At 40.9% G+C, this 288358-nt stretch overlaps 1 protein-coding gene across 5 annotated transcripts; it reads right to left on the minus strand.

Annotated features, from left to right (window-relative positions):
* Positions 1–49554: 49554 nt before the first annotated feature.
* On the minus strand, positions 49555–157956 carry qkia (QKI, KH domain containing, RNA binding a). Of its 5 annotated transcripts, none has more exons than XM_012864521.3 (8): positions 157521–157956; positions 116331–116473; positions 101255–101371; positions 87474–87617; positions 58539–58626; positions 56408–56815; positions 52392–52466; positions 49555–49933 (listed from the first exon to the last, which is right to left on the minus strand). In XM_012864521.3, exons 1-8 carry the CDS (start codon positions 157663–157665, stop codon positions 49917–49919), a joined length of 1137 nt encoding a protein of 378 aa, XP_012719975.3. In that variant the 5' UTR covers positions 157666–157956; the 3' UTR covers positions 49555–49916. The 5 variants fall into 5 exon arrangements, with proteins under 5 accessions (XP_012719975.3, XP_012719978.3, XP_012719977.2 ...); XM_012864524.3 differs by having other exon boundaries at positions 56540–56815; positions 157521–157955; XM_012864523.3 differs by having other exon boundaries at positions 56540–56839; positions 157521–157955.
* Positions 157957–288358: the final 130402 nt, after the last annotated feature.

The following is a 288358-nucleotide window of genomic DNA, read 5'->3' on the forward strand; positions in this document are numbered from 1 at the left end:
TCGTCCCCAAAAACCCCCCTTTAGACCAGGTTCAGAGTTAAAACTGTAAAAAAAAACTGTTCAAAGGGACAAAATGTGGAACTGCTGCAACGTTTAGAACATTTCTCATTCTTAAGGCTTGTGTTGTTTTGGTTGCCCGCGCAGCTGCTCCTCCATTTGGTATTAATTTAAATGTAGATTTGGAGGAGTTTAGGAACGGTTCCCTGGTTTGTCTGTATTAAAACTCCATTTTTATTAAAGCTGTATTTGCACCTATTGTTCAAATGCATGTTTTTCTCAATTTAGTTTCACCAAAAATATGCTCCTGCAGCCATGGCCATCAGGTGCAGCAGAGGCAGGAAGCTGGACGTATTTTTGCTTCAGGTCACAGTTCTCCTCTGTTCAGCCACCAGAAAACATAAAAAAAACATTTTCCAACAGAAAACTCCAGGTTCTGATAAGATAAAGGCATTATTTAAAAGTTTTAAGTAAATAAAGTTGAGGAAGATTTCATTTTCATCAACTACAAATACTTAAGAAGACCAGCAGGGTACAAATATTCTGAATTCTCTGGATTGAATATTTCACTGAAATATGGAATAAAAAAATAAACCGAACTTTTGTTACCATGTCCACAACAATCAGGCCTTTGTTTTCATCAGGTAGAAACAAGGAGGGTTGACACAAAGAGCTGATTCTCAGGGAGAATGTGTTTGTTTTATTTAATTTATAAAAAGGAATCCAAGGACAAAGGATCATAAAAAATAATTTATAACTAAACTAACTTGAGAAAAACAACTAAATAAGAAAAAAAAAATATCGTAATAGTTTGAATTTATTTAAAGTATTATTCATTGTTTTTTATTTCTTTTTGACTTCTTTAAAGAGATTTTGACCTATATTTCCCCCCTAGATTTTTGATTTTTATGAGGGGTCGTACAAACCATAATGTATTCTGCCACCATCTCTCATAAATATAAATTCTTCTGACAGATACATGCATTTTACCTATCACATTTATATATTTTATCTCTCACGTACATATATTTTATCTCTCATATACTGTACATATATTGTATGTCTCTTATGCATATATTTTATTTCTCTCAAGTGTATTTCTATTGTTGGATAAAGCAGCAGTTTCTAAACCTTTGGTTAGTTTTGAAAAAAAGAAAAGATACCATCAGATTGATGAAAAGACACAAAACCATGACTTTTTTATGATAGAAAATTGAAAACACCAAAAGAAATTTAGAAATTATTATTATTATTATTATTATTATTATTATTATTATTATTATTATTATTATTATTACTTAAACTGAACCCATTTTCCCAGGTTTGGTAGGTACGTTAGTGGCAGGTCTGCTTTTGCGTGTAGTTTGAGAACTAGACGGACACTTAAACTCAGTTTTACATGCATTTGCTGCATGCAACAGCCTGAATCAGTCGCTGGTGCTGCTGTAACAACATTTTCCCTACATTTTGCACGACCACAAGAGTAGATCCGTTTTTACTGCATCAGTCTCACTTCATAAATCTGTAACTAATTATCTTAAAACGTGATCGGAAAACGTAAATGACTGTGAGGAAATGCAGGAGCTTTGTCATCCATGCGTAGACACTCCTGCAGTGTGTGGAAATAAATTTATATGTATAAATTTACATTTATTTTTCTATGTTGATCTTATCTCCATCTACAGGCGTGGCATTGCTATTTCACCTTTTTATTGGAAATTCTTCTAGAAATAGATACAATGCCAATACAAAGTGTGTGAAATGCTGTGTTTTTATTGCATATTATCTAGAACCAAAAGGGGCATATTCACAATGAGATATTGAGAAGATGACTTTCTCCTAATGCCATAAGCTGAACCTATAACTTAACCATTAAAATGAAATCATAGCTATGCTCCATACACCCTTATAAGAGGCAAAGGAGTTGATAGTCTCTGCGAATGCTCAACATTTAAAGAGCAAATAGTGGAATTTAGAGTCATAGTGTAGAAAACTGCACTTTCCGTGACAAAATGTCAAACCAAAATATTAAACTAGACAATTCTGGGACTCCTAACTGTTAAAAAGCTCCATTACTGGATATGACACCTACAGTAAAGACGGGAACTTAAAGTTAGCAGGATGAATGAGGGAGGCCTGCTATGAGCTTTGCATTAAGATCTGACGAGCAGCATGGAATAATCATTTGGCTCTGAACACAATTGATTCAATGAATCAGGGGCTGCAGACTCTCTAGATATGAATTATTCCTTTTGCAGCTTTTCTGACATAAGCTACTAAAAAGAGACACGTGTGCTCTGCAGGATGTGTCTGTGCGAACGCTGGACTTTTGTTTAAGAGCGACTTGCGTTGCCCGATGACCGTCTTCAGTGGCCATCGTTGGGGGGGGGGGGGGTAATCCGCCGCGTCACATCTCCATTCCTCCCAGTTCATGCATCACCACCTGGCGCTCTGACAGCGGCTGCAGCCCGTTGTGGCTTTCATGTCAAACGCTGTTGCCACGGTCCTTGACACCTCCCCCCCCCCGTTCCTCCGCTCAAAGTGCCAAAAAATCTCAGCAGCTGAATGTTTGATTTCTATTTATGCGTGTGCTGTTTCTCTCCTCCACCTCCTGGCTCTTGAATGCCTTTCAAAATCTACTGTATGTGTAAAAGCGCAGAGTAGACTGCCTGTGTACAGGAGCTGTCAGGAGGCTGTCATGTTAGTCTGCTGTGCCTGGCATAGATGCTGTCTTAGGAATTCATGAGCTTGAAGTTGAAAAAGTGTGTGTGTGTGTGTGTGTGTGTGTGTGTGTAGCTGTCTGTGTGTACATGTTTGCCTTTGATTATGAATTTACATGAAGGTGAAGCATCTTCAACGGCAGCTTGGTGAAAGGTTGCTTTGAAAGATGAATATGGGTGATAATGGAAAAGGACTTAATGTTCAAACATGACACATTAATGATATTAATCTGTCTGACATGAATCATTTGTGAAGAGAGTTGCCGTTATTTAGGGCGAATGGAGTCCCCGACGTTTGCGGCGGAAAAGATTTCTCAGCTCCTCCAGTTTTTCATGTAGAAAAATGCTGTCTAATCAGGCCTGAGTCTGGACTGATTTACCTCTGGAGCCGATCTCTCCCTCCCTTCCCTTAATCAAGCCCTCATCATGTTTCCTGCGCTCCATGAATGATTCACTGTCAGTCAGAGACGAGCACGTGGACGGCCTTTCAAGGACATGTTTCCGTCTGGAACTTCTTTTTTGCTTCTTCCAGCGTTTTAAGATGAGACAAAATGATTCAGTTCGCTTTGGACGGGGGATAATTTTAACGTCTCTCTGATAAACTCTCAGCACAGCAATGTCCTTAACATGTGAGGTTAAGTCGTTCAAGTACGCATTTGAGCTCTGGCTCTGCAGACTGATTGGACTTTGTTGAAAACAAGCCGAGGCGGCGTATTCCAGACAGGGAGGGTTATGTCTTAAGGCCTCCTTTACACTGAATTGAGATCACTTGGTGGTCTCTGGGACATTCACCATCGTCTGAACGGTGGTTGGACTGCGGCAAGTTTATAAAATCTAATTTGAGTTCGAAAGCAGCTGTGATCCTCCGGTGTTCCCCAATGGATCCTTCCCTGCTGCTTTCTTCAGCGTCCGACCGCGATTATATCACCACAATTATCCTGGGCTGCAACTCTCACTCCAGCAGAATGAGCCTCAAGCGTTTCCTCTATTCTCACTCTCTCACTCCACCCAGATGAATTCGTACTCCAAATAATTAAAGTGCCTGCTGGTGGAGACTGGCTTATCTAAAGACAGGATCAATTTGGACGTTGTACTTTCTTTTGATTGGCAGCTAGGAGTTTATCACATTTAAAATACCAAAGTCCAGGGTGTGCATGCACCCATTTATAGGCATTTTAGGTAAATCTGTTAGTCTGTAATGGTATTGGTGTTAGATTGACCTGAGGTTAATCTCCACAGGGATATGATCCAACATATCTCATATAAGAAGCAAGATTATTCATTGATTATTCAATATTTGAATGCCAAACAGGACACCATTTATCTTTCATTTAAAATGTCAAGAGCTAAAAAAAAAAAAAAGCTCATAGTAGCATCCATATAATATTACATACATAATTTTTTGTAGTGTTCGTGTGTCTTTCTAGTTACATCAGCAGCACGGGTGTAATTAGACGTTATGACGATTCACAAGAGATCAATACCGCAATTCTCGACAAAGTTAAGTCTTTCTTTTTAGCCGCTAGCTAGTAACCGAATCGGTTAAAACTAAATAGCTAATAATTATGCAAGATGAGTGCTTTACAAAATAACCTATCACAAAAATAAAGGTTATTACAGGTCTGTATCCAAGCAACCCTGGGTTATCATACCTGCTCAAGTTTCAATGGATGTTTCCTCTCAATCTGTGGAATGTCCCTTTAAATAAACGAGGTTTCTCGTTTCTCTGGAAAACCACTGTTTCCACAAAGGATTTCAGAGCGCAGTGTTTTTGAGTCTACCTTTGCTGTAGAAGCGCCATCACCATGAAGGAGGAAACAGCTTTGACTTTTTCAGGGCTTGTCTTTGACAGGAGGACATAAATATTCTACTAAATGCAGCACTGGTCTTCAACCATCCATCATTTCAAATTAGTTTTGCAATGAAACTGCAGCATGAATAACTCCCACAGCTTTCCTCTCGCTCATTAAAAGAGCAAAGTTCCAGGATTTTTGCAGACGTCTGCCCCCTGTGGCGACACGTTGAAATTACACCAGTGCTGCGCAGGGGTATGGGAGAAGAGGAATAGCAGCCGCCGCTGCCACTGCACTGGTCGTAACGTCTACAGAGGTAAGAAAGCTATAAATATTGAAGTTAGCTCATGTTCTCTCGCTTACGGCAGAAACTCAGCAAAGTGAATGAGAGTTCGCAGCACGTCACGCCCATCAAGATTAAAAACACATTTGTTTAGGATTGCCTTCAACTGTTCTAGTTAAGTGAATCACCACTTTTTTGTTCTTTTTTCTATCTACATTTTATTCCTACTTGCTTTTATTCTGTTTTATTTTGCTATATTTTAATCACGTAAAGCACTTTGCATTGTCTTTGTACTGAATAGTGCTATATAAATAAATTTGCCTTGCCTTGCCTTGCCATGCAGTCGAGAATACAACCTGAATCACTCTGTTATGAACTGACTAATCCAGCCTATAGAGGTAACTGCGGTAAATAGAGGATAACTCACATTTTACACATCAGGCCATTGTAAGTACATGTGTGAGAAAGAAAATAAGTACCGTATTTTCCGGACTATAAATCACAGTTTTTTTTCATAGTTTTCAGTTAACAGAGTTATTTGAAAGTGACACAGAGGATGAAGATTTCATTGGATTTTAGTTATTTGGAGTGACACGGGCACTTTGGTTAACTTCTTCGCATGTTATTTATGCTATAGTTATCTGAATAGCGTTTAATATGTTATGTTAACATATCAGGCACGTTCTCAGTTGTGTCATGTAGCGTAAGCTAACCGTACAATTATTCAGCCTGTTGTTGCCTCCGTTCTATTTTTATTTAAAATTGCCTTTCAAGATGACATGTCTGTTCTTGATGTTGTATATTATCAAATAAATTTCCCCCAAAAATGCGACTTATACTCCAGTGCGACTTATATATGTTTTTTTTCTTCTTTATTATGCATTTTATGGCTGGTGCGTCTTGTACTCCGGAGCGACTTATAGTCAGGAAAATACAGTACTGTTTAACGTCAAAACTTGTACTATTCACCTTTAACTGGTCTGTTTGTGCAATTTGGAGCTGTGTGCGTTTCGCCACTGGTAGAAGTCCTAGATCATGGGGTGCACCAACCTCTGTGTGCAACAGACCAACAACGGCCCCGTTTTTATTTCCATGTGCTTTGTTTTGTCTCAGCTGCTTGATGAAATCCTTTTAGTGGCACTCCAGCAGATGAGGGAATTATAATGAATTGCTCAGAGAGCTGCCAGCCGAGCGTGGGCATGATGAGGTCAGATCCTTGACATGAACGAGGCCAACGCTGCTCTTCCAAATTCTCTTGTGACCAAGACTCAGTGGTGAGTGTGGGCAACAAGTCCTCAAACTCTTCCCCTGCTGTCGGCGGGCTCCTCCAGGCTGCACCCTGAACCCGGACATGAGGCCACCAGGATAATGAAGGTCCAGGACATCGCCACAAGTTAAGGTCCCTAAGGATAACTGTGTGTTTTCCGCACAGGATGAAGACGATACAAATAACAAATATAAGGCAAGGATAAGATAATATATTTTTACTGATGCTTTTTAAACAGTCAGCTTTCTGTTCAAAAACACAAGATTTATGAGAATCTACGTAGATTGTAGAAAAGGAACTTCTGTTTTATCTCAATGATTTGACTTCCTGCTCTTGTCTTTCGTCCTTCCTCTCACCTCCTTTCCTGACCTCCAAATCCAACATTTGCTCAGCTAATAAGCAAAGCGTTTCAGCTGAAAACATTATTTCTCCAGATTTACGGCGCGTCGTGGCGGCTTTCCAAATTAGAATGTTTATTTATGGCCATCAATATTTAATTGAGTTTACTCTAATCTTGCATTAGCGGGTTCAGAAGTCTCTGCATGGCTGTTTAAATATTAAAATTAATTGGAGCTGAGATACTGTAAAGAGGCTTGACTTAATTGTTCTGGGAGAACAGGTAGCTTCTGAAGCCTCGGCACGCTGAAGGCGCCACGCACACACACGCGCGTTCAAACACATCGTGGGCCGCTGGTGGGTAATTGTCTTTGGGGATCCCGTTGAATGCACAAACAATTTTCTTAGTTCACAGTTCAGCTGTGTAAAATGTTTTCTAAGACTTCTTCTGCTGAGGAAGTTAACAAGGAAACATTTAATGATCAAAGGTAATTCTTATTAAGGTGCCATTCTTACAAACGTGTTCTTTTCTTTCAAAGCCTGGGCAGAAAATGTTCGTCAAAATCTCATTCTACAACCAAAAACACATAAATTATTGAAACAAGGTGCGGATCCAGTTGAGCCCGACACTATTCATATTTCTTGGATATTAATCTTAAGTTAATCTTTTAATTTTAATTCAGACTATAAGTACTTTTAACATATTAGGGGTGCCTAGTGAAGGGGGCTAAAGATTAGGGTGATGGCAAGGAGCCTATCTATCCTTACTTGCTTTTATTCCTATATTTTAATCATGTAAAGCACTTTGCATTGTCTCTGTACTGAATTGTGCTATATAAATAAATTTGCCTTACCTTGCCTTGCCTTGCCTTTCCAGATTTAGAGCTGAACACCAAAGATAAATTGTTCAAAAATCAGTGGAAACAGGCAAAACCCAGGCCTGTAATTTCAAAAACGATTAGGTTGCTGATATGCCAATAAGATTTTTCCACATTGCAAAAAGGGAACTAAAAGTAAGTGAAATTTTCTTGAAATCAGTGTATTTTCCTTGTTTTGAGGAGCTAAATAAGATTATTTGCCAATGGAATGAGTATTTTTACCCCTAAAATAAGATAATTAGATATCCTGCTCTGGAAATAAGATGATGGAGATAAATTGTTCCTATTTTAAGTGCGAAAATGTTATTCCATTGACAAATAGTCTCATTTAGCTCCTCAAATCAATGAACAATACACTGATTTCAAGAAAATTTCACTTACTTTTAGTTCCCTTTTTGCAGTGCATTGATTATTGAGAAGGGTAGAAATATTTTTTAACACACTGAAATGTAAATAAAGACAAATACAATCTGGTTTTATTTTTAAAACGCTTAGGTTGAATTACATTTTTTTAATCTAACCAGTGGTATGAATAAATATGAAAGCTCATGAAGACAAAAAAGAAAAAAAAGTTGTGTACCCTAATGGTTGCTTGTGGAATATCCTTTCAGGGACATTTCAGTAAAAAGATGGATATTCATTAATCTTACTGCTCAGATAAGATTTGTAAATATGCAACAAAAATCACCACCAATCTTAAAAAAATTGGAGAGGACAGCTGAAAAATGTCCATAAATATTAACAGATTTCATTCTTGTTATCAATAAAACATTTCCAGCCTCAGAAGCTAATGATCATGTGACGTGTGCGCCACTAGAAAACCTTCTTTCACAAAATGTTTCCATCCTTAACCTGCAGAGACGAGCCTCTGAGCTCGCTGCGGCTGTTCATAAATCACAAATGAAGGCGACATTAAAAGCAAAGCTTGGAGTTTTTAGAAAACAGGCCAGTACTGCGGGACGACAGGAGGTGTCGTGTGGCATCAGCGCTGGGAATCACATCACATCCCCCCCATCGTTCTTTTCAAAACAATAATGGCGGACAAACTCATTGTGGCAAATAATCAAGTAGTTGGTTGTGCAAAACTAAAATATATATTACCTATTATTTCTGAGTCCTGCTTACGCTCGTTGCTGCTTCAGGCTGGTGGTACAAACCATGCGACGTCACCACATCGCCTTCTTTAACCATGAATCTTTACCCAGTCCTTTGACAAAAATGCATCTTAATCCTGCTGTGAAAACAGGAAGAAAGCAATCAAGTCTGAAAGAGGAAAAAACTGACCTTAAGCAACAGCGTTCCTTAAAATGTAGAAAGTTTCTCCTTGTTAGCTCTGATTAGCCCTGTGTGAAGAGAATTATCCATCCATCCATCCATCCATCCATCCATCCATCCATCCATCCATCCATTTATCAATCCATCCATCCATCCATCCATCCATTTATCCATGTATCCATCCATCCATTTATCCATCCATCCATCCATCTATCCATCCATCCATCCATCCTTATATCCATCCATCCATCCATCCATCCATCCATCCATTTATGCAGCCATCTTTCCATCCATTTATCATTCCATCCATCCATCCATCCATCCATTTATGCAGCCCTCTTTCCATCCATTTATCATTCCATCCATTCGTCCACCCACTTATCCATCCATTTATTCATCTATCTACCCATCCATTTTCCATCCATCCATCACCAGCCGTCCATTCGGCCACCCATTAGCCAGCCAGGAAGGCAGCGATCCACCAGCCATTTATCCATCCAGGAGCCAGGGAGGCAGCCAGCCAGCCAGGGAGGCAGCCAGCCAGCCATCCAGCCAGGCAGGCAGCCAGGGACCATCCAGCCATCAGCCAGCCAGCCAGCATCCAGCCAGGCGGCCACCCAGGGAGCCAGCCAGGAGGCAGCGAGCCATGCAGCCAGCCAGGGAGCCACCCAGCCGGCCAGCCGGCCAGCCACCCAGCCAGCCAGCCAGCCAGCCAGCGACCCAGGGAGCCACCCACCAAGCCAGCCAGCCAGCCAGCCAGCCAGCCAGCCAGCCAGCTAGCCAGCCAGCCAGGCAGCCAGCCAGGGATCCAGCCAGGGAGCCACCCAGCCGGCCATCCGGCCAGCCACCCAGCCAGCCATCGACCCATTTATCCACCCATCCAGGCAGCCAGCCAGCCAGCCAGCCAGCCAGCATCAGCACCCAAGGGATCCGCACCAGCCACCAGCATCGCACATCCATCTATCCACGCTATCCATCCATCCACCCACCCATCCATCCATCCATCCATCCATCCATCCATCCATCCATCCATTCGTCCACCCATTTATCCATCCATTTATCCATCCATTTATTCATCATCCATCCATCCATTCATCCATCCATTTATCCTCCCATCCTTCCACCCATCCATCCATCCATCCATCCATCCATCCATCCATCCATCCATCCATCACAGGGGGCAGGTGTTTATCTCCAGCAGTGATTGGGTGAGAGGCAGGGTCCACCCTGGACAGGTCGCCACTCCATCACAGGTGAGGAGAGTGATTTCTGATTTTATTCAACATGCTGATGAGATTCACTGTGACTGCGTTTGTCGGTGGGTATCAATTCAAACTTATTTTATATACGATTAGACTCTGTTTGTGTGGCTGAGGTATGAAAACAGGTCTTGAAAGCAGCAGAGTGCCTGTGTTAGGCCTCAGGTTATGCTGCCGAGGTGATTTAAATAACACTGTCTCTCATTTCATTAATAAACCCCACTCCCCCACCTCTCCCACAGAGCCTCGGGGCGTACAGCTACAGGAGCAACTGAATGAAATTTGTTTTTTCAAAATGAGCTGCACACTCGAAAGCGATGGTAATCTCAGATGTAGAAATTGGAAAAGTCAGCACTGCAAATGCATCTGCTGCTTTCCTCCAGACAAACATGCAATATTGATTCTCTTTCTGAGCAGGTCATATTTTATGTATTTATTTTTAAGGTTCGAATAGAGAGCCCTGGTGTTTGCTTGGGTTTCAACTTTTAAATGCACATCGATAATGATTGAAGCAGATCCCCGACGACCTCAGAAACCTGTTTAATCAACAAATGTTTATTTCCTTGAAATTCATAGGACTACTAATGACAGTGAAAACCTGTTAGAGGTTGTAAAAGACTTTGAGACTAGGGTGCAGGTGCCGTCTTTAGTCTTCATTGCAATTATGTTTTCTTGTGCCAGCATTAAAGATCAGAAATACATCAACTATGATACTCTCTGACACTAAAAAATAATTATACCTTATACTAACCCAATACTGCGTGTTGAGCAAAAGGTAATGCTATCTGGTCAGAATGGTTTATGGAAGGACTGCCTAACAGCATATTTGCTCAAACTGTTGCCTTGGATGGATTGTGATGACTGGTGATGCACCCCATCCCCTCCAAAATGATCACTGGAGTTACATGAACTAGCCTCCACACAACTCTGCAACAATAAGGCGGGTATAGACAATGGGTGGATGGATGGGTAGTCCATGTAGGCAGACAGCAAACCAACAGTCCACCAACACTGTGAAGTGGGCTTTGGTTTAGGAATCCAAGCACCAGGAAATGAGAGTTAAACAAAGGCAAATGGGGAACGTGGCACAAAAAAAAAAGGAATATGACGTGGCGTTGCCTTAGAAAGCATGATGACTGCCAGTTAATTTTCATGACGTTCAGCTGGCAGTGAGCTGTCAAAGAGTGAGAATATCAAGAAGACAGAGGCTTTAATAAAGGAACCTCCACTTCCAGATAAACAGCAGGGAGAAAATACCAAGAATTTAAAATGGAAGTATCAACAGTACAGCGTGCTGCATGAACCTCAGACCTAGCAGGATGGATGGATGGATGGAGGGATAGTTGGAATAAATGATGGATGGACAGATGGATGGATAGAATAAATGATGAATGACTGGATGGATGGATGGATGGATGGATGGATGGATGGATGGATGGATGGATGGATGGATGGATGGATGGATGGATGGATGGATGGATGGATGGAAAGTTGAATGGATAGAATAAATGTTGCACGGATGGAATAAATGATGGATGGACAGTCGGATGGATAGAATAAACGATGAATGGATGGACAGATAGTCAGATGGATAGAGTAAATGTTGGATGGATAGATAGAATAAATTATGAATAAATAAATGGATGGATGGTTGGATGGATATAATAAATGATGAAAGGATGGAATAAATGGATGGATGGAATGGATGGATGGACAGACAGATAGTTGGATGGATGATGGATGGATGGATGGATGGATGGATGGATGGATGGATGGATGGATGGATAAAATAAAGACTGGATGGATAGATGGAATAAATGACAGATGGACGTACACAGATGGATGGATGGATGGATGGATGGATGGATGGATGGATGGATGGATGGATAAAATAAAGACTGGATGGATAGATGGAATAAATGACAGATGGACGTACACAGAAGGATGGATGGATGGATGGATGGATGGATGGATAGAATAAATGATGGATGGATGGATGAATATCAGAAAACAACCTGTAGCTTTGTTCTTTGTTTTCTGTAGAAAATCAACAGATAAGCTTAAAAACTGTGAAAGAAAGTCTGACTGTTTAATTTTAAGCTAGATGGAAATAAAATGAAGCATTTCATGAACAGAATGTAGTTTTTGCATTATTGCAAGTTTGATGATTCAGGCTCAGGTTGTGATTTCTTTCTAATATTAAGTCGGTGAATAAAACCAAATAAAAACACTCCAGCTGCTCCGGAACAACATCAATGACGTCACAATCAAATAAATTAAATTAGGTCCATAATTTTTCTCACTTATTTCCTTTTCAACCCTTCCCAGTATTACCAGTGCATTGATCCTAAATCATTACATTCAAACGTTCTAAAGGTGCTAACACTTGAAGCTGTTTAGAAGATTAAAGCAAAGCGAAAGATTTGTGCGTGTCGCTCTTTGTGCTGGCTGGGAGCGGAGTTGCACTTTTACCAAATGAGAGATCATTTATGAAACTCAAAACGATTATACATGTGGCTACAAAACACATTTCAATGCAGGTTTTAGCAACAAATGATGAGGAAAGAGGGATTATCTGGAAGCGAGTGAAACAGGGATGAGAAGAAGGTAAATTAAGACTTAGAGAAGAAAAGGCATGTTGTGTGTGTGTGTGAGAGAGAGAGAGAGATTGTTAAGGGGTCCCACTGCTTTTAGATGAGATTGCACACCGCTGCAAAGGCTGGAGAATTTTATTAAGAGTCTTTATGTCTTCTGCCTTAAGACGCAGCGATCAGCATAATCCCTGTTTAAACAAGAGATAATGAATCTCCTCCTTACGATAGAGGAAAGCATGATGCCGCCGCAGAAATTATTGAATTTGGATTAGGGGAGGCCCATTTTAGTAATGCCACAGCATTAATGAAAAGTTGCCCCGGGTCTGCGTGACTGGACAGGGCCGCGTGTGTGTGTGTGTGTGTGTGTGTGTGTGTGTGTGTGTGTGTGTGTGTGTGTGTGTGTGTGTGTGTGTGTGTGTGAGGCTGATCTTAGCTTACAGGAAACACCCGTCTGTGCGTCAGGATGTTATTCTCTGTTGTTCTCATCATGCTGTTCGGTTTATGTTCATGTTGTCGTACATAGGCTGACCCGACCCTTAGACGAATGTCTTGCATTGTTTGAGCCTTCTTATCTGCATACGAAGCTTAAGATAGATTTCCTCCTCTAACTTGTTCAAACTTAAACCAGAACCATGGAGTAAAATGTAATTAAACTCTTTTTATGTGTGCCGCTTGTCTGCTTTGACTGCATGCGAAACAGTTTTCAGCAAACCCTGGTCATGTGCTGCTTCTTGAATGCAAATATAGTTGTTTTTTTTTTTTTTTTCTTCTAAAAATACATTGTTGAAGTTCTTACACATGCGGGCTTTTGGCTTCTTAACTGCTTCTTTTCAGGACATTTTTTATTATTACTGTGCAGCCTTCCTGCATTGTCAGATAAAACCAGGCGGTATTCCTGTGGGGTGCAGCTAATTTATTTATTCAAACATACGGATGGAGAGACTGAATTAATGCGGAAATAATAAAACACACCTTGGTTATTTCTGTATATATTTGTATGCAGCCTGTTGTTGTTTTTTTCACACCAAAGGAGGGCGCATTTAGCACGAGCTTTCAGAAGCAGAAGCAAAATACATCGATTAGGCATAACATTACGACCGCTGACAGTAGAAGGGAATCACGCAGATTATCTCTTCATCACGGCACCTGTTAGCGGATAAGATTTATTGGGCAGCAGGTGAACAATTTGTCCTCAAGGTTCGAGTGAGTTTGACAGGAGCCAAATTGTACGGCAACTATCAGCCGTTTTAAATTTTAAATGACTTTAATGCTCAGAACTCAACTAGTGTCACTGGTTGTCAAGATCAAATCAACCTGATCACTTACCATTAAAGTGATTTTTTAGATGAATTAAAATGAATGAATGAATTCATTAATTACTGTATACCTTCCCACTAAGCTAATGATTGCATTCACAATAAAAAAAGTGTTTTTTTTTTAACATGGAAAATCTAAGAGTTTATTTACTACTTTTAGTGAACTGTAGTCCAACAGTGTATTAGAGCTTTTAGGTTAAAAAATAAAACTAGCAAAGCATCATTTATTGATGGAATTATTTGGAAAAGAAAGGAATTGGGATTAAAATATGATACCCTATTTCCTTTGGCTTAGAGCCGCATTTAAACACAAAGGACAGCGCTTGGTCTGTCGGCCTATGGAGGTCACCTTCAAGTAGCAAAGCAGCCATTCAGTCACACGTTCATACCTGAAAGGCAATTTAAAGAGCCCTATTAACTTAACAGTCATGTTTTTGGACTGTGGGAGGAAGCCGGGGTACCTGGAGAGAACCCACGCATGCACAGGGAGACCCAGACTCCGTGCAGAAGAACCCCAGGTTGGGACTTTAACCCAGAACCTTCTCTCTGTGCTACCTGCAGCCTATAGGTACGCATTGCACTGAATTATGGTAGCTTCACATTGAGAACGTTGAAATAAAAGAAAACATTCAGCCCGAATGTTAACTGGGGGTTATTTGAGAAAAGTATTCCAATAAATAGTCCAATTCATCCGCAGATGTCTTTCATTTTAACAGTAATATACGACAACAGTTGTGGAAAAACAGCTTAAAATTTGAGGAAAGCTGCAGTTTTTTATTGAATTAAAAATATTTAGCAGGATATTTCAAGTGGCCAGGAGAGCAAAGTGTTCTTGTAAGTGGGTCATATCTGGGTCAGAACATCTCCAGAAAGGCTGTACTTGCCGGGTTGATTCCGGGTCTCTGGAGGTCAACGTCGATCAAAACAGGTCAAGGCTCATTGATGCACGTAGAGAAGGAAGACTGGCGCGCCCTCTGCGATACAACAGAGGCGTAACAATAACTCATACTGCCGCAGAAGTTATTTCTGGTTCTGATAAAGAAAAAAAAAAAAGGGTAACAGACAGTGCAACGGTGATCACCGTTTGCTGTTTGCATAGCAGCAAACCAGCCATGATGAATTTCCTGGTCTGTGTGCATGAAGGAAAAGATGAGAGATGGGATGCAGCCTTTAAAGTTGCTGCGTTTTTAAAACCAAGAACTAAAAACACATCAGATCCATCATTAGAGGGATTTCTGTGCCGATCCCTCCTCACATTCTTCCAGTTGCCAAGGTGAAGGGATGCACGAGTGGTAAACATGAGAGGAAAGTGCAGGAGGTGGGAGTTGCTCCACAGCTGCTGTGGATTGGCAGATATGAGCAAAATGTGGGACAGGCGGAGATGCAGACTTTGATAAGAGCAGACATGTACAAGCCTCTCTGTGGCCTCGGTCTCTACAGTGAATATAAGCCACGTTTGCTGTGCCCGCAACAGTTGTTACATTGTGTAAGTGCAAATATCTTGTATTCCCCCTGCCTGGTGGGTCCTCTGTGTGACGGCTCCTTATCTCCAAAACAGATTCAGGTGGGAAACAGATCTTTCTGAGGCTCTGTCCAAATAATATGGTCAACTAATGCAAAAGATTAAAAAAACAATAACACAGAAGAAGACTAAACTCTGAATGAGCCAGCAATTTAAAACAAATAATATTAATGAACATAATTGCTGGTTACAGCCACATAATGAGGGTTTGATAGGAGCACGCTGCATCTGACAGCTGATGATTACAAATTAACTAAACAGGCACCAATTAGCAATCAGTGAGAAATCTGTCCTGTTGTGAGACAATAAGATGGATGGACCAGCTGATGGAGACAACAAATAACAACAACAAAAGATAAAAAAAAACAGCTGTTAAAAATTAAAACACACAATAGCAAGAAACAAATCAATTCAATTCTGATTTCAACACATTTACTTCTTAGTGGAAGTAAAAAAAAAGACAAGCAAATATTTTATTAGCTAGGGAGAAAATACTGTCCAAACCAAACTGTTGCTTTTATGGTTAAGTTTCCCAAGCTAAACCCAGACCTATTTAATCAAGAAATTAAGTACGTTTTCTTTCAGAAAATTCATCCGATGAGAAACAAAGTCCATCTACATGTCCGGAAAATGTCAAAAAGCAACGTCTAAAGCTTTGGGAATCCACCAAGGCATCATCCTCACATGGAGAAAACACTGAACTGGGATGAACTTTCCTACCAAAATCACTCTAAGAGGACATCAACGACTGATCCACACTGCAAAAACAGAACTAGAAATAAGTAAAATGTTCTTAAAATTAGTGTATTTGTCCTTGATTTGAACAGGTAAATAAGATGATTTGCCAATGGAATAGAATTTTATACTTAAAACAGAAACAACTCGTCTCTATCATCTTATTTTTAGTGCAGTATATCTAATTATCTTATTTTAGGGGACAAAATACTCATTCCATTGGCAGATGATCTTATTTACCTGCTCAAATCAAGCATAAATACGCTAACTTTAAGAATATTTTACTTATTTTTAGATCCGTTTTTGCAGTGCAGGAGGTAAGAAAAGAACCCAGAACAACACGTGAAGCACTGCAGGCCCAACGACGTGTTGCTGTTAAGGTCAGCATTCATGATTTAACAATAAGAAAGCTGTCCCCTAAAATGGCATCCATGGAACATCCACTGAATTAAAAGTAACACAAAGAGCTACCGTCCATCTGCCAAAATATGGGGTTCCATTTGTGCCAAAAATATGTTCATGTGTCTTGTGATGTGTTCATGTGGCATAACCGACGGAGATATGAAATCTGTTGTCCAGCAGAAAATCCTGAAAGAGAAAGTTCAACCGTTTGTGACCTGTTATGTTGCACCCATATGCACTCTGTATACGCAAAAAATAAAATAACTTACTGAACTAATAGTGGAGATACTAGTAATGCTTGAAAACACTCCATCATGACTTGATTGAAATAATAAGGCACAGAATTCCTTCACAGTGATGTGAAAGAGTCATTGTGCAGTGAGCACAAACATTCGATAGCAGTCGTTGACACGTAGGGAGGTACAACCAGGCAGGGAAGCCATATGGGTGGAAAAAGTTAGGACAATTCCAATAAAGAGCATTTTTATATATAAATATGAGCTTTTGGTATGATTTTGATTTTTGTTTTTCAATGGGGCCCAAAATTCATGACGGTAGCCCTGCAACCAGGTATCAGGTTTATTAGGATAAATTACTTTGTCTTTGTCTGATATTAACATTTATTTGGTGATCTGAAACTTTTAAGGGCGAGAAAAAAAAAGTTAAAGTCAAAGAAATCTGTAAGGATGGAAATACTTTGTGAATTAGTATTAAAATACTTGCGTCATGTTGTATCACTGCTGGCAGCAGTAACAGTAGCAACAACGTTTCATTAATTAAATTGAATTAAATTCAATTTTATTTGTATAGCGCCAATTCAATTCATCTCAAGGCACTGTACAAAGTCAATTTAAAAAAAACAAAATCTTACTTCAGCAACTGTTTTATTGTCATTTTGCTTATGCTTGAGATTCTTAGATTGGTGGCATGTTGATTTTCATGAGAAAAAGTTTGACTTTATTTATAGTATATTTTTTTATGTTTAATGTAGCCAAAAGACAGATAACAGAAAACAGGAGAGAATGCATTTATAAAGAAAAAATATTAGATGATGTGTTAATTTTTTTCCATCATATTCTATTTAATTTTCACATTTAAAGAATAAAAAAAAAAAACGCACCAGATTTGGGAGACTTTCAGGTTTTGGTTTGATATCTGGGAATCTCTTCCATGTGAATTGGTGAGGCATTACTGTATTTGCAGACATCAAAAGTCACCAAGGCATCAAAGAAATTATCTCACAGAACCTTTTTTAATATCCTTAAACATACAGTCTCAGTTTCATGTGACGAGATATAGCTTTCCTTTGCCAGCTTCTGTTGTCGAGAAAGAAATGAAATGAACTCCCCGGAGGAGCCAGCAGATCTAAACCTGTCTGTTTGTGAATTTACTGTCAAGAAAAAAAAAAAAACATTCTAAGGTGACATTCAACACATCAGAGATTGACAAAGGGAAGGTCGGAGACAGAAGGCGACGAGTGAATTTCTGCTTATTTTTATCTGTGATTGCTGACAGCGCAGGAGGCGGTGAGCCCAAAGAACTCGTTTGAACCAGAACTTATGTAAACAGAGCAGAAACACGCTGACCTCATCTTCCTTTCAGGTGTTATTCAGACACATCTGCAAATCCCAGATGCCTCGACACCCACAATTTGTCTGGATCTCTGGGAATTTGTCTTTTTCTGATCATTTCTGGGTGGTTTAGTAGTACAAAGGTGTTGCCATATTCAGTTAATTTCCCTTTGTTGTTTTTTTGGAGTCCCTTTGGATTTAGCTCATCACTCAGCTGTTGAGACTTTCTGGACTTTCCCCACTTTGGTTGAGACATTTATGTTAATGTGGGACTTTTTCCCTTTGGTGTGTAGATCCCTTTTATTTAGCCAGCTCTCACTTTGTTAATTAGTCTCCTTCCCTCAGTCCCGCTGCTCAGGACTCTCCCTCAGCTGTTTATTATTCCCCTGATTTGACTGACCTGGTTTCTATGTCACTCTTCCCTCCTCCTCAGTATTTAGGCTCTCGTTCTGTTTTCTGTTGTTCCTTGTGCTCAGATTTGTACATTTTCCTTGATATTTTCATGAAAACCCTGTTCTTACCCACCACTGTCTTATCTACAAGTGGTTTCTCAAACAACCGCAGTTTGTTTCCCACCTGCACTGAGGCGGCTGCGCGTGTTTGGACCCCACATGTAACTCGTATTATTAAATATTTCCTCTGTTCTCTTCAGAGCTGTGTGTAAGGGCAGCCATGGTGCAATATCACTGCAGCCTGGGAAAACTGATGTGGCTGTCAGCTTCAATTAGACACAACCGTTTGTGATCAGAGGTGAGCGAACCTGCCTGGAGAAGGTTCAGGAGATGAGGAGGAAGAGGGTGAAAGGGAGGAAATGTTGGGGCTCGAAACGAAGGGCAGCGGTAGAGGGGGGGGGGGGGCAGAGTGGCCAGAGGGCGACGGCTGGTGCAGGGAGGTCAGGAGAAGAGCCGAGGGTGACTGAGCATTTAGAGAGAACCCCTCGGTTGATAATAACTGAGGTTAAGGATTAGAGAGCTGTAACAAGTAAGTTTGGACCCCAAAACTCAAAAAGGTGATTCTGTCTCTGGAGTGAGGTGCAGCCATTTAAAAAGTGCATGGAGGTCTGGTTTTTAAGAGATCTGAATAATCCACTTCATCCTGTCTGCGGCAACCTCAGTTAAACTCTGCAGCACTTACAGCTTCACTGTTCAACGCCAGGCGTATAAAACCTTTAATCAAGTACAGTTAAGGTCTAAATTACTCATACTGCTGGCAGATCTGGTTTTTACGTAATGTTTTGATTTTACCAACGAATTTCTGCTGATTGGGAATAATATTAATATTTGGGAGCGGTCCAGCCAAATTCTTGACTTAGAGAATCTGTGGAGGGCGCCAAAGATTGTGGTTCTTCCAAATCCATGAAGGGCTGACGGTTATAAAGTCAATAAAAATCTACCAGTGATTACTGAAAAGGCAAATTATAAATTTTTCGGTAGTTCTTCCTTTTACCTTTTTACCTCAACCATTTCAGAGATGGCGGCCTCATGTTCAATCTTGGTTGGATGAGAATATTTTTCAGTCCGAATTTGCCACAGATATGAATAATTTTGGTGCTTAAAGAATATTCAGTCACACTTAGTAAATGTTTAAAGGAGACATATCATGCAACCCCCCCTTTTTATGACCCTTGAATACATGTGGAGTCTCTAGGAGTGCAGAAAAATCTTATGCATTTAGACCAACTACTTTGACCCAAACTAATTCTGTTTTCTATTAAATTTTTTGAACAAATATGTCATGGTTTTGACATAATTGTGGATAAGTGAAAATGTTCGGATGTTCTTTACACCGTCCCCCGGCATAGTACAAAAATGGGCAAACAGGGTGAGGTGGAATACTCTCTGACCTGTAGAGCGGCGGGGTGTGTAGTGCCTCCTTTAGATTTAAAGAGACAGCACCAAAACGAGTTGCTCTGAGACACACCTCAGAACAGGAGTAAAAAAGGAGAACATAGGGGTGAATTAAAGAAGAATACAGACCAAAGCATTGCATTTCAACTTTATATAGGAAATATTTTCATTTTTTCTTTGTCCTGTCTGGCAGTGTAGCATTAAGAATTGCTGTCTTAATCCCAACAAGAGCCCAACAGATTTTATTTTCACAAGTGGAGCATTACTGCTTTTGCCATAGTGCTCCGCTTGATTTTATATATGCAAGAAGCTTAATTAGATTTTATGCTGGGACTATTTCATGTTCAGTGGACACAAAAACAGAAAGGTAGAAGAGAATAAAAAGAAAAGGGAAAAAAGATGAGACGAAATGCTTGGAGTCTGTTTCTACACCTGCAAAGAGGGGTATAAAAAAAACAGCAAAACAAACCAATAAAGTGTTGCAGGTACAAACAACCAGGGGAACGTTGGGGTACATTAACCAGGAAATGTAACCAAAACATTGCAGTTCAACTTTTTATAGGATTTTTAATTTAAAAAGGAAGAACTTGCCGACTAGGCTCCAGTCTCATCACCCCATGCCGGCCCTTCTCAACTTATTATGGAGGGATGAACCATCTCTACCCACTGAACATGGCTTCTACATGTCAGGAAGGGGGGAGGGGGTATCTGACCTCAGAGCCCAGGGCTGGTGATGGGGTGGTGGAAGGAGAAGCAGAAGAAAAGCACAAGCAGTGCATGAAATGCAGAGTGCAGCGGTAGGTTTTGCAAATAATGAGTGTATGTTTGATATATTGTGGGTCAACATTGTCTCATTTCTGAGACTTCTAGCTCTTCTGCAGCATTAATCCTTTTTGAAAGACATCTGCTGCATCTAACACATGTACTGTTAACTAATGCTGTTAAAAATGCTAATTATATAGAAAAACGATAATTTTGCTTGTGCTGTTTACATGACTAAAAAGCCTAATGTGTCAATTATAATACTAAAAACAGTGAAAAGGCAAAGTTTCAAAATACTATTGTTTGTTTCTTCAAATAACACTCAACAGTTTTTCGTCAGTTCTTTCTTGTACCAGACTTTAATGGGTAAAGTAGTTCTGACTCCTGAATCGGGGATTTTTCTCTTTTTTTTAAATAAAAATCTCTAAACATTTGAATCACTGTCATCACTGAGTCTGCATCTTACTGTTTTCCTCCATAATTTGCCTCACAGACGGCAGGTCCTAATAAAAGTCAAGCTTGATTTTATCATCTCCAAACCCCGCAGCTTCTCTTTGCCGTCCGCTCTGAGGCTTCGCCCTTCTCTGAGGCCGTGCATTAAAATGCTGCTAACCGCTCTTCCCGGCAGCCAGGCCTGCAGAAGTCAAAGGTGGTTGGTAAAACCAGCAAAAACATGCTTAGAAAACACATTTTCAAGCAAATAATGTTTCAAACAAGACATGTACCAATCATATACTGCCAAAAGAGAGTTGTTGAGTTTTAAAGGCAGAAAGTGTAAGAAGTTGCCAAATGAGGATCTTGAAAAGTCTGATCCATTCTGGTTTGCTGTTGTTATTAATTTCCCATATTCAATACAAAAAATAGTTAAACGCTCTTTTAAGAGATTAAATCCTTGCTAATAATCACTTCTTTACCTTTTAAACTAAAACCGCAATGTACAAACAAACAATTTTATGTTAGTTTCTAAGCAGTTTTTAAGCAGCTTCTCTGATTTAAACACTTAATAAAGTACGAGGTTCTTTTATATTGTGAGTGTTACAAGAATATTATGTCAGCCATAGCTACGTTAGTAACCATTCTGCTCAACAAGTATTTTCTCAATATTGCAGCATTTGCAGCCCTTTTATTTAAAGCTCAAGTTTTCTCTCACAAAGATCATTCAACGTGTGAATAGCAGAAGCAGCTCACTTCCAGTCCATTGGCTGAAAACAGCTTTTTTCAGCTCACAATCAATGAAAAGCAGAGTTATATTGAACTTGTGTCCCAGCGAAGATTTCACCTCAGGTGCAAAGACTGTATTCAACTAAAATAAAAGAACATCACTGAGGCAACTGTCACCACCAAGAGTAAAAAGATGATTGTTTTTTACACGTTATAGTGAAACCAAAAAGTCACATTGAGCAAATCAAAAGGAAGACGGTTGCTTAATATATGCATGATGCAACATCTATATGCAGAGGATGCAAGACGACCCAATGATGTTACAGAAGTAGAAGCTTTGAGTGAAAGAATCTGTGTCCCAATGTTTTCATTTTCTTTTTTTTATCTTAAAGGGATTGATGTGATGTTTTTTCCTCCTGTTGTTTTTCTGAGTTATTGAGAGAAAACCAAGCAGTTAATGTCTAAACGCAATTCAAGGAGAGCCCCACGAGTTCTAGTACTGTTTATTGTTTAGTGTGGATCCACATTAATCTTTACCGTAGAAAAGGCTATTCTTCCTGGGGGTCCACCAATAGATCAATACCAAATAACATACCAAAAAATTAATTTTTGATTCATAAACATTTGTATGTACAACATTTAGTATAAAACATATATATATTGGACTATAAAATTAACAATTAGACATTAATTTCACAGAATATACTGTTTTAATTTATTTTTAAAAACAGATTCATAGACCTGTGCAATTAAGTAATTGCACAGGTCTATAGATTCCACAATATAATACCTTTATATACATGACAGTCCTTTTTAAAGCATTAGTCCTGGGCAAGGAGGTACAAAACCACTCTGTGAAGCTTGCCTTGTACTGAACCCTTATCGATCAATGGTGGACAAAAGCTGAGAAAACAGACTTTTTGAGAAGAAAAACATTCTTTAACCACCATCATAGCAAGATCCTTTTTTTGATGCTCTTGCATAGATAATGGAGCAATAGCTGTGAAAAGACCAGAGATTGTAAAGCTAATTTAGTTGCTGTGGTGGTTCAAAAATCATCTTATACTAGAAATAGCGCTGCTTATTTTTTAAATTACTTGTTTATATAAGCGGTCCAAAATAATTTGGAGTCAAAGGTAACTCCCAGCAGTTTTGCTTCATTGACCTGTTCAATAGAAGGCATCGGGTGTGGAGAGTGTATAGATTTTAAAGTTGTTTTATATCCTAAACCAATGCATTTAGGTTTTAAAGCATTTATTTTTAACTTGTTTTCTACGACCCAATTAGAAATCAGATTCAATTCCTCTTAAAGCATACAATCTAATGCATCACAGCTCTCTGCAGAGACATAGAGCGATACATCATCAGCATAAGTGATTACCTGAGCATTTGTAAGGAAAAATAAAACCTCATTCACAAAAATACTGTAAAGAAAAGGCCCAAGACGATATAAATATGAGTATTTATAGGAGATAATGAGCCATTGAAGAGAACACATTGCTGCCTTACACTTAGATAACTCCCCATTAAATTCACTGCATAGAAATTCAAGCCATAAGCAGACAGTATTGCTGCCCGTTTCTGATTGACTCTAATATTCTTACATTATTTTAACTCATAAATGTAGTTAAACATTTTACAGACTAAGAAACAGTCAGAACAAAGAGGAAGCACTCTGTCTTTATTTTATGAGTTAATTGCTTGCATTCATGAATACCTGCCTGGCCGGAGCTTTGGGGTTTAGAGTTAAATCCAGAACTGACGAGACGGATTAATCCCAGAGAATTTTTTTTGTTTTACAGCAGCTGCATGCCTGCATTAATTACACACACATGCAGGAAGTACAAATCAATCCAAGGACAAAACCGTAATTTGTCTTAATGAAAACACAAAAAATGGCAACACACACATGTAAAAAAAACAGTAAAAACATCGTTAATGTGACTTTCCTTCGACACTTCCATGTGTTGTTTTGGGATTTCATGCCATACACCAACAACAATTAGCATAATTACTGATCTTTAAAGGTAATTAGTTGCTTTGGATTTTATTTAGGGGTGTCAGCATGAAATGGGGTGGTGCCTTTAGCCCCGTTGACTCTTACATCTCTAAACAAAACCAACACTAAAGAACAAACAGCATCATGTAGAAAGGTCTAAAGCAGGGTTAGGTTATAGAACAATCTAATCTTACAGAGATCTGTTCAAGCCACTGTCTGAAGGTTGCATAATTAAAATTGAAAAATTTATTTAAAATTGTCCGTTTGAGAGGTGCACCTTTTTAATTTACAGAATATGTCTGCAACTTTGAAGATTAATTACTTTTTCATTGTGAAGCACACCACAAATTGGACAAAACAGAAAAGTTCAGTGTGCCATTGCAACACATCTACCGTAATTTCGGGACTATAGAGCCGCACCCACTAATTTTGAAAAGAAATTAAAGAAAATTTGTATAAAGGTTGAATTTGTCTATAAGCCGCAGATGTCCACATTGTAATGTCAGTTATCTAAACAGATGATGTTACACAGAAAGATTTATTTTTTTATTCAAGTGCTCGTAACACATTAAAATGTGTACTGTAAATACTTTTTGCCGAACAGTGGCAGTAGCACGACTGATTAAGAAAAAAACAAAAAACAGTAGCTTACCGGGAAAAGTCATTGATCACCGTCTTCATCTTCCTCCTGCACACTAAATCCAATGAAATGTTTTTACTTTTGAATAATTTAGTTTTTAACTTTTAACCAAATGCGTACGAATAGCTAACATATACTGATAAATACTGTAAATACTTTTTTAAAATGAAAAAAATATAGTACCCTACCAGGAAGAGTCATTCATCACCATCTTCATCTTCCTCCTGCGCATTAAATCCATTAAGTCTTCTTCTTCACTGTCTCAGAATCCCTTCATCACGCACTTCCTCAGCCTCTCTTTCCTCACTTTTGTCTCCAGGCAAATTTGCGCTGATCTTGTGTTTTTCTCTTTCTCATGCAGCAGTCCAGCTTTTTGAAACCCGTTGGTGATGGTGTTGCAATTGCAAGAGCCCTCGGCCCGCACACACAGGCTCAGAAGTCTCGTGCATCACTGCGAGAGTCGGTCTTGCTTTACGGCGAGAACCCCATGTGTTTTTGCCCTGCTATTCACTATATGCACGCGCGAAGATAGCGCTGCGGGAAGCTTGATGTCCATACCTTCACTGTGTTAGGCATTGTTTGTACTGCCGTTTTTTTTACTTTTCGTTGCGTTCGCCTGTCTGCTAAGCTCAAAACAACCGCGCCTGGCTTGATTGAGAAACCAGAACAGCTGAGCATCTTTATGACAGTGCACTTTTACTTTCGTCCTCTGGGGAGAGCCTCGCTGGAAAATCAACCCCGGTTGCATAGTATACCTGTATACTATGTATACCATAGTATAAGTGTCCTGGTGAGGGGCAGGTCAAACGTCAACGGGAGCTCATCCATGTCGTCTGGTCCGATGGGATTGGCGGCCATCTTTGTTTGAGTGAATGGGTGGAAGTTTGTAACTTTCTCTTCGTAGTCGGGTGGGAGTTGCTAACACAGAGTCGTCCGCGCCCTGATGGACTCTGAACTTCATGATCTAAAATCTTAAATTTCCTGTACCGTGGAAACACCTCTGCCGTCTGCTCTCTCTGTGTTGACCCAGTCTTCGAGAATGTTTTCAAGTTCGGGCCTTCTGCTTTTCTTACCTCTGACAGCTTTTGTCGTCTTTTTGCATTGAGTCAGTTCTTCACGCTGCTGTCTCCAACGTCTCACCATCGATTCGTTGATGCCAAGCTTACGTGTAGCAGCTAATTTCCTTCTTTGACAGCCAGACCGATGGCCTTTAACTTGAAAGCTGCATCATATGCGTTTCTCCGTGTATTTTCCATGACGAGGGTGTGTGTGCTCAAAGCGCAAAATGACTGATCTAAATAATTCAGTGCGAGTGCGCTTGATTTGACTTAAACAATTTAATTGGTCATCTGTGACCTTCGCAGTAATTTCGTTGGTCTGTTGGGAAGAGACTAATGTAAATGTTTTGGCAGCATGAAGCTCGTTAGCCTATAAAATAGCCGCATCACTGTTTAAGCCGCAGTGTTCAAAGCGTGTGAATTAGGTTGCGGCTTGTAGTCTGGAAATTGCGGTAAATGTTTTTTCCTTACACCATTCGGGTGTTGCTTTAGCAGGATGCTTCGGGTATTGTCCTGCTGGTCTGAAATCAACACGTTTTGCTCCAGAATTGGGCAACTTTTCCAGTCCCAGCTGCTGAAAAACATCCCCACAGCATGATTCTGCCACCACCATGTTTCACTGTGGGGATGATGGGTTTTCACTGGACAGCATTTTTCTAGGTGGCTGAAAACTTCAATTTTTGTCTCATCTGACCTCCATACATCTGGGGAGTTGCCTACGTGCCTTTCTGCAATCTCAGAACAATGCTTTCTCACTTTGACACTAAGGTATGGCTTTTTTTTTTCTGGCCACTCTTCCATAAAGCTCAGCTCTATGGAAAACGTGGTTTATTGTGGTCCTACGGACAGATGCTGCTGTGGAGCTCTGCAGTTCCTTCAGGGTTTCTCATGGTCTCTGTGCTGCCTGAAGGCCTGGTTTGTGAGTTCTTTCTTTGGTCTATTGTGGTACCATTTGCTTTCCATTTGTAGAGGATGGATTTGATGGTGAACATTGAAGACCTGGATATTTTTCCTAACTTGTACTTTTCAACAACTTTGTCCCTGGCTTGCTTGGAGCGCTCCTTGGTCTTCATGGAGTGACGCTTCCTACTTAATGGTGCTGCACCTCTAGCCTCGTGAGACCACCCTGATCTCGCGAGCTTTCAAGGTTTCACTCGCAGATCAGTCTGGCTACTTTCCGTTAAAGAAAATTTGGAGCCGTTCACCAAATGAACGTCCAATCAGCGTTGGCTTTGAGGCGGGTTGAGGTGTGACGCAACGAGAAGATCGACAGTTCAGTCTAAAGAACATGGCGGCTTCAGCCGATGAAACTAGCGTTAGCGCGGCTATCGAGCAAGTTTTATCAGAATTACAGAGTATTTCTTTGCTGAGCTAACGAGCCTTTACCTGCAGCAGCAAGAGTAGCTTGGCTTGTGGTTGTGTTTTCGTCGTCGCTCGTAACAGAGCGACGACGAATCTGATTGGTTTATTTGGCCCGTCTATCACCAACATAGGCCAATCAGCTAACCAGTATTCTCGCCCCTTCCCAAAATTACTTCAACGGAAGGTTTCCAGATGGATATGCAGAATCTATCTGGCAGAGTCAGGTAACTGCACCTCTGGGGCCTTGCAGAAAAGATGTGTTTGTACTGGCAGATCATGTGACACTTAGATTGCAGACAGGTGAACCTTCAAAAGTCACATAATTAGTGAGACTTATGTGACTTTTGAAGGAAACTGGGTACACCAGAGCTGTTTAGGTGCTTCACAGCAAAGGGGTGGATAGATATGCACAAAAAAAGCAAAAAACAAGCAGGGCTAATACTTTTGCAATGCACTGTACAATTAAATGGTTTTGGATCCATGCGCATGTGTTCAAATGGCCTAGTCAAAGCCCAGTCTTTCAATTAAAAATCTACAACATCACTTGACAGCTGAAAATGTTAAAGGGGCATAAATAAATCCACAAAGCTTTGTCTAGATGTGCTAAAGTGAAAGGAAAGTACGGCAGGAGGTTCATTACCCCTCAGTTGAAGGCCAGTCGGCGCTGAGCTTCCCACCAGGACCTCAATGGCATGCTGGGAGCTCAGCCTGAGCGGGGAAATACTCAGTATGGATTCTTGCGCATTTACATGCAAACAAACAACACAAACGAATCTGAAACGCCCAATCCCCGCATAGTTTCCCGCTCTTCATCTGCCTGCGTTATTACAGCTTTAACGCCGTCGTCGAATAGCTTCACAGCTTCAACCTGCAGACGATTAAATTCTCACAGCTTCTTTTAAGTTGATCATCGTGGAGCGACAATCTGATTCAGAGGCGCGCTGCTCGACTCACAGAGAGAGCTAAAGAAATCTCTGCAGGACTCTGTGATCAGGAAGAAGTTTTATTACTCCAGGAAATAAGCGGCCGCGTGTCGGAGTCGTCTGAGTGCGTCTACGGAGTCAGAGCGGCAGGATAATGTGGTTCCTGTGCTCCGCTGCGGCTGGGTTAAGGTGTGTGTGTGTGTGTGTGTGTCAGGCTGAATGCTGGGCCAGAGTGCAGCGAGACACAGGTGTATTAAATTGGGTCAGCGTTTTCATTTCCCAGGGCGAGCACACAAAAAAACACGCGCACGGAAACACGTTAACACCATTGTGGGGCTTCGGTGTGAAGCCCTGATGTAAACACACCCACATACGCTCGTACAATCCACACGTAACTCACACACCGTGCTGGGAAGTCGGATTAGGAGTTATTTTTTGCATCGAGACAAAAAGATTGCCTCTGGATCAGAGAGAAGAAGAGGAAGGGACGCTGCTCCTGCACTGAAAAAACAGAACTAAAAATAAGTAAAATTTTCTTGAAATTAGTGCATTTGTCCCTGATTTGAGCAGGTAAATAAGATTATCTGCCAATGGAATGAATATTTTTACCCCTGAAATAAGATAATTAGATATAATGCACTTGAAATAAGTTGATGGAGATGAGTTGTTCCTATTTTAAGTGCAAAAATCTTATTCCATTGGCAAATTATCTTATTTACCTGCTCAAATAAAGTACATATACACTAATTTCAAGAAAAAATTACTTATTTTTGTTCTGTTTTTGCAGTGTGGGCCCCGTTTGGGCCTCTGTTAGTGTTTGGGCTGCTGGATTGTGTGTGTGTGTGTGAGAGAGGAAGCTGTGTTTACACGGCCGCCTCGTCCACAGTTCAAACCACCAGAGAGCCAAAGTCAGCGAAAGGTCGCCTCCCATCAAAGAGGCTCCAGCTTCCGTCAAAGGCGAGCAAGGTTCTCAGCCGTGTGCCCATTTTATGGTGACCGCCCTTCCTGATGTTTACCTTCGCATGACTGAACTCCATCATGAAAGCCGCTGCACGACGGCAGCAGCAACAATGGAGGAAAGCAGCGGGGATGTACAGTAGAGCGAAGCCGAACAAATAGCAAAGAGGACAAAGAAAAATAGGCAGAAAATAAAAAAAAAAGACTCAAAGCAGCGCAGAGTTGTCTGCGTGTTGCCCAACAACCGAAAAAAAATCTGGTCTGTGCGATGTTCCATCAGCCTACAGTTTGGTTCTGCATGAGAAAAAAAAAAAAACGTCTGTTTTGAATAAGAGAAGCAGCGTAGAAATGAGAATGAGGATCTAAGAGCATGAAGAGCTGCAGCTTCTGACATGCACACAATGCAGGCGTAATTAGACTATTAGAAACACATAAACAGGGGCTAATTAGCTGAATTTATAATCACGATCTCTGCTTTTTTTTTGTACTAGATGGTTGCATAAGTTTGATTATGTTTATTCATGTAAAACAGTCTTTATGCAAATGAAAAGATTAAAATTCAAATGATACATTTTTACGGCGAATGAAGAAAATGATGACATTTCCCTTTTTATTGCTGCTCTGGTTAGCTGCACTGAGTCACAGGTAATCTGAATAAATAATGTAGGACGGCAACAAATCTGACATTTCAAGCAAATCAAATGTCCAACTGATCAAATCAACAGCTGCCTGGAGAATCCAAGCAGATCCAAATGAAGATTATACACCGCATGGAAACTGGCTGTCAGAGGGAAGCAGCGGGTTTATTTCATTATTTTTTAACTTTTTTTATATAGAAATTCCCACAGGAGAGGGGGGGGGGGAAGCGCATGACGTAAGAGCAGAAGTGGAACTGAAATACGTGGGTACAGAAAATAAGGCGGTCAGAGCGGAGAGCGTACGGAGGTGGCAGTCGTCACAAAACAAATAATGCAGCATTTCAGAGCGATGCTGTGAGATTTACTGATGCAGAAAAGAAGCAACGAGACGAGAAGAAGCGAAATAATTAACGGCTCGCAAGTCCTTGTATACGATTTTCAGCCATTATTTAATAAAAACATGGGAATGGAGTATTTCTGTCATTTGGATGTCCAGTTGGGATCAACATATCAGGAGTCCAAGGACTATTTTACATGAATAAACATAATCCAGGGGTGTCCGAAGCATTGCCTGGGGACCCTGGAAGGACCCTCAATGCACAGCCTCAGACAGTAATGCAGATGGGTGTGTTCTATAAAAGATCACTTTATTTATTTGATTAAAAATCACATGTTTTTTATGGCTAGATGGGTAAAAATGACATATATTTAAAATCTTCTAATTTTATAATAAGAAAAAAAAAACGCCCATCACCACTGATCCTGCTGCTGAGCTCTCCTTCATTAGTCCATCCACTTTAAGCAGTGTTCCAGCACCGCAGGCTGCAAAATAACCCCTCAGCATGATGCTACCAGCACCGTGCTTGACTCAGTCTTCTCATTCCTCTGAACGCTTGTTTCCTTGTGGTCAAACAGATAAATCCGTGCCTTGTCAAACTATAAAACTTTATCTTCAAGCATTTGGTGCAGATTTTCTAGACGGAAGGAAATTGGTACTGGTGGGTAGAAACATCCAAGCACTGAACTGGTAGATGCTCTGTCACCAGTGTTAATCGCCACAGCAAAGCATGGTAATGCTAGTATCAAGGATTGTAAACCGTTTTGATGGCAGTGGTACTGCACTGCAAAAACGGACCTAGAAATAAGTAAAATATTCTTTAAAATGAATGTATTTGTCCTTGATTTGAGCAGGTAAATAAGATGATTTGCCAATGGAACAAGATGTTTGCACTTAAAATAGGAACAATTCATCTTCATCACCTTATTTCAAGTGCAGGATGTCTAAATATCTTATTTTAGGGGTCAAAATACTCATTCCATTGGCAGATAATATTATTTACCTGCTCAAATCAAGGACAAATACACTAACTTTAAGAACATTTTACTTATTTTTAGATCCGTTTTTGCAGTGTGATGCAATAGACAAAGTGGATGCAATGATAAAAGGAGGACTACGCCTTCAATTCAGCTCAAATCAACAGCTTGATGGTTAAAATCTGGACTCAGTCGGGTGTTCCGACTTTCTACTCATCCCAATTTCCCCTAAACTGGTTTTGGAAATCATAAAATAGGCTAATGTTAAACTTCTAGAATGTTCCCAACCTCAGCGCCATTGAAAATCCGCCATTGGTTCTCCCATTATTCCCTACTCAGCTCGGCTCTACACGGTACGGGTCGTTTTCTATCGCAATAGAGTCGTCACAGCAAGGCACCTCAAAAAGTAACGTGACATGATTAGTTTGTGAAAAAAAAAAACACCGTCCAGCTGTCTCTGTGTTTTTGCCATCAGCCGCCAAGCACAACAATGCCTCTTTCCAGTCGTTGTTGCAAGCTTTTTAAAAAAGCGGCAAGTTTGATTCTTATGCACTGCAAAAACGGATCTAAAAATAAGTAAAATATTCTTAAAGTTAGTGTATTTGTCCTTGATTTGAGCAGTTAAATAAGATTATCTGCCAATGGAATGAGCATTTTTACCCCTAAAATAAGATAATTAGACATCCTGCACTTGAAATAAGATGATTGAGATGAATTGTTCCTATTTTAAGTGCAAAATTCTTATTCCATTGGCAAATAATCTTATTTACCTGCTCAAATCAAGGACAAACACACACATTTTAAGAACATATTACTTACTTCTAGTTCCGTTTTTGCAGTGTGTTGGAGTTTCTCTCGTGACTAAAAGGGCCCTCTGGACAATCTGGGCATTTTCAGATAGATTTTCCTCACGTGGAAGGAACCCCAGCCAAGTAAACACTTAAAAAAGGAGCCAGTACCCGATAGAAAAACCCTCGAAGCCGAGTCAACTCATGTAGGCGCTACTGGAAAAGGCGCTTAAAGGTTGCTGCCGATTCAAATTGACGTACAACTCTCCGCTGCCAAGAAGAGTGATCGCATTTCCATCCAGAAGTCTAGCAAGGTGTGTGGTTTCTGTGCAATCTGGCAAAGAATATTTCTGCTATTTATAGTAGGGATGCATGCATGCTTCTAAGTTAGATGTAAATGTTTGAACCTATTTTAACAAGAGAGAAAGTTATGCACCCCGGATCTTATTTTTATATATTTAATGAATTTTCTGTCATTCTGGAGAAAGAACAGTTCAAATACACCAATAAAGACCTAAAACTAATCCACTCATGACGAGTGGATGTAAACATATGGCTGTAGCTGGCATTTAGTCAAGTGGACTAGATGGATGTCTTGTCCAAAAGCTTTTGTTTCGGGGCTGCTAAACCGCTGGAGTAGATAAGCAGAGGGCATCACACATGCATGCACATCCCTCAGCGTTGCTGTAGAGACACAGGGAGGGACAAGAATGGAAATAGGAATGCTAAAGCAGGAGAAATAGATGAATAAATAAGAAATAAAAACACCAGAAACAGCAGCAGTGAGAGTGAAACACGCTGTGAGGATTTCACGAGGCGCCTCTCATTTGAGTAATACGTGCCACTTGGTTTCTTCTCTATTCTGTCCTTCTGCCTGAAATCCAAAAATCGATCGCAGACAATCATCCTGAAGGATGTCCTCCGCTCTGAGGACTTTCCTGCAGGAAATAAAAGAGACGAGGCTTCCTGGTGGAGCTGAGAGCAACAGCAACTACAGAGTTATTGTGCTAAAAATCTGTTTGGCATCCGTATCCTTTTGAGAAAGGCTGGACGGAAACGTAAAATGTGCGGTGAATTAAAAAGTGATTGGACATCATCTGCCACGCCTCTCATGCTAACTGTGAGGACACATACAGCGGCAGGCGGCTTTAAAACAATGATCAGACACTTTTAGGTTTCTCTTTGTGTCTCTACTCACCTCAGATGGTCGTCTCTCCTCTCAGGAGCCAAGAGATGTGGGATTATGTCGTGAATGTCTGATGCTTCGTCATGTGGCTCATAGTCGTGCTGAGGTGCAGCGAAGCATTCATTTCTGAGGTCAGTTGGAGCAAGTAAGGCGATGATCTGCTTGATCATTTCAGCGATCTCTGACACAGAGGGTCACTTTGGTGCAGGAGGCTGTAAGTTAATCTGAAAACTGGAATTCACCTGGTTTACATGAGCGTCACCAAAGGTGCACCAGTGGATTGGCTAACAATTTAATCCAGGATCTAGAGAAATGCAAAGCAAAGTCTGCTTTCAGCTCCCTGGAGATCTGGGAGAATGTAGTTTAGTGTAAAATGCTTTGAGCTTTCAGGACGATTACGATATAAATGCAGTCTATTAGGGTGCTTTAATTATAAGTACAAGCACATTTACTCTAAATAGTTATTACTTTTATTCTAGAACTTTAACATATCCTTGTTTTTTCATCTTGTTATTTCACTTTATTGATTTGAGGTTGTGATGTAAAATGAATGTTAGGATTTGGCAGACAGTAAAAGCATGTAATCTTATTTATACATTTGAGAGGATAAGCCCCTTGAGAAGAAACCATCTTGTTCTCAAGGGGGTCCTTAAAAAGTGAAAAGGAAAAAAAACAACAACAACTATAAAACCATAAAACAGACAGATAAACAGACAGATGCAGAACTATATGCAAGAAAATACACACACACACACACACACACACACACACACACATATATATATATATATATATATATATATATATATATATATATATATATATATAGTCATATAGTCACAAACAGACAGTTCCACTATATATTCAAACACACAAAGCCTATAAAACACTGTTAAGCCACAAATTAGTTAGACTCCTGGCAGATTTCCTTTCATTAGTATTTCTATCTTATTATTGCTGTGGGTGATGGTACTGTAACAGGCAGGTCTGACTGTTACAAATTAGAATCAAACATAACAAGGCAAAGACAATGGAGTAACCAATGATATTGTTTTATTAAAACACATCATGTTTGTTTCTTTGTGACTTCTGGCATCTAAATGGCTCTAACTGTGAGGAATATCCAGTCATTGTAGGGTTGAGTGGGGGCTGGAGTTTGTCCTCCAGGCGTCGCTGGGCGAACGGACACCATCTTGGACAGGTCGCCGGTGCATTAAAGGGAAACACATACAGCTAGCAGCCTAATGTCAATTTAGAGAGCTTGTGAGGGAGCAAGCAGTACGGCGCAAAGATATAAGAAGAAACCCTCACCCTTTAATTTTTCTCAATTGTTGCCAAAAATGGAGAAACGGCAGCCAAAAAGGGAAGAAGGTCAATTAGGACAAACATAACTGAGGATAACAAACAAAGCTGACCTCCTAACAATGAACACACATGGGAATTCATCCACAAAGGCTAGCCTACAAGAACCAAGGGAGGAGGGTGAAGGATGCTGAGACAAACCACCAGAAATAAACCTGGGAAACTAATTCAAGCCAATACAAAACCACAAGACGAATGTTAAAACTAAGCAAAAATATGTCTCCAGTCACTGGAATGCAGAGATCTTTAAACAAATAAACTTAGAAACAGCTTCTTCACAAGAGCTGTGAGGGCAATCGCCCCCTGATGGGAGACTGCAGTCCAACACTTTAAAATCACCTTCTGTTACCAACCCGTCATACGTTACAATCACCTTAATGTTACTGCCTATTTGTACGTTTTTATCTCGGAATATCTAAACGCACATTCCTGTAAATGAAGCCTGAAACCATAATGGCACAAAAGCACCTTATTACTCAGACTCAGACTCCGACATACTTTAATAATCCCAGAGGGAAATTGCAGTTTTTTTTTGTTGTTTTTGTTTTCAGACCTCATTATTTGTTATTTGTCACTCATTTTCATACAAACTTTTGAATCATCCTTTTATTTTTTAATCAATCTTGACCATATAATTAAAAAAAAAATCACCGTAACCCTTGTTTATTGCCTGTTTGGTTGTTTGTCTGCCTTCATCATGTCTACTTTGAGCCGGAGCGGCCAAAAAGAAATTTCACCTCAGTAATACGAGGCGATAATAAAGAATCTTTGAATCTTTAATCCTCTGATGGATTCCCCCACTTCCTGGTGTTGCAACATAAAGAGTCCTCTCCCCCTCAGAAACACAGACATCATCTAAACATCCACAAAGGCTAACGTGTGCACCAACATTAGCAACGTTTGCTCCTCTGAAACGTCACACTTGTGTTGCTCATCCATCTCTCTCTGCAGCGGGACGTGGTAGCAAAACGCTGTGCTGACGATGGGGGGGGGGGGGGTATGCACCCAGCAGCAGCAGCAGAGAAGCAGGCACACACCTGTTAGACATTGTCTGTCAGCATTCAGTGACACAGCAGGCATGCAGTATTCACACCTGTCTGGATCACTCACCACAGAAACGGAGCCGGAGCTGCGCTGGTGAGGCGGATTCATCATTTTGACTAAACAGAGGCGGCGTGACGAAGAGTTCAGCGGTGTGGCCTCAGTCTGTCTATATGGGAACTGTCAGCTGAGCTGTCTGGGTTTTTTTTTTTTTTATTTCCTCCTTCACATGAAGAGATTTTAGATCTTATGACACATCTGCCACCGACTCGTGTGTTTTCCGAGAGCTTTTCTTGGAACGGCGGCTTCTCTTTAAGAGGAAGAGTCACCTGTGCTCTTTGGTTATTTGGTGATGAATTTGGCAAAGTGTCAGAAATGACTCCAGCTGACTCCTCTCATGCCTGACTCTAAATAAAAAGAAAGTTTCTTTTTTCTTTCCTGCATATTCCAAAGACACTAAATTAAACACGTCAACTATGCACTGCAAAAAGAGAACTAAAAGTAAGTCAAATTTTCTTGAAATGAGTGTATTTGCCCTTGATTTGAGCAGGTAAATAAGACTATTTGCCAATGGAATAAGATGTTTGCACTTAAAATAAGAACAACTCATCTCCATCATCTTATTTCAAGTGAATATATCTAATTATCTTATTCTAGGAGTAAAAACACTAATTCCATTGGCAGATAATCTTGTTTAATTGCTCAAATCAAGGACAAAAACACTAATTTCAAGAAAATTTGACTCACTTTTAGTTCTCTTTTTGCGGTGTGACTTCCCACAGGTGTCCTAAAACTTTACAGGCATCCATTCATCGATGTGAGCCTGAGACCTGCAACAACTGCGTCTTCTGAAACACTTCAGCTCGCATGCGGACAGACAGAAACAGCTGCACGCTTCATGAATGCCCCTGATTCTTTCCACAGGAAGCAGGATCATCTGTCGCTGCTGACGCAACCCTTCCAGTCTCGCCATTCAAAACACACACAGGGTCTAACTCCGCTTCTTCTTTCTGCGATTGTCCTCCCAGCTGGTCTCTGCAACAAATGCTCCTTTGATGCATCTTCCTGGGGGCCAAAGCCAGCATCAGCACCCTCCTCCTCTGCCGCCCTTCCACTTCTCTGCTCTTTCTCACTACACACTTCCTGCATGACATTAAAGTCACTTCCAGCAGCCTCTTCATAAACCGTTGCTCCCCACTGACCTATTCAGAGGCAGCTCCGTCCTCCGGCGATAAAAGGGGGGCAGATATCCTGTCGTTTCTGCCGGGGAGCCAGTGTGACCCCGAATGAAACGTCTCTTTCCAAACCTTTTTATGCATTTGTGTCTTTACTAAATGCAGATAAAGCGAGTGCAAATGCAAATCTCTGCGTCTCAAAATGAAGTGAATTCAGCAGCGGCAGTGCTTGATATGCAATTTATGGCTTTCTCCCAGGGCAACGACGCCTAGGGGCGCCAAAAGAAATTATTTTAAAAGAAAATTGTATTTAGCTGCACCTTTTTTAATGTTTATTTGTAGGGCTGAATGATAATTAAATACTGATATATATCAACCAATAGATGTATACCGATGATAGAAAAAAAGGGTAAATAAAAAGTTCAATATAATAAGTTTTCCTTCCTTTTACATTCTATCCCATCATGTAGGTTAATATTACAGTCATTACATCCTTTCAACCAATCACAACGCAGACCCAGCAACCTAGGTCACCAAGCTCCACCCCCTTCAAAGAGTTCAAAGAGAACATGTTCTTATTTTTCTTTTTTCTTTGTAATTTCCGGTTTTGGTAAAAAGTTGGTTGAATAAAGGGTTGAGTTTGAATTAAGTGTTTGTGTGTCTGTATCTAAAAATAGGTAATTAAGCAACAGCATAAAATGGTCAGGGCAGCACTTAAAGTATGTTTTAAATTTGTTGATAATTATTAATATCGATCAATATGATTTCTATTTTATGGATATGCTTTTTTTTTTTTTTTTTTTTCGTCCAGCCCTACTTATTTGCATGTTCAGTTACTGGGAATGACCATGCAATACTATAAGAATACTATACATGAAAGACTGAAAAAACCTCTAAGAGCATCAACTCATCAAAAGACAGAATCCTGCTACTGTTGATATGAAAGTCACAAATGTGCAGTTAGACATAAATTGTACAAGTTTTAATGCATGCAAGGAGCAACATTTTCCCAATATATAGGCCAGACTAAAGTTTACTACAACAAATGTGGACAATGACCAAGACTTCTGGAGATTCTAGAAGAAAAACCTCAAAGGCTTCAAGCGGCGACTTTAAAGGACGTTAGCTCACTCTGCTTTTAGAACTGCCTGAATGTTTAATGTGATATTTCCAGGGTATTTTACTTATTTATCTGTTTCTTTTTTTTTTCTTGAAATGTGAAACTGTTGTTCATGTGTTTAATTTTGTTTGTTGGTTATGTTGCAGGTTTTATGCTGTTGTCTTGGCCAGGTCACACTTAGAAAGGAGGCTTGAATCTTGATGAGTTGTTTTCCTGGTTAAATAAAGGATACTACTACTACTGTGGAAAATTCAGTTTCATTGAAGGTAAACGCCGGTTCAGTTCTGACTTTTGGGAGCAGCATCAGAGCGCGGATCGTAATGTGGCTGTGTTTCCAACACAGAAATGAGCATAAATATTTAGGAAGAAGCCAAAGAATGCATTTATAAATAAAAATAAAACTTGAACGAGGAAATCTGCGGACAGATAGAGATGGACAGTTTGCTGTAGCTTGCAAAGCACAGTGATGCACAGTGATAGCTGTAATCAGTCATAAAACACACAACACAGTGATACACTTTATCTAATTTTTTTTCCAATTTTTTGTTATAAGAAGCTGACTGTTTCTGTGATATTTGACTCTGAACAGATATCCTTTAAACGCTTTAGATTTGGGATTCAGCCTCTGATTAGATCTGCATCCGTTTAGTTTTTAAGGCAGATGGAAACTCCCCTTACCTTTGCACCAGGATATTCATTTCACAGGTGTGTGAGGAAAGTGAGATTTCAAATTACCCTAAAAAAAGATTCAGAAGCACTAAATCTCATTAAGGCACAGTGAAGATTATGTGTGTTTATCAGGGTAAATAAGATGCGCTTTATTTTTTTTCCTTCCCCTAAACAGAACGAGTGTTTTGCATCCAGCTGGAGGAAAATCCGGAGCCCAAATTAGAGTGCACACACGTACCTTTACCCGCGTCCTGATGATAGGATTAAGCTTCCGTTTCCAGCCCTCACAGGTGATTTGGACGGCGGCGGCGGCATCTGAGGTTTTCAGGTTTGCACGTTTGTTCTTACCTTTCTCAAAGATTAGAGGCAGTCTACTGCATCTGACAGGATGCTATTTGGGTAACAAACCATGAAATATGCTCCCAATTATGGATGTCAAACATGTGCCATTAACAGCTAACTTCCTCTTTTATTGTTCTGGGGCCACGGACGGAGAGGATCGTATGAAAATCCTATGTTTCTGTATTATGTGAACAATAATTGTGTTTGATGAAGAGGACAACACAGAGATGAGCTTCAAGTATCTTTATTAAAAACAATGAGGCACTTTATTATAGGGATATTCACGTGATTCATCAGGAAAACACAAGGAATTTGAGAATATTTGTAACATTTACTAAAAATATCATTTCTATGCTGACAAAACATGACATCCTACTCTGAAGGTCCTTCTTTTTTACGCTTATGTCTATCTGTCACTTTACAACAACAGACCTCAGTATCAACATTATGATAATGGCACAGTGGGAGGAAAAGGTTGCTGTTTATCTAATTTTTATGAAAAACGTCCAACAAAGTGTTGCCTGCATGCTCACTATGAAGTTAGTGCCTCGATGCAATCAATAGTCCACTGTTGCTTCATGCTTGTTCAGGAGAAGGGATTGCTGCAGTGTCAGGGACTTCATGCAACCGGCTGGAACACCTTGGACAGAAAAGGTTTCACCACCTGGCTTTGTAAACTGAACTTGCTTCCATTGTTTTATCACTGGGACCGAATTGCAGTGAATGTAATGGATTTTAAATACGTCAGTATGACTTAACTGACAATATGTTAATGCATATAAACTTTGGGCTGCAAATTATATCTCAAATTTATTGTGACCTCAGTGTCCCATATTTGCAATGAGCAAATATGGGACACTGAGGTCACTTTACGCTGATAACAGTCCAGCCTGGACTGTTACCAGTGTTTAAAGTTATAGCATGCATTCAGACTCCTGTAATACCTGTAATATATTTTTCTGATAATTGTTAAATGTAATTAGAAATGTTTTACAGAAGATGCTGCCATTTGAAGTATCTTAGACTTAGACAAACTTTATTGACATTTTGTATGCACAGAGTGCGTACAGAAGGAAATTTCGTTTGCATACAGCTTGAGAATTTCAGTGAATTGCAGTGGATTTCAGAATAAAGTAACTTTGCAGGATAGTTACAGGATAAAGTAAGCAGCAGTGATTTCACAGTACAGCAATTGAAATGTACAGACGTTGTCATAACTCAGTTCAATATAAACTGAACTGAGGCCATTTTTTTTTTTTGCCTTCTATGCTTTGCAAAAATAGCTAAAGCTGTCCACAGCTATTTAAAAGTCTTGTGAAAGATCCTCAATAAGCTGTTGGGTCTGGACTTTGACTCGGCCATTCTTCCATATGAACGATTACGTGTAGATCACTCCATTGTAGCTCTGGCTGTGCTTTTAGGGTCATTGTCCTGCTGGAAGTTGAACCTCTGCCCTGGTTTTCAGGCTTTTGCAACATCTAACCTTCTTTTCCTCCAGAAACGCTTTGGGTTCAGCGCCATTCTTTCCATCAACTCTGATTAATATACCTGCTGCTGCTGAAGAAAAGCTTCCCCACAGCCTGATGCAGACACCTCCATGTTTCATCCTGGGGATGGTGTATTTTTATGCCATTTTTTGCATTAAGCTCCAAAAAACATTAGCACCCCTTATGTTGCAAGCGGCAAACTGAAAACATGACTTTTTAAGGCCACTCTTCCATAAAAGACACCTTTGCTGAGAGTCGACAGATTCTGGCACCTGAGCTGTGGATCCCTGCAGCTCCTCCAGAGTTACCACAAGCCTCTTGGCTGCTTCCCCAGCCTCAGTTTAGATCATGAGGCGTAAACTTTTTCTAGCCCAAGAGACGGTTTATCCACCAACTGCTCCAGAATAAAATGTGGCTAAAGCAACAAAAACAACTTCAGCCTTAATTTGTTATAAATATTCCTTATATGTAATAAATGCACACTTTATGAAAAAACTTATTGAAATTTTTATTGAAATTTTTTAATGTCAGAATGAATAAAAATACCAAACTTCTACAAGGAGGGAAAATGCATAATTAGGCCAACTGAGATAAGAATTACCATATTCAGGTTTGTAGTTAAAAATAAAACTGATTAGTGTCACGATTCTGTAAAAATAAAATAAAAAAATGTACTTATAGCTTAAAAATGTGCGACAGAACAACAACAGACTTTGCTATAAAACAATAATTAATTAAAAACACTTAATTAAAAACATTGCTTGTGCGCATAATTCTTTCTATATAGTTTTGATAGAGATTTAAATCCACATGTGGCTGTTGAGCTGCAGGTGGTCCGTCCTCTCTCCACGTTCAGGTGATGGATTGAACTGAACTCTGAGAGATGTTCAAAGCTTTGGATATTGTTTTAGAACCAGATTCTGCTTTAAACTGGACCAGAACTTCCTCCCTGACCCGTCATGATGCTTGTTGTTCTCTAACAAACCCATTGAGGCCAGAAACAGAACCGCTGCTCTTATATTTATATCAGATCACACTCAGATTTGACGACGACCAGTTGCACTTGATTTTATTCAGGGAGACCAGAAGAAATTCCTCCCTTTAATAAACCGTGTTAATCAGTTTCCTTCTCCCTCACAATTATTCACTGTATTGGTTTATCACTTAAAGTCCCAATAAAATACATGAAAGCTTGTGGTTACAATGTGACAAATTGTGGGAAAGTTAGACGGATATGAACACGATTGCAAGGCGCTGCGTAAACAGCTTATGGCTCATGCAGTTTGACGTTTGGAGCGTGGCTGACCTCTGCAATGACTTTGCTGCATGCAGCAAAGATGACGCATATTCGTCTCTTCAGCCTCACTTGAGCTGATCTTGCAGAGTGGCAACAGAGGTCTCTTAAATTTAAACCTGATATATGACTGCAAGAGGTGCAAAACCAGAAAACTAGCAAATAGTCAGCCGTTTAGAGGGAGAAAACCTTCTTTTAAGGCCAAGGATGCTCAATTTACTGTCGACTCTTAAGGTCAGCTTTTTATGGTCCTGGAAAGTTTCCCCCTTTGTGCTGAAGTGCTGCACCTACCTGAAACCTCACAGCAAATTCAAAGAAGCAATCATCAGTCCAGGTAGAGCAGTCAGAGGGAAGCTTGGAAATATGGCTCTTTATTGCACACTTCATTTTTTTGATTTTTTTTTTTTTTTTGAAGGGGTTGGGGGCAACAAAAAGTGGCATTACATGTTCAACAACCTCTGAATTTGTCAACAACAAAAGCAAACACGCAAAAAATCAAAGCTACTTCACATAAAAACGTACAAGTCCACAAACAAAAGTCCCAGGTATTCGTGCACCACGATGCCAAACTAGCAGTTTACAGTCATGCTAGTGAAGGTTTTAGAAAATCTGTTTAATTCTGCATATTCATCAGTCATTAAACCAGGAAAAGGCAATCCAGGGGGGGATAAGCTGGCGTCCATATTAACTATCATTAGCTTTTACTGTTTAACCACGTAACAGGTTAACCTGCAGTCTGACGTAACAGAGGAATGTTCGTTAAACAGAAGGAAAATTTTTGTTATAAAAATCAACGATTGTTGGTAGTTGGACACATTTTAATGCCCCTGAAGCACTGAGAAACGTGCCAGAGATGGTGGCAGTGTGCAGACAGCCGTATCCTGCACACCGTGGTCCAGTCACACCAGAAGAAGAAGAAAAAAAAACAACAACCTCGTTCTCAGCAGGAACCTCAACGCCAAAGTTTAATGGAGGGAAAAAACAAAAAAAAAAAAAATTCCAGTTTAAAATATATTTACACATTACCCTGAAACAGTTTTCTGAGATAAAGGGAAAGACAAAATTAGCTCCTGAATAATAAAAAGGTACAAAAATATATAATTTCCGAATAGCAAGAGAAAAAAGGCACTTCTACAGAATAACTGAAACAATTTAGGCAGTGAATTTAATATACAGGTCCATCTAAGGAAATTAAAATATGACTGAAGGAGGATATGTTCTAGTAATTCTGTTCAGAAAGTAAAACCAGTATATTATAGACACACAGAGCGATATATTTCACCAATTTATGTGTGTTAATATTGACAGTTATGGCTTACAGCAAAATGAAAAAGAACATATGGTTGCATTTCTCTATTTTTTTTCAAATAGATAAATGTCATGTTATGGCAGGAACATGACTGCTGACTCGACAGACGTCCCACAGAGCTACTTACAAAACAGTTTGGCTGCCAACTGTGTTCAAACATAGAATTAGAAAGTTCAGTGGAAGGAAAAAGTCTCCCAGAACATATTGGCAACGCGCACAACTGCAGCATAAGCTACAAGAGGCTGAAGAAGCTGGCTGTGTCCAGTGACATTGGTAGAACGTTTAGTGGAAGGAAAAACTGTGCCTGACAAAAAGGCGCACAAGCAAGAGGGATCCCCGCAGCCGTGACGTGTTCAGGAGTTTGGGCAAGATGAACTTGGGCTGACAGGAAGCGGTGCTTCAAGAATCACCGGGACGCGCCCAGAACACGTTTCACTGCTAAGGAAAAAAAGTTTTACTCTAATCCTGTTGCCCAAAAGAAAATGTAAATTTCCCTTTTAATTAAAGCATCAAAGTCCCAGAGTGTGGGGGACGAGTGCAGAAACAGAATCCCGGCTCGCTGAAGTCCAATCATTAGTGACCCATTACATCTTCTAGTACTAATCCACCGTGTTTGATCAAGTCCAAAGTCACATGGGTTGACCAGGACTTACAGGAGAAACTAATTTCAGTTTCCTCCCCATGAAGCCGACACCAGCGTTCATCCGCGTGGAATCACTGTCCACAGGAAGATGAGACACCAGAGTCAACAACGCTGAGAAGTCTGGGCTTTCTGAACGCCTCAGTAGAACCACAGCTTCACCGCCTCCAGGCCAGGCTGCACTGCTGCAGTCAATCATGAAAAAGGAGCCCAGACCAAAGTACTGAACCAATGTCCTGTAAAGTAGATGGATTTATTTTTCAGAAATTAGAAAAAAAAAAAACGCTTTAACTGGTGTGACGTAGAACTCAGACCTTCATTTGCTGCGAGCCATATGACGTCCAAATTAACAGAAATGGTGCAAATTATCACTTTGTGCCTAAGCTATACCATAAGATACCAGTTTCACTTCCTGAACTCAGTTCAGGTAATTTACAAACTTTGTGTCTGTGTCACAAAGTCCAGAAATCGTCTAATCTGTACAAAGCGAGAGCATAAATAAATGGACGGATTGGAGATGAAGCCGCTTGCTGTACAGATTAAGAGAAACCAATCGGAGATGAATAATAATAATATTAAAAAAGTCTCACAACTCTACATTCACAAAGTTAAAAAAAACATAATTCTGCTGCCTGTAATCACATCTGCCTTTGTTTACATGTTTTAAAGCAGCTGTTTAAGAAAAAAAAAGAACATCTATCTTCAGTTAAAAGCCACAAACTGAATGTTAATTTCAGAGAGGAAACGTTTGCTCTGATGTTTCATTTGTTGCTGCTGAGTCATAAATGGAATCACAGCATTTAATGCCAAGGTTTGCTTGCAGTGGAGTTGGGAGGGGTAAAAAAAAAACAAAAAACAAAAAAAAACAAAGAAGAAAAGGGGTGTAAAATAACTGCAGAGGTGCCACTTGTTGTGTTAAAGGAATCAGGATTAATAAAGTTAATCTTTGGGTCGAGTCAGTATCAGTACCCCGAATTAGTGGAAAGAGGAAAAGCTGAGGGAACCCAGGGAGGAGAAATGAACAAGCAGCACTGGCAGCGCTTCAAATGGAGGAAAAAACTAAAAAAAAAAAAAAAAAAAACTCCCTGAAAAACAATACGGGGCGGCCAGCTGAAACCCAGACACGCATTTCACACAGAAAGCCCGAAAACACTGAGTTTGTTTGGATCCCAGAGTACTTCATATTGGCACGGTGCACTGGTGTGTGTCTAAGCAGTGAGACGCTCCCAAGCGGCCTCGGCGTCGGTCGCTCCATCAATAAGCTGAACGGGGAGGAGAGCTCGTCCAGCAGACAACAGCTGGAGAGAGCCGCCATGCTGCCCCCCCCCCCATGGGGAGAAAAACACTGAAAGGCTTGTCTTTAGAGCGTCAGCTGGAAATAACTCCCCTTACATGATGTGCGTCGACCAGATTCTTTGCTCTAAAACGCTTCGTCCACGGTAACGTTAATCCCTTTGAGACGACTAATGTGAAGTATTTCTGCACAGATTGCGATGAGTGCTGCGGTAACTAATGGCAGGAGAAAAGCCTCATCTTCAGGGATTAAAGCGGCTCTCAAAAGTGGACACATCCCAGCTAAGGGGGAGAAAAAAATAAATAAAAATAAGAGTAAAGCCAGAATAAAACGTCTTTGTAACTTTGTCCACCTTTAATGAGACGAATATCCTGAACAGTTTAGCTGAAAAAAAACAAATAAAAAAAGCTTGTTTTGCTTCAGAAGTAGCACTCAGGGTTTCTTGGTAGGAGCTTCATGTCCTCCTCCGCCCTCCTTAGCTGACCTTTCAGTGCTGGCCGTCTTTTTTTTTTTTTGTAAATACTCTACTGGTGAAGCCACTTTTCGTTAACCTGACTCCGCCAGATGGATTTGCTCCGCATATCCATGTGAAAACCTTCCGTTGAAGTAATTTTGGGAAGGGGCGAAAATACTGGTTAGCTGATTGGCCTATGTTGGTGATAGACGGGCCAAATAAACCAATCAGATCAACGAAGCATATGACGTACTAACACAACAAGAGGAGCCAATTGATAGATTAAACTCTTGCCGAAACCAGTCGGGAGAAGAGCAAAAACATCTTTTCCTCTGAGAAAAGCCTCCAGAGCAGTGTTTTGCTCTTCTTTCAGTGAAGAAATACTCTGTAATTCCGATAAAACTTGCTCGATAGCCACGCTAACGCTAGTTTCATCGGCTGAAGCCGCCATGTTCTTTAGCCTGAACTGTCGCGCTTCCCGTTGCGTCACACCTCAACCCGCCTCAAAGCCAACGCTGATTGGACGTTCGTTTGGTGAACGGCTCCAAATTTTCTTTAACGGAGAGTAGCCAGACTGATCTGCGAGTGAAACCTTGAAAGCTCGCGAGATCAGGACGGTCTCACGAGGCTAACTTTTTTCGTGTCTTTGGATGGAAGCTCGGACTCAACGGCATCATGAAAAAACGAGAATTATCTTTAATTCCGCATATTCAACGCCTTAATGTTTTGAGTAAAAAAAATAGATGACAGCTATTTGGCACTGTTTAAATTCAGTCTGACAAGAATCCCCCTGCTGCATGTAACAGAGCCCAAATCATGATGCTGCCACCACCGTGCTTCACTGCGGGCCCAGTACGGGAAATGTGGCACAAAGACTTAACCTTAGATTGATCAGACCATCAAACTCTTAGAATATGTTTTTTGGTCGAGTCGGGCCGATTCTTTGCCGCTTCCTCGGGAGTCACTCATGGCCTCTGCACAGGTTATCCGTCACATTAAAGGTGGAATATGCTTGGATATCATTTATCTTGATCTCATTTTCCCAACTCATAGAAACCTGAACCCTCTCCCTGTCAAATCAAATCTTCAGGTTTTTGAGATTCAGACCACGTGGCTTTCTAAGAGCAACCCCAAATCGCTTGTAACCGTCCGCCTGTGGGTAGTTTAAGAACGAAACGCTGACCCTGAAGTCTAAGCAGTGCCCTGAAGAAGCTACCCCCCCCCCCCCCCCCCCAACCCTTTTCCTCCTGGAGGCAGTGACAGAAGGACAGGAGGACTAAGAGCCGCCTATAAAAGAGACGACCGGACGCAGCAGCAGTGTTGGAACTGAGCAGAGACGGTGAGAGCAGCAGTGAGGGGCTTGTTGTGCACGTTCCAGTGTGTGTGTGTGTGTGTGTGTGTGTGTGTGTGTGTGTGTGTCGGTGAGTTAAAAGTCGTGGCCATACGCTGGTTTTTAATCGTGTTAGTCCGTGAAACCAGACCAGGGCAACAACATTCATGAAACAGGTTAAAAACACAAGACAAAAATATCAGCAAGTTAGTAAAATTCTTACTAAGAATGTTTTATTAAAATAAATGCCAAGAGGTTAATAAGAAAAAATAACAGCGTTACACCATGAAAACTAAAAATGCAAGCATGTAAAAATACTTCCGACAAGGAAAACTAATAAAGTAGCTAATGAGTTAAACAAGCTGGGAGTCGGCAAGAAAAAAAAACAAAATCTAAACAGAGAGAAGGCAACACTCCCCACAGGAGACGGGTCGAGATGGGACAGGTGGGGGGAGGGGGGGCGGGTGGGTGGGGGTTCATAAAATTTAAAAGGGGAAAAAAAAAAAAACACTCAGAAATATGATTAATACACATATAAAATGAGATTAGAAAAATACATTATAAACCTGTAACAATGGCTGTTAATTACATTATCATACATGTAGTAGGCAGGCCAGAGAGAATACGGTAGGTATAGAGTCAACCTTACACCTGATGGACTTATCCAGCCTTTCACAAGGCATTGCAGAGGGAATTTAATACTGTCTTAATGCTGATTTGCCATCTCTTTTTCTCCACTTTAATATTGCATTTCAATTTAAAACAATAACACTGAAGTAGAAAGAAAACAAAACAAAAAAAATAAAAATTAATCATTGACCTTTTGGTGTAACAGCACGGTGCGAGAGAGAAGGGGAGGAAGGGGGGAGGAGGAGGGGGGGGGGAATAAAACAGACTGCCGACGGCTCTGTTGGATCCGAGAACGTATCAATTTCATTTCACCTTTCAGCAATGAGCTGTCAGTTGTTTCAATAACTGGAAACTATCTGAGTGTGAAGCAGGTGCTTGTTTCATTACCCGGCGCTTCCTTTGTCCATTAGAAATCTCATTACTGTACTGATAGTTTGTTGTCAAATTGACACGGAGATATGTGGACTGGATGCAGCTGCTAAAACAAACCCTTTCCTGTCCGTTTTCCCTGAATGGTGCCTATTTTTTTTATTTATTTTTTGTTTTTCTCTCAGCCCATCATCAGAACGTCTGGCAGACTACTCGGTGGCGAATGGCAGTTCGTTTTGTTCAAGGGAAAGTTAAGATGAAAAACAAAACCACAATAATTCATATCATCGATAAAACCTCGAATAAAAAGACAAGATCTGCTCGTCCGGCAGAGTAAAGGGGTCATCGAGTGAAGGAAAAGAACAACTTAAAATCATTTCAGGAAGACAAAAACCATGGCACATATTTGTAGCTGGTCAAAACGACTGCTATTCTGTTTGCATAGAGTAACTCGGGCAGCGCCACGGTACGGTGGGAGCTGCCCAGCTCGTCTTCTCCGAGCTCCGCGTAACGCTTCTCGTTCCTCTCTGCGCCGTCCTGGTGGGTGCTGGATATCTTTTTCTCTTAAAAACACAACTGGAATACTAAAAAACGGAAACCACAGTTGATAAGGCACTTTGATTTGATCCTCCTGGGCGTCCGTCTCGCTCCCATCTCGCCGTTTTTTCGCTTTTTTTCCCGATTTTACTCCAGGCAACAGCACTTTTTTCCCCTCACCCACTAACGTTCGGTTTCCCTCCTAAAGATCGCCGGAAACATTTTTTTCTTTTTTGTAATTTTTTTTTTTATTACTTTTTATTTTTTTTTATAACTGCAAGTAAAGTATCAAAAGCTAAAATTGCCAAAAATAGATTTTTGATTTTTTCTCTCATCTCCAGCACCCTGTAAAATTATCTACTTTTTGTTCTCATCTGTATTTTTATATGCATTGACAGATATCTACATTTTTATATATTTATATATATTTATAGATATATATATATAAGACGTATGTATAAAGCAATTTGAACAGGCAGGCATGGCTTTCACATCCTATTTTTTCTTGAGATTTGAACAAAGGATTGTGGGCTCAGAAGCTGGACTACCATCAGAGGGAGGTGTGACACATTGTGGATGCACTTTTGGGTGGTTTGGCATATGTTAGGTTTCATTAGTAAAATAATTAAAAAGAATAAAATGCAGAAAGGTCAGGATTATGTCGACCTCATGCCCCAACTTACACACACTCAAACAGAGGACAAAAGTTTAAACTAAAGGGGGAAAACAAAGCAAAAAAAAAAAAAAAGTTTCAAATGAAAAAAAAAAAAAAAATGAAAAAGAAACAAACCTCTTGCTTGTCATGAGTGTCTTTTTTCCCTAGCACTACTATAATCAAGTAGCACGCAATTTTAGTGTTAATTACCTGTTTACTCAGGAAAATAGCGAATAAAACTGAGCAGTAAGGGGTCAGAAATCGACCTGCCTGGCTGAAGGCAGACACCCAGACGTCCTGACATCACAAAGAGAGCCCTCTGTGTGACAAATGCATAACTGCACATACATTATTCACTGAAAACCCTTTGGCTAAATATGCACACAATACTTATGTTTTTTTTTTTTTATCTTTGTGATCACGGCTCAGCTAACTCATCGAGATATTCTTCTAAATACATCAGGCACTGGATAGTGGATGTAGTGTGGATGGGGCCGCGTCCCCTAAGCCTCAGTACACCCTACTTTCATTGTAGTATTAATCAAAACACACACACACACACACACACGCACACAGACCCATCAACCCAAACACTACCCCCCCCCCCATCACGCCTTTCATTTTCAGCCTCAAACACTAAACTCTGTTCTGACTTCCAGAGATAACCACCTGCTTTGTTTCAGTGACTGAAGCTAATTAGTCCAATCTGAGCTGAAAATTAAAAACAATAAAGTGTAAAAAAAAAAAAAAAAAAAAAGAAAGAAAAAAAGAAAAGCATTAAATCAAGACAGGGGAAAAAAAAACCCACAAATCATAAAAAAAAAGCTTTTTTGTTGCAATCATTTTAGCCATGCTTAAAAAAAACAAAACTAAAAACAGACAGAAAGCCATTTAGAGGGGCACACCCAGAATGTGTCAGCTCATAATTACAAGCTCAACAACTGAAATACATGTTGGGGGGGTAAAAAATAAAAAATAAAAAAAATGACAGAAATTAAACACGTTAATGCAAGTGAACGTTCCCGTTCCTTCTATTTCTTTCTCCGCAGCAGCAGACGGGGGTCTGAGCAGGGCGGGTGGCGGGGGGGGGGGCGGGTGGAGCAGGGTGGGCGTTTTTGGGGCAATTTGTTGACGATCATGTTTTCGCTCTGAAACGAAAACGGTTTGCGTCTCAGACTGGAAGATGGAGAGCGAGTGAGGTCACCTAATCAGAGCAATTATGGGCGGGTGTTCAGGCGGGTGGGGTTGGGGGGGGGGGGGGGAATTTCTTTATTGCTTTATAATTCAGTGCAGGTTCATGGAAATACCACAAACGGATCCACCCGGCGCATGATTCATGAAGAAAAAGAAAGAGAACGAATGGGAACTGAACTAATGAACAGAGGAGTAAAAAAAAATGAATAATCCACAGCCGTGTTGGGTTTCAGTGAAGAGTCTGCGTTGGTTTCTATCTTTTGTCAGAACGTGTTAGGGTAACTGTACGGGCAGGCGCCTCTCTCTCTCTCTTTCTCTGCCACTTGCGTCCGAGAGGCTAGCAAAAGGCAATTACCAGTTAACTGATCAGCAGGCAGGCTTGGGGCGGCTCGTCATTGGGTGAAGATTTTCAGAGGTCAGAAGGTCATGTGTTAGTTGCCGGTGGCGGCTAGGTGGTTAGAAACAAAAACAAAAACAAACAGAAACAAAAAAAGATAGAAAGGATATTAGTGTCAGCAAGAAGAGACTGGAATGACATCATTTTAACAATAAAATGAATGCAATCTCACATGTCACCCCTCCCCCTCCCCAGCTAATCATGACGCTGCCCCCCTGCATGATGCCAAATAAGGCTAAGCCACGCCCCCTCAATCAGGTAGCTAGGCGGCTGCTGCTGTTGTTTAAGCGCACACTGCCCCCGAAACCACAAAACAGAAGCAAAGAGAAGCCAAAAAACAAAAAAAAAGGGACAAAGATGAACAAATCTAGTGTTTTAGTGTCTTTCACAAACAGTGTGATTAGTGGTAAGCTGATAAAAAAAAATAACTAAAGCTACGTGTGCAATAAATAGATGAATCAATGCTTTCTGATTCTCTTTATTTAGCAGTATATTTTCTTTTATATAATATAAATATACACAAAACCATAAATACATTTCATATAAAAATGCTCCAAATATAAAATGACAGTACCTCGTGTACAACTGAAATATTTAAAAAGAAGAAAAAAAAAAAAAAAGTATTTAGCTTTATTTCAATATATTTGCAACACACTGCAGAGAACGCAAAGCTACCTCAGCTAATGTCTGCGCGCGTCTATCTTCTCTAGAAAAATAATAATAAAGAAATCTGCATCCCGTGGTGAAAAGGCGGCCGGTAGCAGCGCAGCTACTCCTCCTTTGTCTCTGCTCCGTATGAGCAGCGGAAATCGATCCTGGGATGGGAGCAACGCTCGCTCCTTTTTTTTTTTTTTTTGGCTCTAATTTCACATCAGAGGAATGTCGTTTTTTTACCCCTCAACACTGCCTGCAAACTATTCGCCTCTTTCTAGCTGCACAGCTGCGTGAACCAAAAGCTCTCGAGGTCGAGGTCTCGCTTATGCCTGAGCTGGGACTCCAACCCGGTGGCTGTTATAAGTACTACATGTAAACAAGGTGCGCACACCTCACTCCACCGTTTAGCAGGTGTGTGGATGTACAGGTGCACCTCAATAAAGAAGAATATAACTAAGAAGCTGATTTCATTCAGTGAATTCAAAAGTGAACCTTATTCAGGATATAGCTGCGTTATTTATGCACACAGTGGTGTATTTCAAATGTTTGCTCCTGTTGATTTTTGATGGTTAGGCTTACAACCAATGAAAATCCCACGGGTTAGCTACAAAAGCTTTTGGCTAAAGAAACTGTGTCCGAACACATTTCTGGAATGTTTAGTGGAAGGAAAAACGTCTGGTAGAAAGGAAAACTAAAAGTCATCTAAAACCTGCTTGTGTTATCATAGCCATAACACATTAGCCCAGCAGAGAGTCATTTACTTATTTGACTGTGAGCCACAAAAGGCTCTTTTTCCAAATGCCTAGCTACTGATGCGCTAAATCCAAGCACAACAATAGAAAGTTGAGTGGAAGGAAAAAGTGTGGCATAAAACCTGCTCAAGCAACAGGGCTAACCACAGCCTTGACACTGTTGCTCGTTGTTCCCAGAATCCTGTTTTTTTTTTTAGAAGAAACATTTTTGTATTTCATTTGAAAATCTATTTTAAAAAACTGTTCGGATCTGAACTGGTGCAGTACTGTCAGGGTGAAGATGAGACACCAGAACTAACAATGCAGACCAGCTGGAGGCCATTTTTAAACACAACCTGGGCTCCCACCAGGACCACACTGCAAAAATGGATCTAAAAATAAGTAAAAGGTTCTTAAAGTTAGTGTATTTATCCTTGATTTGATAAATGGAATGAGTATTTTGACCCCTAAAATAAGATAATTAGACATCCTGCACTTGAAATAAGAAGATGGAGATGAATTGTTCCTATTTTAAGTGCAAAAATCTTATTTCATTGGCAGATAATCTTATTTACCTGCTCAAATTAAGGACAAATACAATCATTTTAAGAACATTTTACTTATTTCTAGTTCTGTTTTTGCAGTGCACCAGCTGATCCCCATGCAGCAATTCATGCAAAAGGAGCCCAGACCCGGTACTGAGAGCTGATACTGTCCAGTAGTCCATGAAGACACTTCTCGCTGCAACGCATTTCTGTTTTAAAGGGTTTCTTGACTTTATGTGACGTTCCTATTTTCTCCGAACCCGAATGGTTTCCATTAGCTGTAAGCCATAATCATCAACATTACCAGAAATAAACACTAGGAGTGAGTCACTTTGTGTGAAATGGATCAATAAAACATAAAGAGTTCACTTTCTGAATTCAATTAGTGAAATAAATGAACTCCTCAATGATATTCTAGTTAAATGAGATTCTCCTGTACGGGGCAGGTAAGGTGGGAGAGGAAAACAGAGAAATCCAACACAGACATTGTTTCTGACTAAGGCAGTGAGGCATAATAGGCATAATAATCATAAAAATGCATCAGTCAATAGCAAAGTGTAGCTAGGAGACTAAACTGACCTCTGTCAGCGGTCACAATCCTTTGGTAAGGATGGACCCGCGTGTCATGCCGTCTCACTTTAGTAGCCATTGCACCTAGATTGTAACAGGTCCACAAGGTTAGAAATCGTTCACTTTGAGGGAGGAAACAAAACAACAGTCATCTTTTACAGTAATAACGTTCACATTTCAACCATTAGGACTAATAATGCTCGGGTTACACAAGTCACTGAACAGAATACAGATTATGGGACATGTACACACAACACATCTTTTTCTTTACATGTAGAAAAACTTGGTAGAAAAAAAAATAATACATCTTTTTTGTTTTTTTTTTGGGAATTTGCTTTAAAAAGTGTATAACTTAAGTACTACAATTCCACAGTGCTCAGAGATATATGGGGGTGGTAAAGGGTTGGGGGGGGTGCTGGGCTGTCGACAGGAATAATGTGAATCTCCCTGTGGGATCCAGAAGGGAACCGAGAGAAATTTGTCTCTTTATTTTGAAAGGTGGGGAAATCCAATCCGGCTCTGATGGTAATTGAATCGTGGCAGACACCACCTGCCTCTCCTCCTCTCCTTCATTTTCTCCTTCCAGCTTTCACCGTTTCTCTCCCGGTCAATCTGCTCGCTGATGGCAGAGCCCGTCATTTCCCACCCATATCTGTCACAACTGATTTTCCCCACCCGCCGCAGAGGCCCGGCGCGGCCGCATATGCGCGACACAAACGGACCGTTTTGCGTGTCGAGGGATGTGCAGGAGTTATTAAAAAAAAAAAAAAAAAAAAAAGTGATGTGTGCAGGGATTAAAACAAAAACAAATCAAGTCTCCCAGAGGAAGCGCGGCCGTGATATCATCCGAGGTCTCAATTCGACCGGACGTCGTTCTGAGACTGTCGCCACTATTTACAGTGGATATAAAAGGTCTACACATCCCTGGCTAAACGTCCCGTTTTTTTTTTTTTTTTTTTTTTTTTTTTAGGTTTGACGTTATCTCACCAAAATAAATCATTTCATAACGTTTTCCAAGTTGAATGTGGCCTAAAAGTGTCCGTGCATAAAAGGAGTCAGGATACGCCTGACATTATTTAGGGGACATCTGATTAAACCCAATTAAAGTCCAGCTGAGTCTGGAGGAGCTTTCCTTAAAACCTCTCGGTCACACCTCACTAGGGCTGGGCAATAAATCGATTTAATCGATTAATTCAAATTTACAATTCTTTAAGATTTAATTTTTGGAAAATCTGGATTTTATTTTGCCAATACACTCATTGGGTTTCCATGAAGAGAACAGCATGTGATGCTGAATATATGTTTAGGCAAAATTATTGTCAAAATATTGTTAAGTGGAAACTTTTTTTTACCATAATACTTCATTTAATTCTTTTTTTTTTAACTTAGTTTGAAGTTCACAAGTGCAGTGAAGCCTGTTCTTAGCTCGATGTGTAATACCACTAGCAGCAAATGTTTTGCTATATTTTCATTGTTTATAATGGCACGGCTGCCATCTTGTTTTACAAGCATGTTTCACAGCTTGTTTTTAGTTGCACTTTGAATTCAGGTCAACTCCCTGATGAAATGCTTGACATAAAAGCAAGGTTTTAAAATAATTTCTTTAATTTCTTTTTGTGAAACAAAAAGGAGGGAAAAAAAATCAATTAATCGAATTTGGTATGATAAAATCTGAGATTTATTTTTGAATCCATATCGCCCAGCCCTACACCTCACAGCAAAAAAACATCATCCCCACAATTCAATTCAATTAAATTTTATTTATATAGCGCCAATTCATGAAACATGTCATCTCAAGGCACTTTCCAAAGTCAAATTCACTCAGATTATACAGATTGGGTCAGATTAGGCACCATAACGTATCACAGGGTGTCCATGTCAGCAGAAAGACGTCATCCTTACAACCATCTATCCGCTTATCAGAGACCCGGGTGTTCTCGGGTCATCAAGTGGAAAAACTATTTGGCAACAAAACTGGACATCCAGTTTGAGAAGAAGAAATAAAACTGATCAAGCAACCCGCATTAGACGAGCTGCAGGTAAAATACTGCCTGTGGACCTGGGGTGACAAATATATAAAAAATATAGAAGATGATCAATCAAAGTCTATGTTGAACCGTTCAGCTCTAATTTAAAAAAAAGGCACGTTTGACACCTGAGCTGCAGTTCACATCATATCCTCGGTGCAGCGTCGTACTTTGGGGCTATTTTCTTCATCTAGAACCGATACTTGGTCAGGCGGAGGGAAACCTAAACGGCTCTAGAAACATTGCTGCATCTAGAAAGCAGAGGAGGAGCGTCTTCATACGGCACGACAGCGACCAAATAACCGCTCTAATAGAGGACTGAAGTTTGGGTTCGGCCCGGCCCAAACAGAGACCCAAAGAACTATCATTTGAAGAGGGGAGACCCTCCCAATCTGACAGATTTGGAGCATTTCTGCAACAAAAAGTGAGTTAAAGTTGCAGAAACAACATGCTGGTGAAGATTCTCAGTCATCCAAGTCATGGTCATTCCAAAAAAAGTAAAAAACAAAGCAACTGGACTTGTTTTCCATAGTTGAAGAAGTTTTGCTTCCTCTCCAGGAAGCTTTCTCAATTCAAAAAGTCTGGAGTAATGTGGAGTATCAAGCTTTATACTACTGCATTACAAGGCCTTTGTTTGGCAATGGTATAAAGCTTGGTACTGCACATTACGTCAAATGTCTTCAACTACGGAAAACAAGTCCAGTTGCTTTGTTTTTTTTTACTTTTTTTGGAATTGCAGAAACAACCCAGTCAAAACAAACAAAAAAAAAGACAGACGAGCGCCGTAATAAAACCAAAAGCTTCGACTCAGCATTAAACCGGACCGAAGAGTCGCACAGATCATAGGTGAGATTAAAGAAAAAAAACCTTTTTCTCTGGGTCTCGTTTCACCAGGGGTGTGTAGACTTTTTGAAATTCACCGAGCAGAGCGCCGGTGGCGCGGCAGTGCGTGCAGCAGAGCCGAGTCTGGGAGAGCGGGGAGAGGTGTTGTAGCTGAAGGCACCGATCGATAGAGTGAGTAAATAAAATGGACTAAGCCGGCGCAACCCTGCAAGTTAAAGAGAGAGAGGCCGGTCAGCTGTCCCCGTCTGTTCTACACATGTTTCCCAGCGGCGGCCATGATGCACCGGGTCAGCTCAGAGGAAACCCCCCCCGCTGCCGCCACATGATCTCACAGACATTAGAGGAGTTTGTGTCAAACAGAGACTGACGGAGCCTCTTCTGTCTCAACGTGGGAAACCGGGTTTACTCTCCTCAGCGCAACACATGTCAGAATATTCAACAGATGTCTCTTTGGTAGCAGATGTGTTGAGCTGTAAGCACCACTGAGAATAAGGGAGAATACGTGGAGCTAAATATTTAACCGCCGTCCCCCTCCTGACAGAAACTAAGGAGGATGTCAGGTAAAAGCACGGGGAGAGCTCGGGTCTAACGGGGGTGAAGCTGAGACGGCGCGGGGAAGGGAGGGAGGAGACAAAAGGACACACTGGAGGAATTTAATGAACATCCCCAGTGGGAGCCAGAGAGGGACTATCTGCAGGCATCAAGGCCTGCCCGCGGAGAACAGCGCACGGAAATGATTTCAAAAGCTGCAGAAATCCGAGGGGATCTGCCGCCAGACTGAATACGCCTCCGGGCCGGTGCATGAAAAGGTTAGAGAGCGGGCTGCATGTATGAAAGTGTGTTTCTGTCAGTGCGCCTCGCTTCATACCCAGGCAGAGTCTGCTGTGAGCCTGGCAGGGGAAGAGGCGATGTAAACCTGAGAGCGGATTTGTTTGGCCCAGAGTGGAATGGAAACAGCGAGCTAAGCCCACTTCTAAAGAGTAGAAAGAGACCTGAACAGCCCAGCGTTCACACTGTAACGTCTGCCCCCCCCCCCCCCGCCTTTTTAGTACACTTTAGTGTCCGTATGAGCCATCCCATCACCAAGAGCTCCACCAGCACATCCACCCTGTGAGTTTATCTGTTTTGTTCTTCAGGTGGACACAACATATTTACCTTTCAACAAGTCCTGACTGTGGCTCATGGTAGCTGCGTCCAGCACCCCAAAGCCGGGGTAAAAAAAGCTGCCCTCCTGTCCGGGCTGGCTAAAGTTGGCTGCTGCACCCAAGCTCCCCCAGGCTCTCTTACCTAGAACCCCACTGTGCTCGATGGGGTACTCCAGCAACGAGGTGGGTGCCAAGGTGTAGGGGTACTCGTAAGGGGTGGTGTAGATTAGTCCGCCGTCCGGAGTGGGAGGCACCAAGGTTGGGGTGCCGTTAGGCAGCATAGCAGCCATCTGAGAGGGCCGGATGAGGTTCATGATGGGCGCCCCGGCCGGCGTCGGGGGCCGGAGTGCCGGCGGAGGCAACACCTGACCTGCGGGGGCTGCTATGAGGCGGGGGCCCTGAGCGGCCGCTGCCGCTGCTGCAAGAGAGAACGCAAGGTGGGCTGCCATAAGCAAGAGAGCAAAGGACAGGCGCAGAAAGAAAGAAGGAAGACAAAGTGCAGCGTGGTTGGTCATTATCACAGATGGAGAGAAGAGGAAGGGGGGGGGGACACAGAGGAGGAAAAGAAAGGTGAATGGGAGGAGGGGGGAGGACAAAAAGAGGAGAGGAGCAAAAAGGAAAATTAGTCCATGCAATGATCATGGTGGTGAACCACAAAAGCGACAGTCTGTTGCAAAAAAAATAAAATAAAATATTTTAATCAATACAACAAAATCAACACAGCCAAAATAAATAAAATAAAATAAAAAATACATGAAAAACCCACAAACCCAAACAGAAAAAGCACACAATACAGGTAACCCCAACGCACTGGAAGCACACCCATCACCAGCAGCTACGTCCTACAGACAGGTGGAGACACACATGACAACAGGGATGACTGCAGCCATCAGCAGAGGACCGCTCAACGGGTAAAAACAGCCACAATGTGACCGATGGAAATATGGCTCATCAATTAAAGTGACACGGATCGTCTGCACGGTCAGCAGTCACCTGTTGGATGTGAAAAAAACGTTTTGCAGCAGGTTATGGATAGGGGGCGCTAGAGACCTCCTAGCTGGGCAGACTTTACTAAAGCTGCTGCAGTTAGTGGCGTAGCTTCTGACCATTTAAGCAAATATAATAATAAATAAAAAAAAGAAAACAAAAACAAAGAAATGCTTAAATCGATCACTTAAAATGTAATAGCATAGATTGAAGCACAAATATGCAGAATAATCAACTTTAAAATGATCTCAAATGAAAGCAGAGAACACAGTGAATCAAAGCATGCACAGGTTGTGGTCATGTGACCCGGTGACCGACAGGCAGAATCAGGAAGTGATGATGGAGAGGTGCATCTCAAAGACGAAATATCAACGAAAACTTTGCTTATTTCAGTAACTCAATTCAGAACGTGAAGCTTGCATTTTAAAACCGGTGCACAGACTTATATATTTCTATTAATTTTGATGGTTTGGCTTAAAGTTGAGGAAAACCATAATTAAGGTTCAGAAAATTTTAATCATATTTAGAATAACTAGAGCCTGACAAGCCTTTATGTGAATGTTGATCGGATTATCAATTGGCAATTCATTTCAATTTCATTCTGATTGAGCTCAATTCAATCATCATATTCCGACTGGTTTGTTTACATGACGCCTTTTAATTCTGATTGGCCCTTTATTCCAGTTCTACTGCCTACAGCCCTGTATGCAGCCAGCTTATTAAGCAACGACCTTCTGCAAGTTATCCCTGAAGTGAATTTGGGGTTTTCACTAGATGCTCGCCATAATCATTGAGATGCTTGATTCGTTTATAACAAATCTTTTAACACACCATTTACACTTTTTTTGAAACAAATCACAGAAATAAATCGTGTTTTTGATGATATCCGATTAACTGAGATGCACTTTTACGTGGATGGCAAAGGACAGGATGAATGGATACTTGTTGAGAAGGAAACATCAGAAGTGGTCCTAGAGAAAATATGCTTTATGTAACAGCATGAAAACGCTAAATCTGGTTACCAATGAATCTGCGGTTAGTTCACAAGTAAGAGAAACTTTGGGTCCGGTTAGATATGACGAATGTCATGAGACTATTGGCCACGTGTGCCGCCTAACGGACCGCGGCGGTCTCTAAACTCTCGCTGGACTTACGTGTTTTGATGTTGTTGTCTCTGTACGTCCCGTTGAGTATAGCCAGCTCCATCAGCTGCATCTTCTTCAAATTGTCTTCCCCCTCAGCCTGAGGACACAAAGAGTAGCGTTACACTTCAGCCACAGACACCAGAGGCTGATCCCAAAACACGCCGGGCCGCTTCGAATTAGGGCTGAACGATTTTGGAAAAATAATCTAATTGCGATTTTCTTTCTTAATATTGCGATTTAATGCGATTTTCTTTTTCCAGTTTAATTCATCATGTCTTTTTAAACATATATAAACAACAAATCATTTTGTTTCCTCGCTGTGCAGTAAAAGACCCACAGCATCTAAACTCAGAGCAGAAATGATTGCGTTCTGCCTACAATATGTTTCAACCAAAATTGCAATTTTGACTTTTCTCTGCGTTAACCACAAGCAACAAAAATGGCGTCTAAATAAAGATGTTTGTAAACAAGGACTATTTAAAACAAGAACTTTTGATGTTTCTATTAATCAGAATATTATTCAAGAGAACAGCTTTTAGTTGAGTTGGACATCAATCCTTGTTGAACATAAAGTGCAACCAATAAACAAGTCTATGCATTAAACTGATTGACCTGTACTTAATGCTTTGTATGATTATATAAACTAATACAAGTAATAAAATTAGATTATCTCACTGCTGCAACTGTCTTCCCTTCCATGTGGAGGCAAACCCACTTTAAACATTTTACCAACACCTAATGGACGTGTCTAATTCCCTGATTGTTACATAGCCAAAAATTGCAGACTCTGCGATTTGGAAATTGCATTTTTTTTAAATTGCGATTATATTGAAAATACGATTAATTGTTCAGCCCTACTTCGAATCGTCTCAACACGACGTGCTAAACGTTCTCTAGGAGAACCGCCTGGACTGGGCTCAGTCTAACATGGATGGGGGATCGGCTAAAGTGCCGTTGTCATTCCAGAGTGGCTTGTTGTTGCTAAAATGCTGACAGAGACATTAAGTGTGAGAATGCATATTCATAATCCATATCAGAATGATAATTACTGTAATTTTCTTTGCTCCCTTGTGCGCAATCAAACTCGCAATAACCGCCCTGGCTAATGTCAGTCCTGTCAGTTAATGTTTGGATAAATAAATACAAAAGCAGCAGCCACTGTCATTATTGCCAAATTAGGGGACTGAAATTATTCACAGAAAGCAATTAAGATAGCACCCCCCCCCCCCCCCCCCCCCCCCCCCCCCCCCCCCACCACAACACCTTGAATCTCCCGTTCCCCCGGAGCAACCAGACACTCAATAACCATGACAACAACAACCGGCCCGGTGATTTTCCAGGTAGTGCATCATACTGAAGCGGGGCTGTTGTGTGAAGAGAACAAAACCAAAGCTGACCTCAGACCAGATTTAAGCAGCTATTTGCTACATTTTTCAGCTGAGAGACTCAGAGAGGGGTTTCTGCAACAGGTGGGAATGAACGGCGGCAGAGACGCGCGTACGCGGGGACCGCCTCTTCCACCGATTCGCAGCTCAACAACAAGTTGAATTCAGAGGGTGAGGAGGAAAGGATGGATGTGGAGGGAGGAGGAGAAGGGGGAAAGAAAAGGAGGGCTCAGAGTTAAAGTCCTCCCCCGAGACCCTCGTCAACGGCGCCACAGTTAGAGACGGAGTGACAGAGGCTGGTCTCCCTGGACTAAATATACGGCAGAGTCTGGCTTTATTCAGCGGTGTACAGGTTTCATCTATCACAGAACTCCCACTTAATGGAAACGCTCTTCATTTCCTCTGCTGTGATCTGCCTGCTTGCTTAAAAAAAAAAAAAAAAAAAAAGAAGCTTTAAAGCACACCTAGCAGCTAATTTCACTCTACCCTGACAATAAAATGGAAAGTATAATCAAAGAAGGATCAAGGCAGATGATATAAACGCTCACGGAAAAAAAACTAACAACAGAAATTACATTTATTTGTATGAAAAACAGATGATTGAATCAGAATTTTACGTGCTGCTGAATCCTTTTACATGAATGTTTTATTCTAAATCCTGCAGCTTCCTGTCCTCCTGCAATCACCTCTCTGTGGAGCCGTTTTTCTTGGTTTACTGGAGATTAAGTTTGCGTCACGTTTCTTTGGCAGAGATCAGAACTGCTGACATTCTGAGTTCCTCTCCTTGTGTTCAGGCTTTCTTAATCACTATTAACGAAATAAGTTGTGCGACCTTAATAATTGTCCCCCCGTGGGAGGAAAAAGACAGTATTCAGGCATATAAATAAAAATAAACTAAGCATCAAATGAGATTTTAGCCTCAAGGATCTTTTAAAAATCAATCAATCAAGGAATCTGAGTCCAATAAGGTGTAAAAATGTTATCACCACATTTTAACGCACTTATTGGGATAGATATAAAAATGGCAATAAAGTTTTTTTTAAATATGGCTCTTGAAATAATATGTCCCCATTATTAAATAGGCGGTATAGTAAGCAGTAAGTGTATTATCAATATGGTGGAAAATCTAGTATTTACTGCAGTTTCATTAGAAGTTTGGGGAGAACAGTTTTAAGCTGTTTAATCAAAATTGTGATATATTTCAACCATAATTTTGATTTTTCTCATCTTTTACCGTAAGCAACAACAATGGCCTGTAGATAAACATGTTTGTAAACAAGGAGTATTTAAAACAAGAAATTTAACTGTTTTTATTAATCACAATATTTTAATTCAAGAGAACAGCTTTTTATAGAGTTGGACATCAATCCTTGTTGAACATAAAGTGCAACAAACAAACAAGTCTATGTATTAAACAGTTTGACCATTACTGAATCCTATGGGGAGATTGCTGAAGGTTTCTGGTAAAAAGTATGATTATATAAACTCTAAAACACATTAAATTAGATTATCTCACTGCTGCAACTCTCTTCCATGTGAAGGCAAACCCAATTTAAACATTACCTAAATGATGCGTCTGATCCATTAATGGTTATGTAGCCAAAAACTGCAGAACTTGTTTTTTAAAAAAAAAAAAAAAATAGTAAATTGCAAATGCAATTAATTGTGCAGCCCTACTTTCTAATTATCACATGGTTGAGTTTTATTCAGGTCACATAAAACAAAACATCAGAAAAATGCCTGAAAACACGGAAACAGCCTACAAGAATTCAGGTTCCATGAATATGCAGAAATATGCAGATAAGGGAAGCATTGATTGATTGATTTAGGTCAATAGTAGCCATAGATAACAGGAGTTATCTAATTAATTTTAAATTATACGGCACACATACAACGCATGCAACCCAACTGCAGCCATCACTGTTACAAGACAAAACTTATTACAGTTATCTCATTTAGTCATCTTAGCAATGTTATTTATATAATCATGAAAAGTTTAAGCACAGATGGACCATATCCTTTTTAAAGTGTCGGGAGTTCTTTGAAGACGCCAGAAACGAACCTGCTGCCCGGCGGAAACTTGGTCCACACAGCAAGAACCAAGAAGCACATATTTTAGCTGCAAACATCACAACAATGTTTTCATGTTTGGTTGTAGGTGAGAATCTGTCTGAAAGAATAAAAAAAATCTGCTCAGCAGCACATCAGGACAGTCAGACAGGATGTACTCTGTAGAAATGTTTCAGCAGCTTCTGTGCATCGATGCACACTTTATTCTGACAGATGTGCAGGTCGGTGACTTCGCAGACGGTTAATTAACTGTACGGCTGTATAAATAAACAGAAGTTTATGAATAAACGGACGACAGATAAGTGGACTTAGACGATGGATTGTGGAAATGCAAACATTTTCCACGCAACATTTTCTTTTTGACTATGGACCAGTTCAAGCACTGAGTAAATGCCTAAAAGAAATCAATGCCTGGATGTGTCAAAACTTTCTTCAATTGAATAAAAACAAAACAGAAGTAATAATATTTGGACCAATAGAGGAGAGATCAAAAGTTAGCTCACAGCTTCAGTCGCTTCAGCTAGAAACCACTAATCAGGCCCGAAATCTGGGAGTAGTGATGGACTCAGACCCGAACCTTCAAAAGCATCTAAAGACAGTTACAAGGTCGGCTTTCTATCACCTGAAGAACGTTTCCAGGATTAAAGGACTGATGTCTCAGCAGGATCTGGAAAAACTAATCCATGCGTTTATTTTTAGTAGAACTGATCACTGCAACGGTGTTTTCACAGGTCTGCCTAAAAAGTGGATCAGAACGCTGCTGCTGATCCAGAATGCTGCTGCCCGCGTCCTCACTAAGACTAAGAAAGTAGAGAACATCACCCCAGTTCTAAAGTCCTTACACTGGCTCCCTGTATCTCAGAGAATAGACTTTAAAATCCTTCTGTTAGTCTGTAAATCCTTAAATGGCTTAGCACCTAAATACATCACAGACTTGTTATCAGGCGTATCAACCCTCCAGACCACTCAGGTCTTCTGGCTCCAGCCTGCTCTGCATACCTAGAACCAGAACTAAACAAGGAGAAGCAGCATTTAGTTCCTATTCTCTACTTATCTGGAAAAAACTTCCAGAAAACTGTAAAAGTGCGGAAAGCCTGAGTTCCTTTAAATCAAATCAATTTGTTTAAAATTGCCTTTGACTGTTCTAGTTAAACTGTTTTACTGTTTTTAATGTTCTTCTTTGTTTCTACATTCTATCCCTACTTGCTTTTATTTTCCTATATTTTAATCATGTAAAGCACTTTGCATTGTCTTTGTACTGAATTGTGCTATATAAATAAATTTGCCTTGCCTTGCCTTTTTCTACCCTTATCCAGACTGAGAATCAAGTCAAATTAGATAAAACTTTTCCAGAACAAGTAGGAATCCTCATCCAACACTTCCTGTAGTCGGCCATTTTGATTCTCTGGGAAGTGATGGATGTGAGAAGAAGATTCAGCAACCAGCCCAGGATGCAGATGAAAGATGGCAGACTTGAGGTGAGTTTACGCTGGATCAGAAAGCAAACGATGCTTCTGCTGACTCTGCAGTCCAGACGCTGGGTTGACTTATGTTGCCTCTGGTGCGCGGGAGCCAGCCTCCTCAAACAGAAGCTCTAATGAACGATGAACAAACCCAGGAAGAGCCGTTTAGTGTTAACAAGCTCAGGGTGTCGTCACAATTAACAGCCTCCTCAGTCAGCGCGCAGGACCCATAATACCCCAATCACTCAGCGGACGAGCATCCCGCAGGAGTCTGTGATACTCCGACTGCTGAAGACCCCGGAGAGACGGGGACGAGAGAATGAGGGGAACGAGGCGAGGAAGTTTTGGCTTCTGCCCGCCGCTCACACATGCATGCGAGGGGACAAACACACACACCCTCACGCTGCTGTCCGTCAGTGGAAAAGCCAGTCAATAAAGCCGCTCTATCCACAAGAATCTGATTCAATCAATGAGGCCTATTTGTGAAATCAGCAGAGCGGTAAAAGCTATCAGAGACAAGGAAGACGGAGGGATGAGGGGGGACGAGGGGAAACAGGAGGGGGAGGAGGAGGAAGGGTGACGAGCTGAAGCAGGTGAGCCATGTCCTACCTGACAAGCCTGCGATGCGGCCAGCTGACAGAAAATACATCATTGTGCTTATTTCCAGAGAGCAGGGATCCCGAAATGGAGGCCCAGGGTCTAGATCTGGACCCGAATGAGGTCCATCCTGATTTTTTTTGACTGCATCTCATAGAGTAATAATATTTGATATTATTTAAGTCAGGCTGAAGAAGATCCACCGTCTCTAAACAGGAAGCATGGAGGTAGGGCTGTGCATAAAAATTGTTTAATATCGATATTCTGTCTTTCAATACCAATATACCTCCCAACCCATAGGGGGCGTTATTACAGCGCGCCATTGCTGTTCACAGTGAGGAAGTGTAAGTGAGACGAATTTGCAGAACGGCCGACAGGATTTTAGAAGCGCCTTCGTCCCTAAAATCAGACGTTTGGGCACATTTTTGGTTTCTGAGATACGTTAAATGCTTTGAAACAAATGCACTTTATTTTCCTTTTAATATATCATTGTTCAATAAACTGAACATAAACATAATATTTGGCTGGTTTTGTTGATTAAATGACTTTGAGCATTAATTTGAAAGTAATAAATATCGATATTGAAGTCAAATCAAGCTGAGCTATATTGAGAATCTTATTGTATCGTGAGCTAATTATCGAGTATCGTATCGTATCGGCTCATCCTAGATGATACCCATCCCTACATGCAGGGAGAGTTTATTTACACCGGACCAACTCCCAAATCCTCTCTTTCCTTGCAGAGTTTCAACCCGGATCAGAGACATATTCATCAGAACATACCTGAGTAATAATCCCAACTACAATGAGAGCTGAAAATGAAGAACGACGCAGCGGTTACACTGGCAGTAATTAACTGCCCATCAGCGGTTAGTCTGTGATAAAAACCACCTCAGCAGGTGTTAGAGAGATCTGGGTGCCTGGCCAGATTATTTAAACGTCAAAATAAAGAGAAAAGCAGGAAAAACAACATATTTGGAGGTATTTTCTTCTAGCTTGGTCATTTTAGTCGCCCATTTGCAAAATGTCTCAATTACCTATTGATGTTAAACTGTTAATCAGTTTAACATCAATAGTGAATTGAGACATTTTAATCTATGATGAAATGGCTACATGGCTGACATCATTGACCGCATAAATCGGCATTTTTGGTAGACAATTTATTTTCAAAGTCAGTTTCCATCAGATGGGTCTAAAAGTTTCCTATCTAAGGAAACCCAGCAGGTTGTATCAAGTCTTGACAGGCAGGGCAGAGGCATTTTAAAAGTAACAGCAACATGATTATTTATTTTTTTACGGCACACATTTAGATGTGCAGGATCCCTCGCTTTGATACCTTCTTTGACCCAAGATCGTGTTAATATGTATCCAGCTACAAGCTGCAGCTAAAGCCTGGTTCTGTTTATAGCTTTGTTCTGTTGGAGCGTTTGAACGACAATAAAAACCAGATGACTGAGTGTCTGTCTGCACCCAGACCCCCCCCCCCCCCCTTTTCTGTCAGGCCCTGTCGTTGCCAGAACAACTGATGTAAACAGGCCCTTGGGTTGGGTCGGCTGACTTCGCTTATGTTTATAGCTGCAGCTGAGGGGGAGATTCTTGCTCATATCTGGCAAGAGTCACCGTGAACGCAGCTCAGCTAAGAGCTGAGCTCAGACTAGATGAGCAGAAAAAAAAAAGGAGGGAACAAATAAGTCTAGGATGGGGGAAAAAGCCCTGCAGAGCACGTACAAGACTGAAAGATCATCTTTGAGTTAGCGAGGAGATGGAGAGATATGAAGAGAGAAGAAAGGGACTGCTGGAGAACAGGAGACAAGAAAAGACCCAAAGAATAGTGAAAGGCAATTTGTCTGCTCCCCAGAGGCCCGACACCGGCTACGGCCCGCTTTCCTTCCCTGGCCTCGCCGTCCTCACACACACACACACACACACACACACACACACACACACACACACACACACACACACACACACACACACACACACAGCAGGGCCAGGGTCAGACTCTCTCCAAACTACTCCAATTACCTGAGCAGTAAACACAGGCTGCCCTGGCTGCCACCTGGGAAACACACAGGCTGTGTGTGCAGAGCCGAGAACGAGGAGGGGAAGGGAGGGGGGGGGAGGCGTTCCAGCCGAGCCGTGCGGAGGACGGGATTCTGGGGCGCCTGGGGGAGGGAGGAGCGGCTGACTTCATGTACATGGGTGGAACCGGCACCGGTTCCCCTCCCTTTCGTCGGCTCCCTTCTGGTTCCTGCCCAAAACTCTAACATCTGGAGGGAAATGATTACTCCCGCCAAGCTGCCAAGACGACTTATCAACAAGTCCACACTCTCCAGCAGCGGAGGGTGAGAGAAGAGGAAGGAATGAGCACTTGTAGCGGGGCTTCAAAACATTTCCACCCAAAATAAATTACCGACGCAAACTTTAATCGATTCAAAGTCGACTAAAGCAAACTTGGGAGTATGGATCGCAAACAGAAATAAAATAAAAAAAACAGCAAACAACAACCGCTCAGCCGAAAGTCAGAACATGCTGATAAACACATGCTGGGGTTTTCTAAAGGAAAGAAAAGAAACAATTCAAACAAACTTTTACTTTTCTGTCATTCGTGAGAACAAATCACTAATGTCCTCCACATGATTCCTGTTGCCTTTAATAAACACAACATTACGTTTCTGTGCTGGAGTTAGTACATTAAAACTCCCTGCTCTGCTTTCAAAGGAAAGTTTCTTTCCTCTGCTCCTTAGCTTTTGTGATCATATCTGCCAGAGGAATTAGGCCTCAGCTGGATTTTCCTTTTCCACCGATGACTAACAATGCAATCTCCTGCAACTCTCCTCTCTGACTTTCTTCTACCTCCGCAGCTTTCGGGCAAAGCCTCTTTCTCTCCTCTCACCGCTCTGGTAGCGGCGCGCGCCATTAGCCATGCTAAACCAACAACGCGCCGGCTCATTAGCATAGAGGAGAACCTGACTGCAGTCAGATTATTACAAACGCATCGCGGCTGCTCCGCCCCATCGCTGTCAGTCCTTGCGGCTTGCAGAGGTGCAGAACAGAGTCAGATTACAAAGTGAGGAGTGAACTGTTCTAACAAAACCTTTATTTCTGCATCACAACCAACCTCACAAGTGCAAACGCCTCAAACTAACGACAGCACAGAAGTGTTTTCCTCTTCCTGCCTCCCTGCTCCGATAATCTGCTTTCTGCCATATTGAGCGTATATTATTATAATCCACGTTATATTTTGTACTTTTCCCAGTTCTTCTTCTGTGACTGGACCAAACTACGAATGAACAAAGATCATGTGGTGTTACTCTAGGCTCTGTTCTCGAGCCATTTTTTTTAACCAAACATCTACATATGATGTCTTGCTGAGGTTATAAAGTACTACAGCATCTCACTAAATGCTGATAAGACTCAATTTCATATCGCTGTGTCAACACATGGCTTCAATCAGTCACAGAAATCATTGTTATCGGCTGAATAAAGCCGAAAGTAAAAAAAAAAAAAAAGCATGCGAAAATAAAAAAAACCTGTGTTGTTATTGACTAAAACACACAGAGTATTACTAAATCAGCCAACGACACTTAGATATGTAGTCAGAATAAAGTCATTTATGTTAAAACAGGCCACAGAGGAACTTGTGCCTTTATTTTCAGTTTTTAAGATTGTCATAACGGTAAGCTTAATCAGACGGATGCGGCTAATCCAAAATGCTGCTTTTAGAGTCCTGAGCAACACCAGGAAATGTGATCATTTCACACCAGGCCTTAAATAACCGCAGGGGCTACAAGGTGTGTAGAATATATAGACTTTTAACACCATATATGGTGGCACTGTTGTGATAAAAGACTGTTTACAACTTCTTTCAGTCTTTTTTTAAGTAACTGTGTGGGTGTGAATCTATGTCAACTACAGCCCCATAAACAAATAATGTCCTTAAAAAACACATTTAATAATGCAACACATAACAGATTGAAATAAAATTCAAAATATGTTTAATCAATATACTAGTTACATAAAGAAGTGTCATTTCTAGCATTAAACTGCACACAGTAACTGCATTTAATGATATTTTTTAATTTAATTATTATTTATTGATGCACTCAGGAAACCAACAGTGGAGAAAAAAAGCTAAAGTATCGATCCTGACAATACTGACAGTTTATGGGGTTCTCGGACACCACTAATTGGAATTTATTGTCAAGATAAATCCAAATTCTTATCATGATAAGACATTTTTCACGGTAAACGGTAAAATTATACGATAAAAGCCCGCCCCTAGTGGCTAGCCCTGAAATAGCTAGAGCTTAAAACCTTGTAATTGGTCTATGAGGCTATAATTCAGGGTTCTGCACCACCAGTTCTCCAGTCCCATTGTCTTGCAGCTTTCAGATGCATCCCTGCTGCAACAAACCTGAATCAAAAGGTTAAATTGTCTCTTTGGCAAATCAGCAAGTTTGGGAAAGGTCTGATTCTTCCGATTCAGGTGTTGCTGGAGCAGGGATGCGTCCAGAATAGGGCTGAACGATTTTGGAAAATAATCTAATTGCAATTTTTTTTCTTAATATTGCAATTTAATGCGATAATTTTTTTTTCAGTTCAATTTATCATGTCTTTTTAAACTTATTAGGGCTGTACGATTTTGACAAAAATCCAAATATCGATATATTTCAACCATAATTGGGATTTAATTTTGACTTTTCTCTGCATGAACCACAAGCAACAAAAATGGCCTCTAGACAAAGATGTTTGTAAATAAGGACTACTTAAAACAAGAAATTTAACAGTTTTAATTAATCAGAATATTATTATTCAAGAGAATAGCTTGTTGAGTTGGACATCAATCCTTGTGCAACCAACAAACAAGCCTGTGTATTAATCAGTTTGGTTCGTACTTGCTATGCTATGTTGAGATTCCTGAAAGTTTCTGGTAAAAACAGTATGATTACATAAACACTAAAACAAATAAAATTAGATTATCTCACTGCTGCAACTCTCTTCCCTTCCATTTGGAGGCAAACCCACTTTAAACATATTACCAACAGCTACAGGACGCATCTTATCCATTAATTGTTACATAGCCAAAAATTGCAGACCTCTGCGATTTGGAAATTGTGTTTTTTAAAATTGCGATTATATTGCAAATGCGATTAATTGTTCAGTCCTAGTCCAGAAGTTGCAGACCCCTGTACTAAACGTAGCTGCGGGTTGGGTATCAATCATGTGGACCTACCGGGTCATCAGTGATCTATTTAATCAGGACCAGAACTAAACAAGAAGTAGCATTGTTTCTGTGCCTTAGCTTTAGAAACAGCTCCCTGAAAACCTTGTGTGCAGAAACCGCTGGTCTTTGCTATTTATTTGTTTAAAGCAGGGGTGTCAAACATACGGTCCACGGGCCGGATCCGGCCCGCCGAACAATTTAGTCTGGCCCGTTGGCTTAATGCATTATCATTATAAAAAAAAAAAAAAAAAAAAAAAGTGTTTTCCAGTGTCCTGTCTGGCAATGTGGCAATAAGAATTAACTTGTCTTAATGCCAAAAAGAGCTCATCAGATTTGACTTTCACAAGTGGAGTAGTACTGCTTTTGCCATAGTACTCCGTTTGATTTATGAATGTGAATAGTTTTATTATGATTCATGCGGGGAATATCTCAAATGATATGGACACTACAATGGGAAAGTAGGAGAGCAAAGGAAGAACAAGAAGAAAAAACACAAAAGGTGAAAGAAAGAGGAGATAAAAGGAAGAGAATGATAAAACGTTAAAAAAAAACATATACTTCGTTTAATTGAAAATCTGCAGTTCCTATATTGTCCACACGGGGCGCTGTGTTTTAATTAGCAGATTAAGCTTCAGGTGTGGAAAAATTCAAATCATTTCTTAATTTTTATCTGTTTGATGTATTTTGTCATGCAGGACAGTGTTTTTAAGTTCCAAAAAATGTGAATAAATGTTTTTCAACATTGTACAATCACTTTGATCAGTTCTTATGCATAATGCACAAGTAAATGTTTAACTGAGTAAAAGTATTGTTGAAATTGCACATACTTTTCTTAAAAACGCTGAGGTTATTCATAATATATTGTGTAAAAGTGAAATTAATTTAATATAAAAATCAACAATAAGTCCACATTTATTAGTTCTATTTAATCTTGCAATGAATTTACTCGTGTGGCCCTCTTGAGATCAGATTAAACTGAATGCGGCCCCTAAACCAAAATGAGTTTGACACCCCTGGTTTAAAGTGTCCCTGCTTTTATGTGACGTTTACATTTTTCTGGTATTCTTTTAGTATTTTCTGTCTCAATATACCTTTTTGTCACCCATGGTCTTTATTTTCCTACAAACCACTTGGGAGTCAGCTTAGGTATGAAGGATGTAATAAAAAAAATAAGCCTTCCTTTAGGTAGCATAGCACTGGTGGGAGCTCAGTATGTAAGGTGGTATATGTTGGAGAAAAAGCAGAGATTTAATTGGTAAAGCATAGTTCACTCCAACAGCTACTCAGAGGTCAGGAACAAATAGGCCTTGTATGGGTGGCCGGCACAGTCTGCGCCCCAGACCTGGCAATAGTTCCCAGATCTATGGGACTTATTACAGCCTGTTATTGGACTGCAGGAGAGTGAAGCGGGCTGCCCTGCTGCTGCGCGCTAACCCCATCAATATCTGCTGACAGACTTATACGTCGACTCGGTGCCACCAACACTACAAAAGAGAAAACAAAAACAGGGACCAGAGGGAATTTGTCCTTCAACCAGTTACCTGCACATTTAAAGACACACAGGATAAAAAAAGTTGCTTTTTTTTATCTCTTTTCTCCTAAGAAAAACTTTGGGCTGTGGAAAAAATGTGATGTATAAATCGTCTGGTTTTCTATGGTTACGAGCAATTATATAAACATATTTTACCTCACAGCTTGGACAAATTACAAAAGCTCATCCATCTGCATTGGCTTTGGTGCAAAGGGTGTTTCACCATATCTCTATGTTGTACACCCCAACAAACAGATGTTAGTTTATCCTCTCCACTCCTTTTTTTTAATTTTTTTAATCATCAACATTTCCCTGCACGAAAATAAAAACCTCCATCTTCCCCCCAACAAGCTCAATCTGCTCTTGCAACCTCTAGTGTAGCCGTCCGCCTTTGTTCGGTTTCTTTTTCCCTGCCTTTATACCTCATTCTGCAACACTGGCAGACGGTGTATTGTTCTGTCGCCGCGATCCTTTAATGCCATCCAATCGAGCGGGGAATATCTTGAAGGGATTTGGCCGGGGATGATTTGGGAGGTTTAAATGCTGCAGGGGGGATTTGCATCAGATTCAGAGATCCTGACTCGGAGCAGATCACCGAGGCCTTCTCTTAAAACAGAGATTTGAGACTCTCGTGTGAGATGTTCATGCAAACCTTCTGGTGTGTGTGCACGTTAGCAAAAAAAGGACATTTTTGAGACAACTTCGTTGATTGTCCTTAGGTTGAGTGTCTCAATCCAACCTGGCAAAGCCAAACATTTTGACAATACTCTTTAACTCTAAAGCTAAGAACTTATTTTTCGGATTGCTCTAAATAACTATGCTTCCTTCAAACATCAAAAGCCAATTTATTTAGGTTAATATTTTTTACTCAAAGGTAATCTTTGTTGCATATTATAAAAATCTTAATGACACATCCCAGGTCAAAACAGAAATATATCTCTCTAGTAAATCAAATATCTAATTTTTCAAGTTTAAAGGAAACATTTACACAACCCAGCAGTTTTCTTCCCTTACTATCTGATGTTAAAGACGTAACCTTTTATGCTTCAGGTCTGCTAAGATTACCAAAATGATATATAGAGCAACAGAGACAGATAAATAGATATTATTTACATACATGTGCGTATAAAGCAGTCCCTCTGTGTTGTAGCGTGCTAACTCTTTAAATCCCGGTTGGGGGTCCGGTGTGAACACTTTGTGTGAAAGTAGTAGACCTGCTGCTGCGAACCCTGAATAAGCCCACAGGATTCACCAGCTCTGCAGAAATCTGGTCCAATCCTGCTGACAGGACTAGTGTAATGGAGTCTGATTTGTACGCCGTCTTACAGACACACACAAATATTTTATGGAACCGAGCTCAGGTTACCCCAAAACATTGACTCTGTTGTCCACGAGCCAGTTTAAGACTAATTTTGTGGCGTGCTTACCCTACTCCTCGTTTAGAAGACCGATGTGTGTCTAAGTTTCAACTTCCTGAATGATGTTTGAGAAGATCCTTTATGTACATTGCACCAGACAAACCCCCACATCATGATGCTGCCGCTGTAATACTTCACAGATAACTCCTTGGATAAATATCCTCATTTTTTTCTACAAATGTACCAACGGTCATTATGACCAATCACCTAAACTCCAACTTTATTATACTGCAGGAAATGTCTGGGTTGGATTTGCAAACTGTAATCAGTTTTTCTTTGTTTTAATGTTACTTTTGGAGAAAAAGCTTCTTCTCTGAGCTGCATTTCTTGGTACAGGACGCATTTTATTATGAATATTGTTCGCTTACCAGTTTTAGACAGCATAACAAGGTTATTTTACTTTTATTCTGTGCTGATTAACACATTTTATAGCAAAATCTTTGCTTCTTCAGGATACAGACTCCATCTTCTTCCTAAACAACTTAATGGCTGGATACTCCCATGATGTTTAAAGTGTTCATATGAGAAAACTTATCAATCTGGGAATTGTCCCTAAGAATGAACCAGGCATGTAGAGGTCCATGATTATGATATTTTTCTAGCATTCCTTTGATTTTTTTCCGTAGTGACACACAAGAACGCAGCTTATTTGAGGCGCTACCTCAAAGATAACTCCATGGGTGTGCCTCTAATTATTATTATTATTATTATTTTAATTAGACTAACAGAAGGTTACAAAGCCATGACATCATCATCATCATCATTAAGGCTTTACCAAATTATTGAGAAAAAATTGCAGTAAATCGCTGATTATTCGGGAAATTAGGAACACTTTTTGTGATGCCAAGTGATGTAAATCAGGAAAGGTCGTGTCCTTTTATATAGTGTATATAAATATTTGCATTCAATTTTGTTTTTTAAAATAAAAAGCATTAATATTCAGAATATTTTTTATGTCGAATGTTGTAAAACTTAACTGTAACAAGACGATTTTCCTTTTTATTTCCGAACAAAACACTGCAGAGAAGTTTTGAATACTTGAACCTTGTAGTCTGGTCACAGTGGGAAATAAAGTCCGTCTGGACTATAATAAATAAAGCATATTAATAGATTTACATAGAACATTTTTTACAAGATAAACTGAAAAAATAGCCAAGAGAAGTAATGCTATATGCATTTAAGATTTGAATGAACTTTAGGAGCTATTACAGAAAATATGTTCATATTTAAGACGTTTTATCAGCTAAAGGTGACTTTAAAAAGAGTTTTGTGACTTTAAAGGACATTCAGAAACTGTGGGGTATGATTTTTTTGTTATTAGAAGTAGCAGGATGCATATCTGATCCGTGTCAAACCATTAAACCGCGGAGAACGTCCACATCTCAGTCAGAACCGCCGAACTGAAAGCACCTTACACCTCCAGTCTTTGGACATTTTTGTAACCCAGCTGGTATGTGTCAAACTATTTTTAAGGCAAACTGTGAGAAAAACAAAAGAAAAAGACAGACTGATGAAAGTAATGTCGACTAATTTGCCTGATTACAGCAGCGCTTTTTATATTGTAAAATCTCCTATTTTTACATTCATCAACAGGGTTGATTCAGGAACTTCATTGGTTCACAGAACATTTAATTGGTTTTGATCCATAGGTAGAAGTTAACCATCTTGTGCAATCACCATGGTACAGTTCTGCAGTAGCTCTATACAATCCTGCTTTATACAATACAATCCTGCCTCCGACACAGGGGCACATGGTCGCTGGAGGAGGAGACATGGAAGCAGTGTGTGTGTGTGTGTGGGGGGGGGGGTGTGTGTGTTCTGACTTCAAATCAGGGTTCCTACAGCATAAGGCAAGTTAAATTCAAGACTTTTTAAGACCTTTTAATGCCACTTGAAATGAAAAGTTATGACAAAATTCACGATAAACAAGAAAAACCTGGTTGCGACAACTTCACCCAAATGTTTATTTTAACATAAACCATTACTTTCTGGCCCAGTAGACATGTTTAAAATTTTGAAAAACATTTCATATAGGAAGAAAGCTAAAAAAACCACAAATTAAAGATATATTTTTAACAACTACTGAACTGAATTCACAAACGTTGTTTTGTTCCCTACTAAAATAAACTATAAATCAGTTTTAAAAAGCACAACATAACCAGTGCCAACTCTTTTTCCCAGCTATGGTCCAGCCGCAACAGTTTTTATTGGTTCCGCTATCGGGACGGAACCAATAATGGTTACATTGAGCCGTTCAGTAAATTAAAAAAATATATATTTGTGTCAATTATTTTACTGTTTGGTAAGGATTACCAAAATAAAATCCTACTTATGACCTGGTAACAATTTTAAGACCTAAGAAAGACCGATTTAATACATTTTAATGCCAATTAAGGCCTTAGTTTTATGTTATAGAATTCAATGCCTTTTAAGACTTTTTAAGGATCCGCGGGAACCCTGTCAAATGTTGAAGCTTGGCCACAGAACGGTAAGACAAGAGGACAAGGCGGTTAGAGAGACGCCGAGGTTCGGTCAGCAGTCAGCCTTTAGAGTCCTGACTGCGACTCTCTTGAAATCAACCCACTGGAGTAACGCACACTTCTGCATTTCCCTGCCTCTCTGTAAAGGGATTAGGGGAACCTTCAAAGAGAGCCACAGATTGGCCGGGGGCCTGCTGGGTCCCTCTACTCGCCACAGGAGGACAAGGGCAGATTAAAACTGTCCGGGCCTCTTAGCCAGCCTTGTTAGTCGGCCTCTTTTGCCGTGTAGTGCATTAGGGCTCTCTCCAATCCCCCCCCTTAAGGAGCCGAGCACAACCAGGTAGATTAAGTAGGTGGTTATTTCGCAAACGATGCGAGGGATCTGGGTGGTTGGGGACTGAAACGCACGTGCATGTGTGCAAACTGAAATTAAAAAGAACAGCGCAAGCAGCTAAGGTAATTTTAGACAAGCTGCACGGGGCCTGAAGTCAATTTAAAAAACCCTAAATATACCGGGCTGAATAACTAACAGGACCAGCTGACTTTAGATGAGCAGGATGCATAGGATGATTAGAACCAGGACGGACTGGAGGGGAACACGTTAGAGGCGAGTTGTGGAAATGATGCAGAGTGAGACGAGACGCGGTTTTATCCCCACCCCAACCAGCGGGGAAGAAGATCAAACACGCTGTTCAGGACTAATGTTATTGCAGTCAGAATCTCCTCTCTGCCCCGGATTTTCACCACTTCCTGCGGCTCCATCCGTGAGGAGAGTGACGACGAGGGAGAGAGCGGGGACAGAGGGATTCACGGAAATCTCAGCGTCGCGTTTCTCGCTCTTGTTTTCCCTGAAGCGCCTTAGAGCTGCTTTCTGACAGATGAAACATTTAAACGTTTCAGCTGTACGGACAGGGATCTAACCCGGACGCTTACAGATTTACGGTATTCTTTGAGCTTCGACCTGCTGGGTGCCATGATTTCTTCCCTAAGGACGGCAACGCAAAGAGGAAATGTGCAGCAGGTTCTATTACAGCTAAAGCCTTGCCGGATCATCCCCATTTCTCTATTAAAGAAGATGAACCTTATATTCCACCTCTCGCCCTCTGACTGCTGGAGAAGCATTTCTCAAGCTATCTGGGCATCAAACCGCAGACCCACACATGGTTTTCAATGGTTCCTACAGCATAAGGCAAATTAAATTCAAGACTTTTTTAAGACTTTTTAATGCCACTTGAAATAAAAAGTTAAGACCAAATTCACGATAAACAAGATAAACTTGGTTGCGACATCTTTACCCAAATGTTTATTTTAACATAAACCATTACCTTCTGGCCCAGTAGACATGTTTAAAATTTTGAAAAACATTCCATATAGGATGAAAGCTAAAAACACACACAAATTACAGATATATTTTTAACTACTACTGAACTGAATTCACAAACGTTGTTTTGTTCCCTACTAAAATAAACTATAAAATCAGTTTTAAAAACCACAACATAACCAGTGCCAACTCTTTTTCGCAGCTATGGTCCGGCCGCAACAGTTTTTATTGGTTCCGCTATCGGGACGGAACCATTAATGGTTACACTGAGCCGTTTGGTAAATTAAAAAAAATAATAATTGTGTCAATTATTTTACTGTTTGGTAAGGATTACAAAAATAAAATCTATTTATGACCTGGTAACAATTTTAAGACCTAAGAAAGACGGATTTAAGACATTTTAATGCCAATTAAGGCCTTAGTTTTATGTTATAGAATTCAATGCCTTTTAAGACTTTTTAAGGATCCGCGGGAACCCTGTTTCATACAACAATCTCTTCCAAACACATATCTAGTTCCTAACCTTTACCTGATTTTTATAAACACAGGTGTCTCCCAAACCAATTTGGCTGTTTTTATTCAGGTGTCAAAGATCTGAAACGGTTTCAGAGCATGTTTTGTTTTACTCCACACGTATTTCAGCTTTTACACGTACACCCTTAGTTTCATTTAATACTTTTAAAGAAATGTTTTACTTTTCAAGCCAGTGATTTGGGAGCAGGGGGATGAGTGCGTGGAAGGTGGTGAGGAGCAGGCAGGTTGTTCCCTACGGGCTTTTTTTTTTTTTTTTTTAAGGTCAGGAACACCTGTCTGCCCCTCAGGAGAGCCACAAAGCTGAAGAGGAGATGGGAGGGCCAGATGGAGGCGTAGAGAGGAGCGATGGCAGGGGAGGAGCCCTGTGGTGCGAGAGCAGAGCAGGCCAGGTCTCCTGGCACACGAGGAAGAAGCTCGCTGGCAACTGAATGTAATAATAGAATAAAGATTTAGACTAAAATGGGCTTTAGGTTGGTTTCTGCTTTGCAGGCCGCTCACATACGGTTTTGTGTGCTCCTTTTGTGTGTGACTGGTGCAGCAGAAGGAGACATCTCAAGCCTCTTCAGTGGTTTGTAAGATGGGTGTTATTAACGGGATGAGGTCGCCTTAGGGCCACCGCAGATGGAGTAATACAGCAGAGTAGTGAATGTCTTGTCCCTGCAGTCACCCGCAGAGAGAAAGAACAGCTAACTGCAGGAGAGCCAGCGGAAAAAAATAAAAACGCAACAGCAAAAAATTTATAAAAAGAAAAAAAAAAAAAAAACACAAAGATGGGGACAGGAGATGAAAGAGAAGCGCAAAAAGTGAGAAAAAAATGAATAGAATGGGAGTTATTAGAATAAAATGACAAATATTCCATCTAATTTGTTAGCTCTCACCTTTGACAGGTGAGAAACGGTGTTGAACGTGCCATCCCAGCTCCAGCTCTGCGATAATTGATGCCGTTATGACAGATATTTATACTTTAATGAGTCAAATTTTCTCCCCTCGAGGCGATCTTCATTGCTTCCTGATATGAAGATGATAACAATAATCTTACGTGTCTAATATCTAATTTCATGTCTAACGTAGACAGGATGTGTACAGGCTACAAAGTCATGCTTTATGTGATTTTCAGAGGGGGAAAAAAAAGGCTTTGTTTTATTATTTTATTTCCCTTCTTCTAAGAATATCACCGAGTTAAGGCTCAGGGAGAAATTAAGTTATAAAATATTCGTGTGCACGCATATATAACCACTTTTTTACCTGACAAGAAGACTCTTGATCATTTCTCACCAAGCAACACTATAAAAGGCATGCAGTGGTGATTATTATTGGCACAAACACGACCAAAGCCCCATTTGCTTCCAATTATTTGCTCGACACGTCTTGAATATTAAATCTGAGGCTTTTCTGCTCTTTCCATGAAGTACTGCCTTTAACACAGGAGCTGCAAAAAGTCCTCATTCACCTTTTTATGTGACACAAAAACACAAAGTAGTGGAAAGAAAATGACAGCTTCCTCCAGTGTTTATAACTTAAAATGTAAAGTCTTGTCACCAGTTCCTGATTGAATATAATTCTGGACTTTGACTAGGCCATTCTGACACATAAATATGATCTGATGTAAACCACTCCATTATAGCAGTGGCTCTATATTTAGGGTTACCTCATTACTGACTACTTTGCAGCCTGAGGAGGAATCTGCATTTAGCCTCCATCCTATGTCCAGGTCTAACCACGTACTGCCAAATTATGACGCTGCCACCATGTTTCAAAATAAAGTTTAAAGTAATGTGCAGAAATGACTGCTTGGGTCTCCTTTGACCGGGCCGCATTCTCCCAGATCTTTGCAGTTCGTCATAAAAATGTATGAATAACATAAAATATTTTAGCACCTAATTTCCTAGTAGTTAATAGTGTTAGTACATCCACTGACTGTAGAATTACCTGTGAAACGTTTTCACACAGCCAGAAAACTGCTTGTTGTTGTAACCAAATCCTGTGGGATTCTGTGAGAGTAGGGAGTAGCAAGATGGCGGCCAGTGACTTCAGTTTTTCGGCAAAATCAGCACTCCAGCGTATTATATAGCTCAGTGCATAAAACATGAAGGGGACACAGCAAACAGGACTTCTTACAGATTTATTTTAAGACTAGCTATCTGAGGTGCACAAATGAAGGTTGTCCTATCGAGATATTCTCCCACTGGGAGCTGTGGATCTCTGCAGCTCCTCCAGAGTTACTAAGGGCCTCCTGGCTCCGTAACTAAAGCTCGTTTTGCCCGTTTAGGTGGGTGGCTAAGTCTTGGTAGGTTTGATAGTGGCTTCAACAGATCCTGCTTTAAACTTCTCCCCAGAAGTTCCTCCCTGACCCGTCTGCTGTGTTGCTTGGTCTGCAGAGCAGCTAGATTTATGCTGATAACCGTTTATAAATCAGATGACTTTTTAAAGGTAAATGGGTAAAAATCACAGAAAACCACCATTTTCCATCCACTTCGTAACCAGGCACAACTTTATGTTGGTGCGTCACATAAAATAAACCCAACAATACATTTCAGTTTGCGGCAGAAATGTGACAAAATGTGGTAAAATTCAGATTCTATTAGTAATTTTAGTCACACTGCTTATTGGCTTACAAGAGGAATTTGCCTAAAGAGAGCGATGAGGAACTTTGAGCAAAAATAGCTTGAAGACAAATAGCATTCAGGACGGACGGCGTGGCGTTCACACACGCGGCAAAGCAGAGAAACGGAATAAGAGCAGAGTGAGAGGAGGCGCCGTGACGAAGCCTTCGCTGTATCAAGCAGAGGTCACCGAGTCGAGGAAGTCAATTAAAAAGATGATTAACAACCATGTGGGAGGTGCGGTGTGTTCGTGCAGGTGGGTGTGGGCTGAACACGCGCGCTCATACATATATTTAGATCCGTAATGGGAGCAGCGAGCAGCGCAGTCCAGACTGTTGTAACCGGTGTCCAGGGAGGTGGAGATCAGGAGGTTAATATGATCCAGCCCCGCTCCTTCATTAGCCTGATGAAGGTAATAACAGCCTACAGGGGTTGACTCAAACCAACAACCTACAACCAGACTGCAAGGTTGTACATTTATCTACAACAGCTGCTTTTAATATCCCATTATTTACTAAAACGCAGCAAAGACAGATATTCTGAGACATGCTGGAGTCATATTTACATGACTGAACGACTGAAAGTAGGAACATTTTACTGAAATAGCAGCGACGGAGCCAATCAGGAAGGCTCAATGATAAATACGAGCTTCTGATCGTGAATACAGGTTGATCTCATGCATGGATGAAAACACAAGGAGGGGGGAAGTAGATTAAGAGCAAATAAGACGAGAACGGTGGTGATAGGTAGGCCTAATAGACAATAAACATCATTAATTGGTGAAGCACACATGGATGGGTGCAGCCAGATGGTGTTTTGTACTCATTTGTCATCCACTGCTGACGGAGAGGGAACCAAGGCGAGCGCAGGAGCTTCCGAGAAGAACAACAAGAAACGTTTACTGACTGCAAAGTCAGAACGCGGCGGCCTCAAACAGACTTCCACCGCTTAAAATCAGGTTCTGCACCGTCCTCCCTGCCCGCCTCCCCAGACGGAGCAGTTCTGATGGCGCTGCCACGGTCCGCGCTGCCAAGCCGGATGCATACTGGTGAGTACAGACACAACACCCCACAGATAGCCAAGCTTGGCATCCATTAAGGTCCATCTGTCAGCTTTAGACCCAAAAAAAACAAAAAAACACCATCTACTTTATCGTTCCTCTTGAAAGTGGATGAGGGCAGGGAGAGGAAAGCAGAAAGGGCGTGTTGGAGAGGGGGAGAATCTTAGGAATCCAAAGCCGTGATAACATGGGTTTCATAATGATGGAATAAATTCAGCGCCTCGGTATATAATACCTGCAGTAAAACTCCTCCAGAAAAAAGGTTAAAAATAGAGCGTAGGAAAATGGTGACAGGAGAATGGATTGAAATGAGGGGTGGGGGCAAATGAGAGCAGTATGCTGGGCTCTGGAGGCACGACTGGGCTTCCACAAATGGAGATTAGTGCTGCAGGCCACTCTCCGGCCGGGCTGCTAGCATGCTCACTTTGTTCTCAGCACTGACAGCTTCAGTGGGGGGGGGGTCACATGGTCCTCCATGGTCAGAGCGACTGTTCACTTTCCATGGAAATCTTTCTTATGCTGTGTTTTTTTTCCTGTCAGGTTGTGCTCAAAGAGTGAAAATGATTTTGGAAATGAACTTTAAGTTTATTTTTATGCAGTTTTTTTTTGTTTTGTTTTGTTTTTTTGGTGGAGGGGGGGGGGGGGTCACGTTTGAGGCATGGACAGACATTTTGGGGGGAGGAAAAGGAACAAACCGACACGCTAAGAAGAGCATGAACTCTTTAAGCAGCCGACTTATCGCTCACCCTACAGCAACAACTTGATCAGTGAGAAAACATGAGGTGCAGCGGCGAGGGCTTGTTTTCTGCAGTAACTACATTTAAATGCCGGATTTGGGATTAAATCTTTTTTAGGATTTTCAGCATCAATCAAGACGATGAAGAAGAAGTCAAATTCTAGACATCACTGTCAAGACTCGCAGCTTTTTCCACAGAGAAATTAAGAAAGTGGTCAAACTTATTTTTAATTGAAATGACTGTGGCGGAAGATGTTTGGTTTAGGGAGAGAGCAAAGAAATAAAAGAAAAAGGCCATTTGGGTTTTTGTTTGTCAGTCCCTGGTCTCAAGGTTCCCTGCTAAGGTATCAAAACCGCTACATCTTTTCCATCATATTCTTCCTAAGGTTTAAAGAGCCTTTAAAGAGTGTAAAAGTGACCAAACTTCTCTCCATCTGAATGAATCTTAAGCTTATCAGATGCATACTGCTGGTCAGCTGGCTTAAAACAAACAAGTAAAACAAGAAAGACTCAAACGTTTCCAATGCTGACAAGAAAGGCACATTGTGCTTTTTCTACAGTTGTCAACTCACATGTTTCATGTCTCAGGCAGCTAAATGCCACCTGGCTACCAGAGCAGACAGCCTGACTAATAAACTAAAATCAGCTTTATGCATATACACACCGTATTTTTTGGACTAAACGTCTCAGTTTTTTTTCATAGTTTGGCCGATCCTGCGACTTATAGCAATTTTAAATGGTACATGAACCAAAGAGTAAACATTACCGTCTATAGCCACAAGAGGGCGCTCTAGGCTTGTGAAAAGTATATGCTGCTCCTGAACCACTTAAAAATTTATTGAAACATTAACTTATAGACGACAAAGACTGAACACATTGTAGGTTGTTTTGCTGTTTCAGTATAGATTCAGGAAGAAGAGCGCTGCGTTGGTGCAGCTCGAAGAACCCAGACCGCGACAGAACCTTATATTGCTGTTTGTGAAGCTAACAACAGCTAGCGCTAGCTTACAGGTCTGTTGTTTGGGCCGTTTACAACTTCGCTGATGGACGTGTCATGTTATTAACTAAGCATGTAGCACCGTTACGCTCAATGTCAGATTTAAGCATAATTTTGAGAACTTTTAGCGTAATTATCATTACTCCATTTATCCTATTCAACCGCCAAGGTATGTTCAATGTTATTCAACCAGTTGTGGGCGCAGCTGCGTAATTGAATAAATTTGCTTAGCAGATTAAATGTTCGGTTTTAGTCTCTGATTCTGTGAAATAAATTTCTGTGTTTATATATTTTGCCTCACTTTGCGACATTTTTGACTGATGCGACTTACAATCCGAAAAACACAAATATATCTATAAAGAGCTGAACGGCAACAAGGAAATGCAGAAAAGCAAAACAATATTTTGCACAATAAGCTTGAATTTTTTTTTGTATGTTGGTTCAGTTTTTTGCTCAAAAACAAAATACATAAATGCTACAGATAACTATACAGATGTAATCAATGTTGTATCGTTTTAAGTATAATTTAACCAATGTTTACTTTTTTCAAATAGAAGCAATTTGATGTTTATTTTGGCGTAAATACTGTGCACTGATCTCATTTACACTGCACACCCATGCAGTGTAAAAAATGAGAAGAAACCCGCTTTAAAATCATTTAAAGCAAACGCTGTCCATGAATTTCCATTTTGACCTTATTAAAATTAGATATTTCACAACACGCATTTTCTTCCTCAGTAAATAAAAAAGGTAAAAAAAACAAAACAAAAAACTGGCTGCTTTGTAGCAATAAGTGCAGCGCGCCCAAAGTGTTTCAGCCGATACGGAGGCCATTCAGTGAGGGTTTTATGGTTAGGGGTTCTGAGGCCAAATACCAGCTTTACATTTCATAAGTCAGCTGCGTTTGTGGCAACCTTCACTGTTGACCAGCAAATATTTATCATTCAGCCGAAGAATTTCAGTGTTTGCCATCTGGGCATTGTTTGGCACTGACAGCATATGGACGTAATTCAGATGGAGTTGGATGTAAGCGACTGCTTGTTTACCCCAGATTTTTTTTTTTTTTTTATAATTTTGACAATAAAAGATATTTGCATTCTTCACACTTGGGCAAAAACGTGTTGTTTTTTTTTCTGTCGATCATGGGGCAAATATTTAACTCTCCAGTACTTGAAGGGGCAGAGAGGCAAAGTGGAATGGGCTGTTCAGGATTTATGCATCGGCTGCTGCTCTCTGAGTGGAGGTTAGCTAAAGTGCAGCGAGGCCGCGCTGCAGGCTCGGTTTGAGGGCCTTAACGAGAGACTCAAGCGATGAGCGGAGCATTTTAGTAGTGTGCATAGACACGCAAATCCTTCTCTCTCTTTTTTTTTAGTGTGTGTGTGTGTAGTAGGCTGGGATCAGTTGAATAAATCCACACTTGAAAGAGGAGCTCAATCAAGCTCTCGCGCCCATCTCCCTCTTTCTCTGCTTCTCTCACCTCAACGATGCTTCGCTGCTCACGGTTCATTTAGAGTTGAAGAGTTCAGGGAACTTAAGGGCAAAGGAGCCGAACCCGGGGCCAAGCAGAGCAAGTCTGTATGTATTGTTTTTTTATTTAAGTTCACATCCAAACTTTTATTCAGGTCTCCACTGAGAGAGTAGACCCGCCTGATACAGCGGCAGATTGACACCAAGGATGAATAGTTTCAACCCACCCCTCAATTCTGTGATATCTACACTGTTACTGATATGATTTAACAATGTTTACATTTAATACTTCATAAACATACATCATGTTTCAAAAAGGAGTAGGATGAAGCATAAGCTTATTAAGCCCTACCCCTCAGTTACATGTGTCATGGAGGTAAAGGACAAATATTTACAGTAAAACAAACAGTATACCAACTTTTTATATATTACTCTTTTTTGTATTCATCAAAAATACTTTTCTTATATTCTTTTTTGAATTGCTGGATGCTTTCACATTGTTTAATGTTTTCAGGCAAGCTGTTCCAGAGCTTCACTCCGCTAATTGATAAACTAAAACTTCTTTTTGTTGTTCGAACATACTTAGTTTTAAAATTTAATTTTCCTCTTAAATTATATCTTCCATCTCTATCAGAAAACACTTGTTGTATGTGCTCAGGAAGTAGGTCGTTTCTTGCTTTATAAAGGATTTGAGCAGTTCTGAAATTGATCAGATCTACAAATTTGAGAACTCCTATATCAAGGAAGAAACAGTGGGTGTGATCTCTAAAATGTTTGTTATTCGTTACTCGTATTGCTATCTTTTGCATAATAATCTGTATTATAATCTGTTACTAATATTTTGATTAAATTGCATCACTCAGTGCATCATTACATGCTGACTTGGCAATATTTACACTGTGCCAAGAAAACCTCCGAATCCCTCCGATTGTGAGGAAATCACACATCTTGTCCCTTTTGACAGATTTTCATAATGATTTTTTTCTGGTTTCTGGTTTGCGCTTTAGCCGGCCCCGTAATTTAAAAAAACTAAGTCCCATCTTCACATTTCTAGCAGACACCCTAATGGAACTGCTAAATTATTTTTGATCCACCTTTAAAAAAATCCAGTTCCATGTAAATAAATTGGATCCCACAGCCTGATACTGCCACCAACGTGTTTCACTGTGGAGTTCCACACAGCGGACTTGTTAGGTGCATTTGGCCACCTAACAAGTCCAGTTCTGGATCATTTATATGTATTACTGTAAGACTGTACAAAGCTTACGTAACCAGGTTGATGCACGACATCGGTATTTCACATTTGCTTCTTTTTAAGCTTAATTGTGCAGAAAATGTTATCATAAAAGATGAGAAAAGTTCTGAAATGCTTCATTTCGGTTTAATCTGTTTCAGACCACCTGGCATTTTAGGAGAACTGTTTATGCTCCAGAAATTTGCATTAATTGAAGATAATTATTACCACGTTGAGTAGATCTTTGCTGCATTGCTTTTGTTGTCAGGGTGATCTTTGTCATGTTTCTTGTGGTGACAAAATTATTTCTTCTGCTTTCATCAAACGGCAAAGTGTTTCTCCCCCCAATTAATAACTTAAAACCCAGAAGTAAAAACACCACAATGTTAAATAGCTGCCTTATGTTCTGTAAGTTAAACAGATTTTTCTGAAAAATCTTGCTTTGAGGATCTCATATATGATTATTAAAGCAGCAGATCACAGTTTGTTGTGCGGCAATATTGTACATTTTATACTTAAAACTGAATCGTTGAATCTTTTTAAATGGATAATATCTGTATTTTTAACCATTCCCTTTGTCTTTGAATTCAAACTGGAAGTGAGCAAACTGATGAGTAGGCTTAAAAAACTTCTTTAAAAGGTAGCAGGAAAAATTAGAAAAAAAGGATTTCATTAGTGTCTGGTTTTCCGGCGAAAAAAAAGCCTTGAAGCTGCTTCCCCACGTCGGAGAAATAAAAAGAGCTGCTTTTTAACCCGCCCAGTGGTTCAGGTAATGACTCACAGCCATCTTTGATGTACTCGTTAGGACGCAAAATGCACTCACAGTAGATTTCTCGAGGAGGGAAGATCCTGGTTTTACGGCGAGTTTTATATTCAGAGAGCTGTCAGTGATGGAAAGGCGTTGCTGTGAATGTATCACACTATCTCCGCGATTAAGATACGGCTTCGTCCGCAAGTTAGTGGTCACACAAGAAAGCCTCTGAGCACAAAGTTGCTGTGGATATGTTAAACATTCTAGGTCTAAAAACCTTAATAGCATTAAATCCATGGGTTACACACAGAAGGATGGATTCAAAACAGCTCACAGAGGTTCATTTTGGTGATTAAGTGGTTTTATAGATGAAAAAAACTAAATTCAGTTTCTCAGAAAACTGGAATGTTACACGATCAATAAACAAAGGCTTTGAAAAAGAGAAATATTGCATTATAGCTCCTTTGTAATAGACACAATCATGGAGAAGAATGCTTGTTATAGATAATAATGTTGTTTTTTTTCCAGGAGGGAAGTTCAGTGGAAGGAAGAAAGTAGAAACAAAAACTGGACGAAACACAGCCATTAGAGGATTATGAAGCAGAGGCCACTCAAAAATTTGGCCACAATCTTAAAAATTAACAGAAAAAAAGTTAAAATGTTGCAATTCTTGTATTGGTTTACTGAAACCAATTAAGTTCTGAATGATTTTAATTAGAGCTGCATCTGTAAATCCATTTGCAGAAGTGAGCTGAATGAAAAGCTAATGGGGTCATTTTTTAAAAGGTAAAACTATTCTTAGGCACTAATACAGCCTTTCGAGGGCAAATCTAACAAGTGCTGGTAAGCATGAACCAATGAGATCATCATAAAAAAAAAAAAAAAAGCAAATCATTCCAAATGTCCAGCCCATTTAGAAACAATCTATTTAAAACTTTAAAACGGTTGATTTTTGCCACCTTTGGTAATGTTCCACACCAGGTAAGGCAGCATATTTCCTTTATCCTTGCGTGCTCTGCCAGGACCCGCCCGGTTCTGTCCGGTGCCACCTGGTGGCAGACCGGCGCGCCCCGGCTGCTCCGTCCTGCCTCTTCCAACCGGTTCCAGCAACAAACACAAACTCCACGCCAACAAAACCACGAGCGGCCGCCCACCGGGAGGCACGGCGCTACGGAAGGCCGGCCGGAGGGGAGGCAGGAGATGAAATGTGGCCGGCACCGGAGGGGCGCGCACCTAGCTGGGCTTTTCACTCGCCAACCTGTTCCCCTCGTCTATAAGGGGAAGCAAACAGGATACTAACAGCGGGGTGGAACCACCGGGCCATATGCAGCGCCGTTATTCTGCTATGACAATATGGCATGGTTCCTACAGCATAAGGCAAGTTAAATTCAAGACTTTTTAAGACTTTTTAATGCCACTTGAAATAAAAAGTTATGACAAAATTCACGATAAACAAGAAAAACCTGGTTGCGACAACTTCACCCAAATGTTTTTTTTAAACATAAACCATTACTTTCTGGCCCAGTAGACATGTTTAAAATTTTGAAAAACATTCCATATAGGAAGAAAGCTAAAAAAAAAAAAACACACACAAATTACAGATATATTTTTAACAACTACTGAACTGAATTCACAAACGTTGTTTTGTTCCCTACTAAAATAAACTATAAAATCAGTTTTTAAAACCACTACATAACCAGTGGCAACTCTTTTTCGCAGCTATGGTCCGGCCGCAACAGTTTTTATTGGTTCCGCTATCGGAACGGAACCAATAATGGTTACATTGAGCTGTTCGGTAAATTTAAAAAAATATATCATTGTGTCAATTATTTTACTGTTTGGTAAGGATTACAAAAATAAAATCCTATTTATGACCTGGTAACAATTTTAAGACCTAAGAAAGACTGATTTAAGACATTTTAATGCCAATTAAGGCCTTAGTTTTATATTACAGAATTCAATGCCTTTTAAGACTTTTTAAGGATACGCGGGAACCCTGTATGGGAAACCTTCATCATTTACCCGAATGACGGTGGACAACAGGACGTAACGCATGCAGGAAATACTCACAGCAGGTACGAGGAGCTTCTTGACCTCCTCCACCGCTCTCCTCATCTTGATCTCGGCTCTGTTCTGCGTGTCTTCAACTGTGATTAGGACGTGAAGGTCTTCATTTAGGTGTTCCCAGTTTGGCTTCCCTCTGTTCTGCTCCTCCTGGACAGAAACACAGAGAGAAAGACGGTGAGTGATTGTGACAGCGCGGGTGAGCTGGAGCGCCGGTGCGGTAACGCTGCATTATCAGACGGAGGAGAGAAGACGCGCGGAGGAGGAGGAAGAGGCAGGATGACAGGACCGGCCCGTTAGTCGGCTATTTAACTGGAACTTTGAAAGGACACCCGTCCTTAATAGATCCCGTGCTTCACAGAGACAGAGATGACAGCGAGCCCTGCAGCAATTAATATCAGTAGAGAGATGAAGGCGTGCGGGGATCAGAGAGACGCATCTGGATTTTAACCTACATTAATGTAACTTTTTAGGAGAGGATTTCTCGCACAGGCAGTTCGAACTCCCGCGGTTTCTAATCAGAATATTAAAGTTTATCTCACATATGATAGTCCAAAGTATCATGGAGTTTGATAAAACCCAACAGATATGAAAGCAAATGTACGGATAAAACAGCAATTCAAGCAAACCTTTTGAAAAACGGAACTAAAAATAAGTCAAATTTTCTTGAAATGAGTGTATTTGCCCTTGATTAGAGAAGGTAAATAAGATGATATGCCAATGGAATGTGTATTTTGACCCCTAAAATAAGATAATTAGATATTCTGCCCTCTAAATAAGATGATGGAGATGAGTTATTCCTATTTTAAGTGCAAAAATTCCATTCCATTGGCAAATCATCTTATTTACTTCCTCAAATCAAGGACATATACACTACTTTCAAGAAAATTTTACAAATTTTTACTTTAGTTTTTGCAGTGTAAAAACTCTTGGACAAACCGAAGGAGGAAATCCTGCATCAGGGAATCCCGGCGTTCGCCTGATGCAACTCCACACCGTCGCTGTAACTGTTTTCATGCACCTACAGGGTTGATTGTGCTTTGTAAGCAGCCTGTCCTTCCACAGAAAAGCACTTTAAAAAGACTAAAGTGGCTTCTGGACTCGCCGCCCCAACCAGACCGGGCCTGGATGGTCCTGAACCTGGACTCGAGTGTGGAAACTGCAGTCAGTCTCACACCTAAACAGACGGGAAACGTCACGCACCGACGGTCGGAGGTGTTATTGTTGCCGCTGTAGTTCTGAGCTCTAAAAGAGGACGGCGAGCGGAGCAACAGATGCTTTCCTGCCACCTAGGAAGATACGGGAAAAACCCGGGCGGCTCCGTTTATTAGAGAGGAAACCACTGAACTATTAGGTCGGTTTAGACCCGCTTTAAACCGTTTCTTCTCCTGGGATTAACGAAGCGTCCATCTAATCTGGAGTAATCTGTAAGAATAGCAGAGGCTCATTTTTGGAAACGCCACTCAAATTGGGCTCAATTTTCCCCGTCTTAGGGGGAACATGTGAATATGTCGGCACACAGGAGTGTACTACTGGTATGACCGTAACCCAGGGGGTAACAAAGGTTTCAAACCACTGAGACGTTTCCATCAAAGTCTTGAATCGGTGCGTCCCGCTGGGAGGAGACCTCGGGGAAGACCCAGAACTTGGTGGAGGCCTGGGCCGTCCCCAAGGACGAGCATGGAGGTTGCTGCAGAGTAAAACGATGTCTGGGTTTCCCCTCCTGGACCCGTTGCCTTTACAACCCCATCTTGGATAAGCGGAAGATGGAGTGAGCATAAACTAATGCAGTGCTGACCCTCCCCCACCTGTTGCTGAACATTGACCATCAGCTGGCAGAAACATACAGGACTGTGATAATCGGCTTATTATAAGGGCAAAACAAGCTACTGGGAAATATTTCTGGTCATTAAACAACAGAGTGATGGTGTAGAATAGATGCAGGTGAGGCCAGAGTCATATTTATCCAGTTGAGTGGAGTATCACTGCTGTAGATGTGACGACGCATGTCAAGGATTGCAGACCCCAAAATCCTAAACATTACAGAGTTTTATTCTCCAACATTGTGCAGCCCTAGTGAAGAAACCAAAGGAGAGAGACTTTTATAAACTAGCATGTCTGCAGGCTCTACCTGAACGGCGTAATCAACCAGTAAATATCACCTTTTTATACTTGTGTTAATTTACTGAGACCAGAATCGCAACAATATTTAACATTCTGTGCAACTTGATATTATTGTTTATTGCTCACAGGTTTACACTTAAAAAAAAAACAAAAAAACAAATGAATTAATTATACAGCAGCAGAATCATGTTGCTTTTCGGTTAAAAAGACGGTAAAAGCAATTATATCATGTTCTCCATGTTTTTACTCACGATGACCATCCAGTCAGAATCTAACCAAGCCTTTATATGAACAAAACCCAGGCGGCCATTGACGGTGATCTATGGCATGACATTGTGCTACAAAATAACTCATTTTAAAGCATTACCCATGTGGAGAGTCTGAGCTCCGGGTTAACTTAGTGAGCATCCAGCAAATCTCTAAATGTTAATTACAGATCGAATAAGGCCAAAGGTTTAATGAAACATTCAAAAACTAAATTGGGTTTTCTGCTCCAGAAGGACGTGAGGATGTCAGGAGTGCGTAACGCCTGTTGTCGGAGGCGCCGATTTCCAGAGACGATAAAAGCCGAGTTGTTTACTTCAGCCCGCATAAAGCAGCCTGAACTTCAGATCAGACCTGGTTTCAGAGTAGTGAGCCACTGTGAGGGTGTCTAATTACTAACAATACGTGGCGGCGCTCCGCAGGGGTCCCGCCGACATCATTGCTATACGCTCAACAAGAGCGGCAAAGTAAAAAGGAGAGAGAACGCACGCGGCCTCGGCGTCTGAGCCGAGCGCCACCCACCTGCTTTGTGCTCCGCAGAGAGCCGTTGCCATGGCGCTGCTCTTTGCTACACACACAGCTAGTTCAATATTCTGCTCTCGTTTTCCCCTTTTTCTGCATGTGGGTGGGGCGGCGGCGGCGCAGGGAGCCGCGGGGGCTGGTTTAGGCAGCGGAGATCCTGGCTTATGGCCTGTCAGGGGCAGAAGGCGACTGTGAGGTGGATCTACGATTAAAAAAAATAAAAAATAAAACGCTACATCTGTGCTGGAGTCCAAGTATTCAACCTGAGCTCAGTGGAGCTGCGGTTTAGTTTGGGCCTGTAGTCGATTAGAGTTGCAGAAGGCGGTACCGATTTGCACGCGAGGCCTTCGAGAAACGCACGCACACAACTCACGGCGTGACAAGGTCACTGCGCACCCTCTGAGAGAAAGTGACAGCCTGACAAACAGGATGAAGGCCGGAGGGGGGGGGCAGGTTAGAAAGGTGAGAGAGGAGAGGGGAGGAAAGACGAGAGCCGGGAGGAAAACTCTCAAGTGTCCAGGCCGGGCAGAAACATAACGAAAAACAAAACGCCCTGGCAAGAAGCGCATAAAGGCCAATGGGTCTGGGTGAAATCTGCAGCGTGACGACGCAGCGCGGGGGGAGAGTCTGATTTTATCATACCAAATCTGATTAATCGATTTTTTTCCTCCTTTTTGTTTCATAAAAATAAATTATTTTAATGCTTTTATGTCAAGCATTTCATCAGGGAGTTGACCTGAATTCAAAGTGCAACTAAAAACAAGCTGTGAAACATGCTTGTAAAACAAGATGGCAGCCGTGCCATTATAAACAATGAAAATATAACAAAACATTTGCTGCTAGTGGTATTACACATTGAGCTAAGAACAGGCTTCACTGCACATGTGAACTTCAAACTAAGTTTAAAAAAAAAAGTAAATAAGTAAATGAAGTACCTCGCATTATGGTAAAAAAAAAAGTTTCTACTTAACAATATTTTGACAATATATTTGCCTAAACATATATTCAGCATCACATGCTGTTCTCTTCATGGAAACCCAATGAGTGTATTGGCAAAATAAAATCCAGATTTTCCAACAATTAAATCTTAAAGAATTGTAAATTCGAATTAATCGATTAAATCGATTTATCGCCCAGCCCTAGTACAGAGGTGCGTGTAGAAACACGGCCGCAGAACAAGAGAGGAGTGCTTAGTGTTTAGCTCTGTACTTCCCAAAAATCACTAAAATGTCAAAATGTTTATTTAATCCAAGGATTTAATACAAAAGCTACACTCTGTGTTATATTTTCAGGAGGTCATCTCTGTGATTTTACCGCTGAGGGAAACAAAATCTTCATTTTCTTGGAATATCGGAACGTTCCATAAAAGCAGAGGAGAAATGAAATGCTGGCCTTCGGATGAGTTTAACCACGTAGCGCACAGGAAATGCACTCAGCGCTTCAGGTCAGGGTTTTTTTTTTTTTGCGTGAATACTATAGAGTCACGGAGGTGTTCTGAAAACCCAGGTTACTTTGAAAGCAGCTGGTTGTTGGGGGTTCTAGACTCATCTTCATCTAATAATAAATTCCCTGCGGGGTTCGGGGTCAGACCAACCACACAGTGACGCTGAGGCCATTAAAGCCGGTGTTGGTATTTCTGCCAGCAGTTCTGTCGGAAAGAGAAATCCACATTTCCTTAAAGCTCGTCAGCACAGGGAAGCGTAAAGCGCTCTGAAATATTCTGTTGGACCCTGAACTTAAACACCAGCAGATGACTTGGATCCCAGAAAAACTTCCCGCTGGACCTGGATTCCCGAATGAAATGCGAGTAACTTGGATTCTTTCTCACACCACCAGCCTTTTTCCCTCCACTCAACTTTCCCATTTGACTAGATACAGCGAGCCGCTTAAGTAAGATTTTAGTTTTATTTATTAGTTTATATTTTAGCAGGCAAAGTTAATTTAGTGTTTTTACAATTAGAACAGTGAATATGTTAGAGCAGGGGTCCCCAAAGTGGGGGTTGAAAGGTGATTTAATGCTGATGTGCTAAAAAAGATTTACCATTTCCTGGATTTTTTTGTAAGAGTGCTTATAAAAATATGAAGTTATTCTTGTAATTTTATGATTTTATTTTAATTTTATGACTTTATTCTTATAATATTCTGACTTTATTCTCACAATTTCCTCCCCATAAAAAGGACGAAAATACCTCTTTCCGCCAAAAGGGGTGAAAAGTTTGGGAACCCCTGTTCTACATTTTAGAGCTTTATTAAAACACTTTTTTTTTACTTTCCTGACAAACTGAATTTAGGTTTTGTCATTGGCTGTCAGCCAAAATAAACAGAAATAAATGCTTGAAATGCATCATTCTGTGTAATGAACCAAGGTTATGATTGAGTTTCAGTTTTGCCAAGGAATCATTGAAAAAGAAAAAAGGGAAATGTTTCAATGATGTGATAATTTACTGAGGTGTGCCTGTGTGTGGAGCGCAGTTTCCCTCTGGAGTTTACAACGTTCAGCTTGAGCTCAGTAAACCTTAGGAGCTCACTTTTCCCCCATCATGGCTGAAGCAACATGACAAGAAAAAGCTATAAAACACGGCAGGTAATGGTTTCTTTTTTCCTCCTTCCAACTGCCTCCTATCTCATCAGATTTTGTAAAAAGTCTAAAAAAAAAATAAAATAAAAAAATCTCGTCTCGTTTGCTGTGTTGCTTTTTTGCGTGACCTTTATTTGAACCCTAAGAACTACACATCTACGGCCAAAAAGAATTACGTTTATTGCTCAAAGACGCCTCAAACAGGATCATGTCACAGTTAAACACTCCGTCTTTGGCGTGCAGCCTCCATTATACTGAGCTATACGTCGCCCTTTATCACCTCATCTATCATTATCATGAAAAAACATCTTATGTTAGCGATTTAGATAGATCTTAATGTTAAATTCTAATTAATAATGTCTGGAAAACCCCAAAACTGCCAGGTTTGTCGGGACTATTGCTGCAATTCTCTCCACTGTTGGTTCCTTTTGATTATGAGCATCAATAAATTCAAAAAGATAATTAAATGCACTTAAAGTGTGCAGTTCAGTGATAAAAAAAAAAAAAAAAAAAAACACTTTTTTACGTAGCTAGTGTCCTGATGAAAGCCATTTTGGATTTATATGTCTTTTAAGAGCAGTATTTGTGTTTATGAGGCTATAATTGCAGTCTCAGTCATAGTTACCCAAAACGACTGTAAAGATGCTGTAATTTTTTATTTATCTGTACTTCTATTGTCATCACAACATATTGAATATATCATGATAAAATTTTAAGTCTATATTGCCCACCCCTACTTGTGATGTTAAACTTTAATGACCAAAGATTAAACTAAATACATTATTTTAGCTTCTCCATTGCCTTTCACCCTAAATAACTATAACTTGGTTTTACAAGACCAAAAAAAACCCTCATTAAACGTTTCTAATTAAATATATACAGTTGGATTTGATCCTAATATTATAAGAATAAAAAGTACACCACATAACATCAGAGATGTTGATGCTACAGCAGCACATCTTAGCAGAGAGTGTGAAATAATAAAACTCCAGCGGTAGCTCGGCCTGCTGCCACGTGTCAGCAATGTGTCCTGAATCATCGCCGCAGCTTGCAGTCATTAGCAGACAGTAAGAGGAAATGTGATAACAGCAATACCTCGTTCTCAGAAGCAAGCTTCCAGTTAAACAGTCTGAGATTAGAAATAAAATATATATAAAAAAACAAAATAAATTTACTATAGTGCCAAAGGGCTAATAAAATGTAACAGCAAATGTTGCTGTAGTTGTTAAGGAAGTGAAATGTACGAGCGGCGCTGTGACATCTGTCGGCAGCTGAAGACCAATTCGCTTCTGTCGGCGATGGCGCTGATTCGACAGTTTTAGCTGTTGTGGGTCTGCGCAATCAGCAAAAAAAGAAAAGAAAAGAAAGAAATACAAATTCGTTTGATGGAGAGGGTTTCTTAAACTGCAAGCCTGAAAGGATTTTCAGAGTGGCTCTAAATAAAACAGATGTCTGCTCCGCTAACTGTAATCGCACTGTGAAGGAGACAAAATAGAATTAGGGAATTGCTTTAGCGAACGGGAAGAGGAATCCCCACTCCGCATGTGCAGTGGTCGATAGAACAAATCTGTAATTTAATTGATGTTGTTCTCGCTGTTGTTCTGCATTATGCGGGAGTGCAATGAATAAAAAGAGACCGGAGCTGGAGCAACATATGGCGCTTTGATAAGAATATGGCTTCTGAGAGTCCTTCTGGCTGTTAGGAGCAATGATTACAGAAATGAAGAATGAGTTAAAGAGAGAAGCTAATCTGAAATCCTTTATCCAGAGAAGTGCTAGCTGTGAAATACAGGCGTTGAGTGTGAAGGGGAGCCTATGGACAGATGATGTTCCTGAGTTAGTGTCCCCGTCTCGCTGCACGATGCATAAAAGGCTGGGCCACGTCTAACATGCTGTTTTAATACCGCTGGTGGGTACAGTAATGCAACAATGACACAGTTGCTACTGACCTACATTTTCCACACTATTCTCTTATTTTGCAATTAGGGATGGCCGATTCGTTTACTTGTTGTACATCGTCTAGAAAAAAAAAATAACAGAAAGGAATCCCGTAATAATGCAAATAAACTAATTTAGGGCTTCATCACCAAAGCTCGGGTTCAGACTTTGCGACCACAGTGGATCCGGTGCTGGTTCTAACGAACAGTTCTGAACCGGTTCTGTAAAAGAACCGGTTCAGAACTGTTTAAGTCCTTTTCTTTCTCCCAGTATCCCTGCAAACCGGTAAGCCCCAAACACCGTCGCCTTCATCTTAAACCTAGAAGATAAAGGCTTCATCCATCATTTAAGGAGGAAATTGAATTGTCACAGCGGCAGACCGAGGAAAAGGTGCAAATCTAGGCGATCCTCTACCGGATATTATTAATAAAAACAAAACAGTCCATAGAGGCGGGTGATTACCGAAACATTACCGGCTTCTTTTTAGGGAACTTTGTGGCTGTGACAATTATAGCCCCATAAATACAAATACTGTCCATTAAACCAAACTTGATAATGTGACATATATTTAAAAATAAACTTCTAAATATGTTTCATCAGGACACAAACATTGCATAAAGAAATGTGATTTTTATCACTAAACTGCACACAGTAACGACATTTACCAGTTACTGGAATTTATCGACATTTATCGATGCTCTGAAGAAAGCAACAGTGGAGAAAAAAAACAAAAAAAATCCAACACTTTAAGGGGTTTTCAAACACCACTAATTGGAATTTATCGTTGTGAAGATAAACCCAAATTCTTATCACAAGACATTTATTAAGATAACGATAAAACAATACGATAAAGGTTCGGTCCTAATAGGCCAAGCAAAAACACAAAAGAAATGCTAATATCTAAAATAAAGTAATTATTCATGATGGAGGTCAGGTTAGCAAACATCCTTCTGCCCTGCCTGACCTGTGTGAGGTCAGCTTGGGTCATTCTGGTGCTAATCTAACATTTAATTAATGCGAAAGCGCAGCAATTTCACTATTTTTATACTTCACATGTGAAAAACTACGCTTCGCTCTTCCAGCGTTCTCATTGGCTGCTGCTCCTCGTTAGCTGCTGACGAAGGCAGCTCTTTCCGCTGCTCTAGAATTGGACCGGGGCTACATGTTGCTTTGGTTTGAAAGCGGTCTGAGATTCTCAGTTTCATAAATGAGGCTAAAAAAACTCCACAGATTGATGCTATTTACACAAAAACCTTAAAAATGCAACACATGATCCAGCCGCTCTACTTTCAGACAGAAAATGCAACACTTTATTTTTACTGCTGCTACATTAATGCAGCAAATTTATCACTTGAGTCATAATAATACTATCAGTAAAAGGTGTTTATTATCATTTTTGATAAACTGACATAATAAAAATAATATTTAGGAACACCTGCTGGATTTAGCAGCAGTTCTAAGTGCTTATTACGCCCATCTTCCTGCACCTGTGTGCTCGACACTTAAACTACATTAGTCGACTTAATACTGCGAGCAGCAGCAATGGTGCAACATATTAATATTGTGATTCAATATATTGTGCTCAGCTCTTATAAAAACAGCAACTGTGACTCCGCATTTTTCATAACGCTCCCATATTTGTTATTAAAAACCTAAATATTCCAGCGTGAGAACATGGACTAGATGCTTTAATTTGCTTAAAAACAGCAGCGACTCCAGGCGCAGCATCACAACGACAGGAGAATAAAAGTCTTTGTTATAACAGTTTATGTACAGCGACAACTAGGAGCATAGGAGAAATTAAATCTTTTTGTCTACCGATAATGTTGTCTGCCATCAGTGCTGGGTGAACACAGGCTTGAACAGTCCCAGTGGTAAAAAACACCACGGTTCTTGTCAATCATTTAATAAAATAAAAAGAACGACAAACCGGTTTTATTAGGAAGTCTTCAACTGCGCCCCCCCAGAAGAGTTAGTTTTCATCAAAACCGTGATTTAGTGTCTAATAGACACAAACTAATACGCAATTATTTCAGCGAGTTCTCAGAGTCTAAAAGGCTGCTGTGGTCTAGGGAGGGAAAGAGATTCTTATAATTCAAATTATTTACTGCATTTTCTCCTCTCTTCCATTCCTGAATTTTGCCTCCATTTTTTTCCCCCTCTCTATTGTGTTTTATGTAACGCGGCTTCTTCGTCGCCCTCCGTCCGCCTGCCTCTCTCCCACGGCGGAGCTCCAGTGAGCCGGCTCCCTGTCAGCCGGCGCGGCCCAAGGGGGAGTAACCAGCTGAATTATTGAGAGCATAAAAATGCTGCCGCTAATGGATCCTGAATAAACACACTGGCTTAGCTGCTGCCGTGGCATCCTCCGCTGCCACAGGGCATGGAGCTGAATATACAGAGGTGGAGGACGCAGCGACTGGGAGCTCCTGCTGCAGCTTTGCTGGTGGCTGAGCCGCCGCTCTGACACGGTGGTCTGCCCAGCAGCTGCTGGGGACCTGCAAGCTAATCTTTGAAGCTAGCTTTCTGGCTTCTGGATGTAAATGTGGGGGAACAACAGGTTTACTTTATGGCAGGGGTGTCAAACTCATTTTGGTTGAGGGGCCGCATACAGCTTAATCTGATCTCAAGAGGGCCACACGAGTAAACTCATTGCAAGATTAAATAGAACTAATAAATGTGGACTTGTTGTTGATTTTTATATTAAGTTAATTTCACTTTTACACAATATATTATGAATAACCTCAGCGTTTTTAAGAAAAGTATGTGCAGTTTCAACAATACTTTTACTCAGTTAAACATTTACTTGTGCATTGTGCACAAGAACTGATCACAGTGATTATACAATGTTGAAAAACATGTATTCACATTTTTTGGAACTTAAAAACACAGTCCTGCATGACAAAATACATCAAACAGATAAAAATTAAGAAATGATTTGAATTTTTCCACACCTGAAGCTTAATCTGCTAATTAAAACACAGTGGACAATATAGGAACTGCATATTTTCAATTAAACGAAGTACATGTTTTTTTCAATATTTGTTTTATCATTCTCTTCCTTTTATCTTGTCCACTTGTGAAAGTCAAATCTGATGAGCTCTTTGTGGCATCTTATTGCCACATTGCCAGACAGGACACTGGAAAAAATAAAATAAAAAATTTTTTTTTTAGTTTTTATAATGATAATGCATTTAGCCACAGGGCCGGACTAAATTGTTCGGCGGGCCGGATTCGGCCCGCGGGCCGTATGTTTGACACCCCTACTTTATGAGGTATTCTGAGGTATTGCCAAGGAGGCCGAAAAGGCGATGATTTATGTACCAATCAGCCGAAGACCAGTCGACCATTGATTGGTTGTAAATAATGTTCATGGAGTCAAAACAAAAAAAAACTGAATCAAATTTTATTTTCAAAAGCAAGAACTCCTACTATGTTCAGTTTTTAAACCCTCCAGCTGCTCATCCAATAATAATAATAATAATAATAAAAAACACTACAGTCATAAGATCTGATGCATAAATCTAGATAATTTTCTTTAGAAACTATGACCGAACAAGCATGACGTTTTTCCTTCAGTGTTCGAGTTCTTAGGAGAAAAAGTCTGAATTGGTCTAAATCAAAAGGTCAGACCTTGAAGAAAACTGGAAATTAGGTGGAAAAAAGGCTGATTAGTGCATTGCTAGTGAAAAGGAAATCAGTGCAGAGTAGAATCAAATTTTATATTTTGTACCAACACTGCAAAGGAAAAACGAAAAAAAAAAAAGAATCCTCAACAGGATAAAATATTTTATATTTAAGTTCCTCCTCCAAGAAGATTTTATTTCTCCTTATTTCAGTATATTGTCCTTTTTGTCAGCCAAGTACATGAACCAGACACACAAGAAATACATAAACTGGCACGCATCATTAAGTTTTAGAAGAGAGGGAGATTAGGAACAAAATCATAGATTTTGGCAATGAACTAAGACTAATGTCTAAAGAATGTGTCTGAAGATGCGTCTGCTTAACGATTCTCTGTCTCATTTAACCACTTCTGGACCAATTTCCAAAGAAAAAAGACAAACGAACGGCGGAGGGTGTCTGCTAGAAAAACATACAGTCCAAGCGGGGAAGGAAAGGAGGCAGAAAAAAATCCAAACGGAGCGAGTTGGAAAGACGGGAGGGATAAAAAAATGCTGTCCCTGCAGCATAGTGGCATTTCTAAGATTATGACTCAACTGAAAGTCTGTGTTTTCTCCCGTTTGGCCACCGTCAGGTTTTCATGATGCATCGTGCCCCCGGTGGGGGGGAGGGTGCGGCAGAAAAGCTGCCTGCCGCTAACTCTCCTCTTAGAGTGAACTGTAATACAGCACCGCTGTCTGGCAGAGCGCAGCAACTGGGGGGGTGTGAAGCAAACCTCATCAGGACGCTGATTCGATTCAGTCATTCAGTTCAAAAAGTTCAATTCATATATTATACATTGGGTGTGTTTATTTCTGTTAATTATACCTAAAAAGGACAGAGATGTTCTGTTATGGCCGACAAAACCTCAGTGATTTGTAGAACCCGTCCACCAGGAGAGACTAAGCCACGGAATCTCACTGCTGATATATAGTCTGTTCACAGCGGGATGTTTCCAAGCAAAAATTAATGGAAAGTTCAGTGGAAGGAAAACTGGCCCACATATGCTATTCAGTTTTATTAAGAAAGTATCTTTTGTGTTTTCCATTAGCAGTAAGCCGTTCAAATAATGGAGAGAAACAACTGAAATATATCAGTGTGTGTGATGGATCACTATTATATCAGAGTATCTATTCTGAACTGAATTGATAATATAAATTACTTACTGACATATTCAATTCAATCATATAGCGCCAATTCATGAAACATGTCCAAAGTCCAAAGTCCAAAGTCAAATTAAATCAGATTATACAGATCAGTCAACAAATGTCCTATCTAAGGGAACCAAGTTGAGCATCTAGTCCAGGGGTGTCAAACTCATTTTGGTTGAGGGGCCGCATACAGCTTAATCTGATCTCAAGAGGGCCACACGAGTAAACTCATTGCAAGATTAAATAGAACTAATAAATGTGGACTTGTTGATTTTTATATTAAGTTAATTTCACTTTTACACAATATATTATGAATAACCTCAGCGTTTTAAGAAAAGTATGTGCAATTTCAACAATACTTTTACTCAGTTAAACATTTACTTGTGCATTATGCACAAGAACTGATCACAGTGATTATACAATGTTGTAAAACATTTATTCAAATTTTTTGGAACTTAAAAACACTGTCCTACATGACAAAATACATCAAACAGATAAAAATTAAGAAATTATTTGAATTTTTCCACACCTGAAGCTTAATCTGCTAATTAAAACACAGCGCCCCTCGTGGACAATATAGGAACTGCATATTTTCAATTAAACATAGCACATGTTTTTTTCAATAATTGTTTTATCATTCTTTTCCTTTTATCTTGTCCACTTGTGAAAGTCAAATCTGATGAGCTCTTTGTGGCATCTTATTGCCACATTGCCAGACAGGACTCTGGAAAAAAAAAAAAAAAAAAAATATATATTATATATATATATATATATATATATATATATATATATATATATATATATATATATATATATATATATATATATATATATATATATATATATATATTATATATATATATATATATATATTTTTTTTTTTATAATGATAATGCATTTAGCCACAGGGCCGGACTAAATTGTTCGGCGGGCCGGATCCGGCCCGCGGGCCGTATGTTTGACACCCCTGATCTAGTCTTTTCCAAATTATCGAGCCCTGTGCAGAACACCCATTGGAAACTGCTGGAAAGTTAAAACTATGTTAAAACTGTTAAAACTATGCGTTTAAGCCTGACATAGAGCATAAAAGTCTGATTTCAATTTTAATTTTGGTTGGTCTGAAATTTATGAAGGAAATCTTTGTTTAATTTTGAGTCTAATTTTGCTTAATCGAGGGGAAAAGGGATTTCGCGCAGCTTTAAAAAAATTTTATGTCGTGCGTTTACGCTGCACGAGTGAATTTTTATGTTTCCAATCTCGGCCCAGAAGCTCCAGATGCAGACGGCGCCCCTGGCCTCAGCCGCCACTACCGCCAACGCCGCCCTCGGACGTCAGGAAGCCGTCGGCAGGCAGCATCTGAGCGCGTGCACGCCTCCAGTGGGACGGTCTGGTGTGACCGGCACACCGCCGCATTTCAGAATGTCGTGCAACATTCCCAAAGAGATAATAATAAATAATGGAGGGAGAAAACGAGCCAAGTTCAAGTGTGCAGCGAGACAAACGTGCTGCTCATGGCTGTGAGAACCAGTATGTGTTCCTGAGGAGCTTACCTTCTTCTTGTCTCTCATGGAGCTCTTTCCTCGCACCATGATTTTGCATCCCGTCTCTGCCTCCAACTGTTTGGCAGTGAGTCCCCGGGGACCGAGGATTCTTCCCACAAAGTTATACTGTGAATACAGACAAGAACATAAACTAGTCAAGCTCCTGGATAAACTGGGAAGTTGTGACAGAAAAGGCGGATCTGTAGATTCTCCTTCATGTTAAACACACCCCAAAATGATTCACATTAAAACAGGGTTCCTACAGCATAAGGCAAGTTAAATTCAAGACTTAAGACTTTTTAATGCCACTTTAAATAAAAAGTTAAGACCAACTTCACGATAAACAAGATAAACCTGGTTGCGACATAAACATAAACCATTACTTTCTGGCCCAGTAGACATGTTTAAAATTTTGAAAAACATTTCATATAGGAAGAAAGCTAAAAACACACAAATTACAGATATATTTTTAACAACTACTGAACTGAATTAAACTATAAATCAGTTTTAAAAACCACAACATAACCAGTCCCAACTCTTTTTCGCAGCTATGGTACGGCCGCAACAGTTTTTATTGGTTCCGCCATCGGGACAGAACCAATAATGGTTACACTGAGCCGTTTGGTAAATTAAAAAATATATATATAATTGTGTCAATTATTTTACTGTTTGGTAAGGATTACAAAAATAAAATCCTATTTATGACCTGGTTACAATTTTAAGACCTAAGAAAGATGGATTTAAGACATCTTAATGCCAATTAAGGCCTTAGTTTTATGTTACAGAATTCAATGCCTTTTAAGACTTTTTAAGGATCCACGGGAACCCTGTAAAAAGATGTTTTGATTACAAAAAAAAAATGTTTGAATAACTAAGATTTTTTAGCCAGAAATTGAAACCGAAATCAAAAAATGATAACAATAATGATCCTGACAGCAACTCTTATAAAATATTCTCATATTTGTGTTTCAATCGCCTCCCAGTTTTACCTTCCCTGCATTTGATCACTCTAAACTATAAACTAAACAGTCAAGAGTGGGAGGAGTGTGGTGGTCTAGTGGTTACAGCAGACAGCTTGCAAGCTGGAAAGGCCGCAAAATCCCTGGTTCAAATCCCACAGAGTGCCCCTCTGGGCCCCTGAGCAGGGCTGCAGCCCCAGAATGGTCCCCGGGGCCCCAGAGCGGCGGCCCACTTCTCCCTGAGGGACGATTAAATGCAGAGGACACGTTTCAGATGACGATGGTCAAACCCAGCTGCTGCTGATGAATATCAGTGTTTTATGGTGCTTGTATTTAAACTAGGTTTGTACAATTTTAACAAAAACAGAAATTGTGATACGTTTCAACCATAATTGCAATTTAATTTCAACTTTTCTCTGCAAACACAAGCAACAGAAATAGCCTGTAGATAAAGGTGTTTAAAAAAGACTATTTAAAATAAGAAATGTTACTGTTTTTATTAATAATAGAAAAAAACAGTATGATTACATAAACTCTAAAGCAAATAATAAAATTAGATTATCTCACAGCTGCAACTCTTTTCTCTTCCATGTGGAGGCAAACCCACTTTATTAGCGACACCTAAAGGACGCGACGTATCCATCAATTGTTACATAACCAAAACTGGCAGACCTCTGCAATTTGGAAACTGCTTTTTTTTTAAACTACGATTATATTGCAAAAGCGATTAACTGTCCAGCCCTAATTGAAACACATTAATAAAATCCCTAAACCTTGCAGGGTTCTTGTCAGCACATTTCAGCGTAATGGACCGTTACACTGAAAGTTGCCAAAGTCACGCTGAAAACTATCTGTATAGTTATATAATATTATATATAGTTATATAATATTATATATATATATATATATATATATATATATATATATATATATATATATATATATATATATATATATATATATATATATATATATATATATATATTATGCACTGGTATATTTCACCATGGTAAAACGCAGTAACAATAAAATATTCTTGAACAGTACGACATGAATGTTTGAGAGCAAAATAGAAAAGTCAGTAAAGCTCTTGAACGTGCATCAGCGCAGCTATAAACAACACAAGCTAATCGTCATTAGCCTGATGAACAGCCCCCGTCGAGCTGCACGGCGCTACGCTGTGGGAACGCATCCAGAGAAGCAGCAGAACGACACAGCAGCCGTCCACCGTTACGCTGAATAAAAACCCTGGTGTGGGGAAATTAGTTTAATGAATTAAACACAGGATGAAGTTTTTAACAAGTAACCATTTTTTAACAAGCAAGGTTGGATTTTGTTAATGCGTCAGTGTTGTGAGTTATAAATAATGTAAATCACGTAGTTTGAAAGAAACAAATCAGCTGAAGCTATAGAGTTAGTTTTTTTTCTCTTTGGATTAATGGATCTCTGTGTCGATCTTAAATATAAAGAAAATCTGTGAATGCAACAAACTTCCTGAGTTGGAAGTGATTTTAATGCAGTTTCGTAGCATAAATGCTGTTCTTTAGAACAGACTGTGATTGTACCAACTGCCTCAGTCCAACCACTGCAAAAAATAAAAATAAAAATGGATCCGAGTCTAGAAGAAAACTTTTAATTGGTCATCAGTGGAAATTACATTTACAACTTCCCATGAGGATTTTAGTGAAGGTTTACACGTTAGAAAGTATGAAATAAACGTTGAAAAGCATTTATTTACATTTTATTATAGATAAATCAGGAGATTTTATTACTTTTACCACACATTCTGAACAAATATCGTTGTATAGAGCTTAAAACTGCAGGCTGTTCCTGTCCGTGTCAGAGGGGCCGGCCTGCATCCCTGACCCGTCTCCGTCAGGAAGGACGCACCCTGAGGCTAGAAGGATGCTGGTTCCCCTCCGGGTAATCAGGGCGTGTGGCCACGCAGCCTCTAAGCTTAGCGTCTTTGTCACCAGGCGACTGTCTGTCTGATTAGCTCCAATCAGAGAACTGGTGCAGAGGGGACATTCTGCAGCGCGCCGACAGGGGGGGGGACGTGAGGACGCCCGTCCTCGGAGGTCAGTGCACGGCTCTGCTTCTGGCTTGTAGGTAAACACAGGCCCGTCCTCAGAACACAGCTGTCCGTCTGCATCAGAGAGCCGGAGCGATGCCGTGCTCCTCCAACACAACAGCTTCAAACCTGGAAGCTCAAGCTGCAGTGACAGGGTGTTGTTACGACTCCCCGCTCTGCTGGTAGCTCTCCTGGCGCGGAAAAGACTTCAAAAATAAAGCTGCAGTTTGGTCTAGCGGGGCAAATGAGACATTCGCCACTATTTTAATGGCTCCAAAAAATATCCCATAGGCTTGATTTACAACTATAAATATCCTAAATATCTACATTGAGTTACAAATTAACGCGACACGTCAAGCAGAACGGAAAAGAAGATCATCTCCGATTTTTAAAGTGTAAGATCCTAAAATGCTGCATTGGGTGCCCTGCTCTCCGCGGTCATTAATGTCTGCGTACACGTGACGGCAGGACGCGTTGAGAGAGACAGAAATGTTGATGAGTATCGTACATGACAGACAGCAGCGGCCTGACGGAGGAACGCAGGGAGACGAGGCCGGGTGAGGCTGGGTGACGGAGGAAAACGGACCAAACAGGTCGATTAAAGAAAACCTGACGAGGGTGAAGTCCTGGCGTTAGGGCTGGATAATAATTCAATAACAATATTTATCCATCGATAGACGTATATCGGGAAAAAAAAGGGTCAATAAAAATGTTAATATAATAACAGTTTTCCTTCCTTATGCATTCTAGCCATGTTAGTTAATATTATAGTCATTACATCCTCACAGCCAATCACAACGCAGACACAGGAACCAAGCTCCGCCCCCTTCAAAGAGTTCAGAGAGTACACGTTTTTTTTTTCTTTTTTTAAAAAACTTTTGTAAAAAGTTGGTTAAATAAAAAGGTTGAGTTTGAATTCAGTGTTTGTGTGTCTGTATCTAAAAATAAGTCATTAAGCAACAGCATAAAATGGCCAGGGCTGCACTTAAGGTATATGTTTTTAATTTGTTGATAATTATCGATATCGATCAATATGACACAAACACCATCAGGGAACAGGTTCTGTTGTTGAGCCCAAAGCAAAACATTTCAGAGGAGCAGAAAAAAAAACATTACTTAAAATTAGGGCTGGACGATATAGAAAAAAGCATATCGATAAAATATAAATCATATTGATTGGTATCAATAATTATCAGATATATACATATATTTTAAGAGCAGCCATGGCCATTTTATGCTGTTGCTTAGCGACCTATTTTTTAGATACAGACACACAAACACTGAATTCAACCAACTTTTTACCAAAACTACAAGTTTTTAAAAAAAAGAAAAAAAAAAGAATGTGTGCTCTCTGAACTCTTTAATGGGGCGGGGCTTGGTGAAGGAGGTTCCTGGCTCTGCGTTGTGATTGGTTAGGAGGATGTAATGATTGTAGTATTAACCTGCATGGCTAGAATGTAAAAGGAAGGAAACTTTTATTCTACTGAACTTTTTATTTCTATCATCGATATACGTCTATCGATCGATAAATATCGTTATTGAATTATTATCCAGACCTACTTCAAAATGTGAGTGATGGGTCACTTTGCGCCAGGATTTAAAATGTCTGGGTATGATAAAAGTTGCATCCCTGTTTCCTTTCAAAGTATCAACACATAAATGCTTATTATCTAAACAAGATAATTATAATTAAAAAGGCTCCAATCAGAGTTAAATTAAGAATTTTTTTTCTAACATCTCTGTTTATGTTTTTCTTTCCAGTCTTCATCAGAAAATCTGACTCAGCTGAAACCTTGCTGAATAAATTTTTACATCAGCCCTCTACTTGTACCTCGTTTCATGCATTTTCGTAAAGTTTTCAATGCAACCACATAATGTGTCAACACATACACACAGACACACACACAGCTGTATACATGCAAAGCCCCCTTCAAGACAAAGGCTGCGTCTGACATTAAAGGGCCTTTGTTTGGCCAGAGTTATCGCTGCTCCACAGGCGGGTTATGCTGTGAGCATTTCCACCGTGTTTATGAAACATAAAGTACAGAGTGAACTCTCGCAGACGCCCCCCCTGACACCCCGCGGCTGATGGTCGTGGAAGTTTTTGTGCAAAGATTCCTGGTTAGCCATTTTTCCGAGCTCGGGCGAGACAACGGCAGGCTCCCTGAACAAACGGTCGCAGGGGGCAGAACAACTGCGTCTCTGGCGGCGTTTGTTTGTGGCGGCGGTGGGGAGACAGGAAATGAGATCACGCTGAGGGCTCTGGCTGTGTGTGTGCGGAAGGCTTATGGAAGAGCGGGGCGAGGCCGGCACCAGAATACCAATCACGCATTAGCCAGTCGGGCTTATGGAAATAGGACGGAGTTCATTGGGTGCAGCGCATCAAAGCAAGGTGGAGCCGTGTTGCAGCGGGCGCCGTCATCCTGCTCCATCTTTCTCCACATCTTCTCATCGACACCGGGATTATGACGCCAATCATTTTTAACTCTGCGCATCTCTACGGTTCCTCTGGCTTCAGTTAAGTGTTGTTTCAAGTAAGTTTTTAGGAGTTGCGACAGAGCTAAAAAAAAAGAAGAAGAAGAAGAAGAAAAACCCGTTCTGACATAACTTGTACAACATGGACATACATCCTCCTTTCGATATCCATTTATATCTTGGCGACGGCGCAGGCTTCCCTTTCCTCTTTCATTTAGAGAACAGGATCTTGCTTTTCCTGCTGCGCTTATCTCTCATCCTCATGCAGTGTAATGCTCTCTAACTGCACAAATCAATCTTTCTTTTACCACACACTACCCCTCTGGCCACCAGCTGGCTTCATCTCCTTAAATCATTCATCTCCAGGCTGAAGTATTTACTCTTTCTTGGTTTGTTTGGAGCTTCTTGCGACAATCCTTTCAACCAGAAATGTAGAAAAGTCCGCTGCCACTGCAAAAACATGACTAAAAATAAGTAAAGTTTTCTTGAAATTAGTGTATTCATCCTTGATTTGAGCAGCAAATTTAAAAAAAATCTGCCAATGGAATAAGATTTTTGCACCTAAAATAGGAACAACTCATCTCCATCATCTTATTTCTAGTGCAGTTTATCTAATTATCTTATTTTGGTGTAAAAATACTCGTTCCATTGGCATATCTTCTCATTTACCAGCTCAAATTAAGGACAAATACACTCATTTCAAGAAAATTTTACTTATTTTTAATTGAGTTTTTGCAGTGTGGTGACCACATTAGGTCGATTCTCAGCTTGATCGAGTCACATCGGTGGTCAGCCGGCTGAGAACTTAAACTATAACCCTAACAACAGCCCTCTGCAGTGATAATGTTGTCACTCTCGTGGGCAAAGAAGACTCAAAGTTAGTTGAATTCAGCATCAGAGCTGAGGTGAAGCCAGAAGACGCACAAAGGGCAAATAAATAACCATTTAAACAGGAAACTGTATTGTTGTCTGTTCGCTCAAGCTGCCTGGGGGTGAGGTAGACTTCAGCAGACAACATGAAGGCTTAAGGTCGGCACAGTTAAGGTAAGGGTCTAGTAGGGCTACATGGAGAACAGAGGGGCTTGCAGCTACACATGCCAAGTGTGCTAGCCAGGCTAAACACTTACACTGAGATGTTAAAGACAGTTTAAAGTGTCCCCTCTGTAGTCATGCCCACTTGGTTTTCCGAACACGCACAGTGTGACGTCGCCTCTGCCCAATAGGAACAACTGATAGATCCCAGAAAGAGCAATTAAGGCTCCTGTATCGTTCCAATTAATGAAAGCATGATTAAACAAATTTATCACAAGCGACGGTAAATCTGAGTCGAACAAAGCCGTGATCGATTTCAATTGATCTTGCAGAATTACTATCCTGCGATATGGTGCAAGGGAAGTTAAAGAGCTACAATCTTCTTTGCTCTTTTAAATAAAATATGTTGCAGCTGTGTTTGGACACGGCTCCATTACGAAAGGATCTGCCGGCATTAGTAGATCTGAAGTGATGAGAGACACAGCCTTGTTTCTTTGGGCTGTTTCAGGTTTTATTGTTAGTAATATTTTACATTTTTCCAGATATAAAAATAAATCCTTTTTGTCGTTTCTAGTTTTTAAACAAAAGCCTAAATTGGCAAAATGTTGGTTTCAGTAGCTGAGCATCTTTAGCCATAAATAAACTGGACAATAACACTTAAAGATGGGAGGCAAATATACAATATGGTAAATAGTCAGCAGCCGTTTTATTTTGGATACCTCAGAAGGAAATAGAGTGACAAGGAAGAGAAAATGAAAGATTTAAGAAGTGACATATTCAGCTGAAAGCCCTGTAGGTGTGAAATCTCTCTCTGATGAGCATTGCTGGTGTGCTGGGCCTAATCTTTTGCTCTATTTGTGAATTCTGTTGCAGTTCATGTTAGGGTCACAAGCTGGGGGGAAAACGCAAAAGACAGAATGAAGAGAATTGAGTTACTGTTCACTGAGAAAGGTGAAAAACCTAAAAAAGAAATATAATAGTCTCATTTAGTACCCTTCAGTGACAGTTTTTGTTTTTTTGGCTATCAAATTAAAGAGAAATAGAAAACTTTACTTTGTTATCAACCGTCCAGTTCAAATAATAAATTTTATAGGTTGTTAGTCACATTATTATCACGCAAAGGGACTAAATCCTTGCCAATCATTTCCTTTCTTTAATTATTCAGAAGCGCCACTGTTCTACTGGCCTCAGAAATCCCCTATCAGTGGCATCTGGCATGTGAACGCTGCATCCGATGCTGCAGATAAAAGCCGACACCGTGTCCCCGGTGACGCTTCTGATCCGTGTGTGGTCAACCTGTTTCCTTCGTCCTTCCTCCTCGTTTTTCCACATCTCTGCCTCTAAGCTTAATGATGCGGGGCGAGGAAGCACAAAGCAGCGTTCGCTTACGGTATCAAGGAACCAAGCTGCTGTCAGATGTGTACCAATTATTGCTCTGAAAGTTTAAACTGATGGGAAAAAAAAAAGAAAAAAAAAGAAAACTAAATTCTCCTTGATCCCCATTATGGAACAATACAGCGTATTTCTATAGTTTAAGTTGTTTTAGTAACTAAACGAATAGATAAATTGAAAGCCACGAGTTCATTAAATATTGTCCACATCCATAATTGCTGGATAGCTGCAGTTATTAAAATCCTCCAGCCTAGCGCTCAGAGGTGAGCTGCGGTGCGGGTCGGCGCGTTGCCAGCGCCGGTAATGACTTAAGGGGGTCAGGAGGATATCAGAAGCTGGCATGATAAGTGATGACACCCTCATGGGAACATCTTTAATGACTTTCCTTGTCCGAGGAAAGTCTGGACGGTTTGACTGCAGAGAAGCAGAGTCAAGATTTTCTCTCTGCAATCCATTAGTCTCTCCTTTCCTATTTATTGTAAATTCTCAAACGTTTGTCTGGCGGTGAAACGCCACGGCGCAATGATTCAAAGCTCCCCACAGCTTTCACACACACCACAGACCGGTTCTAAAGCACACACAGAGATGAGCTGGAGACCACAACCAGATGATTTTAAACTCAATCTGCACTCAGAAACTTAAAATCTGATCGATTTCCGATCAGTTACCAACAGGCTTTTACAGAACATGCTGGATTCTGACATGTAAGGAGCTTTTTTGGAAATATCCAAGTTAATGGAAGGCCAGAGGACGCCGTTTGCAGTGTCTGATGCTAACGTTGCTAATACAACATCATGCAGAGAGTTTGTAACTTGAACTGCATAATTTGTTTAGGTTTTAAAATAAATAAAGCCAGTTTTAAAGAAGCTGTTCTCTCCCACGAGTGGCGTTACTTAATCTTATGGCATCCAAGGTATAAAAAGATTTCTAAAACTGTCTTTATATTATATTCTTCTTCTAAGTCTCTGATTTCCTCATACCATATCCTATTAATTTCTTCCCCTCCTTTTCATGTAACATAAATAAATAAAAGACAATATTTTAAAGACATGTATGTCAAGCATTTCATCTGGGAGTTGACCTGAATTCAAAGTGCAAATAAACAGAATCTGTGAAACATGCTTGTAAAAAAGAAAGATGGCGGCCATGCCGTTGTAAACAATGAAGATATAACTAAGTGGTTGCTGCTAGTGGTTTTATTACACAATCAGAATCAGACATACTTTAATAATCCCAGAGGGAAATTACTTATTGAGTCAAGAACAGGCTTCACTTCACTTGTACAACTTCAAACTAACTTTAAAAAGAGTAAATGAGTAAATTAAAGTGTCTCGTCTTATAATAAAAGTTAGTCTTTACAATATTTTGACATATATTGAGCATGGCTGCTATTCTCTTCATAGAAGCTCAATGAGTGCATTGGCAAAATAAAATCCTGATTTTCCAAAAACTAAATAAAACTTATAGTCTGAATATTACGGTGCTTTGTAGTGTTCAAAGATGAGTCAAAATACTCTAAAATGGATACCAGCAGGTAAAAGCTTAACAAAAACTGGAGAATGGTGATAAGTGTGTTAGACTGGTATTATACATCCCTTAGCTAACCTCTCCTAAAGATAATTGATTGTTTATCTGCCAATTTTCCCATCTATGAACGTTTAAGGTGCGTGTTTAAAAGCAGAAAACAGCCACAATGAAGTAAATCTTTCTTCAAGCTGTAAGATTGCAATTAACGACAAAACATTCCAACCTTTTGTCTGAAATAACAAATCATATAGTCTCAAAACTGACAGCTACAGCGTCTGCTTTTTATCGTTCAAAAAGGATTTATAATCCAATGCTGAACATTGTCCCCAGATAATACAAGCTAATTATGAAAAATGTGCAGATTTCCTGGAGGCTATTTAGTTTAGAGACGACGGCGGGGACTCGAGAGGGGAAACTGGGGCTTAAAGGGGTTCCATCAGTGAGGTAAACAAGCTAAAGTGGCACAAAACGTCAGAGGCAGGACTTTTTATTTTATTTTAACAGTTCTGTCTGTGACAACCAGCCATTCTTTAAAAATGTCTTCAAGCTAGTGAGTTCAGACGGTCCTGTTGACCGCTGCTCACCAGCTAACCCAGAGTCCGGTTTCACTGAGTCAGCAGCGCAGAGGTGACTTCTACGGCAGCTGACCGGTCCCCCCCCCCGTTCTGCTCCGACGAACCCAAACGCCACGCAGAGAACAGACACGCGTTCAGAAGAGCCGCGACACAGCCGATCAGACGCCTGAAGGTCAGCGGAAACGACGCGCAGAGCTGCCAGTCAGCCGCGCGCTGCTCGCTCACACAGAGAGAGCCGAAACCATAGATACCATTTAATTGAAGGTTGAAGTTATCAGATAGCATGCGACTCAGCTGCCAGTCAAGATGCAGTCACCGCGCAGACGCCTTGACAAGTGTTCTGCACCGCTGACGCCATCAGGAAACGGCTGACTTTCAAGAACGGCAAGGGGGGGGGGGGGGCGGTTAGACAGACGCGCAGGCAGTCAGAACGACGGCGATAAAGTCGTCCTCATACACACATTAGCAGATCAGAGGAGGGCACACACACTTAAGGGAATTAGAACGGAGGTGGGCTGGCAGAATCAACGTGCTGCCCTGGAACCGGGCACCAGGACGAACTGATTATCTACAGAGGAACCTGGGCCCGACTCCACAGGAGCGCCGCTGAGTGGGCGGGACCCACTGAGCTATATTATACACTGGAGTGCTAATCACCGTCTGTTTGAACGAGTCGCTTTGAAGCCACCAGCCGCCATATTGGTACTCCCTATTTCCCCTCAGTAACTAGGGAATATGTGCGCTACAGCATCGAATAACGAGGATTTTCTCATGTTTATGGTGGGCTTAAGACTTTTAAAATGTCAGATGCCATATACTTTTATGTTATGTTCTAAAAATATCAAGTACTGAGAAAGTCATGTGCTGAAATATTTTGCATTTTATACATTTACACACACACATATATATATATATATATATATATATATATATATATATATATATATATATATATATATATATATATATATATATATATACATATATATACACATATATATATACACATATATATACATATGTATATATATATACATATACATATATACATATACATATATATACATATACATATACATATATATATATACATATACATGCATACATATACATATATACATATATATATACATATATACATACATATATACATACATATATACATATACACATATACATACATACATATACATACATACATACATACATACATACATACATACACATACATACATACATACATACATATATATATATATATATATATATATATATTTAATATGAATATTAAAAATATTTCAGCACCTAATTTCCTAGTAGTTGATAGTGTTAGTACATCCACTGACTGTAGAATTACCTGTGAAACGTTTTCACACAGCCAGAAAACTGCTTGTTGTTGCAACCAAATCCTATGGGATTCTGTGAGAATAGGGAGTAGCAAGATGGCGGCTAGTGACTTCAGTTTTTCGGCAAAATCAGCACTCCAGTGTATTATATAGCTCAGTGGTGGGACTCCAGCCTAAAGGGATGGCACGTCCACGCACGACTTGTGTTTTACGCAGCTGGGGGGAAAAGTGAGCAGACGACATGTAGATTTGCAAGTTCTCCAAAAAAGACGAGGGAAGGGGGGGGGGAGCATGGATGCAGGCGGATCCTCTATAGCAGAGCTGATGCCAAATCCCAGAGCGTTGCTACCTGCTTTCATACGACTACCTGGACAACAGCCAGCAGCACGTGTACCTCTGCATATTTTTAAGAAATACGTGATTTGGGGAAAATCAGCTTGAGAGAGTGTGAGTCCTCTGCAGGGTTCCTCCTCCTTCAGCAGCAGACACAAAGTGACATGTTTCCCTTCCCTCATTATTCATTTATTTTCCCTCTCCCAGTCTGCATCATCCTCTCCCTTACCTTGCATCTAATTAGCTACGCTCTTTATCCCCCCCCCTAAAAATACGAACTGGATACAAAGACGTCGTGATTCACTTTGTTCAGACGTCTTAGATCACAGAGCATGACGAGCTCAGCTCCTGAGGAAGACACCTAAAACCGTCTAACGTTTCCTCCGGCTACTGTTAGACTTTGGTTTTTACGAGTTAAGGGCTGCAAAACGTGCAAATACAGTTGTTTCTGTTAAATACGCATTACGGAGGCGATATTGGTTGCAATTAAGACAAATTTGTCTCACTACAGCAGCTCAGACACTAAAGTCTGTATTACGGGGATCAGAGGCAGCCAGAGTTCATCCGGCCGCCCGGCGGAGGAGGAAGAGGAGGAAGAGGAGCGCACTGCGGCTGCTCTGTGACAAAGACGTGATGTTTAGGAGCGGAGGGTAAAATCGATTCGTCAATGCACGGAGATGCAGGCGCGGACAATTAGAGCATCAGAACTCGATTATCTTTAAGTTGATCTGTGACCCAGTTTTGGGGAAGGTGGGACGCTGCAGATGAGAGCGGCGAACGGATCTAAATATAAATGATCTGCGCGGGGAAGTAGCAGCAGGGGGAGAGCAGATCGCCAAGGAGGGTTCAGTTTTTGTCACAGACGAGGAGATCTAAGCCAATAAGTACGTGCAAAGATCCACAACCGCTCTCTTTGGAGCCATTTCTCATTTCAGAAACTAAATAGTTGTATTTTCTGTCTAATTTAAGATATTTATTGGTTGTTTGATCGTGGGAGGGAGGCGTGGGGGGTGTCCTGAGTTCAACAATCGGTTTATCGTTGCATTGTATCGTTCTCAATCAGAATCTGATCTGGTGATATTGTTAAATATTACGATATAAATGCACATTTTGCACGCTCCTCTGTTTCTCATCAGTCATGAACACACTTGAGAGTCTCCATGTGACCTTTAGTATCATCTGTCAGGCGTGGAAAACTAACACAGAGAGAAACCAAACTTCACTATACTTAGAATATGTGAGTCCAGTATAGCGATACTGCACACACTGATACTGGGATTACTATATATTGTGCAGCTCAGCTAGCATAAATATGCCCCTTAATAATAGTTTATTTCTTTCTGGCCACACAAACCTAGTTTCACAGGAAGTAGAATTTATTTTGCTGCTGCTTCCTGGCATTTGCAGTTTTCCGTCTCTACTTAATGATCCCACGTGGTGGCTGGGTATTTATAGATGCAGGCGTGCTAAAACAGGAATATGCTTTGCTCTGTCATTTTTAGGCTCCTACAAGTACGCCTGAATCTCCTGAAGTCATCATGGCCGCCGTGGGGAAGCCTAATTAGTTTAGTAGCTTTCTTGACGGCTCGTAAACACGACACAGAGTCTCCGGCTCACAGTTCTGCACAAACGCACAGCATGCAGGGGGAGCAGAAGGGTCACATAAGGATGCTGCATTTCCCACAATGCATGTGGGTTTCTGTGTGGGGTGGGGCAGGTTAGTTAACATCAGAGGAGGCATTTATTGCCACATTTAACCAATCCCTTGTGGGTTTTCTGAAACACCTGTGGGACAGGTATACGTGGACGCATCCCCAAAAGCAGATGCAGACGTAAAGAAAACATTCACTTCAGTTACAGGTTCTTCAAGTGTTCGCTGAAAAATGTAAAAACTAAAGGAAAAAAATCATAAAATGAAAGAACGCTAACCTCAGCGTATCCTCAGCGTCTACATCTACGCTATTCTTACAAACATCGAGGAACAAAAATGGCTCCACAGGACAAAACTATGTTCTAAAGACCAAAAGAAAAATGTCTGACTGTCAACACACAGAGGTTAAGACTGCACAATAAAGAGATTGTGTAGTTACAATACTATCGTTGTGTACGGTAAATGTAATGTAATAATAAAGAAAGAAGCATTTAACTTAAGTCCAGACCACTCTCCATCAGCTTCAGCATCTCAGCCATTAAATATATAAAAGATGTTTTAATATTAAGGCCATAAACAGACGTCATTTTGCCCATGTCGGTATTTTCTGTATTTAAAAAAAATAAAATAAAAAGTTGTTTTTATAGGTAAAGGAAAGCTACGTTCCTGTCCCTTTAAGACACTGCGCTACATGTACGGTCTGTTTCACGTGACTCCACCCCGTCCAGTCTGGGGCGTTACTATTATTGTTTATTTAGCTTTATTAACTGCTTAACATATTGCCATGTTGATCATATCGAACAGGCACCTGGATGGAGTCTAACTGACCAAATATGTCACTGAGATGCAAACATTTAATGCATAAGAATCAAAATACACTATTCTACTAAATCTTAGGTCCATGCAGTCTTCTGAGATTGTGACGTTGCACCAAAAAATTGTGATACGATTCGTTTTGCAGCTACTCCAGATGCTGGTTACGGTCAGGGTCTGAGATTAACACTCGCCAGACGCCAAATGAGAGTAAATTTTCCGTTTGCCGAGTGGCTAGCCGCCACACGCCGAGTAAATGTTTGCACCAAAGAAGACGTATGGATGCTTCTTTATGTTTCAGCTACGTAGACAAACACTTGAACGTGTGACGCGAGAACGACAGCAACTCCATTTGCTAAAAACTAGCGTTTAGCTCAGGCTAATTACGTAGCACGATTATGCAGAGATATGTAGCAGAATCAGGAAGTTAATTTCGGACACTGGTTATGGTTTTAAAGCTACAGGGGGAAAAAACGCATTGTGCCGTTTCTACGGCTCTTTAATGAGAGGTTGTTGAGACGGTTGGAGCGCCCACGGGTGCTGAGCTCTACCAATCAGCTGCCTGAACGAAGAAGGCTCGCCGTATTCCTCACAAGAAAGGCACACTGGGATGTTTGGAAATATGTGTGGTCGTACCCAGTGCAGCATGAGGAGACACTCATGTTTTCTGCAGCCTTCCCATTCTTGCACATAGTCTGCTGTTTTTGAGATACTAATATACATGATGCACAAAAACCTTTCTTATCCAACCAGATGCACTTTTCCTTTAATCCAACTATACTATTGTTGATAAATGCAAAGTTACTGCCACTTTTCTACCTTTGTGGGCAATAGAGGCTATATCTATTCTGCTTTATTCTACTCATACTGTGGGAACACCTGAAACAGGGTGTCAGGACGGGTCTACTTACGTCTGGGTACTCTTTGACAGGCACAAACAGTTTCTCCTGCAGGTGAACGATGGGTCCGATGGGTTCGGGCAGCTCCAGCGGGTGTCTGTCCACAAGGCCATTCACTGTGTCGCTGTACATATCCTTACGCACTCTGTTGATCTCTGAAACACAGTGAAAGCAGCAGAAGATTACCAACAGGGACATCACACACACACCTCTGGTTTTATTTACAGCAAATAAATTTTTCGGACTATAAGACGCACTTAAAGTCCGTAAATCTTCTCAAAAATTGATGGTGCGCCTTATATCTGATCACCGTTGTGCTTACTGGCTGATTTTATGTGGTATAATATACTCAAAAATCTGTTAAAATGTGTAAGTTTGACTTTGGTTAGCAACATAGTTGCTCCGCTCAATGGATATTAGGAGCATTATGGTACACTGCGTCTCTACCTGATAGGACCCCTGAGCTGTCTACCAGACTGCCTGACTGTAATGTCTAAACTAGAAGTGCATTCATGTAAGGCAGCCTGGAGTACGCGCTAGCAACAATAAACCTGGTAAGTTAATTCAATATAAAAGTTAAGTTTATTTTGGCCTTATGTTAGAAACAGGGCAGTGTAGTCCAGCAACTCTGTCCTCCAGACAGAGACGGATAGCTTTCACTACAAAAAGGGAACTAAAAGTAAGTATAAGTTTATTGAAATTAGTGTATTTCTTCCTTGATTTGGGCATTTATATAAGACTATTTGCCAGTGGAATAAGTATTTTTACCCCTCAAATAAGATAAGATATACTAAGATGATGGAGATGAGTTGTTCCTATTTTAAGTGCAAAATATTTTTATTCGACTGCCAGATTATTTAAACGTGTCTGTTCAAATCCAGGAAAAATTACATTCATTTCAAGAAAGTTTCACTTACTTTTAGTTCCCTTTTTGCAGTGCGGAGTGATATTACACACTTAGGAAGAATATTTAATGTGGTGCACGGTGCAAAAAAAAAAAAAAAAAAACAGTATTGTCATCTTGATTATTAAATAAGCCTCTGAGAAACTAATGTAAATGCTCTGCAGTTTTACAGCAGAGGGTTAACAATTCCCAACAGAGCCCAAGAATTTTAACACAGAATGGTTATATTAGGTTTTTTTAAAGGTCTACACAACATTAGTAAAAAAATTCACAGTTCCCGTATTGTTGAATACAAGCATGACGATACTGGCAGCGATTAACTGACATTTCGCCTAATCTTCCCTCTTTCATTTCATTAGAGTCAATCAGATGTTACACGACTAATTGCAATTTCCTGCTTTCTGAGGTCGGATGTGCCGATTTAAAAGAATTTTTATTTTTATTTTTATAAGGACTAAAGCAAAAAAAGCAAGTGCTGCAGATTCTTTGAGATAATTTCTTTCCCGTCAACCTTCATCGCTTTTTATTGAACTTAAAGTGCATCAAAAGAACAAATGTGGATGACGTTTATAGAGCAAAACTAGCGTAGTTTTTTAGTAGGAAACAAAGGTCTGATTTCTCAGTATTTGACCTTCTGCTACTAAAACCTTCTGATGGCAGCAGTAGAAACATTCCTGTTGAACGGAGTCAGGGCCGGCAGCTCAAACGACTTATTTGCTGGCAGATAATGAACTAATGGCACTTGAAACATAATGGCATATCAGATACTGGACCCCGGCAGTTCTTTCTGATTGTGGTGTTGCACATAGTGATTCCAACTGGATATTACCGAGCATCTCTGCTATAGACGGAGTTAAAGCTAAGGGTTAAAGACCGCTGGCGTTCCCCTGCTGTCTGAGGAAGCCGCAAAAAAAATGAGACCAGATGAAGAATCAACTTCAGAATATCCTGCCTTCAGTTCTGATCCAACTAATGAACGCTTTCTGACCGAACCACGCCAGCAGAGGCCTCGAACTGTTCATCACACACACGCTCGTGTCTAAACCTCATTTTCAGCTTGTTGTGAGCCTAACGACCTCCCGCAAGAGAAGAAGAGAGCTGAGTCAGAGGAAGAGACGTCCACATGTGTGGAAATGTCCCCGAAGATTGACGGCTGCAGCTGTGACACCAGAAGACAAAAGGAGTCGGAGCCGAGAGAGCCAGAGGAGTCGGATCACTGGGCAGAGATCAGCAGAGACACGTTGGAGTGAGCTAAGGCTGGAGCTAAATGCTACGTCTCAGGAGGCTCACAGAACCACGAGGTGGAACCGCGGACCCGGCAGGTAGCGGGCACCATTCCCCACGTCCTGAAGCCGTTCCCCTGTCGGAGTAGGGCTCCGATTTTATCATACCAAATCCGATTAATAGATTTTTTTTCTCCTTTTTGTTTCATAAAAAAAAATTAAAGAAATTATTTTAACACCTTGCTTTTATGTCAAGCATTTCGTCAGGGAGTTGACCTGAATTCAAAGTGCAACTAAAAACAAGCTGTGAAACATGCTTGTAAAACAAGATGGCAGCCGTGCCATTATAAACAATGAAAATATAACAAAACATTTGCTGCTAGTGGTATTACACATTGAGATAAGAACAGGCTTCACTGCACTTGTGAACTTCAAACTAAATAAAACAAAAAGTAAATAAGTAAATGAAGTACCTCGTATTATGGTAAAAAAAAAAGTTTCTACTTAACAATATTTTGACAATATATTTGCCTAAACATATATTCAGCATCACATGCTGTTCTCTTCATGGAAACCCAATGAGTGTATTGGCAAAATAAAAATCCAGATTTTCCAAAAATGAAATCTTAAAGGATTGTAAATTCGAGTTAATCGATTAAATCGATTTATCGCCCAGCCCTATGTCGGAGCTGCCAAATTAACCCGCGGCTAACTCTAGTTTCCCCCGCGTTGGACTTGCAGAAGGTTCTAGTATCGTTCTGCAACACATTCTGTGCTTTACGTTCACCGGGGTTCCTTTGAGATCGCAGATCCTTACTTTTCCGGATAACATTCAGGCAATTAAAAAGGGAAAATGGGAATTAAAATTATTTGCCATACTTTTACAAACTGCACAGGCATCCACGTTAAAATGGTGAGATCCAATTGGTTCTACTGTGGAATAAGCCGGTTAGACAAACAAAAGGAACTGTGAAACAGCAGCTAAAGCCATCTCCTGGCCTTGTTTACGCGACTCTCTTACGACCTTAGCGCCGTCTTTCCATGCGATGACTTCCTCCTCCTGGTACCCAACCCAGAAATGAGATCAGATGCCTTCTACGCAACCAGCCGGCCGCTTCATGTCCTCACTGTATCCCTGTAATTGCTAATAATCTCTACAGAATTACATTATATTGAGAATTACATGTTTGGTCTCGTGGAGTGAACATTTATAGACAGGCTGAAGCTCTGTGCGTATTCTGCTGCGTCGTTGGAGGAGTAAGCAATGACAGGATGAGCTAACGCTGTGCAGCTTAGACCGTCACCTCCTGCTGAAAGCAAAATTAGCAAAGAGAAAAACACTGCTGGCCGTCTGCGTCTAAAATGATTTGTCCCCTGGATAAAAGGCCAGAAAAAAAAACAACAACAACTCATTCCTATTCGACAATGCAACCCAACAAGCACCAGTAGCAATCCCACCTCCTCCAAATTGTTATTTCCTCTCGCTGAAAGGCCACATTAACATAAGGGGGCTGAGCTGGGCCATCAGCGGAGACGCGCGGCATTTGACAACCTCTAATTTTAGTGCTGCAACTCTTTTTCTGAAGCGCGGCATTCACCCAAAAATTACCCCCTGCCTTACACGGCCGACAAAAATCATTTATCCATCTGTCCACCCCGGCAGAAAGCCTCATAAGTGTGGAGACGTGGGTTTTAAGTGCGCGCCACGGGAGGTGTTTAAGGAGGACGCAATAAACAAGAGACGGGGGGGAATAAACTGGACTACCGGGGGAGAACTTTTCCTCAACTTTAGCAGTAAATGGTGAAAACCATCTCCATGGAGCTGCGGGCCAGTTTCAGCAGGTAGAACACATCAGGACCGCCGTGGTTTGGTGCATTAGGGACGGACGATAATTTAATAAAGATATATATCGATCGACAGACGTATAACGATGATGGAAAAAAGGGTCAATAAAAAGTTAAATACAATAAAAGTTTTCCTTCCTTTTCCATTCCTAGCCATGTAGCCATGTACATCCTCCCAACCAATCACAACGCAGTACCCTTACCAAGCTCCGCCTCCTTCAAAGAGTTGAGGTTCTTTTTTCTTTTTTAAAAACTTGTAAAAAGTTGGTTGAATAAAGGGTTGAGTTTGAATTGAGTGTTTCTTTGTGTTCTGCATCTACTAAGCAACAGCATAAAACGGCAAGGGCTGCACTTAAAATATATATATTTTTTAATTTGTTGATAATTATCGATATCGATTAATATGATTTCCATTTTATCTTTTTTTTTTATATATATCGTCCAGCCCTGTGGTGGATGCCTTTCCATTCGTCACGTTGCCCAGGAGGGAGTCCGGACCGAACAGATCAGGGGACTTCAGATGTGGGTTCTGCCAGAACTGGTGGTCAGCACCTTGAAACCTTTGGTTGCTCGATTTTACCGGTGCTCAAAACAGAAGATGATCTAAAATAAATGCCGGCGAGTGGTGAGAAGATTAAAATGACCGTTCCCTTAGCACTGGCAACACCAGGAAGGAACATCTCCAACCCTTCTGGCTCCTTATTGGACACTTTCCTTTTTCCTGTGTGTCGATGCAGATGGGATTAAATATGACCATCTTGGGCGTTTTAAAGTGAAATAAATATTATCAACCCCCTTAATCCCCTTTTCTTGAAGCCTTTCTTTATTTCATTCACTCTTCTGGTCTGAACTTTGCTCATTTCATGTTAACATTGTTTTCTCCATAGTGAAGCTATTTTTATGCGCCGTAAATCCAACAACTTCCATACAGCAAAATAAATAAATCGATTTACTAATTTGTTTTTCTAAAACAAAAAGACCATAAACTGCCAATACTTGTATTTAAAGGGGTAAACAAATGCAGAAAACTAAAGATTATCTGGTTCTCACCATATATGACAAGATTTTTTTCCATGGCGATTTTTAAAGAAGCATTTTTGTGTCAACGGGACCCAGAGGCCAAAGAGAAAATACAATAAACAGAGGACAGGACATTATACGTATGAGGGATTGCTGCAAAGCCATGGACAATGCAGACGACTCTCTCTGTAGCTCTACGCTTCTCCAGGAGTGAATACTGCTTGTCAGGACTTTGAAGCAATCAACTGGTTCCCTTATATAGGAAATTATTTACCAATCTGTATAATATGACTGATTTTGACTTTGTAGAGTGCCTCGAGATGACATGCTTCATGAATTGGCGCTATATAAATAAAATTGAATTGAATTGAATTAACCTTTAGCGTTGTTGGAGGTGGATTGGGTCGCCACATGACCAGATGTAAAACTAAGGTAACACTTTATTTGAAGGGGTGTACATAAGACTGACATTACACTGTCATAAACATGACATAACACCTGTTATGAACATAAATGAGTCTTTATAAATGTTTAGGACTGTTGTCATTAATTGTCTTTCAGTAAATTATGACACTTTTAAAGCAAAGTTGAGATTGTTTAAAATGTCTTTGTAATGACAAGCCCTTAACTTAACAAAACCCCAAATCAAGCCTTAAGTTTAACCTAATCCCAACTCAAGCCCTAAACTTAACCTTGTCTCTTTTAATGTCAAGTTGTCATAACAAAGACATGTCAACTTTGCTTTAATAGTGTCATAATTTACCGAATGACAATTAATGACAACAGTCCTAAACATTCATAAAGAGTCATTTATGTTCATAACAGGTATTATGTCATGTTTATGACAGTGTAATGTCAGTCTTCTGTATACCCCTTCAAATAAAGTGTAACCAAAACTAAAACCCACTTCACTTGTCTCACTTTATCCATCTCCCTTTCTGTTTCACTCACTTCCCCTGGTTGTCAAACGCTGAAGTGAAAATGTTACAGACAGCGCCTGCGTACCTCTCTGCCCTTTGTCAGGAAGAGAAATGATTTATCCTCATCTTCTGGTGTCTTGGCCTTAAAGAGATATTTTAGGGGAAAACTTTATTCACAACCTGGAAAAACTCCGGGTTATATTAAAACCAACGGGCTGGTCCAGAAGGACGTGCTGCAATCAGGTTAAAGACAGGTGAGCGCCACACAATGAGAGTCGCTCCGTAGAAGAATGGGAACAGGTCCGTTAAGAGGCCCGAAATAGACGCGCTCCGTATCCGCCGTGTCCTCAGAGCCCGCCGTCCTCCGACCAGGCAGCGCACCTCCGTCCACGCGGAGAGGAGGGGGAAAGGAGCAAAGAGGTGTAATGGCCGAGTAATCGATGTCGTCAGCTTTGCAAAGAGAAAAGCTGCTTTGGGGCGCCTCGTGATGCCGGGCATTAGGCTGATAAAATCTGGCACCTGAAACGGAGCGAGTCCGACGGCAATTAATCTTTAAAACCAGGATGTTAAAATGTTTTCAAACTCCGCAGATAGTCCGGGCCGATTTAAGATCAGAAAAACGTAGTTTCAGCCGGGGGGACAGAGAGGCTCTCCCAAAGATAGAAGTAACGAGATTCCCTGTGAAAGGAGCTCCAGCGATCATATATGCAGCTAAATGTGCCGGTGCAGAGTAAAACAAGACTCCCGGGAGAAACACGCTTTTCCACTTTAAAGCTGAGCACTTTAGCTATCACAAAGCCCGGTTAGCCTCTGCAAAGGGGATGGGATTTGGGTGTTTAAATGCATTCCTGGCCTTTATTCACGGCGCAGACAACTTCATCCACGATGACACTCCACCTCAGCCGTTCAGGGGTCTGACAGGCCGAGCGTGTGGCAGAGGGGGTTTTTACTCTTAAAGCAGAACCGTGCACGGCGCATATCTGGAGAGACTGGAGCACAAAGTGTCTGCATTTCTAGGTTTTATCAACAATTCGCAGCTCCTCTTTCCTCTCGCTCGCTCTGTTTGCGAGGTGGGAAAAAAAAATAAGTTTCTTTATGGTTTAATCTCTTAGTTCCCGATCTTTGATGTAGAAGCAGCCGCGCAGCCCTTTGATATTCATACATAAACTATTCCTGTTCCTTCAATGACTCGGCCGTCCTCGCAGCATAGTTAGGCTCACAGTTTGTCCTTCATTCTTAAAATTAAAAACAAGTATTTTTAGTTTGGAAACACGCTGCCGACTGAGAGCATTTTTATCATTCTGAAGAGTCCAGGATGCTCTAACTCTACAGCGACACACAAAGACCTCTTCTTTTAACACGTCACCTAGAATCCTTTTTTTTTCTGTTTTAAAATATGAAATCCTGTTAACCAGCAGAGCTGTGTAACACCAACTGCTCTTCGCTTTAAATTAATGATCAATCATGGCAGAAAAAGCTCGTTACGGCGGCTTTAGAAACCCGATAAATAACAGGATATCAGCTGCTTTCTCTCAAAAAATGTTTTATTCATGGATCTTGTTGGGAAAAGACTTTTATCTTGTCATCTCCATTTTCAGATGTGCCAGAAAGGTAGAGAGCAGTAATGTATCTTGTAAAGCTTCATCCAATAACTGACAGGAAGCAGCTATGCAGCTTTAGGCTGATTTTATGAACACATAGTTTTCTCTTAAGAGAAAACTGTCATTATTCAGACTTAAATGCATATAGCTCACAAATATGCTTATAAAAAGGACCAGAAACTGTTGGATAATGATAAAATAAAGTTATATACACCAAGCCTCCATCCTGGTAATGTTTTGATGGTCCTTTTTGGGGATAAAAATAACCTCAGCACCGGGCGTGAATAGCAGATATAAACAGACGTGGTGACAGTATAGCGACAGTATCGCAGAACTATTATAATGCTGATTTGCTTAATTAATAAATCAATTGTTAATATTGCCGGACCCAGCCTGACCCTCTGCGATGCCTCGCAGTAAAGCGGACCAACCGTTATTTATTAAATAAACCGATCTACAGAGCCTCATATCAGAACATTTACTGACGTCAGTCACCTCTGCGTCACATCTGAGCTTCCGCAGGTTTAGCGTCTGATTCAGTGAACACCAACGTTCAGACTGGATTCCCAGAGACATTCCAGGCTTTTTCCTGCTTGGAATCATATTGTTTTGTGTTTTTTTTCTTCTCCCACTGGATCTTGGAACATTCTTCATTGTTTTGCTAAGAGATGCTAACAGCTGTTAGCCGCTTCCTTGTTTTATCCCCTGCTGAGTACTTCCGCTAATATCGTAAATAAACACAAAAGGCTTTATTTACTCACAAACTGAGCAGAAAAAATAGCATAAAACACCAAATAAATTAACAACTAATACGCCAGATGAATGGGATAATCTTTCATGAAAACTTGGTATGCAAACATAGTGAACTACTGACATATTAATAAATAAGTCATATAATGTGGATAGGCACTTTTAATGTTATCCAGATAGTAAAATAAAGTATACTGATGGCATTTTCTTAAAGAGAACTCAGAAATGGACAGTTTCTTTGTCAGCAGGACAGCGCTTTACAAATCCATCGTCACTAGATCTATATTAGCAACCTTAGCATTACTCTGTAGTTAGGTCAGTGTTTTACTTCTCTCTGTTTAAAACGGACTGAACAAATGAGTCTGTCAATGGGTGACATTGTACACTTTACTGAACTACAATAACATCGGTAAATCACCATCTCCCAGGCTAACTAAAGAAATAATGCAGCTCAGAAGATTCCTAATTTAAACACCAAGACTGATTTTCAGAAGCAGACTCCAAACAGCTTCAGTAACAGCTGTGGTCAGGATTTAAAAACTTAAACTTATTTTACCAGTTCTAACTGCCTCTGTTTTTCCCCCGTATGTGTAAGAACCTAACTAGATGTAACCTGGCACCATTTGAACTCGGTTACAAAACCCTGAGCGGGCCAAAGCAGGAAGACTAAAGGCTGGGATGCAGCAGGACTGAACTCTGCACAGGAGAACGAGGATTTCATCACTTCCTTCCAGGATTCTCAAAAGCGCTGCTTCAGACATTTTGCTTTCCTGGAGCAACAGACGAAATCCTCCAGTTCAAAAGAAACCAGGGTCCGCACTGAATCAGTGTGCTTGACACGCGGTTCACATCCTGAGCTCGTATTCATCTGTATGACCAGCAGAAACATGATCCAGGCTGAACGCCTTAAAACACAAACCAGCTGAAATACGGCCACCAGCGACTCCAAACGGCTCAGCGTGAATCACAATCTGCTTTCTTGGCCTAGACTGTGGGCAGAAACAAGGAGTTCAACCTTGGTGCTGGTAGCGTACAGACATAAAGTCATAAAAAGTTAATCCAACAGACAGGATTAAAATTCATGTTGCATATTCATCTGAGGAGTGTAGCTTTGCCTTCGTCCACGTTAATAGTCATTTACGAGCAAGTGTGAGAAATTGGATTTGCAGTGTTTTGTTGCCAACTTTACTACCTTCTGATATTTAAAAACTTTTGGTCAATGAGAGAATATCTGTGGCAATAAAGTCATATTTTCTTATTGCTGGTGGTTCCAACATTCCCTGTGACCTTTACCATCTGATGGTGCCAGACTCCTTCCAGCAGCCTGAATCGTACATACCAAGAAAAATATATGTGCAAGTAGGGCTGGACAATTAATCGCATTTTCAATATATTTGCGATTTAAACAAATCGCAGAGTCTGCAATTTTTGGTTATGTAACAATTAGGGAATTATACAAGTCCTTTAGGTGTTGGTAAAATGTTTAAAGTGAGTTTGCCTCCACATGGAAGGAAAGATAGTTGTAGCAGTGAGATAATCTAATTTTATTACTTGTTTTAGAGTTTATATAATCATACATAGCATTAAGTACTGGTTAATCAGTTTAATACATAGACTTGCTTGTTGGTTGCACTTTATGTTCAACAAGGATTGATGTCCAAATCAACTAAAAGCTGTTCTCTTGAATAATATTCTGATTAATAGAAACATTAAAAGTTCTTGTTTTGAATAGTCCTTGTTTACAAACACTTTATTTAGACGCCATTTTTGTTGCTTGTGGTTAACGCAGAGAAAAGTCAAAATTGCAATTTTGGTTGAAACATATTGTAGGCAGAACGCAATCATTTCTGCTCTGAGTTTAGATGCTGTGGGTCTTTTAGCAACTAATCTGCACAGCGAGGAAACAAAATGATTTGTTGTTTGTATATGTTTAAAAAGACATGATAAATTAAACTGGGAAAAAACTGCATTAAATCACAATATTAAGAAAGAAAAAAAAAAATCGCAATTAGATTATTTTCCAAAATCGCTCAGCCCTATGTGCGAGATATTAATATTGGACGCAGCATTACTGTGGTTATATCTGTAAAGAGGCATGATCTGGTTCCCAGTACTGAGGAACACCAAGGTGGTAAAAAGTGATGGGTTCAGATCTGGCAACCGTTTCTTTCCTCACATTCTTTCACTTTAAAGCTCTTTTGATTTTTTTTTTTTCCTGGCTGCATGGAACATCAGGTAATAATTCATACTGACCGGGGCTTGCTTTCATATATTTTGCCGTTCCTAGTCCACAAAACCCGCCTGTGAGCGTCCTGACAGGAATCTTAACCCTTAATCTTTAATAAGTAGGGCTGCAGCGATACGTCTGGTACGTCGGGACCTCCTCACGCCCATATTCCTAAAAGGTTTGTTTCTCAGATGTGTCATTTTTAGCTTTCCAGGCCTACACAGTAGCTCCAGCCAGACATTATTCAGATATATGCACAGACCGTCCCAAGCCGTGGAGACTTCAACGGCTTTAGCAGGAGAAAGAGAGCCGTTTGTAGCCAAGGGGGGAAGATTTTGTCTCAGATTTTTCTATAAAAGCAGGCAAAGTGAAAGGCTTCGGGGCCTGGCTTCTAAGTAGAAAGGCCGCTGTGTACAGAACTGACATAAGAAGGTCTCTGGACTCCTCTGCATGATGCTGGGTATTAAAACAGAAAGCACACACACACACAAACACACACCAGCACACGGGTAAACAGCGAGCCAGCCGTTATTCTTTCATCCAAATGGTGGACGAGCATTGCTTTTTTACAAAGAGGGGAGGAAGGGGGAAATAAATAATAATATAAACACAGAAAGAGAAACACAACCTGTGTGAAGCAGGTTAGAAAAGCACGTGAACATATAGAAGTCGGCCGGCGCCGTCGGTGAAAGCAGCACGTTCTGCTCTCTGATCCCCAATAATGAGCTGCAGCTGCTGTAAATAACAACACCGGCTACAGAAGTACGAGCTGGACCCCGCAAAAAAACGCCGCGCGTACACACGAGACGCAAAAAAAACAAACAGCTAACTCCTAAGCAAACATGAAAACACCCACACGCATCAGCTAATGAGCCTGTGTGCGTTTGTAGGCGAGGCTCCCCCGAGAGCCTGAACCCACGGAAACGACGCTCGGCGCGGAGGGAAAACCGCCTCCGAGGAAAATCTGCTGAACAAATCCAGCAGGCAGGAAGCGCCACCAACTCGCCTCGCTGGCCGCTGGTTCAGCTTCAGTCCGCAGATGGAGAGAGATTAAAAACGGAAACCTGCAGCTGCTCCGTGACAAAGGGCCCGACCGGGAGAGTAAAAGAGCTCCGATAATCCGGATTATCATAAACCAGGATGTAACGAAAACGACGAGTTAAACTGTACGTTCTGTCTGGTATAAACACAACGAGGATTTAATGTGAGCGGATCGACGCCGGGATGCTTCACAGGGTTCCTAAACATATCCGATTTTATAAATGTTCCGCTCAAAGCGCCACTCAAGCCTCTTGCTGCTCATTCTAAGCAAATCAAGGGTGAAATTGGAAGCACTTTGCTGCCATCTAGTGGTCAGAGCTATGTCCAAATGTGCTTAACTTCATCAATCTGCAAACTAAATACATAAATGTCTTTTTGTGCTACATTGAAATTAATTTCTAGGAAAAAAAACACACAAATAATGCATTATTTTATGTAGCTTATCTAGTAAAGAAGCTCCGGCTGTCACGGGTCAAATAGTGATCGGGTCTCATCTTTTGGATCCACAGATCTGGGAACAAAACAATGATCCATTTCAAAGTCTAGACATCTTGGACTTGTGTGGGCTGGATTATCGCACCATAAACGCAGCATCTGCAAAGCAATTTTGGGTCGCTTGTATCTTTGTTTCGTTTATATTTTTGGTGTTTCGGTGGTTTTACTTTTTAAACACCATAGAGCTGGTTCAGAGGGCAAAATGTTGGAAAATTCTGCTTTTTCTGACTCTTGAAAAGAGATGCATTCAGTCAAAAAACTAAATATTGATAGTTAAGATGTTAAAATCAACTTGTGATGTGGCAAAGATGCTTGATCATTTTAATAATCAAGTATCCTAACGATTAATCGGATAAACAATCGGGACACTGCTGATATTTAATTTAAATAATTAAACGTATCTTATGGATGATAGAAATACATCAGAAATAAAATGAAAGTGAATCTAATTTTTTTTTTTAAAAGAAAACTTATTGTCTAATAACTAAATGTTTTTAGTGTAACTATAACATTTGTAGCAAAGAATGCATCTGCAGCTGAAAAATAATTTTTTTCAAGCATCAAGGAGTCACAAGCTCGGCCGTTTCTGGTTGATTTAACATCAGTTCAGAGCTGCCTGCCAACAAAGTGCACTAAGTGTCTCTTGCATATTGTATTCTGGATTTTTTAACATCAAAAATCAGAATATTATCCAAATAAAACTGAATCATTGTAGCGTAGTTAAGTACCGTGTTACCTTCTTCTTATTTGCACAAATGAACAAAAAAAAAATGCAAACAAAACCACAGAAGAGAACTAAACTCTTCACCACAGTCGGATGGACGGTTCATGTCTAAGAAGCAGCTTTTAAATGTGAAACATACGACTGACTGTGTTAAAATCAGCATTTATAAAAACTTATTTTTTAAATTGAAGAAAAAAGTTCAGATTTTTTTAAAGACTATGCAGAAAAAACAGGTTTTAATCTAATCTTTCCAGAAACAGGAAACAGCAGGATGTCCAAGCAGAGGTGCACCAATCATGTGACCAGACCCTGGAACTTGTTAATTTAAATTTATCTGACCTGCTTTTCAAATATGGAAAAAAAACAAAAAACAAATAGCCTTTTATTGAGGTGCTATGAAACTAAAGGTTTTGTTCACATTCTTTTAACAAAAACCCAACAATATGTACTTGATTTTTTATTACACTCACAAAAGCACTGACTAGGTAATGGTTACGAGGACAATATGCTTTGATGCAAAATGGCAATAAAGCTGTAATTCGTCTTTATCAAAGTCTCAGCATCACCTAACAGGTCAAAATGGAAAATCGGCTATGGCAAGACCCTGGACAGGACCAGAAATGGCTAATGGAAAATTCCTGACCCAAGCATCTTTAATTGTCAGAAACAACAAGGAGGTGCAGCGCCTCCTCTATTCTGCCTGAAAACCCTGAGAATATGCGTCCTAAAATGGGAACATGTAGGTGTGGCGATGGCCAAGAACAGCAATCAGCAAAGCCATTTATCATAATCGGTGGCAAACGCAATGTTTTCTGGGGCTGTCAGCGTGACTGGATGCAGGGGGAGAAACGGCTGCCAGGCTGAATGGGGCTTTCTGCGACTGCTGGCAGTAATGGGGACAGCGTGCTAGGCAAAAAAAAAAAAAAAAAAGTGTCAGAGCATGTTAGTTTGGTGATTAAACAAAGCAAACAGATGATGCAGACAAGGAGAGAGAGGGAAAGGCAGAGCTAAACGCAGGCGAGTTAGAGGCGAGAGAAACGCGCTGAGCAAACTATCAAATCTCCGGAGATGTTCAGATTCTTATCCACGTAATACGATCATGGAGACGTCTGATTAGACTCAAATTAATTCTGCAGGATGACCGCAATCTTAATCACGCTGTTGGAGCCAAACTAGCTTCCATGAAAAGGAAACGGGGAAATCTGTCTTGGAGCCATTAGCAGGTCAGAAGAACCCCAAGTAAAGCTGCCAAAGGGCTTTAAAATGCATTTGTTGGTGGTAGAGCCGACGCTTTAAGGAAAACAGCCTCTCACTGGAGCTTTTTGTTTGATTGACACCCAAATAAAGTTAACTACACATTCACAAATCAATCATTCATCCCAGACCAGAGGCTCAAATATAAACATATACGTTGTTCTCCCTATTCGTCTAATGCAATAAAAGCAAAGGCCGCCATCGTGTTCGTGTTTCTTAACAAGAAGATCAAAGTAACTAGCTTCACCAAAGAATCTACATTTAATGTCTTAAAGTCCAAACTACACAGAAAAGACCTCAAACTGAACCAGAAATCCCCAGTGGCCACAAAAAGCCAACAAATGCACCAATCAGACGTCCAGAACCGGACAATTTCTTTAAACATCCCTGAATCCGATGAATAAAAATCAGTTTTTAAAGATAAATCAATAATCTGTTTTATTTCCTATGTACCAAGTAAGTGTGTTTTTTTTTTTTTGTTTGTTTTTTTTAAGTGTGTTTTTACTACACACTGCCAACATTTCCGGTCTAGAAACACACTGACCACAGCTACACTTTGTTAGATGAATAAAAAAAAAAAAAGCAAATCTGCTTTGGTGAATAAAGAGGAAATGTCTTGAATTTGAAGATTGGACCTCATAAAAAAGGGAAATCAGACACAAAAAGCCTGATCGGTGCATCTTGAAGGAGAATCGATTAGAGGTTAAAAGTAGCCTCAGGTATTTGGAAAAGTCGCCGTAGGTACCAGATCGACTCGGGTCCTGCGCTTTCTGATGACGTCACTATACATGGTTGGTTTAACGTTTGCTCAATTGCGCAAAACATTGTGATTGGTCTGGACAACTTACTAAAGTAATTATAGCGGGGTGTAGGTTTTATTAGAGAGCGGGATTGCTGTTTGTAAACAGACAATTTTACGAAGAATATCGCCATGGTCCCTGCGCCTCCAGATGACGTCACATTATGGCAACGACACTCAAACAAACTACACTGAGCCCGCGGTCTGCATTTGTAACAAATCAATTTTATTAAGTTAATTTAGCGGTTTCTTTTTTCTCAAAAGCTTGAACAAATATTCAAGCCATTTTACAAAAAAATAAAATAAAAAAAAATCAACAAATATTTGACAATTGGCTCAATGTTTGGAAGAATATTGTTAACAAAAATGGAAGGGCTAGCCAGACAAATTTATCCAGCATATATCTTAAATGTACCAAATACCACAATAAAAAAATAATCAAATTCATCACAATTTCATCTGGAATAATAAATCAGAAAGAACAACATCAGTACAAAAAGGAGGAATGAACGTTATCGATTTTAAAGTGATGAATGCCGTGATAAAATTAAATTTGGCTGCTGACTTTTATTAAAAATGAAATGACTTTATGGTTTAGTTTCCTTCCCAACTTAAAAAAAAAAAAAAAAACATTGGAGGAATTAAATTTCTCTAAGGTTGTAACTTTGATCCTGCAAAATTACCGATTAAATTGTCAGACTACCACACAAGTATTCCAAAATTATGCTAAAAGTTTTCATGCCTCGACTAATTTACAGGAAAATAACCGTAAATTAACAAAATAAATTTGATTTGTAACAAATGGAGACCGCGGGCATAATGTAGTTTGTTTGAGTTGAGTTGCCATATATAGACGTCATCGGGTAGCGCCCGAGACGATCTGGTACCTACACCGGTACCCGGTTCTTTCTGACAAACACAACAATGTATCTGCCAAGCGTTTATGAAAACAATAAAGTCCACTGGAGTTTGGATTGGAGAGGATGGATGACGGCGATCCTAAAATCTGATTTAGGGTTCTGGGCAACCAAAGACCTAAAAAAGCATCTGAATTATTGGGAATGAAATGAGATTTTAGACCAGATACAAATATCCAGAGGGTCCACATGGGTAACTAGAGCTGTGAGAATCCCCCCCCCCCCCCCCCCCCCCCCCCCCCACCCTCCCCCTCATTCACCACCATCAGAGCCTCCAGCTCAGAAGTAAAAGAGCTTCTGTTGGCATCTAGAGAGCCATTAGGACCTGGGTCTAAAATTAGAAAACGGGATCATCTCCATCTTTGATGATGTGGAACTGCGTTATGGGGCTGTCTGTTAGTGGGGGGGGGGGGGGGGGGGGGGCAAGCTGGCAGCTCAATGAGGCACGGCGCTGGCGGCTCTATGCACTTATTGGGGTCTGCCACAGAGCGGTGGTACTTCCAGGAGGGTTAACTTGATACAGGACCAGCGGCTCGGCTTTATTGCTCCCAGCTGGGGGAGGGGGCGGGGGGTGCTTCTGCATGTACAGTCGCATATGCATGTATATTTGGAGGGAGTTACCCCAAGATCGACAGCTATTTCTTTCACACTAGAGCTTTTCTTTCACGCAGCACAAAGAAGTGTGTGGCGGGAGCAGAAAGCCGGCGGCCATTTCTCACAAACTTTAACATTATTAGGGATTTTTAAGAAGTCCTCTCCTTTCGCTCCCTTTCTTCTCGCCTCACTTTGTAAAAGCGACCCAATTTGCGACCTCAGCTGAATCAGCCAACCTAATGCACACAATTGCCGACTCAGACTCCTTCAGAAAAAAAAAAAAAAAAATATGAGGCGAAGGCAGAGCGCGGCGGCGCAGCTTCCTCCGTTCTAAAGCGGAGCCGTATGTAGCGTTAAATTGGAAGCCAGAGCAATTGTCATTTAACAGCCCGGCTTTCACGGAGAAGCCTCGTGAGCCTAAAATGGTTTCACAAATTTCTGAGAGTACATACTGTCACAACGGAAGGAGAGAAACAGACGGGCCTCGATTAGGCACCGGGGAGCAGAAGTTTCATGAAATAAAGCGCATAGATGTTGAGAATGAGGCGCTTTAGCAGAACGGACACTAAGGAGCAGAAAGCAGACTGATGGTTGATCAACAGGTCGTCCTTCTTCCTGTGTTTCACCCAGAGACCTCTAACCTTAGAAAGTGCCTTGTTACTGTGACTTCACACACGTCTGTGCTAGAAGCTCCCTCTGGTCGCATACGAAGGTTTTCTATTAAATATATGCGTCTTGTTGGCTTATTATATTTACTTCTGTGCTTTACACTTCATTTTTTGCTCCATTTGCTAGTAAACAAAACGCTTTTGTATATATTTAACTAGGGCTGGACATCTGTGATATCATTACAATTCTAAATCGTAGAGGTCTGCAATCCTCAGCTACGTAAAAATTAACAAATCAGACGCGTCGTTTAGGTGTCGGTAAAATGTTTAAAGTGGGTTTGACTTCGCAGGGAAGGGAAGAGAGCTGCATTAGGGAGATAATCTAATTTAATTATGTGTTTTTAAATTTATATAATCAAGTTTTTTTTACTAGAAACTATCAGGAATCTGATCATAGCATTAAGTAGCAGTAAAACTGTTTAATACATATTATGTTCAACAAGGGGTTTGATTCCTCCATGAAGTCCTTTGCCACATGTCTACTGTATAAAAACCGAGCCACTAGTGCCGTAAAAACTGAGAAAAAACTAAATACTTTAATCAATTTGCCCTCATTGGTACCCGTTATTTACAACGCCAACACAGAGTCAGGATTTCTGTACTTAAGTGTTGGAACAAAGAAACATATGTAAAACTGTTACAAAGAGAGAATGAATCCACTTTCTATTTATAGAAAAAGAAAAACGAAGTTTGTGGCTTAATGACAAAGAAAATGGGATTTCCTGCACCATTAGTGACATTCTGTTGGCAGAAACTCTGCTAAGATTAGCCGTGTTTTTGTCAGAGGGTAAAAAGAGGAAAGTATATATATATATATAAATAAAATTTCATCATTTACTGGTCCAGTATGCTGATAATACAGTGATAAATATAGCTGAGAAGTAAACCTTTAAAAAAAGACAGATACAGCTATTTTCTAACTGTTTATTTGGGTTTATATCTACTGGTATTAATAAAATAACCAGTGTATATAGTTTGATAACATGTGAGTCGGGTGCAGGCCTCTGCATGACTTTGAACGTTATTAATATAAATAACGTGTCATTATTTAACGTCCACTATATCTTTAATCTATATAAGTTTAAACTAGGGTAACCTTTACAAGGTCTAGAACTGTTTAGTAAGGAGGCTTGTGGTTTTTATTGTAATAAATAATAATAATAATAATAATAATAATAATAATAATAATAATAATAATAATAATAATAATAATGTATTGAATTTGTAATGCACGTTATATTTATACAAATCCCAAAGTGCTACATAGTAAAACAGGTAAGTGTTTATTTTATAATGCTCTCCATGTGTTTTTATTCAGCAAAGACAATAAGTAAAAGGCAAGAGTTGAATTAAAAGTTCTCCTAAAAAGGTGGTTCTAAGGCCATTGTGATAAAACTGCAACGTTTTTCAAAGTTTGATGAGTTTTGTGCACTTTGGGGCTTAACATGTAGAAAAGGCCGGCTGAAGTAAAAGGGTAATTATTCAGATCATTTAGGTGAAATAATTAAAAAAAAGCTCAGACCCTAAAATGATTCAGTATCTTTACCTGAGCAGGCGTGCACCTGAAGGCAGCGCCTTTCACACAAGAATTCACACTTCCCACACACACCACAGGAATGTGTTGGGGGGGGGGGGTCTGGATGAAGTACAGGATGTGCAACAAGACGTGAGAATAGAAGATAAGGAAGGTTGAGAATAACAGGATGCAGAGTCAGGAAGCCTGGGGTGCATGAACCGTGGATCTGGTGCCGTTGGTTCTGGAGCTCTCCGGGTCGCCCCGTCTTCTGGACCCCGCCGTTCTGGACCCAGATCGTCTCAGAACCAAACAACCGTTCTGATCAAGCAATGAACTATTCAGGGGGGGGGGGGGGGGGACACTGTACAGATGAGCAGCGTGTTTCTCTCCAGCTGCGTAAACACACGCCGGCCTCTTTGGTCGCTCAACAAAGAGAGGAAAGGTCCGGCGGTGGGAAGAGGAAACGGACGGGGGGAAAAAAATGCTGAGCGGACACGATAAGACGCAATGTGCTTCCTGTCTCCGCCCCGGCCCGGCCAATGAGGGCAGGAAGAAGAGACAGCGGGAAAATGTGCGCCGTCTGTGATCTGCACCTCGACTGATGCGCTTTTAGTTGAAAACGTCCTGAAAACGTCCTGAAAACGTCCCGATCCGAGTGTCCCTGGCCAACAACAGCAGCCCGCTTTCTCTGAGGTCCGCCCTGCCAGGTCACACTGATTCAGGACCGTAACACACACACAAGACTAACTTGACAGCAGAAGTAGTTTTTGAATCAAACGGAACATGAAAGAATTCCAAGATCACTCCTATTTATGCATCAAAGCCTCAGATTTTTTTTAATTCAAAACCTCAGTTTCAAAGCGCTGCCAGCCGATGCGTTTAGTTTCGATGCATTTCATACGTACGGGGGACAAAAACCTGCCTTTATGTACACTCACTCTGCAAAATAAAGCACAAATAAAAACCAAAGAGCTGACACAAGAGTCGCATTATAAGGATTATTTGCATGTTATGCCAATAGACAGAAATCAGACTCCTACTGTAAAAGTTGTAGGGATCCTTGCCCGACTGAGACTTCTTATTTTTGGTGATGAACAGATGGGAGCAGCAGCAACAGCCTGTAGTTCAGCGCTGAGAGCGTCGCAGATTTTAAAATATAGCTTCATTCACCGTGTCTGGTAGGCCTGGGAGTGACAGGATGAGGCACAATCACCTTCCTCCTCCTCCTCCTCCTCCTCATTATCAGGGAACCAAGTAACAAAATCACAACAAGAGGGCACTGATGGCACAGGAACGTCAATGTTTGGGCCTGTTTGTTTTAACATCCACTATCCTGACCCGTTTGGAGAGCAGAACCAAAGCTCAATCAACCCAACAGCAAGAAAAAGCCCAAAACCTGCTGTCATCTACTTAAAGAGGTCCCACATCACTTCAGACGAGGGCTGCAGTCTAAACTAGATTCACTGACACCATCAAGTAGAGCTAAAATTTAAACAAGTTATTTACAGCAAACATTAACGACATATTTTAGGCACTTATCTGAGCATTAATACTCCTTTGCCCTTTTCACGTTTGGTCATGTTTTTACCCCAAACAGGGATTTTTCCTCTGATGCCTCTTAATAAAACCAAACCCAATCAACTAAGTCGTCTTAATAGTAATTTCAGCGCAGCAGCGTTGAGAACAAACAGCATCATGGAGACCAAAGAAACACAGCAGAGAGAAACCAGTGGGGACATTTGGGTAATAAAACTATATCAGGGTTTCCGCTACATGTAACTGATCGTGACGCATCGCCACAGCTAAAATAAAAGCCACCACACCTTCAGAATGAAAAATATGTGTAGTAAAACAATGTAAAGAATATGAGATATATTTACTCATAGGTTTGCGGACTTAAACTAACCATAATCTGCATTTAAAATTAATTTAAATATCATGAAATGTTTAAATGTACTTTATTTTGAAAAACCAACACAGCCTGCTCTTTCCTGTCTGGCTCCAAAGCTGCTAGCGGCTGCTCTCAGAGGGAAGGAAAACTGGAGACATCAGTCCATTTAGCGCCTTTTTTTGCTGTATTTAGCGACTTTCTTTTAAAAAGTGACTAACAACAAGCAACTTTTTGTCGTTTTAATGGCAACTTTACCGAAAGCACCAGTCGTTCTGGAGTCACTGCACTGAGGCAGCAGCGAGAGCTTCCACGGGTGTTCCCGCTTCCCTGAGCGCCGTCTCACAGGCACAACATGGCTGCTGTTGCTTCGTCACGTACATATAGTTTATAAAAAGTTGTCTATTTTTGTCTCTGAAACCGTTACACTACAGTAATTCCCTGACTTTGATTCACACACAGCCTCAATAACTTATTCACCTCGTTCAACGTTGTGTGCCTCTGATATCTGTCTGTGTGTTACAGTTTTATGTGGTGTGGATTCAGGCAGAGTATAAAAATTTATAATTTTTTTTGGGGTAATTTTTAGTTCCAAAACACACTTAATCACAAGTTTATTACCGTTTTTTTTTTGTCTAGGCAAAAGCTGTCCTACAGCCTGGGTCACAAATGTATGAACAAATATGCAAATTAGATGATGACGCCATCCAAAAAAATAAAAATGGGATAAACACCACCAAAAATCCACCTAAAGATCTCACGCCATCATGAAACATGGTGGTGGAAGGATTTTCCCGTGGAGAAACCTCTCCTTCAGCAGGAATATCTGATGGGCTGAGCTAAATTTCAGGGCAACCCTGGAATAAACACCCAGTTAGAGGCAGACACCGGGGCTGAAGGAACCACTACTTTGCATACGTTGAAATGTGAAAAGGTTCAAGGGATGTAAATAAAAAAAAAAAAAAGCATTAAAATGCCCCATTCCGTCACAGAAAAAAGAAAAACTCTAGAAAGATCAGGGGTAGAGGAAGGAAGACAAACAGGTTGCACAACAAAGCGCCTGTCTGAGCTGATCTTAAGACGCAGCCACGGCAGGCTGGGACCTGCAGCCACAATCTGAAGTTCCCATCTTACTGCCCGTCCCGAGCATTCGCTAACCAACGCTTAGATCACAGCCGCTGTTGTGTCTGAAGGCCTGATTTTACAGCCTGATTGGCCGTTTCTCCAGACGTCTAAAACACCACAGCCCGTCCCTGTGGGAAAAAGTGGACATTGGAAAAACATTCAAAAGACAGACTAGGGCTGAACAATTAATCGCATTTTCAATATAATCGCGATTTAAAAAAACCCAATTTCCAAATCGCAGAGTCTGCAATTTTTGGCTATGTAACAATTAGACACGTCCATTAGGTGTTGGTAAAATGTTTAAAGTGGGTTTGCCTCCACATGGAAGGGAAGACAGTTGCAGCAGTGAGATAATCTAATTGTATTACTTGTTTTAGAGTTTATATAATCATACATAGCATTAAGTACAGGTCAATCAGTTTAATACATAGACTTGCTTGTTGGTTGCACTTTATGTTCAACAAGGATTGATGTCCAATTCAACTAAAAGCTGTTCTCTTGAACAATATTCTGATTATTAGAAACATTAAAAGTTCTTGTTTTAAATAGTCCTTGTTTACAAACATCTTTATTTAGAGGCCATTTTTGTTGCTTGTGGTTAATGCAGAGAAAAGTCAAAATTGCAATTTTGGTTGAAATATATTGTAGGCAGAACGCAATAATTTCTGCTCTGAGTTTAGATGCTGCGGGTCTTTTAGCAACTAATCCGCACAGCGAGGAAACAAAATGATTTGTTGTTTGTATATGTTTAAAAAGACATGATAAATTAAACTGGGGAAAAAAAATATATATATCACATTAAATCGCAATATTAAGAAAAACAATCGCAATTAGATTATTTTCCAAAATCGTTCAGCCCTAAGACAGACCGCACACACCGTCAAATAATTCTGGAGACGGCCCGATGCCGAGTCTGACTCACAAACGAGGAAGGAGGATCTATCCTGACCCCCCCCCCCCTCTTTCCCTCACATCTATTTGCAGATCACAACAGAACCCATTCACAGAGCATCTGTTTTGGTCTGCTGAAGATTACCTTCATCATCCGTTTAGTCTGCCAACAAAGGAGGAATGCAATTTTTAGAGTTAAAAAGGAGGAAGGAAGTGTCATACCTCCTGGGTCAGAATGCTGGAGTGGGAGGGAAGGAGAGGGGGGGGGGGGATAAAAGAAAAGGCAAGAACCCTTCTCGCTGACTCAACTGTCATTAACCATGCTTTCACTAAGCTTAAGCTTTTAAACATTGATCTGCCTCAAAGCACTTGGGTGTGAGGGCTTAACAAATCGGCGAGCGCATATATGCATGTACACAGCTCCAGCCGGCGGGCGCAGGCGGCGGCGTCGTCTCTCCGCTAACCGATGAGCGAGCGCGGGGCTGAGCAGATGCTGCCGTCCCTGAGCATCGTTACTGAGAGCCGGGCTGATGCAAAGCGACAGACCACGTTGCAGGCCTTTAATGTCACCGCTGGTCCTCACATGAAAGAGGCAATGTAGCCCCAAGGCTGGATTTCTTTTTTGCCACACAGTCGCGGCATGCACCGAGAGGAAGCTGCAAAGGGGAAAAAAACACAATGGGAAGCAGCGGGAAGAGGAAAAAAAAAAAAAAGGATCTGAAGAAGCAGAAGACGGAGAGGACGATGGGAGCGGCGGAGGCCCTCTGCTAAAATAAATAGTGACGATGAAGACAAAGCCAGGAAAAATGAGTCATTTCCTGGGGAGAATCCATACCGATGTCCTCTGTTGAAGACGCCACGATAATTTAAGGGTTTTTATATCGACTGCTGCATTATAAATAAGGAAATAAACACATTTTGAGCATTCAGGAGAGATACGTCTGACGGGATTTTAGGTGGTGATGAGGGAGGAGGAGGAGCAGTGATAAAGCCAGGGTTCATCGGCGGTGCCGGTTAGTCAATAAAAATAAGGTTGCCGGGAAGAACAACAGGCTAAACCTGTACGGCAGGAGGGGAAGGGAAGGTTAGGGAAGAAGGTTGAGGAGACAGATTAAAGGGGACAGAATGAGACAAGTCCATCTCCTAGCACACTATTCGTCACCTTAAGGTGTCAACAGCAGCTGGCACCTTCATCATGCCCACACCTGTCCCACCTGCTGCTGTCCATCCTCAGCTGCAGTCAATCTCCCCTTCCCTGAAGGCTCCTTCATATTTAAAACAACACCGCTCTATTTATAAACTCCGCGCAAGCATCAAGAAGATCACACTTTGATTTTAAACATTTGTAACGTAAAAAAAAAAAAAAAAAAAAAAGAAGAAGGATGAATCAGGTGCTCGCCAGGGACCTCGAGAAAACAACTACCAGGGAAAACCGCAACATTTATAATCCGGTTTTTTTAACTTATTTTTGTTACATGAACTATTAAATGCTATTTTTAGAGAGCGATCTCTTATTTTTACAGCCGACTATTCAGATAAAAACTGCTTAGTTAGGATTAGTTTCCAACCAGCTCAGTTACTCGAGACGTTTGTTTATGCCAGAGAAATTTACCTGCATGCTAGCAACGCGTTGCAGGTAAGTCGGGACAGACGGGTAAACGCTGAGGCGATCTGCTTAAAGTGCTCAGGTAAGGCGTTAATAAGCACCGATTTTACTTAAAAATAAGTAAAATGTTCATAGAAAGTGTATTTATCCTTGATTTGTGTAAGTAAATAAGATTACCTGCCAATGGAATGAGTATTTTGACCCCTAAAATAAGATAATTAGACATCCTGCACTTGGAATAAGATGATGGAGATGAATTGTTCCTATTTTAAGTGCAAAAATCTCATTCCATAAGCAAATAGTGTTATTTACCTTCTCAAATCAAGAACAAATACACTAATTTTAAGAACATTTTACTTATTTCTAGTTCTGTTTTTGCAGTGTACGTTCGACTGGAGCAGCCGTGAACATCGTGATTGAAACGTGTTTCAATTAGGATAAATGGGAATATAAATATGAATGAATAACAAAGTAAGAGCTGAAGTTTTATGCACTGTGGTTAAACGATCAGATCTGCGTGGGTCCTGATCAGCGCCATCTGCTGAGAGAAGTTCTCCATGTGTGGCCTTCAGGAAGACCATAAGGCTGAGTAGAGCGATGGCAATCTAAGTGTAAATATCCTGCTACTGAAAAGGACGAGAAAAATGTTTTCAAATGTCATTTAAGAACGAGAGAGAAGACAATGCTGGGCAAAGTGAAATATTTCCACCAACATGGTCGTAGAAAGGAAAGAAGTCACTTCAGCCTGACACGGCAAATGTGTTATGATTAACAAAGCATCAAAAATATGATTTAGATTGACATCTAAAACATCTATTAAACAGAAACAACAGCATCAGCCTAACATTTTGTTAACAGACTGCTCTTAATTAAAACTTTACAGGTGTTAGAAAGGATGGAGTAAAGTCGACCAGTGTAGGTTTTTATGTCTGCCATACATATCCAGCATTTCTGCCAGAGGTAAAGTCACTAGTTTCAATATTTGTCTCATTATACCCAGTCAGGACTGTCATATAAATAAGGTCACAGCCATTTCACCTTTAATTTTATTTATATTAACCATCCTCGCTGTGTTCTGCCAAGTAACACACCCCAAAGGCCTATTCTGACCAAAACATCTCCCTCCCTGCAAGCCGTATAACCGAGAGTGAGTTAAAACCACGCATTAGTTGCTCAAATCAAGAGTTCAAGCCCCGGGATTTAAAAGCCTGTTAAGGTCAGGAGGGAAAAAAAGCTCTAAAACCCCACGATGAACTAGCAGCAATGGCAGGCTACCCTATAACGCCTTCCTTTCACCGCCTGCATCTGGACCAGAAAGCAAAGATGGCGCCCAGAAAGAGGATGCAACATGTGCCTGTGAGAGGACTTCTCTGTACGACGCCGAGCAGAGCGACACGCCGTGCATAACTCAGGACATTTACACATAAACGGAGAGGATAAAGCGACGCTGGAGGAGTTTTAAAGCAGCCGACACAGCTGATAAGCTAATTAGGCTGAAAACCTGTTGCACTTTAAACCGACGTGTCATATGGATTGTTATGTGATTATTAAGCTTCACGCATCGAAAAGCAGTGGAGTTAATTGCACATTAAGTTACAACAGAGTTCATTCACAACACTAAACAGGCAAACGGAGACCGCGCTTACGGACCGACCCGATGCTAATTCAATATGTTGATTTGGCTGAAAAATAAAAGCATTAACGGGGTCAGCTGGAGCTAACGGAGCGTTACGCGGTGAAAACACAAGAGACACAGATGCACACATTGATTCAGACATTTCTGATGGCCAGTTGTTAGTGTGGCGTGTGAAGTCTGCAATGTAACATCATGGTTAGGGTTGAAGCAATCAGACCTTTCCCAGCCAACACAGACTTCTGGTTTTCTGACCTGCCCATTCAGATTTTGAGCAGTGGTGCATCAGCGCTTTAAATATTTGACAACTATACTAATTATTATCACGCAAGACCAAAAAACAACAGACAAATGATGGCGCCAACATCACCTTTAGGGTGACACAAAGAGATCCAAGACACAAAAGACACTGAATTAACAGATAATTGCTTTAAGATGGGGTAGAGAACAGAAATAAAAATGTAACAAGGAACGAAGTTCATTTTACGATGCATATAATGTTATTGATGGGTTCATCTCAGTTGCATTAATCCCATTTTTTTCAAATTCAAATAACTTTGTTTGGTGTTTGTTTGTTTTGTTTTTTTAATCCAGGCAAAAGAAGTTTGTATCTTTTCAGATTCCACTGCTCTAAAGGTTGCAGAAACTTTATTTAAAATCAGCCTAATGACGTTTGGGGAAGCCGTGAAGAAAACTACGCTACACCTCCTGTCCAGCAGGTGGCAGTAATCAGAAACTGAAGGCCAAACAAGCAAAACCCGACCAAGAAGCCAGTAACCAGGCCCTTGTTCACAAAAACAGGATGGAGAATGCACAGCTGCTGTTATGTCCTCTCCTTTTGGTGTCAATTACTAAAAATACGCTTAAAAACTTATCTCGTACAAAGGCGAAAACAACAACAACATGCAGGTCTTATAAATGGCGGGTCAGAACACTAAAAGAAAAGGTCCACCAACCATTATTGCTCACCACCACTCAGCAGTGTTAGGGTAACCACAAAGAGTTACATCAGATAAGACGTGAATTTTATCCAGTTAGTTTCTTAATAACTGCATCAAAGAGCCTAATCCATAACTACTATGTCATTTTCACAAGTGAAATAAAAAGCAAAACAATGTCCTTAAGCTGCATTGTTCCAAGCAACGGGCTGATACCAGTCAAGCAACACATATGTGCCAAATGTATCATACTTAATACAGTATTCAACTTGTCCTTATACCATCCCAAGTAGGGGTGGGCAAAATAATCGTCATGACGATGCATCGCGATTCTAATTTTCGCGTTCTACTGCATCGATTCTTGACGCCAAGTATCGATTATTAATATAAAAAAATTAAATAAAATAAAATTGCATGAATGGCTGTCGAACATCAGCCAAAAACAAGTGGAATACAACTTCATTAGTTTAAAGGACCACTGAGGCCATGTAAACGGCACGGATTATCTTTATTTTATTATTTTAAGTTTTATAAATCCTAAGCACTTTTTGTCAGTGTGTCCACTCCAGTAATAGTAATATTTGTTTTCATGGCAATACCTCCAAAAGTCGTTTCAATAAATACAGCTATGTATGAATTCAGTTCAATTGAAGACACTATCCAGATCATAAAGTCAGCCACTGATAATGGCTGTATTTTTTCTAACAGTGTTCAGTGAAAATATCGCAATACATAGCAATAATTCAAGTATCGTGATCCATCGTGATAGAATCGGATTAAGGCATGTGAATCGTGATTTGAATTGAATCGTGCCTTCTTTGGTACTACCCACCCCTAATCCCAAGTATTTGGTTTAAGAGCAGCAGGGCTGTGGATTGCAGGACAAATAACTAAAAAAATCCAAACAATCTGCAGCTTAAAATGTTCTCGTGTTTCAAGTTGGCTTCACGCCGCAGCCAAGACAAATATTCCAGCAATAAATGCAGATAGAATCAGATGCGACGCATTGTTGTGGGTTACTCTGACACAGAGGAATGCCTGTGCGCACGCTTCTATGTGAACTTGCTGGAATGCTACAGTGTGAGCGTCTGGCCCATTAAAAAGCACAAAAAGCCATTGTGTAACATTTGCCGAGGGGACACAGGGCCGGCCTGTGGCGCTGAGGAGGGGTCAGTGGCCCCTGTTCATATCCAACCAGATGACCTCATTCACAGAACATAGAAATCCTGTCTCCCCCACTGTTATGCATCATACTAGCCGCCCTCCCCTGAGCAACCTTGGTAGCCGTTTTTTTGTTGTTTTTTTTGCCCGCAGTCGACATAATCGATCGGCAGAGCAGTGCTGAGGGTCACACACACTCTAACCCTCCAGTCAACACATTCCTTCCTGCTAGTTATCTGTAAAACTGGGACGTCAGTCTTTCCTGCTTTTACTCTGGGCCACAGAGGCTCTTTTGTGTGACTAATCAAAGCCCAATCACACACCACCACCTATTGTCTCTGTAATCTCCAGAGCAGTTCGGCGATCGGGGCCGACCTAAGTGTTACTACAAGCTCCACGGTCTTCAGCAAAAACAGAACAGACGCCAAACTGGTTTGCTGGCTCTTGCACAACTCTGACTTGATTCACATCTTGTTGTTGCTGCTGCTGCTGCTGCTACTGGGGTGTGTTGCATGTGGGCATAAATTATGCTAAACAAACCATGTTTCACATTAGAGCACAAGAGTCAGAGGCAGAAAGCTAGAATAAACCACAACTGTGCAACAGATGCGATTGGTGTTGGGTCAGACAGCTGTGCCATCGTCTGCCTGAAACTGCAACACTGCAGCTATTCGTAGGATGAAACTCTTCTAAGAGGCGTTTTAATTTTGAGATGGAGAAACAACTTGCTAAATAAAAAGTTATATTCAGGGTTGTATTCAGAGAAACTGTATTTCGAATAATAGAAACTACCGTATTTTTTTCGTACTATAAGTCGCTCTGGAATATGTTGCATCAGTCAAAGAATTAATCATAAAGAGGCAAAAAATAAATAAAAAGACAGATGTAAGTCACACTGGACTATACGCATTTATTAAGACATTTATTTCACACAATTCAAACTAAAAAGCTGAAATTTAACCTGGTAAACCAACTTATTAAATCACACAACTGCATCCCAACCCGGCTGATTAACCTGGAACATACCTGGAAGGAGGAATCGGGTAAATTAGCAACTCCAACCAGCAGGTTTTATCCGGCGCATTTCAGCGTAGTGGCCGTTACGCTGAAAGTTGTCAAAATTACGCCTAAATTAGACCGTGAGCGTAGTGGTGCTACGTGCTAAGCTAACAGTACGACGCGGATGTTTGAGAGCAACACAGAAGTTATAATCTAACCCGTATGCTAGCGCTAGCTGCTACACTGCAAAAAGAGAAGTAGAAATAATTAAAATGTTCTTAAAATGAGTGTATTTGTCCTTGATTTGAGCAGGTAAATAAGATGACTTGCCAATGGAATAACATTTTTTGCACTTAAAATAGGAACAATTCATCTCAATCATCTTATTTCAAGTGCAGGATGTCTAATTATCTTATTTTAGGGGTAAAAATACTCATTTCATTGGCAGATAATCTTATTTACCTGCTCAAATCAAGGGTAAATACTCTGACTTTAAGTACATTTTACTTATTTTCAGATCCGTTTTTGCAGTGTATTAGCTTCACGGACAGCCCAGTAACAGGGTTCTGTCTCAGCCTGGGCTTTTCAAGCGGCACCATACAACACTGCTGCGTGAATGCAGACTGAAACAGAGAAAGAACGTACAAACATGTGTTCAGTCTTTGTTGTCTGTAAGTTAATGTTTCAACTCATATTTAAGAGGTACAGGATGTAGTTTTGACAAGCCTAGCGAGGTCTTCTTGCATCTATAGACGGTAATGTTTACTCCTTGGTTCGTGCTGGTGAGTATGAATTACCATTTAAATCTGATATACAAGTTGCACATGACTAAGTCACAGGATCGACCCAAACTATGAAAAAAAGTTGCCTTCCAGTACTTTCTACTGTGTCGCTCAACTTTAATCCATTTATTGAGGAGTTTAAAGGAAGGTTCTCCTGGTCAAGTGTAGCGATACGCTACAGAGGACCCTGTTGAGCTTGGAGCGATTTTAAGAGCACTGCCTGCAACGCCACAACGAACAACTCAAGCTGAGGTCATTCTCATTTTATCCATCCGCCAGCTTGTAATTAAGAACAAAAAAAGAAACATAAAAAATCCTGCCAACCACAAATTAACTTGTTGACTGGGTATTTTTAAGTGGATTAAACATGGATTAACCCTGGAGTCCAGAAAGAAAAGGCTCAAGGCCTGTGTTAGTATGTTGAGGGTTAGATAAAACCATTTTACATAATCATCATAGCGTCCTGTGACTACACCGTGCAGAAACTACAAATCCCACTATGCAGTGGAGTGGAACAGCTAGCACCAGTTGTCCCTCATTTCTCCCTCTTTTTTTTGTATTTTCCATTTGCTGAAGCTTCCTGTTGAAACCTGGACTCAAAGTCGAAGCCGACATGAAGAAATCAGATCAAACCTCAAAGCTGCAGCAGCTGCAGTGTGAGGCCTCAGTATATTGGCCCGTAGGTCCTTTAGCAAGCCGCTTCTGGCACACTGCAAAAAGGGAACTACAAGGAAGACAAACTTTCTTGAAATTAATGTTTTTTTTTTTCTTGATTTGAGCAAGTAAATAGGACTGTTTGCCAATGGAATAAGATTTTTGCACTTAAAATGGGAACCATTCGTCCATATCACCTAATTTCAAGTGCAGTACATCTAATTATCTTATTTTAGGGGGTAAAATACTCATTCCATTGGCAAATAATCTTACTTACCTGCCCAAATCAAGGAAAAATACACTAATTTCATGAAAACGTTACTAACTTTTAGTTCCCCTTTTGTAGCTATAACTACACCGTTTGATGTTCGCAGCTTTCTGTCACATTCTGCAATAAGCAGTCCCTCCGTGCTGACATTCAGCGTACATATGCTGGTAAAAACAAACACGCTCTTCCTGTCTGAAACCTCGCGACGACGGGTAAGTGGCCAACAGACCAGAACCACAGAACCTGCCCCTTCCTGACAGGGTCTGAGCTACGGGCTCATTTATGAACCATTATCAGGAGAGAAATACTGTTCAGAGAGACACAATTTTAATTCACCATCACAGCAACCAACACTAATTGATGATGTTCTCAGACGCCCCTATTTTCCCCCCCACAGCTGACTCGATGGTTGATGGTGAACACACGTAGGCTCGTTGGTAATGGGCCAGCAGGGTAAGGCCGTAGGGTCTGTGGGGCTTTGACCGCAGGGGGAAACGGGGGTGTTGCCAACACTGGTTAGGGGGGGGGGGTGGCCCAGCGGCTGGGGCAGGGTGCCGCATCCTGGAGAGGATTCAAACCCCACCCCTAACCCTAACCCCACTCTGGGTCCCTGAACAAGACCCTCAGCCCCAGAACGCTCCCTGGGTGCCGCTCAGTGGGTTAAACGAAGAGGTTCCATTGGAATGAATGATGCAAAGATAAACAAGACGGTTATATTAAAATTAAATAACTCTGCCACTTGTGGTTATAGAAATACAGATAAATATTTAGAAGCCATCTGAAGTCTGTATTGTTGTTGTTTTTCTCTCGGGATGCAGTTAGCGGGCGGCGATGGAGACCAGACCCTGCTTGCTGCCTTTTTTATGTGACGGCTCTCCAGCTCTACACTGCAAAAAAGGAACTAAAAGTAAGTAAAATGTTCTTAAAATTAGTATATTTTTTCCTTGATTTGAGCATGTAAATAAGACTATTTGCCAGTGGGATGAGTATATTTTACCCCTAAAATAAGATAATTAGATACCCTGCACTTGAAATAAGATGATGGAGATGAACTGTTCGTATTTTAAGTGCATAAATCTTTTTCCATTGGCAAATAGTCTTATATACCTGCTCAAACCAAGGAAAAATACACTAATTTCAAGAAATTTTTACTTACTTCTAGTTCCCTTTTTGCAGTGTACCCGGCATTTAGCGACATCCGAACTTTCTGCATGACGCTTTGCTTCCCAACCAGAAAGCTTTCTGGATGGGAATGTTTTCAAATGTCTGGAGTAGTGTGGAAACTGGTCCACCCCTTAGCAACGGGGGGTTGCTAAGGGGTGGACCAGTTTCGGGTTAATTTGCATGTTATCTAAGTCATAACAAGGTCTTTTGGGGCAATAATATAAAGCTTGGAACTCCACATTACTCCAGACATTTGAATTGATTAAGTTCTCTGGATGGGAAGTGAAACATCTTCGAACTTTGGAGAAAGTCCAGTTTTTTCACCTTATCTGTGTTTTTTGGAATGATCATGACCTGGATCACTGAGAATCTTCACCAGCATAAGTTGACCTACTGCCAGTTTGCTCTAAATGTATCCATAAATCATTGTTTTGTTCCCAAAAATCAGTTCTAAAGCGGGTCATTAATAGCTTAACGTTTGTGTTGCTGGTTTGTGATTAAACACTTCATTCTAACTGAGTAACAGATGGGTTTTATTCAATAGTTCAAACTCCCCCCCCCCCCCTTTAGAAATATTTTTGTATATTTTAACATAAGTCACTTATAGAAAATCCCTTTTTCAAGAAACATTAACCAGCAGCCTGACCCCTGGACTTGGCCTCAGGTAAAACTGAGTCTGCACCTTTTATAACGTCCATCATTAAAGTCGAGTGTTAACGGTAAAACCATAGCTGCCCGTTTATTTTTACCCTCCAGTCGAACGGTGATTCATGTTTGCAGCCGCGATGCGAGCCAACTTGAGGAGAAATTGTTTCCCCGACGGTGAAGACGAAGCAGAAGCGCTTCGTGGCGTTAGCCTGGGCTAAGATGCACCGCCAGAGTTTGCTGAGGACGGACGCGGGTCAGGCTGGAGGTTAAGTGCTCCGACCGCGCTCCTGGAGAAACTCCTGCGCCGCCTGCCATTCCTCTTCTGATCGGAGAGAGAAAACGAACGCAGGCTGGTGGGCGAGGGGGAGAGGAACAGACTCAGCACTCAACACTTTTTATTTTAGCTCTTATGACAAACAGGGACAATCCAGGAAACGCTGATAAATACTGATAATATTTTTCCTGAGCGAGAAAATATGAATAAAAGAAAAAAAAACTTTATTGCGAGACGCCGCGCCCGCTGTGACAGGAGCAGAAAGTTGCAGACGACACGGAGAGAGGAGGAGAGGAGAATGGGGGCAAAAGTGTGCGAATGTGAGTGGGAGAGCTATTCCAAGCACTCAGAGAATGCAACAGGGTGGAGGGTGGGGGGGGGGGGGTTGGCTCTCCTGACAGGGAAACGCTGTGTAACTTCTTTATTCACACAAATGTGTTAATGGGGCTATGTGATGAGGGATGATTCACGACGTGATCTAAATAACTCAAAGGAAATCTCAAACAGAGAGCAGGATGGGAGAAGAGGAGCTTCTGCTGTCACCTCAGTGAGAACGAACCCCCCCCCCCCCACACACCCCCCCCCACCCCACACACCCCCCCCACCTCCTCCATGTCTGCTAGACAGAAAAACAAACCACCGACTCGTCTCCTCCACGCAGCTTTCCAGCCTGAAATGGCTGTAGCTGCCCGTAAATGCTGTTGCTCTTGGCACCAAAAAAACAGTATGAAAACGTTGGGTGGAGTTAAAAAATAAAAGAAATGTAAAAAAGTAAGCCAATTTAAAGACAGCGTCTGAGTCAGGGGGCTGTTGTAATAGAAGGATTGCAACATCCTCTTCAACATCTTCCTCTTTAACCTGGTTTCGTCACGCACGGCGCTATGACTCTCGATTTAGCGCGCAGCAAAGCCCCATCAGGAGTAATCCCCCCCGTACCCCCCCACGTTAGTTGGGATGCCGCGGCTCCGCTTTAGACGCTTGGTGGGGGGGGGCAGACAGGCAGTGGGGCGGTTTGGGGCAGGGCAGGAGACAGGAGGCCGGGTGCAGGCGGCAGCGATAAGGAGGCCCAGCACTCACAGGACTGAGGCCTAAGATAAGAGCCCTGAGCTGTCGTTGGATGACTTTATCACACCGCATCCGAGATAGCAGCGGCTAGGGTGGAGCGAAAAACAAAAAGGGGTGAGGGGGGGGGGGGGGGTTCCTAAGTTGCAGTCCAAACAGAGACTGAAACTGCGGCGGGGCTGCTGGATACAGCGACCATCGGCCAATAGAGGGACAGGAGAGGAAGCGCTGCTGCGTTATAGCTCACCTCACCGCTGGTCGACTCAGAGGTCACATGTTAGTCACATTTTAAGCCTTCAGAAAACTAATATAGCCACTGGTTGAGAGAGATACAAACCAGCAAATGTTTTAACGACTAATAATAAAGTTAAATACCTGCTACTTTTCCTACACTGTTTACGCAGGCGGCCATATTGAACAGGGCTGCTCTGCAAGCTCCAGTTTTAACAAGTGGGGTTTGTCCGACTTCAGGCGCCGTTACCGATATTTTTCTGACTAGAAAGTCGTATATCAAACTTTAGGGAAGAAGGATAACGCACCAAAAGCAAAGTAAGCAAACAACAACGCACTTCTCTCCCTTTTAATCCACCGAAACACAGAACAAAACGTGTCCAGAGATGCTGCACAGCACTAAGTTCACCTCCGTTTGATGAGATTTAAAGGGATGGGCTAATAAATTGTTAGTACCACTTTCACTACGTTTTATTGACCCGCTGCAGCATGACATCGCGACCCCCCTCAGCCGCCCTCTGGTTGACAAAAAAAAAAAGCCCCGCTGATGGATCAAAGCCCCGCTGGAAACCGGCTGAAAATCTGAGGAATGAATGCAAACGGAGGAAACGAGGAGACATTGATGGGCTCATGGGGAGAAACATTGAAGAAACATTGCACTGTTAAACACTGTTAGCTGTGCAACATCTGGTAGCCGGTGTATTCCTTTGCTTAGTGCATGCCAAAAATATGCATACTGCCTGTGCAGAAGATGTCCAGAGCTAAGACGAAGGACCTGGTCACTGTTACTAAAGCTGAAGGACGGGGCTGTATGTGCTGGATGACAGCTGGAAAACGCCGCAGCAAAGGAAATGTGGATTTTTAAAATCATTATCAAAATATTTCACACAAAAAAAGCCATCAGTGGGAAACTTTCTCAAACTGTGAAGCTTTAGTGCACCCTCATTTCATTTATTGATTTATAAAGCACTTTAAAACGTCCAACTAAGGACAATAATACAATGAAAAACTCAAATATTTCAAAGAAAACTAAATAGTAGAGTTAAAAAAAAAAAAGAACATTGAAAGTCTTCAATCGGGGTTCTCGCCAGCGTGAGACGTGTAACGGCTGAAGGTCGCGTTAGCTTAGCATTTAGCACCATTACGCTCATGAGCATTACGGTGATACATGCTAAGCTAACGACACAGATGTTTGAGAGCAACATAGAAATGTCAGTAAAGCTCTGGCAGGTGCGTCAGTGGAGATGTAAACCTCCCGGACAACATGAACTAAGCTCAGTCCCTGCAGCGTCCAACAGAAGCTGACATATCGGCTCCGAAACTGGCTAATTAGCCGGATCGGATGCAGCGATTTATTTTTTTTTATTATTAATATCATACACAGCAATACAGTTACAGCCATCTAGTCACTTCAATTCTATATTCACTTTAATTCAACAGCAGTATTGGATCGGTATCGGCATGGAAAATAATAGATCGGTGCGTCTCCACTGGAGGACCTTAGGGACTCGCCACCCCTCGGACACGTAGATATTCTGATAAATAGGTTTGAGGAGACTAAAAACAAACAGGAAGTCAGTGTAAAGAATGAGTCCAGAGCTAAGACCAGCATCAGCTTCGGCTAAAAGACGGAGCTGAATAAATCCTGTCATGACCACAGAGTCGGTCTGATTATAAAATCCTCACCAAATGTATGACCCATATATATTTTAACAGTTCTTCAGATAAAAAAAAAGCCAAAGCCCTGATATCTGAAGTGGCTTTGCTGCCAAATTAAATACATTCAGTCTTTTTGGTAGTTTAATAAATCAAGTCACACTCAGTCAAGCATTACTTTTTTAACTTTTAAAAACTATGCTGGTAGAGAGCCTGTTAACCCAGACACAGAGACTCTGACTGTGTGTCGGTCCAATTCCTCCCAGTTTAACCATCAGCTTCTTAAAGCTCTGTAGTTTTAGCTCTTAACTCCAAAGCTTAGCCCTACAAAACGCGAGAAGCACACGTTACTCAACATCGGTGCGAGCCACTCCTGTCAATCCTGTCACAGTTTGTGTGCACAAAACCTGCAATTACCTGGTTAAATAAAACAGAAAATATCTCCTCAGCCCATTTTCACAGCAACCAGCTTTAGTGTCATCTGACATCCTGAACAGTAATTATTAATCCAAATGATAGTTTTTGTTTTTTTAGGGGGTTTTCTTATGGCTGCAGGGCCCGTTTAATGTTTTCCCAGATTCCAGTTAATTTCCTGAATTCTCCGTCCTGCAGTTACATTTAATCTGAATCTATTCATGAGGTTAGCGTACACAATTTCAGCAGTTTGACAACGAACAACCCAAACTGATTGAGTTAAAAGTAAAAATCTGAGCGGTTCAAAATATATTATTGGCAAACAGAGTTAAAATACAAGACGCCTGAAAACTTATGTTGCGTCCAAGCATGACCTTTGAGTTATAAAACATCAATCCGGCAACATAAAGTGGTTCATTTATCCTAATATTTTGGCAAAGCAAAACTGTCTAGGCGCCGATTTTTGTTGAGTCCCTTCTTAGCGCTGATATCACAGCCCGACGTCTGCCAGCTAGTCAGGTGGATATTTGGCCTGGCTGCAGAAATCTGAACACACTTTACTCTATTGTGACTCAAAACACTAAATCAATGACCTCAACAGCATAAAAAAAAAAAATATTATGCATATTATGAAAGAAAAAAAAAAAAACAACCTGTGCGCCTTCACTGCTGCACTTTACACGGAAGTCAATTGGAACTTATCCTGTAACTGAACTGCGATGTATTACTGCATTTTTATCCTGTACTGTAATTCACTGCAAGGTATCCTGTAGAGTTACTGCAGTTTTTCTGAGCTGTATGAAAACGAAATTTCCTTCTGTATGCACTCTGTGCATACAAAATGCACTGCAAAAAGAGAACTAAAAATAAGTAAAATGTTCTTGAATTGAGTGTATTTGTCCTTGATTTGAGCAGGTAAATAGGATTATTTGCCAATGGGATGAGTATTTTTACCCCTAAAATAAGATAATTAGATATACTTCACTTGAAATAAGATGATAGAGATAGATTGTTCCTATTTTAAGTGCAAAAATCTTATTCCATTGGCAAATAATCTTATTTACCTGCTCAAATCAAGGTAAAATACTCTCATTTCAAGAAATAATTTCTTATTTTGAGTTCTATTTTTGCAGTGTGACAATAAAGAAAGTCTAAGTCTAAGCCTTAGTAAGAGCCGACCTGGAGGTTCCCGTCTGAACCGTGCAGCTTCTGCCGCCGGGTCTCAGGTGTCAAACATCTGGGCTGATTGGCTTCTTCTCAGCGAAACCAAACATTCCCGCCCCTCGCCTCCCGAAACGAAAGCATCTCCAGACGTCCACAATGACGTGATAACATGCGCCCCGGGCCAGCCCAGACCGCCGTAGTTCTCTTTAAAAGATAAACTACAGTAAACTGATAAATTAATCTCATTTACTTCCTATTTGCTCCGATCCGCCTCCTTCTTAAGTGCTCTGCCGCCTCTAAACGGCCCTTTTCCACAGACAGGGCTGCCCTGCTGGATGCTATACGGACCGCTGACATCTGCCAAGAAAAAAAAAAAAAAAAAAAAAACAGAGCAATTTAAAGCAGCTTGTTGGCAGGCAGCTCGTAAAGAGAAGAAAATGTAAAATAAAAAAAATAAAAAAAGCTCCACAGCAGGTGTCACCTCACGGAGATGAACAACTGTGGCGCGGTGGGATTTCTGGAGAGGCCCCGCCAATCAGTCAGCGCGACCTTCAGGGGCCACGCAGGCACGCACCGGGAGAGCCACGCACACACGCCACCAGAGCAGGGTGGGAGTGGGAGTGGGTGTCGGCTTTCTTCCGCTGAGGAAACAGCTGTGCAGACATGCATGAAACGCATGGTGGGTGAGGGAGACGTGCAGCTGTCGTCAGACGGACCCGCCGAGCTCCAAGACGCCGGAGATCTTGTTCCAGGCGCGGGACGGTCACATGTGGACGGCGCGTCGGCCAATCAGAGCGCTCGTGTTCGTTTTAGGGACTCTGAGCATGACTGGGGGGGGGTAAAGAGCTGGTTGAGCGGCTGTTTTCGTTTTCTCTCCGTGGAACGCTTCAGTTTCCAGCGGCTGGCCTGATTTCATGGGCGTTCTGAATGACGGCGTCGTTTGTTGTCTCGACGGCAGCGGAGCTGATCTCACCGAGATAAAAGGCAGACGCGCCGCACAGAGAGACAGACGATATCACTGAAGGAAACGACAGCCAAAAGGGGACATGGTGAGGCAAGGAGCCTGACCCCAGAGACCCCCCCACCCCCACCCCAGAAAGATAAACCAGTGTGAGCGTAAACAGGCCTGCTCAAACAGAGCGCGCCGGGTCGGGCCTCTTCTCACACACATGCAGGTTTTGGCAGCAGGGTGAAGTTTGGGCCGGCGGCCTGGAGACGCTCGTCATCCTCAGGGTTCAGACGGCAGAACTTCCATTTTCTCCTTAGAAGGACCGACTTTTTTTTAAACGTGAGCGGTTCAGATCCATTTAACGGGTGGCGTCCCTGTATTGGCTGGACATTTTAAAATATTTAAAAGAAGTGAAAGGAAGGGAAAACATATTTTGCGTATTGCTCAAATAGAAACCTCCTGACCAGCCTTGAGCAACAAGGGAGTTTCTTACAATCTGCAAGGTGCAGCCCTGCGAACAGAGTAAAACGCTCCTTAAATGCACTTAAACATTGGAATAAAGTAGAAAAATAGATTGTCGGTGAACTCGCAGTGGGCGTGTCTGATTTTAAAATCACTGAAAACCTCCAAAACACGCCGTAGGTGTGACCGTTCGCAGGCTTCACTCTGAGCAGACAGCTTTGAGGAGCAACTTAACCCAGCATCTAACATCCAAAACACAAAGCTGGTTTAAACAAGCAGGAACAAACACTCTCTGCTAGCTGAGACGCGAATCTGAAGGGCCACTTTATTATATATACGCAGTGACTGGACTCAAACACAGCTTGGTTCTGTTTTGGGGAGAAAAAAAACAAAATGACTGCGTGTTGTTTTGTTTTTTTAAGTCCTTTTTTCTGCTGCTACTGAGAGGAAGACGCTGTTGCCTAATTCCGCGTTAAGTGTCTCGTTTATCAGCCGTCAAAGACGGGCAGAGGAAAAATCTCTCCGGACCGGTTCAGCGACTACATTCTGCAGAGCCGACTCATCCAGACATGCAACCGAAACCACAAAGTATGACCCCCCCCCCCTCTCCCTGGAGTAATCCCAGCTCATCCAGTGGATTCAAACACCGGATCATTACACATTCTGCTTATTTACTCTGATGCCCGGGTCAGGCCTCCACACAAGGCGGGCACGGTGGCGCTCTCTAGTGTCCCCTGCCTCCTCCCATGAACCGCAGGCCCAGCAGACCGGCTCATGTTGTTGGTACCGTCAACAGAACAGACTGGAAAGACATATTTATGGCGCTGGATCCTGATTCTGGGCCGGCTGGGTGGGAATCAGCTGCTGAGGGAGGAAGAGGAGGAAGAGGAGGAGGAGGAAACATCACAATAAATGGGAAGGCGGCGAGAGGAAGGTGGTCTGTGCCACGTTTTGGTGAAAAAGTTGACGGGTTGAATCCCATCCCACCCCCCCACCCTCCTCCTCCTCCTCCTCCCCGGTCCTCCCCTCCCAGCGGCGGAACCTCGCTGCCCATTGTTCGGGCAACAAGCTGCACATTCCTCCGCGGCCGGAGGGACGGCTAAGCCCGGGCCGAATACCTGCAGCGGCCGGAGGCGAAAAATCAACAGATATCATCTCTCTGTGGCGGAAATAAAGACAATTAATATAAAAATTAAGAAGCCCTGACGGAGTTTTACAGACGTGCGTAGCCGAGTTAGCGACGCTGAAGTCGGTGTCCGACTGGCAGCGTGCCTGAAGGGCCAGACTGGATGGTCCGACCTGAGCTGGGGAAGGGCCACTTCAAGGGCCCCTGGTTTTATATTATATCAATACCAGCAAATAGGCAATATAAAACAGAATACGGTTAGAATGAGTGTTTGTACTGGAATCTCTCATTACAGGAGAGTAATTATTAATAATAAAGGCCTGACCTGTCTTGGTATCTAAGTTTTCAAACTGGATCCCGTCCATGTTGGCCAAGAAAGCGATAAAATGCCTTAAAAAGTCCCTTTTTTAAGCTCCATGTTCATTCCACAAGTGGAACTGAGGTTTTACAAATCAAAAACTGTATTTTTATTTTATTTTTTTCATAATTAGTGTCCAGGTTTGACACCGTCCAGCTAATGTGGTTTTGTGTCCTCATCCAAGAGCATTAAAATGGCGAAAATATAAAAGTTATATAAATAAAAAATTTCCTTTTTTTTCCTCTTCCCCCAAACAATAAACTCGTGTTGTGAAATATTCCCGTCTGGGTTTGACCTTTTTAAGGTTGCAGTTTTCACGCTGGACTGTGTCAAAGTTGGCCAAGAAGCAAAACAACAGTCAGCAAAAAATAAAAACAGAACTAAGTCAGTAAAAACAAAAGTCCTTTTTTTGGGAGGGGGGGGGTTATAAATTGGATAAAGCTTTCACAAAGCACACAAGGGAGTTTTAAAACAAAGTGTCATTATTATAAAAATATCCTGTTCAGATTTTAGTTCAATATGAATCCCATCTAAGGTCAAAAAGACCTCAAAAACTTTTAGTTTTAGTTTTCTCACATACGCAGGGGTCTGACAGATCGTATATTTCTACGATTTACAAATTCCAGGATTTACAATTTTTCTTTTTTTCTTCTCTTTTGGGCGTTTTAGTTTTGAACTCAGAGCAGATCTAAGATTAAAAGCAGAAAAACAAGCCATGAGGCTGAGGAGGAGCACCGAATCGGAGACCAACTTCGGCGCCGTGCCGAGAGTTCAGCGGAGTCTCTCCAGCTAGCTCCAAATGTGGCTAACTCAAGCTAAACTGCCGTGAAACGTGTAAAAACAGGCTCTGTCGACGCGAAAACAAGACTCCCCAACCCCAACCAACGCTTTACACGCTGGTTTCTCTATACTTTTTAAGGACATTATGCCGTTTTGCTCTCTCCAAGTGAGTCGAGCAAAGTTTCCCCCCTCGTCAAACTCCGCTTGCTCCGAAACTAAACTCCATCGCTGCGATCTCAAACTGGCCAGAACTACATTTTTTTTTTTTTTTTTTTTTGGATCGGGCGGGGTTATTTTTCCCTGAACTTTAGTGTCCATTCCACAGCAGACAGTATGGGAGCGCCCGTTCCGCAGCGGAGGGGGGGGTGGAGGGGGGGACACCCGGAGAAGTGCTACCAACGTCGGGCTTCGCCGTGGTCACGCTCCCCTTCCCTCCCCCCCGCCCGCCCGCATGATCCAAACGCAGCTTACCTTCATCAAGAAGCCGCTCCAGGTGCGTGAAGATTCCGCAGAGATTTGGCAAACTGGTCATAAGCTTCTTTTCGTTTAATAATTGCATCAAATAGTCTGGACTCGGCCTCGGTCGTTCCTTCACTTCGACCTCTCCGACCATCATCTTTGCGGCGAGAGCGAAGAGCGAACCACCGTGAAAACACAAAATCCTCTTTTGAGAAAAAGAGAGAGAGAGAGAACAAAAAAAAAAACGAAAAAAGAAAAAAAAAAGAACTTGCTGCTCCAATCCCTCGCTTCCCTCCTCCTGTAGAGCAAAAGAAGATTGTGTAAGCCCCACTAAAATTCTGGTTTTTCGTCGGTTCTTGTTGTCTGAGTGGAGAGGGGGGCCGAAAAGAAAACCGTTATGTCCCTTCAACAGACTCTCCTTTACGCCGTGTGCGCTCGGGGACGTTCGATTCCACCACTGTGCAAAGGGACCCGCCCCCTCGACGCTCATTGGTCAGCTCCGGTTTCGTGGGACCGACTTCAAAACCAATCAACGCGCGAGTTTCTGCCGAGAGGGCGGAGCGACATTGTCGTGGCCGGATGATGTACAGAGGTTCCAGCCAATAGCGCGCGGTCTTCACCGACGCACACATAATGCCGCCGAAGTGTTGTCGACACAGAACGGCACAAAAAAAAAAAAAAAAAAAGAATTATTTATTTCTCCTTTACGTCGTTTAACGAGTTTTGGCAGGTTTCGGAACATGCCTAATGCGCCGAAGTTGAAGCGATATGAGACAGAAAGCTGCAGCACAAGACAACGAAAAAGGGCTCAATAAGGGGGTAAAGACAAGGGAGTCTATGAAGGAGGGGTGAAATGGCAAGAAAATCCTGTAAGGCAAACAGAACGAGTCAAATATTTTTATTTTGTGGATCATTAAACATTAATCACGGCCAAATCAGCATCAGGCAAAATGCACGCCTTCCTTCAGCAGGGACAGGAGCTACTCAGATTTGATAAGAGGGCGGAAGGACCTTAACACAGGTCAATTCTGGAAGAAATCTGCTTAGAAGTTGCAAAAGACTTCAGACGTTCACTTTCCAGTTAAACAATAGTCCAGAGCATAGAGCTGGAGCAGCAACGGAATAACCCTAGATATGAATATCATAGAAAATTTGAAATAAGACTTTAAAACCAATGTTCAGTATCCTGATGTGCAAAGCTGCTAGAAACATAAACCAAAAGACTGCACTGGAAGGGTTACTGTCGATTTAGGAGGCAGCATAAAAAAAAATAACACCAAATTGTTTCAGATTTTGTATTTGACAAAAAATTTGACATTTGTCAACATTTTGAAGAGCATGGCTCATTTTCCTAGTACATTTATGCTCTACTTTGTGTCGGTCTATCATGTGCTTTTCATTGTAGAAGATATTCCTAAAACGGGATTAAAACAGTAAAGGCATGTAATGCAAGTCAAATGTGACATAAGATTAAAATACTTGTTTGTTTCTACAAGGCATCAAAAAGGTCCGAGGTGTCATACATCACAACACACATCTAGTTACATTAGCGAAGTTGTGTTGTAGACTATTATCCATAAAGTTATTGACAGCAGGATCTTTTTTTTTTGTTTGTTTCATAAGAAAGAAAAAAGATTAGTTCTAGTAATTTCTTAATTTTTTTATTTAATGTTGCGCATTAACATGCATCATCTGTTTGGCCATAGCAAGTAATGATACAGCATTCCAGAGCGTCGTTTTCCCAGGTTTGGTGTAAATTTAAGGTTTCTGAAACGACTTGTATGGGTCTCCTAATCTGGTGTAGTGAGCTGGTATGAATACTCTTACGTGGGCTGAATGTGTGTTCAGTCTTTTGCTTCATACACAGGATTTGTGTGTGACAGACATACTGTAGCTCCTCGTTTGCCAAGACCAGCCCACGAATAGGAACACAAAATCGTTTATGTGTGAGATTCACTTTAGGTTGCTGAATAAAACCAAAAAATAAGTAAATAAATAAATAAATCAGTCTGACAAGAGACCTATCGTAACTTCAGTTCTCTCGCTATCTGTCTGGGGACTGATTGATCCGCCCCTCAAGTGATCAATGTGGCCTTTTCGTTGCCCTGTCCTTGGAAGCACCTTTCCACATTCGCTCCAGAGATTAACATGCCTGATCAATGCAACACAGAAAGCTGCTCAGATATTCACGTCCTGCTATGATGAACCGCAAGCGGTACATTCTGATCGCAACACCTGTTGGTCGAGAGGCACCCGGCTAAATCTGAGCCCTGACCTTGGCCGCCATTCAGTTTGTCCGCTGACCCAGTGAAGTGTTTGGAAGCGCTGTGGCTACACATGGGCGCATGGAAGCTTAAACAGCTGCGCCAGAACCCTGTCTGTCTTCCCCGTGTTAAAAAAGCTATGACATTCTTACAGTCACATACTGTTTTCCCGATTTCTGCTGGCTGTTTATTCTCGCGATTTATCGGAGAAAGGTCTATGGTTGGTCTGCTGCATCTGCTTTGCCATCGTAACACATATATATTGTCCTTTTGTGCTGTTCTGGGTAAGGCAGACAAAGAAGATTAAAAGACAGATTTACTGAGCACAAGAATGCCATTCAGACCTAATCGGGGGGTGATGGAAAAACATAATGTACTAAAGAGAGATGATGAACATGGTGAGACCTTTTGGATTGTTCAGCTGAGATCCATCTAACCCAGTTAATGTAACGGCTTCTTGTCGCAGGATTGCACGGCGGGCTGGTGGCTATATCATGGGAATCAACGGTCGCCATTCCATCACACAAGACAAACAACCATGCACATGCACGCCTATTTGCAATAACAATTCAGAAAGACTAATTAACCTAACGTGCATATTTTTGGAGAAAAGAAGGAGCTGGAGTACCCAGAGAGAACCCGCTCTGAGCGAGCACACAAACCTCATGACGAAAGGCCACAACTGGGATTTCAACCCACAACCTGGGTGCGATGCAACGGTGTGAAGAACTGCCTTGCTGTGCAGCCCCTGTTTAGTGGAAAGCAACAACATATCCTGAACTCTTTTTTTTATTTTTTATTTTTTTTATACATTGCAAAAACAGAACTTAAAATAAGTAAAATGTTCTTAAAATGTGTGTATTTGTCCTTGATTTGAGCAGGTAAATAAGATGATTTGCCAATGAAACAAGATTTTTGCACTTAAAATAGGAACAACTCATCTCCATCGTCTTATTTCAAGTGCAGGATGTCTAATTATCTTATATTAGGGGTCAAAATTCTCATTCCATTGGCAAATAATCTTATTTACCTGCTCAAATCAAGGACAAATACACTAACTTTAAGAACATTTCACTTATTTTTAGATCCGTTTTTGCAGTGTAAAAAGAACAACATGGTTTCTGGGAACGTGAAATATACATATAATGTCGAAATGAATTTATTTTTCTTATATTATTTTTAAATGTTTTTGTTTTATTTGTTGATATTTTCACCTTGTTTTAAAATGATTATTTCTTAGAATTTTTTAAAGTGTATTTTTCTTCACTCTCTTGCCTTTTTTTCTAACTTTGTTTCACAATGTGACCGCTAATCACTTGTAAGTTTGCTGATTGGTGGACGGTTGTTTGTTTAACCGGCTAGTTAAGGTGACACAGAACAGGAGTTCATGCCCCCGCAGGCGGCAACCCTGATGCACACCGGCCGATGGTTTTATTTGAGTCAACATGGAAAATAAAAACATTTTGAACATATCACCTACTCATAGTGAGTCTTTGATCATGTTAATGGCCCCTAGGTCTTTGCATATCTGAGCCTTAAAGCTACAAGCCACGCTTCTCAGTAACATCCCTTAAAGTCACTAGATGTACTAGCAAAGAACACAGTCATAGTTTTGTTACATTATTCCAAACTATTAGGTTTTAGCAAAAATAAATTATATTGATGAGAGGAGTGGTGGGTTAGTGGTCAGAGCAGGGGGCTTGTGTCCTGGGAAAAGCATAAGTTTGGTGGTTTGAATCCCACAGACTGCCCCATGGGTCGCCAAGCGTCACCCTTCATCCCAGATGGGTCCCCAGGACAGGAGCCACACAGTGGCGACCCACCGCGGGTTAAATACAGAGGACACATTTCATTAGGGCGTTTAATGCAATGACAAATAAAGAGGAGTATTTTAATTATTACTACATCATCAGCATTAAATGCTGCAGTGAGAGTAGAGGGAATCAGAATTTATCCAGACTAACACGCTTTAATAAAAGGGAATTGTCTGCTTTTTATCTTCTGAGAAATGTGGCGTCGTCTCAGCCTCTGACAGAGCATCAAAGGAGTCACAGTGGCAGTTTGTGTGTGTGTGTGTGTGTGTGTGTGTGTGTGTATTTTCATCAGTCACACAGTGATGACCTCTAACACTGGTCACAAGTGCAGTTTTGATCAAGTGGCAGCAGTTTTTATCTGCAGAATAAACGTGATGCCACTCTCACAATTAGGAAGACATGCATGCGTTATAACAGGAACACAGTAAGCCGGCCGGGCCTACATCATATTATGATCATTTCACATGAAGCGCCCAATGCTAAAATATTCATATCTTCTAAGCATTTTTTTTTTGTAAGTTTGTAACCAAAATCTTCAAGGTATTTTTAGGGTTTTATGTGATCAACCAACACAATGTAGCACTTGTTACAGAGTAATGATGTATGATTTTCCTATTTTTGTAACATAAATGTGGAATGCAGTGGTATTCATTTGTACTACAATCATGCATTAGTATTTGTATATTTCTCAATCAATTATGCAAATCTAAACATAGATATTTCTGCCAGTTCTTCTCTGTAAATTTACTCAGCTTAGTCAGTTGAGATGGAGATCGCCCATGAATATTGGTTTTCTTAACTTTTATGCAGCCTTTGACAGTTTTTTTTTCAGAATTGCCCCGTATGTCTCTCCATCCATCTCCCTTTCAGCTCTGATCATCATCAACCTTAATTTAACCAGGATAAGACTCCTTGAGCTCAAACATCTCTTTTTACAATAGTATCCTGACAAAGACAAAGTTAAACATTTAGTTCCAAAAATAAAAACAGTACAATATCAATAGCATCCTTAAACAAAACGATATTTCAAGACCCTTGAAGGAATAAGAAGAGAATAAAAAGCTTTCCAGCCTCTGCTAAAGAGCAGCACCCTCACAGCATGATGCTGCCACTACCGTGTTTAACAGGATGTTAAGATGATGTTCACTGTTAGCAACTTGCCACTAAAAGCATTTTATATTAGGACAAAAAGTTATTTCAGTTTATCTATTAGGTGACTTCTGAATGCAATTGGCTGAACTGGACATTAATTAATCTTTAGAGTTTTATTTCTAAAAAAATAAAAGTCTGATAACTCAAACTGTTTTCCTTCCTCTTGACGGTTTCTTTCACAGTTTGTTTTGGTTTAACATATAAAACCCCAATTCAACACAGAGAAGTTGCTTGTTGTAATGTGATGAAATGTGGAACAGTTCGAAGGGTGTCAATACTTTTGTGAAGCACTTTACCAAGTCCAATAAGCTGATCAAACAGCATTAACTATTTGCAGCAGGAAAAAAAAGCTTTTAGGAGATCAGCAGGTCACTGGAGGACAACCAGCTTCACGACTCCTGCAGCGAATATTGACGCTGACGGTTCTGACACGTCAAGCTCAGAACAGGCGAAATCCTTCAGAATGAATCTGCTAATCAACTCCAATTAAACTTTAGTGAAACTGAGGTCAGTAAAAAAAAAACCGTCTCCGGGAGGCAGTTCTTCTTTTCAGCTCAGTTATGTCAGTTTTAACTTAGATTCATTACAATTAAAAGACCAAGCAAGTGTCAACGATTTACTATCTGGTTTTAAACCAACAACGTCAATAGGAAAGGACAGACAAAAAGAATTTATCGTATTATCATTTTAAAACCAGAACCAATTACTCGGGCCTCGTGAAACGGGTCCCGTCATCCAAACGGCTCGCGGTATCAGCGTGCTATCTGAAAGCGGGGACGATAAAGCGTCCCTTGAAGTCAAACGCTGATAAGTGATTTTGGCGGATAAGACTTTGCAGATAGTCCATAAGAAACCAAGTTTAACATGTGGCTTGGAGATAGCTAAATGGTTCACGGTTTTGATTTTACGTCTCTCTTTCTTGCTTCCGTCCTGCTTTGACTGTAAGCGTTGGGGAAAAAGTCACAGTGCTCCAGCATCAAAAAGAATCTGGCATTTATTTTGAGCTTTGAAAATGGGTTTAGTTCTTATCACCGACGGTGTGCATGGTAATTTGCACCTTGCCTCTCGCTCATTCTACCGAGGTCGGTCACATGCAGCTTCTGCGCGTGTGTATGTATGTGTGTGTGTGTGTGTGCGCGCCCGTGCACCGTCTGCTTCTGTATTTCTGAGAGCCTGAGAGTAAACAGAAACAATAATAATCCCCCCCCCGCCACCCTTTTTGCTCCCCCTGCCCTTGTGTTTTTGTCATTTTTAATAACACGGTTTCTATTCAACAATTAATCCAATTAACAAGGATTCAGATAATTAATGAACACGCGTTCAGCCTCTTTTGAGGAGAGGCTGTTAGCGCCGTCACAATGAGCTCGGAGAGAGCGCCCTGGGTTTTTCGACTCAAAGTATGCTGATGGAGACAATCGGGCGCCACGGTAGGGGCCCTGAAGCTTGTTGCAGCTCACGCCGGGGGCCGCAGCCGCAGGAAGCGAGCGGGAGGCTGGTGACTGATGAGTTAGGGTTGTGTCCTGATAACGCTTGGGGCTGTGAAGGAGGCGAAATGCCTCTACTATACAAACAAGAACAACGGGCTCCTTCTTTCTTCTGACTTGTGAGTTTGGGGACTTGTGGGGGAAAATGTGCTCGTAGAATCTGGGTCATTTACATTTTGAGGAAGGTAGGAGTGGAGCACAACAGGAATAAATGCCTCTCCAGAAACTAAAACATACAGAGTACAGAAAAAAAAAGAAATACACACCTCTCATGTATTATGCTCTCACCGGCCACTTTATTAGAAACACCTCGCTAGAAACAGATTGGACACCCTCTGCCTTCAGAACTGCCTTCGTTCTTTTTGTTATGGATTCAATCAGGTGTCAGGAGCACGCTTCACACATTTTGGACGAAAGTAGCATGAAATCTTTGTGCAGTTACTCCAAATTTGCTGATTTGAATCTTCTGTTCCACTACATCCCAAAGGTGTGTTGTGATCCTCTGACTTTACGTTTGGTTAGTCATTCCGTTTTTTTTTTTTAGCTTTGTAAACATCTGCAACATCTGTTTATTAGGGTGCAGTTATACTTACCGTGTTCCCTGATTCTCCTGCGTACATTTACTGTTCTCCATTAGCTAGCCTGGTTGTTGTCCCCACTCCGCTGTCAGAAATCTCCTGTAATGTGACTCACCTTGTCTCAGTAATCACCCTCCTCAGGTTAAACACTCCGCTGTTCAGTCCGTCTATTGCCGGATCCTTTTGTTGTATAACTGCTCGCTCCTTCTCTTGAGTTTCTCATCTGCTAACATTTCTCTTTCCTGTTTTAAGTTTTTTTCATTTTCCTCAATCAATCATCTAAAACGTGATTTCTGATGCCCCCTTCTCTTGATAAGATGCTTTAATGGATTGAGATCTAGTGACATTGGAGGCCGTTGTATTAACAGCAAACTCACAGTCAGGTTAAAGAACCAGTTTGAGATGATTTGAGCGTAATAGGAAGATGGATTGTCCTGCTGAAAGAAGATGGGTAAGCTGCAGCCATGAATGGATGGACAGGGTGAGCCACAATTCTCAGGCAGGTTGTGGTGGTGAAATGATGCTCTGTTGTTACTAAAGAACCCAAGTGTACCAAGAAGATATCCTTCACACCATCATACCACCCCCACCCACTCAATCTTTGATGCGTATGGATGTGTACTCATGACCCTACCATCTAAATGTCGCAGCTTAACTCGAGATTCATCAAAACCAGCAACGCTTTCCCAGTTTAATGGCGTCTAATTGTTGCTTCGGTTTCCCGTTGTTGACTGACAGAAGAGGCACCTGATGTGGTCCTCTGATGCTGCAGCTCATCAACTTCCAGATTCGCCATGTGTGTCTGTGTGCAGAGGTGCTATTCTGCATTCAGTTCAATTCAATTTTATTTATACAGCGTCAATTCATGAAACACCTCATCTCAAGGCATTTTCCAAAGTCAAATTCAATCAGATTATACAGATAGGGTCAGAAAAAAAAATCTTATCCAAGGAAACCCAGCAGATTGCATCAAGTCTTGACAAGCAGCATTCACTCCTCCTGATTAGGCGTAGAGCTATAGGGAGAGTCGTCTGCATTGTTGATGGCTTTGCAGCAATCCCTCATACGCAGCAAGCATGAAGCGACAGTGGAGAGGAAAACTCCCCTTTAACGGGAAGGGAAAACCTCCAAAACATTCCTTTGGTTGTAGCAAGTTGCTAGTTGAATTATTTGACTTTTCAGCTCAATTTAGTTGGACTATTCTTTGCTTACCTCTGACATAAACGGGACATTTACATCTGCACAACGGCTGCTCGCTGGATTTTTCCCCCCGTCCATTTTCAGTTAACCAGAGGCTGTGCAGAAGATCCCATCAGATCAGCAGTTACTGAAATACTCAGTAACTACGCCTGGCCTGCACCAACACCCATGCTACGTCGACGGTCACTTAAATCACCTTTCTTCTTCAGTCCTGCTGCCGTGTGATTGGCTGATTTGCTACTTTGTGTTAAACAATTCAGTATGTGTGTCTAATAAAATGGGAAGTGGGTGACGCAGATCCTGCAGGTGAACTTGAGAGGGCCAATTCGTACTGAACAACGTTTGTTTCTAATGCTCAAAACCAATAGGAAGACACAGAAGCAAAGTCAGAGGATTTACTGTGTGGCGTGTGAAGAGGATTTCAATAAGAACCTTTAACTTGCTCTGTGCAAGCTTTGTTTTTGATACCATTATTGAGAAAACCATACAAATGTTTCATCTGTTAGGAGAGGATATAAACACACGTGCCTGACTGGGCCAAGATGCTGCCTCTCAGCCTCTCGCTGAGAGAAATGAACCACGTGGAAGAGATGCACAAGGACTATTCTTAGTCTGAGATTATTTTACTAAGCATCCAACACAAGAGCAGGCTGAGAGTTAAACAGCGTGGTCAATTTGTTTATATGAAAAAAGTGATAAGAACCTTTAAGAAACAAATGGTTATGCTCAGTTCATAAAGATTCAATCAGCGAGCGCCAGGTTTGGTGTCTCACACAACTCTGGGCGACAGAAATCTGTTGGCAGCGCTGATGAACATATCAGCCATCTGTCAGAGATTTTAATCAACCCTAATCGCTCTGTTCTGACTTCATTTTACCTCTCATTTTATTAAGCTTACAGAAACACAAACTGCGGTAATAACTACTGCTTTTAGCTTCAGGGCTTGGAGCAATTAAACACATGCAGGTTCACTGGAAAAATCAAACAATTACCCAGTGAGCAGAGAGCGTAATTTTTCATGATACAGCTACAAACTTCTTTTTATTTTATTGGAATTTTTATATTGTACATCAGCTCAAATTACATGGTTCATAATTGTGTCGTGTAAAGAAAATTAGCTCAGTCAGATTGGATAAAGAGCATATAGGAATAATCCATTTTAGTCATAGTTTCGTCTTTGGATTTAGGTCAGGACTTTGACTAGGCCCTTCTAACACGTGAATCAAAGCATTACAGTGTAGCTGGGGGCTGCATGTTGAGGACCGTGAAGGTGAACCTTCACTGCAGTCTCAAGTCTTCTTTTGTTCAACAATAGGTTCCTTCTTGTCACTTTTCCATCATGACCACTGATGTCTGATTCCTGGGCTCGGCAGGGGCCTTTCTGTGAGGAATTTGCATTTTTCTCCCCATTTCTGCGTAGGTTTCCTCTACCACTGAAGACATGCTGGTCAGGTCGCCTATTAGTGGCGGCGGCTCAGGCTAACCCTCCATCTGATCTACGTATGTAAATTTTGTTGTATGTACAGCGCTAAAATAAAGCACCTTATCCTTTAAATCTCTCCACAACTTCCTCACCAACCTGTCTGCTGGGTTCCTCGGTCCTCATTATCCTGCTTGTTCACTAATGTTCTGTAAAAAAAAAAAAAAAAAAAACTCTGAAGCCTCCACAGAACAGCTGGATTCATGCGGAAATAAGGTTACACACAGCTGGGAGTGCTGGGTGTTTTTTTTTTAGGGTATTCAGAGCAAAAGGGCTAAACACAAATGTAAGTCACACTTATCAGATTTTCATTTATGAAACCACTTTAAAATAAAATAATGTTTACCTTTCTCATACGCTTCTTTTTGTTGGTCTGTCACATCAAATCCTAACAGAATATCCTAAAGTAATGCCTATAGTAATAGCCATCTGTACATATATTCAGTACATGTAAACTCTGTTATAATAACAATCATCTGTATATTATGCTATTGTACATATCTGTTCATAGTAATATCCACCATACTATATTCGGTACATATCCAGCTGTAAATTTAGTTCACAATACTAGTTATCTTATATATTATACTCAAAGGACAAATCTATCACTAAAATTCTGTTCATAATAGTATCCATCTCTATATTTATTTAGTAAAAACCCATGTCCTGTACTTATGGAACCATTGTTTATCCTGGACTTGCTGCTATTGCACTTCTGGTTAGACCTAAACTGCATTTCGTTGCCTTGTACCTGTACCTGTGTAATGACAATAAAGTTGAATCTAATCTAATCTAATCTAATCTAATCTAATCTAATCTAATCTAATCTAATCTAAAAAAGGTTGTAAAGTGATAAAATGTGCATAGATTGAAGGTGTGTGAATACTTTTGCTACTCTTAGAGTCTATTATTTTTTCCTTTTATATGTCCAAACTGCACCTCCTTCTTATACATGCTTTTTTTTTTTGCAAGCATATATTTGAGTAAGCAGAAATGTTACACCTGGGAGAAATTCATTAATTCAGTTTCACAAATAAATGAAGTGAGAGGGTGTTTTCTTCTTCACCATTGAAGCTATGTATGTTGCAGAAGAAGTTTGTGCTTTCTGTTGGACTACTTCTGAAGAATGAAAGGCGACATGAGAAACAAAATATCCATCACCATTTGTTCTCATGGTGCAACATTCCAGCTCTGCGGCGTTTGCAACAAGCCCCCCTCCTTTCTCCGCTCTACACCGTTCCCTACTTTGTTAAAGGTCACCTTGGGTGTTGTAGAGTAGACGGTCCGGTGGTTTGGCAATCTGGTGATGGAAATACCTGTTGGTGCTCCTGAAGACATGGCGAGGAGGACAGCTGGAGCTGGTTCTGACAGACGGCTGCGATGGGGAAGCCGCCCGCCTTTAACCTGCACAACACGCATAAAAATCCCCCATCACGGCGTAACAGTGAGAGACACTTAAAAGTGGCCGGAGATAAACGAGTTCCACACGCGCCTCCTTCCTCGTTCTCCTCCACGTGGAGAGCTCACTGGTGTCATTACAGCTCAGAGAAGTCCAGCCGACACTGCATCTGTCTGGAGTTGTTAGCGGCAGGGATTCGCTCCTGCTCCCACTGAAGACGGCTGCATTTGTTTACCTGCCTGTTTGTGAGTGCCCGCTAACTCATAGCGGGGGAAAGAAATGAGAGTTTGCAAGAGATGAAACCCGGAGGAGAGAAGGAGGAAGAGGAGAACGACGCATGGCAAAAAAAACCGAAAAAAAAAACTGAGAAGGAGGAGTGACAAAATAGAAAGTGGCAGAGGATTCTCATTGATGTGATCTGCTCAGAGAGGCATTGATCCTGTGGTGGGCTCTGAAGTTTCACAGAAAGAATCAAAGCAACAATCAAAAACACTGAAGCTTAAATCCTGATGAGGTTTGCACCCTTACGTATTTGTTCTGTTTTTAGCTTTTTGTCACACTCATATATATTTTAACAACAGACAACAGAGGACGGGAGTAAATATAAAATGCAGTTTTATCTGAGAGATCCAAACCATTATGACTCCGGGTGTAGAAGTAGGTTCTGCTATTGTTGAGCTATGAATTTAATGTGATTAACCACATTTTTTGGAGAGCTGAGATCAGCTTCACTAGCCACCCGTAGTCCTGATAAACTGGCAGACCTGAATCTAGAAAATCACTTAAAAAGAACCGGTCGGACAACATGAAATAGGTCAAGAGATCTTAAAATGAACACCCACGCCCACAATCGAAAAGGACTGATTGAAAGAGCCTCGTATTTGTGCTATTAGATGGACCGTCAGTATCACACAAAATGTATATTCTTATGCTAAAGCTCTGAGATTGGAGGGGGGCATCGCACATCCCATGGCTGTTTCCGTGGGCCACTGGGCAAAAGGTGGGGCATACTCTGGTTGCCAGAATGAACAATGAGGCACCCACACACTTGTACCTGACAGCAGACCAACCATGAAGCTAAAGGCGGAAATTCAACTGAAGAAACTCTTGCTTACTTCCATCCAATCGGAGGCTGGTTCGCCTGCGACGCAGCCAATCCGCTTCGAGCCACACCTCCACGAAGCCCAATAATTATCCAGTGTTCACCTTAAAAGCAACTCCAAATCATCTCTCGCACCAATGTCGGATTTCGATTCAGACGACCATTTCAACCCACCTCCATCCCTTTCTCCACCATCGTAGCCAAGCTCCATCTGACTTTTCCTCAACGCTCCTTCAACCTCGCCCTTTCCAGAGTGTAGTTCCTTCTGGACTCTCATGGAGTTCCCTGTCACTCTTAAAACGGTCCGGCAGACGACCGCCATGTTGAGCCTGGTTCTGCCAGAGGTTTCTTCCCAAAGGGGAGTTTTTTTCTCTCCACAGTCGCTTCATGCTTGCTCATCATGGACAGTTCATGCAAACTTTGTTTATCCAAGTTTGACATTTAACTCAAGCAATTACCTTGCAAACCAGCCTCTATGGATTAACTAACTTCATTCTTCATTCTTCATTCTCATACACCTGCTTATCTACATTAAAGTATAAATCAGCGTTGATGTTTCCTGCCGAGGTCTGAGCGCCAAAGTTTAAATTATTGTATCAATAAATTCTTCTAATTGCCTTTTCTCTTTTTGTGAGTTTTTCAGATTGAAATCCTTTTAGGCCTGTTTTTGGACAGTGGGAAGAAGCAGGAAGACCCAGAAAGAACCCATGCATGCATATGAAGGATGTGGAAACCCCAGGCTGGGATCTGAACCCAGCACTACCAACCGTACCACCAAGCAGCCCGCCTGAGAAAACAATGTGACAAGGAGAGAGAAAGAAAGAAAGAAAGAAATAATCAATATTGTCCCCATATTCAGAAATACTATCACCATTATAAAACTACTTTTAGCTCAGTTGAACACAGTCTGCTTCTTAGAGATGTGTACTTTTCAACATTGCCGCTTAGGGGGAGATAATAGACCGATTTGTCCCCTTGCTACTCAGAAATGAAGAAGAAGAAGAAAACAAACAACCAATTTCCCACCGACATGTTGCAGTTTTTGTGTCCTTGTAGTTGCTGCTTACCCCATTCTCCAAACAGGGTAAACAGAAACTCTCCCCAGACGGTATTTCCTAAAAGCAGGCTTCGTTTGTTGCTTTCTTTCTTCTGCTCCTGACCTGAATTGCTGTTTCCTTTATCTACTCTGTGTGTGGCGCCACCCTTTAGATGGTAATAGTACAGTCGGTGTTGGGGAGCGACAGACAGGCACCTAGTGGGCAGGTAGAGCCAGTGGCGGCTCCTGCCAGATGTGTCAGGGGGGGCAATAGTTGCAGTGATAGCTAAAGTGACCCATCTAATGGGTAAACTGACAGCTACGTAAACCCTGTTTACCGTCAGTGCTTTGTGAGATTGGACTTACAATAGCGTACCGCGAGCGAGCTATTTTTAGAAACGTAATGTCACGATGACGTCACATCACGTGGTACGCAGTAGGGCAAGCTTGCATAGTCCGCCGCTGTGTCGCTGTAAAAGAGACGTGCGTTACCCTTGATTTTACTCGGTAAACGACTGCTTTTTCCAAATCTAAGACCATGGTTTTTAAACATTGTTGCTAGGGAACGGGCAACAGCGACTCGAGGTACGCTGATCGGCCGCATATGAAGGATGTTTTCTTCAAGACTGCCAAGGAGAAATGTGTGCGGTGGGTACACCGGTGCGGTCAGCCTACATATGTAACAAGCATTTTGTTGGAGGAAAGGGCCCAACCGAAGAACATCCTGACCCAATTCCAGCGACATCAAGTAGTGAACAGGTAAGAGTTTTTTGGTGGCCGACATGTTAATAATGAAGCGCCTGCTACCATGATAGCACATAGGCTATCATGGTAGCAGGCGCTAACTTGATACCCTGCTACCAGGATAGCTTACTCAAAAACATTTCAAATGAGACAAACATTAAACATATACCCATTCCTGGACGGTGATTACAAACAAAAAAACGGCCGACGCCATGACCGCCGCGCAGGAAAAAAAAAAACAAAGCTTACCGTTCGATCAACTCGGCCCGTTTTCACGACACTCAAGCCATTGTTTGAGCTGAAGGTTGGTGTGTTCTTCGACAGTTCTACCAGTAAACCGTGCGCCTGGAACATCGTCTTGGGAAAGTTTAACGGCTGTAAAGTCGGTCATATCGCTGGTTCTGTTGCGCGTGTAATAGCTGGTTGCTACGGGCGTTCTCTACCTGTATGCCCTACCTAAGCGGCAAAAGGGGCGTTGCTCTTGAGACGGTGACCTCACGTGCGCGGTACGCCATTAACATTATGTAGGATTTATCTTGTTTTTTTCCCATTATTGTCATATCTACTGTCGCTTCTGGTAAAATCCATGGTGGTATAATTGATATTGGTGTTGTTTGAGTAATTTCTAAATCATTTATTTTATATTCTTTTCTTTTCTTTTCAATTGTCCATCCAAAACTCCTCATTTCTTTCTTTTCTTTTTCCCCAACATGGATTTCAAATTTCCCAAGTTGGATGATCTGAGTTATTACCTTTTAAATTGAGCCAATAATTTATTTCTAGTTTTGTTCTTCTTAAATCTAATGGCATTTCTCCCATTTCTACTTCTATTGCTGCTGTAGGTGTGGTTTTAAATGCTCCAGTACATTTCTCACACTTTTTTTTTATATCAAACTTTATTCATACTCGGACATTCTTCTTCTCACACCTGACAGTAATCCAGCAGATCGTATGACGTAAATATGTTAGTGCAAGCACTCCTGGAGGCCATAGAGAATGCATTGCAGAGCCTGCGTATTGAAAAAAACGTTCTTAACGTGAACGTCTATGAGAGAGATCAGGGCGATATTCAACCATGTTGAAATCACCCAAAAAGAGGCGGGACACAGGAGGCGACATACTCAACGTAACATTTAACGCAGATTGATTTGTTTAATTTATAAATTCCCTCCTCTCTCTTTCTCTCTTTGGTAGTGCGTCGCCCAATCGCCCTGATGAACAAACCGTCTCTGGGTAGAGCGGACCGGCAGGTTTGATCTTTTTTTTTTTAAATATTGGCTGTTCTTGTTTCCTTAATTAGATGAATTGGTTTTACTAGTAATTCCTTAACGGAAGTACAATGGTTTTGATTTAAATAAAGAAATAAATGTTGAGGGGAGGATTTTTCAGGTCCTTGTGATTGAATTTGTTCAATTGGAAGGTGAATTCCTCATTCTTCAGACAGATTCTCAACATGCCACTCATTGTTTTATTATGTACATTAAACTAGTTTAACGGAAGTTATTCCCACTGCATAGGTAAATCTCTGTTGTGTCATCCTGTCGTACACATGCTCAGTTGCTCCCCAGATGAGCATGGAGTCTACTAGGCAGACATGAAAAAGAGCAATCGTTCCCTGGGGGAGCATTTATTTCTGTTGCACAGCACAATCCCCTCGTTGCTGGTTCTAACAATCTGCCTTCTGAGACTGTAGCGCCGAAATAAGAGCGACAGGAGAAGAAGGAGCGGGAGACAAAATGAAAAGAGGAAGTAAGTGATAAAGAGAAAGCTGGATGGAGACTTCCTGAATGCTTAATAAATCTGTCTCCGGTTGGAGCTAAAGTGTGCAATGCACAATCCGGCTTTGATCAAGCGTGACCCTCATGGATGAATTATGGGATTTCCGACACGGGGAGAAATTACATACAAACCATGGCGTCGCCATTCAGCTTGTTTCTTCAGATAAGGGATTTTGGTGATGTTGTTTGCCCAGTTGTCGGCTCGATTCTCTTGTTTTTCCACTCGTGAGGAAGAAAACAAGCCGAGAATGTGGTTTCATCTTTGGCCATCTTTTCTCTCTCTCTTTGAAGCCAACAGACCCTAAATCTCAGGTCTTGCTTGAAGCAATCTTCTTTGCAAAGCGCCACAACATCCCACTTCCCTCTGTCCATCCATCTCGACGTAGCCCACACAGCCTCTCCTCTTCGTTTCTCTCCATGCTGAATTCATTTCACACTGCCGGTCTGTCGCTTTTCTCAGGTGCAACTAATCACCATGTCTTTCCCTTTATTCAGCATGTTCTCCTTCTCAAACACAAACCCAAAACAGCATCATGCTGCCTTCCCTCTGCTATAATTGTCTTTTCCTTACATACCCAGTCTTGGCCTTTTCTCTGCTTTCCACGGTCTTCTTTTTTTTCCCCCTCGTCAACAGAAAGCTTTTGCCATGTTTCTGCAGCTTTTGTTGTGCAGCTCAGCGCTGTATAAAAGCCTTTGTTGGCCTGCCATTAAAGTGATGTGGTGAGACGGAGATGCACAAGGACAAACTTGAGCTCCACGAAGCCCACTTTGAGAAAATCGCAGCTCATTTCGACACAGCGCCTCAACCTGAAGGCAGCAGAGACGAGCCAGGCGTCCCCGTGCTTATCTGAGCCATGTCGATCTGCGTGTCCGTGTGAATTCTGCACATCGGGGCGATGCTTGTGGCGCTTTCCACTGCGGGATGACTTGAATTTGTGCCTCAGTGGGAGCCATCGCCGGCTGTGGAGCAGCGACAGCTGTTGTGAGAGGCGGCGCTAACCCGGCTAATAATACTCCCAGAGCAGAGGGAGTGCCAACAACGGGCCCCACATCACCCAGGGTTGACCAACGGGTTCCAGTTGCACTGAAGAGTGGCAATCAGGTCAGGTCCTGGATTAGAGATCATAACTGCTGCTCACTTGTAAGCATGAGGGGAAGTGTGTGGAAATACGCCCCACTCACTGGTCAGTGTTGGGAGTGTAACAATTCAGCGACGCCATTAATCTATTTATTGCAGAGACAGAGTTAGAAGTTGTGAGCGCTCTTATGGGAGGCTGCAACAGACAAAACTGAAAACACAATCATAAAATAGCTCTGTAACACACACATATCCACACAACAACACAGAATTACAACAACACATGGTTGAAGGTCATACAAAAACAGGTCACAATAACGTTACTGTGGTCTGACTACTCCGACGCTGGCTTGAGTCTGGATCTAATAAAGTTATTCACGCAGTCAGGGTACTGTTTTAGGATTTCCTTTATGTAGAGCAAACCTGCCCTGGCACATGTAGACAGTCATCTGTTCCATATGGTATGTCTGAAACTCCGCAACAGGACACAAATAAATAAACTAATTATATATATATATATATATATATATATATATATATATATATATATATATATATATATATATATATATATATATATATATACTTTCCATCCACTGCCTGTCATTTCTGCAGGGTTGTGAGCAGATATACGTGTCTACTTCACCTATCTTATTGCATAACTGGAGCTCGTTAATTAGGAGGACCATAAGAAGGACGGGATCTCCTAATGCAGATGCCAGATTGCTGTTCTTCACAGAGTGGACTCAGCACATTGTGGATTTCTAGTCTGATGTTCCTTTGCTCATCTCCTTTGTTCTCCTTCCTTGAAGAAGCCATCTTCCAGCCCACAGTTCTCCCTCTGGTCTACAGTCCTCTGCCTACTTGCTCCCTGGAGCTCTCTGGTGAACTCGACTCTGGATCTCCTCTGGATTACCGCTCCTACGGTTGCTCCACCCTGGATCTGCTGCATATGTTACCGGCCTCAGACCTAGGGGAAATCTGGGCCGGCACAAGCGATACACAGGCAGGATGCGCTGTGGATCTGTGAATGATGAGGAACGGACACGTTAATACGTTGTGCCTGGCTCTGCTGGCAGCGGTTTATTATTGATTGCAACAATCTTAAACATTCAGTCATTCCATTTAAACACAAATATCAAACTATCCTTGCTTTGAGAATATCACAAAACATCATAACATGGGGATAGTATTCATGTCAAAATACACTGTCATAGTCTTTAACTTCAAAACAGCTCAAAATACAATTGACCTCTTGGTTTAAAATATTGTTAATAACCTGAGTAATACAAACAAATACTCTTGTAAAATAAAATAAAGTGCAACGTAATAACCCATTACATGTGTCTGTCTCTGAGTATATATGTCTTTCATTGCAAAATAAGCTTAATGTTCATCAAAATAATAACTCCCCATCACCAAAGACAGTAATAAATCTGATGCCCATTCATACCTTCAGCCATTGGCTCAGATACAAAAAAGTAAACATAAAACGGACACTATATTCTGTTTCACATGCACATCGGTACATCCTGTGTGCTCTCTGTAATTCAGCCGTTAAAGAACTACTAACGGTAGCCGTTATTCGACTCGGCAAAACAAAACAGATACTTATCAGAACTAGGATCAAGTTCTCTCAAAATGTTATTATAATGTCACAGACAGTTCACATTACTTTCATCTTTAAGAATGTTTAGGAATAGTTACAAATAGTACCTGTGAATGATGAGGAACGGACACGTTAATACGTTGTGCCTGGCTCTGCTGGCAGCGGTTTATTATTGATTGCGCATGCGCGGGCAGAGACTATAGAAGTTTCCTCGTTTGTTCATTCACTCACAGTAGCGCCCTCTACTGACTAGGTGGTCATCGACGTGAGTCAGTTAATTTTAGAAAGTTGTTCTAATCATCTTAAAATAAAATAATCTTTTCAAAAATGGGGGTGTCTGTTTTAGTAAAACATAAATTTCTAGACCCACTATACATACATACCATCCATTACTCATCTGCCTATCCACCCTCCAAAGATCTACATTTTCCTATTCCACCTCAAACCTGTCAACCTCAACCCCTGCTGGTATAACCATTCCCCCCGTGTCCTGTCTAGCTCTTTAGGGCTAGAGATGATCCTGAAGCAAATATTAATTTTCTGTGTTGTATAAATAAATCATTTAAACCTCCTCAAAATGTCTGTAGTCATTTCCGCACAAGGGTCTCGTTACTGAACACCATGACACCAGATGTCTAGCAATGACTTGAAGAGACTTTTTTTAGGGGCAACAACTAATGATTTGATTGAAAATCAAAAACTAACTTTAAACAGACATACCTGTAGTATAGCTAAACTCTCACAAGTAAAACACCGACTACGAATAGAAAAGTGAGACTTTCAGCTAGGGATGTAACGATATCAAAATCTCACGGTACGATACAATTTTGATATTGACCTCACGGTACGATATTTATTGCGATATTGTGGAAAAGCTCATGGTACTGTTAAATAGCTCACGATAGTGTTTGTGATGATAATAGCAAAAAAATACAGACATTTTTTCTGCTTTTGCCAGTCAACAGGCAATTTATTGTTGTATTTATGGATCATGACAACATAAAACGCTGATCACATAGTGCTTTTAAAGTGCAAGTTGTAGTCAGGAACATAAATATTCTGTTGATTCTTCTGTGCAATGTTCAAGTTAAGAAGAAACCAAACAATTGTAAACAATAGGGAATTCCCTTTAAGTGCAAACAAATATCAAGTTAAGTCAGGTTTAAATGTGCAAGGCAAGTAAAAGCAGCCTTTTAAAACTGGTATTTAGGAACATAACAAACTTAAATAAAATAGTCAGTCAAAAAGCCTTTTAAAAAAAACACTGACCTATCCAAGCTTATGTTCAGCTTATGTTCACGTTTTTCATCAGAGAGATCAAAAGATCTACATTTCAAGAAAAAAAAATCCTGAAACAGTCTGGCAAAAAGCCTTCTGAAAAACACTGTCCTTTAGCTAATGTTCAAGTTTTTCTTTAGAAAGATCAAAAGATCTACATTGCAAGGGAGAAGAAGAGACCTCTGGGCATTTACAATATCCCCTGCTGTTGAAAATACCCTTTCACTGGGCACCGAGGTAGCGGGTATAGCGGTGTTTCCCGTGTTGTATCGCAGTTTACTGTGGCAGTGCTTGCATATAGTCGATTGTCTGTCCACCACCACCTTCTCTCCTTTTTGAAACGCCGAAACCAAAATGTTTCCAGACATCCGACTTAAAAGCTGCAGGGGCTGGCACAATCTCAACTTCGGGGTTGTTGTTTTCTTCCTTACAAATATCGCTGTCGGCCATGCTGGCTGGCTGTGAGCCTGTGGACACAGCGTGCAATCCGCGTGCAATCCTATTGGCTGAAGAACGGTTGGTCGACGCAGCGCGACGCAGCGCAAAGTATCATGGTCTATGTAGTTAATGGTTTGTTCCGCGGGGCTGTGTTTATTCCTTTTGCTTTTTGACGGACACCTGTCCTTTTATTATTGTAACCCAACCACGACGATATCGAGACATGTGTACCACCGCGATAGCGCGATAATGTCAATATCGTTACATCCCTACTTTCAGCTGCTTCCATTCACTGCTGCTAAATGTATAATGTGTACAGATTTGTAATGCATCTGAGCTAGAGCAGATATTACAAAATAGCATGAGCAATAAGGGAAATTTAAACTAAAACTTAGCTTATCTGTAAAATCTATCTGTATTGTATTTTTTTTTCTCAATATTTTATTTACATAGTTGTAATTGCATGATTATGACAGTTTCACGTCTCCATAGTTAGTAATTAGTTCCAATATTATGCATCTCTTCAGTGCTTACTACATTGAGGCCATCTCTGAAAGCATAGCGAGATAAGTTGAAGTTGTTGGAGTAATCCAATACCATCAACTCAATTTGCTATCTGATATATCTTTTAATAAGAATGAACGAATAAAATTTTGAAAAAAAAAAATGAACAAAGGGCTTTGGAAATCCTCTCAGTTGAAAAATAATAATGTGCCTTTATCTGTGACGGATAATATCTGCTGTTGGGAAGCAGAGCAGGATGTTATAGCCTGTGCTCTATGACCGCAGGAAATACACTGAACGCGCTGCAATTTATTTCCTCCTGTATACCGAGGCACCTGCAGGAACAGAATGATCAATAGCTCATCATGACTAAGGGGAAAAAGGTCAGAATATTATGATTAGAATCATTTTAACTCCACTTTAAATGTGTTGTTGAAGCTTTTTTCCTCCTGTGTGAGAACATGGCGAGATAAGGTAGAAATTCAAGCAATGCCACGCTCCGTGTTTCTAGCCTGCAGGTCTGAAGCAGTCATGCAACCATGCTGTTGATAGACCAAATAAACGTGATGTTTGCCTCCATTTCTGCTCATTTCCCACCTCATTTTGTCAGGCGCATGAGCAATTACAGCTGCGTGTTGTTGCTTAGTATTGTTGGCTTTTATTGTGTGTCTCTAGAAATGCAATATCATGTTATGGAGACATAAATACAACAATGAACCTTAGGGAGAGTTACATAAATCCTCCACAATTTTAGCCTTAAATCTTTATGTGATATAATAAGATTTTAAGGGTAAAATTACAGAACACAGGCTGCATCTTAATAAATTAGAACATCATGAAAAATCTTATTTATCTGAACAATTCAGTTCAGAAAGTGAAATATGTGCGTCATGTCATTCTTTAGTGTTTATCTTTGTTCAGTTTGATGGTTTGAATATTACATAAGAAGAATAAAAAAGGATTTTAAAGGTGCATAGCCACATTATTTGACATTTTGTTATTTATATGTCAGTAGCTCAGTCTGGTTTTTATGAAAGATTAATGCGTCCTGTTGGTGTATCAGTTATTATTTTGGTATTCATGTTTTTGCTCAATTCTTTAGTAAATAAAGCCTTTCGTGTACATTTACAATTTTAACAGAAAAACAAGGAAGCGGCTAATGGCTATTAGCATCTCCGGGACAAACAATGAAGAACCGTCCAAGATCCAGTGAATAAAAGAAATGCAAAAAAAATATATGATTCCAAGATGAAAAAGACAGGAATGTCTCTGGGAATACAGTATTTATCCACTTAATGGACCATAAAAACATTATCAGGATGGAGGATTGGTGTATATAATCTAATTTTATCATGATCAAACAGTTTTTGGTCTTTGTTTAAGCTATTTACCTTTAATATTGAAATGTTATGTTATTGTCTACACAATCATTGGGTAGACTGCTTGTTTTGAAGGGGACATAGTGTGCAAAATCCACTTTCTTTAGCCTTTAAATACATCTTGTGTACTTGGAGTCTCTACAGAGTGCTGCAAAGTATAATGTATTTACTGCAGGTGCTGCGTAGACATCTCTATATTCTGTTCTGGTCATATTTTTCAGTCTGTTCAGTTTTCTCTGTTCTTGATTGCATTGTTTCTAACGATCACATCACAGTATTTGCTGCAGAGCTGCTAAACAAGGTGATGGACCTCCGGCAAACCAAGTTTTATGGAGATGCTAATTTAATGTAAGTCACAGCAGCACCAATGCCTACTTTAATAAACATGTTATCCCTCTGCCAGAGAATATATGTAACATTGTTAAGACGTAGAAGAGACAACAATGCAGACAAGATTAAGGACGTCGTCAAAGCTTCTTATCGCCTCTGAAAGGCCACCAGCGTTTTTTCCTTCCCCTCAACTTTCCAATTTATTTCCTTTGTACTACAGGATCTGTGAACCAATTACCAATAATTGTCTAGGCCATAACATAACGTCACACTGTATGTAAAGCTGTTTTTCTTTAATCGGTTTAAAGCAGTATTATTATTTTTGAGATAAACTGAAACAAATGCTTGCAAAATACCTTACTGTGTGAATATATGGATGTCAAATTTGGATTCAATCTAAAATCATCGACAGTGCTCTATTTTATTGTGATGCCGTTGTATATCATAGCTGGCACGAGGCAACAACAAGAGAAGAACAGATGGACTGTTTGAAATACAATTAAAAGAAAGCGTTTTGCCAAACAATAACGTCCACCTTCTTTTACTATTTTTTTTTTCTCGCCATCTTTCTGTTTCCAAGCTCTCCTTCTGCTGCTAGCCTGTGGCTCAGTAAAATTGGACAGGTGAAGCGGGACAGCGGGGCGTCATTGATACAGTTCGACAGAACTGCAGGCTACTCAGGGTTCGATCTGCTCATTAACCGAGAACAGAGGTGAAAACGCACCCCCCGCCCTCTCCCCCATGACGGTGCTTTACTGCCTGGGCTCGTGCCGTATTTGCTTTGCTTTCCGTGCTCAGTTATTGAAGTAAAATATGCAGTATTTTGGTGGAAGGCGACCTCGCTTCACTCCCCTCTCTCGTTTCTCGTTGCAGAGATCAAGCAGCAGGCAGAGAGCGGCTCATCTGTGTGGAACGCCTATTCAGTAACATTCCTTTCAGGATGTGCTGAGGTTGAAATATGGGCATTATGAAACTGTCTTCTGGTTGAGAATAGATTCCTCCGCAGGCCTGTAAAGTTGCTGTTGCTTTTGCGGGAGACATGACTTATACTAAAGAGACAGTGCAAGTGTCCTTGCGAGTTTCAGAAATCAATTACACTTTGTTTCCCCTGTGGACTGCAGGGCTGTATATGTATATGTGTCAGAGCGGGAGAAATATAGCTGCTGAGTCTTCCGCTGTGTCTGTGGAAAAGTTTGACTTTAATGCATTTGGTGATAAACTGGCTCCACCGGCAGGAGATGCTTACAGGGTTGGCGACTGGTCCTGGTGAGCAAACAGCGCGCCTCTGCTAACAAATGAGCCCGCATGCGCTCACCGACGATCACCGTGGGGTACGCCGAGTTCAAAGCGTGTTCGCCAAACACGTGTGAGTGTGTTTGTCTGGAGGAATGCTGTCAGTCGTCATTGCTTAGCTTCTTCCCCTGCGTGTTTCGACAGCCTCTGTCTCCAGCTGGGTTTGTGACAGAATGAGTACAGTAGTACGACAGAAAACAATACCACAGTAGCTGCGTCAGCGCACTGTTTATTGTCTCTCTCTCTCTGTCTCTGAAGCAGCATTTGGATATCAAATGAAATCTTTGCACCAAAGAGTTGAATTTAGGTGTTTCATTAATGCATGCCTCCCATCCACGCTAGCACAGGCTGTAGAAGCATGCAAAATGAGAAGATAAATTAGTGCATTAAATGAAAAGGCTGCAGAGTCTTGGAAGATTTCCTTTTTCCCTCCAGCTGACATAAATCGGAGCTCAGAGTGGCTTCATTTCCCTCTGACTGAAGAAAAACAAACACTTTGTCTGGAGTCAAGCACCATGGGAGGTAAGTGTTTGACAGTCAAAGACCAGCTTTGGATTAGAAATGAACAAAACACTCGGAAACTTTGAAACAAATCCTACTGACTACAAACAATATTTGTCAATTTGTAAGTACACCACGAGCAAATAAAACATGAAACACTGCGTTCTGTTTTTAAATGCTAGTATACACAGATAAGGCATAACATTATGACCACAGACAGAGGACATGAATAACGCTGAACATTTCTTTATCATGACCCTGCCTTAGGTTTTGAGGTGACAACAGGACAATGATGGCTGAACACACTGAATCACTGAATCAGGCCACCTGAAAAATTTGTTTCTGGTCTGCACTCATTAGTATCTATCACAACACTTCTAAGAAAAAAAATCTTTATTTGTCATTGCAATTCTACATGCCAACAAAATTTGTTCTCTGCATTTTGCCCAGCCCTTAGGGAGCAGTGGGCAGCTTTTACAATGGCGGGAAGCAATCTGCGGCTAAAGGTATTGCTCAGGGACCCATAGTGGCAGTCTACAGGGATCAAAGCAGGTGCAAGCATGCTGCTCTAACCACTAGGCCACCACCCCCCAAAGAAAGGAGCAGTGTTGAACTGACGACATGTATGCACGAGGCTAGTGACGGACGACCCATGTGGAATCAAAGCTGATTAAGAATCTAAAAACGACTCTTAGATTTGATTTTAATTCATTTCTTGTTATTTATAATGAGCCGATTCAACACAACACATCATCTCAAGGCACTTTACAAAGTCAGTTCAATCAAATCATCCAGACAGATTGCTTTAATTGCATGTAGTCACAGTGTACAGTTGCTTGCAATGTGTCACTGACTTTTCAGCAATTCGTCATACAGAGCATGCATGTGGCGACAGTGGAGAGGAAAACTCCCCTTTAACAGGAAGAAACCACGAGCAGAACCATAACCAGGCTCAGTGCAAACGGTCATCTGCTACGACCGATGAGCTGAGACACAAAAATAACACAGAAGCACTGATCCAGGAGTACTTTCTATGTTATAGAGGGTAATGGCAGGCTAGCTGCATAGGTGGCTTTATCTTTGAAGAAACACAGCTAAGCAGCCCCTGTCTGGTCCTTTTAGAGCAGAGACACGGTTACACATTGAATAACTTATTTTGAAGGAAATGATTCTCGAAACTGAAACAGTACTTCAACACTTTTAATCTAAACGAGCCAGATAAATGGTTACAGATCAATGCTGAGGCTGCTCTCTACTGCTATCAGCATGAGGAAAAAGGAATGTGGAAGAGCAAACCCCGAATAATAGTTGCCTGAGCCTTTATAGAAACTAAATACCGCCCTCAAGGGCGTGTTGTCCTCACACTGTCGTCAGTAGAACCGGGTATTATCTGATAATGTGAAATAACAAGGTATACAAGGCTGTCCAAGTGTAAGTGCTGCCCCTGGATAACTGACACGTCCCTACATCAGTCCCTTTGTCCATATCTATGTATGTCACATCTGTGACATACACAATGTCCAATAATAATCTGTGATTTTCTCAATAACTGCTTTCAACAGCTCCAACAACCTGTAGCTTCATGTCATATCTAACACAGCCTAACTACAGAGAGAGTGCAGGATATCCCAAGCTGCTCTAATTATATTTTTTTTTATCAAAAAGGAAAGCTTAAAGCTTAAAGTAGCGGATTCAGTGCGCCCAGTCAAGGGACGGCAGCACATCAGACAGACAGGACCCTGTAATTTGCTTTCAAGCAACCAGGCTGGTTGTTTGGAGTTGAAACTCTGAGTTTTAAAAGTAGACAGGGTGTCTGTCTCACGGAATAAAACTGGGAGTTGGTTGTACAGAAAAAGAGTCTGATAACTAAAAGATCTGCTACATTCTATTTTTAGAAATTCTAGGAACCACCAGCAGACGTGCAGGTGGATTATGGAGATTTATGTGTGAGAAGGAGCATTTTTAATTCTATCCTTGATTTATCAGGGAGCCAATGAAGGGAAGCTAAAATAGGAGAAATGTGATATCTCTTTTTAATTTTCATTAGCTTTAAGGTTAATCTATTGGTCTAATTATGACCTAATTTATTCTAAGGCAGGAGCTCCAAAGAAGGAGGGGGCAAACAAACTGGAGAAGTCCAAAGCTTTAGCGCCACTAGGATGATCCATGACCCATTGTTGATCAGTCTGCCAGTAATAGGAAAGTGAAACATGCCTCACTTTGGGTTAAGAAAGTGCTATCGTTCATCTTTCATTTTGGAAGGTAGGTTTCTCCAGATGTTTCGTTTCACATCTGCCAATGACAACTGAAACTCTTTTGAAACAGACAGCTGCTCAAGAACTGGGAAACATCCTTGGCAAAAGTTACTGCAGGCTTACACATGTCGCAGGAGTCTCGATTTAGCATAGTGTGCAATAAAATATAGACATTTATCACAACCAGGGTCCACAAAGATTGATCAGGACCCTTGAATGGTTGTGTCCATGTTCTTTAAAAGATAATGTTTTTCCAGAAAGTTATTTTCTTGTCCATGCCTTCCAGCACAACAGAGGATTATCTCAAGGGACTGATCCGCCGCCGGTGAGCTTTGGTGCAACTAGGGTAATGAGTTGAAAGGGAAAGAAATACTGTCTGGTATACACACTGTATATTGTACAAGTCATCTCAATTATCAGAGCAATGACATTACCTAATCTAACATTATTCTATGCAGATGCTTCACTTACCTCAGCATACTGGATGCTTGAAAGTCATAATTGCACCATGACTCTCTGGTTATTCTTCTAATAATTGCCTGACCATAGGGGGGATGGACACATAGAGCTTTTTAAATTTGATCTTGAGACAGCTGATCCATTAAATAGAAGAAGAAAAAGCATAACTTTGAAATCATGGTAAACCACCCCACTGATTCCAATTTTAGACCAATAGGGCATCAAATGCAACACCTTTTCATATTTAGACCCACATAACAACCAAAAAACATGGCAAGAGAGGAAACATGGGACAGCAGCTTTGCTGACAACAATGGTGATTTAAATATAAGTAAAATAGTACAACAACAAATTGAAGGGTCAGAAAAGCCTTTAAAATGGTGAAAACCCAGATTATCATTCTTAGAAAGCCGCTCTATAATGGCAATGTTAACTTGTCTTAATCATAAGTTTGATCTGGCTGGCTGAAGTGGGCAGAAGGGTAAAGTGACTTTATAAGTGAAGCACTTCGTACCACAAAGCTAAAATATTTCAGGGTAGTTTGAGGTAAGCATGAATCAGTACAAGATTCCCACAGTATTGTAACCTTGAGCCAAAATAGCGCAATACCAAATGTGTCTTTCTTGTAAGTTGTACGTCTCCCGGGACGCTGATTGGCAGTGTTCAGCAACAAAAGGGGGGAAAAGTAGCGATGAATGGCTTCATCACTTTGGTACTTTCTCCGATATTTCATAAGAAGATGTGAAATTGTAAGAATGGTACGATCAAGCCGCACCTCACAGCTTATAGGACACAAAGGACCTGCTGGTAATATCATGGTGCCTGGTAACACAGCAAGGCTTCAGGGGATCTGATAGGATCTGTGCCCGGATGGGCGAGGGCCGTTTTGGCAGCAGAAGTCCGACTAATACAGCATTAGGCAGGTGGTCGTAATGGTATGCATGATTGGTGCATCTAGAATAACTAGAAAATTAAGAAAGAACACATCTTCTTCATGCGGTCACCAAAGCTCTCGCTGGGAGAGAAGAACAAATCCAATCCCGCTCAGTCCGGGTCATGCCGCTGTGTGAGGTTGGCTCCAGGCCTCAGAACGCGGCGCTGCTGTGCCGCAGATTTGTCAAATGCCATCCTTCCATCTGACTTCAAACCCAGTGGACAGACTGAACCTAATTCAGCCCTCTGCTGCGGACCGTAGCGACTGAGCGGCAGAAGGCTTCTTAACTGTTCGACTGGAAGCTTAATGAGGCGGCCCGTGGAGAGGAGGATGTGCAACTTGGTGACTGCTCCACGGTTGCACAACGCTGCACCGGTGCTCCCTGTGCATGAGCCCTGACCTGGACTGGTGCTCCACAGGTAGGGGCGCCGGCATGAGCTGGTTTGTACTGCTGTGAGCGAGAAAAAAAAAAAAAAAAAAGAACATACAGCTAAACTGATCAGCTTTGTGTTCAGATTCTAAGAGTAGAGTCAGAGCTTTCAATCACAATTTAAATCTGAAGGAGTAACAATACACTCGTGGCTGAATGTATTTGTAACAAGAAAGCCTTCCTCTCCTGGATTGTAAACGTACACGCATGGACCCCCCCCCCCCCAACACACACTAACACTGTAAAATAACAGAAGCTTAGTGCACTGGGGGAACTTGTTATCGGAAACACATTCCTGAGGTTTTCAGCTTCCACCCTTTTCTTTTCTATCAACACACACACACACACACACACACACACACACACACACACACTAACGCATATCATGACTTTATCAGCAAACTGCCAATCCTATGCAACGGCACTGGGGGCTTGAAATATATATATATATTTTTTTTTTTTTTCTGCCAAGGACTAAGACGGAAAAGGACCTACGCGTTTACGTCAAAGTTTGTTCTGCAAATGGTGATCTGCTCGCTAAAATATCCTGGAGACAGAGGATTGATTTTTGTATTTTTGTTTCTGAAGGCTGTAAAACTGAAAAAAAAAAAAAACAACAAACCAGCGTTTTGATTTTAAAAGTGTTGCAGCAAAACAGATGCAGACCCAGAAGAGCCGAATATGTCATCAAGAATAGATGTGAAGTGAAAAATTAAAGGGAGCCGTTACAGGCGGTACCCCCCACCAACCGTTCCTCCCTCACCAGTAATTAGACCTGGAGTGAGAAGCTGGTATTAAAACCTCCCGACTTCTCTCCAACAGCCCGTCCTTTATTCCTTCTCAATCTCTTCTAATCTCTCATCCTTCCTGACAAAATCACCCTGTCTTACCACCCATCCATGGCCTCCTCATTAAAACACAAAAAGAGCCAGTCTCATAAAGTGGGCTGTTAAGCAGGAACACTCCTATGATCTCAGTCTGCTGCACTTACTTTCTATTCGGAGCTCGTTGGACATGAGAGCAGCGGGGGGAGCCATGCTTAGACCGGCCATTGCAATTTTTACAGCTTTGGCTTAACTTAGCTGCTATTTACTGTTTTCTTTTTTCAGAGAGGCCGAATACATGAAGGAAGGCATCTTTCAGTGGCTGCTTTTTTTTTTTTTCTGTGTACATTTTGGAAATAATGCCGTGTTTTATGCTCCAGCTGCCCACAACACAGACATCTGCGCTCAACTAGTAAGCAAAAAAAATAAATAAATGACTGTGTTCTGCAATACACATCACATCACAAGCAGAAACTTCACCGTCATTCAGTGGGGTCTTTCTGTGATAGAGTCTGAGTCTGAAAGGAAAACTATACTTAGTTTTCAAATAAATAAGAATCTTTGCTTCAGTTACAGTTGCAAGCTGAACTTTGACTAGGCCGTTTAACCCATGAATATGCTTTGATCTAAACCTTCCCATTGGAGCTCTTGCTGGTTGCTGGAAGGTGAACCTCCTATTAAAATCATCTGCAGCCTCTAACAGGTTTTCCAGAATTACCCTGTATTTAGGCTTATCTGTCTTCCCATCAGCTTCAGATGAAACACATCGCCACCAGCACGATGCTGCCACCAGCATTTGTCACTGTGGGAACGGTGTTTACGGTGCTGTGCAGCATAAAGAGGAAGATTACAGGACCCCAGCCTTGGAGAGCGTCATCAGAAAAATGTAACGAATCACACATAGGATGCAGACATTCAGCCACAACACAAGTTAGAATAAAACATGTTTTTGTTGTTCAAACAGAATCAGTAAAGCCGCTCAGGAAATGCCTTGTCATGCCAAACTCTGCTGCACTTTACAGTAGGTAGAGCCGCAGCTGTAGTGACATCAGAGTACGTGGGCGATTGGGAGTAGAGACTCTATCCAGTCAGAGATCAATCGACGCTAATAGTCCCTTCAACCAGATCTGCTATCCAGAATCCTAAAGCGAGGTCAGTGTTCAGGCAATGGTCATTTACAGAGAGCCTGGTGAGGCGACACTTATCAAAGGATTTAGGCGAGCATTGGTAGTCGAGCAACAGAGCGAGGGTCACTGTCTAGATATCAGATGAGCAGTAGAGATCTATCAAGGACAAGACAAAGGGATAAACTAGGGGTCGTGGAACAAAGTCGATAACATAAGCAGTATGGAGCATGGAAGAGCATGGAAAGGAAAGTCTTCTACTGGCATAAGGCGGCCGGTAATCTGGCGAGGAGGCAGTGGCTGTGAAGTGCTTAAGTAATGCTGCTTACAGGTGAAGCAGGGAGGCAATCACGCATGGCACAGGTGGACTAGATGAGACTGATTAGAGCAGGGAGGGAGAAGGCAGGGGAGACGCAGTGGCACCAAAGCACTAACATGGCTTAAGAAAGCATGAAACATTAGAAGAAAACTGGTTTGTGGCAAACAGGACTTCTTATAGATTTATTTCAACAACGGATTGCTTCCTGCACTCTTCTATGAAAAGGACAGATTATAACAGTTAGTTGTTTTACGTAGCTATGAGGGTTTAGCCGAGGGGATTTCCTGCTGACAGGTTGTCCCAACTGAGCTGTGTATCTTTGCAGCTCCTCCAGAGTTACTCTGGGTCTTATGGCTGCTTCACTGACTATTATTGTCCTTCGCCTGGCCAGTCAGTTTAGATGGACGACAACGCCTTTGAATGTGTACAGTTGTGCATGTGTACCTTTGTGACGTGCTGTGCTGCTTGGTATTCACAGCACCGTTTGTTCACCGAGTTCTCTAAGAAACCTTTGAGGCCTTCACAGAACGGCTGCGTTTATTCGGAAATCTAACCTAACACGGAAGGACACTACAATAATTACCAATTAGATGACTTCTGAAGTTAATTGGCTGCACATTTTTTAGGGGTAAGGGAGTAACAGGGGTTGGAAATAAATGCAAAAAAATGTCATTGGTGAAAGGTAAAGAGTAGCCACATACATCCCTAGTGTGTTTCTGCGTGCTGCTCATTGTTTGCATGTTGGTGCAGCCCATGGAAACTCACCCCCTGTTAGAGTAGATATGAGCAGCCAAATCCACACCAGAGGGAGAGTTGGCGCTGCAGACAGAGAACATGGAGATCTGGGGAAAACGTGCAGCGTGGCAGCCAACCAAGATCAGACCAGTTCATGGAGGCCTAAGGCTGAAGGTTTGTAGGGGCGAGGAGGTCCTGCATAGGGGGGAGGATTTGGAGTTGCCGTATACCGAGCCTTTCAGCTCCAAGTGCACTTCTCCGCTGAGCTGTTGGGGGGCCAGGAGGAGGAGGGCAGGGGAACTCGCAGGGATTCTCAATATTTAAAGAGCAGAAAAGGGAGAAGTGTGTTTACGGAGGGATGGAGGGCAAAGGAAGGGAAGGAGAGTCGGCGAGTGGTGGGGGTGTTAAAAGCTGCCTCTGCAAATGTCCTTCAGCAAAGTATCTTCAATTTCAAGTTCTCCTTCCTTTTCTTTCCCCGCCGTGTCCTTTTATTTTCCTTCTCTGCTTTTCTGAGCCGTGTGCTACGTTAAGCAGAAAAAGAGAAAAGAAAAATCTTTAAAAACAATCACAATAAAAACTCTCGCCCCACGAGCTGAAGAGGGGGGGGGCCCTGGCAGGAGTTGGATGTCAGCTTCTCCTGCAGCAGAGGAAGGGTCGATACAGGCCGGAAGATACTCAGCGAAGCGACATTTGCAGAACAAACCGCAGAAGAATCTATGTATCAATCTATGCGGCGATCTGTCTATTCATCTATCATTTCAATCTGGCAACAGAGGCTGTGCTTCTCTGGCTCTGCTGTGATTTCTGGCAAACCACAGCAGACCACAAAACAACAGCTGCAGCCCTTTTCCTCCTCCTCCTCCTCCTCTTGCTCCATCCTCTTCCTCCATCCCTTGGTCCCCGTGGTCCTAAACAATCTGTCTTTCCACATCAAGCTGAAGACAAGTCGCCACAGATGGAAGAAGTTTTCAGTATTGCTCCAAATGTTTAGACCTCAGCGGCACCGTTGGCCACCTTGCTTCCCCGCAGCTGTCCTGTCTATCACCCTGAGACAGGGCCTGGACTGCTTTATGTCCATGTTTTCAGGGTGTAATCCTCGTCTTCCTGCAGAAGAGCAAGTGAGCAAGCTTTGGAAAATGAAACTCTGAAAAGCAGAGCTGATTCAACGTAGCTCCAGCCCACCTGCCGTTGTTTCTAATCAACTTATCCTGATTGTGGAGGCTTCCTCTCGCAAGCAGCTTATTGAGGAGCCCACCCAGCACAATGGCTCTTTTCATCATGGCAGCAGGATGCGTGAAGAGGAGATGCTGTTTTTTTTTTTATCCAAGAGGTTTGTCCTTGTTGCAAAAGGGAAATGAAGGAATGCAGAGTAAGCTGAAATAGCTTGAGTTCCAGGAATATTTTCTCCACGCCGGTACAGCGGAGTGCATGTGTTGCCATTCTCACTTATCGCCTCCCTGATAATGCCCCAGCTGCATTTTTTCAGAGCCCATCCTTATCTTAACACACATACTTCCAGTTTTTCCAACAGAAAAAAATATTTAAAGAATATCTCAAGGAATGATAATATAAAAAATCAGTTATGGCTTAAAAAGCACGTCAAGAGACGTTTTCATGCCACCTTTTGCTCAATTAGATCTTTTGGGTTCAATTTTTGTTCAGTAAAACCATGCTTGACGGACAATCAAAGAATAGAGGGGCTCAGCGTTGGTGCATGTGTGAGACAGAGTGTGTAGGCTGTAGGAAAGAGGTGATGAGGACTGGATTGGACCGCTGGAGTTGGGCTGTGCTTAACAGCAGGGCTCTAATTAAAAGGGCCTCACAGTTGGGCGACAGGCAGGCAGGCTTCTCATAAAGAGACTCACACTCTGGCAGAAAAGTGGGAGAGACCAGGTGTGCATGTGTGTGTGTGAGAGAGAGATAGAGAGAGAGAGAGAGAGAGAGAAAAAAGGGGAGGGAGACGGAAAGAAAGAGTTTGTTTATGTACCCATAACTACAGTTGTCTGTGAGGGAGGAAGAGTCGAAGACAAAGACTGCCCTAACAATGTTTGTGTAGGGTTCAGCAGAAAAACTTCCAGAGAGAGAGAATTAGTGACATTAAATATTCTCTGTCTCATGCACTCAGGGAAATGGAAAAACAGCAGAAAACTTAATCTGAAAAAAAACAACAACTGTAACATTTGTAAATAAAAAAAAACATCCCATGAGAAAATTTTATTATTTTTATTCATATACTACAAATGTTATTTCAACCCAACCTAATCCTATCGACAAACTGAGGTAAACACATCCCAATTTGATCCTTTATGTGATCAATATAATACAGTACAGTCAAGTTCAGTTTTATTATAACAATTGCTAAAAAAAAATAAAAAAAAAAAATCTGTCTGATAAGTCTGAGCTGACCACATTGAGTCGTTAGTTTGGGGGTAATCCCTCGCACTGAGCAAGCATGTGGCGACAGTGGCAAGGAATGACTCCAACACAACAAGGCTCAGTTATGGCGATCATTTGTGGTTTGAGAAGACATGCAAAGAAGCACTGATCCAGGGGTACTTTCTATGTTAAAAAAGGTAACAGCAGCAGTAGTTGTAGCATTTGCTTCATCTATGAGGCAACCACAGCTGATCGCTGAGCTATAGTATCACAATCTATAGGATGGAGGACAGAGAATATATTGTTAGTGTCAGTGGCTCTTCTTGCATTATTGGTGCCCTATGTGGGCTTCTTCTTTGGCCATCCCTCCCAAGCATTTAAAATGCAGAGAATTATCAGATATTCTGGGGCAAGGTGTACACAGAGCTGACCCACTGAAAGAATGTTTCACAGTCTCCTTATTCTCAGCATCAAGCAGAGGAACACCTATGTTTCACTGACAGTACATGCATAAAAGCAACAGAAAACATGGTTAGGATGCAACTAAAAGTAGTGTTTTATTTATTTTTTTCATCTGATTTCTATGCACCCTCCTCTCTAATGCAATCCTGGGCAACTGCCCATATGGTCCAGATCGAAAATCACCATGGGCTAGTGGTAGCAATAGATTTCATCACAGCTTTATCCAGAAGAGAGACAAGGTTCATCACAGAGAGACTGGTCAAAGTGTGTCCTCAGCAGAGGGAGAGCATAAAGTTATGGGTTGCAGTAGCTCAGGCAATGGCCTCCTTCCGGAAGAAATCGGCAAAACATGGGCTTTACAAACATTTCTTCCATGAAGAGAAAAACACTGAGAGAGATGATTAAGTTAACAGCAGCAGGAATTGCTTATAATGCATAATTGGAGCAAAAACGTAGCAGAGTAAAGTGATCAACAGACCTTCCGACAGGCTAGCCTATGGTAGCATAACTACAGACATAACCCAGGATAACCTAAGCAACTATAGTTATACAGGTTTGGATGTTGATTTAGTAGAAAAAATATATATTTGGATGCAGAATATAAAAAGACATATTTATTTCTTACTGAGACATTAAATCATACTAAACATTTATTTTTTTTGGTCAGTTAGCAACAACAAAATGACAGAATCTTGATTTTTTTTTCATTTTTATTACTTACCCCAGCCGCCAGAATGTTAAATAACAGCAGTTGTGTAAAAACAATGGAATAAATTTTTAGATTTGCAAAATATTGTCATTAATCAGTTCCAAAAACAGTAAACAGAGACTTAAAACAGAATATTTTTACTGTGGGAACACACACTTGCGATCAAATGCTCATCTCCACTCAGACGCACATCACAAACAACCATGCTCTCCTGCTGATAATTAGAGTCCGAGGCTAGCAGTCGCGTTGAAATAACTTAAATATATGTTATTTAAAGTTTAGATCATGGTGTATTCGATTAAGACTCTTATTGTGAAAATTTGTGCATCTGAGGCTCTGCAGAGAATAAAAGACGCTTGTTGAATAGTTTCAAGCATAAAGTCTCATATTTTGTTTTAGCTACATCCATCATCCACACAGAATATGACTAGACACACAGCTACAAAGCTGGTGGGCCAAGAAAAGGTCTATAACATTCTGAAGACCAAATCCTTCAGTTGGAAGAAACCTTACTTTGCATGAGCTCTAAGAGAATTTGGCTGATTATGCCAGCATTTAGTGACAAAACACAAAGTTATGAGGTCTTTCTTGGGCATCCAAACAGTTATACTTAACACTTGTTGGTTGAAATACCCCAACTGTACTTTTTATGGTGTTCTTCCCGCACCTGCTGCATGGGTCTAAGATGTTGCATAAACAAGTAAAGATTTAATTGCAATTTCTCTTTGAAAACCATAACACAAGCCATCAGAAATGTTTTCATGATGACCTGTATCCCTAATCAGCACTGAAGGCAATTTGAAAATGTTCACCCGGGTGAATGTGGGGCCACAACCTTAGAAATATACACACTGACTGGCAAAGAAAATAAACGGTTTAATACAGTTACTTCGTACCAGCTGCTTTTTTCAGTATCCTCTTGCACAGGGTTCAAAGTGAGCCGAGTCTAGGTGTAAACCTCACACCACTGATTGGGTAGGGGGTGGCGTCACCAGTTGCATTACTTCAGGGATTCCCGCACAAGAATTAGACTGACCATTTTCAAAAACTCCCAAATCGACTGAGCATATTCTGCCGTTGAATGAAAAGGAAATAACTAAAATCTACCCTCTGGTCCCACGACAAGGTGCAGATTGTAGAGATTGAAGTGGAGAACCCCATAAGCAGCTGAAGACAGACTAGCGTTTAGAAAAGTTTATTGTGAGGCTGCGTTGTGTCAAGGCAGCAGCGCACATGAGGCGAGACAAGACGTCCTGGCAATGACTGGATGACTGAGGCAGATATAAGCAGGCGTGTGAACAGGTGAGCAGAGTTGACTCCAATTAGTGCAGCAGGTGAATGTGATGAAGAGCAGAGGAAGAAGACCGAGCTGATTGGATAGTGGCTGGTGGCCGAGAGGCGACAGGCTGAAACTAGAAAAAGTCCAAAACAAACAAAAACTTAAATCATGACACATATATTTGTACTTGCTGGCAGCTGAGAAGATACAATTTTGAAAACATAAAATATTTTCAAAGTTGTGTCCATGGTCATGTTAGCTCCTGGCTACCAGTGAATGGCAAAGCAATGCCTATAGAAGCTTGAAAAGCTGAAAAGCAATTACCGCACCATCAAGGACAAAACAGCAGTTCAAATAAAAAAATAAGTAAAATGGGAGTGGTACAACCGAATGGACACCATCTATTTGGTCTGTGGGAGGAAGAGTGGCCTCGGATCGGACACTACGGCACTGGATCCCATGATGGACAATGGTGAGTATTTGGTGACTGTGAGCATGTTTCATGTAACATGGCATCATCCAGGGAAGACAGATCACCCGCTACTACCATCTAATGTAGAACAGATTACTGGATCAATGTGTGCTTCTGTGCTTTTTTGTTTCTCTTGTTGTGTCTCTGTTCTGTCTTCTGTAACCCCAGTCGGTCGAGGCAGATGACCGTTCATACTGAGCCTGGTTCTGGTTCTGCTGGAGGTTTTCCTTCCCGTTAATGGGGAGTTTTTCTTCCCACTGTCGCTCCATGCTTGCACAGTATGAGGGATTGCAAAGCCATGGACAATGCAGACGACTCTCCCTGTAGCTCTACGCTTCTCCCGGAGTGAATGCTGCTTGTCGGGACTTTGAAGCAATCAACTGGTTTTCTTATATAGGACATTTTTGACCAGTCTGTATAATATGATTGAATTTGACTTTGTAAAGTGCCTTGAGATGACATGTTTCATGAATTGGCGCTATATAAAGAAAATTGAATTGAATTGAACTGAAATGGATGGATGGATGAACTCATTCCAAAACTGGTAAGCTTACTTTGTTCATATAAAGATATCCTGAAACCTTTGTTTCCTGCATGAAGACAACAAGATGGGACTCCTGTCTCCGTTTGTATTTTTCACTTGGCCGCTTCTAAGTATGTTGCAATCAAGTGTTGTGCTCATACTTAAGCTGCGTGAATTTTTTTCATACCAGAAAGTCTTTCTACATGCGAGGGGTATTTATTAACCTCACTTAATTTTGATCCTCTCCTGCTTTTGCCCTCACGCCGAGGCTTCAGCACGGGCGCCGGCGTCAACGCAGTAACGTGCCGTCCTTGATAAGAAACAAATAGAACGTTTCACCTCAATATGTTGAGCGATGGGGGAAGTGCCGAATCACTTTACTATGGTTAAAGTACAGATTAATTGCCAAGAATGCACTCAAACAATCACAATTTCCACTTCAGTGAAACTGGTAAAGTGCAGCATTTTAAGTGTAATGAAGTCAGAACATATTTCAAATTTCTGACCTAACGTCACAGCAAAAGCTAAATATGTAAAAGATTTGAACAAAAAAAAAGAATTACATAAATGACAAAAATTGAAGCACAGTTGCACAGAAACATAAACGTGTTCCATCATACAACAAAGCACTTTCTTCTGTTGCATCACAAGCTTTTAAGTTTCTTTCCACAAAATGGCTTTTAAACTGGCTTTTTGTTGACCACCTACCATTTCTGCCTTTAGTCAAGGCAAAAGGAAAGTCCCAAATACGGATCTGCCATCATTTCTCACGGAGATGCAGACAGAAGGTGCACTGAACCGGGCCCAGCGGGAACAGCACATGCAGCTTCTTTTAAGTGAGGCACAAGAGGCGAGAGAGCAGGAAGTTTCCCTACGAAGGGAGGAGGTGGCACAGAATGCAACATTTAATGAAGGATTCCTTGGAGCGCTGGGAGAGCTCGTACGCGCCACGGGTCACAGCCACGTGTGACCGATTCCCCTCTTCTAAGTGTTTTCTATAATATAACGGACATAAATTTATAGACATTGACTTATTTGCTCTCCGTTGTAAGAGGCTCTCATTTTTCTTCTTGCACAAAGTTTGCATTCTGCAGCTGTCAGCAATAAAAATATTTACTTTTATAATATGCTGGCATCGTTGTTTTATCTGTGGATACACTGGTGGGTGGAGCCAATAGTACAACTCAAACAATGTCATTGACATTTGTGTGTTGATGGCTGATTTTTAGGAAATTGTAATCTGATTAATTGAATTTTCTTACTGGGTGAAGTCATCACACAAATGACTATTCTTGGATGTGCCAGTGCAAAATAAACCACACTTTTTTGGCAATAGCACTTGTCTATAATAAAGTATAATGTGCACAAAGCCAAAGTGGAGACTCCAAAAAAAGTAAAAAACAAAACAACTGGACTTGTGTTCCGTAGTAGAAAACGTTTTGCTTCCTCTCCAGGAAGCTTTCTCAATTCAAAAAGTCTGGAGTATTGTGGAGTAACAAGCTTTATACCATTGCCAAACAAATGCCTTAGTATAAAGCTTGTTACTCCACATTACTCCAGACTTTTTGAATTGAGAAAGCTTCCTGGAGAGGAAGCGAAACTTCTTCTACCATGGAAAACAAGTCCAGTTGCTTTGTTTTTTTTTTGGAATGACCATGACCTGGATGACTGAGAATCTTCACCACCAAAGTGGAGACATTTTTAGGTTTATGGTCAACATTCATATTAAGATACACGTTTGTGTTTAGGGTTGGGAAGACAACTTTTGCCATTAAGGTCTCATAAGTCTCTCCATGAGTTTCACACAGGTTATGCAGAGCACAGCAGGTCAGCACCACAGACTTCGATCGTGGGGCGTCATTCCTTTTCAGACGGTAACCCCGTCCTCCCTTTAGCCTGACAAAAGTATCTTTGACAACCACCCATGCTAGACTGAATTGTTTTTGATTGAACCCATGCTGACCGATGCTAGTCATTTAGTCTCATAGAGTTGTTTGTTTGCAGGGGATAAGTCGAGTCACAGAGGATGTAATAGCCAGTTTTCAACGTATGTTCAATGAATGATGTGTGTTGGGATCATGCAAGCACCCAAACATTTCCTTTCCATGCACAACGCCTTGAAGAACCAAAGCATGCCAGCCTTCACAACTGAAATAGTCTAAGTGATAGTGCTGAGGCGCTATGACGGGTATGTGGGAGACCCCTTGATGGCTATATCTCTGAAAAATGGATTTGTTCTTGCACAACAATGTCTTTGCAGCAGTACTCCTGCACACACCTGCACATAGGTGTGAAGCTGACTCCAAAAAGTTCTCCAATACTCCTGTAGTCTGAGTCGGTAGCTACCTTCCTATGCAATGGCAACTCTCTTCCTTTTAAGGGGCACACATTGGCAGAAAGTCGTACCTTGCCACTCCAGAGCTGGACGTAGTTTGTTGCACAGGAAGCTAAATGCTTGTTCAGACATTCTGAAGTTCTGCAGCCACCCCACATTCATGAAGCCAGGAATAATAACATCCTACCACCACTAGATCTGGTTAAAAGCCTAGACTGACGGTCTGGTACGGTATTGTTGCAGCAGGAGATGCATCTGAAACACACACACACAGCATACATACGTATCACAATACCTCATATCAGCAATACTTAAATTGTTGTATGCTGGGCTTATTGCCTATATAATAGAGCACCATAGCAAGCTAGCATTAGCATTAACTTACCCCGTCATCTAACTTAGATTAAATACCGCTCTATGGCCTACTACAGTTTCCAGTACATCTTGAGGTTTTTCTGACTCTGTTATTTTACTTTGAGTAAAAAAAAAAGCCATAGACTGAGCAACATGTTCAACAATGCTTCCTTTATGCTTCCATTCTTACATCGTACGTACGTCACATTTCCTTTCCTTGCTCTGATGACTCCACCCACATTAAGGTGGTACCAAACTGTAACGGAAACAACTAAGTCAAGTCGAGCCAAGTAGGTACTAATGGAAAAGGGCCATTTGTGTCCCTAGCCTTTTTGTCCTCTGATGGATTAGTAGGATGCAGACAAGCATCCCAAACTGCTGCGTCTCAAAAGTGCCAGAGCTCATGTCAGTGTGTAAAGGATGCCGTCAGGCCTCAGCAACACCTGCGGCCACGCAGCGCTGCTTTGCCGCAGATTTGTCAAATGCCATCCTTCCATCTGACGTCAAACCCAGTGGACAGACTGAACCTAATTCAGCCCTCTGCCGTGGAGAGGAGGACGCGCAATTTAGTGACTACTCCACCGTCGCACCGGTGCACCCTGGACATGAGCCCTGATCTGGACTGGTGCTCCACAGGTAGGGGCTGTACTGCTGTGAGCGAGAAAAAGAAGAAAGACAGAACAAAAACACAGCTAAATTAATTTGTGTTCAGATTCTTAGAAAGAGGTGGAGCTGCAATCACGGTTTAAATTTGAAGGGGCAACAATACACTCATGGCTGAATTTAACTGTAAAAACAAAGCTGTAGACACCACATACACACATGTATCCTTTTTCAAAATACAACATGAGGACCGTGCCATGACTTCCTTTACATTTCCATTAATTTTCAAGCCTATAGCCTTACCCTAAACCTTGACACCGTTGTCCTAAACCGAACCCCAAGCCCAGAAAAAAAGTATCGAAACAAGGTCCTCACTTAACTAGTAAAATGAGCAAAAAATTTTCTCGCTCAGCTGCAGTAACACACACACACACACACACACACACACACACACACTTTCTTGCTTTTCCATTACGACCTTTGTGTGTAATCAATAACATGTCAGCCTGACCCAGCCACTGCCCAACACGCGCTGCAGCCTCCGTGGCATCAAGCATAAATATGCACAAGCATCAACATGAGAATGCTTAGAACAGAGTTTATAACGACAGGCTTATGTCCAGCAGCGCTTTATTAAACCCACAACCCCTACACCAGCCATCATACAACTGCTCAGGCTTACTGAAGCCTAACCTTTGCTGTAGGTCACTGATCTTATTTTCCAAATGTTCATCCAGCCCAGCAGGTCTATAGCCTAGCTGCAGCACGGCACCCGGAAAGGTTGGACATCAGCAAAGCAAAAATACGTCAAGGTCAGGCGGACTCATCAACACAAAGAGGAAGAATCTGTGGACATTGTGGAAATGAAAACAAGGCCTGCTGGGGATGTCTCTGAGCTGCACAGAAGTTAAAGCTGTTAGAGTCCCATCGATCCGAGTCCCACTGGCTTACTAGGCTACATCTGTATGTAGGTATACCGCAATTGAATTCCAATTCCACACTTCCAACAAAAATCATGCCGTGTCTTTGGCTAATCTTTCTTTAGAGATAACAGGCTCTGGAGGGATTCAAGGTGAGAGATTCACTCCTGTTCGCATCGCAAACCCCTCATTTCTGTAATTTATTTTTCAATTAGCCAACAAGACCTCGCCGTGACTCAGAGCAATATCCGTTTCACGATTGAGTCACGCTTTTATTGTACAAAGAGGAGCCATCTTAGATGATGGATCAATGCTGTTTTCCAAGCTGTTGCCGTGCCCATTATTGTTTCAATTACCAGCACTCAGATGATGGTTATCCAAACCTCATCTTATCAAGTTGTGGGTTTAATGAATACATCTCCGAACCAGCTGCATCATACATGTCACATCCATGATATTTGCCTGTAAAACAGAAAACAATTACATTGACACATGTTCAGAAAGCTGTCAACAAAAGCCTTATTTCTGTGGGACATATTATTTCACAATTAAACTAAAATGAAGACAATCAAAGCTTTTATCAAAGCTGGATACCGCCGAGGATCCAGCTTTCCCATCTCTGCCCATCGTTGTCGTTCCCTTTGCTCCGAGCAGAGAGTCAGTGCTGTCAGGTGTGTCAGTGCCGTCAGATGCGATCTCATTACGCCAGCTTACCTCAAGGTTAGTAGCGGGCTGCTGGCTAGGCACAAAATCAATTTGCACCGAGAACAGGCGTTAAAGGCCACCGCTGAGAGCTGTGCGCAATGCGCACAGGCCCGACAAGCGCTGCGCCTCAAAATGCAATGTCGCTCCCGGAGAGACAGTAACTGTGCATAAACAAAGCCCTGGAAGCATAATGAATGCAGGTTCATGCGCTAATTTTTCTTTAGGCAGTTGCAACAAACAACAACAAAAAAACAACAACTATCAGACACCCCTAAGCCTGTCAGCGGTTCCAAAGCCTACCGATGTCTCACTTAATCATTCAGCCAAAATAAAGCTCAAAAGTGTTTATTCATTGACATTTTCACATGTCTTTTTACAACAACATACTTCATTGTGTTTAACTGGATTTTCATGCAATGGACCAACAAACTTATTACTCTAACACGAACACAGAATTGTACAATCCAGAGTGTGTACACATACCTGCCAAATAAAGCTGATTCTGATACTAGCAAATAAAAATTTGTGCCCAACCTTTTACCTTTAAATGTCACCTAATTAGTGGTTAGAGGCAACCTGTGTGTAATTTAATCACAGCACAAATCCAGCTCTTAGAGTACAAACAGCATCATGAAGACCAATGAACACGGGAATGGGTCAGGGAGTGGGTTATGAAGAGCGTCATGTGGAGTGGGTGTGGAGGAGGACTGAGACGCAGACAGGAGCGGTTTATGAACAAAATGGAAATTATTAAGGCAAAGACAGAAAACTTTCAGGAGGACAAAAGTCAAACAGAACGAGGAACATGGGGAGAGACACTGATGGTACAATGGAGGTGTAATGGGAAGATTCAGTGGAGGACAATGGGAGCAAAAGAGCTCATATACTAAGGGGAGATGGGATGCAGCTTGTGGCAATCAGAGGAGATGTGGGGCAGCTGAGACAGAGAAAAAGCCTGGAGCTGAGGGAGGGAGACAAACACATAAGCTGAGCTGAATTACACCGAAACACTAAGGAACATCTTACAGAGATAATTCCAGAAGTGCAAAAAACACATGAATGAGCTATGGGACTAATACACAAAAGAATGAACAACTAGAAAACACAAGGAACAGGGAAATGAAGAATAGAGACAAAAAAGAAACTCAAACACCATAGAATCATAACAGAAAGTTTTAAAGCAGGGTTGGGTTCTATTATTAAACAGGACAATCCTAAATGTACAGGTACAGCTACAAGGCACTGGTTTAGAATATCTTTACTTAAATCCACTTGACACTCTTTGAGGAGAATCAAAATTGGGTAGTTCACAGATTCTCTCCATCCAGGCTGACCAAGTGTCAGTTGTTTTGTAAAGAACAGGCACATTTTTTAGTCTCTAGATGTGCATAGCTGTTGGAAACATAAACCCAAAAATGTTGCAGCTGTAAATGCAGCAAAAAGTGTCTCTATTCAATTCAATTCAATTCAATTACAATTTTATTTATATAGCGCCAATTCATGAAACATGTCATCTCGAGGCACTTTACAAAGTCAAAATCAATCATATTATACAGATTGGTCAAAAAAATATTACACTACAAAGTATTGACTCAGGGGGAGTGAATACAAATCAACTGTACTTTTCAATATTTGATTTCTATGCTAAGTTGTTCACTTTGCGTTAGTCCATTACATACAATCCTAATAAAATATGTTGGAGGTTTGTGGTGGTAACAAGACAGAATGAGAAAAAGTTCAATGGATGTGAATACTTTCTTCAATTCACTGCATGTTGAGCATGAAAGGATCCTAAAGTTTCCTGAAACAGCAAAGGTAAAACTGTCACAATGATTTCTCTTCAAATCCAAGCCTGTCACCTGTGGCCCAAAGGAAACATCAAAACAATGAAATCCCTGACAGCAAAAACCTTTAATGATGTTGTCTCTTTCTGCTCGAAAAAAAAAAAAAGAAATCTGTTGCAGGAGACAGCAGAGAGAGCTCTTTAATGTGACATATATTCCATCTAGCTACTGTGTCTTGGAAAAGTATTCACCTCCACTCGGCTTTTTAACTATTTTGTTACATTTAAACTTATATTTTAAATCTTAGTTTATGTGATGGATCTGCACAAAATAGTATATATGTAAACTGAAAATTGGCCTGCGCATTTGTTCTCACCCCCACTAAGCGAGATGCGTCACTTCACGAAGACCAAAGAACTCTCCAAACAAGCCAGGGTTGTTGAGAAGTACAAGTCAGGGTCACCTTATAAAACAAATATCCATCGTCTTTAAATGGAAAGCACATTTTCCCACCAGAACTCACAGACCGGGCTAGGAGGGCATTAATCAGAGAAGGAAGGAGCTGCAGAGACCCACAGCAGAGACTGGAGGATCTGTCCATAGACCCATAATAATCCAAAGAGCTGGGCTTTATTAGTGTTAAAAATAAGAAGGCCCGTTTTGAGTTTGACAAAAGGTACGTAGGCAGCTCCAAATGTATGGAAGAAGGTGAGCTGGTCAGAAAAAACTAAAATGTAACATTTTGGCCACTAGTCAAAACAATGTGGGGGCTGATTTTGAAAAGACGTGCCATATTAAAACGTGTGCATTTTATTCTGTGTTGAGGGATAGATGGATGGTGCTAAAAACGGGGATATTCTTGATCAGAACCTGAATCATCCTGCTTGTGATTTGAGACTAAGATGGAGGTTTACCTTCCAGCAGGACAATGACCCAAAGCATACAGCTAAAACAACACTCAACTTGTTTAACGGGAAACATTTAACTATATTGACATGGCCTAGTCAAAGCCCAGACCTCAAGCCAATTGAGATTTTGTAGTTAGAGTTGAAGAGCACTGTTCACAAGTGTAAACCATCTGACATGAAGGAGATGGAGCATTTTAGCCTTGAAGAATGTACAAAAATCTCAGAGGCCAGACATGGCGGACTCATAGAGACTGATCCAGAGCAACAGAACTGGAATTACTAAAGGTGGCTCTACAAAGTATCGACTTGATGGGGGTGAACAGTTAAGCATCTGTTATTTTGTCCTATTTGTTGTTTGCTTCACAATGAAAATAATAATAAATCAAAATCGTAGGCAAATTTTGTATATAATATGGTGCAAATTACCAAATCACTGTCAATCCAGGTCGAGAGGAAACAAACACATGAAAAATGCCAAGGGGGTGAATACTTTTGCAAGACGCTGTCCAAAGTATTGAAGTAACATTTTTATTTTTTATCAGAGTATAAAATATAAATGCACAACAGTGCATTAGTTTGACTACAACTGTCAAATCATTTTAGCCTGAGATCCTGGCAAAAAGACATGAAATTAAGAATTATGAGAAGTAACAGGGATCTTGGAGCAGTGAATTAAAGTCAGCAATAGGGACACTAAAATCAATAATATTATTTCTGATTAGTTTAATTCTTGGTTGCAGGTTTCCATGTTTTTGGAGATAACAAAGTGCATAGCATAAAAAAAACATCTTTCCTCATTTACATTCCTCTGATGGGGCACTAAACAAATGCTTAACCTCGTTAATGTTGTTTAAAATCCACTTTCCTAGAGAAAAGTGTTTTTAGCTGAATAATAAAGTACATCCCAGATAGTAGGTTTCCTCTACCTCTACAGTACACGTTGTAATTCATAAATAGCACATTCATAAATTAAATCTAGATGTAGTGAATAAAGAGTGAATGGAGCTTAGCTATACCTTGTAAGTGCCACAACATAAAACCAAAGAATGTTTACTGTCTTTTTTGTTGGTGCTCTCACTCTGGAGAAAGGTGAACTTAAATCATTGTTGTGCAGATTTTTCATGTTTTTGTTTTGTCTATTATTCTTGCTCATGTTCCAAAAGCATGGATGTTATGTGAATTACAGTTTTCTAAAATGGTTTACGGGGTTCATGTTGGTGCACGGTCATCTGATGTCAGTTTTAACAGACTTGCAACTGCAGTAATTGTGCAGTAAATAGAATAAAGGAGGGAAACCTTCTGCCTACATGCTGGGTCCATTTTGGGCTACATCCTTCAGTAACCTTTGTAAAGAAAGTAAAACCCAAGTGCAGGCAGGCAGACAGGAGACAGTTTTATAAAATAAAGGATTTAATGATGGGACCTGAAACCTAATTAATCAAATTTAATGACTGAGAAAAAAAATCTGACTTTGAAAAAAAAAACCCAAAACAAGGCAAAAAAGGCTTTGTGACATCTTGGATCTAGCAATGACAGATTAACCCAAAAGGAATGGTAAGAAAGGTTTCTGGGACAACAAACAGGTGAGAGTAATTAACTGAGTAGAAACAGCTGAGAGGGAAACCAGAAGGCTAAAACATTTGAGCAAATCTAATGGATGGCTTCCTGAACTAAAGCTAACACAAAGAAGCCAAAAAGTTAAATAATTACTGAGCAGAGACATACAGAACACAACTTAACACAAAAATTACTCAAATAATAAAAACAAGAGATGACAAGAAACTCAGAAAAAGGACCTCCGAACTAAACGGTGAGTAATTGGATCAGAGTGGACAAAAGCACCAGACTTTACAAAAATAAAGCTGAAACTAAGGTCTGCAGAGAGAATCAACGAGTTTAACTAAAACAAAAATCAACCCAAACGTAAAGCAAGACATAAAAGAACAGAAATATACAAAAGAATACCACGTTTTTTCACCTGTGAAAGTAACAAGACCCTCGGGCCAATGAAAAGCAGTTGGTTGTGTTTTCACAGAACCAAACAAGAACCAGGTCTGGCCTTGCAACGCAGCTGCTTTGGTCAAACTTGTTTATCTGCAACCTCCCAGCAGGCTGTACACCCAAAGAAGCATGTTGCACCTTAAGAGCAAATGTGCAATAGTTACCATATGTACAAAGAACTTCAGTGTTAAGAAGAATAAAAGTCCATTTTAATTTGACCTTTGGAAATAAAGATATATGGATAAAACTGACGACTGAAGGTGGTAAAGTGGAAAAAAAAGTGAGGGAGAATGAAGTGGGCTGCTTCTCATAAATCCAGCTCATGTTCAGACTGATGTGTGTGTGTGTGGGGGCTTGAGATGGAAAAACTGAGATAAAAATGAGAGAATAAAAGTGTGGCAGAAAAAGAAGAGGTCAGACAGGGTTGTAAATTCAAACAGTGATCCCATTTCTCCCCTTAGCATGTCACAAGGAAAAGAAAGCATTTGAAGTGACATCCTGTTTTAACTCGGAGACAAATCAAAGTCTTCACCTGACATTAACTCAGAGTGCACTGAAGATCTTCTGCTCGTCGCATCGCTGCAAGTCACTGCAGCTTAACTGCAGTTTAGCTATCAAGGGAATAAGGTGTGGTGCTGTACCGTCCCCCCCCCCCCATCATGGGGACCAGGCTCATTACCGCACTTTAAAAAAACCATCAGACACACACTGGTTACAGTCGCACGGCCGTTACACATTCATGCCGATACTCAGGGTATGCGCAGTCTGCTTGGCTAATAAAATTACTTTGGTCTTCATAACCACTTTAGCCTTGGAAGCTGCCGTCAGTGGAAGGACAAACTCACACACACACACAGACACACACCCAGGTAGAGCAAGCAGAGAGCGGTCCAGCCCTTCCATTAGCCAAATGAAGTGGCTCCCAAAGATGGATGACATGGCATCACCTCCACCACCAATCACAATATCACCCCTAAAAAAAAACTTCCACTAAAAGCCCCCTAAACCCCCCCCCCGCCCCACCCCTCCTCATAACCCGATGCTTACTGCACCAAATGGACGATGAGCATTCCAGGGCCCATTCGACGCACAAGCAGCACTTTTATTGCTCTGGTTATTTATCTCTTTAATGCAATTGAATTGGCTGGAGTGGATGCCTATGGATGTGGAGAGCTCCTAAATCACGGTGGGTTGGGGCAGCGCTGTGAATAAAAGAAGTCTGGCTCCACAATGACAGAGGCAGCGAGGGGACAGCGTGATGTCTGTCTGCATTTCAAATCAGGTCCGAGTAAGGGAAGCCTGAGCATTGTTCTCCTGCTGGGAGAGTTCACGTTAAACCATACGCTTACGTTGACGTTCAGTGACAGGATTCTGTTTTAAATGTCGCCCCTGTTTTTAAACATGTGCAGAAACGGAATCTCATGCTGAAAAATGTTGAACCTCTCCAACAAACAATCTGACGGCACACAGTCTGCTCTTGTACCATTTCACAAGGTTGGATCATACGTGGTGAAGGAGAGATCTTTGCCCACTCCACTTTGCACAATCTCTCGAGATCATTTAGATTCCTGGATCTCATCTGTTCCTCGGTTCCCTGCTCCCCCTACAGGGTGAACCTCTTTAGGATTTAGGTCTAGGGGCTGAGATAATAATTGTGCCAAGGTGGTGAAGGGCCTTGAATGTCACCATGAGAATTTTGTATTGAATGCGGAACTGCACGGGGAGACAGTGGGGCTGTTGGAGGACCGGGGGGATGTGGTGGATAGAGGGAGTTCTTGTTATAATGCGAGCAGCTGAGTTCTGGACCAGTTGTAGTTTATGGAGTGACTTTTGAGGAAGGCCAAAGAGGAGAGAGTTGAAATAATCCAGTTGGGAGGTGACGAGGCTGTGGACAAGTATGGCAGCAGTATGTGGGGTAATGGAGGGATGGAGGTGGTAGAGATAAACGTAGGAGAAGGTTGGTTTGGTGTCTGGTGAAAACATTTTTTGATGTTTTCACGTGATTTTATTCTTTTTCTGGTATCTAAAAGCTGTATTGATAGTGGGTTCTCTTTAACAGGGGTAGAGGTAAATGTGGGCAGCCATTGCAATGGCTGTCATACTTTCTAACCATCCTACTGTACCAATGGTTGGATTTATAACTTACCTTCCAGTCATACTCCAATGGCTGACCAATCATCTGGAAGAAGACAACCATCACATTCTTGGTTTCTGCCTGATCATTTGACACAGATATCTAACTATCTAACAGACCCAAACTCTGCGGACGTGAAGTTAGCTTCTGTGCCGTGTCAGAATCCTACATGTATAGGTCTATTTATCACAGATTATTGGTTTGGATTAACAACAAAATTTAATATCAGACAAAGATAGCCTGCAAAAATGTCCTATAAGTTAAAAAGCAATTCCAGTTAACCTGGTTGTGTGTGAAAAGTAACTGCCTCCCTAAGTCTAACAACTGCTTGTGCCACTGAGAATCTTGATTTTATTCATTGTGAGGGTGTATAATGCAACTGATCTTGTACCTAAACTCAAGAACTGATGGCTAGGCATTCTTCTTCAGCATTTTATGTTAAAGAGTTATTCATTTATGGTTTCTTTGAATCAACACCACCATGTTGGCAGCTGACTGCTGGTATTTGTGTTTAGTTCCTGAAACTTTGTGCTCCAAGAAGGTCCACCTTTGTCTTTTGAGTCCATGGAATATTTTCCTAAAAGTCTTAAGGATCTTAGCGCCTCTGCAGGTCCTTCCTCCCAGCTGATGTTAGACTTTATGATCTCTGCTGCTCACAACAGGCTCATAACTGTGCACATCATGCTAATGGTTGCACGTGTTCTGATCCAATCATTGATCGTTTACACTGTTTTCCAGATGCTAAGGTAACTTGCACACTGCCTTAGCTATGTCAGGATGCTGCTGCACTACCATGCATGTTGCACATTGTATTCTCGTATGTCTCTAAATAGGCTGGAGTCTTTTCTACTGCTTTGTGCAGTATCTACTCTGGTATTTACTTTTTATCTTCTATTATTGGTGTTTATTCAGAGGTAATTTTAAAATGAGACTGCTTTGTTCTTTTCATTCTTGTTTCATTGCTGATAAATGTGTGTAACTGTCTTAACTGTCTGTGTCTTTGCTACCGTCACACCCGCATTTCCTCATTGCGGGACAATGAAGGATTTCCTGTTATTCTTGTGTTTCTTGGTAAATCTGAGACGGGCCATTATGTTGTTCTTGGCTAACGGTGGTTTTCATATTTTCAATGTTGTTGATCTTAGGGCTGGACGATATAGAAAAAAAGCATATCGATAAAATAAAAATCATATTGATCAATATCGATAATTATCAATAGATTCAAAACAGATATTTTAAGTGCAGCCCTGGTCATTTTATGCTGCTGCTAAATTAGCTATTTAAATTTAAATAGAGAACATGGAATTCAAACACAAACCTTTATTCAACCAACTTTTTACCAAAACTGTAAGTCTTAAAAAATAAAAAAGGAGCGCTCCCTCTCTAAGCTCTTTAAAGCTTGGTAATGGAGCTTTCCTGGGTCTGTGTTTTAATTGGTTGGGAGGGTATAATAATTGGGGCTGCACAGTGGCGCAGTGGGTAGCGCTGTTGCCTTGCAGCAAGAAGGTCCTGGGTTCAAGTACACCCCTGGGTCTTTCTGCATGGAGTTTGCATGTTCTCCCTGTGCATGCGTGGGTTCTCCCCGGGTACTCCGGCTTCCTCCCACAGTCCAAAAACATGACTGTTAGGTTAATTGGCTTCTCTAAATTGTCCTTAGGTGTGAGTGTGTGCGTGAATGGTTGTTTGTCCTGTTTGTCTCTCTGTGTTGCCCTGCGACAGACTGGCGACCTGTCCAGGGTGTACCCCGCCTCTCGCCCAGTGAACGCTGGAGATAGGCACCAGCAACCCCCGCGACCCCATGAGGGATAAGCGGTTTGGAAAATGGATGGATGGATGGGTATAATAATTAATAATAACTGGCTAGAATGCAAAATGAAGGAAAACTTTTTATTTGTTTTGTTTTATTGAACTTTTTATTGACCCCTTTTTTTTCCTATTGAACCATATCGATCAATATATATATTGTTATTGAATTATCATCGAGCTCTATGTTGATCCCATTTTTGTCCTGTTTATTTCTTGCTTACGCTGTTTTGGGCTCTTTTTTAATGTCCTGTGTGCATAATGCATGCCGTACAAAAAATTATTTTTTGTACGGCATGCAGTACCTACTTACAGGGTTTACCACCGTTTCATGTTTTCACCATTTGTGAATAATGGCTTACTGTGATTTGCTCCTGTCCAAAAAACGTAGAGATGGCTCTAAACCCCTTTCCAGACAGATAAATGTTAATGACTGTTTCCTATCTGTTATTGATTTTTTGAATAAACTGCTTTTTGTATTTGATAAACTGATGTCTGACATGTTATATTTAGTATTTCATATTGTATTTACTTAGTGTCTGACGTGCTTGACCTGCTGTTGTGCTCTTGAGTTTGACTCACCAATAGGAAACACAGTGAAAGATTTGTTTTATTCTATATTGTACATGCCTCTTTGTTTGATGGAAAACTTACAAAAGTGGATGTATGAGAAGAATGACTTTTCCTTCTTTGTGAAAATATAATTTGGTCCTTCCGTTCCCTTTATTTGCTCGCAGAAGGTCAGAGAAGAGCATTTATTGCTGGAGGTATGCATCAATAAAACAGTCAGTGTTTTATAGGCGGCGGCAAGGCCCGGGGGTCTGTCAAGGTTTACGAGAGCGGAGGCCCTTAAAAGAAGCTGTGTTTAAGTGAGGTATTTACATAAAACACGCCAAGGTGTCTGTCTTAAATGGATCTAGAACTGCAGCAGAAATCCCAGATTAAAGAAAAACCTTTCTCTGTCTGGGGGTATAAACTACAGAGAGGACGTACTGTAGACAAACACTGTTTGTGCTGACTGACTCGGTGTTAACAATATTTTTTAAAACTTTAAATGTTATTTTACCTGCTAGCAACTGTGTGTGGGGAAAATATCCCAGAAGCTTAAGCTTCTGTGTTGCCATATGCCTTTGTTGCTTTACTTTTATCATTATTTTGACTTTTCTTTGACCAAAAGTGGTGCTTTTAATCCTTTATGTATGTTGTTCTTACAGGTTTTTACTGATTCAATTTCGTTTTGATTAACTTTACACTGCGCAGTAAAATTAAATATATTATGCTCATACTCGTGTTTCTCTGTGCTCTCACAGTTAAATAACATTTAGGGAGGACACTCGATCCTGTGGGAAGGGTGCACTCCCAGGAGAAGCAGGGGAGCGATGGGAGGATGGGGTTGGCCGCGATGTGCCGGGACAGCAGTACCACCCCAACGTGAGTCATAGGACACACTGTCAACAGCCATCCAGCATCACACACTGACTCATTATGCTGAGGGAGAGAAGATGACAACAGAAGCCATGATCAAGGAAGATGGAAAGACATATTCGTGACAGACAGAAAGAAAGAAAGGACGCAGCCAGCAGTTATTGTGGTGGCACGTTGAAGCCCTGCAGGCGATGGCGGGACAAAAACATCCCCTTCCCGAAGAGAACAGCAACATCAAAGTGGGCCTTTTACAGGAACGCAGTCCATTTGTTTTTACTGACACCCGGCTCCTTTCCACAAGTTCAGCTGGAAAAAACATCCGCATCGGTCAATTTACCAGATGTCTGAAAAGTGACAGTCTTGTAACCTGATGGGTCAGATGGTTTGTTACACAGAGCCATGTGGGGAGAAGCTTTGATATGAAATCGATGGAGTGAATCAGTCAAATTAGTTTCTCCCTGAATTCAGGCGGGAGATGAGTGAAAACATCTGATCTGATGAGACACGCGTTCAGTATTTCTATTATTTATTCTTTAAATAGTCTTAAAAAAAATCTTCACAAGATTTTCTGGTCTTAATTGAGTCAGTTCTCACGGTTTTTACATTCTGGCTTCTTGGATTTTATATTTTTATTTCATGCTTGTCTAGGTTTAATCTTCAGTTAGGTTTGTGAGTTTCTCCCTATTGCCTTTGTTTTCTTTCAGTGTCATTTTATGGCTTCCACCTTCGATTGTACTCATCCTTCTCCAGTTGTTTGCCATCCAGCTAATCAGTCTCACCTGTTTCCTGTTACCAGTAATCACGCTCCCCAGTGTATATGGTGGACCTCAAAAGTGCAGCCTTTTTAAAGTCCAGGGCCCGTATTGACAAAGATCCTCAGATCTTTCTAGCTCATATTTTAGCATAAAAATTCCTACCTAGGAGTCTTGTGTTTCTTGGTAAATCTGAGATGGGCCTTTATGTTGTTCCTACCTCCTGATCCATAGCCTCTCATGGGGTCAACAGTGACCCTTAGATTCCACTTCCTGTCCTGTTCGTCTCTGCTCCGTTCCAGACCGCCTCTGTGAGTCCGTGAAAAGCAACGGCTACTACATCCGCAATTCCTCCGTCTTGGTCTGAGCTCCTTGGTGATGGAGGAGAGCAAGGGCAAGATATACAAGTTCACGCCAAAAAACGGGGGATATTAAGGGGCAAGACAAACTTTTCATGCATCTAGTGTCCGAAAAGTTCTCTGTTGCTGATTAAACATCAACTGGGCATATTTTTACTTGCACCAAGACCCGCCACCAAAAACTTATATGTTTAGGTATTTCAAATGATTTAATTGTGTTTTAGCTTACGTTAATATACATTCCAACCCACACGTCAGCATTATTTTTTAGGAGTTTTTATAGAAAATAGTGAGCCATTTCTCTCTGGCTGGAGTCCGACGGACGGGAACGGAGCAGAAAATAGACCCGTTCCCTATTTTGACGGTGAACGACAGCGAGCTTGTCCGCTGACGTTCAGAGAAGTCTCAGAGAATGCGGAGCATTTCTCATTGATTAAAATATCAACGTAGTTGCTCCGTCGGACGGACGTCCACGTACGTGAACAGAACGGAGCGGTCACGGAGGATGCGGAATTAGGGGGTAAGAACTCTATCGTGGGTAGGAAAGGAGCTTCGGACTGCTGTGCTGATTCTGGACAGCCACCGAAGTCATTGTGTGACAGAAACGCACATGGATGCTGCGAGTCTAATCTGGGCCTACAGCCTTCCAAAAATGATCTACAAAGTGCGCGCTCTCTTCTATTCGCACATCTTTGTTGATTTCCATGAGGGAGCTGTGCTGACACGTCATGTCACGCACGGGATTGTGGGATACCTTAAGGGTTTACTCTTCAGACAGCACCTATCATGGCGACTGCTGACTGCTAACGCTCTTCCACTTTGGCTAAAGAGGCCGTACTCCATAAAGGTATTTGGACTGAGCCTCTATCTTAGGTAGGTGGTGTGGTTGACTCCGTTGTTAGGTGTGACGCTGCCATCTAAGAGCTGTGATTGGTTGATAGTAAAAAATAAAAGCACAATGTGCTCCTAGTAATCAATGGAGAGAAATTAACTGATTACACTGGATTAAGAAATGTGTGTCACGATGAAACTTAGAAAAAGTTTTATAATTGGCACACAGCACTATTTGATATTAACGTCTACTCTGTCCACACCTGGCAGCATTTTACTGTGACTGCCTGCTTATTATTAAACATCATGATCTAATTCCTTCGCTTGAGGCAAAGACTGACCCCAACCAGAAGGGAAGAGTCTACCTTGTTTTGGTTGAGAACCATTGTCTCAGACGTACAGGAGCTGACTCTCGTTTTCTGGCTTCATCAAACCCAACTGTGGGTCTCTGCAGTAAATGCTGAAGTTGAATTTATCTCCAGGAACACCACAAACTTGAGACGATCTCGACTCTGTGTGAAGTCGAGATCATCTGAGCCCACCAGAAAAAAAAAAACATTGAGCGTCCAACGAAGAGTTGTGGACTGGGTAACCATAATCCAACTAACCTCATGCAACTTGACAAGAGTAAAAAACTGGTCGGCTTCTTCACGGTCAGACAGAAAGGGCCTCTGCTCCTCCTGAATCTCAAGTTCGCCGATCCTTTCCCATTTCTTCGCCATGTCTCTGTTGCTTTAACACTAAATGACAAGGTGGGATGATGGCGCTTTCTTCCTGGACTGAAGAAAATGTCTCTCAAAAAAATGTTCAGGTATTATTAGAAGACGTAAGATTCACGCATCTCTATGATAATAACATTTAAAAGTGAATCAGCAGCACTGTGGCACTGAAGAGTGTAGGAGAGAGTGTACATCAATTAAGCGATATCAACCGGCCCACACACCACATGCCCCACTTATATTTAGCCCTAAAAGCAGAATTTACATTTATAATGGTGGCATGCAAAGTAAGAATAAAAACACCATCGACTAATGCGACACACAATCCACCGTTCCAAGGGATTTTGGATGGATGATCTTACCCTTAAATTATTGTTATTCTCACAAAAGGTGGATTATTGTTCATCCGGCAGCGAAGATACAGAAATAAACTTTTCCTACATCCCTAATTCAGTATTATCCACTTTAAATATCTGTATTGGGGCCCTTGATGTAACATTTCCACCAGAACTAAAACAATTGAAATGGCACAATGAATACATATTGGACACATGGCGGATAGGATGTGCAAAAAGGCATTCAAAGCCAAGAAACCAGCTGAAATCTATCAGTATGTAGGCCATATTCCTGCTGCTATGTGCAAATAAATAGCAGGTGGTTTAATTTTTACTTATGGTCGCTCATTACCAAGAAATTCCACAGAGGCTCACAGCTGGTAAAAGCAAGGAGACCTTTTACAGAAATGTTTTAATGATGCAAAACCCATTAATGGTAATAGTTAGAGTTGCATTTCTAAATTCCCCAATGTTCTAGTGAATGCTGTTTGAAAGAACATCATTTTATCATAAACCAGCCATGGCCAGCTGACCCTCCGAGAATTTCTGACAGAAGAGTAAAAATAATAATCAAGACCTGGAAATATCTGCTGTTCAGATGAAGACAACAAGCATAACTCCAGGAACTTGGGGTTATCATGACGTGAGCTGTCAGTCTTACATAATTTGGTACGGGCACACTTGATATATTTGGGGCGGCACGGTGGAAAATAGTTGTTAGCTCTCTCGCTTCACAGCAAGAAGGTCCCGGGTTTGAGTCCTGGGCTCGGCAGGTTCTCCCCGTGTCTGCGTAAGTTTCCTCCGGGCGCTCCGGTTTCCCCTACCATTAAAGACACGCTGATCTGGTCGGCCATTAGCCGCAGCAGCCCGGGCTAACCCTCCATCTGATCTACGACATTTCGTTGTATGGATAATGACAAACAAAGCATCTTATCTCATCTTGAAAGAAGGATGAATGGAGCTTACATCGACCTCTTTAAGATATGAGGACAGTGTGTGGAAGAACAGGTCAATGCAGATGACTAGTACCTCCATGCATGAGACGATTTAAAGTTGTCATTACCAAGGGAAACCTTTTTAAAAAAACTATTCAATTCAATTCAATTCAATTTTATTTATATAGCGCCAATTCATGAAACATGTCATCTCAAGGCACTTTACAAAATCAAGTTCAATCATATTATACAGATTGGGTCAGATTATACAGATTGGTCAAAAATTTCCTATATAAGGAAACCAGTTGATTGCATCAAAGTCCCGACAAGCAGCATTCACTCCTGGAGAAGCGTAGAGCCACAGGGAGAGTCGTCTGCATTGTCCATGGCTTTGCTGCAATCCCTCATACTGAGCATGCATGAAGCGACAGTGGGAAGAAAAACTCCCCATTAACGGGAAGGAAAACCTCCGGCAGAACCGGGCTCAGTATGAACGGTCATCTGCCTCGACCGACTGGGGTTACAGAAGACAGAGCAGAGACACAACAAGACAGACAAAAAGGCACAGAAGCACACATTGATCCAGTAATCTGTTCTACATTAGATGGTAATAGCGGGTGAGCCGTCTTCTCTGGATGATGTCACAGTTAACAGAACGCCAGACCAGGTGTACCTACTATGAAGAAAAGAGAGAGAGCAAAAAGTTAAAAGCTGAAATGACGACAGTCATTTCAATGTAATACAATGCAAAACTATCTTCTATATGTTGAGGTAAACTATGAGCTCTGCCTGCACTGCAGGTTATCTTGGGCAGCTTGATTCCCTTAACAAATAAAATGATCTAAAAACTCCATTTTCTATTTATTCAGCTTTTTATTAAATTCTTTTCTTTCCTCCCAACACCGAACATGTTAGTAAGTTGAAGGCTACAGACTCTGATGTTTGTGTCGCGAAGTTCCAGAGCTAAAGTCTGTCCCCCTGGCCAAATGGGAAGCAGGACCATTAGGCCGGCAGAGCGGGAACCATTTATTTGCCATCTTTCTTGCTCTGGCTGTATTATCTTCTGTGATGCTATTTGTCTGAGAGCAGCCAAGTCGCCGGTGTGACAGGATGGGGTGGAGATGAATGATGGGATCCGAGACATACTCGGTTTTGCTTCACTGACAAACTGGGGCAGGAGCTGGCGGGATGAGTCAAAGGGAAGGGGACGAGCGGGGATGGAGGCAGGGCAGGGAACGAATGCATGCTGGATTCGCCGCGGTAGCCGGCCTGCCAGAGGACACAATTTACAGCACCTGTTGGCTGTGACTGATCAGAGCGGGAGGAAGAGAGGGTAATGGTTTGTGTTACAGGATGAAGTGATTGGGACGAGGGAGAGAGTTAAAGCCAAACATAAAGAGAAAAATTGCACGTGCAAAGGAATGAGAGGGATATAGATGGACGGGGATAATAAAGACAGAGTGAAAAGAAGAATGGGAAAAGACACAAGGAGCGCAAGGGACCGAGATAAAGACAGAGTAAAGGTGTGTGAGACGAATAAGAAGAAAAGGTCGCCGGTGAAGGCATGTGTGAGAAAAGAGATGGAGGGAATATATATTTGTCCCCTGATGGGAGTGTGTTAAGAGTCCATCTGAGGAAAAATGAGATCAGTAGCTGACTTGGTGATGGAGGAAGACTTTACTGCCCTGCAGCTCGCACGCTGACTCAATGCCATCTCCCCCCTGTGCAGCCGTGCTCACGCGACCTGCAGCACATGTCTTCTGCAGGACAATACTTTGTGTTCGTGTGTGCCGGTGCACACAAGCAACAGTAATTTGATTTTGCCAGGACTCCTGCACAACTCGACCCCCTCCATCAAATGCCCAAGTCAGTTTACCCACACTTTTCTCACTGTACCGTAAACAGGAAGCTCCTCATGGGATCCCCGGCTAAACCGTCTATCTAAACAGGTATCTAAGAACAGCTTGCATTCCCAAACTGAAAAAATATTTCAATATGAGGTGAGCAAGAGGTCTTGGCAGCAGTATTCCCTATTTGGGCATACAAAGAAATAGAGTTTAGAAATATAAATTATCTGTTTCCATTCATTGAACAGTTTCAGTGAGGTTAAGTGGCTGGAGAAAATGTAAAGCTTAGGGATATTAGACGGTTTGGGTCAGAGGATCTGCAAAACTGCACGTCCATCGTCTGGGGTGTTCCTGCTCTGCAGCAGTCAGCTTCTATCAAAGAAATCCAAGAAGAAACAGGGATGAAAGGGTCCTGGAAAGCCATTGCTTATTGTTGCACATGGAGCAAAGGCTGGCCCATGTGGTTCGACCTAATAAACAAACTGTGGACTAAACTGATGAAGAAGGACGTCCTGATTCTGATAGAAATGTGTGAAAATACACAGAGTTTAGACAGCATCAGAGCTGGACCACAGAAAAAAATGTAAACACACATGCATGGTCATGTCTGTTTGTCTTGCTTACCTGGTTTGGGTTATGTACTCCTGTGAAACATTGGGTTCTACCATCAATGCCAATGTTATCTTTGACACCCTTTGCAACTTCTAGGACCCAAAAGATATCACGTTAACATCTTGGTACCTGACGAGAACCCTGCTGCCTTCAATGACCAAACAGTTATGGTTTCAAATCACTACAATTTTATCTCATAAAATATGATTATTCCAGTTAAAGTTCCTTGACAGCAACAGCAGGCACAAAACCTTAGATCCTGTATCCAACTCCAGGTCTCCGGACCCAGTGGCTTGTCTGGTTAAACATCTGAACCACACGATTGGTCCATTATGAGGCTTCTGCAGAACTTGATCTCTACGGAAGAGGCAATTATGCAATTAATTTAGCTATACTAAAGCAGGGACAATGGCTCTGGAGGACTGGATAGAAACACCCATAAGTTCGAGGCAGGGTACACCCAAGATAGGTTGCTAACCATTTGTGCACCCACTCACACCTTAAACAGAACACAATCTACAATTTTTTTAAACATGTTTTTTGACGATGAGAGGAAAATATGCACCGAAGGAACATGCACACAACCCACAGAAGCAATCCTGTCGGTATTCAAGCTCTCAAGGCTGTCTAGCTGCGAGGCATCAGTGCTAACGGATCCACCACTGTGCTGCCCATTGCTACCTAACTGGAGGATTTTGATTTGTAAAAACAAAAAAAAGCAATACAAATGTTGACATTTTTGTTCAGAGAATTCTATTTTCATGTCATTATGCAATGCATTATTACATTATTCTGTCTCAGACCAGCTTAGACAGAGGAGAGAATTATTAATATAATAATATCCATTGATATGATATGGACTGTGTTTATGAGCAGTTTCTATTTGCACTGTTGTGCTCTACCTGCCACATGTATGGAAGTGGTCCAACTTGAAATGTATTAGCAGGTAAGCCAGCACCAGCAGGTACTGTTGCAACCTCAAAACCCACTAAACAAGTCGGTCCGCATGACACACACTTCCATTACAGCATAACACAACAATGCTCCTTCCTGCCCGGTGCCGAGTGTGCCAGAGGGGAACGAGACGAGGGAGGAGAGGACGGAGAGCCATAAGGGAGGCAGATTAGAGAGCCTGGAGGCCTCTAGGGAGGAGACAGAAGAATAAAAAGAGGAAGATGAAACACGTAAGGAGTGCAGAGGAGGAGGTAGCTGTTGGTTAATAGCATCTGACTGAGATTACACCGCCGCTGGGTTTACCCGATTACAGCACAGAGCTGGAGGACGATCCAGAAAAGCAAAGAAAAACAAACGCGCACACACTGACAGCACAGAGTCCAGGAGGAGGCGAGGCAAAACCAGCTGCTGCAAAAGGCTGGACAGAAGCAGACAACATGGGGGAGTGTTTGATTAAAAATTATTTTGGGTTAAATGAGGCAGGTGTTCTCTAACGGTATGTTCAAAGGTCCTAATATGATTGAGAAAACAGGTCCAAGGCTCAGAACAATGATTAATAGACACATCCCTTTTATTGAATTTGCTTATAACTTCCAAGTCAAAAGCTGAGGTAAAACTTAAACATCCTCAAAGGCAGTTATAACATATATACCAATCAGGTGTGAAATATGAGCCCGTCGGCCACAAATGAGCTACATAAGACCAGGGCCCTGTGAAATGAATTGTATATTCTTCCAAATTCAGATTTTTATACTTATACTGGTGTTCCTGAATCTCATCTTTTCCACGTTTTTACAAATATGTCCTTTAGCATAAAAAGTAGGGGAGATCGGGACTAGTCGTCACACTTTTTACACTCATACATAAATATTGGAATCAAAACACCGTATATAAAAAACGTATGTACCATATGAAAGACCAAAGTCTCAGGTATATATTTTGTGTTCGGGTATATTTCATATCTTATTTCTGTGCAGAGTTATAAGCGATCTAATGGAGATTGTCACCATGTGACAAGTTGCCCCTCCAAAGGGTAAGTTGTCACACTATATGGGGTAAGATGTCACACGGGGTTTTGCAACCAATAAAATAAGGGTAAAATGAATTTTGTTACTTCTTAATGTTACGTGAATAAATGACAATAACTCACTTTTACTACTTATGAAATAACATGAAATAATATGCAACATGCATTACAAAACTGACACTTAAACTTTGAATACAAACAAAAGAACCAAAGAAAATCTCACGAGTCAGACTCCTCGTCTGAGTTGCAGTTTTGGCATAGCTTATGTAGACTGAATTGCCAGGAGCACATGCATCATATGAAATAACATAAAATAAAATGAAATATTATGAAACATTGATTGATAGCTGTCTGACCCTGAGTTTCCGCTGGTGTAAATGTTTTACAGTATCACGCCAAAGTACGCTAATTGACATTAAAGTCCTTCGCTGTACTCCTGATCGACTTGTGACCCAGGGTCACCTGCCAGACTGCCCTCAGCATCACGTCAGGTTCTGCACGGCCATGCTCGGTTTTTCTTTTATAACTTCTGACCATCTTCTCACTTTGTCCTCTCTTTTAAATCGCTCTTTTTTCTGTCAAAATAATGTAAATTTTTATTAGGATGTATTGATTTAAATTATTTCTGAAATTATCATTTTGGGGTAAGTTGTTCATGTGACAACTTACCCCAAAATGACTGTGACAAGTTGCCCCAAATGACCATGTTTGCTAATGTTAGCTCTATCTTAATGTTAGGCCTTACTATCTACTTTAACAAGTCTATATGTATAACTGCTAGAATTTTTATCTGAATGAAGGTTATTTTAAAAAATATAGAGTTAATATTTTTTACTTTGGGTAGTGGAAAATGGTCAATTGGTGCTCATCTCAACTTACAATGTCTTGTCCTCTTCTCACTCAGTTCGTGAGACCTGACCATGCAAAGGAAGAAAACTAGTATTCCACTTTTTGGTTGCACCCTCTGATGGAGAAGGTAACTGCAATGTGACAACTTACCCGTGTGACAACTAGCCCTGGTCTCCCCTATCTCATTGTGTGTTAATGCATGGAATTCCAGCACTATAAAATAAAAGTGAAAAAAATGTATTGACAATTATTGCTTTTTAAAAAGATATCTCTGAGTAATTTTGTAACTAAACAGTAGCACATTTCATATGAAAGTAAAGAAACAGTCTTTTTTAAACTTTAACTTTTTAAAAATGTACAGCTACAAGAAGTTTTCAGTAAACATGCATCTCTTCTACTGAGTAAGTCTGCATAGGAAGATGTTTGCTAAAAATGCTAGGCTAACATTAGCTTGTTTCCTCTGTTTTGATTGGACTTGTCAATAATTTCTCTGATATGTTGTTCCTTTGGTTGTAGTTAATGACGCGGGGACAAAACTTAAAGGAAAGATGTGTTCATTTGTTTGATAGAGAAGCGTGAAGATGTGTGCCAACTTAGGGAGAAGTATCAGTCTGGTTGTAAATGACTATATTAACCGATAATTTGTTCATCCATCCATCCATTATCTGCTTATCCACGCAGGGTCGTAAAGGGGCTGCTGCCTATTTCCTGTCGACAGGCGGGGCACACCCTGGTGAAGTCACAAGTCCATGGCAGGGTAACATGGGTGTGAATGTGTGTGAGCGCGGATGTCCATCCTGTATGTCTCTAAGGGCAATTTGGAGAGGCCAGTTAACCCAAAAGTCATGTTTTTGGACTGTGGGAGGAAGCCGGAGTACCCAGAGATAACGCATGCATGCACAGGGAGAACATGCAAACGCCATGTAAAAGGACCCCAGGCTGGGATTTAGAATCAATTACAGAAAAATATAAATTATTCTGACAACCTGGAACATCTGTAATTTGGAGATGTGTCTTTAAGACAGCTCAAGGTCCTGATCATTTATATCCTGAGCAACTCCTGCATAGGGAGTTTTGGCAAAAAGGTGCTAAATAAAGAAAACATGGACTGCGACTGGAAGATGAGCTTTTAGATTTTAATCAACTTAAAGGTAACATTATGGATTGTGTGGACTCTGTTCTATTAATATATAAGACAACAGCCGTGTTTTAATTTTCAGAAATGGCAGATTCCGCCATTCAGTCTCCATTTCAGCCATTGCAGAAATCAAAAGGTGTCGGAGAATAGGTTAAGGTCAGTGCAGTGATTCACTTAGAGAATCCCTGAAACAAGGTATGCATGTTGGGATCCCGACTGGGATTATTTGAAACATCAGCTGCGTTATTTCTCCAAAGCTGTTCTGCCCCTTCAGGCTTCTCTGGTTCCAGAGCAATCAGCGGTAGTCTCATGTAACACAGTCTCTCCTCGCTCCAGCTTTCCTCTTGATCTATGTTTCATGTTTTGACTGGAGAATATAAGACTCAGCCGGCAGTCGATTCGCAGAAATGTCCAGGACTCACACAACGAGGAGGCAGCAGAGGTTTATTAATCACCATTGTCTCAGTTTCCTGTTATCATATGAGCTTGACGATTTGAATAAATATGAGCGAGATCTGCTAATTGAAATGACCACCATAACCTGGCCGACTGTTTTAACTGAAATTATAGACAAAAATGGGTTATAACTCTAATAATATTTAAATAAATGACCAGCACTATCACATTTATGTCAGGATGTTCAGCTCACTTGACTTCTACCATCAACCTCAGGGGTTTAAGGATGTTTTCCAGACAAAGCGCAGCCATCTGAGGACATTGCCTTCTTCTTCTTCTTGTTGCAGAAACGGGGATAAATATTTCTAAAGATTCCCTCATATTTTATTAGTAAGTTCCAGCCCTACTTTCAGCTGTCCCACTTCCTCTAAATGCCTTAGTGATGAACAAAAACACATCATCATGCATTGTGAATCAATCCTCCTGTTGGTAATCATCTTAGGGCGGGTCCTTTATTAGGGTTATCACATTTTTTTTTTTATTTCACTACATCTTCAGACGAAAAAGGAATTTGAGTTCCTCGCCCAGGAGAGAGAGAGAGACAGTGCAGAGTCGATTAGTCATTTTCAGTGAACATCATTTGTATTAATAACAAGTGGGACTGCGCCTACAGCTGTGCCTCAGCTCATGTCCCTGTGATGAATGCTTTATTGGTCGGTGTCCAATATTTCTTGAATATTATTATTAGTGCACATACTGTATATTGATTTCCAGCAGTCATGGGTTTCATTGCTTATGGCAGTTCTTCTTTTTGATCCATATAGGGGTGAAGGGAAATAATTTAGTGCTGAAAGAAGTTAACATAGTTACGTTCACATGAGCACAATATGTCGCTGTGGGGCCTTTTTAGTAGGGGCGAGAAACAGCAGCAGTCCAAAACATCAATATACAAACTTGTTTCCGTCCGCATCCGCTTCAGTCTGTGAAATTGCTACACGGCCTACGGGAATCCTTCAGCGGGGGCCCCCGCAGAGCCGCAGCTGGGTACGGCCATGGGTTGGGGGGGGCAGATGCACTGTGCAAAAGGGAAAGTAGGAGGTGGAGGGGAGTCAGTCAAAGTTTGAAAATGCGCCCTCTGAATAATCGACGCCCAAATCAATTTGTTCAACGTCCAAGAGAAGCGGGTGGACTACAGAGGAATGTGTTGAGTGGGCGGCCGCTCGGTGCATCCAAGTCCATATCTCAGACAAACACGCAACAGCCAGAGAGGCTGTCGGAGTGTGGAGAGAGATGGCCAGGAGGGATGGGACGGAGCAGAGGGACCCGCTCGCTTCTCGTGAAGCTTCTCTTCTTTCTCTCTCACTCCACTAATTTTTAGACAGACACTGTCGCTGCACACACATTTCCATATTTTTCTAATCAGAGTCCTCTGAACTTTTTTCAGACTTGCTGCATTTTCATCAGCAACTACTTGTTCAACTTTGCAACATGAAAAGCCGCCACAGGCAAATGCTCTGCCGAACAGATCTTATAGGACTGCATTCGTTTAAAGGAGGCACAAACATTCCAGCTCCTGTGAAGTTTAATGCATAAAAGTATTTATATAGTTACAAATATAGTATGCAAATAAAAAAGATTCTCACTGTCTGATTTTTGCATTAGAATAACCATTTTTGGTCGGTTAGGGTTACTAAAATTATTAATTAACTTCCTCAACAATGTGGGGAGATTTTATTTTTTTACATTTATTTTATTTAAATTCAGAGTTTTAACTATATTTCCATAGGACTTGGTAGAATTTCCATCTAAACAGTATAACATGGGTCAATGTGTGGGCAGGCCTTCTCACACAGACCTGAAAGCCACTTTGTGACAAATGTGAGGGAATAATTAGCGCCATTGTTTATTTCAAATATCCCGTTGAAATTAGTAAGTAAACTTTATATAGCACCTTTTACAGGATAAAAACCACAAATGCTTCACAATAAAAACAATCATAAAACAACCCAAAATAAAATTTAAAGAAAGATAAATCAGCATAAATGCAACATCATAGCATAAAAACGTCTTGAAAGAATGAAGCGAGTCAAGACAGCAGGAAGATAAAGGCCACGGCTTTAAAAGGCCGATCCTCTCTGCTCCTGAAATTAGCCATTGGCCTTCTCAAACTACGAGTGGGGACAGAATCTCAATTTAGGGTCTCTGGTACCAAATATTTCAGTAGTTTCACAATCCCAGGTTTAAAGCGTGTTTTAACAAAGAAATATTGTCCTCTTGACCTATTTTCTTTCAAAATCCACTTTTCCTGCTTAGAGAACACTGTTAGGAAAGTAAGAACGCTCACTCTGCCCATTTTCTGTGTTGCCAATGAACGGGTACATATTCTATTTATACATTTCCATTAGAAATGTCTTTTTCTAGTAGGTAAACACATTATTTCCTGTTTTCAGCAATAGCCAGTTGTGCTCTGCCCCTCCAGAGCTCACTTTATCATCTCTGCATGTTGCAGTTAAAAGATATTTACTCCCTTACAGATTTCTTGGTGTTTAGATTATTTTCTTTTGTCACATATTTCAGATAATCAAACATTTTAAACATAAACAGAGTCAGTTTTATTAAGGAAGTTTTAAAATTGCGATTTCATTTAATATTAATGGACTAAAGCTGTCCAAACCAAACAAATATTATTGCCTTCAAACCTCGTGCCAACCTTGGCAACCACTGCCATGAAGCATCTGCGATAACAAATCTTTTACATCTTAGCAACAATTTTTTAATTCATTGGTAAGCTTTTGAGTGTGAAGGCCTGATCAAGGCCATGTCACAGCATTTCAATCAGACATACATCTGAACTAGACCACTCCAAAACCTTCATTTAATAGCTATTCAGACGTTGCTTTGCTTTGAAGCATTGTCCCGCTGAAAAACCCAGGTTCACCAGAGCTTAAGGTCACAGACTGATGGGTTTTCTCCTCTGCAATTTCCTGGTTGGAAGCAGAATTAATGGTCTCATCTGTTATGAGAAGTCAACTAGGTCCTGAAGAACCAAAGCAGACCCAGACCATCACACTATCACCCTCATGTGTCACTTTCTGAATGTTTAACAAAACGCACAGCTACTAAAAAGTTGCACTTTTCTCTGTTTAGTCCATAGAATATTTTCCCCAAAGTCTTAAAGTTCATCAGGACGTTTTTCTTTTTTGTAAACTTGAGACGAGCTTTGTGCTCTTATAGGTAAGCTGCGGTTTTGGCCTTGTAACTCTCCCATATATGCTCTTTTTGCCCCGTCTCTTTCTTGCTAGATCACAAACAATAATCTTAAGTGAAGCAAGTGAAGCTTGCGGTGCTTTAGATGTCATAGTTTGGAGGAGACGTTAATGCTCTTTTGGAGTAATTTGGAAGATCAGCGCGTCCTGTCAAGGTTCTCCACTGCCAGTATTGACAATATTTCTTTTTTTGTCATTTTTGTGGCACTAGTGGCCTTTAATGAAAGTAGGCTGACAAGAAGGAGGCAGCAAAGGTCTATGGGCCGGAGTCAAACCCAGGACCACCACGTCGAGGACCAAGGCCTTCGAATATGGGTTCAGCGCACTACACCAGCGTGCCCTGTGCATACAGCTTGTAAATTGCAGTAAAAATTAAATTACAGTATAAGGTGCTGCAGTGATTTAAAAGTAAACAATTGAAATGTAGACAATGCAGGAGATGTCCCAGTGTACAGGTGAGTATTTTTTTAAAAAAACATTTGTATGTGCAGAATTGATTGTGCAAGGGCATTTGTGCAAGAATACAGCTTGTAATTTACAGTAGATTTAAAATACAGTATAAGGTGCAGCACTGATTTAAAAGTAAAGCAATTGAAATGTAAACAACGCAGGAGAAAGTCACAGTTTACAGGTGAGTATTTAAAAAAAAAAAACATTTGTATGTACAGAATTTGATTGTGCAAAGAGCATTTGTGCAAGAATGCATTTAAAAACTAAGAGTTCGGCATAGTGATATTTCTTGCTGTAGTCCACTCAGCCTTAGAAATAACACTATGACCCTTCTAGACTGATGGATGTTCATGGTTTTATTGGCTTAGGACAGAGGTGCCCAGGTCCAGTCCTCAAAAGCGACTGTCCTGCAACTTTTAGACAAATCCTTTCTCCAAAAAAACTGAATTTAGTGAATGGCTTGTTATCAAGCCTCCGCTGAGCTGAGTGACGTACAGATGAGGGAAATCATCTATCTGAATCAGGTGCATTTGAGCAGGGATGCAAGTAAAAGCTGCAGGTTAGTAGCTCTGGAGGACTGGAATGTGGGCATCCTGGGTTTAGAGTCTCATCCAAGCAGTGTTGCATGATGAGATCTTTTAGCCTTGATCCTACAGGTTAGCCAGTAATCAGATCTTGAATCTGCCTGAACTTTAACTCAGCTTTACAGAAATGTGGTTATAGTGTCCTAACACAGGGCATTTGTTTTTTTGTGGGAGTGTGACCCAGTGGTTAGAGAGCCGGTCATTTGCGTCTTGGAAACGACCGGCCCTTGACCACAGATTGCTCCCTTTGCACCACTAATTGTTGGCACCACACTGCTCACCAAGGGGTGGGTGAAATGCAGAGTAATTTCCCCTCTGTGGGACTACAAGGGAAATATTTATTTATTTGTCCCTATTTGCAAACTACACCTCGTATTTACTCAGGTTATCTTTGACGTTAAAATGTCTTTGACGATCTGAATCATCAAAAGTTGACAAATTGGAAGAAATTTTTGAGGGAGGCAAAGTCCTTTGTTACACCATTGTATGGTTGTAGATTTCTTTTCCTTTTTTTTGATCGTAGTGGGTCGACTATTTCCATGTGTAAAAAATTTATTTTGATATTACTTTTTCACTTAAAAAACTCAAAGGATGATTGCCATTATTTTGTTTCAGGCTCTCAAGATTTTTTATATTTCCTGGCTTTAAAACTGTAATTTGTTCTTTAAATGTCGTGAGCAATTTTCTCCCGCCAGCTAACTCTACTAAGAGAACAGATGCTGTCAATCTTTGCTATTAACCTTATTCTTTCAGTAAAAAAAAAAAAAAAAATGGCAGGAAGAATTTCCTGGATTCAGTGGAAATTGTATCTCAGAGATCTGCCCCAACCAGATCAGAGAAGGCCTGCAGGCAGCAGCCGGCCCACTGCGCTCTGCTCAATAAAGGCAGTCAGTTTATGACCCCGCCTCTCGGCATTTTGATTTTAATACTCTTTTTCTTCTCTATGCCCTTCACCCCATCTTTTCAGTTTCTTTTAGTATCAAACGTATTTTCCCTCACTTGCATTTAAATTCTTATGGCGTCCTGTTTCCCAGAACACTAAACCTGTCAGTGGTCTCCCTCCTTATTATTATTTTCTTCCCCGGGTTTTGGTCTAACATGGGAGAGGAAGACGGCAGCTGCACTAACCATATTTCCTCGTATTACTCTTCTTACACTGACAAATTAATTTCCACACAAACTAGATGAATCTTTTATTGAATTCTCCATCAATGTAAAGATTTATAAGAATAAAAGCACCAGCAAATGAAAGAAAAATTCGTATTACCACCAAGGAAAACTGATGATAAATCATAGAAAATTAAAATCTAAGCTACATTTCACTTGGTAAAAATATCAAACAGAGAAAGAGGATCTGAGGGGTATTTGGGCTCAACAAAGATTTGGAAAAACTGCGACTTAAACAAAAACTGGGCTTGTTTATTGCAGCACGTGTTTTTTCTTTCTCCCTGCAGGCTATGGCAAGGCAAAGGTAAAAAAAAAACAGTGATGATCGTGTGGGAGAGGCTGGCTGAGAAGACCGGGGGGTGAGGAAAGAGAAGAGACAACAAACTGGACCCAGACAGCGAAAAATGGTGGAAAAAGATGGATAAAGAGAGGAAGCGTGAGTGGCAGGTGACTGTGCAGGACTATCTGGGATCAGACCGTTCAGATCCACTGACATTTACAGAGTGGCCGATCGCTCTTTGCCGTCCTCCTCTTGAAAAGTTCAAACGCACAAAGATCCACAGAGGAGAATGCTACGCCGTGTGGATTAACGCATTCTCTCACATCCCCCCCCACTCCGTCCTGCGCCTGCTGCAGCCGTCACTCTGTATGCTTTCATGTTGGTCTGGTTTTTGGTCTGTCTCACACCTATGTCTACATTTTAAACAGCAAAGCTCCAAATGTGCAGCATGTTTAGCCCCACAGAGAAAAACTCTTACTTCTGCTCATGCTGGCAGAGCAGATGACAGATGAGGAGAGATGTGCAAAAATCCAAGATGAAGGAAGGTCACAAAGAAGAATGTAATTAAAGCTCAATATCTCTGATTTCTATGTTATATTAATAAGCTAGATATTAATATATATATTATACACTATACACACTTAACCTCCCTTGGTCCCTACAAGGCAAAAATAGATCTAAAGTTAAGTAAAATTTTCTTAAAATTTGTTTATTTGTCCTTGATTTGAGCAGGTAAATAAGATTATCTGCCAATTAAATTAATATTTATGGCCCTTCAATAAGATAATTAGATATACTGCCCTTGAAATAAGATGATGGAGATGAGTTGTTCCTATTTTAAGTGAAAAAATCTTATTCCATTGGCAGATCATCTTATTTACCTGCTCAAATCAAGAACAAGTATACTCATTTCAAGAAAATCTTACTTATTTTTTGTTCTGTTTTTGTAGTGTAGTTCTCCTTCACATGATTTTGAATGGATATGTTCACTTATTCTTGCAAAAACCTTTGGTAGTATTGATGAAGTTGTTTATTTTTGTTTAAATTAAAATTTCATTATTATTATTTTTCTTCTAGACTCAAATATAACCTTTGTTGTCAACAAAGCAGTTTGTGTCCCTTTAGTATTTTCATTGTTTTAAGTATGTCAAAAATCCAGTTTTTTAAAACGCTGACATTGCAATTTCATATTTTTTTTTACTGGTGTTAATATGCTCTAAGATTTTAATGGTTTATTGTTTTCTATTTTATGCACTGTAAATCTGTCATATATAGTAAGTGGAATGTAAAAACAATCAACGTTTTGACACCCTATTAAATTTAATTGCCAAAACTGACATTTAAGAAATGAATATGTCAGTAAATTCATTAATATTTCAAATCTATATCCAGGTGTGTTTAAAAATGGCTAAATGGGTATATGAGTGCCTATTAGGAGGTTATTCAAAACAGTATTTTAAAGGAACACAGATGGCCAATTTACTTCCGATTAGGTTTGCACGAAACAAAAGAAAAGAAACCAGATAAAAATGTTGGTGCCCTTAGGGTTGAATACTACCGCTAAAAAACTCAAATTTAATTTTGGAGAGGGAATTTATATATATATATATATATATATATATATATATATATATATATATATATATATATATATATATATATATATATTATAAAGAAAAGTGCACCATCTATTGAAATGTTGGTTCTTGAGTGAGTTCCTCCTGAAAAAGAATTTGTTATAAATCCTGTTGAAATGAATTAATTTTAAATTCACAAGTTCTCTTAAACTCTTTTGAGTATATTACTATGTAATTGCTCCTGTCTGTCTTCATCCTGAGTCTATCTTGCGTGTAGTTTGCTGTTGTGAGTGATCCTAACGTATTTCTGTTTGGCCTGTTTGTAATGTGTGTCTCTTAAGTTTCTTTTGTTTTAAATTTAAAATTAACATCTACCTCTCCAGTGACTAGAGGTGGAAAGTAGTCAATGGCTACGATCTGGCATATTTACATATGATATATATGTTAATTAATACGTACTGTCCCTTTTTGAATAAATCAAAAATAAAATGAATTAAATGAAAAAGTTCTTGTACTTTTCATCATGTTGGGTCTAAAATAAAGTTTAAAAATACTTGTTTTTCATTACATCATACTCCAATTAGCTTGCTGATTATGTCATTACACATTTTCAAATTTTACAACTGTTTATTCTTCTGGGTTGTTGTTTCTCACAAACTATATTTCATTACGGTTGAATTCTCCACACAGCATTCAGGTGTTTTTTTTATGCTTTCATCGTATAAAGGCATAATGAGTCTCGACTTTTGACAGGTTGGTGTTCTGCTGTCATAAAATGGTGATTATGTTTATGCACGTCAGTCGACAAAAAAAAAATCTTCCCTCACTTAAATTAAAGACATCTGAGGTGTTATTTTGGCTGCTTCCTGCAATGGTCTGACGCCGAAGATAGAACTGACATAATGCATCAAGCTGCAGCTTCAATTCTGCTTCATCTCTGCAGGAGCTCCAAAGAAAACCCCCAATAAAATCAGGTTGCAGAACAAAACCCCGTTTTATTAGTTTGCGTGTTATGGCACAAGCCTACAGATTATATTGCTAAGCTGAAAGCCAAGAAGAAGGCATAAAATGCAGTTTTAAAACGAGGCGAGAGAAATAATTTGTCAATATTAGGTCCCACAAAGACTGCAAATGTATGCATAAAGCCTGAATTTTAGCTGGGCCCGCCACACTCCCACAGCAGTCATCAAGCTCCCACCTTGCAGGAAAAATGTGACAGCTCTTTTCTTCATGACACATCAATGGTTTACTTTCTGAAAAAGGCAGTGCACGTTTTTGCTTCTTTTCAGGATAGACACCAGGGTGTTAAATGACACCAGTGTGAGCTGTACTTAGTTCAACTTCAACATGTTAAAAAACAGCATTTTCAAAGATCTCAAAGAGATATCTGCCGCATCACTGGAAGCGCTGTTCTAGAAAAAGCGCAGAAGGCTAGCCAGTTGAGTGTCTAATTTCTAAACATTGCACCGACTAATTTGCACAAACACAGATTGTTCCAAGCATTCCATCAAGGGCGGCTCTTATTAACGTAAACCCAAGACCAGATAGTGTTTTCAACAGGGAGGGCATTGAAAAATGGACAATTATGTTAATACATTTCCCGATATCTTGAAAATATTTGACCCGGCTAACTAACTCTTTTAAAATGACTGTTAACCTGCAGCACTTATTGGAATAAAGAGTCATAAGGCTTCAGTGTTCAGCTGAAGGGCCGCGCATAAAAGTATCACAGCGTTCATGGGCACTAAAATACATTTGTAATGGAAAACAGCACAATGTTTGGTAAAAACAAGAATAGCAAGTCGTTTTCCGTCAATGCAAAAATAAACTGAAAGCGTTCAGGTATTAACTGGGCGAGAAACCTTTGATAGCACCTTGTTGAAATAACAACTCAAGAATAATTTTTACCTCCTTTCACTGATTATCAGGCCAGCTTTGGTGCTTGAACTTTCCTCCAACCACCTCAGATGCACCAAAGTGAATCTTCCTGCAGAGATGATGGTCGGCCTGCCCTGTTCGTCACCTCTTAATCAGACTGTTGGCTCTGGCTGCCCAGAATTGGATCAACCTTTGCGACCTGTTCTTCTGCGCTGCTTCCAGAGGTCAGTTTCACATCTCTGCACCGTCTGGGAGGCAGCTGCAGGCTCTCCTGTATGAAATCTAATTTTTTTCCTTTTCCTTTTGTTTTTATCTCTTGCTGGGTTCTTTTATTAACCCAGACGTGATCTTTCACAGCTCGTGCTTGAATTACGAGAGCTTCCCCCCACCCTCTCCTCTTCCAGGGTTGCGCCAGGGTTTTTGCATTTCACATTTTAGTCACATTTAGACACAATTTATTGTGTGTCTGTCAATATTATTGAGACCTATATTTTTGAAGCCTAATTGAGAAAAAAAAAAGCTGTTCTTTGGAGCACAGGTACAGAGCGCTTGTGAGCATAGTTACCTTGATTGGATTCGATTGCAGGACAGCTGCAGTGTAAACAACACTGATTGCACATTGTCTGCAGGAACTCTTACTTAGTGTCCAAGATTAGGGTCTGTGTCTCTGTCCAAGAGCTGTAAACAACGATAATCAAGAAATGGAATAAATAAACCAAACAGCTGCAAAGTTTTTCTAAGATGATTATAGACCCTGGCTTTAATGCTGTATCAGACCACCTTTGATTACAGCACACGTTTCAGTAGCTCGGGCTAACACATTTATTTCAGAGAAAAGATCTTTTTGGTACATTTGTAATAGATTTGTTTGAATTTGAGTTGATCATCCAAGATCTGGAGCAACTCATGAGATTGTCTTGAGGGCATCCCTAATAATATATTTAAGCTTAAGCTTTAAACTCTGTGTTGGCCTTTTCTCGTTGAGAACACACACGTGCACAACTATATACCGACTACCAATCTAAAATACTTTACAATTGTGACACTTAATGATCATTCTTTAATAAGTATTAAACTCTCATTGGCTCATCTTCCTTTTGTGTTAAACTGCCCTTATGATTAAACAATGAGTATTAAGCGGGGTATGTTCATGATGTGTAAGTTGTTTCCATTTTGGTTGCTAAATGGACCCCACACTTCCATAAACACACAGAAATACACAGTTTAATGAGCATAATGCATTTTTTCCACTAAAAGGAAGTTTGAGCATTAGCCATGCCTACAAATATTTTTAGGTAACTATGACTTGTTCCCACTTCTTACCCCTAATCCAACATTTTCTGAGCCGTATGGCGTCCCAGTTGTTTTATTAGACTAGGGTGACACTTTGAAGATGTAAATGTTTTCTGAGCTAACACATACTGGCACAGTAACCACTGTGAAGTCAACCTTAAAGTTGTCCAAAGATTTGTAAGACTTCATTATTACCTTACCATCCATTGTTCATACCGCTTAACCTTGCAGGGTTATTTCTAGCAAAAATATACTTTTTTTCAGATTTAGTTTTTTAGTAAACTCAATTATTCTCAACCAGCAAAGATAGATGGAAATAATAGGTAATATTTGCCTTTTAAAAAGGTATGTCAGTAGGTTAATTAACCGTGTTATGTATACATTAATTAGGTTTTTTAAATGTCTGTTCTCGTAACAGGCATTAAAACAAAGTTTGCTGTGTGACTGATAACTGTTTACGCAACACATACCCAAATTCCACAAGTTAATTAAATTCTCGACCAGAAAAACAGTATATTTGACCAGGTCTACTTCAATAGTCTAGGAGCATTTACGGCTACAGCAGATCACATCTGCATGGACCTGATCCCTGCCTGCAAACCTCTGATCTGCAGAACCAGACCCACATTCAGACCTATTGGACTGAAAAGGCCTGCTCAGCCTTACAGCGCTGTTTTGTACTCCCAGACTGGGGAGTTGGTCCGACATTACCTCCCAGAGAGGGCAGGTAATATCAGACAGAAGCCTGTGAGTTAACAATCTCCTTTGATAAAAAGCCGAATCTCTCCTGCTGCAGATTTTTCTATAGTTTTTAGCTAACCCAGTCTCTGACCAGTTGCTGGACACTTGCGTAGGGGTTCGGCAAATGAAGCGAGCAAAGTCAGTCTCTGGAGAACAGAAACATGCAGCCTGCACGAGATTAAAATGAGTGTCAGTCTCCACAGGTTGACACAAAACTCATGAACTGGCCCAAAGCCATTGATAAGCACTTTTTTTTTACCACCATGACTCTACTTTCTTTACTTCCAGTTTAGAGCCAAAACCAATATATGCCCTGACTGGGTTGTCCTGAATCATCCCCTCAGGTATGTAAGCTCTTCATTAAAGCTGTGGCAATCAGAGAGGCAGAAAGTACGGCTCCTCATAAAGAGAATGGATCACTTTCCCATCTTCCGCAGTAAGCTGTTTGCAAGACTAGACACCCTCCTCCATTTTCATTAGCGGCCTGACTACTATATATTCTCCATATAATTGAGGTTGAAACCTTCTGCTCTGTAATGGGTCTTTCCATAACAATCTTTTAAAAGTGAAAGCCTGCCATCCTCGGGTGATCTGAGATATGAGTTTGGCCTGGCTGTGTGTGTTGTTATCAGGGAAATCACTTTTCTTTTTAAGTCACTTTTCAAAGGCATCTTGGAATAAACAAAGCCCTGTCCCCGTTTTCTGAGATATAGTATGTTAAAATTAAAGCCGGAGATGAAAAATCAAATCTCAGTACCTCTAAGTTGCATGCATGTCCTGCTTATATCCTGGACTTTTAAAGCTGGTTTGATTTTTCTCATGTACAGCTGTTGCATTTTGATTAGTGCAATTTGGCAAATAGAGCCTTTTCTTCTGAAATCTATTTTCACACGCATGCTCGTGCACAAGAAGTTGAAACATTTTCCTGCCGCCGTTTTAATTTGCTTCTTTTATGTTGCTTTTATTGTTTCACCCTTTAAAGATATTTTATGCTGGCTGTTGTTTTATGATAAGAAGTTTGTGCAAGGAGGAGATTACAATGTTTACGATTATTTTATGAACAACAAACCACTTTAGAGACCTAACTCAAAGCAATAATAGCAAAGTTTCATCTGGGCAAAATCAGGTGTTAATGTAATAACTGTCAAAGCCTTGCTAACATAGTCACGTCCCTTTTTCTTTAAACACCAACTTAACTGTATTTCATCTAGTTTATGTGAAAGACTAATGACTTCAATGACATAGCTGACACCAGGAAGCGAGCATCACCTGGATTAAGGAGGCTGGGGCATCCTTTTGGAGCCAGGCCTGTTGGGAGAACTTACCGGCGACCGCTTGGTGTTTGGGTTTTGGCTCCTGGGGTATCCTGTAGCTTCTTCAGGCTGTATGTCAGTCCACTATCCCCAGAATGGAAAATAGCTGCAATGCAAGTTGGATGGTAGGCAAAGGAGGGGGCCTTGGCATGCCAATTCCTGGCAGCATGATCTAGCGTTAAGGATGAGGAATGTCGCCTCACTGGTGGGTATGGAACTGGCGCTTTTGTGTGAGGTTTAGCAGTACCAGCTAGACATAGTTGTCCTTGGGGACTCACCTCCAAGCACAGCTCAGGCTCTGGAGCCCCGCACCAGGAGAGGGGCTGGACTTTCTACTACTCTGAAATTGCCCAGGGAGAGAGGTGTCGGCGAGGGTGGGTATGCCCACAAGCCACTAGCTGAGTTTCTGGATATTGAAGTTTTCCCTTGTGATTTATGTGGTTACTTTTTTGTGACTTTAGGTTGCTCGAGGGATGGTTCTGATTGTCTGTCAGATTACTTAGCTTTCTTGGAATGTCTGAACGGTGCCCTTAAAGAGGTCCCATTTGGCATTTTGGTAGTGCTCCTATGGGACTTCAATGCCCATGCAATCAATTGCTGTGTTACCTGGAGGGGTTATTTTTGAGCAGAAGGTGGCCCATAAGTGTACATAGTACCAGGCCACCTATGGTCAAATATTGATGATCGATTTAGTATTCATATTATCAGACCTGCAGGATTACATTTTTGGACACTCAGGTGACGAAAAAGGCAGAGCTGTCAACCGGTCACCAACTGGTAGTGCATTTGATATGATGGCAATGGAGACTGTTGGACCTGGTAAACTCACATGGGTAGTGAGAGAGCTGAGAACATCTGGCAGAGGAACCTGTCTGAGTGATCTTGAATTTGCATGTCTGAGAGAATTTCTCTTATGTCCTAAGGGAGGCTGGATAAATAATGCATCTTGTGTCTCAGTGTGACAGTGCGGTATGGAAGCTGCACAGCACAGGAGACCTCGCACACAGGTGGCGAGATCAGCACAGAGATACCTTCTACTAGATCTAGACATGGTTTATGCTACAGGAGTCCAGCAAAGGGCCAGACAGATTGCCACAAGTCCCACTTCCATTAGGCAAATGATTCAGGAACATTAAATCAAAAACTGAAAGACTTAAAAACAGCTTCCATCCCAAAGCTGTGAGAGCTATTGCCCCCTTCTGAGAATCAAACAAAACACCATAGTCCAGGGATCTTCAAGTTTGGTCCTCAAGGTCTGGTATCCTGAAACTTTTGGAAGTGTCCCTTGTCCAACACACCTGAACCAAATGGCTGAATTACCTCAGTCTGCAGTCACGTTCTCCTGAGTCCAGCTCATTACCTGATTATTTGATTCAGGTCTGTTAAGCAGAGACACATATAAAAGTTGCAGGACACCGGACATCTAAGACTGGAATTGAAGATTCCTGCCATAGTCTGTTACATGTTTACTAACATGCTACTGGTTCCACAGGTTCTTGATCTGATTGAGATTTATTTATAGCGTGTCTCTCATGCTAATGTCTATTTGCACATTTTTAGTTTCTGCAGGGAGCTTTTGTTTGGACATCCATGCAAATAGCACCGTTTTTTAACTTAAAGATTAGATTTTTACTAATGACTATTTGTACACTTTAACTTCTCCAGGAATGTTTGTCTTACACATTTAGGCAAATGCACGGTATTTTTTTTACATCTGACTGCTACCTGTCTTTTTGACTGGAACATCAATTTACTCGAACATTAACATTTTTGCTAATGACTGTTTTCACACTTCCCAACATCTCAGGGAAAGTTTTGTCTGATACATTCATGCAAATGCACGGTATCTTACATCGTTCTGTAAAGCCACTGCTGCTTTTTTTTTAGTTAAACAGTTAAATCTTATTAGATGCTAAGGACTATTTGCACACCTTTAGCTTCTCAGGAAGTGTTGATGGTGCATTTAACTAATTGAACATTATGTCACAATTGTTAAAAACTGTTGGAACTTCAGAAAAAAAGAAACAGGGACCATCCAAAGCTGTGTATGCTTTGAGTGGGGAACTGCACACCCAGACTGAGCGTAGTAGAAGAAGCGCTCCGAGGAGCTCCTCAATCTGGTCACCATGTCCTTCATGGAAGAGGCAAAGTCTGGTGACTCTGGGAATGCAATTCCATTACTGCGGCTGATGTCACTGAGTTGATTTCTGTGGCAGGTAGTGCAGCAGATATTGATGAAGTGTCCTGGGAAAACTTAATCTGTGGTGTTGGAGAGGAGGCTCCAACTGATTGTTGAACCTCTGATCCAGATGACCGATGTGACTTTCATCCTGGCCTTGGTGGATCAGATCCTTTCCCTCATGGAAATGCTGAGGGAGCCATGGGAGTATGCTTCTTTGTTCTACATGTGTTTTGTGGATCTAAGACCTATTACCATGTCCTCCAAGGTATTTTGTGGTGGTGATGCATGAGTAGGGGAACCTGGGTGGCTTTAAGGAGCGATACAATCATTGTATGCCCAAAGCAAGAGTTGAGTCCGCAGTGTTGGCACAAAGTCAAGCTTGTTCCCGGTGTGCATTGGACTCCACCAGGACTGGCTCTTGTCACCAATCTTGTTTGTGGTGTTTATGGACAGGATATTAAGGCATGGTTATGGAGAGGAGGGTTTCTAATTTGGGAATGATGTGATTCTGTTGGTTTATTTAGGCAATGGCCTCCAGCATGCATTGAAGTGATTTACTGCTGAGTCTGAAGTGCCTGGGGTGAGAGTCAGCTCCTCTAAGTCTGAGGCCAATATCCTCAACAGGAAAAGGGTTGATTACCCCTTAGGTTGGGGATCAGTTTCTGTATCAAGCAGAGGAGTTAAAGTGTCTTGGTATCTTGTTCAGTAGTGATGTTAGATGGACACAAAGTTGTGCATATTTGTTTATGTATGTTTTTTTATTGTGTACCACTTATCCTTCCAGAACCCCCAACACGTTGGGCGGGCACCAGCCCACCACGACAGTCAGAACTCGGAAGGACCAAGGTGGGTTGATCAGGCCAGGAATACTTCACAGATTTCCAAAGATACCAAGTGGGAGTCTCCAAAGGTAGAAGTTCAAATATGGTGGAACTTGTTTCCTTCAGTGGTCACCTGTTTAGCAGAACACTATTCAGTAAATTATCTGGAATGGGAAAGAGTATGGCACAATTGCAAATCTAGTTAAACTTATAGGTATATCACACACAGCGTAGGTCCTACGACCAGTCAACAGGACAACTGGTGGCAGAAAAGAAAACGAGAGTTGAAGGAAATAACTCCCAATTTCTGTTTGTTATAAGCCATGCAGAAAAAAAAAGCACACAGGAAGTGTTTTGTTAATTAATTAATGACTTTGAACTTTTCCACCTAAATGCAAAACACAATTTGTGGAAAAACCAAAGGAAAATAACATTGCACATTACTATGAACTTTCCATCCCTAATGTGGAACATAGTGGTGGCAGCATGATGCTCTGGGGATGTATCTGTTCAGGGTTTGTAGCTTTACACTATGTAATAAAGTTCAAGGGATATGAAACTACTTTCTACCGATATCCATTTTATTCCGATTAGTTGTGAACAAATGCCAAATTTTCACTTGCATACAACACTACAACCTGGTCGTAATCTCCAGATCTACCCAGCATGGCCCACGTTTTCCCATCGTCTTCAGTGGCTCTTCACAACTCAGTCAGATTAGATATCTCAAAAGGCAGCATCTGAAGAAAACTCTGATGAAAGGAAACCCCCGACGCAAGGAGAAGTCAAGATGGTCAGTGTTGAATTTCAGTTCAAACAGCTAATGAAATGAAACATTTAACTCTGCCACAGAGCTGCAGTTTTAGATTAGATTGTTTTTTACCCTCAAGATTTTTGTTGTATGAAAAAAAAAAAACTCATCTTATACCTCCAGCCTATTAGCCTATCAGCTCGCACCATCAAACACACTTCCAGCCAGGAGAGATGGGCTACCCGTTAGCCTGGATGATTTGTGGTCATGTACAAATTGGAAGTTGCGGTCTGAGTCAAAGCAGGGCCATAAATAGAGGAAAGAAGACGAAGACAGCGCCCTGACAGATTCTAACAGAATTGATGGAAAGCAGCTTTATGCAGATGAGAACCACTCTCTTGATAACTGTGGGGAAAACACATCTCTCTGCTTGCTCTCGAAGGCAGAGAGGAAAATGCAAAGGCAAAGCTTTTGCAGAAAAGAAAAGTTACATACGCATTAAAAAGAGTTTCACAAAAACGCTTAATTTATTTGCTTTATAAGGGGTTGGGCAAATACATAACAAATAAACTGAAATAGTGTTTCTTAAAGGTGTTTTCTTGCTATTTATTCACATTTATTGGTGGAATGATTTACAACTGTAGATGGTTCAGATCATTAAACAAACTAAGATAACTTTATCAAATGCAGACATTTGTTTATCAAATTATGATTTCATTATTAGGGAGAATAAGCCCTCCAAAACCAGCTGCCCCTTCAATCCCGAACAACATCTAAAGAAGGAAAGACGATGAACAAAAACAGCATCCAAAGCAAACATCAAGATCTCACATTTGTCAATATAATATGTTGATGAACCCCAAGACGTTTGGGAAAATATGTTTGGTGCTGCTGTGCTGCTCCACAACCTGGACTAGTTGATGGAAGCATGAATTTCGTTCTGTACCAGATAATTCAGGATGAGAATATCCAACCAGGAGGCCATCAGTGACCTTAAGCTCAAGCACAAGTGAGTTATGTGGCAGGACAGCGATCCAAAGCACATCATCATGTCTAAAATTAAGGTTTGGGTGAGGTCAGTCAACATCCAGGCTTAAATCCCTCAAATTCTGCCAAATGATTTAAAACTCTCACTGCCAGTGATACTCTTTCTTCTACTCATGCTGATGGTACGCACATTTTTACTGTTATTTGCAGCTGTTGGACTTCTGTGGTTTTATGTGATCGGCTGCTGTGATGATTATAATGTCCCTTCAATGATTAACAATGCTTTATTTTTATAGAGTAATGTTTACAGCAGATACTTTTGGGGTAATATATATCAAAAACGATCTGCCCCAAAGTGTCGAAGCCTCACCAGTGCTTCTGTTTTTCTGAGTTTTTTGGTCAACTGCAGCAGAAGCGCAGCTGGTCAGAGTAAAAAACCGTTACCGAACAAACTTTATTTATGAAGCACTTTAAATAACCACAGTACCAAAGTGCTGTACAGTGACAGTCAATAAAAACAACAGCAGTCACAGTGCACAGTAACAACTTAAAGTAAATGTTCAACTTTAGCAACCTTCCTTGTGCCTCAGGATGTTGAGTCAGGGTTTGAGATGCTCTTTGAGAAAGCTACAAATGTAAATAAAATAAGACAAAATTATGTTTTTCCACAGTGGAAATTACCTTATTTCCCCACTGCAACTTAGGAACTGTGAGCGTTGGCAGAAAAAAGAAAAACACTTCAGTTCGAAGCCACTTGCTTGGAATCATCTTCAACTTCAGTTTAGCAGATTCAACTCTCAAGCACCTGAATGTTTTTCTAAAGGAATAAATCAATTCATAAAGGTTGGGATTAGCTTTTTTCCATGTCTTGAATTACTTCACACAGACTCTAAAAATGGGTGTCGTAACCTTTTGCCAGCAAAAAGCTAAACATGTGAAACGCTGACTCAGTCCAGGGTCCCTCAGGTCATTCTCATTCCTGTGTTACATACCGTCTGTATTTGCCTTATGAATGTGTCCGTGTTAATCCATCGATGGCTCATGTGTGCATCTATGATGTATGAACTGAGCGCGTGCATGATATTGTGTGTACATGTTCGCTGGGTGAGGCGTGCATGTGCTGTGATGTGATAATGCATCAACATCTAACATCTGTGTCAGATATATGTGTGATTGTGTGTGTGTGTGTGTGTGAGAGGCTGCACAACCCATCCCACCAGAGGACCATTAGTGTGAGAGTGTTAGAGAGAATAATAAATTTGAGCTGGGCGGAGAGAAGCGAGGCTGCGACCACCAATCGATCCCTTTGCTGTTTCTCAAATGAAGAGGGAGGGACGAGCATGAGATGCGGAGAGGAAAGAGATACAGAGACAAAAGATTCTGGAGTTGCTGAAGCAGGTGGCGGAAAGTTTCAGCCGTGAAAGAATGGAGAGTGCGGCACGAGGATGGTGTGATGTGCAGAGCGGGACGGGAGGAGACAGAAAGATGGTGCAGCAGGGTAGAAGGGACGTGACTACAGTGAAAGACGGCCAAACGATCAGTCCAATTAAGAGCCGTCCCTGTGGAGGCAACTGTCCCTATTCTCTGCTGCCAAGACTGCACAGCTACAGCTTCCAAGGACATCGTTTTTCGACATCCGTCTCTAAGCACACAAACCTCATTGCAAATTCATTACATTTATAAATTCATGTATACGGCTGCATGAATTCGTCAGAGCTCAGGTAAAACCCTTAAGAGGCTCACCGAGGGAACAGACAGTTTTTCATGTACACCTATAATCGCTCATATCTCAAGGGGCGCGCAGCCTCGGGTGGGTGGGGTTTGGGGACGAAGTGGTGCCAAAGATGGCTGGCGCCATCAGCTACCGGTCCCAAGGTGCAGATGTGTGCCAGAGGCTAATATACTCATCTCTGCTCTGCCCACCCACCAGCTGCAGCTAAGGGGAGGCATAAACACTTGCCTGCAGTAAGCAACACACTAGTTTCACACATGCACACTCACACAGCACGTTTTACAGGGAATGGACTCATTTTGCATACCCACACTGACTGACCTGCGCTTTTGGTATTGTTAAAGCTCCACATGGCAAACCACTGCATCTCTTTCGTTATTCCACTGTTAAAACCAGATGTTTACATGAACAATACCCTGTTTTACTTTTGTAACATGTTCGATTTGCTTGACATTTAAAGTTGAAATCCTCGCCATCTGACATGAAATCACTTTAAACTTTTCCTTTTTTGCTTCAGTTATGATTACTGTTGCTGTATGCCAGAATCAAGAATTACTGGTTTTATTACTCTCTTGGAATGCAGAAGTTTGCACACAATTCCTGGGGGAATGAGATTTTAAACTGTACAACTTGAGTCAAATTTTTTGGGTTTCTTTCCGCAAGTCTTTCACAACTGTTTGCTGTAATTTTGGCCCATTCCTCCTGACAGAAGTGGTCTAAACGGTTCACGCTGTATGTCCTGGTGCTCTCACATACCCTTTTTAGCTCTGTTCACAAATCATTTAAGAAAAAAATGGGGTTTTATGATGGTCTCTCCAAAATATTGATTTGTATGTTCTTAAGCCACTGTTTAATCAATTTGTTGTTATTATGGACGCCAATTTCTATTTGGTAGACCCGTTTATAGCAGCAACCACCCTGTGCTGTCTATCTATGGTTTCTGGTTGGGAAGCACTCTGTCTTTGTGGGTAGGACAGACGTGAATATAGGACAGCAGATCAGCGCTCTCTTTAAACACATCCCAGTTGGTGTGTTCAAAGCGCCCCTGTAAAGCTGAGCAGGCCTCCTCAGTCCAAACCTGAATGGTTTTGATCACAGGTCTGGTTCTGCAGATCAATGGTTTGTAAGCAGGGATCAGGTCCACAGAGATGTGATCTGATGATCCAAAGCGAGGAGCTGCAGCGGCTTTGTATGCTCCTGGGATATTGCAGTAAGCTTGATCTAATGTATTATTGTCTGTGGTCGGGAACTTAATGAATTTATGGAAGTTGGGGAGCAAAGCTTTTAATGCAATGTGGTTAAAGTCTCCTGCTACAATCACAGCTGCCTCTGGATTGCTGTTCATCACGCTACTGATAAAGCTGTGTAGTTTTTTTTTAATTTACATTGGCTTGTGAAGCATTGAAGCACTTCAGCTAGGTTGTCAGTTCTTTAATGGGTCACACAGAAAGTTCTTGTACAAACAACAAAATACACTCTCACACTCTACCATGCATTCAATCAACTCTAAGTGCAGTTTTACCTAACATGCATAAGGGAGGAACATGCAAACTGGGATGCATTTATGGCGTTCAAAGGGCAACAGCGTCAAAGAGGTTCAGTTCATAAACAGGTAATCATGTCAATCCAATACACTCTGGTTATATCAACGGATTCAAATTGATTTCCCTAAATTCTTAAAAATTCTATCTAATTCAGTTTATAATTCCAGTTGGTAATGGATATCTATTTAGCAAAGTGTACCAGATTGTATTGAGTCATTGACATTTCAACAATCCCACCTACTGAGCAAGCGGGAGACAACATTGGAGAAGAATGACTCCGTTTCACCAGAAATAACAAAGCAGTGATAAGCCAGAACATTATGAAACCCTTCGTTTAATTAAAGTCATGTGAAACATTATGTATGACACCCTGTTAGGGGTGATGCATTGATGCTCAGAATGCTTCCAAGGTTCTGGGGCAACACACTCCAACTCCATTCAATTTATTTTTATAGCATCAATCCACAACACTTCATTTTAAGGCAATAAAAAAAGAAGTAAATTCTATATGATCCTAAAGACAGATTACCGTATTTTTCGGACTGTAAGTCACATTTTTTCATAGTTTGGGCAATCCTGCGTCATGTGCGACTTGTATATCAAATTTAAATGTTATTTCATATTGACCAGCATGAACCAAGGAGTAAACATTACCGTCTATAGCCACAAGAGCGCGTTCTGGGCTTAGGAAAACTATATGCTGCTCCTGTGCCACTTAGAAATTCATTGAAACATTAACTTATAGACAACAAAGACTGAACATGTTTGTATGTTGTTTCGCTCTTTAAGTCTGCATTCAAGCAGAGGAGCATTGCGTGGTGAAGCTTGAAGAACCCAGACCGCAAAAGAACCACATTATTGGGCTGTTTGTAAAGCTAATAACTGCTAGCGCTAGCTTACAGATCTTTGTCCTGGTGCTTTACAACTTCGCTAATGCACGTGACCCCTATGTTGCTCTGAAACATCCGTGTCGTACTGTTAACTTAGCGTGTAGCACAGTTATGCTCACGGTCTAATTTGAGTATAATTTTGACAACGTTCACCGTAACAGGCCGTTATTCCTTCCTGGTTGGAGATGGTGGCCAGGAATTACGCGGAACAGGACTAAAAACAAAATAATCAAAAAATACAAGGCCAAAAAGACAAAGGGACACAGGGACAGGTGTTGCAGGAAAAACAGGACATACACAGTACCCTGCAGGAGCAGCCAGACTCATAGCATCAAACTGAAACTAATGCTTAAACCTAAAACCAAATCCAGTGTACTGAATAAAACCACAAAATGACCACAACGTCCATAAGCTCATGAAAAACAAACGAGGCAGGAAGCCTGTTACCTGTTCTACTGTTCATGGAAAGGCATCTTATCATTTTTTTGTACATTTCAATAGTAAAACTGAACTCTCAGAACTCAGAAAGACAGCGTTAGATACACTGAAGGATGAAGTCAGTGTTTTATGCAAATGCAAACAGGAGTCACATATGGAATATTTTGATATGGGTTTAATTGCTTCCACCCAAAGTCTTAAAATATACATGTTAGGCTAGATGGTCTTTTTGAGATCTTGTACACACGTCTTTATAAAAAAGAAAAATTTCCCCAACATCTATTTAAGAAATAATACTGTACACGCAGGATCATTTAAAACAATGTTCATGCACACAAACCCAAACAAATAGACCACTGAGGGTTGTTTTAACCATGCCACACACATAGGGGGCAGTGTACCGCCAAACCAAGACCTCTGTCAGCCAGTCAGAATCCTTCAATATAACGGCGATGTTGAACGGCATTGGGCCTTTGTGTAAAGCGGTTGACCTCCAAGCGCTCTTCTGCGTTACCTTAACGCACAGTTTACTGTGTGTATATAGCTTCGGTATATATATCTATTCTATCTTATTTTATTTTGTCTGCACCATCAACACTACGTAAAAAAAACCTTGTAAGTGCAAACCTACTTGGCAATAAACTTGATTCTGATTCTTTTTATTATTTGTTTTCAGAGTGACGTTAATAAAGATGACAGATACAAAGAGCCATCTAGATGAAACAGGAAATAAGCAATTAATGAGATGAAGAAGATGAGAAGAAGGTATAATAGGACATTGCATTTGTATAGATTGCGCATGCAGCCAACACATATTATTGTTCATGTTTTGATCTACATACTGAGTTGAACATTCAACTTGTTTAAAGGTAGGTTTACAATCCAAAGATAATATAATGGTATTGAAAGTAATGATCAGTAAGACAGGGCGGTCTTCAAATCAACAGAGAGGAGAGTCTTCTCTCAATAGGAAAGACATTTTAATCAATCAAATTAGTGTTTAGGTCTTAAAGAAAAGGTCTGTCGTTTCAATGTACTAAATTTCCTGTAAAATTCTTGACCAGTCTTTAATAGTTCGGCTAATTTCAGTCTGCCAACATCTGGGTATGGCTTTTTTACTTCCCACCAACAACATTTGTAGTAAGTATTTGTCTTTTCTTTTAGGTCCATATGGTGGATTACCCGGGTAAATAACTCTGAAATCAAATGGTTATGTGAATCAAATGTTAAACAAAACAATTCATTTATGCATATATTAGAGCTAAACTGGACACATATGGTATGCTCTCAGCCTTGGAACAAAGACAATATTCGATTAGTGTACCTTTGTAATTGTCACACTTCAACAACTCAAACAGCTTCTCCAAAGCAACCAAACTTTGTCTTTGTCTGAGTATTTCCTCAAAAAGGTACACTGCAAAAACAGATCTAAAAATGAGTAAAATGTTCTTAAAATTTGTGTATTTGTCCTTGATTTGAGCAGGTAAATAATATTATCTGCCAATGGAATGAGTATTTTGACCCCGGAAATAAGATAATTAGACATCTTGCACTTGAAATAAGATGATGTAGATGAATTGTTCCTATTTTAAGTGCAAAAATCTTATTCCATTGGTAGATCATCTTAGTTACCTGTTCAAATAAAGAACAGATACACTAATTTTAAGAAAATTTTACTTATTTTTAGTTCTGTTTTTGCAGTGTAGATGGCAAGGTCTCTGGTTCCAGAGGTATTGGACTTTATCAGACTAAACAACAGATTGACTATAGCACTATGGTGGAACTAGATAAATGCAACATATTGACATAGGAGGGAAAACTGACATATTCCAATAATCTGCTTTCTCTTTCAGCAGAAAAGTGAAAGGAAAAAGCGAATGGACAAATGGAATAAATTGAGGTCAAGGAAGATGGTCCGCTACGAGGGTTACAACCCCTCAGACACAGCGCTCCAAACAAACACATCAGTGCAGACACTTGCACACATAGTAGAGCAGACATTCGTGCTGGCAGACATGAGCCGGACCCACTGAATAAGAGCAAGTGATCATAGTTGGAGAAAAACACAGCGAGGACTGAGACGGGCGCACAAAAAGCTGAATGAGCCTGAAAAGACATGAGGGGGATTAAGGGAAATGGAGAATGAAAGTGAAAGACTTAGAAAGTGAGAGGCTGAAAAGAGAAGCAGTCAGGCTTTTAGCATGTGACAAAGGCAGAGAGAGACCCGACTATAAATTTCCAGGGCTGCTTTAGATGTAATCTGGGCTTGGATGCAAACACGCCACCCCACTCTGAGCAGGGCTAAAGTGACTGAGTGTGTGTGTTGCTTGGGGGGGTGAAAGATTGGTTGCCAGCGAGATTCTGACATACTGGGCCCCACTACCTGCTGCCCTCAGTTTAGCCTGGAAATCGCTCGGCGGCGCCTCAGCTAATTTATAATCTTTCTCTCTCTCTATCCTTCTTTCTCCTGTCATTGTCTTCCTTTGGTTGCATGCCGGGTGATTGGCTTCTTACTGTACCAATCAAGAATCTTTTGATTCCCTCTCAGACAGTCGAAACCATGCCTGCTTTCTTCCTCCACATTTTCCTAAATTCTCCAACTTTACTTTGACTGTTGCAGTGGCTCGCAGGGTGGGGACCCGTTGTTCACTTCTGGTGACAGCTAAACAGGGCCTGTTGTAATTAGTGTGGAATTCTAATGAGCTTATCAGGTCAAAAGCAGCTTAGTCCTCCAGGACCCTAGCAGGGTGGAAATTAGCCCCGCTCCCGCTCAGACAAAACATACACATGCCGCTTGCACATTACACAATGATGCATTGTGCATACTGATGATACGAGCTCGATTCATTAACAAACACTCACAGAAAACTTCAGCCTCGCACTCTCCTCTCATAAAGGGATTAGCTCACTTTACATCACTCGGTTGACAAAAAAAAAAAAAGAGCTAATTATTAATCTGAGTCATAAAAAGAATTCAAAACTGGTAACGGTTTGGATCTGAAAGGCTGTCATTGAGGGTGGAAAAGTCATTTCATGACTAAATAGACAGAGCCAGCTGTGAAAAAGCACAGTGCCTTGAATGCATTCAATCCATTTAACATATTCACGTTTTGCCAAATTAAAACACAGCTTTCAAGGTATCTAATTTAGATTTTATGTGATACACAGACTGCAAAGTAGGGTATAGTTGTGAAGTATCTTTTCTAACAAATATATACCCCCCCCCCTCCTTCAGTGGATACAATCCATTGAAAGAAGTTGCCTTCAGACGTTGTTCATCTTGCATATAAATGCAACATGTTTGTAATTTATTTCCACTAAAAATGTGGCCGTCCACCAAAACTGACTGGACAGGCGAGGAGAACATTGCTTAGAGAAACGCTCTCGTTACGCAAGTCCATGTAGGGGTACAGAAAAGATGTGGAAGCAGGTGCTTTGGTCAGATAAGACCAAAGCTGAACTTTAAACATTCAACCATTGATTGTTATGCAAAAGGAAGGCAATACGAGTAACAAATAACAAACATTATAGAGATCACATCCACTGTTCATTCCTTGATTCAAGAGTTCTCAAATTTGTAGATCTGATCAATTTCAGAACTGCTCAAATTCTTTATAAAGCAAGAAACAACTTACTTCCTGCGCACATACAACAAGTGTTTTCTGATAGAGATGGAAGATATAATTTAAGAGGAAAATTACATTTCAAAACTAAGTATGTTTCGAACAACAAAAAGAAGTTTTAGTTTATCAATTAGCGGAGTGAAGCTCTGGAACAGCTTGCCTGAAAACATTAAACAATGTGAAAGCATCCAGAAATTCAAAAAAGAATATAAGAAAAGTATTTTGGCTGAATACAAAAAAGAGTAATATATAAAAAGTTGGTATACTGTTTGTCTTACTGTAAATATTTGTCCTTTACCTCTATGACACATGTAACTGAGGGGCAGGGCTTAACAAGCTCATGCTTCATCCTACTCCTTTTTGAAACATGATGCATGTTTATGAAGTATTCAATGTAAACATTGTTAAATCATATCATGTTCCAAAATAAAATAAAAAAGAAAGAAAAGAACAGAAGCTGGTCAGGGTTGACGGGAAGTTGGATGAAACCTGGAAGGAGAAAAAAAACGTGAGTAGCTCCTAAATACGGGAGACTGGTGCAGAGGTTCAACGCCCAGCGGAAACATTGAGCCAGAGCTACATTGCAGCGGTTTAGATCAAATAAAAGTCATCTGTTGAAATAGACCAGACAAAGTCCAGACCTAAATCCCACTGAGACTCAAATGAAAGGCTTGAAAACTTGATGTTCACAGGAACTCTCTATCTAATCTGACTGAGGTTGCGTTAAAGGAGAATGGGCAGAGCTGGTGGACGCACCCCCACTAAAGACTTCCAGCTTGCAGTGAAACATCGTCCCACAAAGCATTGCTTCCGGTGTGATACATTTCTCACATATTTCTTGGCAACAGATTTAAAAACCATTTCTCATTTTCCTTTTACTTCTTAATTATGCACTACTTTGTGTTTGTCTATCTCATAAAATTCCAATATGATAGACTGATGTTTGGAGCCACCAACGTGGAAACGCCGAGCAGGTATGACTGCTTCCTCAAGGCTCTGTAGTTTTGCATTGTTTGTGCACTGAAATAAGTTTCTGAGTTGCTAAAACCCTCTTATTCTCCTCTCACCTCCTCATACTTTGTTCTGCCCTTATCATCAGCAGTTATCTCCTCACTTCGTTCTGGGACATTTGCTGTGTGTTATGCAAAGACAAGACATACCAGAAAGGTTAGGTGCATTTACGAAGCAGAGCAATGGCTGTACAAATAGGATCTTTTCAAAAGAATATCAACCACACTTGTCAGCCGACCACATTTTTATTAAAGAATGTAGCGCTACGTTAGCAGAAATGAAATGGTTAAGTGTGTATGGACTGTATATCATTGTGTGTCGGCTGCGTAATGGTGGCAGAACTGGAGACAGTGAAGGATTATGGGAAACAGAAGGGGGGTGGGTGGGATAAATCCATTTCCTGCGTTTGGTGCAGTAGTGCAGGCTTCCATCTGTTTTATTCCAGACTGGTTAACATCCAATCACTTACTCTCATACTTCTGTGTGTGCATGTGTGTGTGTGTGTTTCCCCGGCAGGAGAAAAATGGAATGCAGAAACTCCTACACTCAAAATGTTAAGATCTTAAAAGCGGAGCTGTGAAGCAATGTGTTTGAGGCAGTAGCTAATGCTGCTTCCCGGCCTTTGTTCCACCTGAAATGTAGCGTGACTCGCTGGAACAAGAAAAGCGGATAACCAGACCCACGACACAGGAAACGATCAAAATCAAATCACGCAACCATGGGAAGTATTAAAGTGTCTGAGGTGAACACATTAACCTACCTCTGTGGAAACAATATTCACACCAAGTCAATGTTTTTTTTGAACGGTGGGACAAATATCCTCTGTTTCTCTGACTGTGTGCAATTTTAAAGCACATTACTGTCATTGCAGTGCACATAGATGCCCTTTGATTTAATACTTTACCTACAAAAACTGCTTTATTTCCAACCTACTGTTGCAGGGGGCTCCCTGAGGTCTTAAATATGACAAATATATGACCTCATCAATTGTAATGCTCAGAAATTTCATCTGAAAGCCTATATGAGTGATTTAGTGTTTGCCATAACTTTAATTACGATTATAATTGTGTCAAACCTTGAATGTGAATGATGTCTTTAGCTCAAATAAATATGTTTTAGTAAAGGGTTGATAAAAAAAAAAACGACCTAAGTCATGAGTTATTTGTGGCGGGACTATTGATATGTTTGATCTCCTTACCCCTAATCTGCTTTTGATCGGTCTAACATTTTTCTTTGACTTATTGGAAGAGAAAAGCTTACTGCCTTTTTGGCTTTTAGACCTTGTTAGATCAGGACCTCTTGTCCTTAAACTGTGGCCGATTTAGAGGGCAAAGCATTAACATGTTCACTTTAATATCTAATAAATAAAAATTATACAGATCACATGCTGTTACTGAAAGAATCCGTAGTCAATGTAGGAAAATCCAGTCAAGATTTTACATGTTTGAATTATGTAGAATTTTACATAGAGATGTGCTAAACTTGTTCAGTTCTCCCCAAAAAAACTTAATGTAGTCATGTATCGCACAGATGAATCAAAAGTCAAACTTAATATCACGTTTTGTTATGATTAGTAGAGATAAACTCCAACTGGTTCTTTCTTTTGTATTCAGATGTCTAAAATGTTATGAAAAACTGCAGAGAAGTATCTAATTAAGAAAAATAAAGGATTTTAAATGGTAAATTTGGAAGAACTGACTGATTTAGAGAGGACGGATCACAATTTGAGAAGATTTCATTCAAATAAGTGTTTTGTTGAGCCACTGGTTGCCTGTCTGTTTGAGCTGAGAATAAGGTTCAAAGTGTCCTTAGCTGAACCAAAAGTATTTAAGCCAGAATATGTCCTAGTATGGAAAAAAAATCACAGACATCTCCTCTTGTTTCTTTTTTTAGTGATAGGGTCACTCAATGAACATTTCATCCTTAAGATTTTTGAGCTGATGTTTGTTTTGTTTATGAACCCTAATATAACATAAAGTAGCTTATTGACAATTTATTGTCTACATGAGCTGAATAACGTCCGTTTGTTCTGTAAAACCAAATCTAAAATGTCACCTTTACCTCAATATTTTGTTTCTGTCTTTTGTAATATGAAAAGACGTTTAAATAATGGAGCATGGTGTTTCTTACAGGTTTCCTCATGGTGAAAGATCATGACGTTAATATATTACACAAACATATTAGATTCATGTCATTAAAAACATAAACAAACAAACATTGGTCTCAGTGAGCAAAAATACCAAAATACCAAATATAACTGAGCACAAAAAAACAATAATAAAAATAATAAAATAATAGAAAATTAGCAAAAGCCTCAATGTGAGTGACAAAGACACAAACAGCTGGACCGCAGTCATGGACCTTGAGAAGTAATGAACCTGTCCTTCCACATTATCTCCACATGTATCCACAAAAGCACAAAGGACATGTAGATAATCCCCTCTTTCCTCTCCCCTTCGCCTCCTATTCTCTCTTCTGGAAACTAATGCTGCAAACAACTCATCCCTCACAACACACACTGTAAACCAGACCTGCCTGGCTGCTAGACAGAGGCATATATCTGCTCTTGTTTCCAGGTAATAAAGAACTTCTGATATAGCCAGAGAGGAGCAGAGAGAAAGAGAGGGTGTGAGTGTGTGTGAAAGGTGGGGAGTGGGGGTGGGATAGGATGAACTACCGTGGCACAGAAACCCATTTATTAAGAGACTGAAAAGACACCCTGAGCACTAAAGTGAAAATAGGATTCATGGTGCTGTTGCCCAACAATAAAATGATCATGATGAGTGGATCGCAAACAGGAAGTCGAAGCCAACACAAGGTATGGAATCAAAAAGGCTTTCTGATCTGAAACAATTATCCTAGCGTGATTTTATTGCACATATATACCGGAGCAGAAGTCCCAGTTGGGTTCATCAGGTGTGAAGCTGGATAAAGAAAAATTTAACATGTCATTGTGTCCCTCTGTAAATGTATTTCTAAGGAGCCTGTTTGCATGAAATTAAATTCTTACAAGATAACAACAACGGCCTAAGTAATCCAGACACACAAAGAAACAAAAAAACATTTAACTAGATGAGGTTATGTATAATAAAGTGGGACGCCACAGGACGAACATTCTCAATGTGCTCATTGAAATACATTTTAATAGCTAGTGGATAGCTAGTTTTGTTGGTGACAGCCTCAATATGTCTCCTGTAAGGGTAAACTAGTTGCATGTATTTCCTTAACCTCATAAAACAGAGAATATTGGTCCAAACATCAGCTTTTAGACACCTGTGTGTGTGTGTATGTGTGAAAGGCTGAGAAATATCTGTTTCTCTTCAAACATGTATGTTTGATCAGTTGTATACCTCATTTACAGATCTGTCAGAAAAAATAACAATATATGCCACTTTTAGGAATCAAAAAGCCCATATTTTGACTAAAATTCTCAAAGATCGTCCCTTCCTGGCAGCTAAGGTAAACTGTGGTGGGTCTGGTAGCCCTTTAGTGTCTGAGGCACATTTGCTCTACAAACGAGTAAAATGTGATATTGTCACAAATGAAAAAGATGCCGTTTTGTTCCCCCTCAGCTTTTTTTTTTCTGTTCATGCTGCACATGAGAGGTCGCGTCTGTGTTTCTGCACCAAACAGGACAGGAGTGGCAGAGCTTTTGCAGGAGTTACAGACACAGCAGAGAAGCAGGAGCGAGAAAGACCTCTACGAGACAACAGGGGAGAAAATTAGTAAGCAAAACGCAGTAAAATTTGGATGCCTATGAAATGCATTCATAATAAAAAGGCAGAGCATGCAGGCGTAAAATCTACAACAAAACAGGCTTCAAAAATAAACTACACAGCAATGTTAGAACTTTGTGTTTTTGCAGCTCTCTGATTCATGTTGAGTTTAATAAGTGATTTAAATAAAACATTTCATTATGTTTGTTTTGCACATTAGTAATGTATCTTACACTTAATTTTACATTCATTTGGTAACAAATTTAATTTAAACATCGACAAATCTCAAGGGGCTGTTGGTGTCTTCAAAGAGCCAGCATTCCCATTACTGACACGTTACTCCTGTCATACTATTAGCTTTATTAAATCAATGACACAAAGAGCCATATCTGGCTCAGTACAGGACGAATCGTGACAATTAAAGAGAGACCAAGGGCAAAGAACAAAAGAGTTAGCAGGACCCAGGGAAACAATATCAATGTTGACAAGAAAAACACAACAAAAATTAGAATCGTTATAATATTCACCCTCACAATTCAGTTGGATCAAAGTTGGGTCATTTGCCATGTTGCAGCTTTAGTTTATTTCCCTGAAGCCAGCTGAAAGGTAGAGGTGTAGCAATACACTGACCCACATATCGATTGAATATTTAATAATTTACTACATCAATGCAAAATGAAAATATTGATCCATATCGTCATTTTTAACATACACCTTTGTTTTGAAATTCAGACATGAGACTTATTGAACAGGTAATCTATTATCATCATCATCATATTATTATATTATTATTATGAAATTAGAATAATCCTGTTGTTGATTTAAATGCCTGATACCATTTTAGAAATAAAATGTTTGATCTCAATGTAAAAAAATAGCAGATAGTGGATACACGACTCAGTGACTCAGAAACTTGAGAGACTTTGGTGAACGACTCATAAAGACCCATGTCAGTAAAAATAATCTAACTTTCCATCACTTTTAGCTCCTAATTCCAGGTTTTTATGTATTCCTTGCCTTTCAGATGACTCTTCTATTCTCTGTCACAAATATTAAAAGGAGGATCTAGCTGCAGCTGGTTTATGATTAAATTAAATTACATCCAGTTCTGGATTATGGCCCTAATAGTAGAACACTTAAAAGTATGTCTGCAACCAAACCCATCAGTATGTTTTACAAAAGAAGATGTAAATGTGTTAAGGTCTGCAGCTCCTTGCTTTTACCTAAGATGAGATACTTTTATGTGTGATACCTGGGTTGTGAAAACCTTTTTATAAGTTGTAAATTAGGTCTAAGTCAGCTGATATCTATTTGTACAGGTAAGATTGCTTTCTAGAGGCTGACGTACTCCAGCTAGTTCTGGTGTGAATGTTCGGTAAGAAGGCCCGTTAGAAATATATTTGGTATGAAATAACATTCATGTGTTCAGTAGCCATGTTTGTATATTTTAAAGAAAAGAGCATGTGCTGTAGTTAATAAGTGGATGTGTGAATAAAGACCATGTTTAAAGCCAAACCAGCTGTTTGGTCATTTTGGACCCTGTCCAGAACTGTTCATGTTGCGGGTGAGCGTGGAAAGATATCACCTTACGGCTGCTCCTCCTTTGGGAGGTCTCAGTTTCTACTGCGGTTCGCACATCGTCTTTGACAACACCTTCACTGATATCAGTGTTGCATGTTTCGATTGCTTGTCACTTCTCCTTTCTTTGTTCATGAGCAAAAAAAAAGAAAAAAAAAAAAGATCTAATTTACTGAATATTATTGTCGAATAGAATGCCTCTTCAGATCTGGGTTTGTCTTTAACAAATGTTTTGTTTAATTGTGGACAGGCACATAGATCTGTCCATTTATCTTTAATAAGGTATAATGGAAGCATTAATTACCTCCCTGAGAAGTACAATTATTATTGTTAAATAATTTACATATTTGTCTGTGTGGCTGTCAGGTAAACGTGAGTATTTGTTATAGTGGGGTCAGCCTGCTGAACTTTGCATGAAGTTATCAGTACAAAGTACAAAAAAGCATTAAGATAAGTCTACCCACCAGCTATGGGAGTTTGTCCTGTAGCTGGTGGGTTGCCGGTTCGACCCCCTTCGCTCTGACCATCTCAGTCGTTGTGTCCTTGGCTAAGACACTTCATCTGCTTTCCCTGTTGACTGTGGTCAGAGTACAGGCTCGCTTCTGTCAATCCCGAGGGCAGCCGTGGCTAAAAAACAAACTCACCATGTAGTGTGAAGCGTTGTTTATACCTTCCATGACTGACCCAGAAGCAACAGACACGGAGACAACAGTGTGATGTAAAACATTTATTGAAGGTAGGGAAGACGCGGGATGTGGTTCTGGGGTTTGGCCGACTGGGAGGGCTCCGGTCGCGGACTGTGGAGAAGTGAAAGGAAAGAAGCCGGCGCCGACAACAGGCAGGTTGCCTCAGAGGCCGATTTACGGCCAGGGTGATGACCGGAGGGAGCGAGGCAGGTAGCAGTCGCTGTTGTTGGATGAGAGTAGAATTTGGCTCAGGGCTTGTTGTGTGGACAGGCCTGATGGCGATCGAAGCCAGGGATGCCAGCAGAGTCAGGAGGAGCAGCGGCCCCCTGGAGTGCCTCGGAAATGCCAGATTAGTGAGCGATCTTTCTGAGAAGAGTCCTAGCATCTCCAGACCTTCTGTGTTACATTAACACACAGTCTACCGTGTATTTAGCTCTAGATTCTGGGCATATATCTATTTTGTTTTGTCTGCACCGTCAACACCAAGTCAAATTCCTTGTAAGTTGCAAACCTACTTGGCATTAAACTTGATTCTGATTCCGATTAGGTGTAGCCAGACAGGAACAAGGAGTGACCTGAGAGGGAAACTTGGAACAAGGTTCTGGTCAGGTACCGCTCAGGTGAGCTAATGCTCTAATGCCTGATAAGTACTCTTCCTAATGGGCGTGGATACAAAACATCTGTGGCTGGCGTTCACCTGTCGCACCCCGCTGGAGAAAGGTGAGAACAACACCACACGGCCACTGCACAGAACCTACATACCTGTCAGTGCAGACCATGTACCACTTGTCTTTTATTTCACAGAGGAGCTTCCTGTTGATGTTTTTTAACAAACAACATCATAAAACTGTTTAATCTGATTCAGACTCAAACGGCAAATGGGTGATCGTGAAACCTTTCCTGTTTGTGAGAGTCGTTTAAAGCACGATGAACAAATGATTTAACCATTTTTGCTTTGTATGGTTAGGGTCTATTAATGTTTTTTTTTCATCACTTTAGTACACAGGTTTTGTTTTTTAAAGGTTTCAAGTTGTCCATCTTAGTCTTGCCTGACAGAAGTCTTGCCTGACAGAAGGCCTGCCCTTCAAAAGGTTTGCACGTATGGAGCAATGGAATTTGTGTGCGTAAAAAATTAACAGAACAGCAGGTGCAAACTTTTTTTGTGTACGTGTGTGCCTTCATTAATATACAGATCATATGCTAATGACCAATCGCTGAAAATTTATGGGAAGGGGATTTGCAAGTGTAAACACTTACCTCCCACAAAACCTTTCACCAAAGCTGAAACTGATAACTGGCACAGGTTTTGCACTTATATTTAGTACCTTTGGTCAGAACCAACTAATCAGAGCTAGGATGAATGTCTGGTTCTGATTGGTTGTTAGAAGTGTGCATCACGGTTGTGTGCGTGCTGCTCACCCCCCCTGCTCTTTGCACATCGACATTCAAGCTCAAGATTATTGGTGTGCTGCAGCTGTACGGTGAAATGGCAAAGAAACAACTTAACATTGCAGGAAAATTGAAAATTTCTAGAGTGGCACCTGCTCAGAAAACAAAGACAGGTGAACAGATGAAGACCGATGACAAAAATCTAGCTAAAAAATGAATTAGACCGAGCCTGAAATACAACGAGGGTAAATATTGGAGCAGCACGGCAGGCTGTGGGGGAGGAACTGTGGAGGGAAGGCTGCAGCTCATCAGAGAGAAAGGGGGAGGGACCTGTAAGGTGTGCATGTTTACATTTTCAGGCCAAGTTTTCTAAGAACTCCCCACTGCAGCTTTAACCTCTTCCATTTGTTTCACTCTTAACTCTTCAGACAACTCTTTTTCTAATTGTTCTGTCATGCCTGGGCAAACTCTCAGTCGTAGGCTTAAATTGGAGGCAACCAGGAATCTTTCTCAAAGACAAAAAAAAAACTTTCAGAAAGAACTGAGCGACGGTCCGGTCGCCTCCGATTTAAGCCGGCCTGCTAATTGTTCTGTCATTAAATCTGCTTCCTGCCCACCGGCAACGCACACAACTTAATAAGAAACTCACGTTGTTCCTTCCTTGAAACCTGTTCAATGGTGAATCAGCATTCAACAGATGTTAAGGTTAAAAATAACCTTCCATTCCAACACAGCTAAAGGAAACCCTGTGGTTTTATGGCTGGCTTTTGCTTTCCATGTCATGTTAAGATTATATGAGAGATCCTAATCTTTAATGCTGAGAGTGTCAGAGAGAGAGAGAGAGAGAGAGAGAGAGAGAGAGAGAGAGAGAGAGAGAGAGAAAGAGAGAGAGACGTGTCAAGAGAAGAAAGACAAAGCCGAGAGGAATCAACAGTGATATTCTTGGACTGGATATGAGGCAGTAAGTATGAGAGGCTGGGGGGAGGAGGGAAATGTCACAGCCAATCTCTAATGAAGGGCCTTCCGGGAACTATAGTTAGATAAATTATTTAAAGGCTTTCATTTAAAAATGTCCAAAAAACTGTGCTGCGATGATTTGCGCACAGGCTGGGGAAAGGTCAGTTGTGTGTTGGGAGTGCTTCATTAACCTCCCACCACCTCCCTACCTCAATTATTTCAGTCAAAGAGCACCTGGAGGGGAGGTGGGGGTGGAGAGATAAGGAGGCTGCCACCGCTGTCAAGCAGATACAACTCCACTGATGGTGTGGCTGCTGATCAGACGTCGAGAGCTAAGGGGCTCGAACTGCGTTTGGCTTATCTCAAAACCTGGTGGCGGTCCATTTGAGGGGGAATCTTTGGGTAACTTCACGTCTTGTGAAATCCCCAGAGATGGGCAAAGCAAAGGCTGGTCTGGAATGTGCACCAAAGGGGAAAAAAATAAAAATAGAAGTTGGTGCCCAGGCCTCAGGACGGGTAAACGCTGTGATCGTTTAAAACGCTTTCTTCAACCGTGGACCCTTAGAGAGCCGCAGAAAAGTTTGACCCAATACATGCAAACTTCATCAAAAGTTGATTTAATCTGCAGGTGCAGCAGGTGGGAGAAAGTTTGAGCTTTTTTTTTTTTGTATTGCCTTGTCACAGATATTTTAATAAAAAATCTTATGTGTGGAAAATCTTATCTCAGAGTGATGCTTTTCAGTGTTTTAACAGAAGCAGAGGATAATGGTTTGACTTGAGGATAGAGGAGGAGGAGGACGGCCTACTAAGGCAGTAAAATCAGACAGATTCATTTCTCTAAGAGCCAGACTTTTCTCATATTCAATATATTATGATTAAAATAAGGATATTACTCTGAATATGATCCGTAACAAATTTCCCTTCCATCATGTTAATCATGCTAGGTTCAGGGCCATATAAGTATGAATAAGTCAGGTCAGGTTGGGTGCAGTTCAGCAAACCTAACAGAGAAAGTCTTTTAGCGAGAAACATTATAACTGATAAAAAGGGTGGCCTATTAATAAATATATGATTATTTCTAAAAGTGAATCATAGAAGTGTTGCAAAAAAAAAAGAAAAAACTCACAAACCTGTTCTAGATATATAAACAACAGTTTATGTTTCGGTGTGGATTTGGTTTCAGATAGATAGATAGATAGATAGATAGATAGATAGATAGATAGATAGATAGATAGATAAAAACAAAGCTAAAATAAAACTGAATAAAACACATAAAAAGGAAAAGAAATCCAGCAGGTAATCATATTAGCATGTCTGTTACAGTTAAAGATGAAGTAGTCTTTATCTCCCATGAAAACAGTGGCGTGTTTGGTTCAGTAAGGTTATGTTACCAATGCCCCAAGTATGTATTTGAGTGAGAACATCTCTCATTGACATCTAGTTTTGATTCTAGCACCTTGCTTGTACCAGATAAGTACAACTACCTTAAGTCAACATGGAATGGGTTCCACAAGGTGTTCAATATGTTTCTGAAGAGATTTTGGTTCCGATCGACGGGAAAACATATCAAGGTCGCTGCTGATTTGTGGGCATGACATCTATGATGCAAATCTCCCGTTCCACCATAATTCAAAGGCACTCTGTTGGATTGCTTTCTCACGGCTGTGGAAGCAGTTGGAGTCTAATGAACTCAACGGCCCCAGTGAAGCGTCCTCCATCTCCCTGCTCCCACCTCACATTGAATCTTCATATCTAAAAAAAAATGGTGTCAGCTGTTTGCGCGTTCTATTTTTAAGTTGGGCAATGCAAGGGGCCTGGTAAACCTACCTATAAACCTTTATTTATATATTTAACATGACAGCATCACAGATTTTTTCGCTGCACAACCTAACACTACCATAGCACAAGTGTTTCGGCACAGTTTTTGCTATATTTAAATATTTTGGTTACCTAACTTCTCTCAGGTAACCAGTTGAAAACTAAACTCATCATAATGTTTTTTTTAATCTGGTATTGTGTGAATTGTAGCTTTAGTGGGCTTTTCCTCACTGGCAGGAATGGCACCTAGTGAAGCAGATGGGCTACTGCTGTAGCCCATCTGCTTCAAGGTTTGACCTGTTGTGCTTTCAGATTTGGTAGTTTGTATATATTTGGCAGCAGAGAGGTGGTGTTTGAGCTCCATCAACCTTTCAGTCATCTAGAACCAATCTGACCATTCCCCTCTGACATTGATAAGGCATTTTCAATCAAACAAAATGGCAGCTCATTTGATATTTCCTTGACCCGAGACATGACTATGCACGCAATCCCAATAAATCGGTAGTTTCTGAAATATTTTGACTAGCTCATCTTGCACCAGTGACCATGTTCATCAAGTCATCTTCACTACACCTGAATACCTGAATGCACTGAACTGCTGCCATGTGATCGGCTGATTTATTGGCTACTTATGCTAACAAGCCAATGAGCTAGTTTAACTAAAAAAGTGGATGGTGAATGTACTTTTTTTCCCTATAATCTAAACATATTTTCAATAAAACACAGAATATTCACTCAGGTTGAATAATTTTTAGATATTTTTACCTCTTTCACAAGCAAAAAAGACTGTTGCAGGACTCATACTGACATTGTTAATCTTTACGTAGTCAGAGTCAGTAATAACTCATGATCTATAGGGTTCTTAAAAGAATCTACCTTTTCTCATTGTAAAATTTAATTACTGAGTAAAGTGGCAAGAGAAGGAAGAGGGCTATCCTTAGGAGATAGATCCATGAATCCCCAAAGTGAGTGATACCCAAATTAAATTTCCCAATATGTTTCAGAAGGTTAACAGAACACCTGAAATATCACTTTCATATCATTCTGTTGTTTTTTTGTTGTTCTACAGGCCCCTACCATTCAATTGTGGCAATTAAATACAAATTATGAGACAAATCCTCTAATAACTGAGTTGTTATATGGAGGCAGCTGCCAACTCTCCTGACCTCGTAAAGACTTTATAAAATAGATGCACACACACAGGAAATGTAGCATTGCCAATGTATCCGAAAATGATACTAATTTCACAAGTGCTCAGGTGATGACACTAGATGTTGCACTATCTGGAGCCAAGCCAAGCCGAGACAAATTTATTTATAAGCACTTTAAAAACAGCACAAAGGGCTACAAAGCACTGACACATGCTCCCAGACCAACACACCCTTCTGCAAGCTACTGGAAACAGACTGACCATGTTTTTGGGTTTCTTTCATATGACGGGATGATTTGCATTCGTCTTATTCAGCCCAGCTAGGCAGGCAAGAGTCAGTTAAGTGCCTTAATATGCACTGCTGCATCAAAGAGGTGACTAATCAGGCTGTTGGAGAGAGGTGTCACAGAGTGTCAATCCTTCAGGGCCGCTGCTTGTCTCTGAGGAAGACTACTCCATCAGTCCTGACCTCAAACAACCCACCACGCACACACTCCCTCGACTAACCCACACCAGAGGTACACACATGCTGACGATCCAAAGCTCCATGAACTATGTGCACCCATACATTTAAAAACGTCCTCTCTCCTTACTAACTGGGCAACACACATCCCTCTGGGAATAAGTCTGAACGATGGCACAATGGTTCACTGATGGGCCTCTGTTGATGAGAACTGATTAAAGAGGTAAAAAATGGAAACTCATCTTGATGTATTCGGGTCAATTTCACGTCCGTGGCCGTTTCTTGGTCAGGCCTATTTCCGGCAGAAGTATAGACTGTAATTAATGTGCGATAACGGACACAATTAATTGGCTGTAATCTATCCGATGAAGCGAGGAGCTTCCCTTCTTTCGAGGATAAAGGTCCACAGGGAGGGCAAAAGAATCCAGCTTCTTCTTTAAGGCTACAGGCAAACAGAATGGACCAGGTGTGAGAATAAGCGATCAAAAGCTCTTTAAAGAGAAACAATCAAACATACAAGATGTTGTTTCTATGAAAACTCTATGAAACCTTTCACAATGAACAAAGTCTAAATGTAACAAGACTCCTTCGCATAGGTTGCTACAATGCACTGCATGGTCTTGCAGCTGCCTGTTTCTGTCTGAAAAGCTCAATTTAAAATCTAGATCTTCCACATGATATAGAAGAGAAAATGCAGTCTGGCAGGAACTCCTCTGAGAAGAAGACTTATTTGCATTGAAATGAACCTTGAAGTGTGTGTTTTATGTGCACGCAGTGTTGTGTGTGACTGTTGTATTGTGTGTTTTACAAAGGACTTTCAGCCGGTGTCTCAACCTACACAGGTCACCAGTGATAGGCTGACTCCTCTGTTTTTCCCATCTCCTCTCCAGTGAATTCAGGCTTACTTACACATGGCTATTTGACAAGGCTGACCTATGGTTGTATGGGGCCAAAAACAAAATTTCATTAAGGGCACGCCTCCGGTTAAGGCTATATGCAACTATAGCACCACTGATCTTCTTCTTATATTGTGCAAAATCCAAATTTGCATTGAACAAAACTTGTTTAGGTTAATGTTAATTTTTATCTTTAATTTCCAAAGTAATTCTACAAGACTGTCCCATCTGAGGCTGCATGGTGGCACTGTTGGTAGCACTGTGAACTTGCAGCAAGGTCACAGTATCGAGGTTTAAATCCTGGCTTGGGGTCTTTTTAATAATCAGGAATGAACGATTGCACTGACCAACAAGGTTCCTGAAAATCTTAAAGCATGGATATAGTCTTTAGGGTCTGATAAGACTCATATCCAAGTCCAAAAAGGCTGATAGTAGTCCCTTTGTGAACAAAATTAATTACTGTGTGGTTGCATGGATAAGTCACCTGAGTGCATTGGTGGGATCTCTGGCAATGCATCTGGCCCTTTTATGGACAGACGCATAAACAGTGACCAGATCTTGTAGAAGGCATCCCACAGTCCCTTGTGCTGTCCTCACTACATGTGCTAAGTCTTTCCTATTGTGCAATGCAGCTCCCTTTGACACTGTTACGCTGAGATGCAGAATGCTTTCTATTGTAGCTCTGTAAAAGGTTTTTTAACAGCTTAGTGGAAAGTTCAGTCCATTTAAGTTTCCAAAGAAAGAAGAGCCATTGAGGAAACCTTCTTCATCAGGTGGGAGGTGTTCACAGTCCAGGAGAGGTCGAGGAGATGTGGATGTCCAGGAACTTTATGCTGTCCACATGCTCCACTGCCACCCCCTGTATGCATAGAGGAATGTGTTCAGTCTTTCTGGACTCCTGTAGTTAACTATGACCTCCTTGGTGAGTTTGTTCCTGGAGCCCCACTGTGTAAGATTGTGGACCTCCTTTCTGTTGTAGGTCTCATCATATGTACATACTGCTGTTTATCTATTTATACCTAATGTCTGTATCATGATTTAGGTTTTTGTTTGAACTTTCTGGACTGATTTTGGTTTGGTTCCATGTCCTGCTCAACTCTGCTTTGCTCCTTGGGAGATCCAGCTGCTTGCTCTGCCTGTCCTGGTGGTTCCTCGGCCTGCAACATCTACTCTGGTCAATTCCTGCTTTCGTCCTCGGGTCGGTCACTCTCTGCGTCGTCTGGTCCACTGCCCATTCCTGCCGGCCTGCCTTATGTGCCAGTATTCAACTTTCCTTCAATAAACCTTTTCAAAACATAACTATGTGTGCAGGTGAATATCTGGCTGCATGGTGGCACTGTTGGTAGCACTGTGAACTTGCAGCAAGGTCACAGTACCGAGGTTTAAATCCTGGCTTGGGGTCTTTTTAATAATCAGGAATGAACGATTACACTGACCAACAAGGTTCCTGAAAATCTTAAAGCATGGATATAGTCTTTAGGGTCTGATAAGACTCATATCCAAGTCCAAAAAGGCTGATAGTAGTCCCTTTGTGAACAAAATTAATTACTGTGTGGTTGCATGGAAAAGTCACCTGAGTGCATTGGTGGGATCTCTGGCAATGCATCTGGCCCTTTTATGGACAGACGCATAAACAGTGACCAGATCTTGTAGAAGGCATCCCACAATCCCTTGTGCTGTCCTCACTACATGTGCTAAGTCTTTCCTGTTGTGCAATGCAGCTCCCTTTGACACTGTTACGCTGAGATGCAGAATGCTTTCTATTGTAGCTCTGTAAAAGTTTTTTTAACAGCTTAGTGGAAAGTTCAGTCCATTTAAGTTTCCAAAGAAAGAAGAGCCATTGAGGAAACCTTCTTCATCAGGTGGGAGGTGTTCACAGTCCAGGAGAGGTCGAGGAGATGTGGATGTCCAGGAACTTTATGCTGTCCACATGCTCCACTGCCACCCTCTGTATGCATAGAGGAATGTGTTCAGTCTTTCTGGACTCCTGTAGTTAACTATGACCTCCTTGGTGAGTTTGTTCCTGGAGCCCCACTGTGTAAGATTGTGGACCTCCTTTCTGTTGTAGGTCTCATCATATGTACATACTGCTGTTTATCTATTTATACCTAATGTCTGTATCATGATTTAGGTTTTTGTTTGAACTTTCTGGACTGATTTTGGTTTGGTTCCATGTCCTGCTCAACTCTGCTTTGCTCCTTGGGAGATCCAGCTGCTTGCTCTGCCTGTCCTGGTGGTTCCTCGGCCTGCAACATCTACTCTGGTCAATTCCTGCTTTCGTCCTCGGGTCGGTCACTCTCTGCGTCGTCTGGTCCACTGCCCATTCCTGCCGGCCTGCCTTATGTGCCAGTATTCAACTTTCCTTCAATAAACCTTTTCAAAACATAACTATGTGTGCAGGTGAATATCTGGTTCCCCAGCTCTACTCATTAGTCTGTATGCTGGGAGTGATGTAACTAAAGTCAGATTCCTTGATTGTGCACAAAATCATGGCCAAATTAAGCTGATTCTGAACTTCTCAGAATGGATCATAAGAAAGATATATACATATAAAGTTGTGTTCTTACTGAACCATACAGCATTAACACAGTGTACACAAAATGATAGGAAATTAAACAGGACAAACAAGTCGAAAAACCAAACTCAGCAAATTAAACAGAGGCTTCTGCATTCAAATCATAGAATTGGTGTAACAGATCTACAAAATTCGGCTCCATAAAATATAAGAAATTAACTACACATTAGAAAATGTAATACATTATTACAAAAAAAGGGAATTTCCAATCTTGAATTGAATTAAACTTGGTGTATGCTATAAAATGCTTTGAACTTCAGTAATTGCCCTCTCTTCTGATCATTCTCCTCTTCTGGGCTCAGATATGTCCTTTCCAGGTGCAGAGTTAAAAGCACTCCTTACAATCAGCACAGTTCAATATCTCAACCCCACAAAAAACAAATCAAATGTGTATTAGAGTCAGCCCTCTGATCAGCATATGAATACAAGCCTTTAATAATGGCTTCATTCTCTCTGATGTTCTGGGACCACAGCAGCTGTGTCGTATTTCTGAGTCTGACACCAAGGTTCTGATGACTTGGTCGCTGAGTCCGGACTAATTTTCAGACTGAAAGCCCATTTGGTTGCCTCTCCATTATTTAGTCTGATTGCCTTCTTCTTAGCTGCTTTCTGGAAGATGATTTCAATTTGCCCTTAAGAAACTCTGACGAAAGACGCGTGACTGCTTTGTCATCATAAAGTCATCATCGTGGTGGTTGGTTCCTCTGTACAACACCAGGCAAAAGGTATTCATACCCAGGGTACATTTTCCCATTTTGTCACATTGCAAGCACAAACTTCAATGCACTTCTGGGACTTTATGTGACAGACCAAGATAAAGTAGTGCATAATTATTAACTGGAATATTTCAGTCAGGTGGGACTATATACAAATACACACCACAGTTTTTAAGATTTTCATTCATAAAGAACATTTGAAAACCACATTATTTCCCCTCTATTTAATAATGAGGCACTACTTTGTGTTGTCCTATCACATTAAACTCAAACAAAATCCATTGAGGTTAATTGCAGCAACGTGACAAAATACAAAACAAGTACAGGTATATGAGCTGTTCTGCAACAAGGTGAACCAAACATGGAGAAACAGCATTTAGTTCCTATGCTCCACTTATCTGGAACAAACTTCCAGAAAACTGTAAAAGTGCGGAAAGTTCCTTTAAATCAAGATTAAAAACCCATTTATTTAGGATTGCCTTCGGCTGTTCAAGTTAAACTGTTTTTACTGAAACATCATTAGTTCAACTTTGTAGTCCAACAGTTTTTAATGTTTGCTTTTAGTTTCTATTTTTCCATGTTGTATTTTGTTTATTTTGTTCCTACTTGCTTTTCTCTGTTTTTTTCCCCCTGTATTTTAATCATGTAAAGCACTTTGCATTGTCTCTGTACTGAAATGTGCTATTTAAATAAATTTGCCTTGCCTTGTATAGGAGAATTGAATTTAGAATGCATTAAAATATCTGCTGTTTGTAGAAAATATGCAAGTCTCACATATGCAGTTTCATATAAGTCTAATTTGTGTTAAAGATAAGGCTGTACAACTGACCTGCCTAACTGGTGGTCACTCAAGTTTAAGACTCCGAAACGAGTCGCATCTATAAGTCACAAGAATTACAGACTTCAGACACAACAGACATGAGTCTTATAGACTTGACTTGGACTCCTGGTCTGAGATTCAAGTCTTAGTAACAGTTTTTATCTCACGAAAGGGTAAAGAGTGAAAAGAAGCCCGTAAGTGAGCTACAGTCTGAAGCTGCTGAGTGTTTAATTGTAAAAGTTTGAGCTTGATTTGCCAGTGGTGTTAGTGTATTATGGGAAGTTAATGGCTCAAAACAATCTGTTCATGTTAGCTGTAGATTCATGATAATGACCACATTTGTGTCTCCCCAAATGAACAATGAATCCAAAAACCTTGGACCATTTCCCGAAAAAATAGGAAGAAAAAAAAGACTTACAAAGTTCTCTCACTGCTATGCTAGCTGCAACAGCATAAGGACACCTTTGGCTGAAAATATCAAACTAAAGGGACTTTCTGTTCATTCAGAAGTTTAGTACTCATTTTATTTAATCATTACACTTTGTGCTGCAATTTATAGTTTATATTTGAACAGTTTGGAGTGAGGAGAACACAACTCTCCAAACCAGATTCAGTACATTATGTAATGAAAGAATGGACAATATGAACAAAAGGTATAAAAAGGGTCAAACATGGCCATTGCAAAAGAAAAAAAAAATCAATAATTCATTCATAAATTCAGCATTTACAGGTTTTAATCTCTTGCAATTATTTATCTTAGATTACTAATACCAATCTATAAATCCAATGTGATAAATATTACACTTGATCGATGTTTTAATTATAAAATCAGCCTTTAGCACATTTATTTTGGATTAAAGGATAGTTGCTAATGAAGATCAAAAGATAATCATGAAATGGTCATGTAATAATTTAGACCAGAGGACAAAAAATACCAGTTAGTGTTCCTAACCTACAGCAATGTAGGGTTAGAGGTGGCCTACATGGCGAGGATTTAATGAGAAAATGTTTATTTTAGCTGGTAGAGGCTTGAGACTTGACTCTAACTTAAAGCAAAATACTTAATTTTGGAGTTTGAAGTAATAGACCCAATAATGCGACTGACACCAGGGTAAAGTTCAAAGATTTTATTAAAGATTTGTGTAGCCAGTGCAGGGACCTTCTGGAACTGGATCCACTGCAAGGGAGAGAGACGGGTTAGTGGCAGGTGATTCTCAAAGGACATGATATAAAGAAAGGAAGCCACTAACCTTGTTTGGATCCAAGGAGTGGCACAGAACCCAAAAGAGATTTAGCGATGTTGTCTAGAAGTGTTTCTGCTGGCAAAAATATTTTTTTTCAATTGGCTGAAACAGGGTCTGGGATCCAGAGTCAGTCCAAGGTAACACACATGCAGACAGGCACAAGCAGAGGTTCCAGTGGGGAAACCCAAAGGACAGAGTCCTGAGTCCAGTGCAGGGACCAATGATCCATAGACAGTCCGACAGGCAAAACTACAGGATAGCTTGGCAGAGAGAGGAAAAATGCATAGGTCTTTGTCCAGATACCGAGAACCACTGGAGAGTCTGACACGAGTGAGGAAAAGCAGGCAGGAATCCAAAAAACACGAACGGGGTCACTCACAGAAAGACAGGCTAGGAACGCTGGATGGTCTAACTCACACAAAAATGTTCAAGAATCTGGCACCAGAAGTCAGAAAATCTGTCATAGACCGACATAAAGTTGTACATATTTTGGAAAAGGAATATACATGATTTTCTAATACCATGTCTAATTTGATTTTAAATTACAAAAAAAAAATCTGAAAAGAGTGGAATTTGCTTGTTTTCAGCTTCTCCTGAGGCAATACTTTGTAGAACCACCATTCTCTGTAGTCTTACACATACGCTTTGATCTAAACCTTTCCATTGTATCTCTGGTTGTATTGTCCTGCTGGAGTGAAAAACCTTTTCTTCATTCTCAAGTCTTTTGCAACCGTCAACAGGTTTTCATGACTGAAAACTATGTGGTTTACCTAGTAAAGTTAGGAATGCCGCTTTAATTTTAGCTTCAAAAGTCTGCAGTTTCAACTAGGACATCACCTGTGTGTGTTTGTGTGTGCGGATGGTGGTGTTGAGGGGGGGGGGGGGGGGTTGCATTTTGGGAGAAGAAGGGCATTTATGGGGTTGGCAGTTGTTCAATAAAGAAGGGTCAATTTAGGAAGACGCAGCTTGCTACCGGCTTTTATTCATGGCCATGTCAGAACATGTTAACTGTTTATTTGCTGAAGATTCAGAATAAGCAGAAGTATAACGAAGGTTCTGGTAAAGTAAAAAGATTTTGTTCTCAAAATAATTATCAAGTTTGTTGGATTTTATATTTTATTAGCAGCCATTTTAAAAACCTTTTTGAATCCCTCAACCAAGTCTGGGACGTGGGTGGCAGTCTGGATCTTTGAAAGAAGAGTAAGTTGAGCCTGCGTTTGCGAAGCCTTATCTAAGGATCAAAGCCTCAGAGTGCTCTTCATAGCTAATCAATAATCGAGCTGGCTTATGATGGCTTTCACTCATTACAACGCTTTAATAAAAGCCCACCCTGTGGTGATTGCTGCCTCGAGTGGTATAAACACACAGAACCATATGGTGACCCAAATGTCTGTTTACCCACACAGGAGCAACTCAAAGTCACAAAGAGGGAAGAGCATTCTTTACTAGCAGGGAGCGCCATCTAAATCATCCAGAACTGCTGCAGCAGCATCACTTTGATGTATCCCCAATCTTTGTGAGATGTCCTGTTCCTCGGGACCTCTTAAGCATCTCTTGCCTAATCTAAATGCACATCAGATTTTCAAAACGTCCAGAAGTCTTCGGGGGGGAAAAAGGGGCTCTAATCAATGCACTGCAGCTGGCAGTCATCAGCTGCAAAACCAGCATTTTCAAGCTCAATTATCTTTCCCAGAGTCAAGAGTTTTGAACTCCAAATTGTGTGGTCTCACACAACCTTCAGTAAACATATGGTTTGCTCTTTTATCCGGTCTTTAAGCAGCAGATGCACAACCTTGTAGCTTTTTCCCAATCACTTCGATGCAGCTGTTTCGTCGATATGCACATATGGAGTCAGATGACAAAAGATTTTTTTTTTTCCCACAAGAGGGGAGGCTTCATGCAGGAATATAGGGTCAAGCAGTAATATGTACAGTATGAGGGGAGAGGCAGAGAAGTTATGCTGCATGGGTCAGTTTTCCGTGAGAAGACTTCATACGTCAGCGGAGCACAGAGAGACATAAATAAAGAAGAGGGCAGGCGACACTTCTTCAGCTGTCAACATCTCCAGTATTCAAACCCCCATATGCTCCTATCCACCTTAAATTACAGTAAGGCATCTGCTGCGGCTTGGCTCACAGCAAGGCTAATGAAAATGCAGAAAATAGCACTTGGATTATTTCCAAGCTAAGATTAAAAACACGTTAAAAGGAATGTTTATATTAAGACCATGTAGTGAACATAATACCCTGAACCTCACCTATCACCCACAAGAATTGCTCTCCTCCAAGTACTTTAAAAATATCCTTGATGAACCTCTTAGGTTGGCCAAAACAGTCTGTTATTCCCAGCTGATGGCATCCTGAATCTCGTGTGCATAAACCTCTTTATATGACCCTGAACTATTATGTGAATGGTGGTGGAAATGGAACATATTAGAAAAATATCTTAGAAATACAGAAAAAAGTTTTTCCTTAATAATCATTCATTTGTTACATTTTACCTGTGTAAAACTCTGACATGTAAGGTTGAATTTCCGAACGGGAAATAGGGGAATAGAGCCTAGAGACGCCATTTTTGCAACATTACTGGCTTTGCTTTCATACACATATGAACGTGTCCAACATCCAATTCTTCGTCTCTACACTATTTTTTTTATATATCAGCCGCTCCTTTGCAGCAACAGTTAAGCCCTAAAGTTTTCATAGCCAGATTGAGGTCAAATTAGGTCATATGTCAGATTTAGGTTTAAAGTAATCTTTACGAACATCTTTCTTTCTGGGAGTAAAATTTACCTTTTGGAATGGCCCACCTAGAGTCCTGACAGAAATCTTAAACTCTGTGGAGTTTAAGATTAGGATGATGGCAAAAATTGTCATATAACCAGGGCTGTGTGCAGGTTGTGTGTGTGTTCTTGTACTTGCAGCTCAATGAGAACGCTTTTGGTCCATTTTACTAGTAAATGAACTCTGATGTGAAGAGTGAAGAGATACATGGAGAAATATGGCAGATTTATATACACTGGCGCGATTCCTCTCCATTTCATCCTGAGTGACAGACATATCGACCAGTGCTAAATTTGAGCTCCTACCCAGAGTTTCTCATATTTCAACTATAGTTTTTGTTATATATATATATATATATATATATATATATATATATATATATATATATATATATATATATATATATATATATATATATACATATCCATTCAGTGGCAAGCCAGAAAATATTTTTTATTACAAATAGCTTCCAAGGCATTTGCTCCCAAGCCGAGATTTCTGTATGTTTAGATAAGCCATTCCTACCCTTGTCCGGTCTGCCTCTTTTGTGTGTTTGTAGGAAGAACACCAAGAAGAACAGCAGAACCTACAGTGTATGAGGGCAAGAGAGGAGCCGAGACAGTGAGTTATAGCCACAGGGGTGCCAGGAAATCGCCTTTCCCTCCACACTGACTAAATATTTGATGGGAGGAGGTGGTGGAGAAGAGAGAAGCTGAGGTTAGAAGGGGAGAACCATGGGTTGATCTCCTTTGGGAGTTTGCAAAGTGTCCCAGGCATGCAAGGGGCTGAGGGGGGTCAGGGTGCTACATGAGTTGCCACAGTCCTCAAGGTGAATTATTCATCCGGCTGAGGTCAACACCAGAACAGCATTATGAGCTTTGTGCAGTCGGGGAAAAAAAAAAATGACAAAAGCTTTTAGCACTGAGACAATACTAAAAAAAAAAAAAAAAGCTGAAAGCCACGTTATGTGGGAGATAAAAAAAATGGAATTAGAAAGTATATATGAAACAAGCAGGGGGAGTGGAAACAGACACAGTAGGACAAGATATAACTGGAAATGTGTGGCTCGTAATGAGGAGGAGATAGAGGTAATTAGGTGGCCCTGTGTTGTAGGAAGCAGTTTAAGTAGTCACAACTTTGCTTGCAGCAAAACTAAAGCAATGAGTGGAGCTGTAGATGCCTGATGTGCATTAAACACTGCCTTGATGTCAAAGCTTTCATTTATTTAGATTTATTTTTTGTATGCTTGAAATGTAAAACAAGAACATTTTGATTAGAAAAATCTTCAAAAGTCAAACAGACCTGTTTTCATACCATTGAAAGTGCTAAAGTGAATTCTGTTTACACCCATTGTGAAAGTACTCTCGTTAGCTATGCTCTTTCAAATATTTTAAATGAATTAATCTAAAAATAGTCATAGCTGTCATTGCTTAGTTCTCCCACGTTGAAGTCAGAGGGAAACCAAGCAGCGTACTTCAAAATGTCATCCGGAGCAGATCTCAACATGCATACTCCACATTCCAGACCGCGGTGTGAAGTGGACACTGACGTTAAAAATCTACTCCATTGACTTTGAAGTGCGTGGACAATCTTTGTGCATGTATGTGCGCTCGATCAGGTGTCAGAAAAGATGCAGAAGCTAAAGAAGGTGGGAACGTTCTGCACAAACTATCTCCGCATACACAAACACACACATCCTGATAATGGTCGCCTGTTTCTGTGCAAATTTATGTACAGATGAAGCTGGAATGCATTAATTATGCCTACAATGTGCATTCACACTTTGCCGAGAGTCTAGTTAAATATTAATGTTTTCTTTTTTTAAATGAAACTGAACCGTCAGCCGCATTACTGCAGAGTAAATGCTTGAAGTCCGTCTTGTGTAAATGGGAGCATAAATCCACTCCACTCATTTATCTTCACATGGTAGAAACATATTTGCAAGCAGCACATTTTTTTTGGGTCTGGTTTTAAAACAGAGTAAGGTATAATCAAGCATTGTATTGTTCCCATGCAAATGCACTTGTCTCTTTAATAAAACATGATGGAGTTAGAAGATGTCACTTGGGTCTTGTTAAGCTTTTTTTTTAAATGAAAATTATTATTTACACATTTACATAATAAAATATTGTACTCACGGGAATTGAAAACTACTTGTTCAGGTGTTCTTTTTTTATTTGCTGACTGGAAACAATAATTTGCACACAAAGAATGCAGCTCCACAACCTGTTGCATAAATTTATTACCTCAACGTGTAGAAGGGTTTGAATGTTAATCCATATGAAATACTAAGAAATGACAAAAACAAACAAAAAAAAAAAAAAACAATCCTGAACTTTTGCTGGAAATAAAACTGGACATGCTGTGATTTTAAAGTGTAATAACAATCATCATTGGGGAAATGATTACAGGTGCGAAAACCAAAAATTATTAAGTTAAGGCTTTTTCTTGACTTTTACTCGACTTCCCCTAGGAAGACCTTGATTTTTCAAAGACTCTGCAAGGGGAGAGAAAATCATCACTGATTTCAGTAAAAGCATATTTTAACTCTTAACACAATGTGATGTGACAAAAGTACAAATGAGGATGAAAAAAATACGTTTCTGTCCTTGTGTATTCCCAAGGTAATAGACCGTACTTTAGAGGAAAATACAAGAAATGGTGTAAAGGGTATAACAATAAAGATAAGAAATACATTAAAAGAATTAAATGACAAGCGTTGCTAAACACTAACATTTTCCATTATAAAATGTCTATGTAAACTCTAGTTTTCAGTTGTAACTAAATGCTACCAACCCTTCTTTGGTTCTGGTCCTGGGAACAAAGTCAACAGGACCCTAAAACTCTGAAATGTATCCAGGTCTACTACCATTTAGTCCATTATAGACCAATAGCAACATATTAAGATATATTATATTACAAACAAGAAACCAATGCAGTGATCCATTTTCCTGGTGCTGGTCAGGATTGTCGCAGCAGCAGATGACCTGCAGCTGGCAGATTTATTCTGTTTTACTAAGAATGATATCGGCACAGGTACAGAAATCTTACTGTGAAAAAGGCTTGTAGCACCTTTTCAGAGCCCTGATTCGACTGGAAAGCCATTGGCGTACTACAACATTTCTCATCATACATATGCTGGTAACAAACTGCCTTATATCTCTGTGTCACCCCCCAACACGTCATGGACACTGAGTCATTGTCCCTTACAGCTGGTGAGTCACTGTATCCATGGCATCAATGATTGGTCAGATTTTCTTCCAGCTTGAAAAGACAGTGAAGTCATTGTCAACTAGGCTTAAAATGTTAGAGTTAGCTTATAGTTAGAGTGGCTTAGGTTATCCTGAGCTATTGCTGTAGTTATGCTGCTATAAGCTTAGGCAACCGCCCGTGACACCCGTTACACTTGACACTGCCTCTCTCCCTCCCCCGTTCAGAACCTACAAGCTGCACCAACGTAGCATCTCCAGACCTTCTGCGTTACATTAACACACAGTCTAATGTATACATAGCTATACCTACTACCTACTTGGCAATAAACTTGATTCTGATTCTTATTCTGAGGCTGCTGGATGACATTAAGACATTAAGATCCATTTCTCTCACTCTGCTGATTTCTCCTACTGTTTTCCAATTTTTTATTATTTGTTGTTAACTTTTAACTTTATGTTCTCTCTGTCTTTTTTATCTTCATAGTAGGTACACCTGGTCTGCCGTTCTGTTAGCTGTACACCATACAGAGGGCCAGATCCTATGCCATCACCACAAATCAGAGGCAAGTGGACATTTGCTCAGTTTTTCTGAAAACGTTTCAACGTCTATCCAGAAGTCTTTGTCAATTCCGCTGGCTCACAATTTGCTGTTGCAATGACTGGAATAACTGAGAATGTACACAGGTATTATCCTTGCTAAAATAGAAAGGATTCCTGGATCAATGTGAGCTTCTGTGCTTTCTGTGTCTCTGCTCTGTCTTCTCTAAGCCCCAGTGGGTCGAGGCAGATGAGCGTTCACACTGAGCCTGGTTCTGGTTCTGCTGGAGGTTCTCCTCCCTGTTAAAGGAGAGTTTTCCTCTCCACTGTCGCTTCATGCATGCTCAGTATGAGGGATTGCTGCAAAGCCATCAACAATGCAGACGACTGTCCACTGTGGCTCTACGCTCTTTCAGGAGGAGTGAATGCTGCTTGGAGAGACTTGATGCAACCTGCTGGGTTTCCTTAGAGAGGAAACCTTCTCACCAACCTGGAGGATTTGACTTTGACTTGGTAAAGTGCCATGAGATGACATGTGTTGTGAATTGGCGCTATATGAATAAAATTTAATGGAAGGTTCAATATCAGTACGCAACCTGTCTGAATGTGAGAAAAGGACATAGAGCACGCAGAAACCTTGGCCTCGCTATGAATTCAGACTTAGACTTATTAACCATGTGAAGTCTATGACTAAATCAACCGACAATGATCTTGGGATCATTGTCAGAGGGACGGGAAACATATAGATAATACAATAGATGGACAACACATTATTTTGTTTGTTTCATACCTGCAAAATTACACATATTTCTAAAATATCTGCACCAGTCTAGCACAGTATCAGACAATTTCCCCCACCCAGCAATAAACTCAGCAAGCACGTTCTTTTGTCGTTTTGTACTGGTGGATGTCAGGTCATTGGATGTTTCCTGAGGAGGAGGAATACATCAAAAAGCTTGAATCAGGCTCGGTTACCTCCATTAGACATAGTGAGGACTGCACTTGCTGACGTGCCTGTTTGAAAAGTAGAGATAAGGTTTCTTCTGTCAGGGAAACATGCTGAGAAGGGTCAGTAATAGGATGTGGGTCTCCAAAGACACAGACAACCTAGACAGACAGGAGACAGACTGTAAAGATGACAGGTGTACAGACTTTTTTTTTTACTGCTAAGCTGAAAGGCCTTGACAATCTTAAACAATTCCCAAACAGAGACCCAGAAATGTTTATGCATCAAGACACAGGTAATGAAAATCTATTTTATTTCTGTTGTTTACCCTGTGTGTCCTTGCCTGAGACGACAAGTTCAGGAGATTGTAGAAATGCCATTTGTAATTTATTTGGGGAAATTGTGCCTTTTCCCCTCATTTGAGCAGAGGACCTGCGTGTAAGGGTGTGCCTGTTTATAAAAGCAGACAGGCAACTTGGCACAGGGTGTGAATTCTGATCCAAAGCACACCGGACAAAAAGTCTGTGCACACACTAGTGCTGTGTCGCCGGCTGCCTGCGGAGATGTCAAACACAATGATGTGGTAGGAGGCTGCAAAAGAGCTTTCAGCTCGCCAGGAACTCATAACGCACATGAAGGTGCGTTCAAGGACATGCAATCATACGGGCAAATACACACAAACATATATACTCACTCTGAGAAGAACATCAGCAAAGTAACCCTTACCAGGCAGATCAGGAGCAGTCACCTGTGTATTACAAAAAACAGCTAATGTTAGCACAATTCATCTAACTCTATTGTCTAATTTCAACTGCTCGATAATTGTGTTACATGTGTCAGGTCCCTGGAGCCGGGACAGTCCTGTGAATCATTTCGAAGTGCCCCAAATTCATTAATTAAAGTGTGTTAATCTCATTGAGATGGGAGGGAATGGAGAAAGAGGGGACCCCTATAACTCATCCAATTAGATAATTGAGTGCTTACTTGGATTAGAGGGAATGAAAGAAGGAGCTCTGCAGAGACTGAGGAGTTTTGGTCCTATTACACAATAAATATAGTATGTATTCAGTTATTAAGAGGTGTGGCCAGGTTTTGCATGATGGATAAACACCTTAACCTGGACCGGTACATGCAGTAGAAAGGACCAGAAAACTGGCGAAGCATGCACATGTGATAACTTTAGCCCCAGTTCCACCAACCCTGCTTGATTTGCCCCGCCCAGTTAGGCTCCTCCCCGCTTGGTTTTACACTGTGCAGTTTGTGTTTCAACTGGCCTAGAAATGCCTGCAAGAGGGAAATACACCCCCTTCCACACCCACATACCCATATCTTGTTTGCAACATTTTCAATATATCTGTAAGAAACGGTAAAAATAAACTGTTATACTTAAAAACATAAAGAAAACAAAGACGAAACAGACAGGGGAGAAGAGGGCTCTCTGACTTGCTCCAAAGTTTGCCTCAAACAGTTAAAATTTTTAGCTTTATAAGATTTTTGTCTCTGCCATGGCTGGAGTGACGAAACTACGTTAACTGCGTAAAAGATTTTTAACCAAATTGAAATTATTTTTACAGGTTGGATTTAAGATATTTGCCCTGAAAGATCTTTGGTCATAGGAGCGTGGAATCCCGGCTGCAAGCTGCAAGCTGCTCTCAGAAGTATGCATAAACGCTTATATATGAATAGATGTTCTCATGCCGAAATACTTTTGTCATTCATGGTATTACGTATAAATTATTGATCATTGTTTATTGTTCTGTGTCTCACACACATCTAATCCTAATCGACTCATCTGATCCAGAGCTTTCTGTACACACCAACAACAATAATTTCTACATAGTTTTTGCTGCTGTTTATCTAAATGTGCATACACAGTCATTTTAAAGCGTGGAAAAGTGTCTTCCACTTTGTTCAAATGTTGTTCAAATGGCAGGAGATTAATACCCCTGAAAGAGAACTGTTTTGCACAGCTTCTTGCATCTGCTGACACTATAACTCCAGGATACTCCATTTGGCCATGTGATTCCGCCTTGGTTTGTCAAATACAGAGACAACACATTAATAAACATTAAATTCTGGTTTATGGGTTAGGTTTCTGCAATGTTATCTACACGTAAAAACTCATCTTCAGAATCTTAGCCCAAAATGGCGATCTGCACCGCGTAATCTACTTTCAGCAGTTATTGTCGGTTATTGCTGGCAACCGTAAACTGCATAAAATATGTGCAAAATTGCTCCCTCTGCCTTTACTCCCGTTGAGTCCTATGTCAACCTAGAGTACAAAAGACCCAGCCAATATGTCGGCGACACTGGATACGCTCCAGCGCGTAATGTGGCATCTAGTAATTTTTTCTATAGGTAGGAGTGTGTAAACGCGGATAGGAGGAGGAATATTACAGCCAGTAATGTGTCATTAGCGCGGCGGTGTAAGCGGGTCTGTAACGTGTTTATCGTCGTTTATTTTAGAGCCCAAATAGACTCTCAAAATTTACAAGCAACTTTAGAAAAAAAGTCCAAAGTTGCTAAAAATAAGCGGACTTGGCAACACTGGTTAACTGTGAAATGGATTTCTTGACCAGAAGCGGATCTCATCCTGAGAGGCGGAGGAACTTGGCTCCATTCAGGAAATCCTTTCCACAGTTTGCAGCCAGCCAGCTAGCAGAGACTCTGCTGGCTGGCTGCAGCAGGAAACATTATTATTATTCTACGGAATGTTCCGATCCGTAGAATACATTGGTATCGGGCTCCGATACCAGCGATACCGATACTGGATCGGATCGGCCCTATCCCTACCTACATCAACATGAAATGAGCTGCCAATTCTATGAATTACTGGCTGTGCAGTGCACAGGACAGCGATCTATAATGTTCATCGTGTTCACACAACTCCTGCTAGAGAGGTGAAGATAAAGAGGAATCTCATCTTTCAGTACATTAGCAAAACAATAGCCTTACCAGAAGAAGATTTAAGTATTGGAATGGTCCAATCAGAGCACATTCATCAATCTGCTCTGCTCATCCTGCCATTTTTAATTGCCGTTTATAGATTTTGAATGTACTTGACCACTGGGAGCTCTGGGATCCCACTTACGCTACTGCAACATACCATGAAAAAAACAACAACATAAATAATACACAAGTTAACTTAAAACACAACACTACCAAATAGCCGCAGTGAGATGAAGGAAAATTTAAGTAAATAAAAGCTGTAAAAGTTAAGCTGGCCAGTCTCTGGATGCTGCAGCAATCAAAGCGGTTTGTTAAAGTGGCAGACTGCCGCGGTAAAGATGCCAAATTCTATTTCATTTAAAGCAAACTGCCAGCCTCAGGACTTTCTGCCACTTAAAGAGAGCATCTCCTAATTCCCCTAAGTGCTTCACGTTGCAAAAGTCACTCTGTACAAATTAATGAACAAATCAACAAAAGCATAGCCAAGCTCTTATTGAGGCACTTTTCTCAAGCAATTAGCAATTAGTGAAAGTACATTATCAGACCTGATGGAACAACAACGGCAAAAAACACTGCGTGTTTCAGGTAGAAAAAGACACAAAAATGCAAAACACAATTTGAAAAGTAAAAGTTGGAGAGGGTCAATCATTGACCAGAAGCATGAGGTGTGGAGCTTTTTTTCTCTTTTTTTTTTTCTACTCCCACTGAGCAACCTGCCTGTCTGACTGCAGAGCAGCCCAGATTATGCATGAATCTGGCCGCTTATCAGCTGACCTTTAAATTGGAGCCGCAGAGTGTCTGCAGGCCCAGGGGCTGACGCTCGCACCTGATTGGTTGCTTCGCCTCAGACCTGCTGACAATAGAAATTAACAGAGCCAGAAAGGCATATCCGCAGGCGGAAGGAGTATATAGGAGTGGAGTCAGATAGGGAGAGTTGGGGGGGGGGGACAGCAGGATTGGGGGGGTGTTGGAGTTTGGTTGCATCAATATCACGATAAATTTGCACTTCTTCCTCCAGCCTTCTGTCTTTTCTTAAGCTTCAGGAGCGAAGGGGAATGTCATTATGTGCTGTGAAGCATGCTAAAATCGGAGCGAGTAAGGATGGACGAATGCCTTGGTATCACCTGGATTTCATCTCGCACTCAGTCGTACTGCTGCTCGTTCAGTCTAGCTTTGGTATTCCTGTTTCTCCCATTGTTTCTGAACATGAGCGGTGGACTGGTCTGGGCAAACTGAGACTGTTTGGTAGGGAGATATGTGAGTGAGGGGTGGATGGAGGAGGAGACTGGGGCTGAAGATGAGGTCTGTGTTCTGTCCTCCACAGGGAAAAAAAAACGGGCTCTGTGTGTCTGTGAAGGATGATGGATTGCATGGGGTCAGTGGTTCTGAGTGCATGTGTGTGTGTGTCTCCCACCCACTGTGATGCTATGTACACAGGTGGGAATTAGTATTTCCACCAAGACAGCTGGAAAATAAGGTAATGAAATAAGGCTAATATTTGTAAATGGGATCCCCGGGAGTTCACTTTAACACAAACCTGCAGCGTCCTGATTTCTAATTAGGTTGCATTGTTCACAGGAGCACAGGTGGTTTTAAATAAACAGTGTTATCTATGTTCATAATTAAATCTGAATCAGAGATTTTTTTATTTATTTATCACAAATGTAATTAATATACAATATATCATTTCAGAAATGTCGGAACAATTTTGCTAAATTTCTCAAAGGTTTGTTGCTTTATCAGGAGTCTAAGGAAAGAGGTTTAACAGACTAAATGTTCTGAGAGGGGAAATTAAAAACATTTTATTAAATTAAAACACTTTTTGACTCGTCAGGGTTGATCACCATCGCTGAAGAGTAAAGAAAGCTTTCTGTGGTCTTAAATCAGGCTGTTGGCTCACGCATGGACCCGACCGGATCAGTCCCAGTGTCTGTTTTCCACAGTTCTGTCTCAACTCAGCTGACGTGGAAATCTCGGCACAAACGACAGTTTTTTTCCGGCCAGAAGCTGACTAAGATTGGAATGCCGTCAGGTTGGACCCCTGTCGTCGGATGTGTTGGCGGTTCACAGTCATTATGGGATACAGGCAGATGATTGATGTTAGGAGCAAAAACTGTAACAACAAAAATATTGCATTGAAATCACATGAAATCAACACTAACTAGCAAATCGTACCAGCTGTACAAAAAAAATTTATTCAACATGGTAATTAATCGGACCCGCTTTTTGATGGGCTCATAAATCCTCTCTGTTAGAAGAAAGCAGATCTTGTTGGTGAAAAGTCTAATCTAATATGTGATTGCTCTTCTCCCTACTTAATACTAAAGGAGGATATTATTTTATATTTAATTTTCTCATGTGTTCAACTTCTGCATGACAACAGAGGTTTTATGATGGACAGCCATACTCTCTCTCTCCCAGTTTACTTCTATTTAATCATAAACCTCAGTTCGAGACATCAACCTGAGCAGTGAGCCTAAATATGGCCTGTGATTAAGAGAAGAGAGTGTGACCAGATTTAGCACAAACATCAGGTCCATGAATAAAACAGAGCAATACTACCACCAGCCTTATGTGTGTGTGTGTGTGTGTGTGTGTGTGTGTGTGTGTGTGTGTGTGCTTAAACTGCAACGTATGCGGGTTAGACTTTATCACAACCAGCCACATTTCTTGCAGGAAGATAAAAGGGGCAAAATGAGCATCGTCACTGTTTTGTGCGAGAGCAATATGCATTGTGTGTGTGTGTACTTGTAGGTTTCTTGCAGCTGAGTGAGAATCCATATTTTTCTGCTGTATTTTACCGGCAAAGTGAGGACATTAATGTAAAATGAAGACCATATCCTAGTGTTCGCTTTTTAGGGGGATAGGGTATAGGTTTAGGACTAAAGCATGAACTAGGTTTAGGGTTTAGGTATTTATTGGTGTTTGTTAGGTTTAGGGCCAGGTTTAGAACATAGAAAGATTTGAAAAGGAATGGCAGTTAATTCAAGGTCCTCGGTATGTAAAAAGAGGATGTGCGTGTGTGTGTGTGTGTGTGTGTGTGTGTGTGTGTGTGTGTGAGAGAGAGAGAGAGAGAGAAATATATATATATATATATATATATATATATATATATATATATATATATATACATACATACAGAGAGAGAGAGAGAGAGAGAGAGAGAGAGAGAGAGAGAGAGAGAGAGAGAGAGAGAGAGAGAGAGAGAGAGAAAGAAGGTGTTTGTCATTGATGAATCGGTGTTCAAGGACCTACACTTTACAGATGAGCAGGGAAATTATCAGGGTAAAAGCAGCAACACCACAGTATAGGTTAAAATAAATATTTAGTCGTGCATAAGATGGAGACATGAAGAAAAAAACATCCCTCCATGTTGTTGATGGTAATTTATGCTTTGCTTTATTTCAATACTATTCAATAGCAAAGTATATACAGAACATAAGCCTCAAACATGTTTTTCCGGGCTTGGATTTTTTCATTCCAAGATATTTAAGTTATAGTTTCCAATAAAATGCATTCCCTTTTGTTTTTTGTTTTTTTTTACAAAAGAAACAAGGGAAAAACCTGGGGCAGATATTATTCTTATTCTTTTCAATGGGCAGCATATGCTGCTGCGTGTCTTATCCCCTGTCCAAAAGTACTCAGTGTCAGCTGATGCCGCGCCGCGCCACGCTCAGCTCTCCCTCCCAGTTGCAGTCTGGGAGGGAAATTGTCATCCCTGCATGGCCTGGAGGTAAGACCACTTACCAGCATTGTCATACATTGCTGCTGACGGTTGTTACTGTCATGTCTTTTTTTTTTTGTCGATTTCAATTTTTAATGTACGTAAACCCAATATTTAAATACGCTGACAATGTTCTAATCTTACCATGATCTGTTGGTTCCTAAGTGGACAATAAGGTTAAAAACATATCAAACTAATGAGAACTAAACTACAAAACTAAAAAACAAAGTTAAATTAAATTAAATTAAATCAGTAAACCTGCCAGTGCCTATTTTGGGTCTTTTGGTCCTTCCCAAGCTTGGCTAAAAGACGTGGGATGAAATCTTAGATAAGGCGATTCCCCTGGAACTCGAGGGGCAGAGGAGGTGAGTATATAACATCTGTGGGTGAGAGCAGGAACAAAACTCTAACCAATCTCTACCCTTCAGACCCAACGGCAGAGATTGGTTTGAGTTTTTACAGGCATGCAGCTCCCACAGAGAATGACTTTTTAACCTCCTTTTTGTGAATATATAATGTATTGACTACTTTCAGGATGGAAGGACGATTTTACCCAGTATAACAAAAAGTGTTTCTGAACAGGATGACCAACTATAGCTTTAAAGAATCAGCAGAAAGGTAGTTTTAACATATTTTGTCTTTTTAACTGATGATTTTTTAACAGTATAATGTGTTCTCTCTCTCCATCTTACCTTGATGCAGATGTACGATTATATAAATAGTTATAAAGTCATTAAGTGATTTCTTTCAACTTTTATGACTTTCCTCATTGAAGAAATGGAGGAGATCAAACAGCGCCTGGGGAGCTGCACTTGTTGCATCTCTTCACAACCCAGGAAGCAGGTGGAGTTACCTAAGCTTAGCTACGTACGTCCCTTCACCAGATAAATCGTTCTACTGGCTGATAAGATCTGGTAGTGTTTCATTTTTACATCAAGGACTCACCATAACATCAGACCCACTGCTTTGTCCCCTGGATAAATCGGTGGATTGAGAGACTTTGCTACTGACAAAAACAAACAGCCGTCCCTTTCTTGCAGTTGTGTAGCTTGATTTGATTTGATTTATTTGAAAGGGGACAGTGCAATTTAATAAAACACATGACAATTCATGAGTTAAAATTCACGTGTTAGTTCAGGCAATAAATAATCTGTCCTGGAATCCAAGGGACAACCATTGGAAGAAAGTGGTCCATTTTATTCCTGCTTGCTAAACCCTCACCAGTCAGGCATGCAGTGCTTCCTCAACACAACAGCCATACACCATAGACGGCTGTCTTTATCTGTATGAAAAACCAAAAAAGCCCTCGGTTGTAGCACATGGGGCTAAGAAATGTTTTTTTTTTCAGGAGAAAAAGAGGCTGCTGCATAAATGAACACTTTCAGTGCGTTGCATTCTATTTAATTGTTTAACTATGCTATGCTAAAAAATGGCAGTAAGCTAAAAAATACATTTTTTATCATAATTTTTGCACTGCTGGTGTGAAAAAAAAAAACATCACAAACTCTAAGCGTCTCCTCCTGGTATGAGGCATGGATGTTTTCTCTCCTTCGAGCTCAGATGAGGAATTTGCCGCATGACGGAGCACATCTCTCCTTCTTAAGGAGCATTGTTGTATTTCATTAGGGATGAGATTCATCACTGTAGGTAAACAAGAGAGCCGTGCAAATCGGAGTTGGAGGATTTCCTGCTCTGTCCCCGACACTGTCTCCTGCACACAATTAAAAACAAACAGACCAGTTGACACAAACCAAGCAAAAGATGAGGAGCAGATTCAAGATGCACGGCACAACTTTCTCTCTTCCTACATTTTTCTAAAAGTATTTTGACATAAAACAACCGCAGACCTCAATATGTTTTGTTAGGATTTTATTTAATAGATTAACATGAAGTAGTTATTTAGAAAGAAAATGATAAATATGTTTTAAAACACAAAACGTAAAGGTTCTGGTGTGCTTCTGTATTGATTTCTTTCAGAGACACCTTGTATTTATTTAGCTTAGCAGATTGAGGGAGGTAGGGCAAAAAAACTGCCCAATACGCGTGCAAGTTTTTAAAATTTATTTAATTTAACCCTTATTTATACAGGTCGTGACATTGATCTCATTCACAAGAGAGAGACCTGTTTTGATAAAAAGAAAAAAAAATAGTTCAAACAATACAATACAATAAAAACATTTGATTCAGATTAATGCAGTTGATAAAATATGACCTAATACAGGAACAGTTTTTTTTTAGCAAGATTTCCCTATTTTTCTCAAAACAGAAGGTGGTAAGTTGGTCTGAATTGCTGTGGCGACCCATTAATGGGGGAGTAACAGAAAATACTCTCATTCACACACTCTGAAGGCAATAAATAATCAATAACTAGATAAGAATGTCAAAGTTTTCAGAAAAAAAAATACATTTTTTCCACTTCATAATTATTCACCACCTTGTTTTGGTCTATTGCATAAAATCCCAATTAAATGCATTGCACTTTGCGGCTGTGATATAACATAACATGACAAAGTCAAAAAGAAAACAGCTTTGGAGGGTGATGCGCACCAAGCATGGCGATTGGTCACCGTAATCATTGTACCCCTTTAAATGACTCGGTACTCTCAGGCTGAGTGGAATCCTGGAGTTAAACAGCTACGGCGTTTTCCCCTCTTTGAAAAAATAAATAAAATGGAGCCAGTCCTTCAGAGGCCTGGACACCAACAAGGCTGAACATGCGGGGTCACGACTCTGTACTTCTGGTCAGAGGTCCACAGCGTTGTCTGAGTGAAAGGACGCCCCGGCGGTCCATCTGGGACGTGTTTCAGCTCTGACCTTGGAGAAATGGCTTAGATAAGGACAGAACACGGACCACTTTAATAGGTCACAACCCTGTCTCAGAGCGGGAAAGACACAGTGGGAGCGTGTGAACACTGCTGGGGGGGGGGGCGTTCTGTCCCATGATGAGACGCTGGAGAGATCTAACTGTAGCCCTGACCCTGCAGCCGAGGCTGTCAGCCTATTGATTCACAGCTCAAACGGTTGGGAAGACAGGCACAGGCTGGGGTTACGTAGCCTCCAAAGGCGCACCAACACGCAGTAGACATTTTGTGAAGAAGCAGCAACAACAACGTAAAGGCTGGGACGGAGACAAACAGCTGAGGCTTTCATATTTGACGAAGTCAACAGCTGCATGTGAGAAACAACACATCTATTCATGATAGATGCGAGCAAACACACACACGCACACACACGCGCACAAATCCGGCACACACCGGACACTGGCCCCATTGTAGCCGGCAGATAAGAGGGGTGACATGTAGGCTGTACGACTTACAGCGTGGGAGAGCCAAAGGGAGATGTTGCTGCACGCTACCAGACAGTCCTGTGTGTCTTCTGCTGTATTAAACACAATGACGGTGCCTGTCTGCTGCAGGCAGCGCGCTGGCTCCGCTTGAGACAGCCGACTGAGCGTGGGATGGACCTGGAGGTGCATGTAAGAAATATTGAATAATAGGTGGACTTCAATAAAATCTTTGACGTTGATGTAAACAAAACATAAAAGAGGCAGAAGGGCAAAAAAAAAAAAGAAAAGAAAAGGGAAACAGAATAAAAGTGTTGCAGAACAATGTAGAAATAGTTGTATTAGACAGCGAGAACAAAGAGCTCTGCATTTGAAGTCGCATCTTTTTTGTGGCTGAAAGGGAAAAAAATCTACAGGATTTATGTAAATTAGGTATTTGTCTCGCAGGAAGTAGATTATCAGCCTCAAGATCAGTCAGCTCTGATTAAACTTCATAAACTTTACTGTCTGTGGTGGCTTTAAACTGCTGACCGGGGGCCCCCCCCCCCCCCCCTCCTGGTTAGCAGATTGAGTTTTGTGCTTTGGCAGCTGCATGAACCCGTTTCTGGCCCACACTGGGCTCTCTGGGAGAGGTCAATGTTGGGGATGTCTGCCAGGTGAGAGGTTGGCTCAGGTTTAATCAATGACCGCCAAAGGGGGTTGAAGGGGGGGGGGGGGAGGGGGAAGAGGAGCATGCAGGCGGGTAGACAGGCAGGCACTGAAACCTACCAGCCGGAGATAAAACTATTCCTGCCGGGGTTCGCCGGCCAAATCCTTAGCTTCCGCTGCGGTGGAGAAACTCACGCTTCAAGACGGTTTAGGGGATTGATTTGACAGCTAATTTACAGGGAAGATTTGCATAAGACTATGTTCTAATGAAGCAGGCTTTTCCTTTCTCTCCTTTGTCTTTCTGCACTCTCTCTTTCAGCTCTGTCCCTTTTTTCTTTTTTTTTTTTTTTAGACCACAGCAAATAGTAACAGATAATGTAAGCAAATTAAAGGGACAAGAGATTCAAATTGGATATTGATCAGGAGACTAAAGCCTTGTGTTTTCTCCTGTTAAAGCTTGTGTTTAAATGATTGATTCACAATGTAGGTTTCCACATCCCACTGACTTGGAGTTTCTCTGGGAATGGTTGTGGCTCTTTACCATCAATAGGCCCACAACATGTCACGCCATGCTAAGTGCTTTGACACGGCCACACAAAGAGCCCCAACTATCTGATGCCAATCTTCCAAGGTCCGGGTGTCACCCAGGTGTAGGCTTTTAGAAATAGCAAGGACAAAGTCTCCACTTCAACAGCTCCACATAAAGCTGCCTGAGTGACAGCAGAAAGGACAAAACACAACTTCACCGTCATGTGAATGGTCAAGAGGGAGGGGTTATTGAGCCCGCAGAAAAGAACATTTTGCTTCTCTCTCTGTTGGAGAGTTCAAGATGTATCATCAATAGTATAAATAAACTGGGCACAATGTTTCCAAGAAACATGACATTTCAACGTTTTATACTTAAACTATATAGTCATTCAACGGCTCATTCACGATGTAAATTAGAGATAAGATAAGATAAGATAGGCTTTATTGATCTCACATTGGAGAAATTCACATGTCACATCGGCTCAGTAATCAATAATCAGAAGAAGGTGCCAAAGTAGGACAAGGTGCATCGGTTATATACAGTATGTCCTCGTTTATACAGTGGATCAAGAAAAAAGAAGTAGATAAGAAAAATAAGAATAAAAATACAAAATAGAAACAAGGCAGAGGATGTCTTATGTACATTCACGGTGACATATACATATATATTGACATACATTCAGGTGGTAATAGCAGCAGAAGTCACTTCTTTCAGGATTATTGCACGGTGTTTTAAATAGGATTGCACGTTGGTTATTACAGTTACAGTTACAGTTGTATACATTCCGTTGCAAGGCTCAGAGTAAAAACAGAAGACAAATGACGAATGTAAGTATTTGTCATTTGTCAGGAATGAGGCAGCAAAAGAAGAAAAATAAAACATTTTATGTGTACAGAAAAAATATGTTGAAGATAATATGAATAGTGCAAGTATGTGTAACAGCAGGATGCATTGCAACAATGAACATGAATATGATGGTGCAGATAGTAAAGTTAACCAATGTTTTTTTTTTTTGTAACATGGATGTTTGTGTGCATGTTCCACTAGTTTGAATGGTTAGAAAAGAGAGAATTACATTATTTGACGCACTGCTTACAGTAGGTACGCTGGTCACTTATAGCACAATTACTGGCAAATCTCGCTGGTTTTCTGACATTCAAGTAGAACCGGCACAATTTGGGTGCGACGCCATTCCCAGAAGCCGATGCACCATAAATACCTAATGATTAACCTGCCTAGAACTACCCTCATTGTTTCTCTTAAAGATGTTAAAAACAGATTTCATGAAGTATTTCACCATCGCTTCCCTGTTTCTTAGCAGAAATCATCAATTTATGTCGGACTGTGTAGAAGGCTGCTGTCACCTGATTATGTCTGGTATTCCTGACATCTGTGATTGAAGATAAAAAGGTGAAAGTCAGACAGCAAGGCACTGAAAAAATAAATATATGAAAAGAAAAGCGTTGAAGAAGAATGGCAAGCTGTGCGTAAGGGAAGGTGGACATAAAGAAGATATCATTGTCCCTTATGCAACAATTCAAATCCTCACACTCTCTCTTCTTTTAAAGCACTTTTTTTTTTTTTTTACAGTTTCGATTTGATTTTGAAAAGGTTGCCTGCAATCAGTGATTTCAAAGCACTCAGCAGACAGGAGTAAGTGAGAGCCAATCACCGGGCTGTTTGACCTACAGGCTGCACTTAACATCCTCTCCTTTTGATAGCGAGAACAAAAGGGAATAATGGGGAGAAAGATGGAGGCCTCAAAAGATCAAGAGAGACAAATCTAGTGCAGTATATAAGGAAAGAAGGATACAACTGAAAAAATACAGGAATGAAACGCTGGATACGATATAAAGAGATGTGACATGCAGAGCAAAATAAGGGTTAGAAAATAACCTGTAACAGACAGCCTACAAAAACAGAGTTGTCAACTGTCTTTGCAAAGCTTACAGCTGTACATCCCCCCACACAAACAGCTACAGTATGTCTTCTGAAAATATAAACTAGGATATCTGCTGATTCTAGTCGTTTGTTACTAAATCGGTGTCTGTCCCCTGAGGAAAACTGGGCCTATTTTAATAACCGATATTTATTTCCACCTCGTTTTCATTTGTGTATTTGCATTGATAGAGGGGACCGTGATGATGATGCAGATGATTGTAGGATGTTTAACCGAAGCAAGGGAACAATGTCAATGATGTGATCATTTTTTTTAATGTCTAAAGGGTAGGGAAACATACACAATACATGTTGGTAAATATTGGTTATTGGCCATAACATTAATGTTGGATATCAATATTTTCACATTGGTGAACACTTCACAGATCAAATAAAACAAAAATACAAAACAAGCCTACCTATATTTCCATATATTTTTGTAAATTACAGCCCCAAAGTAAAAAGAAGCTGGCAAATGTAAAAACGGTTCCTTCATAAGCCCCACACTTCTCTTTGAATCACAGCATTTCAACATAATTTTCGAGAATGTTTTCTCTTCGTCTCACTAGCAGGTTTATGTGAGGGAAAGGTGGCATGATAACCCTTATCTCTGTGTTGTTTTAAATGTTCTCTCTTTAGTACGCTATACTCTGGTGTGGATGAACATAGCGTTGTTCCTTCAGTGGTGTTGGTGGTCTGGACTCAAAGGGTTCACCTCCGACTTCCACTGCAACCTCAACACATGCCACTTCCAGTCTGAAAGCCACAATATGCACACTGGGCTGAAAAATACCACCTGCTGAAAGCTAGATCTAGATTAGGCAGAGGAATAAATAGGAAAAAAAGAAGTGACCTGGTTCCCTCCTGGTATTTAAAAAAAAAAAGGGTCAGAAATGTTATAGAAGCTATTCATCCACTTTTCTGGTGATATCTTACTGATGTGTGTGCAATCCTGTGTGTAAATGTGAAAGAAGTTTCACATTTACAGGTTAATAAGCAGATCTCAAAGCATCTCTCTGTGCCGCATGATTTAGGTAAAATGCATTAAGATGTTGGTTCATAGCAGGAAGCAAAAGAATCGTAAGTGCTCTCCATTGTTTATTCGATGAAATTAACAGGATGTAAAGAAACATGTATTTTTTTTTGCTGTAATATAATTTCTTATTAATTAAGTATATTGTTTTTTTTAGAAACACAGGAAATAATTTTATTTTCTGACATAAAATTCCACCAGGGCTGTAAAGTGGAACAGCTGGGAGCACTGTTGCTTTGCTGGGTTCAAATCCAGTTTTGGGACCCTTCATGAGTTTACATGTCGCCTTCCTAAAACAAAAATAATTTATTTGCCCCGTTTTTTTTTTCTTCAGAAAACACACAAAACTATATGGCAATAAGTTATTAAATTGAAAAATAAAATCATTTGTGGCAAAAAAAGGTACTCAGGCCATAATTTTAGAAAGGTGACAATGTTTTCCCTGTACATGTGTGGGTTCTCTAAGAATACTCCAGTTTCCTCTAACAGTTCAAAAACATAAATGGTAGGTTAATTGGTCTCTCCAAATTGACCTTAGGTGAGAAAGCGTGTTTGCATGGTTGTGTGTTTTTTACCCTTTGATGGAGTGGCTGCCTGTGGACCCTGCCTCTTACCCGATGACCATTAGGGATAAGCCCCCCCCCCCCCCCCCGCAACCCTGCATGGATAAGCGGGTATAGATAATGGACGGTGGAAATCTAATTGGCGTTTCACTTTATGAACTAATCAGGGAGGTCTTTTACAACACACATCCTCATATATTGACTTAGAAACATCATTGTTCCTGCATTCAGATGTTCTTCTGAAGGTTTTGAGAACTGTTCCATTAATTTAGGACCAGGTTAAGGTCAACATCTGCCGGACTTAATGGCCGTGTTTGTTCCTGCGGGTGTTATTTGCTTTGTGAATCGGGTGAAGAAATAAAGCACATATTGACCGGGTATTGCTTCCAAAAATTGGAGGATATTGGTAATGCTTTGTAAATTTCCCAGAGAGTTTAGACTGAATACTGAAAGCTTGCCTTAAAGATGCAATGCAGTGGTCAGGTAGCTCTAATGTCTCAAGCATACATAACAAATTGTTTACATTTTAGGAAACCGTTAATAGTTGTGGATGTTCTCCCTATGTCATCTTTTGATAACACAGGTCTTTGTGACAAGGTCCTGTCGTCATAATAATCGTCACGGCACAAATGCAGAAGGCAATGAGACGTTTGCTTTTGTCTTGTATTCAGTGACACACTGAAGGTGCCACAGTCTTTCTTCTTAAAAAAAAAACTACAATAAGTCACTGGAAGTAATTTGCTTAAGCACTTGTAAGTTGACAGAAATTCACAAAAGAACTCAATCATCACCTGCTGCCCCAGTTCCCCTTCAAGGATACCTCGAGGCACACAATTTACTGTTTTAATAAACTACGGCTGTTGCAGCTAAAGAGATTATTTTTGTTATAAAGAATAAAAAAGCTCCGTTTTAATGACTGGCTCTGAATTTGTTCAGCCTGGCAGAGCTTTATAGTGAGTTTCAGTCATCTGTTCAGCTGAAAAATCTCCCTTTGTTGTTAGTTAGCAGGTCTGTGCCATTCCCCGCAGAGCTGATAGAGACCAGAAGCAGAAAATAAAAGAGAGTTAATATCCAGAAACAAAACTGCCATATGAAGACTCG

The sequence above is a fragment of the Fundulus heteroclitus genome, chromosome 19 (genome assembly GCF_011125445.2).
Source record: "Fundulus heteroclitus isolate FHET01 chromosome 19, MU-UCD_Fhet_4.1, whole genome shotgun sequence".
NCBI lineage: Eukaryota > Metazoa > Chordata > Actinopteri > Cyprinodontiformes > Fundulidae > Fundulus > Fundulus heteroclitus.

What these genes read in the sequence shown, in the direction of transcription:
- qkia (XM_012864519.3), bottom strand. Translation starts at nt 157,665, where the DNA reads ATGATGGTCGGAGAGGTCGAAGTGAAGGAACGACCGAGGCCGAGTCCA. An exon ending in GGAGCGGCTTCTTGATGAAG is followed by an intron (nt 116,474 to 157,520) that starts GTAAGCTGCGTT and finishes ACTGTGTTTCAG; the next exon opens with AGATCAACAGAGTGCGTAAG. An exon ending in CAGTCAGGACTTGTTGAAAG is followed by an intron (nt 52,467 to 56,407) that starts GTAAATATGTTG and finishes GTTACAATCTAG; the next exon opens with GTGCAATGGCTACTAAAGTG.